Source organism: Lemur catta, chromosome 16, assembly GCF_020740605.2.
Source record: "Lemur catta isolate mLemCat1 chromosome 16, mLemCat1.pri, whole genome shotgun sequence".
In the NCBI taxonomy this organism is placed as follows: domain Eukaryota; kingdom Metazoa; phylum Chordata; class Mammalia; order Primates; family Lemuridae; genus Lemur; species Lemur catta.
The window spans coordinates 6,549,794-6,838,151 of NC_059143.1; the positions used below are offsets into that span (position 1 = coordinate 6,549,794).

At 37.7% G+C, this 288,358-nt stretch overlaps 3 protein-coding genes and 2 non-coding genes across 15 annotated transcripts; all 5 read right to left on the reverse strand.

Annotated features, from left to right (window-relative positions):
• Positions 1 to 258: 258 nt before the first annotated feature.
• On the reverse strand, positions 259 to 52,659 carry TWSG1 (twisted gastrulation BMP signaling modulator 1). The gene is made up of 5 exons (XM_045527248.1): positions 52,513 to 52,659; positions 50,257 to 50,413; positions 33,133 to 33,232; positions 5,209 to 5,475; positions 259 to 1,633 (listed from the first exon to the last, which is right to left on the reverse strand). Exons 2-5 carry the CDS (start codon positions 50,377 to 50,379, stop codon positions 1,452 to 1,454), a joined length of 672 nt encoding a protein of 223 aa, XP_045383204.1. The 5' UTR covers positions 50,380 to 50,413; positions 52,513 to 52,659; the 3' UTR covers positions 259 to 1,451.
• Positions 52,660 to 78,124: 25,465 nt separating this feature from the next.
• Positions 78,125 to 192,103, reverse strand: ANKRD12 (ankyrin repeat domain 12). Of its 11 annotated transcripts, none has more exons than XM_045527252.1 (13): positions 191,970 to 192,103; positions 162,397 to 162,531; positions 153,829 to 153,973; positions 144,990 to 145,058; positions 140,777 to 140,923; positions 137,514 to 137,714; positions 132,649 to 132,791; positions 126,989 to 127,136; positions 96,906 to 101,614; positions 89,345 to 89,443; positions 84,597 to 84,740; positions 81,617 to 81,712; positions 78,125 to 80,995 (listed from the first exon to the last, which is right to left on the reverse strand). In XM_045527252.1, exons 2-13 carry the CDS (start codon positions 162,481 to 162,483, stop codon positions 80,810 to 80,812), a joined length of 6,174 nt encoding a protein of 2,057 aa, XP_045383208.1. In that variant the 5' UTR covers positions 162,484 to 162,531; positions 191,970 to 192,103; the 3' UTR covers positions 78,125 to 80,809. The 11 variants fall into 11 exon arrangements, with proteins under 11 accessions (XP_045383208.1, XP_045383206.1, XP_045383209.1 ...); XM_045527250.1 differs by lacking the exon at positions 191,970 to 192,103 and adding an exon at positions 190,932 to 191,142; XM_045527253.1 differs by lacking the exon at positions 191,970 to 192,103 and adding an exon at positions 190,932 to 191,102 and having other exon boundaries at positions 140,783 to 140,923.
• Positions 82,837 to 82,940, reverse strand: LOC123621999. The gene has a single exon (XR_006729374.1). It is a non-coding gene; the product is annotated as a small nucleolar RNA U13 (small nucleolar RNA).
• A 1,337-nt stretch (positions 192,104 to 193,440) lies between the features above and the next one.
• On the reverse strand, positions 193,441 to 222,419 carry NDUFV2 (NADH:ubiquinone oxidoreductase core subunit V2). The gene is made up of 8 exons (XM_045527261.1): positions 222,264 to 222,419; positions 208,102 to 208,167; positions 206,790 to 206,852; positions 206,574 to 206,690; positions 204,018 to 204,186; positions 202,609 to 202,718; positions 200,528 to 200,604; positions 193,441 to 193,590 (listed from the first exon to the last, which is right to left on the reverse strand). Exons 1-8 carry the CDS (start codon positions 222,315 to 222,317, stop codon positions 193,497 to 193,499), a joined length of 750 nt encoding a protein of 249 aa, XP_045383217.1. The 5' UTR covers positions 222,318 to 222,419; the 3' UTR covers positions 193,441 to 193,496.
• Positions 222,420 to 278,358: 55,939 nt separating this feature from the next.
• Positions 278,359 to 278,465, reverse strand: LOC123622021. The gene has a single exon (XR_006729385.1). It is a non-coding gene; the product is annotated as a U6 spliceosomal RNA (small nuclear RNA).
• Between the last annotated feature and the right edge of the window lie 9,893 nt (positions 278,466 to 288,358).

Genomic DNA, 288,358 nt, shown 5'->3' on the forward strand with positions numbered 1-288,358 from the left:
TTTATAATAGTTAATCATAATATTACAAATGATCTTTTAACTAACTACTGCACAGATGAGTACAAAATGTATCCAAGAGTATTATCTATTTTTATATACTAAAATATGTAGACGTATAAAGAGGTATTCCTAGAAAGTTACTTGTAATTCAAATATGCACTAGAGAAATTGGTAATTCTGTAATGTTAAGAGTCTCTGTAATATAGTTGTTTTAAATTCATGCTTGAAAATTGGGATTTTATTACTATGAAGGGCACATAGTATTTAAGCTTATCTTTATTGAAACATTAGATAAAAAGCTGACTAAATATTCCATAGTGTATTTGCAGTGAACATCATCTTAAACAGAGATTTTGAAATTTCATAATCTCAACCCTCACAATATGATTATACTTGTTTAATAAGAACATTAGATCAGACATGAACTTAACAAATGAAAGACTACACCCTTCCCTGTTCATGCCCGTAAATCCTCTTCTTCAAGTCCTCCCCTGCCCCTCGCGCTGGGAGCTGGGATCGCTGCTTGTCTTGCCTCCAGCACAGCCTGACCGCTCAGCCAGGCCATTTCCCTGCAAGGGGACAAGCTATTTCCCCGGTGCTCTCTGTGAGTCTGATCTGGCGGTTGTTCCTCACCCTGAGTGCTCTTTAAGCTGGTACCTTAAGTCAAAGAAATGCTGTAACTTGCTATTTACCCTAGTGGTGTATTTAATGCAATTTCAAAGGTGTACCCTGAAATCCTTGGCAGGGATTCTTCATCACTGCCTGTGTCGGCATTTTGGGCAGGGAGAATCGAAGAGAATGAGAAACTTTCCCTAAAGCTCTGTCAACACGTGTATTATAAGATAGATACTACTAGTAAGAGTTTTCAATGATAAAATACAGTAAGCATTTACTTTCTAAAACCCACTTTAAAAAGTTTAAAATTAAGATTTTTATGGTGATTTTTATGAGTTCTTGGAGTGATATATTTGAATGTCTATTTAGATAAAATAGATAAATACAAGGCACAATGAAGAATGGTGTGCAACTACAAATACTCAGCGTCCTAGGAGTAGCACATGAAGAAATCATAACTCACAGTAACGTGCTTCTGCTAATACTTTCAAAACAAAAAGCTTTTGGAATGCTAGAAGAAAACAGCATTAGGCTTTATGTTGAAAACCTCAGACCTTTCAAGGAATGCTCTGTACACCTGCTTCTCATATGACCAAAGCTCTACATGTATTCAGAGGAAAGGGCTTATTGCTAGTGGGCAGGAAAGTCAATAAGAGCAGTTATGATCACATAATTTAACACTTTACTGGATATGTCATAACTTTAAAAGCAACTCATTCTAAAGTCTTTACATCTTCTTAACTTGCTGGCATTCTGATGCAACCAACAGACTTACTGAATAACTTTCATACCTTTCTTTTTACTAAACTGCTTTGGTTTGCATTTCTTTTCCTTCTTTAAAACATGCAGTTCATACATTTGACAGTCTTACTCCCATAGTCAATACACTCAGGACCAATGCACTCGCAGCAGGCATTGTGAAACCAGCGATATTTGGATGCTCCCATGGACTCACAGGATATTTTACACTGATGAATGGACATGCAGTCATCAAAATAAACCACAGTACACATGTGTTCTGAAAAATAAAAATTTAAGATTTCAGAGCAAGAAAGAAGAAAAACAGGAAATGCTTTAATACTCAGTTGAATATTATTTTTGTTATTTTTCTTTTTTTTAGAGATGGGGATCTCACTATGTTGTCCAGGCTGGAGTGTAGTAGCTATTCACAGGTGCAATCATAGCTCACTGCAGCCTTGAGCTCCTAGATTCAAGTGCTCCTCCCACCTCAGCCTCCTGAGTAATTGGGACTACCAGTATGTGCCACTGCACCTGGCTACTCAGTTGAATATTATTAACAGTCAGTTAATATTAATAGTTAATATCAGTTAATATTGTTAATAGTTCTCTTATTGCTGATCTGCACAGGACAAAGATGAGGTATAGGGGGAAAAAAATCTTCATTTATTAATTATGTTGAGAAGGAAGCCAGATTCTCCTACTCCATCTAAAGAAGGCAAAGGGCTTCCTTAGCCTCTTTTTGCAGATTTCAGACTTTGATCCAAAGGTTAAATTATTGGGCTTAAAAACATTTGCTATGCTATAGAGCTATGCTTTTTATTTATTTTTATTATTATTATTATTATTTTTTTGAGACAGAGTCTCACTTTCTTGCCCAGGCTAGAGTGCCGTGACGTCAGCCTAGCTCACAGCAACCTCAAACTCCTGGGCTCAAGCAATCCTCTGCCTCAGCCTCCCGAGTAGCTGGGATTACAGGCATGCGCCATCGTGCCCGGGTAATTTTTTCTACATATTTTAGTTGTCCAGCTAATTTCTTTCTACTTTTAGTAGAGACAGGGTCTTGCTCTTGCTCAGGCTGGTCTCGAACTCCTGAGCTCAAACGATCCACCCGCCTTGGTCTCCCAGAGTGCTAGGATTACAGGCATGAGCCACCTCGTCCGGCCAGAGCTATGCTTTTTAAACCAGGCATTTCTGATAGAATTTCCTATGAAGAGAGAATTCTCCATCCAAAAGAAGTTTGAAAAATACTGTTCTAAAGTTATACTGACAATTTACAGTAAAATAAAACAAAGAAGTAATTCAGATGATATAAAGTGATTAGCAATGCTTGGCACAAATAAGTGTTAGTTATTAGAAAATATTCTTATTAGTAGTAGTGATTTCTAGTCTGTTTTCCAACAAAACAACCACTTTTGATTGTTTCAGTTGCTTCAAATTGAAACAATCAAACTTTCCTGGCACTTAACCCCGTATGACTAGCTAGGAAGATAGTTGCATGAAATAAATAAAGGGAAGGCCAGGTGCGGTGGCTCACGCCTGTAATACTAGCATTCTGGGGGGCCAAGGTGGGAGGATTGTTTGAGCTCAGGAGTTCGAAACCAGCATGAGCAAGAGTGACACCCCATCTGTACTAAAAAAAAATACAAGGAATTAGCTGGACAACTAAAAATATATAGAAAAAATTAGCCAGGCATGGTGGCACAGGCCTGTAGTCCCAGCTACTCGGGAGGCTGAGGCAGAGGATTCCTTGACCCCAGGAGTTTGAGGTTGCTGTGAGCTAGGATGATACCATGGCACTCCAGCCCTGGCAACAGAGTGAGACTCTGTCTAATAAATGAATGAATGAATGGGTAAATAAATAAATGGCAATAAAAACCACTGAAAGAGAATTCATGATCAAAGGCTCAGTTAGTTTTACTAAGCCATTTATAGAACTGATAAATCATCAGAGGTGGTCTGAATAGTAAGGAAAGGTTTAATTAAAAAACTGGACTTGAATTAGGAAAAAAAATAAAAGCTGCCAAGTAACAAAGTGAGGACAGTCCTAGGGAGATGGGTAGCGTGTGCACGGGGACAGAGTGGAGGCAAGCCTTCCTGTAGACTGTAGCGGATGGTGGGTGTCAGGAGATGAGGAACCACCGCTGGGTCAAAGAGGAAACTCAGAAGACCAGCACAGCACTCTCCTGGGCAGGCCAGGGGGCTGGTGGGAAGCAGCACGTGGAAGCACTCCAACTGCCCAGTGATCCGTACGTAACAAATCACTTCATTTGTTTATTTGTTCAATAAATAAATATTCATTGAACAGCTACTATGGGACAGCCATTAGGAACTTGAAGAGTAATCAGAGAATCCAAGGAACTAAGTAGAAAATGGTAGACCTACAAGTAAAAACGGACAACAAATAGAACTGCACATGCAGGAGGAGGAGGAGGAAGTGGCCAACTCTATCTGGGGGAAGAGGTGCCCAGGGAAGGTGTCATGGAGGAAAAACTTTAGCTCTGTCTTGAAGATAGCTGGTATTTCCAGGAATTAACTTCCCACTAATTATTTCATGAAATAATTAAATTATCTTATTTAAAATAATCTTTGAGCAAAATTTAAGTTATTTAATATCTATTATGTTTATTATTTATTAATACATTTTAATAATGGGGAAAATGGTAGTATTTATTATCATGTTATTATCACATTCTATATATATTTCTGATGTTTTCCAAAATCTAGCATTTGTTTTATAAAGTACTTTAACCTAAAAGGAAATAAGAATTCTCAAGCCTATAATCCCAAGCCTCTAAGACCAGCCTGAGCAAGAGTGAGACCTTATCTCTACAAAGAATGGAAAAATTAGCCAGGTGTGGTGGCACACATCTGTAGCCCCACCTAGCCCAGGAGTTTGAGGTTGCAGTGAGCTATGATGACACCACTGCACTCTAGCCCGGGCAATAGAGTGAGATCCCGTCTCAAAAAAAAAAAGAAGTCTTACTCTAAATGTCGTTTAATAAAAGTTGTTTTGATTTTACTATTAATGTCCAAGGTTCAGACTATTTTACATGGGCAGTATTGTAATGGAGGGCACAACAAATATGCACATAAAAAGAGAATAAATTATACTATTTATACATAATTCATCTCATATTTTAAGAAATAATTATAATTTTCATAATTGCTTTATTCTCCCATAGTAAAATTTTGTGGTGCCTCTTTATTGAAAAATATCAGAGATTTTATAAAAGTTATATGCCCTTTACATTCCAAAATTATGATATGCCCTATCTTTGCTAATAAATTGTTCTTTAATATGCTTCTCCAATTGGAATAAGTCATTCTCTCATTTAATTCTCCTGACTGACACCACTCGTTTGCAGAGAACTGGCTAGGGGTTAATTTATACCTGGAAATGAGATGTCTGTAATACTAATTTGCTAACAAAGAAATTTAGCTGATGACTATGGCATCATTTCCATACCAATGCTATGATAAAAATCTGACTTCATGGGCACTCTGAGTGTTACTGACAGTGAGCAACAGTGTATCAAGGAGGCAGCAATGCTGCTATCTTACGAAAAAAATAATTAAAGCCTAAAGCAAATAAATACTAGAATTGGGAACAGTTATCTATTTTCCAATACAGTATAGCCTCTATCATCAGGAGTATGAAGGACTTTTAATAATATGCTAACATGCCACCTTATCCACTCAGGGATTGGAGTTAAGCCTATAATTTATATAAGATGCTACAAATTTAAAACCAAAAAACTGCTTTAAAAGATATTCTTAACATAGGTTTCATAGACCACATGGACAGACCCACATGACGGAGCAGAATAGAAAAAGCCAATTGTTGGCAGTTACCTTTGTCACTGGAATAAGGTGCATGAACATTATTGCTGGGAACAGACACATTTTGGTGGTGGGGCTGGTTCACAGTTTCTAAAAATGAAACCAGATTCTCATGATGTGAAAGTTCTTCTGCAACAGGGAAGGAAACAATGTTCCAATTCAGCTGAGTATCTCCTTCTGTGAGTGCCCGGAAGAGAGAAGGGATGGGCTCATGCAGCTCCTCCACTGTGCTCTTTGACGTTGGAGGTGTGTCACTGTAATTTCGAGGATTACACATACCTGGGGGTGGGGGGAGAGGGGAGAAAGAGAGTAAGTTTATTTTTCTCACTGATGAGATTTTGTTAGTTACTGCCCTGCAATCAAAGCTCCAACATTAAAATTATGTGACTTCAGCTTTTTTTTTTTTTCCGCTGGAAGGGCCTGGAAGTAACGATACCCACCCCAGCAGCTTTAAGCATACCGAGTGCCCAGATCTTGTTTTCTGACTACCTATCCTCCACTACCAGGAACTCAAGATCCTTGGAGAAAGGCTGATTCCAGGGCTGGGTCAGAGAAAGTATGAAATGAGCCAGGAACGCTTTCTTTGTGCCAGGAAGTAAGGAAGTGCTCAACGAATGATGGGGCATGTCGAAAAGACAAAGGAGGCAACCTGAAGGGCCTCCCTCCCACTGGCTAAACTGACAATTTGAGCATTAAAATAATAATGATAATGATGGATTACCACCCTGTGACTAAAACAGGAGTCAATGAGTCCTTATACTACAAATAAACAAATACATGAAGGAGACGGGAATGATATTCCTTACCATCTGATAAATGAGGAAGGAATAAAAGAAACAGAAAATCACCATTTGGCCCTATCGCAGAAGTGTTTGATGCAGATGGGAGTCATCAATGGACGTTAAATCTGGTGGGTGAAGGTTTGATGAGGAACATACTGATACATTATTGGAAAACTCTCCACAAAATGCTAGTTAATTACAAAGGGGTTAATGATGACTTTAATGTGGAAAAATCTAGCAGACACCAATAAGATCAGGAGATCGAGGTTAGCAACACCAGTGATGGGACAGGTTGATGTTTGTCGGCTGATATAAGGTATGTAGTGTCATTTCAGTGATGATGTTACCAAGAATGTGTGACTTAAGTCCGGTCCTAAGTCAACATCAGGTGATCAAGGTTGAAAGAAATCCTACACAATGCTTTTAAGATCTGTGGTTTTTACAACTGTCAAGGGAAAGACTAAGGGACTATTTCAGACTAAATGAGCCTGCAGAGAGACGACAACTAAATGCATCACATATTCCTGGATAGGCTCCTGGACCAGAAAGGAACAAGAGTCAGTGTTGACACAATACTGTTGGTGAAATCTGAACGGGGTTTGCAGACTGGATGGCAGGGTGGTACCAACGCTGGCTTCCCGATTCGGAGGGCTGCGTGCTGGTTATGCAGGAGGATGTCTTTGTTTCTAAATACGGACTGTTTAGTGGTGATGGGACATTGTGTGTAAAGTCTGCTTTCTAAAGATTCAAAAAGAGATGAATGATCGCGCGCGCGTGCGTGTGTGTGTGTGTGTGTGGAGGGAGGAAGGCATACTGAGCAATGAAGCAAATGTGATGACAACGTGTTAATAACTAAGGAATCTGGGTGAGGGAATATGGGAGTCTTTTTATCCATCTGGCAAATTTTCTCAACATTTGAAATCATTTCAAAATGAATTATTTAAAAAAATACTTTTAGAAGGAGAAGATGGCAGGAAAGAATTCAAGGAGTTTTGTTTAATCTTTGAGGTGTCCCAGCTGACACCAGGTGGAGCAGAGAGGAGCTACCCCCACAAAACCCAGCCCTAAATGCAGACTAAGAGCTAATGAAATTATTATTGTTGTTTTAAACCACTGTGTTTTGGGGCAGTGATATAGATTGGATATTTGTTCTCTCCAAACCTCACGTTGAAATTTGATTTCCGAAGGTGGGGGTGGGGTCTAATGGGAGGTGTTTGGGTCAGAGGGGCAGACCCCTCACGAATGCTCAGTGCGTCCTCACGGTGATGAGTGAGTTCTCCCTCTAGTAGTTCATGTGAGAACTGATTGTCATTAATAAAAAGAGCCTGAGACCTGCCTCCTTCCCTCTCTCTCTTCCTTTCTCTCCCACCACGGGATGCCTGCTCCCCTCCCCTTCTGCCTTGAGTGAAAGCTTCCTGAGGCCCTCCCCAGAAGCAGATGCTGGCACCATGCTTCTTGGATAATCTGCAGAACTGTGAGCCAAAATAAACCTCTTTTCTTTAATTGCTCAGCCTCAGGCATTCCTGTACCGCAATGTAAATGAACTAAGGCAGGTAGGTTGGTTCAGTAGCAGTAGTAACTGAACAGGGCCTTCTGGGCTTCCTTTTGTGAACACCACGCAGGCATACCTTGTTTTACTGCTCTTTGCTTTATTGAACTTTCCAGATCCCGTGTTTTTTGCAGATTGAAAGTTTGTGGCAGCCCTATGTTGGGCAAGTCTATCATGGCCATTTTTCTAAGAGCATGTGCTCACTTTGTGTCTCTGTGTCACACTGTGGTAATTCTCCCATTATTTCAACCTTTTTCATTATTATTGTACCTGTTACGGTGATCTGTGATGTTACTATTGTCATTTTTGGGGGGTGCCATGAGCAGCACCCAAATAAGACAGCAAACTTAATAAACATGTGTGTTCTGACTGCTCCACTAACTGGCCAGCCATTCCCTCTGCCTCTCTCCTCAGGCCTCCCATAAAAATACTGAAACTATGCCAATTAACCCTACAATGACTTTCAAGTGAAGGGAAGTGTCACACCTCTCACTTTAAATCAAAAGCGTGAAATAATTAAGCTTAGTGAGGAAGGCATGTCAAAAGCCGAGACAGGCTGAAAGCGAGGCCTCTTGTGCCAAACAGCCAAGTTGTGAACGCAAAGAGAAAGTTCCTGAAGGAAATTAAAAGTGCTACTCCTGTGAATAAGAAAGAGAAACAGCCTTATTGCTGACATGGAGAAAGTTTGAGTGGTTTGGTCAGAAGATCAAACCAGCCACAATATTTCCTTAAGCCAAACTCTAATCCAGAGCAAGGCCCTAACTCTTCATAATTCTCTGAAGGCTGAGAGAGGTGAGGAAGCTGCAAAAGGAAAGTTTGATGCTAGTAGAGTTTGGTTCATGAGGTTTAAGGAAGAAGCCATCTCTATAACATAAAAGCGCAAGATGTAGAAAAAGTTATTCAGAATGATTTAGCTAAGATTACTGATGAAGGTGGCTACGCTAAACAACAGATTTTCAACGTAGATAAAACAGCCTTCTATTGGGAAAAGATGTCACCTAGGAGTAGCTAGAGAGTAGTAAGTAGTCAAAGCCAGCAGCTTTGCCTGGCTTCAAAGCTTTAAAGGACAGTTTGACTCTCTTGTTAGGGGTTAATGCAGCTGGTGGCTTTAAGTTGAAGTCAATGCTCATTGACCATTCTGAAAATCCTAAGGCCCTTAAGAATTATGCTAAATCTACTCTGCCTGTGCTCTATCAATGGAACACCAAAGCCTGGGTAAAAGCACATCTGTTTATAGTACAGTTTACTGATTTTTTTAAGTCCACTATGAGACCTATTGCTCAGAAAGAAAAGATTCCTTTCAAAATATTACTGCTCATTGACAATGTACCTGGTCACCCAAGGGCTCTGATGGAGATGTACAAGGGGATGAATGTTGTTTTCATGCCTGATAACATCCATTCTGCAGCCCAGAGATCAAAGAGTCATTTCAATTTTCAAGCCTTATTATTTCAGATGTACATTTCATAGGCTTTAGCTGCTAAAGACAGTGATTGTTCTGATGGGTCTGGGCAATGTAAACTGAAATCCTTCTGGAAAGGAGTCACCATTCTATGTGCCATTAAGAACATTCAAGATTCATAGGAAGAGGTCAAAATATCAACATTAACAGGATTTTGGAAGAAGTTGGTTCCAACCCTCATGGTTGACTTTGAGGAGTTAAAGACTTCAGCGGATGAGGTCACTGCAAATGTGGTGGAAATAGCAAGAAAACCAGAATTAGAGGTGGAGCCTGAAGATGTGACTGAATTGCTGCAATCTCATCATAAAACTTGAATGGATGCAAAGTTGCTTCTTATGGATGAACAAAGAAAGTGGTTTCTTGAGATGGAATCTACTCCTGGTGAAGATGCCGTGAACACCGCTGAAATGACAACAAAGGATTTAGAATATTATATAAAAACCTAGTTGACAAAGCAGCAGTAGGGTTTGAGATGACTGAGTCCAATTTTGAAAGAAGCTCTACTGTGGGCAAAATGCTATCAAACAGCATCCCATGCTACAGAGAAATCTTTGATGAGAGGAGTCAATTGATGCAGCACACTTCATTGTTAATCTCTTTTTACAGAATGGTCCCAACCTTCAGGAACCAACAACTCGATCAGTCAACAGCCATCAACATGGAGGGCCCCATGCTGGCCACCAGCACGCGACTTGCTGAAGGCTCAGATGATCATTAGCATTTCGATTATAACGCCAAATGTAAAGTAATAAAATACTTTAAAATTATTGTTTTTTTAGACATAATGCTATCACACACTTAATAGATCACAGTCTAGTGTAAACATAACTTTCACATGCATTGGGAAACCAAAAAAATTCATGTGACTCACTTTAATAAGGATATTGGCTTTACTGTGGTGGTCTAGAACCAAACCTGTGATATCTCCAAAGAATGCCTGCATTTTTAAAAGCTAAATTATGTTTCGTTTTTGTTCCTCATCTATTACATGTAGTAAGAAATTTCACTTTTTCCCCAGGTGGAAAGTTTGAAACATTAAACCAAATATATAAATTCCTATATGTTATAAATTTAGAGAGGAGAAGAAACCATCTCATGTGTTTTCCACATTTTGTTAGTTTAAGGAACATGGCAAGTGCTGAGGAGGGTAATGATATTTTGTGTGCTCTTCCTAAAATTTTTCAGTATATTTAACTTTAATAACTTAAATTGTATGACAGAATCATGGATTAAATGATCAAATCTCACCCTTTATTCATAAAAGAGGAAATAGGCTCAGGTAAGTTCAATGACTTGTCCGAAATTACATTATCTAGGATTAGAGCCAAGATCATGACTCACCTCCTGATTTCATGGCCACTACTCTTTCTAATAACGTATTCTATAAATAATCTTTAAGTAGCATTGGAAAGCAAATAATATTTAGAACACTTATATTATACAAATATACATGATATATTCTTCTGCCAGTTTACAGGATGAATAAAAATTAGGAATCAGAGATGAAAAGGTAAACACTAGAGTCCAAAGGTTAGAAGAGCTAAATTCAATACCTACTGAAGACTTTAAAGAAACTTCTGTGCTCATTATCAGAGATTTAATTAAATAAAAAAAATTTTTTTAGAGTTTTGTGCATTTAACAAACTTAGGCCAAAAACATTTGTAATTTAAGTCTCAATACATTACACTAAAACCAGTAAGTATAAAATAAATGCTTGCTAGATAATATTTTTCCATGGCATCCTTATAAAATTTTCATCTCTCATTTCTGTTTAATTAGGATTATATCCAAAGAGATCATCACAAGACACTCTTGTTAGGCATGCTGATTTTGACCCTCTATTTCCTGCCTTAAGCACTGTTCCAATTCCACATTCCTTCAAGCATGGTAAGCTATGAAATCTGATCCTCCAATGATGCTCAGGAGTTCTGCTGCTCAGGAAAAGAAATCTTTTGAAATTTTTGGAAGTTGTCCATCTTCTTTATGTACAATGGATCAATTTTTGATTGGAGTTACCAAGCATGTGTGGTTTAAATTCAGCTAGTAAAAGACTTCTGGGAAGAATCTTACCATCGTCCTGAGGTTTATCATTATTAAAGCGCTATTATCTCTAATAATACTATTATTAGAGATAAAATGAACTTTTCCTTGAACTCCATAAAATATTGAAACCATCCTACATTTCACACAGCATGACCTCAGAGGTCTTCTTGCCAAGAAATATTAAACCTGAATCTAATCAAGCTCTTGCAGTTAGCTTCAAATTCCTAGAAATATAGAGGGATAGAGGAATAAGTTAAAGGATATCCCAGGAAGCAGTCCACTCCTGAATGTGGGCTATTCTAGAGGTCAACTTATACAGTTTCTTCAATATGTCAAATGGTATGGAAAAAAAAGAAAAGGAGGGTCATTCTGGATTTAAAAAGCAACCACCAGATGTATGTAATACAAGGACTCTGTTTGGGTAAACTTGAACGAGTCAACTATAATAAAACATTTTTGAGACATTTAGAGAAGCCTGATCATGAACTAAATTTTAGTGTATCCCAAGAAATTATTAACTTTGTTAGGTGTCATAATGGCATTATAATTAGAAAAGTAAAAATGTCCGTATATTTTTAGAGATTGACACTGAAGAATAGAGGCATAAAAATTATTTGCTCTCTGCAGTTTGCTTTTAAATACTTCAGCAAAGAAAGAAAGAAGAAAGGATAGATAAAGCCAATGTGGCACATTCTCAACCACTGTTGAATCTGGGTGTGATGGATATACGGTTCACTGTACTATTCTCTCCGCTTCTATATACATTTGAGGCTTTTTATAATAAAAAATGAACTTCCACATTTAGTTTCTCATGGACAATTATTTTCTTGTTGAGTTTTGTTTTTCTTTGCATTTCTATACTTGGAATTTTCTTTTTTGTGGACCACAAAATAATATTTCAGCGTATCTTGAAAAACTATTCTGCTTCTCAATAACATGCTTGACATCCTTCTCAGAGCCCTTGTGCACGGCTTCAGCCTGGATTCGCTGTCCCAGGCCTGCTGCGCAGGTAGCACCCTGCAACTGTCCAGTGAGAACTCCTAGCTAAAGCTATTGCTTCCTTCAGCCCATGTTTTCCCCTTTCTTGGTTTTCTGCCCTGTTTTGTTTGATTGAGTCTCCACTACACCTTTAAAAAGTCATGTGCGAGAAGTAAACTTTGAGTTCTTACTTGCCTAAAAATGTCTTTCTTTTATATTCACATTCTTCACCAATCATCTGGCAGGTCCAAATAATTTTCCCACTCACCACTTAAGGCCCAGCGATACTGATGAGAAATCTGATGGCAGTGTAATTTTAATTTCTTGTATACGAACTCTGTTATTCTTTCTGAAATCTTCTAGAATATTCTTTAACTTGGAAGTTGTAAAAAAAAAAAAAAAATTTTTTTTTTTTTTTTTTTGGAGACAGAGTCTCGCCTTTGTCACCTGGGCTAGAGGGCAGTGGCATCATCATAGCTCACGGCAACCTCTAACTCCTGGGCTGCCTCAGCCTCCTGAGTAGGGACCACAGGCGAGCCCCACCATGCCTGGTTAATTTTTCTATTTTTAGTAGTGACAGGGTCTTGCTCTTGCTCAGGCTGGTCTCTAACTCCTGGCCTCAAGCAATCCTCCCACCTTGGCCTCCCAGAGTGTTAGGATTACAGGCATGAGCCACTGCACCCCACCTGGAAGTTGTAAACTTTTATGAGGATGTGTCTAGATGTAGATCTTTTAAAATTTATCTTGCTTAGCATTCTGTAGGCTATTTCCACTAAGGACTCATTTTTTCCCCCTCAGGTTTGAGAAATTTTCTTTGATGATTTCTTCCCTCCTTTTTTTTCTTTCTAGATTGCCTTTTTGTGTTATATTTTATGACATTTCAATATTTTCAGCCCTTAATTTATTTTTCCAATGAAATTTTAAATATGCAAATGGTTTCTTGCTCTGATTATTTTTCATAATACAGATATGACATTTTCTTAAATTTCTCAAAAAGATAACAATCAATTTTTTAAAGATTTCTTTATTTCCTAAAAATTTCCTCCATTGTCAGTTGGTCTGCTCTTTACCTTGTTCTTTCTTTCAAGCTACTTGTTCAATTTTTCTTGCATGTCTGGTCATTAGGCTGGAGACACCTTTCTTCCCTGCAGTGCCTGAATGAGGAGGCCTTCACTGGGTATCAACAACACACTGGTGGCCCTATTTCTTTTCAGTTAATTCTGTTCAATTTCTCTAGAGAGAAGCTCTCCAGTTTTTTTCCTAGAGATAAACCCTGGCTAATTTGTAACTTTTTCTGAAGAATGAGGGAAGTTATCAAATCAAGCAGCTATTCTATAGACAGGTCTTCAAGTAATCCTGCCATTTCAAATCTGTTTCTTATTCCTATAGGCCACAAAGCTGAACCTGGAGCCTCTTAGGGGTTTGGCTGGGAAGGTCACTCCTGCTCCTACCACAACTCTTTTATGCAATCCGTTTTGATGTTTCTTCCAATGTATTTACTAAATAGCAAGCATCTCCATCTTTCCTTTTAGATATCTAATGCAATCTCTAATTATAATTGCTCCTTGTATTTCTCTTTGCTTTTAGAGTTATTTCAAGTTGTATCCCTTTATTTCATTTTACTGTGGTCTTATGTAGAAGGGAAGAAAATATGTGAACTTAGGCCACAATGTTGAACCAGAAGTCACATTTACTTGAAGGAGTTAGAAAGTGTGATCAATCATTATCTATCTACCAACCTACCCATCCACCCATCCATCCTTCTCAGATATGTGTTTCCAACTTCCTACAAAACATCGCCACTTGAGAACCTTACAGCCCCCCTCAAACTCAACTGTCTCAATCATCTTCCCTAACACAGCTGGGTCTTAGGTCAGTTTCCTCTACCTTGGTTCCCTCTCACAATTTATCCAGCCACACAAAACAGAAACACAGAGGTTAACCACCCCTTAGTTCCTGCTTTCAAAGTGTCACCAAATCTGGTCAAGTTTAACCTTCTAATTATTTTTCTAATTAGGCCACATCTCTTCATCTCCTCTTCTATCATCCTAGACCAAGCCCCCCATGGAATTTTGACTGGACTTGGAAACACTATATTTTGATGAATTTTTGTCTTCCATTCTTTTTCTAAAACTCCAGCTCCTTTAAAACACACATTATTGGGCGTTACCATTACTTTCCCTTCCTTTTGGCTATTATCTTTACATACTCAGCTACTTCCCCCTCATTTACTAATAACTTCAATACTTATATCACCACCTCATTTCCACCACTGGATCCACTGTCATTCCTGACGATTTCAATATTAACAATGAAGATCCATCCATCACCCTGGCCTTTCAATTTCTAGACCTCCTTAGTGATAATGATTTTTAAACCCACCCCACTTCAGCCGCTTGACTCAGAGGTCAATCCTTAATTCCTCTCTTTCCTTATATCCTACATCCAATTCAAACAATTTGCCTCCAAAACATTTCCTGAATACGAGCTCCAACATTTCCACTGTTGATAACCCTAATCAAATCTACCATCATCTTTTACTTGAACTGCTACAATGGTCTCCTAATTCCTTTGCTTCTTCTCTTCGCATCCTCAAGTCCATCAATCACATAATAGTCAGAATGCTCATCACTCTCATCTTAAAATATAGTTCAGATATCACCAGCACGCACTCTCCAGTGGGTTTCTGTTACTCTTAGGACATAATCCAAACTCCTTTCTGTGGCCTCCAAGACCTGGTCCCTATCTACCTCTCTCACACATCTCTTCCGCTTGCTTACTAACCTCTAACCACAAAAGACTTCTCTCTATTCTTTAAACTTGTATCTTTAGCCATTGTATTTAAAACACTTATATCAATCTATTTGTTGTTGGTTACCTAAAGTTACTGATTTCTAGAGTTTGTTGGAGAAAAACTCTTGTTATTTCCAAATATAGTTAACTTTTCCAAAAGTTAGAACTTCCCAGTGCTGACAAAAGCTCTCTGAAATGTATGGTTCACATAAGAGCTTTCTCTAAATGAAAAAAAAAAAAAAAAAAACCAACTAAAAATATTAATAAAAGATGCTTTTTGATCTAAGTAAATATAAAGTTATTCTAAGGGCATCTTAGAGTCTTAAAGTACAACTATGTTAAAACATACCAATAAGCACAATGGGGCCTTCTGTGGTGCTGGCAATGTTCTGGTTTTTAGTGTGGATGCTAGTTATGGGGTGTGTTAAGCTTATGAAAATTCACTGTGCCACACACTTATCATGTATACTTTCTGGATATATATTTCAATAAAAAGTTTGAAAAATAAGTACTTCTTTACTGGAAGTATATATGATAAACACTTAACTTTAGGGAGAAGGACTAGGGGTATAAAGAAGGGAGACATTTCATTATACATACCTTCTTGTATTATATGCAAGTAGTAATTTTAGTTTTTAAATTATATTTCAAAGAGAAATACATATGTGTAGTAGACATTAGATGTCTTTCTTTTCTATATTTCCCCAGAATTTAACTCAATACTTGAACTTAAATAGCCTACTTAGATATGCAAAATTATTAGTTCATGAGTTTTCTTTAAAATATTGAATATATTAATATAATACTCTGGCTAGGCCGGGCACAGTGGCTCACGCCTGTAATCCTAGCACTCTGGGAGGCCGAGGCGGGTGGATCATTTGAGCTCAGGAGTTCGAGACCAGCCTGAGCAAGAGTGAGACCCCGTCTCCACTAAAAATAGAAAGAAATTAGCTGGACAACTAAAAATATATAGAAAAAATTAGCCGGGTATAGTGGCACATGCCTGTAGTCCCAGCTACTCGGGAGGCTGAGGCGGGAGGATTGCTCGAGCTCAGGAGTTTGAGGTTGCTGTGAGCTAGGCTGACAACACAGCACTCTGGTCCAGGCAACAAAGTGAGACTCTGTCTCAAAAAAAAAAAAAAAAAATACTCTGGCTAGTCAAGATAGAATCTATAATATTTGAATAGTACTTCCCAAAGTGTAGTCTATGAACTCCTTGAAGTCCCCAAGATCCTTTATGAGAGGGTTGTAAGGTAAAAATCATTTTTATATTAATACTAAGAATTCTTTTCTTTCTTTCTTTTTTTTTTTTAACACTTCTAACATTGGCACCACAGATGGTACAAAAGCAAAAGCAATGATGGGTAAAACTCTTGGTGCATTAGCATGAATCAAGACAGTGGTACCAAACCATTGTATCCTTTACCACCACACACGGGAAAAAAAGGAAAGGCCAATTCACTTAAGAAAATGCTTAATGAAGCAGTAACAATCATTAGTTTTATTAAATGGAGACCCTTGAACATACAACTTTTTAATATTCTGTGTAATGAACTAGGAAATATGCAGAAAATACTTGCTACATACAATGCTTGTCTTGAGGAAAAGCACTTGAGTTGTGAGCTGAACTAGCCACATTTTCCTTGGAACAGTGTTTGTACTTGAAAAAATTATTACCAAATAAACCATGACTATGAGGAGTTATATATGTGACACACATTTTATTGAAAATGAATGAAGTAAACATGTTACTTCAAAGATACAACTTACATTATTTGTTGCTGATGATAAAAATGCAAGTTTTCAAGCAAAAATTAGAATTTTGGAAAATTTGTATCTACCACCGCGACTTGACAGTTTCCTAATACTTATATATATTTTTCTGATGAGATCGTGGTAAAACTAATGTTATTTTTTGATATTGTAATGAAATGTATCAATATTTAGAAGATTTGCATAATTCAGTGAAGCCATAATTTATAATGGCCAATGGATAATGTTATAAAATCATGCACGGGTAAAAGTTATTCAAAGTTCAAGACAGACCAAAGGATTCTGATGTAATAGTGTATGAAGAGTTTCAGAATCCAGTTTCAGATTCTACTTTGTAACTAACCTTTAAGAAATTAGTACTTGTCCAGTTGTGGTGTAGCATCAAAAAAGAATACACATGATTATCAGAGAAGGCTATTAAAATGCTCCTCTCTTTTCCAATTACATAGCTGTGCTAGGCTGGATTTTCTTTATATACTTCAACCATAACAACACATCACAAAAGATTGAATTTTTCAGAGTGCAAAGTGGTCCTGAGATTTAAAAAAAAGTTTGAGATTAGCTCCATTAGAAGAACAGATGGCAAGAGACTGTGGCCATTGTAGCTAAATCCCTAAGGCAGAATATGGTGGCTGTTACCCAGAAAAGCTGATGGGATTCACAGCATCTGATCAAATAGACCTCATTTTGAGAAGGGTATGAGAGTAGACAGAAATTTTCATTTCTAGCACTTAGTTTCCTCAGCATGAATAAAGGGAGTAAATCAGAATCTCCAAAGGGTATGTACAGTTTTAAAAAGAATCAAATCAATATTATAATTGTCTTTTTCTGAAAACAAAACAGCTACTTTTATTTACAAAAGAGAGAAAGAATATGGGTGATGATATTAGAAGATGCAGAGACGCAAACAGGACTCCGCTCAGATAAATGACTGAAACTGAAAAAACCGAGGGCACGCCATTGTCTAGAGCATCTTTCCTTAATCTTTTAAAAGCTGTGCCCTGTTTTGATAAACATAAAAATCTACTACCACCTGTCCTCTCACGAATTGACATATTTATATAATGCCTCTAAATGAAGACTCAATGCATGCAGCCAAGTGTATAGTTCAGCAGGCAATTTATAAAGGGCCACAAAGATGCAGTCTAAGAATGCAGTTCTCAGGCAGTCTGGCTAGATCTAAAGAGAAAATTTAGACTACAGCTTTGTCCCCAATCCCAATTATCTTTATGGAGATCATGAAAAATCAGCAGTTGTAAGTAACAGTTTATTAAAGCCAACATCATTACTAGCTTAAGAGTTAAAGTTATAATGGCTACAAATGAAAACTACTGTGTTATAATTTTAGAATTATATCTTCATCTTCATCTTCACAAGAAGCTGAATAACATGTACCATACAGGAAGCTGTGTAACATCATGGTTCACAGAGCACGAACCCTAAAGCTAGACTACTGGAGTGAATCTTCTCTCTCCTCCAAACTAAATGTCTGGCCTTAGGGAGGTCATTTAAACTTTCTGGCCTTAGTTTCCTCATGTGTAAAACAGAAGAGGGAAAATAACACCTTACACTCATTAGGTTTGTTGTAAAGACTGAATAAAATAACATATGGAAAGTGCTTGGCACATAAAAGATGCTATATAGGCATTAGCTATTATTATTTTCATAAAATTATTTCCTGACTACATTAAATCCAATTTAGATACTGCTACACTGAAATTTTAAAGAATTAAAGATTGTTTCACTACACATAATTCTATAGTGAGCCACACAATACATATAGAATGATGTTAAGAAGTTAAAATCTCTTTTTTTCTTCAGGATAAGATATCTTTAAAGAAGCACCAAGTTTAAAAAGTCTATGGTTAATTCACTCTACAGTATAGTCTCATCTGAGTTTTTAAAATTTTACAGCACCAACAAAATCTAATGTTCTTTGTTTCACACACTAATAAACATTCTAAATTTAATTTCTTTGTTTTTGACAATGATAAATCTTTATTGAAAGACATTAAGGAAATACAGGCATTAAAAAGAAAGTGATACTATGCTTATGGATAGGAAGATTCAATATTAATATTAAAACTGTATCAATTCCCCACAGATTTATAGACAGATTCAGTGAACTTCCAACAAAAATCCTAAGGTTTTTCTTTTTTCTAAACAAGTCTCTTTATTCTGACAATAGGATACATGGACAGATATATTTCTTTTGTATGGGATTTTATTGTCCATTATAGGTTTTCCCCCCTGCAACCTATTTTTAATGAATTTTTTTACAACAGTTTTACAGAAAAATTGAAATGATAATACAGAGATAATACAGAGCTTCTGTTGCTCCATAGCCTCACCAGCATTTGGTGTTGTCAATGTTCTGAATTTTGACCATTCTATTAGGTGTGTAGTGGTATCTCATTGCTTTAATGTGCATTTCCTTGGTTTCATATGATGTGGGGAACATCTTTTCATATGCTTATTTGCCATTTGTCTGTCTTTGGTGAGCCCTCTACTGTCTTTGGCCCATTTTTTAATCTGGTTGTTTGTTTCCTTATTGCTGAGTTTTAAGAGTTCTTTGTATGTTCTGGATTATAGTCCTTTATCAGATATATCTTTGCAAATATTTTCTCCCAGTCTATAGCTTGTCTTTTCATTCTGTTAACTGTGTCTTTCACAGACCAGAAATTTTTAATTTGGGGGGTTGGGTGGGTGGGATCTTGCTCTGTCGCCCAGGCTGGAATACACTGGCATGATCATAGGTCACTACAGCTTCTAATTCCTGGGCTGAAGCAATCCTCTCGTCTCAGCCTCCAGTAGGGACTACAGGCATGTGCTACCATATCTAGCTAATTTTTTTCATTTTTTTTAGAGACAGGGTCTTGCTATGTCGCTACTGATTTCCTATTTTCAATTTCATTGATTTCTACTGAAATTTTATTATTTCTTTTCCTCTTACTTTGGATTTAATTTGCTTTTTGGTGGAATCTTATTGATTTTAGATTTTTAATCTTTTCTAATATATGTATTGAATGCTATAATTTTCCCTTAAGCATTCTTTTCATTTCATCCCCAAAATTTTGGTAAGTTGTGTTTTCATTTTCATTCTGTCCAAAAAATGTTTAAATTCTCTTGAGATGTCTTTTTTTATCCATGCATTTAGAAGTATGTTGCTTAATCTTCACATTTTGGGATTTTCCAACTATCTTTCTGTTACTGATTTCTTGTTTAATTCCACTGTAGTCTTGAGAGTGGACATTGTACGATTTCTAGTCTTCTAAATTTGTTAAGATGTGTTTTATGGCCAGAATGTGGTCTATTGTGGTGAATGTTTCGTGTGAGCTTGAGGCAAATGTACATTCTACTGTTGCTGGATGAAATTGTCAATAGATATTCATTATATCCAGTTGATGGTGTTGTTGATTCAGCTATGTCCCTACTAATTTTCAGCCTCCTGGATTTGTTCATTTCTGAAGAGGGAGGTTGAAGTCTCCAACTATAACAGTAGATTCCTCTATTCCTCCTTGCAGTTCTATCAGTTTTTGCCTCACATAGTTTGACACTCTATCGTTAGGTGCATATAAGCTAAGAATTATTATGTCTTTTTGGAGAAATGACTCCTTTATCCATTATGTAATGACACTCTTTATCCCTGATAACTTTTCTTGCTGCGAAGTCTTCTCTGTCTAAAATTAATATAGCTGTTCTCACTTACTTTTGTTGGCATGGTATATCTTCTCCATCCATTTACTATTTCTTTTTTTTGAGATGGAGTCTCACTCTGTTGCCCTGAGTAAACAGTGGCATCATTGTAGTTCACTGCAACCTCAAACACCTGGGCTCAAGTGATCCTGTTACCTCAGCCTCCCGAGTAGCTGGGAACATGCTATGCCCAGCTAATTTTTCCATTTTTAGTAGAGATGGGGTCTCACCCTTGCTCAGGCTGGTCTCAAAGTCCTGAGCTCAAGCAATCCTTCCACCTTAACCTCCCAAAGTGCTAGTGCTAGGATTATAGGCATAAGCCACCACACCTGGCCTTTTTTTTTTTTTTTTTTTTTTTGAGGTAGAGTCTTGCTCTGTTGACTAGGCTAGAGTACAGGGGCATCATAAGAGCTCACTGCAACCTGAAACTCCTGGGCTCAAGTGATCCTCCTACCTCAGCTTCCTGAGTAGCTAGGAATGCAGGTGTGCGCCACCATACCCAGATAATTTTTCTATTTTTTGTAGAGATGGGGTGTTGCTATGTTGTTCAAGCTGGTCTCAAACTCCTGGCCTGAAGTGATCCTCCTGCCTTGGCCTCCCAGAGGTGTAAGCCACTGTGCTTGGCCCATCTATTTACTTCTAATCTATATGTGTCTTCATATTTAAAGTAGGTTTCTGGTAGACAATATATAGTTGAGTATTGTTTTTTGATCCACTCTAACAATGTCTGTCTTTTATTAATAATTGGTGCATTTAGAGTATTGACATTCAAAATGATTACTGATACAGCAGGATTAATACCTATCATGTCTGTTACTGTTTTCTATTTCTTGCCCTTGTCCTTTGTTCCTATTTTTGTCTTCTGCCTTTTTGGTTTTAATTGACCATTTTATTTTATTCCATTTTCTCTCCTTTTTTAGCATATCAGTTGTATTTTTCTTTTTACATTTTTTTAGTGGTTGCTCTAGAGTTTGCAATATACATTTACAACTAATCCAAGTCTACTTTCAAATAACACTGTATCACTTCATGGGCAGCATGAGTGTCTTATAATAACAAAATAATCCTAATTCTTCCCTCTTGTCCCATGTATCACTGTTGTCATTTGTTTCACTTATATGTAAGCAAACGTGTAGTCACCCCTTATCCATGGATTTGCTTTCCACAGTTTCTGTTACCCATGATCAAATGCAATCTGAAAATAGTAAGATGTTTTGAAGGAGGGAGCAAGGAGCGAGTGAGGATGGGAAGGAGGGAGAGACCGTCCACATTCACGTAACTTTTATAGTTTGTTATAATTGTTCTATTTTACTATTAGTTATCATTGTTAATCTCTTACTGTGCTTAATTTAAAAATTAAACTTTATCATAGGTGTGTATCTATTAGAAAAATACAGTACATATAGGCATCCACTGTGGGTCTTGGAATATATCCCCCGTAGATAAGGGGGGACTGCCATATATAAAAATATATAATACACACACACACACACACACACACACACACACACAATCAAATACATTGTTGCTATTATTTTGAACAAACTTACCTGTTTTATTAATCAAGAATAAGAAAAGTAGGCCAGGCGCGGTAGCTCACACCTGTAATCCTAGCACTCTGGGAGGCCGAGGCGGGAGGATCATTTGAGCTCAGGAGTTCAAGACCAGCCTGAGCAAGAGTGAGATCCCGTCTCTACTAAAACTAGAAAGAAATTATATGGACAACTAAAAATATATAGAGAAAAAATTAGCTGGGCATGGTGGCGCATGCCTGTAGTCCCAGCTACTCGGGAGGCTGAGGCAGGAGGATTGGTTGAGCCCAGAACTTTAGGTTGCTGTGAGCTAGGCTGACGCCATGGCATTCTAGCCTGGACAACAGAGTGAGACTCTGTCTAAAAAAAAAATAAAAATATGAAAAATAGACGTTTTCATTTTATCTTCAGTTATTCCTAGGTGTGCTCATTGTTACCGGGCTAGGATGTCTTTTAAAAAGGCAGAAAATACGCAAAAAGTAAACTACAAGCAACCTCAAAGTTCTTTTTGGGATAAGGAAGGTGCATTATGCATATGAATGATTTGAAAAATCCTTTAAATCAAAGCAGGTCCCTTGCTTTGACTAGGATTCATATTTGAGGTCAAACGCAAATAGCAAAAACAAAAACAAAATAACTTCTGAATATTCATAATGTAATCCCCAAACTTGCTTTTGTGACAACTTAGGGGACTTTTGAATAATAATAATTTACTTTAAAAATATAGGGTCAATTATTACTTCTAAAAGTCAGGAAAGTTAGATCAATCTAAGGGCCCAGAGAGTATCACAAAAGGGAATCTTTTTTTAATTTTAATCTAGAGTAAAGGCATTGTTACTTAATTTCTCAGAGAAACACTTCAGAGTTAAGTGATTGTTTTTCCATGTTGGCTACTTAGGAAAAAATTACCTTAATTTAAGAAAACAAATGATTTTACCTAACATTGCTTATTTTGAGGGAAAAAGGTTATTGGAATTGTTCCTGAAAATTATACTATGACTCATGTTTTATATAACAAACAGATTTTAGTGGGTTCAAAGCAAAAAAGGACATTTAATGAATGTCCTTGAAGAAAATTCACTCTAAAGAAGAAGCTGCTATTACTAGTAGAAAACATTTGTGACTGGGATTCATTTTGGGATTAGGTCCTGGGCTATTTGACACAATGGACAAATTAAATCCAGTTTTGTTTCTTATCAGTTTCCTGTCAATGCATTAGCTTTAAAAGTGGACTCTGAATAGGCCCAAATGACACCAAACTTCGGTGTCGTTAATACTTACTGGGTAAGAATTACAAACATTCTAGACCAACCAAACATCTTGAGCAAAATAAAACCCAACAAAAAAGCACATAAGGCATTATACTTTGCCATACCAATTCTGGCCTATGTCTTCAATCAAATTCAACATTTACTATGGCTGACTTTGAGGAGGGGTTGGGGAGTGATCACGATGTATCTAAAACTAGAAGAAAACATAGAGGGAAAGTATGAAGACCTGGGCAATGATTTTTTTGGCTATGAATCCAAAAGCAAAGAGAACAAAAGCAAAGATAGACAAATGGGATTACATCAAAGTAAAAAGCTCTGCACAGCCAAAGACACAATTAACAGAGTGAAGAGACAACCACAGAATGGGAGAAAATATTTGCAAACCATACATCTGATAAGGGTTTCATATCCAAAATATAGGGAATTCAAACAAGTCAATAGTAAGAAAACAAATAGCCCAAGTAAAAAATGGGCAAAGGATCCAAATAGATATTTCTCAAAACAAGACATACAAATGGCCAAAAAGTATATGGAAAAAATGCTCAAAATCACCAATCATCAAAGAAATGCAAATGAGGTATCACCTCATACCTGTTAGAATGACTATTATCAAAAAGATGAAAGAAAACAAGTGTTGGAGAGGATGTGGAGAAAACGGAACCCTTGCACACTATTGGTGGGAATGTAAATTAGTATAACCATTATGGAAAACAGTATAGAGGTTCTCAAATATTAAAAATGTAACTACCTCAGTATGTTGAAGAGGTAACTGCATTCTCATGTTCACATCAGCATTATTCACAATAGCCAAGATATGGAATTAACCCAAGTGTCCATCAACAGATTAATGAATAAAGAAAATACGGTACACACACAAAATGAATTATTATTCAGCCTTTAAAAAGAAGGAAATCCTGGGTAGGCAGGGGAGGGGATGGGTAAATTCACACCTAACAGGTACAATGCATGCTCTGTGGGTGATGGGCAGACCTGTAACTTTGACTCAAACTACACAAACGCAATTTATGTAACCAAAACGTTTGTACCCCTGTAATATACTGAAATTAAAAAAAAAAGTAAATCCTGTCATTTATAACACAGATGAACCTGGAGGACATTATGTTAAGTGAAATAAGCCAGGCACAGAAAGGCAAATACTGTATGATGTCACTTCTGTGTGGAATCTAAAAAAGTTGAATTAATATAAGTAGAGAGTAGAATGGTTATCAGGGGCTGAGGGAAGGGAAGGAGTCAGGGAGATCTTGGTCAAGTGATACAAAATTACAATTACATAGGAGGACTTAATTCAAAAGCTTAGATAACACAGTAACTATAGTTAATAACAGTATTATACTCTTGATAATTGCTAATTAAGTAGATTTGAAGTCTTCTTACCACACACAAAAAAGTGAAGTAATACATATGTTAGCTCTATTTAGCTATTCCCCAATGTATACATATTTCAAAACAACACGTTGCAATGGACAAATATATACAATTTTCATTTGTCAATTAAAAAATAATAAATGACATATCTCAACAATTTGCATAGGTTTTCTTAAATGAGAAACTATCAGCATTTTCAAAGGAAAAAATGAAAAATTTGAACTCCTAGCACCTATTTGCTCCTTAATAGTAGAAAAGTAACTTGTCAGAGTGAAGCAAGACAGAAATCTATTCCGTGTGGGAGCCAAAGGACCTGACCTGAGATATAAGGGGCAGAGTCCTAATAAAAAGCATGATGGTCCAAGAGGAAGATGCCAGGACCCATTAAGGCTGGTATTAGAACTATAGACTTGAACTGAAAGTCAGAGTTCAAGAAATTCACCTAATAAGGAGTAGGATTAGAGAAAAAACATCTGATCCACTGGGTGGTAGAGCTTGTCTAAGGGTTGTATTCCAAGTGCAGAGCTGTCTGATCGTGTCTTCCTGGGTTTTGCAGGTGCTACCCATTGGCTGACACCACCCACCTTCCTTGGCCCTTTCCCTGTTTCCACTCACCAGGGTGAGGTCTGGGACCTACGAAATGGTGTGGCAAAAAGGGCCAATGAGTTGCGGTTGCTAAGCAGGTTCTTGGCAGGCTTCTCTGCCTGGTCTTAGAGCTTATGATGTTCCAATCAACTATAACTGCAAGTGACCTTGGTACCAGAAAAAAATCTAGTATTTCCAGATCAACATTATCCAAACAGCATACCACTGAATTCTTATCTTCCATGAGATACTAAAGGGGTGGTCCAAGATGAAAAAGTTGATGCTTGCTATGTTTTTTCTTCATTGGCATATATTATTAAGTTTTTCTTATAATTTAACATTTGTCATGGAATTCAACTTTTAATGCACATTAAACATGAATTGAAGTTATAATTTCTTAACGTAAAGAGTCTATTTTTTAATCATACATCATTTTGTGTTTTTCTAAAATGTTTTAAGTCTTTATGTGGTACTGACTGATCCATCCCATTTACATTAAATTATTGAACAGGAAAACAAGTCGAAGGTGTTAAAATCAGAACAACAGCCATAAAATGGAAATTAAGGATCAGAAACTATAAGTAAAGAAAAATGGAATCAAAAGAGGGAGATATTTATTTAGTTCAGGTTTCTGTTGCATATTATCCTAAAATTGCAATCTAATGGCGGATCCAAAATACAAAAAAAGAGCACTTCAATTATATAACAACTTAATTGTCAATGGTTTGGTTTCTGATTTGGGGGCAGAAAAACTCAGAAAAAAACAGCCTAATTAAAAATGAAGTCAGTGTTCTTTCTGTTCAATATATTTATAACTTTTTAGAAAATCAATGTTCAGAGATAGGTCTGGTTGGGAAGTCCTTTATAAAGAACACTTGTGATCCCAAAGGAGGAGAAAAGAATTCTCTTATTGACCCTGGTTATGTATATGTGTACATGAAATTAATATACTGTGGGCAGAAGAGCAATGATGGGGGTTAGCCCTACCAGACATTAAAACATGTCATAAGGCCGGGCGCGTGGCTCACGCCTGTAATCCTAGCACTCTGGGAGGCTGAGGCGGGTGGATTGCTTGAGGTCAGGAGTTCGAGACCAGCCTCAGCAAGAGCGAGACCCCGTCTCTACTAAACATAGAAAGAAATTATCTGGCCAACTAAAAAATATATATAGAAAAAATTAGCCAGGCATGGTGGCGCATGCCTGTAGTACCAGCTACTGGGGAGGCTGAGGCAGTAGGATCGCTGAAGCCCAGGAGTTTGAGGTTGCTGTGAGCTAGGATGATGCCATGGCACTCACTCTAGCCCGGGCAACACTGCGAGACTCTGTGTCAAAAAAAAAAACAAAAAAACATGTCATAAGATTTCCATAAACAAAACAGTGTGGTATTGATGCATGAATAGACACAGAGACCAATGAAAAAGAACAGAAAATCTAGAAATAAAGCAAAGTACGTATGAGAAACATGGCATCTCAAATCAGTGGGGAAAGATATTCATTCATTCATTCATTCATTCATTCATTTGAGATGGGGTCTCACTATGTTGCTCAGGCTGGCCTTGAACTTTTGGGCTCAAGTGATCCTCCTGCCTCAACCTTCTGTGTAGCTGGGACTACAGGAGTGCACCGCCATGGCTGGCAAGATGTACTTTTAAATAAATAGTATTAAGACTTTAAAAACAATACTTAAATGAATAGTAGCGGTTGTTTGAAAAAGAAAAAATCTGATCCATAGCTCACATATAAGCCAGGATAAATTCTAAATGTATTAGAGAGCTATGTGCAAACAAATAAACAAAAATAAAACCATAAAAGTACTACCTGGAAGTGGGGGGGGGAACCCCTACTTTCTAGGCTCAAAATATAAAAGTAAGAAAAGAAAACACTGATAAAGTTAACTACATAAAAATAAAAGACTGCAGGGCTTGGTGGCATATGCCTGTGGTCCCAGCTACTCGGGGGAGGCTGAGGCGGGAGGATCACTTGAGCCCATGAGTTCTGGGCTGGAGTGTGCTATGCTGACAGGGTATCCTCACTGAATTTAGCATCAGTGTGGTGACTTCCTGGGAGTGAGGGACCACCAGGTTGCCTAAGGAGTGAAATGCAGCAGATCAAAATTGTGGTGCTGATCAGCGGTGGGACTGCGCCTGTGAACAGCCACTGCATTCCAGCCTGGGCAACACAGAGAGACCTCGTCTTTTAAAGCAAGATGAAATAAAATTAAAATTAAAAAAAAAAAACTTTTCTGGATGAAAAATACCAAAGCATATTCAAAACACAAATTACCAAGTGGGGAAAAAATACTTATAACACAGATGTTGGGACCATAGCCCTAATATACATTTTTATGACTTATTATGTATTTTTAAAACTCCTAAGTAATTAAGAAAAAAAAAGCAGAAAAATGGGCAAAATATAGAAATCAACAATTAACAAAAAAGTACATATAATTAGTTCTTAAACATATGAATAGATGCTCAACCTCACTGGGTAATAAGAGAAATGAAAATAAAAATTATACCATTTCTTAACTGTCAGATTTTTGAAATTCCAAAAGTTTGGTAACAACAGCAACAAAAGTTTGGCAATATAATTTCTTGGAAATGATGTGGGAGAACAGGTACATTGCAGAGCTACAACGCATTGGTGGGAACGCAAATGATACAACTCTCTTGGAAGATGAGCTGTTAAGACTTAGCAATATTACAGAGAACTGACTACACAGGTTATTCACTGCAGTGTTATTTGTAATGGTAAAAGACTGGAAACAACCTAAATGTCCCTCTATGGGTGAATGGGTACATAAACTGTTACAGCTTACCATGGGGTTCTACACAGCTACCACAAAAATGATATTAATATGGAAGAAGCTCCAGGACATTCAATTAAGTTTAAAAAGGAAACAAAAGGAAAGAAAAAGCAAGGGGCATAATGTTCTGTGTAAGGAATGAATGTTTTGCATAACAAATATAAATGCTTATTGAAGTTGTAAAAACGGTAATAGATAGGATGAAACCACATGTCACAATTTTCCTGAGACAATTTAGGTCAATTCAGGTTTAGGTTTAGCCCACTGTTCTGGTTTCACTCTCAAAAGTGTTCTAGTTTGAATAACAAATTATGTGGTCACCTTAACTATAGCTGAGAGAGAGAGAATAGAGTGGAGGTGTCAAAGATGTAAGCGAACCATCTGTTTTATCATTGTTATGTACATTTGTCTTTGTAATTATATAAATGCTTTACATAATCAAAACAAAAAAATCAGGCCAGGCATGTTGGCTCACACCTGTAATCCTAACACTTTGGAAGACCGAGGCAGGAGGATTGCTTGAGGCCAGGAGTTCGAGACCAGCCTAGGCAACATAGCCACTGTCTCTACAAAAATAAAAACATTAGCCAGGTGTGGTGGTACATGCCTGTAGTCCCAGCTACTCAGGAAGCTGAGGCAGGAGGATAATTTGAGCCCAGGGGTTTGAGGTTGCTGTGAACTATGATGACCCCACTGCACTCTAGGCTGGGGTAACAGAGAAAAACTCTGTCTCAAAAAAATAATAACATAAAATAAAATAAAATTGCAATATCAATGCAAACTCAAAATTTTTCTGTGCAGCTATTTATTAGCTCTGTCCATTAAAAAGGGCTAGAAGTAACCCAGTAGTAGCAACAAGTACCCTCACTGACTAGACTGCGGTCTCTAACTACCATTTTTTCACAACGGGAACCAAAGCTCCCTTGGGAAATGGCTAATTCCAGATGCGAAGCAGCGAATGTTTAAGATGAGCTTGGGACAGCTTGTTGGAAGCTAACAAACTTTTTGAAGGTTTGAATAGGTTCCTTCTAACCAAAGATGGGGAAATTTGAGCAAAAAGAAAAATGATAGCAAACAATTAAAATACCAGGTATTTTTTAAAAGCCATGATTTCATAATGATACTTTAAAAAAAGAAAAGAAAGAAACCTATCAAAAAGCAAATCAACATGTATTGAACCCCAATGAAATTTGCTAGGGCATAAAGTCAGTATTTTAAAAATGGATAAAGAGAAAGAATTAAATATTTATCTTACATAAATATTTTGCTTACTTATCCTTCACTTCAGGTAAATAAAGGGCCCTAATGGATGAGGGAAAGTGCATACAGAATAATCCCAGCTAATAATTGCAGAAGTAATGATGAAAATAGAAAATCATCATTTTTTAGTTTATAATGAAATAACTGATTCAGGCCATGGTTATCAAGGAAGGGTGAAACCACCAGGTGAAAGGCTGATGAGGACCTTTATCATGAAGGGATTGGACTTTCGCTACCTGAACCACAGATCAATCTCAGCCTTACTAAAAGCAAGACATCTGGACAGCAGTTGCCTTTCTACTGCAACACTGTACCACTGCCTGCTCCCCAAAGTTGAGCCTGAATCTAATCAAGCCTTTAGATGTAACTTCCAGCCTACAGGAAATAGGACAGAGTAACAAGTAAGTATAGGACACAATCAGCCAAATCCAGGATGTGGTTTATTTTCCATCATAACTGGCTGGTTTCTTCAAAAAAGCCAATGAAATATTAAAAGATGGGGGAGAAGGGGAGGAGAAACTGTTTTAGAGTAAAAGAAACTTAAGAAATCTAATAGCCAAGTACACTAAGTGGATTCTGTTGATCTTGATTTGAGTAAAACAACTACAAGAAACATTTAGTCAATTGGTAAAATCTGAGTATGGACTGAGTGGGTATTAAAAGATATTAAAGAAGTACTATTAATTATACCAGGTATGGTAATAACATGGTGTTATGTAAGAAAAATTAATCTTTTTTTGAGATGTATAACTAAAGTATTTTGGGGGTGTAGTGAAATGATTTATTTTACAATACCCCAACAAAACAAAAAGGTGGGAGAAATAGAGAGACATACAGACAGATGAATGAAACAAGTGTGGAAATATATTAATGATTGCTGAAGCAGGTAGTAGGTACATAGCAGTTCGTTGTTCTATTTTTGTGTACATCTGGAAAAGTAAAAACATTAAAAACAACAACAACAAAAGAGCCCATGGGTGGAGATCTAGGATCCAAAGTCCACAGGATTTGAGGAATATATTGGATAGCAAGGATGAAAATGAACTATGGTAGTTACTATTACCTTAAGAGAAAATCAGAAAAGAGAAGCTAAGACTCATATAGGGGAGCCAAAGGAGAAAGCTTGCTAGGTAAAGTATATGCTAAAGTGCACAGAATAAGAGAGGAAAGGAAGGCTGCACTCTAATTTGGGTCTTCTCAGAGATCTGTGCCCCACCTAAGAAAACTATGGGGAGTGTTTCAACTTAGGAGGGAGGAGAAGCCGCAGGTTTGCAAAAAGAGCCTAATTTGGAAGACAGCTGCTTACAAGAAGGAAGATTGCTTTATAAACAGAACTAGAATATATAAATTTTATCCTAGAAAGTACAAAGATTGCGTTTAAACTAAAGATAAGGTTACATTACAAACTTACTCAAAATTTAAAACTGGCCATTAACCCTTATGTTTACTTTAAGTAAACATTTTTTTTAAAAAGGGGGAACTGGCTCAGAAGCATACCAGTTGCTTCTAAAATTGTAGAGATATAAACAGGTATAATTATTCTTTCTCGGTGGAAAAAATATGGAATTCTTTCCTTGAAAGAAGCTGAATAGCACTGTTATACTGTGATAGTTAAAACATATACGTGCACACATATTACAACACATGTATACTCACAAAACACACAAACATTGCCATACAAACACACACAACACACATTATTTTTTTAGGCAATGCTAAAAAAGCATTTGTGTATTTTGGCATCCATGTTTAAATTAAATGTTTGTATGTGTCTATCAGGGATTCATATGGCTATTCTTTACTTTCACTGTGCATATTAAGTTAATTTACAGTTAATGCTCTAAAATAATTCAAAGCTTCTGTTTTTTCAGCTGACGTCATAAAAATTTTCTAGCCATCAAGGGCATAAAATAAACTGTCCATCCTTGGAGAATCATTCAATAAGAACTCATTTATCTATAGTCATAAAACATCTGACCCTTCTATGTGCCAGACATACTAGCTGTTAGAGAAACCAAGATGAAGATAAGAGGTCAGAGGAAAAGACACTTCTGCCCCCATTCTCTCAGAATTCACAGTGGAACAGTAAGAAAAAACAGGAAACTGAAACACTAACTCCATCTTTGAAGAACCTAAGAGCCAAAGGTAACTAAGCAGTCTCCTCACAGGCCAACCCTGGAGAGACACAGGAGTTGGGGGCATCAGTGTGGCACAGCAAGCCTATTGTGCAGGTAGTTACACCTTCAGGTCCTTGTCTCTCTTCTTCCACACCTGTAGGAGATCAGAGGGTTATTCTCAGAGAAATTAAACCAAGGAGGCCTTGGGCTGGGAACACCAAAAACTGCAAGGTGCAGAGATAAGAATGAAAAAAAAACCAAGGAAAGTAAACGAGAGTATCCTTACTGAATATTGTGACATCAGCCCTCAGGAACATTTGCAGCCAGGCATACTACCCTCACCCCACCCCACCCCAGCAGGAAACTGGGAGACCCTTCTTGGAAAAGCTGCCAAACCCCAAAGGGAAAGATCTATAGACATGAAACAGAGGGGGATCCTCAATGAAAAACGCAGCTCATTCTCCAACCATCTCTTAGTGAGGCAAACTGATTCCATGCCCTGTCTGCAAGCACAGGACTCCCAATAAGCTCTGGAGTACCTAAACTGTACGTAGGAACAGACGGCCAAGGATCACCAGACATTTGAGAAAACAGAAACAGTGCAAAGAGTACAAAGGAAAACCTGAACAGCAACAACAAAACTCTCTAACTGATAATCCCAGAAAGTCAGAAAAATATCTTGTTTATAAAACAAGAACAGTATGTTTCCCCCAAAAGGACAATTGGAGAAAGGCTCTTGGAAATTAAAAAAGGATACAAAAATTTTAAGAATGAATACGAGAGCTAAAACATTATGAAATCTATCAGGAAATATACCCCAAATACAAAAAGATAATAGGATAATTCATTTAACAAATTAGTGCTTAACATTATTATGCAAACTAGTATGTAACACTACTTTATTAAACTGATTATTAAAGTAAACACAATCAGAGGAAGTGATAAAACCACACTGGGAAGACAAGAGAACTAAATCTTCATCTACCACAAAAGGAAGCCAGTTGAGAGTTTCTAAAATCAAAGATTCAAGAGGTTAGTATAAGCATATTGTTTAGAATCATGAAAGCAATACAACAATGAAAAATTGAAAGTGATGGTCTCCAGGCACAGGATCAAAGCACTGGAAAGAAGTGAGATGAGATTGTTTTAGCACTATGTGATTTCTAAATTATGTGCACATAGCCCACCATGGAAAAAAAACAGAAATTAATGTAAAAAAGATCAACATGACAATGTCCCTGTTCTTAAGGAGTTTATACATTACTGAAAGAGACTACAGAACAACAATTATAGGAGCACGCAATAAACGATCTGACAGAAGCATAAACCATCTCATCTCAGTCAAATGAGTACGGTTTCCGAGAAAAGGGGATACTTGAACCGGGGTTTTAAACGGTTTAAAAAAAAATTAACTGGTCAAAGAAGGGATGACGGGTGTTTCTTATTATGCATGTAAGTTTTCTTTCTAACAACAAATGATAGCATTTTATAAACACACTTTTGCACCTCACATTTTTAAACTTAATACATCTTAGAGACTTTTTCAGATGCTTATGAGACATGCTTATTTTTAAAAAAATGCTTCTTATAAAAAATTCAAGAGGATAAAAAATTTCAAAATTAAAAATTAAAAACTGTCACTTGGTCCCCCATTCCTACTTTCCAGGATAGGCACTTTAAATTTCCTCCTAGATCTTTTTCTATACAAATGAAAATATATATATATATATATACCTATCTATCTAAATACTATTCAATACAAGCAAATGTGAAAATATAACGTTCTATCTGCTTCCTATATTTTATACATGTACTTGTTTACATATTAATACATGAGTATTCTTTAAAGTCAAGGATTCTATGATAAGAAATGCTAAAAAATGTCACTGCATGTCAACTTACCAACACAGTCACAGCATTCGTCCCAAAGGGCCCCGAGACACAGCATGCACTCCTTACAGCAGGAACAATTGCCCTCACCGGGCCGGCACTGGCAGAGCTCCTAGAAATATGACAGATGTTTAAACTTCAAATTCCAAATAACTATATCTAAGATTGTTATTTTTTGAGCAAATCCTCCCACAATATTTGCATTTATAGCAATTTATTCTTGACACCATTTTTATTTTTTTATAAATTTTAAGGTAATTTTCCTGAGCCTGTTATAAAGAAAGGGACTAAAAGGGCAGGGACTTACCAAAAAGTATAGATGCTTAATCACAAACTGGTCATGCTTGACTCAGACAAGCTCAAACTTATTTGGACATCTAGAAGAGCAGAGCTGCAAAAGCTACACTTGTGACTTGTTTCTCCATAAAAATCTGTCCTGTCTTTGGAGCAAGAGAACATTTTCTGAGTTCACATTTTTTAGAAACAGCATTAAAGTTAAGGATACTGATAATTTTTATTTTTTAGTTTTATAAAGGTTGCCACTGGCCAGGCGCGGTGGCTCACGCCTGTAATCCTAGCACTCTGGGAGGCCGAGGCGGGTGGATCGCTTGAGGTCAGGAGTTTGACACCAGCCTGAGCAAGAGTGAGAGCCCGTCTCTACTAAAAATAGAAAGAAAAATTATCTGGCCAACTAAAAACATATATAGAAAAAATCAGCTGGGCATGGTGGCACATGCCTGTAGTCCCAGGTACTTGGGAGGCGGAGGCAGTAGGATTGCTTAAGCCCAGGAGTTTCAGGTTGCTGTGAGCTAGGCTGATGCCACGGCACTCACTCTAGCCCGGGCAACAAAGTGAGACTCTGTCTCAAAAAAAAAAAAAAAAAAAAAAAGGGTTGCCACTTAGTTACAAGAAATAAAACTTTTAAAATTTTAATTACATTATACATAGAAAATATCCCTTTACTACCTTATTTGCTCATACAAGTTAAGTCTTCCTTATTTGAAATGCTTGGGAACAGAAGTGTTTAGGATTTTGGATTTTTTTCAGATTTTGGAATATTTGCATTATACCAGTTGAGCATCCCAAATCCAAAAATCTGAAATCCAAATGTCCCAATGAACATTTCCTTAGAGTCCAATGTCAGTGTTCAAAAAGTTTCAGATTTTGGAGCATTTGGGATTTCAGATTTTTGGATTTGGGATGCTCAACCTGTATTTACATTATTATTTAAGCTAACTTGGGAGAAACAAATTAGAAAAGTAACAAATTTATTCAAAGAATATAGTGCCTCTTTTTATGTAGCTTCCAAATAATAACATGTTAAACTAATTACTGTACATTATACTAAATAATTAACAAATGAATGTCAATTTATTGGCTTCCATTAGAGAAATCTGAGTCTCTGAAGCAATTCATTATGCCTTTCCCTGTTAGGTATTTGTGAAGTGTTTTAAACAGGAATGAAAGGGTGGGTGAGACTGTAAGATTACGCTAACTAATGGAAAGTTAAAACTAACAGCTTAATTAAAAATTGCTTGAACCTGACTGGCTTATCTAACTCTGAAGATCATATGTTCTTCACACCCTCTTAATAGATGCCTGTGCTGCACTTTTACATGTTGTTATGATAAGGTACTGTAGATTACTGATTTATAATTTAGTGATAGAATAAAAAATGAAAAGCTATAGGAAGGAGAAACACGGGAGAAATGACTTAAACTTTTAATACAGCACTATTAAAAAGACAAAAATAATGGTAAAAAAATTACTGCTAAACTGGCCGGATCCCAACCAAGCAACAATATCCTAGCTAATATATTTTTTTTCTTTCTATCTTACTACAGAAAAGACTAAAAACCTTTGTCTTAAAACAAATTTAATCACATAAATTAAGAAATTTTAGTAATTTGAGTAAGTCAGTCTTCAAATATATCAAATACTCGCCATTCTTCATAACTCACATCAGCATTTTTAGAAGATCGGGAAATAAGAAAAATGAGATTCTCAAACCAACTTTTTGGTCAGCACTCATGCCTTTTCAATTTTCAAAACACACTTCTCACTTTCCAGGAGAAAAATACTATATAGTTAGAAGATGAAGAAAAAATACTATATAGGAAAATTTAATAGTTGGCATTTAGGATCTCAGAAATCTCACTGCAAATCAACAGAGCAAAAATATATGGAAATCATTTGTTTCATGACTATTGTTTTTAAGTCAAGAAACAAACTGAAACAATGAATTTCCATGTGTAAATAATTATGAATAGCAGCCACATGTAGTTCAAGTAATTCATTCTTTTCTATTCACTCTACATGTCTTTAAAAATCACATTATTGAATAATGTTTGGTCATAAACATACTTGGAAATGTACAATTTTTTTGACAGCAAGCAAACTGTGGTTAGGATGAATATTTCTAAATACAATAAAAATTTGTAAAGTGCTTTGAACTGAAGTATTGGAAATCCAAAAGAAAAAAACAACTCAAAATGTTAACTCTCTGCAATGAATCAAGGATTCCAAAAAGCAAGAAACAAAACAAAAAATTACTCTATTTAAATCAAGCAGAATCTTTTCTTCAGGACACTTAAAAACAAAAATTTACCTTTAGCTGTTTTAGTTATAAGGACATAAATCAATCTACTATACCCAGAAAGAGTAAAGATTTTAAAAAGGCTTTAAAAAATTTGTATAGTGTTTTTTAAATTAAAAAACACTTTGGAAAATACCTACTAGAGTAGAAGAAAAAAACCCCAAATTCTTCCCACTTTGGTAAATTCTTATGCATTTCTAACAAAATAATGATTACATACTATCCTGATCTAAAAAAATAAGCATCTGCCTATTGTAAAAATCTGTCAACATAAAAGCTGCATAATGGTATATCCAATGTGCCAAAATTCAGAAATAGTCCTTAAATTCTTAATCCCTTCCATGCCTTATCCACTTTTTCATTCTTTTTTTTTTTTTTTTGAGACAGAGTCTCACTTTGTTGCCCGGGCTAGAGTGAGTGCTGTGGCGTCAGCCTAGCTCACAGCAACCTCAAACTCCTGGGCTTCAGCGATCCTCCTGCCTCAGCCTCCCGAGTAGCTGGGACTACAGGCATGCGCCACCATGCCCGGCTAATTTTTTCTCTATATATTTTTAGTTGTCCAGATAATTTTTATTTCTATTTTTAGTAGAGACGGGGTCTCACTCAGGCCAGTCTCGAACTCCTGACCTCGAGCGATCCACCTGCCTCGGCCTCCCAGAGGGCTAGGATTACAGGCGTGAGCCAACGCGCCCGGCCCACTTTTTCATTCTTTATTATCACCTTCAAAAACTTTGCTAGCTTCCATTTTACTATTGTTTCAAAGTTTCCACTTCTTATATAGAAAACATGGTAGAGATGAAATTTAGACTGTTCGCTTTGGACTGAGTTACATATATATTTTACTAACCTCACTGTGACTAAACTTGGGGACTGCTCAGTTAAATGGAATATGTAATCAAAACCAAACACCAAGTTCACAGAAATCCAAAATGAAGACTAACTCAATGCTTCCAATTATTTATTACCCCAAAATTCTTAAGTAGGTTCTACTTAACACTAATAGGCACTGTGCTAAGTGTTTTATATGCATTATCTTGAATCCCATAAAGCCCTATCAAGGTGGTTATTATCCTCACTTTTCAAATGAAATTATGAAATTTATACATCATTCAATTATTAAATGGCTGGTCTGTGACCATTGTTTTGGTTAGATATTTGTTTTTAAAATATTTCTCATAAATTTAACATTTCAATAATTATAGTTATTATTCTTTCTTAGAGAGAATAAGCCCATAATTAAACTTAGATAATCCTTAAGGTTGTTAATCAAAGGCATTATTATATCTTTCACTCTCAGTACCTGAATACAATTAGAAATGCTATTGCCCAAGCTTAATCATTGTTTGTAAAGGTAAAATAGGTATCACTGGCTAGGAGTTGCAAAACTAATGACTTGGAATGCAATACTTAATTCTTTCATTGCTTCAGCCAGTTAAAGACTGTATCATCTGCTTCCCTAGTCTGCAAGTTGCAGAGAAAGTGTGGTTGTTCCTTACTGTGCAGAAGAAAGGTTGAGAATGAATGGTTTAGTAATTCCTCTTGAGTTCACACAACACGGCTTTGACACCAGGTTTTCTGACTCAAGCTTTTTCTACCACCACTGCTCTTGCATGTTAGAGCCAGGGTAATATGGAATAAGATACATGTTCTGTGTGTGAGGTACTATGTTAGATGTTCTTAAAGTCTTGTAAGTACATTGTTCAATAATTTTATGGTGGAAAAAATCAAAGTTTTATACTAAATGGAAAACTGAAATTTAGACATCTGGACTATCCCCTATTGACCAGCATGAGTATCTAGAAAGAATTTGGCAAGCTGTCTAAAAAGCTTGTATGAAATGAAAATCTGGCAGAATGAAAAGTTTGAAGGAAGAGTCTAATTACTTAAATGTGTATTAGGAAAAACCTTGAATACAGCAGAGAATTTCAAATTTTTGAATGCCAGAGGACAGAGAATTTTATACAACTATTCAAGCAACTTTAATGGAAAATCTTACTCTATATACAGTCATGCATTGCTTAACTATGGGGATATGTTCTGAGAGCACTGTAAGGCATTTCTGTACTTGTGCAAACATCATGGAGTGTATTAACACACCCCCAGATGGTATAGCCTGCTACACAGCTACACTATATGGTGTGTCCTATTGCTCCTAGACTATAAACCTGTACAGGATGTTTCTGCACTGAATACTGTAGACAATTGTAACACAATGGTAAGTCTGCATCTAAACATATCTAAACAGATACAGTAAAAATATGGTATTATAATCTTATGGGACCACCATTGCACATGTAGCCCATCATTGACTGAAATGTCATTATGCAGTACATGACTGTACAATTAATGTTCTGGTGAGATCTTAATCCTCTATGCAAAATAAATGGGAGGAGGGGTATTTATCTAAGATGAAGACTAGACTTTCAAAGTTAAAATTTATTGTATGAACTTCCACATTTCCAGGTAAGAGATGGAAACTAACTTGAGAATCTTCTTTATGTTCTGATGCTCAGTTATTGACAAATATTTCCATTTTTTAACTATTGCCAAGATCTGAGAGATTTGTTAGCCCTGTTGTTAAAACAAGGGAACATCACTGAAAACATTATAGTTTAGTAAAGATAGAAAATGAGTTGGACTTAGAGGATCTGGGTTTAAATCCTAGCCCATAAACTGCAGTACGTAACACTATATCTCAGTTTCTCAGTTATAAAAAGGGGAGGGTACTGAATTTTCCCTTGCAAGCTTTGGCACCCAAATGAGATAATGAATATCAAAATGTTTTGTTGGTGCAGTAATCCCATTACTAGGTATTTACTAAAAAGAAATGAAAATACAGGTCTGTAAAAAGACCTGTACAGGGAAGTATCAACTTTATTCATAAGCACCAAAAATTGGAAACAACCCAAGATCCATCAGCTAGTAAATGGATAAACAAATTGTGGTACATCCACACAGTGGAATACCACTCATCAATCAAAAGGAAAGACTGACACACTCAATAATATGGATGAATCTCAAAGCATTATACTAAATGAAAGAAGTCAGACAGGAACAAAAGGCTGCATACTGTATAACTCCTTCTATAGGACATTCTAGAAAATGCAAAACTATAGGGACAAAAATCAAATCAGTGCTTGCCAGGGGCTGAAGCTGCAGAGAGGGATAGGTCCAACTAACCACAAAGGGACAAGAGAACTTTTTACAGTGATGACAATATTCTCTATTTTGACTGTCCTAGTGGTTACATGAGTATATATTTTGTCAAAAATCATAAATCTATATACCTAAAAAGAGTGAATTGCATTATATGTGAATTATACCTCAATAAACCTGAGCAAAAAATGCTTTGGGAGATCAGGAAATACGTCATTTCATCCTTGAGAGACCACTGTGGTTTTTCTATAATTTTTTATAAAATAAACCTGAACTGAAAAATATAAAGCATTATCTAAATTGAAGTTGGTATTAAAGCAATCAGAATACAGTTCTAACTCTGAAAATACATTTCTCTATTTTACTTTTAAGCTAAAGCTAAACTTTTCTAAACTAACACTAATACCTTTTTTTTTTTTTTTTGAGACAAGAGTCTCACTCTGTTGCCCAGGCTAGAGTGAGTGCCGTGGCGTCAGCCTAGCTCACAGCAACCTCAAACTCCTGGGCTTAAGCGATCCTACTGCCTCATCCTCTCGAGTAGCTGGGAATACAGGCATGCGCCACCATGCCCAGCTAATTTTTTTCTATATATATTTTTAGTTGGCCAAATAATTTCTTTCTATTTTTAGTAGAGACGGGGTTTCGCTCTTGCTCAGGCTGGTCTCGAACTTCTGACCTTGAGCGATCCACCCACCTCAGCCTCCTAGAGTGCTAGGATTACAGAGGTGAGCCACCGCGCCTGGCCTCTAATACCTTTTTTTAAACAAAGAAACATAAAACAATGTAGTGAAAAATGTAGAGCACAAAAGTTCTACATACCATATAATTGTTAAAAATCACCTAAACATAGAAGAAAATCCTAGAAGGGACTATACCAAAATAGTAAGAGCAGTCTGTGTTTCTATAATAGAACAATAAATGGTTTACTCTCCTTTTTCTACTTCTATGTATTTTCTGAATTTTTGAGTAGTAAGTATTTTTCTAATGACAAATAAACATTTAATTTGTTTGGACACTGATTTCTTAAGATGCAGTTTAATTAATGTTTGAACAATTAAAAAAGATACTCAAAACACAAACTGAGCTTCTTAAATATTAAGCAAACTCTAAGTATTTATAATATCTTGATCTACAAAAAAAGAGATGTAAGAACAAATCTAATTAAGCAAATGCATATTGTGTAAGCATCAGTAATAAGCAAAGCATTAGATTACACGCAGACACCACTTTTACAAGCTTTACTTAGGTCAAATGGGTATTTAAAAACAAATAAAACAAAACATCCTCAATTAGAACTTATTAAAAAGAATAGATACAATAATAATTTAGGTTATAACAAATCTGCTTTTACATATTAATACTCTTTTTTTTTTTTTTTTTGAGATAGAGTCTCTGTTGCGTGGGCTAGAGTGCCGTGGCGTCAGCCTAGCTCACAGCAACCTCAAACTCCTGGGCTCGAGCAATTCTCCTGCCTCAGCCTCCCGAGTAGCTGGGACTACAGGCATCCATGCGCCACCATGCCCAGCTGATTTTTTCTCTCTGTATATTTTTAGTTGTTTAGCTAATTTCTTTCTTACTTTTTTTTTTAGTAGAGACAGGGTCTTGCTCTTGCTCAGGCTAATCTCGAACTCCTTAGCTCAAACAATCCACCCACCTCGGCCTCCCAGAGTGCTAGGATTACAGGCGTGAGCCACCGCGCCTGGCCTGACACATTAATACTCTTTAAGGAGAACATCACACAAATCTTCAAACCCGGAAAAGAAATATCAACCCAACCTCATTATCATGATGTTCTTTATGAACTTTAACTTACTGGTAAACTTTTGCCCTGAAAATAACACAAACTTAAGTGAATCAATACTAAAAACAGAATTTATCCTTTTGGCTAAATAAATCAGCATACAAATTCCTGTATATACATGCACTACCAAAATATATCAAATGGCACCCATTTCTTATATTAAATTGGTAACAAAAACTTACTGATGTTAATCTTACTTACTCTAAAAGTGCCCCAATGAATTTCTTTAAAATAATCCAGCTGGGTGAGTTGAGGGTAGGTATAGATGAGACTGGCCATATGTGGTGATCACTGTTGAAACTGAGTGATGGGCAAATGGGGGGTTATTTTACTATTCTCCCTACTTTATATATGTTTGAAAATTTCCAATGTTCCAATAAAATCTTCTTTTTTTTTTTTTTTTGAGACAGGGTCTCATTCTGTGCCCTGGCTAGAGGGCAAGGGGATTATCATAGCTCACTGCAACCTCAAACTCCTGAGCTCAAGCAATCCTCCCACCTCAGCCTCCTAGAGTGCTAAGATTACAGGCGTGAGCCACCGTGCCTGGCCTCCTCATCTTTGTTTTAATATAATAATTCAACAAGTGAAACAGCCAGTGAAAATGAACTTTAATCTCCACTTACACATTTTAGCAGCTATTACAACTGCATTAAACAGTTGGAGGGAAACAATGACTTATTCTTCCTTTAAATTACATCAGGCCTAACTCATTACAAATTTGGACATTAATCTCAAAGAATTCCATGAGGTGTCAAATGTACCAAAACAAGACAAAAATGGGTTAGAGCCACAACTTTTAAGAGCAGGGAAGCAGGATGAAGAGGAAAAAAATAAAACAATATAGGAAAATAATGTTCAGAAGAGAAAAAACATTTTATATTGTAAGCCAAAATATTACAGATATACTAACAAATCAAGATTACTCTAGCAAGAACCTAAAGTGGAATCTGATTTGCATTCATTACAGAAAAAGTAAGGGTAAGTTAAGTTTTTAGTTTACTGTAATTAAGAAAGCCTTGGCTGGGCACAGTGGCTCACACCTGTAATCCCAGCACCTTGGGAGGCCAAGGCGGGAGGATGGCTTGAGGCCAGGAGTTTAAGACCAGCCTGAGCAACATATTGAGACCCATCTCCACAAAAAAATAGAAAAATCAGCTGGGCATGGTGGTATGCACCTGTAGTCCTAGCTACGTGGGAGGCTGAGGCAGAAAGAGTGCTTCAGCCCAACCCAGGTATTTGAGGCCACAGTAAGCTATGATGATGCCACTACACTCTAGCCTGGGTGACAGAGTGAGACCCTGTCTCAAAAAAAAAAACAAAAAAACGGAAGCCTTGAAGTTACCTGAATGATTTATTTATTTATTTATTTATTTTTTTGAGACAGAGTCTCGCTCTGTTGCCCGGGCTAGAGTGAGTGCCGTGGCATCAGCCTAGCTCACAGCAACCTCAAACTCCTGGGCTTCAGTGATCCTCCTGCCTCAGCCTCCCGAGTAGCTGGGACTACAGGCATGCGCCACCATGCCCGGCTAATTTTTTCTATATATATTTTTAGTTGGCCAGATAATTTCTTTCTATTTTTAGTAGAGACAGGGTCTCGCTCTTGCTCAGGCTGGTCTTGAACTCCTGAGCTCCAGCGATCCGCCCGCCTCGGCCTCCCAGAGTGCTAGGATTACATATATTTTTAACTTAAGACAAAATATAGTGTAAAAGTCTAGAATTATTAATAAGGAATAAATTATTTTGAAATTCTAACTTATTTCAGAAAATTTAAGATTTAATAACTAAATTGATTTGTAGAATAAACAAAGACTATCAATTCAGCAATAAAAGTGCTAAATAAATTTTCAGATAACAAGTGCTAAAATTAGCCATAAAATTATCTCTGAACCTAAGTTTGAATACTTTCATGAAATATAATGTTTATATCATCCTAAAAATGATCATAAATACTAGCCAAAAGTACTCACAAGTCAATACAGGGTTTCCCCAGTCTTAATACAAAATAGGCCTTGAGAATTCTGGAGTAGAGCATAATATTGATCCAAATTTTAAATAGTAAAGATCTTGTAATAGCAAAATCCTCCATTACCAAATTTTTTTCCCTGAAAAGGGACAGTGAAACCACTCATTATATGAAGCAAGGAATTACACCAAGATGACAATTTTACTTTCCTGATGTTTAAAATTAGATTTCTTTCCTGTTAGAAACACAAAATAAATATTTATATAGGGACCACCCTTATACACACAGCAACTTGCAGGAGTGTCAGGAATGACTGCACTGCCCTGCAACCAAGCTGCTAAAAAATATTTACATAACTATGAGCTTCCAGGGAAAATTTTTTATACTTAGTTATTTCAAAAGTGCAGAGGGCTCAACATAAACAAGTGTTCTAACTTATCCTCACAGTACATCATTTCAACACTACATTGTTCAAACTAAACCAAATTAACAACAAAAATATCTAAATTTCCTCTAAGAAGGAAGCAGTATCTTTTTGAAAACTTCTATGGGCATTGCATCTTTGTCTTTCTCAAAGTACTTCCCTCCCACCTTACATTCATTACTGTACATGTTCTTCTGCAAGTTTAAGGAGAAAAGCTATTGTTTTTATCTAAAATGTCAATGTGCCTTGTATTCTGTTGAATATGAAAGTGGAATTTCAGTAACTCAGCAGGTTGCATTGGAAAGCAAAGCCACAGCAACTTTTAACCCTTTCAGGGCCATCAACGGCTCTGAGATTGAAAACCTCTTGAAAGCTATGGACCTTTTCCCAGAAAACTGTACCTACACAATTTTGAATATAACCCTGGGGATCTCCTGAAGCCCTTAAGAGGTCCAAGGACCCCAGTTAACAATTGTTGGCATGGTAAAAACTAACAGTCAATCCATTCTTCAACTGAACAGAACAGGGCTAAAAAGAGGGAGTTGAAGTTCAAGTTTCTATTAGACCAGTTAGGCTACTCCCACACTACAGCAAAAAGGTAAGAACCAGACATCTTCTAACCATCTACTAACAATCACAACAAGAAAACTAGCCAATCAAAACAAATAAATAAACTAAAAATTCTCTTCAGGAAAATGATTAGCTTATTATTCACTTCCCTATGCCCCAAGTGAAGCCCTTGATACTGGACTGTGTTTTCTGCTCTGAGTACAGTCTGTAAGGGATCTCCCAACCAAGTTTTTATTGCCTCATTCTGAACAACTGGGAATACTACACATTTGATGAAAGCCTATAAAAGAGATATAAACTAAAAGAAAAAAGATCTTAAAGGAAAGAGATGATCCAGATAACAAAGTTGGGGGGGCACATATCTCCTCCACTGGCAATAAAACCTCCAATAAGAGTTGGGTGCACTGGCTCACACCTATAATCCTAGCACTTTGGAAGGCCAAGGTGGGAGAATTGCTTGAAACCAGGAGTTCGAGACCAGCCTGGGCAATGTGGTGAGACTCTGTCTCTACAAAAAATTTTAAAAATTAGCCCAGCATGCTGGCACATGCCTATAGTCTTAGCTATTTGGGAGGCTAAGGCAGAAGGATTGATTGAGCCTAGGAGTTCGAGGATGCAGTGAACTATGATTGTGCCACTGCACTCCAGCCTGGGCAACAGAGCAAGACCCCATCTCTAAATAAAAATAAAGATAAATAAAAAGAATGAAGTACTGATACACGCTACAACACAGATGAACTATGAAAAGATTATGCTCAATGAAAGAAGCCAGACACAAAAAGCAATACATTGTATGATTCCATTCATATTAAAAGTCCAAACAGGTATACAGACAGACAGAAAGTATATTAGTGGTTGCCTAGGGGTTGGGGGAGGGACGAAAGAACAGGGAATTCTATCTGAGGAATGAAAATATTCTATAATTAGATTGTGGTGATGGTTGCACAATCTGTCAATATACCTAGCAGTTCCCAACCTTTTTGGCACCAGGGAGTGGTTTCATGGAATACAATTTTTCCACGGACTTGGGGTGGGGAGTGGGAGCCAGAACTCTGTGGCCTCAGGGTTGGGGACTGCAGAATATACCAAAACCACTGAATTGTACATTTAAATGGCTGAATGTTATAGTATGTGAATTATATCTCAATAAAACTTTTTTAAAAAAGATATAACATATAGAGGATCTATCTTAGACTTATACTAATCAGAGTTTCAGAAAGAAAGGAAGGAAGACATTTTATATGTATGATATACATACGTAATCATATATATATTAGGTCAAGGGATAGAGACATATATATATATAGAGAGAAAAAGTATGTCAAGGGATTTATGACAAAACAAAAATAGGGAATTTTCTAGTCTTCAGCTCAAAATTGACCCCTCAAAAGACGTACAAAGTACCAAACACAATGAATGAAAAGACTCAGACCTAGATTCAACAGTTTTAAATTTCACAATAACAAGGATAATAAGATGATACTAAGTTTCTAGAGAGAAAAAATAAATAACAATATCATCTATAGAGAACAAGAAGCAGACTGGCATCAGACTTCTTACTAGCAATGTAGAATGCTAGTATATAACAGGGAAATGTCTTCAAAGTTCTGAGGGAGAAGAATTTAACTAGAATTCTATATTCAAGCAAACCATCAGTCAATGAGTAAGATGAAAACAGAAAAAGTTTTAAGACATGCAGGACCCAGAAAGTTTATTTCCCACACAGCCTTTCTCAGGAAGTTACTTGAGGGCATGTTACAACAAAATGAAGGAATAAACTTTAAAAAGAACAAGATGGATAATCCCAGAAACAGTGGAACCAACTCAGGAATGTAATAAAGGTAAGTCACAATGTCACAGCTTGCATTAGACCTAGACTGCAACCAGTTAAGTCTGAAAACATTATGATAGAAAGCTCATTTGGGAGGAAAAAACAGATTAAGAACTTAACACAAGGTGTTAATGACTGATGATGTAAGATAAAGAAAGATGATTAGAAACTCAAAAAAAAAATCATTTAAGAAAGGAAATGTAATCATAGTAACCTATGTGACTACACAGTCAACAATAATTAGAAACATGGTTTATTGATAGTCAACTTTAGAATATACCTTTAAATAAAGCATGGAAGACTCAAATAGTTACAAAACAGAGAAATAAGGTTGGTTGTTATCAATACAGCACTTATGTGCCAGACACTGCTCTAAGTATTTTACACCTAATCCTCACAATAACTACACATGGTAAGCATGGTTATCATCTCTATGTTATAGATGGGGAAATTGAGGCATTGAGAGATTAACTACCTGGTCCAAGTCATACAGCTAGTAGTGGCAGAACTGGATTCAAATTCAGAGTTCATGCTGTCAGCCATTACACTATGTTGCCTTGCAGAATACAGATATTATCAACCTTGACAATACAAAAGTAAAAGTAAAAGTAACACCATATTCCCCACAAATTTTGATGCAACCCAGCAGAAGTCATGCCAAAAGTAGAAAATTCTGAGGGCCGTATTCACAGATGCAAGGAAAACTGATTTCTTTCCTTTCTGTTAAGTGTGGCAATCAATGGTAGATTCACATGATCTCTCAAGACTGTTCGGAGTCCCAATAAATCCTCCCATTTTAGGTTCCTTAAAGAAATGTACTGTTCTTCTTAGAACTTAATTATACTCTGCCTTGTTGCTAAAAAATGAAAATAAATAAAATTGAAAAAGGAAAGAGTGGGGCTATTAATATTCTCCTCTTACATCAGGAATCAAGGGATAGTATCTCTAGTTAATAGCATGGAACAGAAAGACTTAAATATATTGAAGAAATTGAAGAGATAACCAACAGTAATACAGTTGTGGCAGGTGGGGGAGGAGAGGATGGTAAGTGAGCTATTATCTATTAGAGCAGAAAGGCAATTTCAGATATATAATATCAAAGCTTGATAAATCAAGAAATAGTAGTATAAGCATATTATTTAGTCATATGGCTAAAAATTACTAACAGAAGTAAAAATAGAAGCAGTTAATGGATTAAAAGTGGTTCTCCCACGGTAACAGAAAGAGGGGTAGGGAGAATTAGGTCAAGAGATTTATTTTTTCACTATGTATCCTTCTAAGAATTTAACAACTTACTACTCTGATTAAAAATAGAATATCTGACACATAATAGTTGGTTTCTTTCCTTAAAACTACATATAGCAGCCAGTCATGGTGGCTCACACGTATAACCATAGCACTTTGGGAGGCCAAGGTGGGAGGACTGCTTAAGGCCAGGAGTTCAACACTGGACAACGGCAAAATTCCATCTCTATGAAAAACAAACAACAAAAAAAACTACACATAACTAGAAGGAAAGTTTGAGTTCACCTAGCCAGCCAATTCGTTTCACAGTTAACATGTGGGAGACTGTATTTTCCACAGATGGCTGCATCATTATCCCTCATCCACATGCTCTCCTTACAACATGACATTGTCATTCCTCCATGTAGAGGTGGGGCCTATGTTCCCTCCACTTAAATCCAGGTGGTCCTGCTGGAGAGCTCATATAGAGAGATTAGAGAGAGAGAAAGACAGACAGATAGACACACACACACACACACACACACACACACAGTGAAAGGGAGGGAGGAGAAGGGGATAGAGAGAGCAGGAAGGGGAAGGAAGAGAGGTGCAGGTGAGGTATACCCAAAGAATATTCTTAGCCCAGGTGTTAGCCTTATCAGTGAGCCTTCAGATTTTTGATGTCCAATATAGTAGCCACCAATCACATGTAGCTAGTTAAACTTAAATTAAAATTGAATAAAATTTTAAGATCATATTTTCAATCGTACTAGTCACACTTCAAGTGCTCAATAGCCATGTGTGGCTTCTATCAATACTGTATTGGACAGGGCAGATGGAGACTTTTGCATCATCACAGAAGGTTCTGTTTGTAGCGCTGTTTCAGTAATTGCAGTCCTCAGCCTTGTAGCTGCCCCTGCTAATGCCTGGTGAAAAAGAGATGAGCTATCCCACTGAGTGCTGCTCAGAATTCAAATTCATGAGCAAAATAAAGGTTGTTTTCAATCACTGATTTTGGGGGTGGTTTGTTCACAGCCATAGTAAGAGGAATACACAGAAACCAAAGCTCAGAATGTGAAGTAAGCTGCTAGAGCTCTGGGGAGTCCACAAAACCAGGTAAATGGGAGAACTAATCACATTTCACTTCAACGTCCGATAAGTGTTTGTGAACAAATCAACAAGAAAATCCTCAATATTTGAACCCTCAGTATTTTTAACCCCAAGTACTCTGCCACTATGCACCAGAAGAGTTGTAGCTACTACTCCAGAAAAAAGTTTGATGTTTCCTGGCTCTGAAGGAACAACAGCAATCTCAGAAATGTCAGCTCCCATGAATTAGTGACCAAAAATACAAGTCTCAGCTTATTTCATTTACTAGAATCATCATCTGAGTTAGGTGAAGCTCCATTTGCTTTTCCAGAGGTATTCTGTAAGTCTTAAAATCTTTTAAATTAAAAAGTCAAAACACACAGAGAAAACCTCTGGGAGTGCTTACCAATATTAAACAAAGGCTGCTTTCTCTTTTAAACACTTCCTTACAAAGCAAGGTACTTTAAATAAAGTGCAATTTTTAATAATTTGAACTAATGAAAGTTATAGTATTTTGGTATTTAAAAGAATTTCCACCTAAACACGAATATAGCAAATGTTATGAGATTTTATTTTTAATAATGAATAATGAAGCTACACTGAAACAACCCGGGAAGTAGCATAGATTCTCCATCTCACCATAGCACAAAGCTGGACTTCATGTGTAGATGATAAAAATTTCCAGTGAGCCCAAGCCTAAGCAGACATACCATATCAAAATTTCCATGTGGGCTGGGTGCAGTGGCTCATGCCTGTAATCCTAGCACTCTGGGAGGCCGAGGTGGGAGGATTGCTTGAGGACAGGAGTTTGAGACCAGCCTGAGCAAGAGCGAGACCCCGTCTCTACTAAAAATAGAAAAAATTAACTGGGTGTGGTGGCACATGCCTGTAGTCCCAACTATTCAGAAGGCTGAGGCAGGAGGATTGCTTGAGCCCAGGAGTTTGAGGTTGCTGTGAGCTAGGCTGATGCCCCAGCATGCTAGCCTGGGCAACAGAGTGAGACTCTATCTCAAAAAAATAGAATAATGCAAAAAATTTAAAAAAAAAAACCAAAAAAACAAGACATAAAATTTCCATCTGTAAAATTAGATGGTTAAAGAATTACTGTTAATTTTTAGAACTGTGATATTGATCTAATAGCAGTGTTTTAGAGAGTTCTTATCTTTTAGAGATACATATTAGAATTATAGATAAAATAGTATCAAGGATTTGCTTGAAATTGAAACCGAGCTGGGGGGGGTGGTGTAGGAAAGTACAGACGAAACAGGGTAGCCATGAGTTAGTGACTGCTATAATTGGTAATGGCTAGTTCATTACACTCCATTTATACTTTAAAATGTCCACAGCAAAAAAAGTTAAAAAAAAAACAACAAACTTCTCTAGCTAAATGTTTTTGTTTGAAAGGCAAAGTAACGGTTATCAGAGTATGAAATGGGGGCAACTAGAATTTCACCTATTAATGAGAACCAAAATGTCAGAAATAAGCACAAAATGCCTCTGATCTATAAAAATAATTATCACTCTAGTACATAAACATAAGTACTCTCAAGTGAGGATTATAGTTGAGTTAGCTGACACATACTTTAGAATGCTAATTTCTTTGCCCACATACAATAACTGCTAATAAAGCCAGACACACAAAAGGCAAAAGGTTGCTGAGGATCTAATAGGATGGGAAAAGAGAGAACAGCTATGTAAGACACGAAGTTTATCAGTAATCATCATAACTTTTTGAAGAGTCATTTCTGGTATGTTTAGTGGAAAGGCCACAGGCTTTGGAGTCAAACAGAGACCAAGTCCCACCACCACTTACTAGCTATATGAATTTAGCCAATTTAGCCTCACTTTTCTCCTCATAAAAATAAGAGTGGTAGCTACATTAAAAGTCTTGCCTTGATGATTGAAGAGAGATAATTTTCAAGTATCTTGGAAGCAGATTCTTCAATCCCAGCCAACAACTTGCCTGTAACCTTGTGAGAGACCCAGCTAAACTGCTCCCAGATTCCAGATGCTCAGAAACTGCCTAAGATAATATATGTTTATTGCATTAAGTTGCTACATTTTGGGGTAATTTGTTACACAGCAATAGATAACTAATACATTATACTTACGGTACAATTTGTCTATTATTCGATCAGCTAAATGCTAATCAAATTCAGAAAATTTTTTTTCTAAATACAGTCCTTGAGCATCTTGGTATGTTAACTAGATTATACAAGGGAACTCTTTAATTCATCTGAATAGAGTGCTCATCACTTTGTAATGGCATGTTTATAAAGCAGGGTATTATACTTGATATTGAACTTGAATCTGATCTTGATTCTATGCAAGACAACTGTGAGGGTAAAAATCCAGACCCTTGTGACACGATTCAGTACCTCAGGCGTTACACTGTATCATATACACTGTATCTCTGTATATATACACTATATATGGGCTCTATAATGTATCTTAATATTAATAAAAGTACTCTTATTCCTACCTGAATGAGGCATTTGCTCACATCACTAGCACACAGTGCTTTGTTACAGCTCAGTGACACAGGGAGCCAGGTCAGGAACATCAGGACGACTAGTGTAAGCATAACAACATAGTGTGACTTCATGTTTCTTCAGAGACAATCAGTAACTGCCAGGAAGCTAAACAAATAAAAAGAAAAAGAAAAAACACAACCTTAATTCAAAGGCAAGTGCTAGGGTAAGAACAAATACAACAACAAAAAGAAAAACAAAACCCAAGACTCACTGTTTGTTTCAAAAGACTTTTGAGCAATCATTCAAAGATCAGTCTCAGTGAAAGCTTAAGCATTCAGAAAATAATTTTACATAATAATGTCTTCACAGCCATTAGTACTGAAGCCAGTAATGTCTTCAAGGACCTAGAATATTGAAATTCCTCAGACTAGCCAGAAACCGTGACTATGAAAGTTAAAGTGAATATATCTAAATCCTCACAAACCTGACAGTATATCAAGCAAATAATTAGTTTCAGTACTGCACTGCTATTATTCAACTTTAGTTTTAGGTCCATTACTCAACTTTAAGCCCATATAAAAACTGTTGATATTGTATTATAATTTAAAAACATTTAATATTTTAATTCTTAGAATCAAAACAAATTTTAGGCCGGGCGGGGTGGCTCACGCCTGTAATTCTAGCCCTCTGGGAGGCCGAGGCTGGTGGATCGCTCGAGGTCAGGAGTTCGAGACCAGCCTGAGCGAGACCCCGTCTCTACTAAAAACAGAAATAAAAAAGTATCTGGACAACTAAAAATATATAGAGAAAAAATTAGCCGGGCATGGTGGTGCGTGCCTGTAGTCCCAGCTACTCGGGAGGCTGAGGCAGTAGGATCCCTTAAGCCCAGGAGTTTGAGGTTGCTGTGAGCTAGGCTGACGCCACGGCACTCACTCTAGCCCGGGCAACACTGTGAGACTCTGTCTCAAAAAAAAAAAAACCAAAAAACAAATTTTAAATGGAAATTGTTCTAGTTATTATCTAGCCAGAATAAAACAGTTCAAAGAGAGTTCACAGAGTCACTCTTTAGATAACTGAGCAAATAAAAAAGGAGACAGCAAATTATTAATTGCATTAAAAACTCTAGGTAATTTACTAAACTGTGAAGATACTCTTTTAATTATATTAGTAACGCAGATTCTTCGAAGTTATTATGAAGATATATTATAGTTCAAAAAGAAAAAAAAAAGCCAGCCCAACAAACTCTCACCGGGGTTAAACAGCCAACATGGTCATACGCTTTAAAAAAGAGAAGATCATGGAGTTAAAACACTCCCCGCCCAAACAGAATCAATTAAAATAAATGACTAATGATGTAAGTGGGTTTGCGGGGCCTTTATGATCACTCTAAACTTTTATTCTAAGTATTGCAAAGTACAACAAAGGAAAAGCAATAAGAGGGTGAAAAGAATAAAGGGCTTTGTACCCAGTGTGACTCGATTTTGAAAGAGAAAGCCCTGACGATGGTTACTGAGGCCCACAAAGCATTCCCCAAAGGCCGTTAGTAACCCGATTTTCTAATTTATTTAACACCACATACCAAGACGGATGATTTCTGGAGCCACCAGTGCATATTGTGGAGGCCAAAGAAGGCATTTGAAAACTAATTTTTCGGGAACTAGTTTTCATACTACAACCACTAAAACGGGGATTCCCTGCCCTCTCCCCGCCCCCCGCCCCCGTCTTCTAGGGTCGTCTTTTGAAGTGTTTAACAAATTCATCTTACTCCTAAAATCTTACTGGAAAAAGTATTCAAGTAACTAAGGCCATGTCCAAATCAGGGCTGCTTGTTTTTTCCTACGAAATTCGACACAGTAACGCATCAAAATTGCTTTTCATACATCCTGACCAGACAGGCGACCTGTGGTCCCTAAGGGGGACCGCACTGACAGCGACGGGGCAGGGCGGAAACGGCAACCTCCGCACGGCTGTGCCGAGCCAGGGGGCCGGGCACCCCTCACCCCACTCGGCGGGCGTGGGCCGCGGGGAATGAGGCTTGACGAGGGCCGGCAGCGGCGGCGGTCGGGAACCAGGGGGCCGCGGAGATGCTGCCCGCTCGCGGGGACCCGGCCTGCGCGCCCGCGCCCGGGGCAGACCACCGGGCACCACCACTGTCCGCCGCTTAGCCCGGCCCAGACTTCTCCCGGCCCCCAGAGGCCCGAGCTCGGCGCCCGGCGCCTCCCGGGCCACGGAGGCTGCACCCTTTCCCGGCCGCTCCCGCTCACCGTGCGCCGCGGTGCCGCGAGGCCGCTGCCCCTCGTCCCCCGGCGGGTCGGCCGAGACCGGGGCGTGCGCGGCGGCTGTGCGAGCCAGGCCAGGCCGCGCCTCCCGCCGTTCCCTCCGCGCAATGCCCGCGAGTCCCGGGCACCTTAAAGAGACAGGCCCCTCCGACACCCTCCTCCCGGCTCCTCGCTCTTCGCTCCCCGCTCCCGGCTCCCCCCGTTCCCTCCGCCCTCGCTCCTGCCCAGCCGCCTCTCACTCCCCTGCGCTGCTGTCAGCGCGCACGCCCCGCTCGGCCACGCCCACACAGAGCCACGCCCACCCAACCCCGTGCCCGCCCTCAGACCACGCCCCCGCAACGCCGTTCGGGCCCGCAGGCCACGCCCCAATGGCGACCCCGTGCCTGCCCGCAGGCCACGCCCCCGCCGCAACTACGCGCCGGCCGCAGGCGTACGCACCGCGCGGGCTCCTGCTCCCCGGGGCGATTTGCTTCTGCGCTCTTGGGCTCCCGCAGGTGCGACCCCTTGGGCTGCCCGCCTGAGGCTCTAGCAGACTGCCGGGTGAGACGCGTGCTCTGGGTCCCTCCGTTGCAGTGCTAAGAACAGCTACGCAGGGTTAGAGGCTGGTCCCGTGCGAGTCACTGAGCCGAGGAGGTGCGGTGTGGTAAAAATCGGCTCACGGACGCTTGCAGCAGCCCGGTGCGGGAGCTCTTACCGGCCGGTTCGAGGGAGGCAAGACTGAGGCGCGCAGGGCGGCTGGGCGGCCTAGCCTGTTACCAGGGGAGCTGGCCTTTGACCCTTGTTCAGAGGCAGGATTTATTAAAAATGCAGCTGTCTGGGATCAGCCCTAGACCTACAGAATAAGGATCTCCAAGGGTGGAACCTTCCAAACTTGTTCAGCAATTAATTAAAATTTGCTGAGTCCTTAGTGAGTGCCTGGCCCCGTGCTTAGCTTTGGAAATGGAGAGGAGGGGGCGCGTGGAGCCTGCCTGGAGGGTCACGGCCTGGGGAGACGGACGGTGGGACCAGTGGCCTTGGGCCACCACCCCGAAGCCTAAGCCTACGTAGGCGAGGCCTGTAGCATGTGGTAGCATGTCCCACTCGGGCACTCGTTTTAGTCTATATTTTAGAAAAATGGGGTTCATCCTGCCAATGGTTAGCGTGTAGGTAAAGAAAGAACCGAGCGCAATTCTCAGTTTTCTTTACCTACATGCTAACTACTGGCGGTTGTTTGCTTTTGAAATAAGATTCTAGGGTGATTAAGTTGGAGCCCACTGGAAAATGGTCCACAGGGCACTTTCCCCTTGGACATGATGACCTAGTGTCAGAGCCTGAGGCCAGTAAGTGTCTTAAATGCCTTCCACTGCCATTTGTTGATTGGAAGGAAACAGAAGAATGGAAATAGCTGATTGGCTGAGGGGTGGATCAGATTATTGATATTAGTCCATTTTTGTACAGTAAGTACAGGTTTTAAAAATCAAACTTGGAAATTGTGCTAAAGAAATAAGGGTGTACACAAATTTAACTTTAAGGATCTTATTCTTCGTATTACTTACTGGTTAAACGAATTAGAGACCTCCGTAACAATTGACTGATTCGGCTATTAAAAAATGATATTGTAGATCAGAGATTCTGAAACTTTTTGGTGTCAGGATCCCTTTACACGCTTGAAAATTATAGAGGGCTCCAAAGAAGTTATGTTTAGGTGTGCTATTATACATCTATTAATACTTTTGAAATTAAAACTGAGAAATTTTAAAAATATTATTTCATTAAAAATAACAATAAACCCATCATATGGTAACATAAATAACATTTTATGAAAAATAAGTATATATTCCAAAACAGTGAGAAGAGTGGAATGGTTTTAGACTTTTGCTATTTTCTTTAATGTCAAACTTACTAAAAGTCAGCTCAATTTTTATTTCTGCTTCTGTATTTAAACCATTGCAATATCATATATTATCTAGCCTCTAGGAAATTTTACTGTATATTTGTGAGAGAATGACAGTGAAAGGGGCAAATAATATCTTAGAGTTAAAATGAAAATAATTTTGAACCCCCTACAAATATATTGAGACCCCTCCCACCCTGGGTCCCCAGATCAGACTTCGAGAACTAGTGTTGCAGATGAAGATTGTTGACATGGAAAATATTCATGATATGTAAAAATTTTAAAATACTGTATATATTTTGAGAATGATTAATTTTTAAAATTGTGTATACAGTTATTTTAAAAGGTCTAGAAAGAAGCATGGTGTTAGCAGTGGTTGTCTCAGTGAGATGGAGTGTGGTTTATTGTTAATGATGTTTCTTTTTGCTCATCTGCATTTTCTGATGTCTTTGCATGTATTACTTTGGTAATAAGAAGAAAAATACAGTTATTTTTCATTTAAATTAAAGATCTTCTTTGACAGTCCCCAGAAGGTCAAATGGAGCCTTCAGGGGAATGTCAAGGGGTTCCAGACCTGTAGCTGGCCGTTTGGGAATCTGGGGTCACTGCAGTGGCCATTTTATTTTACCAGAAGCCTTTATGATGTTTGTGAGTGAGAGGATTTTACAGTGCCATAGAGCAGGAGTCCCCAACCTATGGTGAGTTGTATAGTTATTTCATTATATAATACAATGTAATAATAATAGAAATAAAGTGCACAATAAATGTAATGTGCTTGAATCATCCCGAAACCATCCCCCTCACCCCTCCCCGGTCCATGAAAAAATTGTCTTCCATGAAAATGATTCCTGGTGCCAAAAAGTTTGGGGACCGCTGCCCTAGAGCTTCTTAGTCAAATGTGCTCATCCACCTGACCTTCAATCAGATGTGGGTGGGGACTCTCAGCCAGCCGTAGCAAGGGGATTTCATCAGTTTCCTGCTGCTGCCAATTATCACAAGTTTAGTGGCTTAAAACAACACAAATTTATTACCTTACAGTTCTAGGGGCCACTGTCATAAAATCAGGGTGTCAGTAGGGCCATTCTCCTTCTGCAGGCTCTGGGGAGAATGCGCTTCTTGCCTTTCCAGCTTCAACAGGCCACCTGCAGTCCCTGGCTGCAGCCCCTCCCTCTGTCTCAAGACCAGCAGCTTTAGCAATACCTTCAAATCAATACCTTCCTCCACCCTTTTTGTGGCTCTTTGTCCCAACTCTTCTGCCTGTAAACTAAAAGTAAAATTCTAAGCCCCCAACCAACTGAATGGACCCCCTCTTGGCGAAGACCCCAGAGAAACCTGAAAAACTGAGTTCCTAGCCGTGATGGGACGGGAGGCCAGACACACCTCCTTATACTCACTCCCTTTTGTGGTTTAAACAGAACAACTCACCACTATTAATGTTAAAATAGAGATTATAAGACTGACAGAACCAACTCTCTGTGACAAAAAGATGCCAAATTATAAACAGGACTTAAGGCCATGCCAGATAAAGGTTAAGTCACGCACCCCTACATTTAAAGAATAAACTATGTTGTAACTGTCACGAGGTTTTTCTTTTTCTTTAGTGGCTAGACAAGCACTGGCCTTGAGATAAACAATATTAAAACGATTGGCAACTTCACCACCAGACACTGACCCTCACCCTCCTGTTCTATAAACCATAACTACAGCTTTGACTGGACAAGAGGCTGATTTCAGTAACTTTCTCCTGATTAGAAGACCACCGACCATGGACTAGTTCTGGCCAGTTTTACAGAAGTTGCATACTTGAGTGCCTTCGTCCTGAAAAGGACTTTTCACTTACAGGGCCTAATTGTAATACATTTAAATACTAAGTCTCTACCCCAAATTGAACATTGTTCATATGTAACATGCATGTTTGTTTAATGTGCATGCATTTGGACCCCCTTCATGAATATTCATAGCTCTTCCTGTAACCTGCTGAGTATGTATACTCGTCCAACCTGTCCAGTTTAAATCCCTGCCCCAAGCCCTCTTCCTTCAGTGTGCCTGTCTCTGGTCTTTGGCTGGAGGCTCTGCTTCTCAGCCTGTCAGAGTGGCCACCTTGCAGGCTATAACCCTTTATAAGAAATAAAGTCTCCTTCCAATTTATAGATCTTGTGATTTTTAAGTTGACATACCACAGTCACATCTCCCTCTCTGACTCTGCCCTTCCCACCTCCCTCTTTACAATGCGCTGTGATTGTATCAGGCACACTGGGGGAATGCAGGATAATCTCCCAATTTCAAGCTCCTTCACTTAATCACATCTGCAAAGTCCCTTTTGCCATACAAGATAACATATTCACAGGTGAGAATGTGGAAATCTTTGAAGGGAAGGGGGCAGCATCATTCTGCCTGCCGCAGGGGTGCAACAAGGACAATCATAGTTTGTGAACCTCTGATCTAGAACTCACTCTTGTCCCTGGTGGGTTCTACACTCTCACTCTCTACACTCTGGGCCTCCCCTTGCCCCAGCCAACCCACCCCAGAGAAGAAGGAGCAAAAGGGGAGACTGAGACACAGGCTAAGCACCCCTAATTGGTCTGGCTTCTCCACCTGTGGGCTCTGCATAGCTAGCTCTGTAAGGGCATGGAGCAGGTAGAGCCCCAGCCTGCAGGATGCAGGGTGAGGGGGCCAGGAAGAGCCCTACCGCCAGTAGAGGCAGGAAGACCACTCTGTCTCCCTTGAGTGGCCAGCTGCCTGTGGCAGGCTGGCATTCTGGTTTGGAGCCTGTGTTCCCATTCTTGTCTCTTTCCCCTTGCATGAGTCAACTGAGTTAGCTGATTTGGTTTCACAACTAGGAATAAAGTGAGCTACAGTTTCTCAGCCTCTCGCCTTGCCTGTGTGGGAGGGAAGATATGCTGGGAATGGAAGGTGTGAGGGGAAGCCTTCTTCCTCCGCTCTCCCCTCCTCCCTCCCTGCTTTGCTGGGGGAATCCTTGCAAAGGGATCAGAAGAATGGGGAAAGAAAAGCAATTACCTCCAAAGACCTCTCAACTCTTCTGGTTTTTTTTTTTTTTTTTTTTTTTTTTTTAGGCAGAGTCTCACTCTGTTGCCCAGGTTAGAGTGCTGTGGCATCTGCCTAACTCACTGCAACCTCAAACTCCTAGGCTCAAGTGATCCTTGGGCGTCATCTTCCCGAGTAGCTGGGACTACAGGCATGTGCCACCATGCCCACCTAATTTTTTCTATATATATTTTTAGTTGTCCAGCTAATTTCTTTCTATTTTTAGTAGAGGCAGGGTCTCACTCTTGCTCAGGCTGGTCTAGAACTCCTGAACTCAAACCATGCTCCCGCCTCAGCCTCCCAGAGTGCTAAGATTACAGGTTTGAGCCACCATGTCTGACCCTCTTCCTGTTTTTAAATAAGAAGAAATGTAGGAATTCTTGAGGATGTTTTTGGTTTTGTTTTGTTTGTAATTCTAAAGTCCCTTGTAATTCTCTAATCCACCAGGCAAATGTAGGGCTAGAGCCTGTAGGCTGTAGATTCTCAGCGAACCCCTGGGGAAGGAAGTGTGCAGGCCCCTCCCTACTGAGAGAAAACACTCTTTCAGCAATAGATACTTGCAAAGGGCTATGGGGATATTTACAAATGGTCTTAAAAATCTCTAAAAGGCTTAGGCCTGTAATCCCAGCACTTTGGGAGGCTGTGGCTGGAGGATTACTTGAGGCCAGGAGTTCAAAATCAGCCTGGGCAATAACAAACCCACATCTCTACAAAAAACTTTAAAAAATTAGCCAGGCCTGGTGGCAGAAACCTGTGGTCCCAGCTATTTGGGAGGCTAAAGCAAGAGAATTGCTTGAGCCCAGGAGTTTGAGGTTGCTGTGGGCTATGATGGCTGCACTCCAGCCTGGGCGACAGAATGAGATCCTGTCTCTTAAAAAAAACAAAAACAAAACAAAACAAAAAACAAAAACAAATAAACTTCTAAGGCTTTATAAAATCCAGTATTTACATGTGGCTTATTGTTGCTCAGTGGATTTGGTCCAAACTCTGTGGCTTTTTATTTAAAATATTTGTTAATTTATTTTATTTAGCTTCATCCCTGCCCCAATTACAGAAGTCATACATGCTTGGCTGGGGAAAATCCAAAAATGATGGAACTTCATAATGAGAGCCCTTGTCATTTTATTAATACCTCTAGATACTGTTTTCCATAACAATTTCAGGTATATCCCTGCTGCAGAATGGATTTATTTTTATTTTTTTATTTCAGCATATTATGGGAGTACAAATGTTTAGGTTATGTATATTGCCCTTGCGCCATTTGAGTCAGACCTTTAAGTGTGTCCATCCCCCAGATGGTGCGCACCGCACCCATTAGGTGTGTATATAGCCTTCCCCTCCTCCCCCTTCCCATCTGCCCGACACCCGATGAATGTTATTACTACATGTTCACTTAAGTGCTGATCAGTTAATACCAATTTGATGGTGAGTACATGTGGTGCTTGTTTTTCCATTCTTGGGATACTTCACTTAGTTGAATGGGTTCCAGCTCTATCCAGGATAATACAAGAGGTGCTAGATCATCATTGTTTTTTTGTGGCTGAGTACTCCATGGTGTATATATACCACATTTTATTAATCCACTCATATATTGATGGGCACTTGGGTTGTTTCCACATCTTTGCAATTGTGAATTGTGCTGCTATAACATTCGGGTGCAGATGTCTTTTTTATAGAATGTCTTTTGTTCTTTTGGGTAGATGCCCAGTAATGGGATTGCTGGATCAGAATGGATGTTATCAAGCATGAAAACAACATTCATCTCCTCGTACATCTCCATCAGAGCTCTTGGGTGCATTGTCAATTAACAGTAATATTTTGAAAGGAATCTTTTTCTTCTGAGCAGTAGGTCTCAGTGGTAGGCTTGAAATATTCAGTAAACCATCCTGTAAACAGGCGTGCTCTTGTCTAGGCTTTGTTGTGCCATTTCGAGAGCACACGCAGATTTAGCATAATTCTTAAGGGCCCCAGATTTTTGGAATGGTCAATGAACATTAGCTTTAACTTAAAGTCACCAGCTGCTTTAGTCCCTAACAAGACAGTCAGCCTGTCCTTTGAAGCTTTGAAGCCAGGCATTGACTTCTCTTCTCTAGCTATGAAAGTCCTAGATGATATCTTCTTCCAAAAGAAGGCTGTTGCATCTATGTTGAAAATCTGTTGTTTAGTGTAGCCACCTTCATCAATGGTCTTAGCTAGGTCTTGTCGATAACTTGCTGTAGCTTCTACATCAGCACTTGCTGCTTCACTTGGAACTTCTATGTTATGGAGCTGGCTTCTTTCCTTAAATTTCATAAACCAACCTCTGCTGGCTTCCAACTGTCCTTCTGCAGCTTCCTCACCTCTCTCAGCCTTCATGGAATTGGAGAGAGTTAGGGCCTTCTTCTGGATTAGGCTTTGGCTTAAGGGAATGTTGTGCCTGGTTTGATCTATCCCGACCACTAAAACTTCCTCCATGTCAACGATAAGGCTGTTTTGCTTTCTTATCATTTGTGTGTTCACTGGAGTAGCACTTTTAATTTCCTTCAAGAACTTCTCCTTTGAATTGTTTGGTACAAGAGGCCTAGTTTTCAGCCTAACTCAGCTTTCAACATGCCTTCCTCACAAAGCTGAATCACTTCTAGCTTTTGATTTACAGTGAGAGACTTAGAACTCTTTCTTTCACCTAAAGACTTAGAGGCCACTGTAGGGTTATTAACTGATCTAATTTCAATATTGTTGTGTCTCAGGGAATTGGGAGCCCTGAGAAGAGGGAGAGAGACTGGGGAATGGCCCATTGGAGGAGCAGTCAGAACCTACAACACTTACCAAGGTTGCCGCAAACCTTCAATTTGTAGAAAATGCTGTGTCTGTGAAGCACAATAAAGCAAAGCTCAGTGCAAGGAGGCGCAGCTGCATATATGCATGGCTTCTTTTCATGCCAGTGTAGGCCGCTCTGCGATGTTCTTTTTTATGGTTACTCAATTCTGCTCCATAAGCCAAGCTGGTCTATTTTCACACTTCACACTTTCCCACTCTTGTATATCTGCACATTTTTCTTTTTGCTTGGGACAGGATGCTTACTTTTTGTCTGGCTACATAAATTCTACTCACTCTTTAACCCTGTTCAAATATCAAATAGCATCTTCCATGGGCCAGCACAGCACCTGGCACACAGTAAGTGCTCAAGCATGGAATAAATCGATTACATGAAGGGCTTGCCCAGCTCAAGTCCCCCATGGCCTCTGAGCTCCTCAGCATTTATTTGCACTTACCTGTCACTATTAGTGTACATATGTTTTGTTTCCTTAGCTAATTTGGGAGGCTTCTTCAGGGCAGAAATCGTGTCATTAATGCATAATTTTCACTGTGTGCAGGGAGTGCCGAGGCCCTTGGAGGGTCTGCAGAGACTAGGACTGGTGGCCCTGTATAAGCCAAGACAACAGTAGTGAGCGTGAAACAATTACTGAATAAGGGAAGAGTCAAGAACTTAATAGGTACTTTAAGAGATGAGGGAAAGCAGAAATCAGTGGAATGGGAATAACTGGAAAGGCTTCCGTGAGGCTTGTGTGTGGCGTGAAGGGGGATCAGACTTGAAGGGGCAAAGAATGGGGAGATGGCTGGTAGAGGCGACGAAGGAGGGGCAGTGACCAGAGGATGGCCAGCTGGGTGACTCGGGTGTCTCTGCAGCAGCCCACCAGGGCACCACAGTCCCTGATGGTGGAGCCACACCACTGTGCACAATAATGCCTATTGTGTGTGCATGTTAAAATGCACATAACATAGGCCGGGCAAAGTGGCTCACGCCTATAATCCCAGCACTTTGGGAGGCTGAGGCAGGAGGATTGCTTGAGGCCAGGAGTTTGAGACCAGCCTGAGCAAGAGTGAGACCCTGTCTCTACTAAAAATAGAAAAATTAGCCAGGTGTGGTGGCACACACCTCTAGTCCCAGCTACTCAGGAGGCTGAGGCAGGAGGATCGCTGGAGCCCAGGAATTTGAAGTTGCAGTGAGCTATGATGATGACACTGCACTCTAACCAGAGTGACAGAGCAAGAGCCTGTCTCAAAAGAAAAAAAAAAGAATTGCATGTATTTATCATGATATACCACATGATGTTTTGAAGTACATATAAATTGTGGAACAGTTAAATTTAGCTAATTAATAAATGCTTTAGCTCATATAGCTATCATTTTTGTGTGAGAACACTTAACATCCACTGTCTCTGCATTTTTCAAGAAAGCAATATATTGTCATTACTTATAGTCACCATGCGGTGCTCTACATTTCTTGCTCTTATTCCTCCTAACTAACTGTAATTATGTATCCTTAGACCAACATCTCCCATCCCCTTCTCCCCTATAACCACCGCAGCCTCTGGTAACCACCATTCTACTCTCTAATTCTGTGAGATCGATTTTTTTAGATTGCACGTGTGAGTGACAATACGTGGGACTTGTCTTTCTGGGCTTGGCTTGTTTCACTTAACACAGCCTCCTTCAGGTTCATCCATGTTGTTGCAAATAACAGGATTTTGTTCCCTTTTATAGCTGAATAATATTCTGCTGTGTACATATAGCACATTTTGTTTATCCACTCATCTGTTGATGGACATGTAGGTTGATTTTATATCCTGGCTATTGTGCATAGTGCTGCAATAAACACGGGAGTGCAGGTATCTCATCAACATGCTGCTTTCGTTTCATTTGGTTATATACCCAGAAGTGGGATTGCTGGATCGTATGGTAGTTTCATTTTTAATTTTTTGAGATTCTCCACACTGTTTTCCATAATGGCTGTACCAATTTACACTCCCGGCAACAGCATGCAAGGGGGCTTTTTCCTCCGCATCCTGGCTGATACTTGTCCTCTCTTGTCTTTTTGCTAATAGCCATTCTAACAGGTGTGAGGTGACAGCTCATTGTGGTTTTGATTTGCATTTCTTGAACACCTGTTTTTAATTCCTTCGGGTGCATACCTAGGAGGAGGATTTCGGACTCACATGGTAACTCTGTGTCCAGCTTTTTGAGAAACTGCCACACTGCTTTCCCCAGCTCTGAGGTTGTTGGGGACTGCAGCTGGGGAGGCCTGCATTTAACCCATTCATGGCATAACCATGGGGAGGAGGAGACAGACAATGCGCAGAAAGACAACTAAGGCTACAGTGACGAACCAGGATGAGCTGTTTGAAGGAAGTTGAAGGCGTGCCCGGAGAAACATGTGGAGAGCCTCGCTCGGGGAGGTGATAGGGAAGGTGTCTCTGTGGAGGTGACAGGGAAGCCAGAGCCAGGGAAAGAGTTCTAGACAGAGGGGACAGCACGGGCTAAGTCTCTAAGATGAGAAACAGGAAATGAGGTTAAAAAGGACAGCAGGAGGCACCAGAGCATGTGGGCTTTGAAAGCCCTGGGAAGGATTCCAAGTGCAGCCGCTGCCGAAGGCGTCTAAGCAGGACCCGGGATGCACAGACTTCTGTTCTTAAAAGACCGACTCTGGCCGCTGTGTGGAGACTGGATTTGAAGTGGATGAGGCTGGAGCCGGGAGACCAGCCAGGCTGCTGAGACCAGGCTGGTTTGGGCTGGAGCCGTGGCAGTGGAGGTGGATGAGATGACGTATCATTTGGAGTAGAAAGAAGACTTGGTGACAGACCGGAAGCAGGAGGGGTAAGGGAGAGAGAGGACGGATTGAGGACGACTCCTAAGTTTCTGGCTTGAGTTATTGTAGCGCCATTTGGTGAACTGGGGCAGAAGGGGACAGGGTAGGTTTAGGGGGGACATCACAAGCGTGGGTTATGTCACATCTGAGATGTTCATCAGGCATCCAGATGGAAACGTTGCTTAGGCTGCCAGATACGGGGTTTGCGCTCGGAGAGGAGGTCTGAGTTGGAGATTTAGGGGGCGCTAGCATGTTGGCGACACTAAGGCCCAGGGAATGGGCGTGTTCCCCAAGACAGGGAGTGTTTAGAGACGGAAGTGTAAGCTTTGGGGGAGTCTCAGATGGAAAGGTGGGGAGGCAGTGGTCAGAGAAGAAGAAGGAAAACCATCTCCCTGTCCCAACATGGTGTAGGGGACGCGGCCTTCACCCCGGGCCTGCAGTTGGAAGGCAGCCCCACATAGAGTGCGACACGGAGCCTGGGGCCTCCTAGGAGGGGCCAAAATAATGTGGCTCAGATTGTCCAGTTTTCTACACTTCAGTTATCCACTTTCTAAAGATCAGTTCCTTAGCCCATTGCAAACTGATATTTTTTAAAGCCCAGGTCTACATGGGGGAAAGATGAAAAAGTCAGTGGAATGAATACAGGCTGGGGGCGAGGCGATGGGGACGGCTGCTCGGCCTCAGCTCCTCTGGGCCTGGTCACGGGGATTATGAGGTGGCCCTACTCGTCCATGCGTGGATCAGGCTCGGGGTCTGCAGTTACAGTGTGATGAGCCCTTCTGAATATCCTGCTTGGGAAGTGCACACCTGTAGTCGTGCTCCTGACTATAGCAATGTGATATCTGACATTTTGTCACCAGGAAAAGTGGGCGTAATTGGCTCCAATCCAAATGCTAGCCTACGCCTACCAACAATGGTTCCAACTGAAATTGATTTAACATGGAAGAGAAGGAGTGGCTTTGATGAGATTCCATGTACACTGCAAACACCAGGCTGCCTGCAGGCAGGATCAGAAGAAGCGGGAGCACCGCAGGCCTCCCGGGGTCATCCACGTAGCAGCCCGGCTGTTCCACGGAGAGTGCCCAACCCCGAGAGCACTGAAAGAGCCCTGGGGGCCACGCCGTCCAGCCTCTTCAGGGTGCACAGCCGAGGACGTGTGAGCCAGGAGAGCCTATTGCCCGGCTCTGTTGGGGGATTTTGTAGTCACACAGCAGTAGGAGTCAGGCCCAGTGTCGGCTCACTGAGCGCCAGCCGTGTGTTCAGCAAAGAGCTGGTGCTAAAGATATGTCAACCTCCAGTACTGAGACTCAGAAAATACGATTAAGTATAGAGTTTGAGTGCAGATCTTGAGAAGAGCCACTCGGGAAACACAGACTCGAAACGGATGTGGTCAGTTCCCCAAGGTAGAGAAGTTAAGGTTTCACTTACATAGGCAGGGACGGAGGAGTTGTAGTAGGATTACAGCATTTTCCATAGAAGACCAGTGCACCCGTTATAGCGATTGGATCGGTTACAGATTGCTACAGTCCAAGGAAGGTTACCTTATTACTCCCTGAGGAGTCCTAAAGATCTCAGGTCTTACCTCTAGTGCTGCTTGGTCTTCCTAATTATTTACAGTGGAAAAAAAAGGCAAAGTTGCAGCCACGTGCCATGTGACCCTGGCTGCATGGCCACATCCTCTCCAGGCTCCAAATAATTTAAAGTTCTTACAGCTTTGAGTTTGGATTATTTAATTTCACAGATACAAAGGAAAGCAAGACCAAGAAGAGAGAGAGAGCGAGAGAGAGCGCATTATAAACAAATAGCTATAAATAAACAACAAATGAGAGAATGACTGAATCCTCTAACAAAGCAGTGAACCCCGTGTTCCTATGGGAACCAAGAGGCCGCTGGCTCTAGCTTGGCTTTTACATCTAAATAGGAGTCACACACTCAACCCTTTTTACTACAAATTGAGGATATCAATGCTTTGGGCTGAGGCTGGAATGATAACTTACCACCCTAAAACCTATAGTGTCTATAGTGACTACCTTTATCTTATCTGTAAGCCTAAGTCACTGTATAGAGCAGAATAAAAATGTGGTAATGTTATAACCTCTACTGGGAACCTGACCATTCATGGATAGTAGTGCCCCACGCCTATTGCAAGATAGGGACTCAAGTATTTTAATAAACTACTATCCCTACAAATAGACACATGAACCCTGCCCAGATTTGGAAAATAATTTAAGCCCACAAAAAAATAGAACCAAAAACTTGGTTATGGAGCCAATGATAAAGAAATTTGTAGCATTCTAACTTGAGTTAGGTATAAATAAATCTCTGCCCGGATAGTATCTAGTCCTATCTTTCTGTCCCTTTCAAAATCATCTAAAAAAAATCCTTGCTCATATGTTCCATATTCCAGTTACTATTGCTACATAACATGTCACCCACAAACTCAGTGGCTTAGAACAACAAGTGTTTTATTCCCATATGGGTTTTGTGGATCAGGAATTCAGGAAGGGCTCAGCTGGGTGGTCTTCCTCTTGGGGTCTCTCATGCAGGTGCTGGCAGACAGGCTAGAGCTGGAAAGGGGAGGGCAGGTGTGCAGACACAGCAGTGGGTGGTGGGTTGGGCATTGCATTGTTCTTGCTTCATGTAGTCTCAGGTCCTTGCAGGTGGTGACTTGAGTGAGCTCCTTGGGATTCCTCACAATATGGCGGTCTCAGGGTGGTTAGACTGCTTGTGTGGCAGCTCAGGACTCAGTAGTGACCCAGGAGAACCAGATAGGAGCTTTATTCATAAGAAGTCAAAACTGGAATGAACCCAAATGTCCATCAACTGATGAATGAGCAAATCAACTGTAGTCATACAATGGAACACCACTCCGCAATGAAAATGAATGAATTACTGATACAGGCAGCAAAGTGGATGAATCTCAAAATCAGTATAATTAGGGAAAGAAGTCAGACAGAAAAGACCACATAATATGTAATTGCATTTATATAATCTTCTAGAAAAGCTATGTAACTTTGGAAGTCACATAGCTTCACTTCTGCTGTAGTTCCCAAACTCACGCAGATGAAGGAAGAGCTTCTGGGATGGGATTTATCGTCCTGGCTGACTTTGGCAAATACAATCTATTACATCCCACAGAACCTAAGTTTCTTTTAATGTGTTCCTCTTCATTTGGTTTTGTTCTTTTTAACTCAGCCCGGAGGTAACTTACAACACGCCTTTGCAGTTGTCTGCTCTGGGTCTGCCAGATAAGACAGCAATAATAAATCAGTGTGTCCAAGAAATGGTTCTGTGGAACATACTTTCAAGAGACCTGATTAAATGTTGCTTGAAAAAAGTTAGGAAAAGGACCAGCCTGGGCAACATAGCAAGACCCATGTCTACAAAAAATAAAAAAATTAGCTGGCCATGGTGGGATGCGCCTGTAGTCCCAGCACTTTGGGAGGCTGAGGCAGGAGGATTACTTGAGCTCAGGAGTTTCAAAACCAGCCTGGGCAACACAGAGAGACCCCTATCTATACAAAAAATTGAAAAATTAGCTGGGCATGGTGGCAAGTGCCTGTAGTTCCAGCTACTAAGGAGGCTGAGGTGGGAGGATCGTTTGAGCCCAGTAGTTGGAGGCTGCAGTGAGCTATGTTTCATGCCACTGCACTCAAAGCCTAGGTGATAGCTGAGCAAGGTGGCTCATGCCTGTAGTCCCAGCACTTTGGGAGGCTGAGGTGGGAGGATCACTTGAGGGTAGGAGTTTGACACCAGCCTAGGCAACATGGCAAGACCCCTATCTCTACCAAAAATTTAAAAAATTAATCAGGTATGGTGGTGCACACCTGTAGTCCCAGCTACTTGGGAGGCTGATGTGGGAGGATTGCTTGAGCCTAGGAGTTTGAGACTATTGTGAGCTATGATGACACCACTGCTCTCTGGCCTGGGTAACAGAATAAGACTCTGTCTCAAAGGAAAAAAAAAAAGGTTAGGAAAACAAATGATTGAATAGGTTTCTTTGTTATGGAATGTTTCAGAGCCTTTAACATCCTAATGTAAATCTTTTATTACAGACCATCTGTGGAGCACTTACAGGACTAGAGTTCCAGCAACATTGGCCACACATTATTCTTGGAGGCTTAGTTGGACTCAACTATAATCTAAAAATAAATATCTTTATGTGTCAGATTGTTAGTGTGTCAGGTACGTGTATTTATAATTAAAATAAAATACATCATATAGATGTTGCACCTGGCTAGGTAACATTGAGACTAGCTAGTGTCTGCACTCCGATCCCTGTGGAAGACCATTCAAAAACTCATTCCTGATGGTCTGTGATGTCCCAGCAGCTGTACTTGGTAGTGGGGACTTGAAGACAAACCAACCAGAAATGCTGTCCCCTGAGAAGAGCAGTGAATATCTGATAAATAACCAGGAAAAGGTCCTTTACCAAGATTCGGATACCAATTAATTTTTTCACTGATCCTAAATTTAAATTGTTTTTTTTTTCAGCAAGTAATAAAGATATATCAGTTTAAAGACTCTTGGCTTTTAACAGTGTATTTGTAAAGACTGATGTATTATACTACTTCTTCTCTTTTGTTTTTTTAGAGAAGGATGTCTTGCTGTGTTGCCCAGGCTGGTCTCGAACTCTTGGTCTCAAGTGATCCTCCCATCTCGGCCTCCCAGAGTGCTGGGATTAGAGGTGTGAGCCGCTGTGCCCAGCCTGTGATACACTGTTCCTTTGAAAAGAAAAAATATATAAAAAGAAAGAAAAGGAAAATCTATTCAAAATAAGGTATTCCAGATATCTGACATTGCACATTGCTTTAGCATTCATTAACATTCATTAAAAATAAAACGAGTACCTTCCATGTGTGTGTAGGGATTGTTCTGGGCACTGGAGATTCTACAGTAAACTAGAATGTCTGTTCTTGGGGAACTTACTGATTAGCAGGATCAAGCCATGGTAGTTTGATCAAGAACCTTCAGCTCTTTTCTGCTTTGTTTTCAAAGGTTTCTAGAATTGGGTCCCCGCTTCCCTACGTCTTCCCGCCCCCTCTCATGGACCTTGCGCTCCAGCAGACTGCAGTCCCAGCCAGCAACAGCAGCCAGATCCCACGAAGACACCTAGGTTATTATTCTTTACTGCGTGCCAGTGTCGCTGTGTCCACTCCCTCTGGAAGTGTAATTAACTTTGCTGGTGCTGTGCTTGCTAACCGATTCCGGATCACCAGAGTTTCTTGATGCGTCTCTAGGACAAACTGCTCCTTTCCCCATCCTCAGCCTCCGGTGTTGTTAATTTAGGAAATCGGATGGTTTGACCTGATCCCCTTAGGAGAAAACAGAGGTGTTCACCACCATTCCCCAGTGTTTGCGGGAAGGCTGTGTGGGCTGCCTGTTTAACCAGTGTCCCCAGGTGCCCTCACTCCAATGGGCCATCCCAGGGGACTGTTCCCCATTCTTATAATGACAGGGCTAGGAGGCCACGACTAATAAAGATGTGTAAATGTTGTTACTGCAAATTCTTTTTTCTATCTATATGAATTATAAACGAACTAACTAAAGACTATTGATAAATAATAGCAGTAACATTGAAAGAAAGTGATCGTCAAAAATAAAAAGCATTGTTATTTTTTGTAAGCTTTATTGAGGTGTACAGACAATAATTCAATTTGATGGGTACACAATTTGATGAGTTTTGACAAATGTATACAGCAGTTTAACCCCAACCACAATCATGCTATTTCCATCACCCCAAAGGTTCCTTGTGTTTCTCCCCCCAATCTCTGGTCCCGATCAACTAATCATCTGCTTTCTACCACTGTAGCACTGCCTTTTGTAGAAGAGTATACAAATGGAATTATATATTATATGGTCTTTTGTGTCTGACTTCCTTCACTAATTATACTGATTTTGAGATTCTTCCACATTGCTGTATGTATCCGTAATTCATTCATTTTTGTTGTTGAGCAGCATTCCATTCTACGAGTACAATTTATTTATCCATTCATCAGTTGATGGACATTTGGGTTCATTCCAGTTTTGACCTATTATGAATAAAGTCTCTGTGAACAATAACATAGGTTCAGATGAGAAGTCCTATGTTAACATAAGTTTTCCTTTGCTTTGCATAAATATTAATATCTAGGAGTAGAATTGCTAGGTCATATGGTAAATGTATGTTTAATGTTATAAGAAACTGCCAAATGGATTTCCAAAGTGGCAGTGCCATTTTACATTTTATCAGCAAAATATGAGAGTTCCAGTTGCTCCACACTCTCACCAACAGTTGGCATTTTCAGTCTTCTTAATTTTAGCCATTCCAGTGGGTATATAATGACATGTCACTGTGATTTTAATTTGTATTTCCCTAATGATTAATGATGTCGAGCTTCTTTTTATGTGCCTTTTTGCCATTTATGTATTGTTTTTAGTAAAGTATCTGTTCAAATTTTGGCCCATTTATAAATTGATTTTTGTCTTGAGTTATAAGAATTTATTTTATGTATTCTGGAAGCAAGTATTTTATCAGATATATGTTTTGCCAATATTTTCTCCCAGTAGATGGCTTATATGTTTATTTTCTTAACAGTATCATTGAAAAACAAATTTTTTAAATTTTAATGAAGCCCAATTTATCAATATTTTTTCTGGTGTGTATTTTAATAAATTAATATCACTAAGATTTTCTCCTGTTTTGTTCTAGAAGTTTCTTCTTTCAACTCTTACATTTATGTCTTGATCCACTTAAAGCTGTGTTTTGTATATGGTGTGAAGTAAGGGTAAAGGTTCATATTTTCACATACATGATGCTCACTTGTTCCAGGATCATTTATTGAAAGCACTATCCTTCTGCCCATTGAATTTCCTTGGCACTTTTGTCAAAAATCAATTGCCTCTGGGAGGCCCAGGCAAGAGGATTGCTTGAGGTCAGGAGTTTAAGACCAGCCTGAGCAAGAGTGAGATCCTGTCTCTACCAAATATAGAAAAAATTAGCCAGACATGGTAGTATGCACCGGTAGTCCCAGCTGCTCAGGAGGCTGAGGCAGGAGGATCACTGGAGCCCAGGACTTTGAGGTTGCTGTGAGCTATGATGATGTCACTGTACTCTACCCAGAGCGACCGAGTGAGACTCTGCCTCCAAAAAAAGAAAAAATAAAAAGAAAACCAATTGCCTGTACATGTGTAGGTTTATTTCTGCATTTTCTATTTAGTTCCACTAATATATATATGTCCATATTTATGCCACTACCATACGCTCTTCATTACTATAGCTTTTATAGTAAGTCTTGAAATTAGATAGTGTAAGTGCTCCGACTTTATTCTTCTTCAAAAATTTTAGGCTATTCTAGATTATTTACATTTCCATATGAATTTTATTTTGTTTAATTAATTAATTTATTTTTTAGAGACAAGGTCTCTGTCACCTAGGCTGGTCTCAGACTCCTGGGCTCAAACCACTCTCCCACATCATCCTGACTCATTAGGATTACAGGTATAAGCCACTGTGCTCAGCAACTGTTTCCATATAAATTTTAGAAGCAACTTGTCAATTTCTACAAAGTGCTTGCTGTTATATTGATTAGATTTGTGTATAGAGAACTTCCAGTATTGATTGGAATGACTTGTATAGTCTGCTTGTTGGGGGGGGGGGGTTTGACATCTTAACAATATTGAGTTTTTCAACTCACCTGTATAGTGTATCTCTCTATTAATTTAATTCTTTTTAAATTTCTCTCATCAATATTTTGTAGTTTGGGGGGTATAGGACTTGTACAAATTTTGTTGAGTTTATTTCATATTCTTAATGCTATTTTCATTTTTAATTTCCAATAGTTCCTTACTATCTTATAGAAATACAATTTTTTTTTTGTATATTGACCTTTTTGTATGTTGACTTTTGTATTCTATGACTCTGCTAAACTCTGTATTAGTTCTGGTAGCTTTTCTGGTGGATGTCTTAGGACCTTCCATGTAAGGCACATGTCATCTTTGAATAAAGATAATTTTTTCTCCTCCTTTTCTGTTGGTATGCCTTTTATTTCTTCTTATTGCTTTATCTGATTATCTGATTAGGATCTCTAGTCCAATGTTGAGTAGAACTTGTGAGAGCAGACATCCCTGCCCTGTTTCTAGTATCAGGGAGAGAGCATTCAGTGTTTCACTGATATGTACAACGTTAGCTGTAGGTAATTTTTAGATGCCCTTTAGCAAGTTGAGCAAGTTCCCTTCAATTTCTGGTTTGCTGAGTGATTTTATCATGAATAATTGTTGAATTATGTTAGGTTCTTTCCTGCACCTACTATATTGTTTTACTTTTTTAGTCTCTTAATGTGGTGGATTACATTGATTGATTTTCAGATGTTAAACTAACCTTGCATTCTTGGGATAAACCCCACTTTGTCATGATGTATTATTGTTCTGATAAGTTGCCAGATTTGGTTTGCTAAATCTTTTAAAATAATTTTTGTGACTATGTTCATGAGGAATGTTACTCTGTAGTTTTCTTGCATTTTGGAGGGTTTGTTTTTGGTATAGGATTGCATATAAGAATGCTGAGAAGCATTCTTTTTTCCTGGATTTTTCTTCTATTTTCTGATTTATATAGAATTGGTATTATTTCTCCCTGAAATGTTTGCTAGAGTTCACCAGTAAAGCTACTCGGGCCTGGAGGTTTTCTTTGTGGGAAGGATTTTAAATGCAAATTCAATTTATTTAATAGATACAGGACTATTCAAGTTATCTGTTTTTTCTTGAGTGAGAGTTGGTAGATTGTGTCTTTCACAGAATTTATCCATTTCATACAATTTATAGAGTTTATTATATAATGCATAAAATTCTTTGTAATACTGTCTTTTAAGGTGTTCAAGGACTATAGGATCTGTAGTGATGTCTACTTATTCATTTATAATATTGATAACTTGTATCTTGTCTCTTTCCCCCGCCATTACTGGCTAGGTGCTTATAAGTTTTGTTTATCTTTTTGAAAGACAGAAATTTTTGTTTTATGAATTTTTATCTATGGTTTTTAAGTTTCCTATTTATTGATTCCAGCTCTTATCTTTATTACTTTTCTTTTGTTTATGTTGTATTTAATTTGCTATTGTTTTTCTACTTTCTTAGGGTGGAAACTTAGATGATCAGTTTGAGTATTTTCTTTTCTAATATATTTAATATTAATAATATATTTTTTCCTTGAAAAAATATCATTGCTGTCCCACAGATTTTGATATGGCATGTTTTCATTTTCATTCAGTTCAAAATACTTTATAATTTCCCCCTCTGGGAGGCCGACGCGGGTGGAATGACACCTTGCATGAATGTCCCAATTCTGTCCACACCCTTCGAAGCAGCAGCCCCTTGGCCAGCCCTGGGGCGTTCACACCTGCAGGGAAGCCCACCCGGAGAGGATAGACCCACAGAAAGGAAACACAGACCCTGAAAGTGGGCTCAGGGCTAACTGGGTAGGGAATTGGAGTCCTGAGAACCTGGAGCGTGGTCAAGAAAAACGTGAGATGCCTGTGGACTTGGGGAGCATGTGTCCTTGTCGGGCAGATGCCCCATCCTAGGAGGACCCCTAAAGTACAGGGTCAAGGACAAGGGCCCATCCTGGTTGGAGCTAGGGCAATTCTGACCACACAGCCCAACTGTAATTTTTAATAGAGCCCCTTGTACTCATAAAGTGTTCTAGTTTGGATGATAAACTCTATGGTTCAGTTCTAGGAATGTAGAGACTATATCTGCTTAGGGCCCAGCACAATGTCCGGGACCTAGTAAAGGCTAAATAACTGCTTGAATGAACAGTCTATCTTCAATCCACATAAAATTTGATTTGAACTTGTCACAAAGCAGGGATCTATCTTTTTATGTCTTACAACTGACCCAATAATATATATTATCTTTATTGTCTGTTCCAAACCAATCTGCAATTTTGCCTCTATCATGGTACAAAAGTTCAGTATATATGAGTCTGTTTCAGGATTCTATTTGATCTATTTGTTCTGCACTAATATCAAATTTTTTGTTCAGCCCATTAGAGAATTTAAACCATGGATTATTTATATTATCTGTTTATATAATACATCTATAGACTATTTTTCTTACTAGAAGTGTTGCCCCCATGGGCAGTAATAGCAACTGGGGGTGGGGCTGGGGGTGAGGTTTAGGCTCTGTAGCAAAGAGTTGTCTGACAGGCAAAGCTGTTCAGGAATAACTAACTTAGAAAAGTGTGCCCACAATTTAAAGTATTACAATAAAGAATGTAAGATCTCCAACTCCAGAGGCCATAGGAAGGATTTTATTCTTTTTTCTTTCTTTCTATTTTTTTTTCTAAGAGACTAGGTCTTGCCCTGTCCCCCAGGCTGGATCGCAGTGGCACAATTGCAGCTCACTGCAGCCTTGAACTCCTGGGCTCAAGCGATCCTCCTGCCTCAGCCTCCTCAGGAAGCTGGGACTACAGGTGCACACCACCACACCTGGCTAATTTTTAAATTTTTTGTAGTGATGGTGGAATTAATTCTTATATGGCACCAGTAGCCATCAAGGAATTGGTATGGGGTAAATATAGATTTCTGTTCTCATTTAGCAAAAACCAACCAACCACAAAAATCTAGTTCCTTTCCCTTCTATTATATTCATACAGTAAACTCATTGGGAAAGTTTATATTTTTAGCTCACCTTTATTTTATGGAAGTGCTAATCTACTTTAGCAGTTCTCAAAATGTAGTCTACAGATTTTCTCTGGGCCCAGGACCCTCAAGGGGGCCTGTGATGTCCAAACTACTTTCATAATGATAGGAAGACATTCTTTATTATTTGTAATAAATACTTTGTAACTGTGTTGCTATTTGCACTGAAACAGCTGGTGCCTTAGCACAAACTGAGGCAGCCGCATCCAGCTGTACTAGCGTTAGGGTGGGGACTCATGAGCTCACGGCACAGGCTGAGAAAGATTTCTCACACAAAGATGACAGAGAGTAGCAAAAAGTTTATTTTACTTTCTCAAGAAAAAGAGAGAGAGAGAAGGAAAATGGCGTGGTACTGCAAGAAGGAAGGTGGAAAGTGCCAGCAGCTGAGGAAAAGCAGCTCAGGATTTTAAAAGATAAAAATGGTTTTTTGTTTTTTCTTTGCTGCAGACTAATAATAGGAGGGGCGGGTGGCCATCTCTCCTTCCTTTTTTTTTCTTCTTTTCTCTATGAGGCTGGCTTGTCAAAGTCCTTGAAATGTGGTCCTGGCAGGAACTGAGACAGAGCTCTTACCTTACTGTCCACTTAGGGCTCTTCAAGGCTGTGAACTCTTAGAGATGAGTTAGGCTTGAAGACGGTGAGTTGAGTCCCAGGTATTTAATCAGACAAAACAAAGGCGGCAGCTGTGCTGTGAGTTTTCTCTTTAAAGGGGCAATTATGTGCTGTGAGTTTATTTCTCTTACTTTCTGTCTGATAGTTTATCTTTCTCTGTTAGCTAGTTTATTAAGAAGGCTGTCTTTTCATTAGAAATTGCATTCTCCACTGACAAGCTCTCACAGTTAAAAAAAAAAGCCAACTGTACTTAAGAATGTTCCTGATAAAGCAGTAAAAGTCACTGATTTTATTCAATCTCAGCCCTTGCTTCCACATCTTCTTAACATTCTGTGAGGCAAAATGGAAGAATGCATAAAATACTTTTGTCCTCGTATGGGTGGGAAACCTGGGGCCTCACAGCCACGTGGCCCTCCAGATCCCAAAGTGCAGCCTTTTAGTAAAGGGATTTGTTCTATGAAATTTGGATTCAGTCAGCGGCCGCACTCAAGGATCCAGAAGGCCACATGGGACCTCAAGGCCACAGGTTCTCCACCCCTGCCTGCTTTTTCCATGGAACATCATTTTGCTTGAAAAAAAGACTGACAAACTATGGTTAATCATATGTGGCTCTTGGGCAGACATTTTCTTGAATATAAATGAAGTATGTCATTTTAAGGAAAACAGTTGACAATGTTTGCTGCCAATGATAGAGCCTGTGTTTTCCAGTGAAAATTAGAGTTTTGGGACGCTTGTATATGTATGTCACCTATAGCTTAACAGCTTCCCACTATTTAAAAGAGATTTCTGATGAGATCAGTGGTAATATTAAGTGTGAATTTTTTGATATGGTATAATGAAATGTGTCAACATTTGGAAGGTCTGTATACTTCAGTGAACCAATATTTTCCAAAGGATCAATGCATGATCTTACAAAATCATGCATGGGTAAAAGATCTACTCAAAGTGCAAGACAGCCGGGCGCGGTGGCTCACGCCTGTAATCCTAGCACTCTGGGAGGCCGAGGCGGGTGGATCGCTTGAGGTCAAGAGTTCGAGACCAGCCTGAGCAAGAGCAAGATCCCGTCTCTACTAAAAATAGAAAGAAATGATCTGGCCAACTAAAAATATAGATAGAAAAAATTAGCTGGGCATGGTGGTGCATGCCTGTAGTCCCAGCTACTCGGGAGGCTGAGGCAGGAGGATCGCTTAAGCCCAGGAGTGTGAGGTTGCTGTGAGCTAGGCTGATGCCACGGCACTCTAGCCCGGGCAATAGAGTGAGACTCTGTCTCAAACAAAACAAAATGAACAAAAAGAAACCACACGATACCACCACACATCTGCTAGAATGGCTAACACTGAAGACTGACAATACCAAAAACTGACGGGGATACAGAGTAACTGGGCCTCTTACTGGTTGCTGGCAGAGGTATAAAATGGTACAACCACTTTTGAAAACTGTTAGTTTCTAATAAAGTAAAACAAGCACCTACTCTATCACCTAGTAATTGTACTCCATGATATGTACCCAAGAGAAATGAAAAAAATATGTCCACAAAAAAGGCTTGTATATTCATAGCATGTTTATTCACAATAGTCCCAAACTGGAAACAATCCAAATTCGGCCAACAAGGGAATGAATAAACAAATTTGTACAACATACTACTCAATAATAAATTACTACTCATTACTGATATATGCGACATGGATAAATTTCAAAACCTTATGTTGAGAGAAAGGCGGCAGACACAAAGAGCATGTACCGTATGATCCCATTTCTGTGACGTTACTAAGTGCTATTTTATGGCGATGGCAAACAGTACAGTGGTTGCCTCTGCGGTTTGACTTGGAAGACGCACCAGTGAACTTTCCGGGGAATGGAAATGTTTTACAGTATGATCTCGGTGATGGTAACACGAGTGTTTACATTTCTCAGGATTTATCGAACCACCTACAGATCTGTGTATCTTTATTGGATAGATTAAAAGAAAAACTGAGGAGAAAGGTACTGATAAGTGTTTTCTTAAGCTGAGTGATGGGTACGTTGGTGGTACTTTTCCACCTGTAAACATAAGCTATATATGTCTCATGTATGTCAACAGCAAAATATTTTTTAAAAAGTGAGGAAAAAAGATGGCTACCTAAAAGCTGTAATACCAGTTGGATAATTTGGATATGGGATGCAGTTTTTTAAAAAATGCATTTAAAAACTCATCAGTAGAGTTAAATAAATGTGCCTCATATATTCTTAGGTTCTCTGAGTAATGTACCTAGTAAAGCTGAATCGTCATGCAAGCAGACTGTCTTTATCCTTAGCTTAAAAGTTTTATATGCTATTTTCTCTTATGGAGATATTGTACATGTACAAAAATATTACTTGTAGATATGATACAGCATTTAATCACTGAAAAAATCCAGCCAATCTAATTGTACTTTTTGCTATATTATACTAACATTTATAATTCTAGATATTTTTTAGCCATTTTGATTAATGGAATTGTTTCAACTTTATTTGCCTCAGTTTCTTCTATGAATCCCGGTTTTACTGACTGGAAATTCTAGGTGGCTATTTCTGTGACGGCTTACAAGAAAGCTCTATTTTAGGTACAAAGACCACTCACAAGAAGCCACTAAAAGATGAATTACAAGATATTTTAACCACTATTCACACCTTTTCCAAAGATTAATATATCTCTTGTAACACTTTTTGCCTTAAATATTTGAAAATAATTTTAAGGATGGTGACAATACTTCCTTTAAACTTAAAACAGGAAGACTATGAGTTTTAAATAGTCAATTTCCTCTATATAAAAATTTAGGTTTTTATGTGAAGAGAATAAATATTGCCTTTTGAAAAAGAAAAATACGTATTTAAGCTCTGCACTCTATTTCAGAATAATCATAATTCTTAGTCCCATTAAAATGAGCTTCATGGGATCTGAGATTTTTGCAGTTATAAAGTTTGCAGCATGTTTAATACAGGCATGCCTTGTTTTATTGTGTTCACTTTTTGTGTTTTACAAATTGAAGGCTTGTGGCAACCCTGCATCAAACAAGTCTATTGGTGCCATTTTCCCAATAGTATGTGCTCATTTTGTTAGCAATAAAGTACTTTTAAAATTAAGGTATATGCACTGTATTTTTATTTATTTATTTTTCTTGAGACAGAGTCTTGCTCTGTTGCCCGGGCTAGAGTGCAGTGGTATCAGCCTAGCTTGCATCAAACTCAAACTCCTGGGCCCAAGCAATCCTCCTGCCTCAGCCTCTCGAGTAGCTGGGACTATAGGTGCATGCCACCTATGCCTGGCTAACCTTTTCTAATTTTAGTAGCGATGAGGTCTTGCTCTTGCTTAGGTTGGTCTCTAACTCCTGACCTCAAGCAATCCTTCCGCCTTGGCCTCCCAGAGTGCTAGGGCTACAGGCGTGAGCCACCATGCCTGGCCTACACTGTATTTTTAGACATAATACTATTGCACATTTAACAGACTACAGTGTAAACATAATTTTTATATGCACTGGAAAATAAAAAAATTCGTGACTCACTTTATTGTGATGCTCTGGAACTGAACCTGCAATATCTCTGAAGTATGCCTATACTTAAAAACTCATTTGTGAGACCTCTTATTACTGAATAGATTTTAACTTGAAAGACTAATTCTTCAGAGGCTGTTTGTTTTCCCATGATGAATATTTCTGCAATTTTGCTAGCTGCTCAAGTAAACATTGGTTGTTTGGCTTACAATCAATGAGTGGAAAATTAAGTAAAAAACATTTAGCACACGTTTCACTCTTATTTTTTCTATAAAAATATAACTCTTTATTAAATAACATGCACAAATATCAACTAGTCATTTATTAAACAGATATGATTTAGAACAAGATTTAAAGAAATACAAATCCTTAGGTACAATTTAGTATCTTGTTCATGATATTTGAATAGTTTAAAAAGTATCACTGATTAACCATCCTTTATTTTTCTTTCAGGATCAATCCAAAAACTTTTTAGGCATATATCCCAAGTTTTTTCTAGCATTTCAGAGCTTTGGAATATCTTTAATACCAAAAGCCCACAGCTACTTACTTGATAATACATTTCCAATGAGAAGGCATTAACTTGTCTTTTAAGCTATCATGATTAGCTTTCAGTCACTTTATAAAGGAAATTTGTAGAAGCAGAATCACGGCAGAGACGCTCCAGCTTTTTGAGGTACCATTGAAGATGGTGAGAACTGTGGTTAGAGTAAAAAGCTGGGATGACTAAAATTTGCCAGATTCCTGCTTGTTTTTCTCTTCTGAAGCTTGTTCTGTTCGGCCAGTGACACTGCCCCCTTCTCTGGTTGTACCATCAGAACAAAATGCTCTATGAGCTTAGCCCTCTTTGATTTTCTACAACTTCAATGCTCAATAATCAGTTTTTGATTTTTATGATTTGCCATACTATCCCATCAAATTTCCTTTTTAGGCAAAAGTATAAACAAACTTTGCATTAAGTTTTTCATATTAAAAAGTATTGCTATATAAATTAGCTTTCAATGTTCCCAGCCTTAATAAACTTAACTTCAACAAAACCAGTGCTTCAAAATCTACCCTGCCTTTCTGGCCCCATTTATCTAATAAAAAAGGCCAAAATCTCTCACCTACATTTCTAAAGAAAACTACATCCAACCTTTATAGTAAAGTCCTTGCACTGTGTATTTTTTTTACACGTGCTGCTTTATTGCGCATGCCAAGTACAGTAAGAATTAAAATATAAATTGATGTAAAAATTCAAAAATCCCTCAGCTTAATATGTACCTTTGCACTCAAAAACTTTTACATTCTCTCCCATTAGCTGGGATTTCCAACTTGCAAGCTGAATTTAAATCACTTCATTCCCATATAGTTGCTTTGCTTTTCTCTAGCAAATAGAAAACATTCAGTATTATTTTTAATTCCAGAAAGTATTGTGGAAAGTTTTGTAAATTTTACCTCATATACTTATGAATTTCACACTAACCTAATTTTCCTTTCAAAAATGTTTAATAAGTTCAGCAGCAGGTTTCAGATCTGAAAAATTCCTGAATATTTAGTTTATATCATGGTATAGGAGAAACTGGACTTTTTCTAAGGATATTGCTGATTTTTAAAATTATAAAACAGCATACCAAATCTTATTTCAATTATAAAATTTTGTAAATTAAATTTTACATCTTGATACGATGAAAAAAACACAACATATTTTTGTCAATTTCTCATAAACACTTCAGAGATCGACTGGAATATTCCTAAATTTCTTTTACTTAGTTTGGTGACCAAATATCTTTTTGATTTGTGTATTGTTTTTATTTTAAAAGTGCAAAGGTTATTAAGCTTAAAACATTAAATTTAAGCAATGTAAAAAAGTTTTACAATGATTTAACATGACCAATAAAATTTATTAAACATATTTACATATATTCACAGATTCTTTCATAGTTGAGTATTAAAATAGACATTTACAATTTCAGAATTTTCATTCAAAGGCATTTTTTTTTTCCAGGGGAAAACAGGCTCTACTGTGAGATGAAGAAAGAGCTATGTTTCTTTGTATGACTAATTCTAAATAATATGTCCAACACAGTAAGTCACAGGTTCTATCACAGGAGACTAGTATGAAACGTCTTACGCTGTTCCAAGCATCCATTATGGAGAGAGTTAAATTATAGGAAGCATGCAATACAACTAAGTCACAATCTTTACAGTTATGGTGATGAAAACAAGCTAACTCAAACACATGCATGCCTTATTTAAAAGTTTTGCTACCTGAACACACTACTACTACACTCCATACAAACTACAACTTTGGTCCGATAAAACATTAGACAAAACAGTTTTACAGTTTTTTTTTGTACATGTTTTGACTACCAATCCCTTTGTATACGTTTTGACCATTAATTACAAGATTTACATCTGCACAATATGTATAAAATAAGTTATTAAAAAGGAAGACAATATTAAAACTTTCAAAAAGAAAACTGTACAATTAATTTACAGATATAATAAACTGAAGAAATTTTGTGCCAAGTTTTTCTTCCACATTAGAAACTATTTGGTAGGAATTGAACCTTTTAGTTTACTGATATATTTTCAATAAAACCTGAAAGAGATCTGAATACTAGTGGTTATCTCATTACTTAGAGTGCTAACAACTTCCAGCGCTGTTAGACTCTCAACTTTTTAAATACCTCCCACAGTCTGCCAACGTGCTGTAATGCAATAGTTACCTTTCACCAATATAAATAACAGTTTTCTGTTAGAAACTGTGTTTGGATCTAAGACCCAAAATAATTCTCTTCACTTTTTATAAAATGACAGTGTTTACTACATACCCCAACTTTCATCGAACTTTACGAACAATTATAAAGGCATACCATCAGTATTTTTGTCAAAAGGCAGTGTTCCACAGTATAACGCCTGAGCGTCATCTGTTTAGGACGACACCATCAGGAAGTAATGACTGCTATATAGGAGTCAATTCAAAGTCATCATTAACATCAACAAGGGGAACATAAAATTCCTGGATTTCATAAATGCTGATAGATTTATAGGTGGCAGGATCAAGTTCCTGGAGCTTGAGCTGCCATTCTAATCTCTGGACGGCATTTAAAGCCGCAGCCTCATGTTGTTGCCTCATTAGAAGACAGGTCTATTTAAAAGAAGAGAAGAGTTAATTGGTTATTCTGTTAAATTTGCTTTAAAAATTAATCTCATCTGTACTTTCTTTAGGGACTCAGATGGATACATCAGGAGATGGGTTTGAATTACGAGTCCATTTCTGTTTTACCGTTTTTGTACCCACATGCCAATTATTTCTCAGTCTGTCACTTCACTTTCATCTTTAAGACTTTAATTTGAAAATATTCTTTTAAATTATGAGACTTCAAATTATCAGAGGAATCATGAAAATCTAGGGAGAGATGATTTTTGAAATGACTCAAAATGTCAAATAAAAGACTTTATAAATTTGCGAAATATATTTCTTCTCATAGTGTTCTCCTATTCTCTCATATGACAGAGCTATAACGAGACAGGTACACAAACACGCTGGAAACTACTTTTTTTGTGGTAGTTTCATCTTTTACACTACCTTGCTCTTTAAAACGGACTTGTGGTCTTTATTTCCCTTTATCTTTCCAATTGTGGGCTAGAGTGGGGATTCATGACTAACCGGTATTTTCCTTCCTAATTATTTCTCCCTGATGGAGCTGCACTTTATGTTTAAGAATGGGGAGGCATTCATTTAAAGCTGACTTCTAAACATACATACCTTTAATTTGTCAAATTTATCATCCACATCTTGTAACCAAGACATGAATTGTCTTGCATTAAAGCGATCCCTCACAGAAGTTTTACTGTCATCAGACTAGAAGAGAACATTAAAAGTAGTTGAGTATTACACAATACAACAAATCACTTTAAAAATCTATTCCATTATAGTATCTTTTTATGATATGTGCCTTTTTTAGTAATGATGAAAATATATATCAAAAAAGATAAAAATAAATTGAATACTGTTAAAATTTGATAAAGGTTTTATTTCCATATTGAGTAAACAGATTAGTTATTAGAATGCTCAGGAATCTGGATTTAGTTGTTAACTAAATAGAATTTCACTGCTGAGTCCAAGATATTTCTCAAAAAAGCACGTCATATGAAGTACTGTGCCTGTGACATTCTTATTACAGTTTAATCAATTTCAGCTTTAATTTCAATGTTTAAGTTTACTAAAGGGAGGGGGAGAAAAAGTGTCTAGGTGGGAGACAGCTGCCTTTGAGGCCAACATTTTTTCCAGGACCAATCTTTGCAGTGCTCATAAAGAAATTCTGTACTAACTCTTAAGAGTACCAGTTTTGGAATTAAGATAGGGTATCTTCAATTTTCAGCTCTGTAGCTGTGTAATCTGGAACTAATCATATACTTTCAATTTTCTGTTCTACAAAATGAGATAGGAGTACCTTTCTCAAGCTTGTTTTGAGAATTAAGAGTGTTTCTAAAGCCTTAATCACAACGCACAGGTACACAGGAAGCACTCACTGCAGCACTCACTCACTCTAGTTACTGCTGCTGCTGCTGTTACCACCAGCGCTGTCCAAGTGGCATCCGGGCATCGGGTAGCCCCACAATCACATTCTCACAGCTTTTAGCAGCTATCACTTCATCCTTGGTCCTCAAGTAAGATGTTTTGACTATTTTAAAGTTTACTGTTGAGTCTTTTTTTAATATTACAAGTTTATTTTGAAAAGGAAGAAGTAATGAGAAGAGACTAGCCTAATGGATCATCCAAGCCCCTACCCAAGAAAAGGTAGACATTTTCCCCCACTTCATTCCTCAGAGGCTGTTCCCATAGCCTTAGCTACTCTAAAGCTAGCTGTAAAAGGGCAGGTAACAGTTCCATATTTAAGTCCCTGAAAATGTAGAAATATTTCTAAGATAAATAGGCCTCACATTTTGGTATCTCATGAAGTTAATTTTTTTTCCCCCATGTCAGGCCAGATGGGTAACGTGACAGTGTGGTAGCAAGGTTTGACTGAGGCAAATCTCAAATATTAGTGTGAAAACCCAATTTTCACACTTATGAACCACAAAAGGATCTCATCAAGCTTAATTTGAGTTTAAAATCAGGTGGTCTGGAAAATTTGGATAATGGTATAATAAATTACTCAAGTTATCAAAATCCCTTTATAATAGAAAATTTATATCATTTACTTTTAGGAGAGAACAAAGAAAACAAGTCTTGGGTAGAAATCCAAGAAAACTAAATACAGACTAAAGCAATAATTTCTTTAGCTTGATATAAAAAGAAATTTTCCTCAAGAGAAAGATTTAGCTTTTTAGCCCTTTAATTATTAAGCTTATTGTGGCATGATCTTTTGTCTCTGATTTTGGGATGATTCTGAGGGTTTACTGGCAAAATTCACTTATTTTGAAATTCTCTTTTTAACCCATATGAGGCTGCTGAGCATTCCTCAGCTCTGCTGTATTTCATTACCAATATGCTTTCATCTGTGTTATGTCGTATCAGAAATTCCTCAGTGTTTTGGTTTAGCAGTTTCCCATCTCAATTTCTAGCTCTGCTATGGATTTATTTTTATATGTCTTTTGTCATTTCAATGACTTTTGGGAGAAAGAAGAAATAAACAGGTGTGTGTGTTTACTCAACCATCCTGAACTAGAAATCTTCAAGTTGACTTTTCCTTGTAGCTTAATTATAAAGCTTCATTTATATTGCTCTAAAATTGATTTCATTACTAATTGCTCAAAACTTAAAAAAAACCTGAAGATACCACGTGGTCTAGTCTAGCCTCTAGCAAAATGGTTCAACTGTTCATTTCAGTTATTAAAAACCACCCCTTCTTCCCTTTAAAATCTTTAAACTGGAAAGTGGCCTCTCCAGTGTCTGTTTCCATAGTCAAACAGTTCTTTCTTAAGATCCAATTATGTATTTTAACACTCTCTTCAGATATTTCTGAAGAAATAAAACAGTTGGTACCTTAGAGTTTGAAATCCACTTATCTAATTCCTGTGTTTAAAGAGGAGAAAAATAAAGCCCACAGGGGCCTAAGAATCTTTCTCTGTAACATTCCCTATTATCCTTTGTATTACTAGTTTGTCTGATTTAAAAAAACATTTCCTAGTCTGTTCTTAATTGATAATGCTTCACTGTGTTTGTATTTTTAAAATTTTAATCCCTATATTCTTTTGCTTCTCACTGATGAATTCATTCTGGTTTACGAGGCATAAAAAACTTCTCACAACTGATATGACAGGTTCTGAACTCATATAATCTGGCAATAAAGATATTGCTCTAGTGTTTCACGATTAACGTATTCCACCAAGATTCAACATCAAAACAGGAGCTTGGCCCTGTTTTAATACCATCACAAGGTATAGGGTGCCACCTGCCTGCACTGATTTTCAGCATACAGTAGCTTTTCAGCAGCTTGAAGGCCAGAACTAAATGTATAAATATCTACTTTAGAAACAAATTACGTTACCTGGAAGGGCACTATCCTAAACACATTTTTATGTGGTGATTATCTGCTTCCATAATATAAATCTAAATGTTTAGAGTGCTTCAGAAAACAGAGGACCAGTTGATCTGGAAGTACTTTGGTCAGAAAGAGTTGTTTTTCTCCTTTGAGCTTTAATGACTGTTGAATTCAAGTTTCTTCTATGGAATACCTTCTAAAAATAACCAAATTTTATTTTTAGAGCATTTATTCTAAATGCATCAATGAACATTTTACCTGAGAGTCCAATGGTACGTTGTATACTTCTGCATCTAGTAAAACAGTACAAGCACTAAACGGCAGCGTTTGATTTGCCAATGTTCTTGCAGCTCTGTAATGAACTCGTAGAACTTCCTGTTCATTGGATACAATGAGTTTTTCCTAGGTGAACAAAATAAATAAATAAATGAACAAAATCAATCCTCAACAAATTTTTTTTGAAATAAGAAAAAAATCACTTTAAATATGCTAAAAAACCCTGAATCTGAGTAGCTTTTTGTTCACAGCAGGCTTGAGAAATTTGAGGACTCTTTAGTGTTCCAAAAGTACAAATTTTCTTTCCAAAACTGGCAGTTTCTTTCTTTCTTTCTTTCTTTTTTTTTTTTGAGACAGAGTCTTGCTCTGTTGCCCAGGCTAGAGTACAGTGGTGTCACTGTAGCTCACAGGAACCTCAAACTCCTGGGCTCAAGTGATCCTCCTGCCTCAGCCTCCTGAGTAGCTGGGAACATAGGTGCACACAACCACGCCCAGCTAGTTTTTCTTTTTTAGTAGAGACTGGGTCTCACTTTGCTCAGGCTAGTCTTGAATTCCTGAGCTCAAGCAATCCTCCCATGTTGGCCTCCTAAAGTGCTACGATTACAGGTGTGAGCCACTGTGCCCAGCCTAAAATTATTTTTTAAAGTACAATGGTAGCTTCTAGTGTATTTACTAAGATGTTCAACCATCACTAATAATTCCTGAACCTTTTCATCACTCCAAAAAGAAATTCTGTACCCATTAGCAGTCACTTCCCATTACCCTGTCCTCCATCACCTCATCTACCTTTTGTCTCTGTGAATTACCTATTCTGAACACTTAATATAAATGGAATCAGACAATATGTGGTCTTTGTGATTGGCTTCTTTCACTTAGCATGTTTTTAAGGTTCATCCATGCATCAGTACTTTACTTCATTTTATGGTTGAATAATACTCCACTGTGTGGAGATACCACATTTTACTTATCCATTCATCAGTTGATGCTGCAGTTTCCAACCCCTGGGCTGCACACTGGTACCTGTCTGTGGCCTGTTATGAACTGAGCCACAGAGCTCTACCTCTCCTCAGCACTGGCCTGTGGAAAAATTGTCTTCCATAAAAGTTAGGAACCGGGCTGCACAGCAGGAGGTGAGCAGTGGGCGAGCTAGTGAAGCTTCGCCTGTATTTACAGCTGCTTAATCACCACCTGAGCTGCACCCCCCCCCCCAATAGAAAAACTGTCTTCCATGAAACCGGTCCCTGGTGCCAAAACGGTTGGGGACTGCTGAATTCATGGATATTGGGGCTTGAAGGTTGGCAAAAGATGCCACCTCAAAATATGCCACTTTGGAATAAGGATTATTTTGAGCAAAAAGATACTTGAAAGGCAGCAGTGCTCTGACTTCCCCCTTTCTTTGTGAAAGGAGGAGATAAAACCCATGTGAAAGATGCCCTCCTGATACCAGGAGGAAAGAAACATTCGTATCAACAGAGATAGGGACTCAAGGCCAAGAGAATTCTGTACAGACTTGTTAAAATAACTTTCATCTTCCTTTAGCCTCCCCATATATTTTAGTTACTTTTCCACAGTTGCCCTTCTTTCTTCATCCTAGCATGAAAGCATTTAGGTCTTGCTACTTCTTTGGGTGTTACCTTATAAGAACTCCTACGTCACATAAAACTTATATCTGTGTGTTTTTCCCCTGTTAATCTGTCTTACATTAATTTAATTTTCAAGCCCAGATGGAGATCTTAAGATGGGAGAGGGACTTTTCCTCCCCTCCAAGTTGTTTCCACTTTTATAAAAAATGCTGCTATAAACATTCACACTCAAGTTTTTGTTTGGATGTATGTTCTCATTTCTCTTGGGTAAGTTAACTAGGAGTGGAACTGCCGGGTCATATGGTAACTGTTTAACTTGTTGGAGGAAGTGCCAAGCAGTTTTCCACAGCAGCTGTATCATTTTACATTTCCACCAGCAAATGTATGGAGGTTCCAATTTCTTTATATCCTAGCCAACACTTGTTACTACCTGTCCTTCTGATTAGAGCTATTCTAATGGGTATGAAGTAGCTTTCCCTTGGCCTGGCAGCTTCTCTTTCATAATGAGTATTTTCATAGAAATAAACATACTGTCTGTGGACACCAACTACTTGTAAACCTCTAACAATCACAATAAAATCCTGCCTTAATGTATTAAGTGGGGTCCAAAACTTCCAATTATGTAATATGCAGAGTCACTCTACCATAAGGTTAATAAAATGACCTAGGCAATCTTCTGCACTTAGCAAATTGGGAATTCCTGGAGTCCAGCTACAGATCCCAAACCATCCTGATCTTGACTACAGACTGGTGCCATCTGGTGGTAACTATATTCTTTGGCTTAAACATCAATAGGGATAACCCTAGGACCTGGGCTGATTAGAACTTCAAGGACGGAGGTAAAGACTCCAGGAACTCCCCAGTTATATAACATTCATCGTTAGTTGGCTCTGTCTGGGAGGCTAGGCTGGGAGAATACAAAGGATGTGTCTAGTCTTCTCCTCCCAACCCCCAATTATGTTCCTCATTGTCCCTTCAACTCACAAAAATTTTAGTCTTCCCCCGTTGGAGAATGCAGGTAACATATCTAAATATACATTATTGCAGAGTTTTACTGTATTTATAATTTAGTGAAAAAACAAAGAAACATGGTCCTAACTAACATCTTAGGTCTTATGTGACAAACGATAAACAGGTAAGTCTAACATTTATGATTAAGTACAATTTACAGTGCAACCTGAAGTAATAAATATCCAAAAACCTGATGCAAATAAAAACAGCTAGAAGTGTTTTCCTAGTAAGTTGGTTGTAGTCCTGTAGAGATTAAGAGCAATAAGCAAAAATCTCTCCAAAGCTAACACTGTGTGAGAAATGTATTTTCTAAAGTCAGATCCTCCCTCTTCTAAAATAACACAGATATGTTGCTTAATTAATAGTCCAAATAGTCCACTTTAGATCAGCATTCTTAATTTTGTGTCTTTGAACCCCTAGACCAGAGCCTCTCGATGTCTTATGGAGAGAGGTTATGGTTATGCCAAAGTATTGCTGCTTCTTAGTTTTTGGGGTGAAAGAGTAGAACGTGGGGCAGTTCTGAGGAAATGGGCCAGGGGCTCTGGCTGCAAGCCTTGTTCATTCATTTAATATAGCATTCAAATGTTATTTTCTGTGGGGAAAATGACCCTTAAACACGGGTTCTTGGGAGTCCTCATCCCCCCAAAAAGCCTTTGGGATAGAATGAAGGAAGGGTAGTCTGTGAACTTGGATTGGAAAAAATTATCTTTATTTTCACTAACCTCCAACTGGCATTTCTTTCAACTATGAATGTGTCCACAAATCACAAAGAAAGGAATTAGAAGTTATCTCCAATTTCGTCATCCATAGAAATGACAAATATTTCCAAATTTATATTATGGTTTTTACAGATATCCCCCCAAATTTTATATATTTTTCAAAACTCCAGCAGTTATCAGATCTGCTGCTCTACGATATGATTACAGTTCTGTGTAGAAACACTTGTACAACACAGCTGGTCAAGGATCAAGCAATTCTGCAGCTAGTAGCTATTCAGCCACCAACTGGTAAAGTTTTTTGTTCTCACATTGGTCAGAGGTTTAAGTTGCTAATATGCTGCAATTCTAATTGTTTATTGGTCAGTATGTGGAAGGTGTTATGTCATTTTGTTATTTGTTAAAGTTCTACAAATTGGACAGTTCAAGTAAGAATTTTTAACTGTAAGGTAGTATGGCTTTCTGTGACCTGGATAGGTGCATAGGTGAATATATACCAGGTAGCTTCAAACATGTGTGATGGTTGAAATAGCAATTGATGAGCTATATTACATAACTTCTTATTGCTACCAAATTACTCATTGACAGGGAGTCATGCACAGTGTTGTAAGTTCTGTATTTCTGTATCAGCTCTTCTTTCTTTTGTTGCTTCTTTTTGTAATCCTATGAACTTTATTCATTTAAAAACATTTTGAAAAGAGGTTCCAAATTTCCCAAACTGTTACAGGGGTCCATAAAACAAAAAATGTTAAGAACCTCTGCCAGGGGTATCAATCATGTATGAATCAAAGAAATTGCATACAAGATTCTGTTTGCAAATGAGTAGATGTATATTTCTGTGAAGAAGGATCATAGCTTGTATCACATTTTTAGAGATCCTTGACCCTCCCCCAAAATAAAGTGTTATATTTTTGTAAACCCAAGTAAAATAACCTTTAAAATTTCTATAAATAACTGGATAGGTTTTTCCTCCTGTCATTTCATGCCAAAACTAACCACTGGAAATCAGATACTACAGCAGATCTACAAGGATGCATAAGCATAGCCTTTATAAGCATTTTGCACTTTGGCTCTAAAATAACTAGTTTCAAGCAATGACTCCAAAACTTAGAAATCTAAATGTCCCACTAGGAATCTATTGCTATTAGTTCTACTAATTCAACAAATGATAGCAAGAAATTATTAGAGACTTTTAAATACTGAAAATATAATCAACATGAATTAAAATATGGGAATAGCTATCCTAAAATAGGCTTAAAATTTCTCCACCTAAATTTGGATAAGCACAAGATAACAAAATCAAACCATTTCCTCAAATGGTTCTAAATAAAGAAAATCCACTAATAAAAAACTGTAGGCCATTTAAATTTATTGTTAAAATAATTTTTTTAGCATAAAGGTAAATTTAAACATTTCTTACCCTTTCAATACTGTGTTGCAAACGTAGTTTCATCCTTACAACTTCCTGTTGCCGAAAAAGCTCTTTAAGTGGATCTGACAGTGAAGGTGGTGGTGTAATCTAATTTTAAAAACATAATTAAAAATATTAGGATTTATTTACAGTAATGGGCTACTCTTTTAAAATTAAACCCTTTTAGTGCATAACTTAAATTCTGATGATCTGTGATTTAAAAAATACAGTACTAACCATACAACTGATTGTTACTTCTCCGTCCATTCTAACTGTTTGAAACAACAAGGTATTCTATAATCTTAGATGTTTTGATTCTGAGGTCAGAGCAAATTTTAAAGAGCAAATCAGAAGGACTAAGAAAGTTTCTTACTACGTAGAGACACATTTTAGAGCATCAGTAAGTGATAGCTCATGGACAGGGAAGGAGTCAGAAAAACAGAAAAGCCAGTATAAATATGAAGGAAATACTCATACAGCAGTCTGTGTATTGGTATGGTAAGTGAAGTCTCTTTGCAGACATGATAAAAATCAAACACTAAAGTCCTCAGTGTTAAATGAAATGTCTTTTATAAAAGTAGATAAAATGGCCTATTCGTGGTTTTCAAAATTCTTTATTACATATAACATCCTATATAACTTTGTCTACTCATACTCCACAAAGCTTACAGTTCATCTCTAATTTGGTATTATAGTGGACTGTGCTTTCTGGTAGATGCTGGAGGTTAAAGAAACTCATTCAATCTATGCATGCACTCCCCTGTTAACATAGAGACATCCAAGAGATGTCAATAACCATCTGTGACCTCTGAATATTCTGCCTCTACATCTGAGTATCTACTTGATACATTTCCCCCCCCTTATCCTTGCTTGTAATTACTGGCAGTATATTAGGGCAAAGTTAAGATAGCTCAGTATGTTTTGGCACAGTACAACTTACTTGACTCTTCTAACAGTTTAACTATCAACTGCATATGAAAGTGGGACGAGGTATATTAGCTGCTTCCTGGTATGGTGCCACAGGAATCATACAACACCATATATGAAAAGCTCTTGCCAAAAATCAAACCTGGATCTATTAAGACTCTATAATCAACATATGGTTTATAAGGATTATGGGGGATCTAAAAATGTGTTAAATAACATCACACAGATTTAATCAGTTGAATCAAAATGTGGAGAATTCTACAGGATAAATAACTTACTGGGCTGATAATTTTTTTTTTTTTGAGACAGAGTCTCACCCTGTTGTCCAAGCTAGAGTGCCGTGGCATCAGCCTAGCTCACAGCAACCTCAAACTCGTGGGCTCAAGCAATCCTTCTGCCTCAGCCTCCCGAGTAGCTGGGACTACAGGCATGCGCCACCATGCCTGCCTAATTTTTTCTATATATATATTTTTAGTTGTCCAGCTAATTTCTGTTTTTTAGTAGAGATGAGGTCTCGTTCTTGCTCAGGCTGGTCTCGAACTCCTGACCTGGACCGATCCTCCCACCTCGGCCTCCCAGAGTGCTAGGATTACAGGCATGAGCCACCGCGCCTGGCCTGGGCTGATAATTTTTAAGGCCTCTAATTTCAATACATTTTTTTCATTTCTGTGTCCTGCCAACTGCTTTAAATTTAATTTGGTGCTATTGTTTCAGTCCTGAAAAATCATACAGGCCTCTAGTTATTTCAAGGAGTGTAGAGGAAGAATATCTACTCATCTCAGATTGGGGTGCCAGAGAAAGCTTCCTCAAGAGGGTAGTGCCTGAGCTGTGCCTCAAAGGAAGAGCCAGAGTAGAGAGAGAAATGAATCACTGTGGGGAAAAAAAGAAAGGCAAAGGAGGGAGGGAGCTAATTTCTAGAAGAGAGGATAACAGGATCAAAGGCATGAAACAAAACAGTACAGTATCCACAGGCAACTACTCCAAGCAGTCCTGAGTTCCTGGAACACCAAATTTGACAAAAGACATGGTGAAATGAGGATGGAGAGATCAGCAGGGGCAGAGTAATGGAAGCTGTAGTCTATTCTGTAAAGGAACTTTAAAGTCAGCTCCACAGAACATTGAGCCCATACAGACAATTTACAGGAAATGGTGGCAAGAACAAGTTTGGGAAACTGTGTACCTAAACACACATACCCACTTTGGTGTCTCACAATCAAAACACATTAAAGGTTCTGAGATGTCCTGTGGTGAAGCAACCTATTTTTAGATTAATAGTGTTTCCCAAAATTATTTGACCATAAAAGCCTCCCCACCACCGAAGGTATTTAATTAACACATTGTGGAAGAGATATTATATTATATAGAACATATGTAATGGGGAGCCACTCGAAGGTCTTACAGCTTGCTGCTGTGTCAGGAGAACAGACACTAGGAGTTCAAGGTTGTAGGAAAGGAATTGAGGAAGCAAATCATTGTTAAGGTGGTGTTAGACGGAGGAGGGAGTGAAGAACCAGGTTTTTGGTTAAGTTCAGTTTAGTGCTGACATGCTGAGTTTGTGAAGCTTATGAACATTCAGGTGGAGCCAAAAAGAAGACACAGAGAGAGATCTGGGCAGAATATAAAAATGTGGGAATCATCAACATTTATCACATGTAGAGGAGAGATAAAAATCACCAAAGGGATACATGGAGACTTTCTGTGAAAACTTGCCCTTTGGTGTTTTCCTCATCTACCTTTAAGTAAATCATGATTGGCCATTTTATCTTTCAGTATCTGTGAGTCCCAGGAGCCTCAATAGTCACTCTCCCAGCAGTGCACTTTCCTCTTATCACTCACTCTTGGAATTCCTCCAAGATTTCTGTAGGGTGTGTTGTTACTAGTGGTCACAGTAGATTGTAGGTTGTGACAAGTCTCTTTTTTCTCCTTGTTCATTTGATTTTGGAAATCTTAACCTGCAGTTTTTTTTTTTTTTTTTTTTTAACCTTGATTTCCTCTTGAAAAATGGCAGTATCCTAGTTAAACTCTGAGAAAAGTATTTAATGGAAGAATAAACACTTAGATGGATTCTGGGGACATTTTACCACATTTCTAATGGGTTTTACAACCAGATCACATAAATATGAGTAAAGGTCATTTTGACAAAATGTTAATTAGCCGGCTAGGAGGAAACAAATAAATAAGGCCATATTGGAAAGAAAGAAAAATAATGTGGTGCTTAAGTAATTTTTGTTATTCTGGTTTTATTTTTTCAAACTAAATTTTGAACAAATGAGTTTTAGATCAGTAAACTCAAACACACAGCCTTTCATGAACAAAAGGCTGGAGTTCATATGTTAGTTCTAATAACTACGAATCTTAAAGTCATTTGAAGCTGGGTTTAAGATAATGGTAACTCCTTAAAACCATATAGTTTTAGAAAGTTTAAATGGACTTTGGGATATACTATTTCAATTTGCTTTGAAGTAGGGTAGATATTCTTGCTTTATAGATGCGGAAACTAAGGATCAGAGATATGAACTGAATTATTCAAGATCACACAGCTGGTTTATAGCAAAATCTAGACTTGAATTTATGTATGCTAAATTAGAAATCCACTGCTCTTTCTACTATATTGTGCTGTGTGTTCTACTTTAGTAATTCTCATTTAAACACAAAAATTAAAAAAAAAACAAAAACTCATCCAGGCCGGGCACAGTGGCTCACACTTGTAATCCTAGCACTCTGGGAGGCCGAAGCGGGAGGACTGCTTGAGCTCAGGAGTTCGAGACCAGCCTGAGCAAGAGCAAGATCCTGTCTCTAAACCCCCCTCTCCCCCCCCAAAAAAGAACTCATCCAGAAAAATTTCTCAGCTCTGCTTACAGTCCCTTTTGAAACAATATAACAACTAAATACTAATATAATCAAAGACATATCCCTAGAATTGCTTCAAGGGAACCAAACTCGTATTACATTATCTTTGCAGGAATAGGAAAAGGTGACAGAGTATACATAACATATACATATATGTGTGTATACGATACACACACATGCACAATATAATAAATCTACCTAAATATATATATGAAGTCGACAGACTGCATTAAGGCAGCAACCTAACATTGTTTATTTCAAATTGTTTTTACTGAAATAGTTTGTACAAAGTTCTAATTTAAATATCTTCATAGTTATACCTATATTTCAAGCCTATAATATTACATATTATTTCAGTTAAAATTTCTTACCCTTTCAGGAGAAATAAAGTTGGGGAATAAAAGAAACAAGTTACTAGTTTCATATTCTTTGAATCATTAACAAATGATTTTGCTGAAAGAGTCTATTGGTGACATTTATTTACAACCCCTATTATTTTTTGAAACAGGGTCTTGCTCCATCTCCTGGGCGAGAGTGCAGTGGTGTCATCATACCTCACCACAATCTCAACTCCTGGGCTTAAGTGATCCTCCTGCCTCAGCTTCCAGAGTAGCTGGGACTACAGGCACACACCATCATGCCTGGCTAATTTTTTCTAATTTTTGCAGAGATGGGGTCTCATTCTTGCTCAGGTTGGTCTCGAACTCCTGGCCTCAAGCAATCTTCCCACCTCGGCCTCCCAAAGTACTAGGGTTACAGGCGTGAGACACTGTGCCTGTCCCACAACTCCTGTTATTTTTAATCCATTGGGGGGTATCTAAATCTGTCTTTTAAGAAGAATTAAAAGGCACTAGCATTGGGCAGATTCTGTGGTTGTGGGACTAAAAAAAACCTCTATCTTGTAACTTTTTGATCTTTTCTGAATTGGGCTTTGAAAGAAGGAACATCTTTGAAATAGCACAGTATAGTCAGAGGACTCCAAGAATAACAAGTGTGTACAGTAGGGATGTAACTAGAACCAAGACTAGAAAATTATGAGAAGGACCTTGTATACAATAAGGAACTGGGAGTTCAGCCTATACAAAATTAGGACTCCCTGAAGATGTTTAGCCCAGGAGTCACATAATCAGATCTGTTTTAAAATGAACCCAGAGAGTAAGAAGTCTAGATTGAGAGAAGAGATTAGATGAGGACTAGAAACCTATGGCAGCAACTTAGAATGTCTGTTTTACTTATCTCTGGTATCTAGTTGTTAGCATAATGCTTAGCACATAGTTATGAATTATATGCATATGCAGTATGATAAATACTTGATAGTCTAAGAGGCTAAAGAAGTCCTTGCACAGCAGTGGTAACAGAGAGAAGGGGAAAGAGAAGTGAGAGGAATGAATATGACTTAGTGATTGATCGGATGTGAAGGTGAAGAGGAGGAGATCAAGGTTGAATCTTGGGTTTCCAATCAGGGGAAATTCAATAGCTGATAATGACAGTAATTAAAGCAGAGGGCAAAAAGAGCATTTTTGCGATAAATGGGTTTGGTATTGGGCATAATGATTTTAAGGATCTTAGGGGACACACAGGAGATATCCAGAAGCAGCTAGAAACATGGTTATGGACATACATCAGTAGTATATTCTGGGCTGAAGATGAATTTGGGACTCATTCTGTAAGAGATAAATGATGTCCTAGCCCTTAAACAGATTACAGCTCAGAAGTAGAGGCAGACATGTAAACAATTTACCATGAGATTATTGGGGAGGTATAAGGAAGACACAAGCTATTCTGCTTTGAAAAGATTTTCCACAGAGGTGACATCACAGCTGGAACAAAGGTATGGAAAAGGACAGAGAAGGGGATGGAGAGAAGAACATTTCAGGTAGAGAGAACATTACTGCCAAGGCATCAGAGTAAGTTTGGTTTGGCTGAGATACTGGGTGAGTTTGGCAGCAGCAGTGAGAAAACGAAGCTGGAGAGGTACTCTGGGGTCAGACTGTGAAATGTCTGGTTAGTATGCAAAGCTTACAATTTGGATTTTAAGCTGTAGGTAATGGGAAGCCAGTTAATCACAGTTTAGGTATTTAAATAGGAAAATGGCTTTTTATTGCTTTAAAAAGAATAGAAATTTAACAACAAAAAGTCTCCAGCAGGAGACTAAAAGTATAAAGAAAAAGTTGCTGCAATGATCTGAGTGAGGGATAATACGGGTCCTCACACAAGACAGTGGTAGACAGTACAGATTGTGGAGTTGTAAAGCAGAGTCGTTAGAATTTGGTGACTGCTCATTTACTACTTCGGTGTCATTACTAATGAATACAGATTTGGTTTTGAGGAAGCAAGGAGTAAATAATTCCTTCTGGTATATGTTAAGTTTGAGATCTTAGTGCAGGAATGAGGCACTCATCTCTCAGTTTCTGGGAGTGTTGGTGGCTAGTATCTCTCACTGGAGTCCCTCTCCAATTACCTTTCAGGGAACAGTACTGGTGTGCCCAAAGGCATGTTCCCTGAGGGGAGGGCCCCTGGCAGAAGGGACATCCTACTCCAAAGCTCTTGTGGGTTCAGTTGAGGCCACTGCTGCAACTGCATTCTCACTCTGCCCAATTCTGCTTGTCTCACATACTTATATTCCTGATAAAACTCACCAATAAACTTCTTGCACACAATCTCAGTTATCTACTTTCTGTAGAACCCAATTTATGACAAGGTGTTTGAAGGACATTTAGGTGATGATGCTCTGAAGGAAACTATATTTAATTCTGGAGGTCAGCAAAAATGATATGGCTAGGTAAGAATGTCTGGGGATTAACTGGCACCTGAAGACTGCTGAAACCATAGAGACAGGTAATCTCCACATCTGGAGAGCACATAAAGCAAAAAGTCAACTGGAAAGTGGATCACTAGAGAACTCATGTTTAATGGGTGCGTAGACAAAAAGAGTCATTAAAAGAGATAGAAAAAGATTAGGTAGTGAAGCACAGGAACCAGAAAAGATCATCATCATGAAAGACCAGGGAGGGGAAGATTTTATGAAGTAGTCACAATGTCAAATTTGACAGATCAAATAGAAAGAAAAACGAAAACAGGCCAATGAGTCTGGCAATTAAGGGCTCAATAGTGTTCTCTGCCAGTGCGTGATGGTTAACAGGAAATGAAACAGAGAAAACACGGTGCACAGACTACTCTCCAAGAGCATGGCAGTGAAAGAGAGAGACAGTAAGCTCGACGAGCTCATTTAGTGACACATTTTTCATCCTCAGGATGGAGGAGACCTATGTTCTGAGTGAGTGGGTAAAGGTAAACAGAGAGGGGAAATTGAAAAAAATATACTAGTGAGAACAGTGTTTTAATAGAAGGTCCCAGAGATGAATGGAAAAAATGGGATCAAAAGCTTATGTAGAGGCATTAGCCTTCAAAGAAATAAAAACATGTCTCCTTTGAAACAAAAGAAAAAGTAGGTAAGGAAAAGAAAATACTGTAGGATCTGTGCTGTCCGATAAGGTGGCCATTAGCCACACTTCGCTATTGAGCACTTTCTGAAATGTCTGAATTGAGATGTGCTGTGAGCATACCAGATTTCAGATTTAAGTTTTAAAAAATGTAAAATATCTCAATAATCTTTCTATATTGATTAATGTTAAAATAGTACTTTGGATATATTGGGTTAAGTAGTTATTAGGACTAATTTTACCTCTACTTTTAAAAATGTGGCTACTAGAAAATTTGAAATTACTTCTGTGGCTTGCATTATACTTCTATTGGACAGCGTTGCAGATGTATATTAAATGATGTTACTTACTGTGGGAATACAAATCTTGCTTAAGGGATTTCCATCCAGGAGATATGATCCGTTAAATGTTACATATTCATCATAATACTGAGGTGCTTGAGGAATAACACTACATAATAATTTGCGCTTTTCTTCAATTTTTTTCCTTATGTGCAAGTATTCAAAATATGGATTTGCTCTCTCTGAACTGTATGGCTGAATCTCATCTAGTTTCAGAGAATCTACGATGGCTGCCAGAGATTGCTGAGTTTTCTCTTTTGCTTGTAGTAAAGAGGGACTCACTTGCACAGGCTGAGGTACACGCGACACTTTCCTTTTCCGTGGATGGTGAATTTGAGGATCGTCTTCTTCAGTTAATCTTATTCTTCCTCTAGGAGATGAAGACTCACTGTCTTTTTCTGATAATAGTGTACAGCTAGCAAGAATCTGTTTGCTTTGATTTGCCACTGTACTCGCTCTGTTTCTAGTCATTCTTTGAGGGATTTGGTTTTCAATTTTATCATCTTCGTTATTTTCTTCTAATTCTCCTTTAACTAGTTGACCGTATTTATGTATTTCTGGTTGAGCTGACTGTTGTGAATGGTTTTCCAGACTTGATAAAGTGCTCTGTTGAGATTCTTCATCTTCGATGGAAAGCAAACACTTCTCACTTTCAGGACAGTGTTTTGCATTATCTTGTTCATTTAGGTTTCCTTTTGGCATCCCTACATTCATTTCACATAAATCAGAATCACATCTATTCAAATGAGTTAAAACCAAACTCTCCAGTTTTTCTTTTTCATGTGAAATAACCTGAATATCAGTTGTGCTATTCTCAACTTCATGGCCACTGGAAGACTTGTAAGTTAGTTTGCTAAATGCATAATGTGTATTTAGCTGGGTAGAGGCATCAGTTCCATTAAAGTCCTTTTCTAATGGTAATACAGGTAAAGTATTAGTCTTTTCAAAATTTGGTGATACTTCTTGAATAGTGCTTTCAGAATACACTGGGACGAAGGTGTCTGTCTTTTGAACCTCTGCTAGGACAAAAGTATCTTCTGTATCTTTTGTAGATTCATTATCAGTATCTAAAACAGAACTAATAATATGATTTGCATTTTTCTGTTGTAAAATACCCGGCTCTTGATTGGCAACATATGACAAAGACATATGTTTAGAAATAGATTCAGCATCTGAAAGTGATTGGCTGGGGAAAGAGCAAGGTTGCTGGGAAGGCAGAAAGGATGCTGGATCCTGAGCACAACAGTTTCCTGGCAGATCAGTCTGGTGCAGGGATAAAAAATCAGTATTTTCTTTCAATATTTTGTTTTCAGGATTACAAAAGCCCTGAACAGAGGAATCTTGATCAGGTGTATTAGAGTTTGGGCAGATAAAGTCTCTGGTGCTTAAGGTCTCCAGTCTATCCACAGGTATCTCCCATGATTTATTCTGGATCACACCAACCTGATTAGATGATTCTAAATGCACAGGACTGTCCACTACAGTGCCCACTGCAGCAGTACTCTTGATGACATTTGTATCAGCTGAAACATATTTGTTGTTTACGGATCTAGTTGGAGAGGCTGCAAAACTGGAATGTATGCTAGACACATTTGAATGGTCTCTTTCAGGCACATTTGAGAAAATCTCAGGTTTGGGAGAAGGACAAGTATCTCTTGGCACAGCTAGTAAGCTACCCTGATTGCTTTCTTCTGATACTGTCTGGAATTGTTTTGTGTGTTCACAAATGACAGATGGCATGCTACATCTTCGAACTTCTACAATAGGTCTCCCCTCGTTTATGACTAGTTTAACATCTTCTACAGAAGATGACCTGAGATGTGATGTTGGAAGTCTGTTTGCATATGGTGGTTTAATTCGCTCTGGCAGGTCAGCTAGGCTGTCCAATTCCCTTTCATGAAGAGCAGGAGATTTGGCAATTGGCAAAAAGGGTGACTGGGAAAAGGACATTTGGGATTCTGAACCCTCTAATATAAAGTCAGAGTCATACTCAACTGGAGGCCTTGGAGTTGTCACTGTAGTATGGCAGGAATCTTCTGAACTAGCAACAGAAATCATGGATACAGATCTGGAGCTGAGACCCAGCTTTTCAGTTTCTGATCTAGGAGACCTATTTAAGCTATTATCTGAAACAAAAGACAACTTCCCTAAATTCATTGTATTTTTGGTGTCAACAGATTGTGATCTGCTACTTACAGCATCTTTTGATTGTTTCTCCTTGGTGTAAGCATCAGTCAACTCTGAACTCTTTGACCTAGTAAGTTCTTTATTTTTGGATTCAGCTAATGCATGCTTTGTTTTTTCTTTATCTTTTACTTTAAGTTCTAAACAGTTACGATTTCTCAATCGTTCCTTTTCCTTTTGCTTAATTTTTTCCTTATGTTTTTTGTGCCACTGTTCTATTTCTAGGTCTTTAAGGCTTAGCATTCGTTCAAAACTTGTCTGCATTAAATCATCATTCACTAACCTCTTTTCTTTAGGTCGAGTATCCTTTGATGCTGGTGATGACTTAGGTTTAGGCTTATCTGCTTCAGACTTTAGTTTGAGTAAACTATTCAGTTGGATCTTATCTTTATGTTTGTCTCGCTCTTTGTACCTATCGATATCCTTATCTTTTTTATCTTTTTCTTTTCCATCTGGAATTTTCAACGGTTCATCTTTTCCTTTAAGGGATAAGGGTTTGTCATGTTGTGCTTTATTACCGTCTACTATACTTGACTTTTTCTCTTCCTGTGTGTGTTTGGAGTTAGTTATATTTATACTTTCTTTATCTCTAGACTTTTCTTTTTTATCTATCTCTCTGTCTTTTTCTTTACTTTTGCCTTTTTCTGATTTAGTATACTCATTATTATCTGATTGTTTATTTTTCTTCTCTATCAAGTGTTTTTCTTTGCTTTCTGCTAGATGTTTCTCTTTTTCAGGTTTTTCTTTGTCATGTTTCCTATCCGCTTTTTCCCTACTTTTCTCTCTGTCATCAGTTTTTTTAATAGTAGTAACATTTTTGATCTTCTCACCTTCTTTATGGCATTTCTCTGTGTGATGTGAATATAGCTTGTCCTTTTCTTTTATTCTATCGACACATTCACTAAGATCTAATTTATCTTTTTCTGACTTATGCTCATGTTTTGTCTTCTTCTCTTTTTCAAAATTTTTTCTTTCAGTCTTCTCGACATCCTTTTCTTTAGTTTGAAACCGTTTTTCAGATTTTTCTTTACTCTCTTTTACATGTTTTTCTTGTTTTTCAACGTCTATTTCCTTTTCCACTGACTGTAATCCTATAGATTCATCATTGGCACTTATACTCAAAGAAGTGAATTCTGTTTCTTTCTCTGTGGGTACATTCTCTCTCTCTTCTTTTAGATCTTTTATTTTTTCTTCCCTATAAGATTTCTCATTCTCCTTTTTAATCTTTTCCCGCTCTTTACAGTTCCTCTCTCTTGGGATATGCTTTTCCTTAGTTGCTTTATCATCTTTCATGTTTTTTTCCAATTTTGATTTTTTTTCTAATGTTAGGGACTCATGTTCCATATTTAAAAATAAATCTTCAGTTTCATCACTTTTAAAAAAATTCTCTTTCCAAAATTCTCTATCAAATTCTACACTCCTCTGCAGTTCTTTAGCACCATCCTTATTTTTATATTTTTCCTTTTCACCTTCAATTTCTTTTTTATGCTTTTCTTTTTCTCTCTCTTTATGTTTCAATTTATGTTTTTTTAATGTTTTACCCTCTTTATCCATTTTTTTCAGTGTGCAATCTGAATTTTCAAATGTTGGACTATGATCTTCATCCTTTACTTTGGCATTTGATTTTTCACCAAATTCTAAGTGAAAATCTTTCTGATGTTTATTTTTTTCCTTATGCTTACAATATTTTACACTTGAACTTTCTGGCAAGAGTTCAGATTCTGTATTATCAAACCGAACAAGATCAGGCTGTAACGACATTTCAGAACTTCCTGGTGATAAACATGTTTTGGTATGTTCTTGTTTTAGTGGTGTTGATTGCTTTTCACTTAATCCACAAGAATGTTTGGGAGATTTACCAGTGGAAATATGAAATAAATGTAACGAAGTATCATCTTTTGGGCTAAAAGATTTCCTAAAATTCCCCTCTTCTCTGGTCTTTTCTGGACAATCTAGTGCAGTATTAACTGTCAAGTTTGCTACTCTGGTATTTTCTTTTCCTTCTTTTTCTTGCTTTAGCTCTTGGTTCTCTTTATTTTTATTCTGATTTTTTAATTTTCTTTTAACTTTGCCTTTCTGTTTGTGTTCACTTGAAACTACATATTCCTTTTTGGTTTGTATATCAGAATTTGATGTTTCAGGGGCAGAACATGAAGTAGAAATCTTTTTGTTCTGAAGCACTTCTTCATCAGAACTTTCAGTACTTGAATACAAAACCCTAGATGGCTTTTGTTTTTTACTTTTAAATGATTTAGGATAGAAGGCTTTCTCCTGTTTTGCAAATAAAGTATTCTTTTCTGCTTCAGATTCATTCTCTTTTCGTTGTTCTTTCCTAAGAATATGCCTATCATCAATCATTTTATTTATTTCTTCATCATCATCATCTTTGAACTCATACTCATCAAGGGCAGATGGAAGAGGTGTTTTACTGGGAAGTATCTGTTTATTTTCACAGATGAGAGAGTCTTTCTCTGTCTCAGAGTCAATATTTTCATCAACACTAGAAGGATTTACTGACTGAGCCTCTTCAGAATCTAGAATAAGAAAAGAAAATCTGTTGGTCAAAACACAATTGTCAGAAAAATAAGACAGAGAAAGATATAACTTACACAATAAATATTTCAAACAATTCAAAATCATTTCAGATTTATAATAGTGCAATAGAAATACTTAAGAACTCTGTTACAGTGTTGTAGAACTAACTGCTTTATGACGAGATGCTTTTGACACTTCCAAAGGCATGCAATATATTAAATTCACAATATATAATATAAAAACATATAATACAGAGATTCATAAGCTACAGGTCTAGATTCAGGAAAGACACTAGCTACTAAAATGTTATGTAAAATTCTGCATACATATACATTTTTTCAGGAAAGAGAATACTTAACTTGACTTAGATTCTTTGATCCAAAACAGATCAAGAACCAAACCACTAACTGCAAGGGCTTAATTATGTAAACACCATAAATTGTTTTTATGTGTTTCAGAATATTTATTAGTAAAATTGTAAGGGATTGCATGATTTCCATAAAGGATAATAACTTAAAGGTGAATGATTTAATGGTCATACAAGAAATATGACTATTTAGGAAAAAAAAACAGAAAAATTAAAAGAAATATAACCAATTACCTAATTAAGATTGTAACAAGTAAATTGAATATATAATTTCATAAAAATTACTGTTTCTTAGTTTTCCTCATCTATGATTTAGACTTGTTACTAATATATGATTTAGTATAATGTGGGAAATAATGGGTTCAATTCCTATATATTTTTAAGTACATGGAAATCTAATTTTATGAAATTGCCTCCAAGCTGTTGTATAAAATATAGCCCAAGCATTGCTGATTTTATTTCATTACGTCTTTTTTTAACAAAATGAATTTTCTTCTTCCCAGGTTAGCATCTTTTCCTACCTGAAATGTTGTATACACGGTGCCTCTAACTGAAAAGAAAACCTGAGAATCTAAAGGAAATGAAAACCCCGAGGCCTCTAACCAAGAGGGGAAAAAAACCCCAAACTCATTACAATAATGATAAAGACTTCATTTGCTAATTTAATATTAAAATTATACATTTTAATATATTAGGCTTCCTCCAAAGTAATCTAGCTCCCAAGTATTCTCACATGAAAATTCAAATTCCAGTAACATTTTTGAGTGTCCACAAGGTATTTGGCACTGTAGGAGGATCTGAGAGATCACAATCTTTTTTGGAGAAGATGTGGGAATGTTCTAAGATAGTGTCATTACAAAGTGGTGAAGGGCACACTTATAACTGACTCAAACTGTACAAAAGCGATTCATGTAGCTAAAACATTTGTATCCCCCTAATATTCGGGGAAAAAACGCCAACCCCCCAAAAACCTCAAAATAAACACTCCACAGATTTCCCCAGCTAAAAAAAATAATAAAATTGAGACACAGGAGTCCCTAAAAAGTGTCAAAGAGTGATATAGTTATTCTGACATACATAGTATAAAAAAACTCATTTTTGAAATTATAAATGCTCATATATATGTTAAAAATACTCTCCATTTAATTACATTTAATCATGTAGAAAAACGTTAATACACGTTATTACTCAGAAACAGCAGTGCATTGTGTGTGTGTGTGTGGGGGAAACAAAGGAAATATATCAAAATGTATCATAGTAAACTCTGGTTAGAGAAATTTTGTGGATGATTTTTATTTTCTCCTTTAAGCTTTTCTCTATTTTCCAAATTCCTAGCACAAAAGATGTGTTACTTTTAGCATTAGAAATTTTTTTTTTTTTAAATTCACTAATAGGTATAAAATAGTACCACTATTTGGTTTGATTTTTTTGATTACTGGTGTGGCTTATTTTTCCACGTGTTTATATTTCCTTCTGTGTAATGTGACTTTACAATTTCTTCAGTCTGTTTTCTTCCAGTCTTTTTATGCCTATGCATATTATTATATTACTTCAATTATACTACACATATTATCTTATGTATGTTTCACTTAACGTTATAGCACAGTGCTTACCAGTTTTGAACAAAGGCATTAGAGGTTCAATGAAAATTCTCTTAAGGGAGTTATACACGTATGTATACACTGAGAGATGCGTTATCTGTCATTTGTGCTTCTGATTCATCAACTTGAAGCAATGCTCTCCAATGCAGATATACCTTTTTTCTAGCAGTTTTTTTTACAAGATTCCCACTTTTTTAAAAGGAAAGAATATAAATTCTAAAGTAAATAACTTAGCCTGACATTAATGTCCATGATGAGTCCACAGGTGAACTGTCACTTGGCTCTGGGTGCCAAGTCACACATGCCCAACAGGCCCACCCCTCTGCACACTATTTTCTCAGTACTATCTGCAACGACCCTGTGCTGCTTGCAGAGAGGCTGGGGACCTCAGCAAAAACCACTACCTCCATGACACCATTTTCTTGAACCCCGGCAGACCCTTTGCTTCCTTAAGCAGCCTCCAATTTTTTCATTTACTTTAACGACTCAGGAACATAGATCAACTTGGTCCTGGATACTAATGGGATAGTAAATTTTCAAAAAAGGTTTGTTTTGCCTTTCTTAGTAGATGACTGTTATAGTGAAAAAAATCACTCCAAACCTCCAAATCCTCAAACTCCTGTAAGTCAAAAAAGGCCAGGGTTATCATTATACTAAGTTATTTTCCATTTTATTCCATTTTTTTAGTCTCTGATATCTATCTAATCACTAAATTTGAACCTGTATTTAAAACATTTTAGATATTTATGACAAAAACACTCCTTTAAAAAATTCAATGTTTATCATTTCAGTTTATTCTCTATTTGGGAAACTAGGAAGGAAAATGAGAAACAGAAAGGTTAAGCAATTGTTAAAACATTGAAATTTTTATTAAAGCATTTTTCTCCATGAAAAAGTAATAAATTAAGCTCTATTTATTTATTTTTAGATAGACAAGACCTCACTGTGTCACCCAGGCTGGAGTGAAATGTAGGGTCATAGCTCACTGCAGTCTCCTGGGCTCATCCAATCCTCCTGCCTGGGCCTCTTGAGTAGCTGGGACTACAAGTTCATGCCACCATGCCTAATTTTTGCTTATTTTTTTTTAAGAGATGAGGTCTCACAATGTTGCCCAGGCTAAATATACTTAAATACATTTGAAAGTTGCTCTTGTACATCTCAAGGCAAGTTCAGATATTTGCAACTAAGACTGGTGACATTTAAAGAATGGTGAAAATGTTATTTGAGTTCTCTAATTATGCTTAGGCTTGACTTTTTTTCTACTTAGCCTACCATAAATTTCCATCTTTTCTGTATGGTATCCAAATGGAGCAGCAACCAAATGGAGATGCGACCAATGTAGGGAGATACTGGTATACATGTAAATCTCTCCTAAAAACCTCTCCAAAGTAACAGAGAGGCTTTGACAGATGCCATCTATTTTCATGTTGACATCTGATAAAGTAATTACATTTCACGTGCCTAATGAGAAAGTCAACAGAAGATGGGCTTTTAAAAATATGTGAATTGCATTAATTACATGTTTTTAGAAAACAATTATTCTATTTGTGCCACATATATTTCAGGAGTGGGTGGTGGTGACACAAAATTAAATATACCATGACTTTAACCTTAAAGAGCTTACAGTGAAGACCAGGTCTCTACTTCCCACCTTTGCTCTGAAATTCAAATGACTAACCTGGAACTTCCTGGACTTCTTTCAACTACTTCCAAAATCAAGATTGAAAATACTGAACTCATTACTTTCCCTTCCACCACTGCTTCCTCTTGCTGCTTAAAGCCAGTATTCCCTCCCTGTATGGTGAAACAACCAATCTGGTTATTCAAATAAAAAATCTCAGTGTCATTTCAACTCTGTCTCAATTCTTCAACCTCCAAATTCAAAGTTTCAATCTCTGGACTATCTTTTAAATCCATCTTCTCTCCCCACTACTACTGTCCCAGTTCTAGTTCTCATCATTTCTTGCCTAGATCAGTAACTACCTTAAACCACAATGTTCCCAGCACTGTAGATCATATTACGTCTGTTATCTGAGGGGCCCCAGTGTAGAGTAACATAAAAACTCCAGAGATGGTATAAGACTTTCCAAAATCTGGACACCATCTCTACTACTACCACCATTTATTAAGCCCTATCATTTGCTAGGCAAATAATATTTGATCTTTACAAGAGCTATTATTATCCCCATGTAAGAAACAAGTAGACAGAGCCATTAAGTAGCTTTTCCAAGGTCACCTATTAAGGGAGATAGCCCAGGTGTTTTTGTCTGACTTCATAGTGTGCCCTACATTGCTCCCCTGTATAACTGTTTCTTGCTGTATACATTAGCCACACCGGTATACTACTTCTGTTTCCCAAACTTCCATGCATATTTATGTGGATTATGATCAGTTGCTCTTTATTATTTTCCATCTGTTTAACCAGAAGACATTTTAGATTAGTGGCCAGGGAGAGAGGCAGTTAAAGAATTTATATACAGGACAAGATTAAAAGTAATCTGTTGTGGGGGGATGATGGGAAGGGCACTTGTCTAGAGAGTGTATTTGCATTGGAATTTACTTAGATTATATGTTTATTTGGAATGAGTTGGAAGGAGATAAAGTTAAGCTCCCAGTCATCTCTTGAAAACACCACTGGTTTGGAACCATTACACAAAGTGTGCATTTTTTATGTTATCCTGATCACTGGGATATGGGAAGTCAAATACTGTCCATTTTCCAGAAAACACGAGGGGCAAAGGGAAGGTTATCTGCTTCTCAATATAACCAATGTATTTGACATTATCTAGATGAATGTTTAGACACACAAACACATACACACGATTTAGCTTCCTATAAATTTAAAAGTATACTACTTTATTAACAGCACCTGCCTACATCTATACCACCCAGAGAATGAGAAACTTTCACATTTTATTTATGTAGGGTGGAAGATGGGGTGGGTGGGTGTGAGTGTGGTTACTGAGGGAAAAAAAATCCTATTTATGGAATTTGAGAGTCTTCTGAGGGAAAGATAATATCCAACGAGGTAGCTGTTAATTTTCTGCTTCTGTTTTCTACATTATTCAACAAGACACTTCAGATATAAATTTGTGATCTATACTTAGAGACTTTCATAATGCCTAGCACAAAGTAGGTACTTAATATTAAATAAATGTATAGTGAGTTTTACTTTTTTTTTTGGTTTTTTTTGGAGACAGAGTCTCACTCTGTCGCCTGGGCTACAGTGCTGTGGCATCAGCCTAGCTTGCAGCAACCTCAAACTCTGGGGCTCAAGTGATCCTCCTGCCTCAGCCTCCCAGAGTGGCTCGGACTACAGCGATGCACCACCATGCCCAGCTAATTTTTCTATTTTTAGTAGAGACAGCGTCTTGCTCTTGCTCAGGCTGATCTCTAACTGAGCTCAAGAGATCCTCCCCCGTTGGCCTCCCAGAGTGCTAGGATTACAGACATGAGCCCCTGTGACCAGCCCTACAACTATATTAAGACATCAAGAAATTAGGCCGGGCGTTGTGGCTCACGCCTGTAATCCTAGCCCTCTGGGAGGCCGAGGCGGGTGGATCGCTCCAGGTCAGGAGTTCGAGACCAGCCTGAGCGAGACCCCGTCTCTACTAAAAATAGAAATAAATTATCTGGCCAACTAAAAATATATATAGAAAAAATTAGCCGGGCATGGTGGCTCATGCCTGTAGTCCCAGCTACTCGGGAGGCTGAGGCAGTAGGATCGCTTAAGCCCAGGAGTTTGAGGTTGCTGTGAGCTAGGCTGACGCCACGGCACTCACTCTAGCCCGGGCAACAAAGTGAGACTCTGTCTCAAAAAAAAAAAAAGAAATTAATTGAGGGTGCTTATAGTATGGTAGGAGTAGTATAGAAAGAGAGAAAACCATCTAATACAAATTTATACACTCCACAATTTTGTATAGTATCCAGGTGGCAACAACTGTCTGGCTAACTCATTGCTGATGTTTCCAATTTGAAGAGGTATCCACATTTCATCCACATGCTATTACTTCCCATAATACCTGCACATGGATCTGCTATTTGATTTGCTTCATAAGCCATCTTTAGCTTTCACACAGCCTGCCATTTCACATATTATGCACTGACATGCCTATCTTCCTACACTGAACTTGTGCTTTTATACATCAGCTGCTGAACCTTTTTTTGCCAGACAAAAGTTTATTTTATACAATGGCACCAATTTTATATAGTAGTATTTGTATAATTATTTGTATTTTGTTTGTATTTTTATGAAAATGAAAAACTGCTGACATTAGTGATATAATTAAGATAAAGAAGGGAATTACTGGATATAATAAAAGTGGAAAAATCTTTAGTCTCCAGAAGCTCATGTAAATGAAGATTGTTCAACTGTGAAGAAAATGAAAGTTAGAGAACCCATATGAAATACTAAGTATGTGTGCGTATATGTGTGTGTGCGTATAGGGAGAGGGAGAGAGAGACAAAGAGAGAAAGCCATGAAGTCCCTCAGTATCTTAACATTTTGAGGACTTAGTAATGAAAAATAAGGTTTTAAAATTATAGGCAATATCAGCATATAAATGATTTTAATTTATACAGCAAGTTTATGTCAATATTAAGTGCTAGAAATGTGTTTCAAAAGAAGTTCAATGTTCACCTCAGCCTTGACAAAAATTAAGAAAATGGATCAGAACCATTATATCCCCACAAGGAAATTTTTCTTCCCAACACTGAAATCACTGTAGGCAAACTGAGAAAATTGGAAATTGCAAGAAGAAAACACTTGAAAACATAATTTGCCTTAAATGAAACCATGAAGATGCATTAAGCAAAATCCAGACTCCTGGATATTTACCAGGCAAATGATCAGGTTATTTCAACAAAAAACTGCAAGAACTTAAGAAAGAAAGGAGGGGGACATCTGTACATTAAAAGATAACCAGAGGCCGGTCGCGGTGGCTCACGCCTGTAATCCTAGCCCTCTGGGAGGCCGAGGCCGGTGGATCGCTCGAGGTCTCAAGAGTTCGAGACCAGCCTGAGCAAGACCCCGTCTCTACTAAAAATGGAAATAAATTATCTGGAAAACTAAAAATATATATAGAAAAAATTAGCTGGGCATGGTGGCGCATGCCTGTAGTCCCAGCTACTCGGGAGGCTGAGGCAGGAGGATTGCTTAAGCCCAGGAGTTTGAGGTTGCTGTGAGCTAGGCTGACGCCACAGCACTCACTCTAGCCCGGGCAACAAAGTGAGACTCTGTCTCAGAAAAAAAAAAAAAAAAAAAGATAACCAGAGACATATTAACCAATTGCAATATATGGCAATATCTGGATTCTGATTTTGAACAAGTTTTTACAAAAACTTATGATTTTATGGGGCACTTGGAACTCAGAATAACTGGATATTTAAAAGTAATAAGAATCAATTAATTAATTTAGCCTAGGCATGATAATGGTGTTATGGTTACAACCACAATAAAAAAGCAGCTCTATCATTTTAAGGGATTTTACTGAAATATTTTCCAATAAAATGACTCCAAAATAACGGGGGAAAATTGAAGAAGGGGCAAAACAAGATTAGCTATAAGGTGGTAACTAATAAAACTGGGTAATTTTAGGTATACATGGGTTATTAATATTATTCTTTTTACTTTTGTAAATATTTGAATATATATTTTCTGTAATAAAAAAGTAAAAACATTAATTTGCTGATAATTAAATTCTATTTTTAAAATGTTTTAAATAATCAATACATTATGCAATGTACAGAATAAAACAAACCAAAAACACTAAGCATACATACTGAATTTTAAAAAGTTCTAATAATTTTCTTTATTTTCTGAGTACAAAATCAGGTAACACATAAGCACATTTTCAGGAACACATTATGTATGAAAACGGCTTCTTTCACTAAGAATTTTAAATTAGTTAATGGTAGGCTCTATGGCAAAAAACCACCCCCAAATCACCACTAATTTATTTCATTTTCAGCACCCTCTTTGCCCATCAAAAAGTGTTATGTTCAAACAATGATGAAGAGTTTAGTCATGGCACACTTAGAAGCTGTAATTAAATCAAACAAACACACACTAAATTCATATTTCAGTTATATACTGATAGGAAGACCATTTGACTCTGAACGTCCCACACTCAGTAACAATTAGCCTGGTATAGTGGAAAAGCACACAGGTTCTGGCATTAGCCCTAGGTTCAAATCTTTGCTTTGCCACTAATAGGTCAGTAATCTATGATTAAGGATTAATACTCAAGAGGGCTGTTGTGAGGATCAAATGAACTAATTTATGCAAAGTGTCTAGTATATACCATGCATATGATAAATATTAATCACTGCCTAGAAAAAAGAGAAGAATGTATTATGTAAATTAAAATAATTTAAATAATATATAAGTTTAACATCAAATACTGCCAAATTCAATAAAGCACTTATGTTAACTTAAAAAGGCCACAGTCCAATCCCACATCTTTTCTTATTTGTTTAACTCTGTACTGTAGGATTGAAGACAAAAAGATTCAAGCTGACTCCAAGGCACTATTTCATTTATTATAGGGCTACAAGGGAAGTATGTGGTCCTTTAGAATGATGGCAATGAAAATCACCAGTCTTTCAGGGAGCAATGGACATATGTAGATACAGACTTTTCATGGGGTAGGAGGAGGCATAGGCAGTCAGTGAGGAGAGAGAAGAAACAGAGCGAACCAAGAAACGACTTCCTTTTACCTATTATTTCATGTATTAGTGTTTGATGGAATTTATACTTTTATATGTAAAAGTACTAGTCATAATTGATAGTCACTTGTGTAAAAATATTTTTTAGTATTCCTCAAAGAAGAGAAAGAGGAAATAAAAGTGGAGATTGAGGCAGGTACACAATATTATAAACTTTGTTTCATTTGCTAACTGCAACTTAATGCAAGTATGTAATGATTTAAAAACAGTTTCTACAACTAAGTAAGTAGAAGAGAACTTTTTATTGAAAAGCCTTGGTAAAAGGTTAAAATGAATACTGTATTTATGCAAGTCTATAAATTGCCTCATTCATCTCTATATCCATCTTATATGCCCACACTACTATTATGTAATGTTAATATTTATAATAAATTTGTCCATGATCATAAAGCTAGTAAGTGGCAGGGCTAGGTCTTCCAACCCAAGTTTCTGTGACTCCAAAACTGGTACTCACAACCATGAGACTATGAGTATACAAAAGGCACCAAATATAGGCAAGATTAACTGTACAAATATCCAATAAAATGATGCCATACTTTGTGACCTTTACATAAGCATTCAAATGAATTCCTTCTACTTCTATCTTTATTTCATGATTAAGTATATTGAAAAAAAAAACTCTGCCACAAAAATCTAGGCTCTAGAATAAATTATTTTAAATGAGATTGACTGTTATTAATTTACGTGTTTTGAATAAAAAATAACAATACTATTAACACATTCAACTGAGATTAAAATTGAATTTCAAATATGGACTTGATAATGGTCTATTACTTGAGAGATTCATATTTAAGACATAAATATCTTGATTTACATATCTCATGAAAAATAGGATAAAACACCTCATTCATGACTATTAATACAGCTTATAAAGAAAAAAAGCCATGCCTTGCCTACCTTAAATGATTATAAACTAGTGAACTTGGATTAGATTTCGTATCTCCATAATGGCAAATACAAATGACATTTTAATTTTAAAGATTGTAAGGCTGCAATATCACATAAAGTATGGTTCTAGATACTTTAAATAAATGTCTAGACGTGGTAACTCAGATTTTTCACTTTTGTGAAAATTTTTTTGTAAACCAAAAACAAGTTTATTAAAGTAAGAAAAGAAACAAAAGGAGGCTGTCCCATGGGGCAGCAGCTATCTCTCGGAGCAACAGAGAGTAGCCAGATTTTCACTATTTTTAAAGCTAATATTTATCAAGTGCTAATTCTATGTCAGTCAATATTCTATGTGCCTTTCTTTATATATTAACTCATTTAACCCTTACCACAACTCCATGAGGTATGTACTGTTATTCCTATTTTACAACTGGAACCTGAGCACACACAGGTTAACTAATGTGCCCAAGATTAGAGAGCCAGGGGATCTCTAATTTTACAGAGAGACCCAGATAGTCTAGGAGTGCTAAAATCTGAGCTCTTATAATTAATATAGCTAGATAGAGAGCAGAGTAGAAAAAATGATTTCCGTTGACAAAATCCCTATGTCAAAAGTTTTCTCTTTTTTGTGTGTGTAATGTATTCAACTAGAATTAAGTATTCTTTTAACACTAAGAATACTACTAAGAAAAAACTATTTACATTTGGAATGGTATTTGTTTATATGCCATTTTTATTCAGATTGGCTGGTGCAAAAAAAAGTCCTAAGCTGTACTTCGGTGATTTTTTTTCATTCATTTTAAAATAATATTTATTCTTCTTTATAAAAGTAAAACTTCATGTTAGAAAACCAGGAAAATGGCAATGGGTAAAGAAGAGGATAAAAGCCACCCAACAAAGAACCCTACTATCTATTCTTTTTCTTTTTAGCTACTTAAAAGTATTACTTCTGATTTTATTTAACTAACTTAGAAATAATAAAGTGAAAAGAACTTCTAAACCTCAGGCCTGTCCTCCTGGCCCTTTTAAATGACCTGACCTAATACCGTCATTTCAGAAAGCATGCTTACACTCCAGGAGCAGTCTAGTATCATTCTATATTTTAACCTTCTTCATATTTAGCCCATGTTCATATGGCTTATTTTCCCTGGAGTTTTTGCTTTTCTTCCTTGTTCCTCAGGAAAATGCCTTCATATCATCAATAGCATGACACAGTGAACTCTTAGAATCTAATTCATATATGTGTATTAGGAGCTATTCTTTTCTTGATAACATTCTTCACAAAGTTCTCTGATATTTTGTTCTAAAATATACCAACTGTTCATTGCTGGCATTCTAGAATTTTTCATCAAAATTCTGGGTTAGTCTTCATGTCTTTTAGACTTGTACTTTGTGTCACCAAAAAGTAATATATTTGAATAATTTTTTCCACAAGGGCATAGAAAGTATGTCCAAGGATGTTTTTCTTTAGCCTGAATGATGACTGGGAATGGAATTCTAGGTTTAAAATAAATTCCCCTTTGACCAAAACATTTAAGTCTTTCTTCAGTTAAGAGACACTTTCTTCAATTTAAAAAAATATTTTCTTCTCAACATTAGCTTTTAAGTGTCCTGGGTATTTTTAAGCCATTTTTCTCTTATTTTCAACAACTCTGTTTTCTATATTTTTCATATGTTGCCTTTTCTTAGATCTCAATTCAGATCTTCAGCAAAGCCTATTTTTTAGTCTTTTATAGAATATTTACTTTAGTAATCATATGTATCTTGAATTCCAAGAACTTTCTTGGTCTCTGATTACTCTCTTTCACAGCAGCTTTTGCTGTTACGGTTAGTGGATCCACTCCTCTCTGTAAGCTCCAAGGATACTGAGAACTTACCCTCTGCTTCCTACATTATTTACATTCTCCAGGATCAAGTGTTGTGTTTGTTCATCTTGGCCCTTTTTATCTTTGATTCAGCTGATTTTCCTCAAATTTCCTGATTTCCTCTCATATTGATAAAGGGAAAAACTCATTTCTTCAGCAGTTTTGTGGAGAGTCTCCTCTGAGTGAGAAGCCTATTTGTAGTGAGTGATCTGTGGTTATTTCTAATCTGAGTCTTCTGGCTGAGTCTGTTCCCTGAACAAGTTGACTGTGGAGTTTAAGAGATTCTCTGGGGCCTCACGGGGAGGAATGTTTCACAACTGCAGCAGGCCTCTCCTGTCTCCTATTGAGTAGTTCCTTTGTTATGGAATAGTTCACTAACCAAAACTAATATATTTAAGGATTACATAAATGTAACTGTTATTTATGTTACTTAGCCAAACAAGTTGCATTAGAGAAATATACCTGGCATTTTAGGAAACAAATTTTTACAGCTTTTACATCCCCAAATTCATTGAGAAATGTAGTTTAGAGACAGGAAAATAAAATCGTAGGTAATTTTATAAAGTCTTTTCCAAATTTCCATTTTTAAATCTCAATTCTCCGAAGTAAAGGTTAGATGTTTTAATTCTACTTTATAGGAGAAAAGTAGTCATATGTCTATCTAGAAATAAGTATGCTAGATGAGGACTTATTTTCACTGTTATTCCTATAGTAATATATATTAGTAAGAGAATTACAGTTAAGAATTTAGGGGTGAGCTGGGGAGGGAAGAGAATATAATCAACAGCTGAAAATACTAAACCTAAAAGCAAAATCTACATAAGAAATAAAATCAGGTACCACAGCACTGTATATGTTCCCTCAATTAGTCATCACACAATTCCTTTCTACTAAATTATCAGTAACATAAGAAATGGATTCTATAAAGAATAATCAAGATTTTTTTCCTCTGAAAATAGGACTTATATCACTACAAAAATTTTGACGTCACTAAAGGAAACTGAGAAAATCACCCAGTCTCAGCTAGTCCATCATGAAATATATATATTACATGGAGGTCCTTTTAACCATGACTACATAAAACATTTTTCTCCAGATAGGATGATAGAGCTAAAACTGAACTCATTTAAATGTATGCATACATAATTAATATTTTAAGACAAAGGTCTTTTTTTAGTGTTCTGCCCAAATGTATCCTTGATAGTTTTAAATATTCAGCAACATCTCACTACTATAATTATGTGACAGACTCACTTTAAGTTGCTAGGCACTAGTAAAAATTTGGTTTTTAAGGAAAATCATCAAGCTAACATTTTAAACAAAAAACCTACTAGCTTTGGTATTTGTAATAAATAATTTTACCTTTTTTGGGCAAATACACTTGAAATTTGACTACTATATTTATGTGAATTTCAAAGAAAGGAATTTAACAGACTATTGTTTTATGATCCATAAACTTTAAAGATATTAATTTTAAAGCCATCCAAGGAATACTGCAGCTGCAGCCAATTTCCCATTAACTTTTCTGATATATATATGAGCAAGTCAAAGATATTTTGACTTCAGACACTGCTAAAGAGTGAATTTTTACAGTGTATAATAATTTAGGTATTCATAATTTCTTTCTTTTTTTTCCTCTACTTAAAATTGGACATTTTTCTTTAAAAAACATTCCACCTGAAATTAACAATTCTTAGGCTTTGGAACTAGACTCAGATAATTAATCCACATTAAAACACATGATAAAAATCTGTATTGATTTAAACTACTGATTTTCAAAAAAAGAACTGTATGTGTTTTGTTTGCTAAAGATATAGGTAGAAGCAAGTTGGTGATATATTTTAAAAAGTTTAAAAACCTAAAATTCAGAAATCTGTGTGTAATGTATATTATACATTACAAAGCAGAGGAAAAAGGTAGAACATGCAAAACGCTATAATAAAATTTCTTTTAATTGGTCAATTGGCCATTAAATAAAATAATACTTCATTGCCTATAATGCTGTATGTATGTTCAGCCCTCTGCACCTAATAGATATCTAAGCGCCTGCTTCATTTCTTCTGAGCACTGACACAGGGATATGTGAAAAAGGTGCTGAACCCAAACACTGTGCTTACTGCTACTCAACAACTTCAGAAATAGACTTTATCAAGGAGGTTGCTAACAGTCCTAGTAAAATAAAATAAGGTTCTTGGGTTATACAAATGGACTGTGATTTTCTGCACTAGGCCTACACCCTTATTATCTAACAAATACAATGGAAGTTATTAAGACATGCCATTTGGAAAGGAAGAAGAAAAAAATACTATTTACATTTTAACTTTACATGTTAAATGGAAAAATCTTTAATTCTAAGTATACTAATATGCAAATTCCTTTAGTCTATAAAAAATGCTTTATCAAGTCTAAATTCCTAATGATCATATTTGTTGATATATATTTAACACCTTACATAACCTCTTCCTGTAGTTTTTATACTTCTAAGGTTAAAAAGTTTGCTTTAAAACTTCCTAAGGTGATGTGTCTTCCTATGGTTAAACTGTTAACATCACATAATCCATTGGATAAAAAATTCTGGTATATTTTTATTTAAATAATTGTTTTTTTTTATCTCTTGAGTTACTGTTATAATTCCATATAAGCATGTACCAATAGTCATATTTTCATAGTTCCTGAAATATAAAACTGAGGAAATGAGTTTCACAAATTATAACAATGTATTTATAATATAATAGTACAATTTACTGTTTTAACATTGAGAAAATGAGGTTTCAAAGTACTGGTCATTTTGTGTATTTTATGACACAGAAATGCGCTAAGTAAACATCAGTGGGTAACAATGTATCACTGTATTCTCAAAAGGTCCCCTAATCTGTTTTACGGTAGACTCTAAAAGTAGCTTGTCTGTTTACTATAATGGAGCATTTTCTCACTTAAGTTGAAGTATCTAAGTGCAGAAAGTTTACAGCACCTGTTTAATAAATAAAGCCAGATTATTGGCAAAGTAAGGTAAGGTAAATAGTTCTTTTGACAATGACTGGCATTTTAAAACTTGTCCACAGGGCACTCTATTTAAGTAATGAAACCAGTGTCTGGCAAAGTTAACGAAATCTCTGCTTTCGCAATTTAACGAGCATCAGAGAAGTAATGAGGGGGCACTCACACAGAGCTACCTACTTCCCATTACCATAATTATGGTTTATGAGAAAGATCTGGCTCCTGAATATGACTGAGTTCTCAGCATGGTAGCAAGAACCAATTACTTGTAGCAAACATTATTACTAGATAGAATTTCTGTATAGGAAGGTAACGTTGAACTAGATTGTGGGGGAAAAAGGCAGAAATTAGGGGGGAAAAGGCCAAAGAATTATGCAAATTTGAAAGTGCCACACATTTATATACAAATAATCTATATTAACCAGGACATGTATTCCTGCAACAATATCATAAATGTCTGATATGCACAACATAAAACTGTTACACAAAGTGTGATCCATGAAGTGAGGCTGGTCTGCAAATTGTTCATTACTCATCAGTAATGAAATAAGGAGCTTGTAGCAAAAGTGGAAATCAATTACGTCACCAAGCACACTGTTTATTTCAGCTGATATTTTTCCATGCTATTTCTTCCTCTTTGACGAAGAAAGCAATACACTGATTTACATTCTAACACAAGTTCCTCATCTGGAGGACTGGTAACAGTTTATGGAACGGCTACTCTGAATAGCACTGGCGTAAAGCACAATGCTTAATGGAATGAGCCACTTTTATTTACTCCAAATTTATTAAGTTCCAAAATTCATAGTTTTAGCTATTCTCTAGCTTTACAACACTTAAAGTGTATCTGTCACATGGATGACATGCTGTATCAGATCAACAACAATGCTATCAAGCTTCAATATAAAAACATCTATGGGCAGTTAAATTAATTCTTGATTAAATATTATTATGTTCTGAATTTTATTGTCTGAAGTTTGGTAAAATTAAGTCTAACAAGGACCTCATGTAAATTAAGTAATAAATTTTGGGTATTTTCATCAGTTTTTTCCAGCAACTCCAAAATCTTTGTATGATACTTACTGATGATTTTTGCATCATTTCTTGAGGGACTTTGATCAAGCAATAATTCAGGCACATTCACCATGTGGAAAATAAATATTCTGAAAAATCAATACATAGCTGATGAACACATGAAACAGTCAAGATCACTGAAAAATCAAAAAGGTTCTAGATGTGTTCTGCTCTAATTAAACTTGTAAATTCAAAGAAAACATCTTTTGTGGGAAAATTTGTTGGAACACTTCTTTCTAATGGCAAGTTTATATAGAAAGTTTGTAATAAAAACTGATTTTCACAGCTACAGTTTTCTGAAGAGATCAAAATTAAAGATTTTGTAGCCATAATAAATAGAATTAACATACCATATAAAAAAACTTTCTATTTTTGAAATTGTATTTTCTTAATTTCTCATGGAAGCCAGTGCAATTTCAGCTATTACAATCTTTTTTTGTTTTCTCTTTTTTTCTATCCCTCTACTTCTGGAGAATAGCTATTATAATCTTGATTCTACACACCACAAAGATGTTCAAAGGACTTTCAGCTTGTTAACTGGTAGATGGACTTAGAAATATTATGAAAGTAGAACTTGGCCAGGATTAATGGATGACTATGTTAGTATCTCTATTTTCCTAATCAGCTCTATCCCCAGTGCTTAAACAATGTCTAACACATAATGAGTACTCAAAAATAGTTACTGAATAGTTGAGCTGAAGGAAGAGGAGGAGTAAGAGTTTAGGATGACTTCCAAATACATGACAAATACACAAATGAATGAAGTTACCATTAATTAAGAAAAATAAGATGATGTATGTAAATAGGGGAAAAAGTTCCATTTGGGTATGCTCATTTTTGAGATTTCTGTGAGGAAATCTAAGTGGTAATATCCAGAGGGCAGTCAAATAAGTGTGAAGCTTAAGAGAAAGGTCTGAGATAGATATATTTGAAAGTCCTCACCAAATAAATGGCTAAAACTGTGAGTGACATTTGGGAGAGTATGTACCACAAGAATAGGGTTCAGAAAGTAAAATTTTTGGGAAAACCGACACAAGGGTGTATGGGAAGGAAATGTGGAAGATAAAAAGACAAGATTCCAGAAGGAAACTGAGATGGAACAGTCTGGGAAACTGAATGAAAGCCAAACAGAATTATGTCCCAGAAACAAAGGCAAGAGAATTTGAGGAGGAACATGGTCACTATCAAATTTTACAGAGTTTCAAAGAATAAGGACTAAAATACAGCTCAGGGATCTAGCAGTGAGATCACGTGTGACCTAGCAAAAAGAGGTTCCATGGAGCAGAGTCAGTCTACAACATACCCAAAGAAGCTTTGTTGTGACAGGAAGGGCATAGAGGATTAAATAAACAGGAAGGCAGCGCGAGAGAAGATTTTGTTGAGAGTCTTATGTATTTATATGTACAATAACACTAAAAATAGAAAAATCAGCTGGGTGCAGTGGCACGCACCAATAGTTGCAGCTACTTGGGAGGCTGAGGCAGAAGGATCGCTTGAGCCAGAAGTTGGAGGTTGCAGTGAGCTACGATGATGCCTCACTGCACTCTAGCCTGGGCAACAGAGCGAGACTCTGTCTCAAAACAAAACAAAAATATTAATACAACAATTGTGTCCAGCTCTACTTCAACTTCCTTTCCTTCAGCCCAAATCATTACCTTCTCTGCCACTAGCCCCCCTCAACACATGTCTCATTAGCAGCCCGGTATACCTCCTTCCAGATTTTGGTTCATGCTCATAAAATTTTACACAAACATATGAACAAAAACATAAATAGGTTTTAAAAACACTGAGATATAACTATTCATTTTCATTTTTCTATTCAACAATGTCTTATGAAAATCTCTACAAGTAACTGCAACTCCAACAACAGCACTGACATCCTTTTTCACAGCTGTGTAAAAGTCCATGGTGTGCTTATACCTTGATTTATTCAGCCAGTCCCCTAGTGATGGTTATATGGTGTTTTTGCCTCTAAAAAGTGTGCTGTAATAAACACGAGATATTCCCAGAAGTGAGAATAAGTATTTTTAAGAACATGTTTGTGATGGTAAATTCTGCACTTACAAAAAAGAATGTTGAAGTTATCAACAATTCTGTCTCAGCTACAGTAAGGAACCATCAATCTTTGACCAATTTACAAGTCTATTTACCCATCCTTGTAACATTCTGAAGCAGATCCCATTCATATCCTATCATTTCATACATACATATTTCAGTACGTATCTCTAAAATGAATAAGGGCTCTTGTATTTTGTTAGCTGTTGCCAGACTAGTTTTGAAAAGATAGTAACAATTCACATACCTCCCTTTTTAACTCTTCCCTTATTAAATAACCACTTTGTAAGTTGTTGGCTTATTGTTCCATTATTTCTTTTTTAAAATTGTAAGAAAATATACATGTTAGTATGAATAATACCTTAGTCAGGTACACGATTCTTATGTTGCAGCTCTTTTTTTTCAGCAGTCTGGTCTTTCACTGTTACAAGTTAGAAATTCAATGCCAATGTGGCACTGTTTGCAGGTAACCTGTTACATTCAGAGCTAAGGAATTTAATCACTGTATGTCTAGAGGTATGCATGTCTGTTTTCATCAACCCATCTGGAGCTCAGTGAGCTTCACAACTGATAGTCTCAGGCTTTTTTCAGCTCAGAAAAGTTTTCTTCTATTATTTGTATAACTATTGCCTATCCTCTGTTTTTCTCCCTTCAAAATTCCTATAAATATCTATTATTCACGTTAGCTCTGTTAGGTCTCCTGATCTATTCCCTAAGTTGTTTATATTTTCTTTCATGACTCTTTGTATTTTTGCTCTATGTTGTGAAGATTTTACTTGATTTTTCCATCTCATAATTGAAGTCTCCAGTCTAGTAATTTAAGTCTCAACAGTGACTATTTCTCACTTCATCTACTGAGTTGTTTGGTTGTATAATCATGTTTTGTTAGCTCCAAAAAGTCTTTTTGTGCTGTACTGGAATTTTCTTAAGTGCCCATTTTTTAATCGTTGTTGAAGTTATGTTTCCTCTAATAGTTTTATTCAGCTGCATTAACATTTTGTTTGTTCAAATTGATCATTCTCTCACATTTCTAGGTAACTCTGGAGGGTTGTCAGCTCACTGGAACCTAACGTTGAAGTAGTCCAAATGGCAGCTCTCCTGCAAGTGGGGGAAGGCAAAGTGGCCTTCACTCTTGTGGCTGCCAGTAAGCAGCTGAGGTGCTAGGAGGCAGCCTCCCATCCTCTAGTTCCAGGTCTTCTCATCCTTTCCCAGTCCTAATGATGAACTCAGCCTACAGATTCAGCTATTCCTTGGATTTATGAGGGAATGAAGAGTCCTGGCATAATCCCTAAGGGCCAGTCCCCTATCCCAGTTCAACAAACAATTACTGAGCAATGTTTCTATACCAAACATTTAAGGAATTTACATTTTTACTAGAGTGAAGTGAAAATAGATACTAAAAGTAAATTTGCTACCTTAACAGTTTTGCCTACTTTTAGCTCCATTCAATTAACATTACTTCCTTCAAATATTAATGTCAATCCATTACCAGTGTTGTATTTTCTCTATTCATTACCCGCTTGTCCTCTTCTTCGTCCTATAATTACTCCCACTTTGGATGGGTGATAGTTTAGTGGAAGCCCTGACTACTGCTGGTCCCTTCTCAAAATCATGGAATATATATCAGGCTTTTCCCTTAACAAATATAATTTTAAGAATTTCTTAGTACTAAAAAAACAAAGTTTGCCAATATCCTGGATCTTTTATGTGCCATGCCTTAATTGAGTTTTGTATATTTTCTCAGAGAAGAATAAATCACCTATTAAATACATGTTTAATTTTTCAGTCTTGCCCATTTCTTAAAACGTTTGAAATGACTTTTAAATCATTTTTATTTTTTTTCTATAGGTTCTACTCCTTTTTCTTTTCCACATAAGGTTTTCTGTTGAAGAACCAAAGCTGTTTGGGTTTCCCACAATCTAGATTTCGCTGACTGCATATTTTTGGTATAGTTCAACATGTTCCTCTGACCTTGGCATTTTCTGTAAACTGGCAGATGGATCCTCAGGACTGAAGACACTAAGGTTTGACCCTTTTGACAAGGCCATAGTGAGAGTGTACTAAGTTCTTTCATCAGGGGCATGTAATGTTTTCTTTCTTTGTCTCTTTTTATTTAACGTTAGCAACTGTTGATGTTCAACGCTCAGATATATTAACTAACTGGGGGATGCAAAATGGTCGTACTTTAACTTTTTCACTTTTTAAGCTGGAGTACTCTTGTAGACACTTCTTCTTACCTATGATGAGATTACCCAAGTATTATAAAGTTCATACAGGAAAGGCAAAATAAATGATTTTTTTCTCTTCATATGATTTATCTATTTATTTATTTTTTAAAGAGACAGGGTCTTATTATGTTGCCCAGGCTGGCCTCAAATTCCTGGGTTCAAAGGATCTTCCTGCCTCAGCCTCTTCAGTAGCCAGGACTACAGGCATGTGCCACGGTGCCTGGCTATTTGCCTAATTTTTAAGATAACAAACTGGTTTTCTATCATCCTCTAATAATGATAAATTAATTTTAGAAGCTTACATTGTCCCATCTTTGGCTAATAGGAAACTGCTCCAAATTGTCTTCTAGGCCTTTTGACATGACTTCATATTCGTCTTTGATAGCTACCTTGAAGTCTGCAATGGTAAGATGTTCCAAGCTCATTTTATATATTTCCTGCCCCAAATTTGGAATCATCTTCTTTTAAGAAGGCTCAGCTTTCTTGTAGTAGTAAACATTTTAAGATCATAATCTGGCTGGTATAGTGGCTCACGATTGTAATCTCAGCACTTTGGGAGGCTGAGGCAGGAGGATCACTTGAGGCCAGGAGTTTGAGATCAGCCTGCACAACATACCAAGACCCCATCTCTACAAAAGAAGAAAAAAAAAATTAGCCAGGTGTGGTGGCACATGCCTGTAGTCACAGCTACTCAGGAGGCTGAGGCCAGAGGATCACTTGAGCCCAGGAGTGAGAGGCTGCAGTGAACTACGTGCCATTGTACTTGAGCCTGGGTGACAGAGTGAGATTGTCTCACAAAAAAAAAAAAGATCATAATCTGGGAACTACGAATGATTAGTGGTATATGTCTTAAGTCACTGCTTTTACATAGTTTCAATGAATAGAGCAAGAAAATCTTATGTATTTGTATATATATTTTATTAGGAATTAATTTCAAACTCACAAAAAGTTAGAAAAATAAAAAATACTAACCTCTATATAATCCTTTACCCAGATTTGTCTATTGTTAATGTTTAACCTCCTTGCTTTATAATTTGCTTTGCTTCTCTATACAATACACACATATATATGTACACATTTTTTCCTGAGGTGTATGAGAGTAAATTACATGCAGTATGGACCTATTACCATATATACTTCAGTTAGTATATCCTAAGAAGTATTTCCTAAGACATAAGGATACTCTCTGTTACCACAGTACAGTTGTCAACTTTATAAATTTGCATTGATACAACACCAATCTACTATCCATATTCCTTGTTAAATGATCTAATAATGTCCTTTATAATCATTTTTGCCCTCCAGTACAGGATCCAGTCTATGAGCAGGCATTGCCTTTAATTATTATCTCTTTGGTCTGAAATATTTCTACCACCTTTATTGGTCTCTCATGACATTAACATTTGTTAATTTTTCATAACATGATATTGGCTTTAAAAAAAAAAAAAAGAACATTCCTCATGATTATGCACTCTCAGCTGGAATAACACAAAGTGATGTTACATCCCTCTCAGGATCTCATCTCGTGGCACATGATATGCATTTCTCCCTCCTTTGATGATGTTTATACTGACCATACAGTTTAGGTGCTGCTGGATTTATCCACCAAGAATCACTGGTTTTTGTTCCCCCTGTTTCTGATGTGAAAAAGTCATTAAGTATTCTGTTTCTCATCAATAATTCCCTCTAGGTTTATTAGCCATCAGCGATTTTTGTCTAATCATCTTTATTATGATGACTGTAAAATAATCAGTGGTAGGGGCGGGAATTGACTAGAAAGGAGCATGAATGCACTCTCTGGAATGATGGAGACATTCTGTAACTTGAGGGGGTTAAATTATGTAGGTCTAGGCATTTTGTAAAACTCATAGAATGTTATATTTAGGAATTATAAATTTCAAAAATGCAAATACTACAAAAAAGGAATTATAAATACTGAACTCCAGTTAATGAAATGCAGGCTAAAGTATTTAGGGATGCCTGCAATTTATTATAAAACAAATCAAAAAATAAGATACATTCATAGTTAGATATATAATAAGGGAAAAAGAGCAAAAAGTGTAGTTGATGGGCACACAGCATTCACTGTATAATTCTCTGAATTTTGCTATGTTTGAATATTTTCATAATAAAATATGGAGATTTTAAAACAGAGTAGTGTAAGTGATTATGTTATAAAGAACACAAAATACTAAATGGGTAATTGTAATTTGGGATAATTTTCCCATAGCAGTATCATATACCTGGATTTCAAAAGTGCTATGTATATAAGAGTGCATATGGAAGTTAAGATGAAAAACCATTAGATGGCTAAAAGGTTCTGGTGATGATGAAAACAATTATGTCAAAATATATGTGAACCGTTTTTAGAAAAACATTTCAAGCCCAGTGTGCTGGTATGCACCTGTAGTATCAGCTACTTGGGAGGCAGAGGCAGGAGGATTGTTCCAGTTTAAGAGTTCGAGGGGAGCCTGGGCAACATAGTGAGACCCTGTCTCAAAAACAAAAAAAACCCACAACAAAAAACCATTTCATAAGAGGGGGAAGAAAACAGTGTTTCTAAATTAATACATATGTGATGTCAAATGTGTATATTTAAATTCATACTGTAAATAGAAATCTATTTTATCTGTATCTCTATATAGTTTATACAACTAGGTCACAAAACTTCTAATTTTTTAATTCTTACAATATGTAGGTTACCTTATATTTTGGTACAGACACTATATGGAAGGCATCATACCATTAGAAAAATTTACAAACACACTGGTTGCACGACATACACATACTTTTAAAAAATTATTTCTCTGCCCATTTTTTGGCACTTAGGTTATTCTAATTTTTTGCTATTATAAGCACTACTATGTTAACAGATATGTTAACATATGTATATTGTCAGCATTTCTGGTTACATCTTTATGAAGTTTTCACACTTATTAACAAACCATTTTCCAGAAAGCACTCTCAACAATAGTGTATGAGGCCAGCTTCATTGCGAACTCACCAACATCTAAATACTATTTAAAAAAACATCTTCACCAATTTTATAGGGCAGTTTTTATTGAGCATTTCTGTATGTTAGGCATGGTATTAAAATGGAAACTGTTCTGCAATTTTTCTATTTGTAGGCCTCCTTTCCCAGAATTTTACTAGCTTAACAAAGAAGTTGTTTATGCTTTTATACCTGTAGACAAGTTAAAACAGCATGACAATTTGTACCTGCACCTGCCTCTCTATTTTCTAATCTTTCTCCTTTCTGTCTCCTTCTGTTTGCTTGCTCCAAGTTTGTGTGTATCATTTAAGGTTTTTTTTTTTTTTTTTTTGAGACAGGGTCTCACTCTGTCACTTAGGCTGGAGTGCAGTGGCATAAACACAGCTCACTGCAGCCTTGAACTTCTGGGCTCAAGTCATCCTCCTGCCTCAGCATCCCGAGCAGCTGTGACTACAGGTGCATACCACCACACTCAGCTAATTTTTGCATTTTTTATAGTGATGGGGTGTCACTATGTTGCCCAGGCTGGTCTTGATCTCCTGGCCTCAAGCAATACTTCTGCCTCAGCCTCCCCAAGTGCTGGGATTACAGATGTGAGCCATTGTGCTGGGCCCATGTTTTTAATTTTTTTTGGTAAGATCTATATACAGTATTCTGTTAAAGTCTGAAAAACTCTTTTACATTTTGTGGCTCTATCAATTTTCTTACTCTCTATCGATGTTTATGAATTTCCACTCTTTTTCCTTGATCAGATATGCTAGACATTTGTCTAATCATGTCAGACAAGCAATTCAGTTTCATCCTGCTATAATATTGTTTAGAAATATTAGAAAATTTGTTTTCTAAATCATTAAATTTTGCTCTTTATTAATATCTTGCTTTTCTCTTTGCATCTATTTTTTCTTCCTCCTCCTGACTTCCTAAGCTCATTTATTTTCATTCTTAGTAAGTTTAATGATGTTAACTATAAACTTTTACTGAATATAGCGTAACTTTGGCTTCATACTGTAAGTACTAATGCTTATGCATACAATGTCTACAATTTTGAGACTTTCTGTTTAATAAGGAATTATATATGCTGTTAAAACTGTTAAAAGTTTTCAGTTAGTATTGTTTCTGTCAATTTTGCCTTATATTTCTAACAATTTTTGCTTCATATTTCTGGATGGTGTTATGTGGTATTTCATAAGGTGATAAAATTTTATCTTTGTATTATATGCCCTTTATTATTACAAAATTGCCCTCTTTTTGCCATGCAATATTTTCTGGCTTTAATTGTTTATCTAATGTTAATACTGTAAATTTTTGCTTTTGTGTTTTCAAAAGCATTTTTTAACTGTTATTTTTTCAATTATCACAGAAAAATGGTTATCATTTAACCTTCCCAATTTGAAACATGAATTTACTATACTTTTATTGTCATTTCTTCAAATGTTAATTTGATATTTCTAAATTAATACGTATGTGATGTCAAATGTGTATATTTAGATTACTTTTTCATTTTTCCTTAAAATATGATCTGATATTTATAATCAATTTGACAATATTTACCACAGTTATTTAGACATCTCTCTTGTAGTTAGTGATCACTGCCAAAACTTTTATTCCATGACTTTATTCATTTGTTCACAATTTAGCATCTCTTAATCAGTTAAAGTGTATCTAGAATTAAATTTTGCTCAACAAGGCAATACAGGATGTTATTTTCAGAAGGTGTGCTCTTTCCATTGCTTTTCCATGCAGAAGATAATTCAGCTGTATTATATAAAAGTAAAGGGCAGAACTTTCTGCCTCAAAACTATAAATGTTGTTCTACTACCTTATGGCAATGGTTGAGTTTATAATGAGTACGGTTTATTTTTTATTCCCTCATGTGTAATGTAATATAAAATTAACATTACCTAATTGCCTACAGGAATTTTTAAGATTTTGTGAGGGCAAGGCCATTTCTAAGACTGGTAAAATTCTTTTTCATTGATTTTTGCCTGAAATATGGTTAACTCCTCCAATATGTATAAAGACAACATTCTTTAACACAAGAAAGGTCTTTTTTTGTTATATTTTTAATTGTTTATATTTAAATCCAAATATACCAAAAACTTTCTAAAATATTCTTTTGGATCTTTCCTTTTAAGAACTGTAAAGTAATTGTCCCTACCCTGCAACAATGACCAGAATTCAACCATCTAAATTACAGAAGTAAAATTGCAAAGATGACTCATGAATGCCAAAAGATATCAAGGGTTTGGTTAGTAGCTCCTTAACTCCTAACAGGATGAAAAGAAGTCAGAGTGGCAGTTGTGGTAGCTATGCCTGGGGAAAGATTATGCAGTAGGTTTGAATGTAATAAAGGAATAGTTGAGAAATTTGTGTGGAAAAATATAGAAACAGGGCATTGTCACTATGACTCATTCACACAAGGTACGGGTAGCAAATACTTAGGTTACTAACTTCATCATTGTTAGCTAGTAGGTAAGCATTATTCTAAGGTACTTAAACATTTCATGTATTCTTAAACCAATTTGAATTTTCTATCAAATACCATGTCAAACAGTTGAATGTAGATTATCTGAAACAAACCTGTGTAACTTTCATCATCATCAGACAAAGGCACCTCTCTTTTTAGTAGCAACTCCAACTCTTCTGTTTCTGCTACATCCACTGGACGCTCCCCATGTTTATTAGCTTGAAAAGGATTTCCACCATGACGAAGTAAGAGTTTCACTATCTGTAACATTAAATAGTAGGAAGATTTAGTACCTTCACAGATTGTATCATTTTGACCATTCTCTTGATAATATCCCTAATACCCTTCTGTTTTCTCAACAACTCTGCGTCCATTCCCCAGTGTCTATTCTAAATCATTGTTATTCTCTTCAAATTCCCTTTTGACTGACATCCTGACTCCCAATCTGATGACCTTATCAACTATAAAGAAATTTCTTCCTTAAAATTTACACTGGGCTATTTTAGCACTTAATCTCATTGTTTTTCTTCCTTGTTCATCACAAAATCAACAATTATTTATTGAGTATCTATTAATAAGTACTGTACCAAGTTCTGCTGATAAATCAATGAACAATAACAACAAGCTCTCTGGCCTCTTGAAATTGATATTCTAGAAGGAATCTCAAAGGAAGTATTTCCCTTTGAGAAGGGAATGCTTAAGGCTAATATATCACGACCAATGCCCTTGATCTTACTCTTTCCCATCTCCCAGGAATTTTAACTATCATTAACTCATGTCAATTTACTTAGAACTAATGAAGCTTAGTGTCAAGTGCACTTGCTAATGCCTGTAATCCCAGCACTTTGTGAGGCCAAGGTGAGAGGATTGCTTGAGTCCAGAAGTTTGAGACCAGCCTGGGCAACATAGCAAGACCTGGTATTTAAAAAAAAAAAAAATAAGTAAAAAACAAAAAAACAAGAACTAACAAGCTTAAACTTCAAGGCCCTTCACTTTCACAGGCCCCTCTATCTAATTTTGTATTCATGATGTTGAAATTTTTCTCAAAGAGGCCCTGATTCCTTCCCCACAAAATTATTTAATTTTTTTTTTTTAAGAGACAAGGTCATGCTCTATTGCCCAGGCTGGAGTGCACTGGCATCACCATAGCTCATTGAAACCTTGAACTGGGCTTAAGTGATCCTCTGACCTCAGCCTCCCGAGTAGCTGGGACTACAGGTACACACCACCACACCAGGCTGATTTTTATAAATTTTTGTGGAGAAGGGGGTCTCACTATGTTGCCCAGGCTGGTCCCGAACACCTGGCCTCAAGTGATCCTCCTGCCTCTGTCTCCTGAAGTGCTGGGATTATAGGCACGAACCATCACTCAGTCTCCCCACCAAATACGATTATATAAGCTTCAGGCTCCAAATAATTAGGACCAGTTAGTCACCATTTCACTGCTTTTATTTTTCCCCATCTTCTTCCTTTCTATGTTTTTTAACCTCTTTTTGATTGGCTCCTTTCTAGAAGCCAATCTTTCCAGTTCATGTCTCTTTTACCTTAAAAAATGGCAATAAAGACAAGAAACACAGGCAAAATAAGAAATTTTGTTTAAATATACATTCCCATCCCCTAGCTAAATTTTCTTTTCTTCACAAGTCAAGCTTCTGAAAAGATGTTTGCCCTTGCAACCATGACTTTCTACTGACACTTCATTCTTCTACCTGCAACTCTGCTACCATCAATCCTACAAAATGGCTCTTCTAAGAGCTGTACATATCTAAACCAGTGATGGTTTCCCTACAGCACTGTTCTTGATCTACCTTCTTATGCTCAAGTATGCATCATCTCTTGGGAGTAAACACTGTATGAATTGACAATTATGCAACCCATTCATTCATTTTTATTCTCTTGCTTGCTCTCTCAGCTCTCAAGCTCCAAATCCAAATATTCATATACTCATTGGATACATCCAATTGATTATATGTATATTGTAACACAAAAGCCTAAAACCAACAGGACACAAATAGAGTTCATTAAACTTTTACCTTGACCTTTTATCTGTTTCCATGCTCAGTGACTGGCACCAAAATCTGCCTAATCACTGAAGCCAGAAACCTGGGAGTCATCAACAACTCTTCTTTCTCACTCATACTCTACATCAAAGAGGTGGCCAAACATTATTGATTCTGCCTCCCTAACCATCTCTTCTTATTTTTGATCTTTGTTTATTTCCAATGACACTGATATGTGCTATCAAACATAAACTCATATTACAATTTATTAATGCATTTCCCCTCTTATTCTAGACTATAAGCTTCATACGGGATCAAGTCTTTATTCATCTCTATATTCCCAACACATAACTGTGTTTTCTGGTACTTAGAAAGTGTATCATGTCTTTTTAAAGAATGTTTAAATGAGTAATATGAAACAGATGAATAGTAAGTGCATTTGCCATTAGAGGTAAATGCATTTAAAATAGGAATTGCTAACAAATCAAAGTATTTAAGAATGAAGATTCACAATGAATGAAAAATTTTTCTAGATTATAGAAAGTTTGAAATTCAAGAATGTATAAAAAAACAAATTACTCATGATCTCAACTACTATTATTTTATTCCCTTGTTTATTAATTTTTATCAAATTATATAACCTTGTAATTTTAAAAGATGAACTAGCTTTGCAAGTCTGCTGATGAAGAACAAATCACCCCTAACACTTATCTCCATATCTCAGTCATCCACGGGGGTGGGGTGGGGGGTAGAGAGGTGCAATTATTGGGCTGGGAATCATTGGGCTTGGGAAGGAGATATGAGGGCCAAAAATACTTTGATCCAATCCTCTATTTCCGGTCCTGTTTGAGTTTTATTTTGAGACAAGGTTTTCCTCTGTTGACCAGGCTGAAGTGCAGTGCTGAGGATCATAACTCACTGAAGCCTCCAACTCCTGGGCTCAGGGGATCCTCCTGCCACAGCCTCCCAAGTAACTGGGACTACAGCCATGAGCCACCACTCCTGGCTAATTTTTTTTTTTTTTTTAATTTTTTGTAGAGATAGGGTCTCACTATGTTGCCCAGGCTAGTTTTGAACCTTTGGCTTCAAGAGATCCTCCAGCCTTGGCCTCCCAAAGTCCTGGGATTACAGGTATGAGCCACTGCACAGCCTCCAGTCCTATGTTAATGAGCACTTCCAGAGGTAACTGGTGCCATCAATTCCTGAGCTTTAGCTGCTCTAGAATTCTGGGCTGTAATGGCTTTGGTTTCAATTTTCTGGTTTCTTCTAAATCAGAGGTGGGCAAATTATGGCCTGTGGGCCAAATCTGGTCTGCCAACTAGGAACAGTTTTTATGTTTTTAAAGGATTGTTAAAGGAGAGGAAGAGAGAGAGGGAGAAGGGAGGAAGAGGAGGCAGCATGCGGCCTGCAAAGCCTAAAATATTTACTATTTAGCGCTTCACAGAAAATCCTGTTCTAGATCAGTAGCTGCTCATTCCTTTAATTCTCACCTTCCAAAATATTAGTTTTCTGTTTCTTCTGTTCTTTGTCTTTGTGGGTCTATGTCCTTTAAAATTTCTCCTTACTGTCATTTATGGGGTTTGAGAAAGTAACGGAAGCAAAAAAATTTTTAATCATTATAAATAATACTGTAGTAAAAATGTTTATGAGTTGAATTTTTCCATTTTTGGGCTATTACCTTAGACTAGAGCCTTAGAATGAGAAAACAGAATAAAGGATCTTGATATTGCTGAAAGCTTTCTACACCCACCCATCAGCAAGTCATTAATTAATATTACATGCCTATGAGTCAGGTACAGTTGGCTCATTCAAACATGTTACAGAAACTCTAAAACAAATCACATTTTACAGACCATTTGCATATGCAAACAATTATTCTAAAAGGGATTTAAGGCAACTTAAAGTTGCTTAAAACATAACAGGCAAAAAATTAGAACTAGGTAAAAATGAGACAAAAACGTACCTAAAATAGAACTGGGAATAAGGCTAGTATAAACGTGTGTATTATGAACTACTATACATTTGCAAATGGTGGGTCAAAATTAGGTTCTTAATAAGTTATGTTAATTCTCTCTTACTCTAAATAATTTAGAGCGGACAGATCTGTTACCCTTCTGCTTCTCTCACATTAGAAATGCTTTACAGATAGTTGAAGCTGTCATGACTATTACTAAGTGAAAGAAATCCTGGTAGAGGTTCATAATACACGGAACAGATATACAAAAATGAGTTTTTGGTAGCTCTCATTTCCCTCCTCCTTAGGCACAAGTAAAAGAACAAGGACACAACAGCTCTCAACAGCTCTTGAATTGTGACTCCTACTATTCCAGGCATGTTAGTAGGAGGAAAACCAAAGGTCCCTTGAAAATAGCGTGCCAGTCTCTCTCTGGAAAGAGACTGGCAATAGTGTGAGTCCTTGTAAATGCATGAGCTCAAAGGTCAGGTTCTGGAAATATTTTGCAGTTATGTGCATATTTAGAAACGTGTACTCACAGAAATCATGTCTTAGTCACACAGGCATAATTCTTTAAATTATACTGAGAAATGAGGAAACCTTTAGATATCACATTTAAAGGAAAATTATTCATCTTTAGTAAACTATCAATAATAATGCTTTAAAAAGGGCAAAAAGTACAGTATTTAAAATATGTCATAACCAGAAAATAAATCAATTTCTGATAAATTCAGACAAATGGGCAAAGTACCCTATATATTGTCAGGCCTTATGGATGATTCATCCTTGGTCAGCCATTCATCCATCCATCTACTTACACATACATTCATGCTAAATTTATTGAGCATTTTGTATGTGACAAGCAGTTCCAGAGTCAATAACAGAAAACAACACAAAATGCCTGTATGCATGGTTTCAGCAGTCTAGTGCAGGAAAAATGACATGAGACAAGAACATCAGTAAAATATAACATAGGATGTGCTATCACATAGGTTTGTACAAATTGCCAACCAAGCAGAAAGAACAGTCCAATGTTAAGCAAGCACCAGTTTAGGAAAATTGATATTTACAGGCTACATTTGTCTTCACTCAAGACAAAACTCTTTATTGAAAAACATGGAAAAATATAAAAATGTTTAATTGAGAAAGACAGCATTTTTAATTCCAAAATTTTAGTTCTAAAATATTTTGAACTTTAAAATACACCAACATAAAGGCAGCTTTTAAATATTTTACCTCAATCTTTTACCCCTGACATTTCTATAACATTTTAGATTTCAATATGTGTTTACATGCAATCTTTTTTCCTTCAAAATGTCCCCTTTCGATAGGTATGATTTATTATATAAAGATGAGGAAATGGAGATTCAGAGAAGTAACTTGTTCAAGACCACACACTAATAAGCTGGCCAGGTCAGAACTGAACTCATACTGATCTTCACTCCAAATTCCATTTTTGTCTCAACTAAAGTAAAATGCCTTTTAAAAGATAGGCAGCACAACACCGTAAAATTTTTATTGTATGTAAAATATGCTTTAACCACTATCTCTAGTTGTCTGATAGTGGAATGCCTTCAAATGAAAATTTTGCCAAACCGTTTAATCAATTATCAAATTAAGTAGATTATTTTATGAAAAGATAATGGCTAAACCTATGAATTAGTAGTTAGAAAAAAGGAAAAATAAAATATAGATGAGTTGATCAAGCAATGAATGAAATTATGACATAAGATCATATAACTAAAAATTGAACAAAATTACTATGCTTTGAATTTATATTTTTAAAATGTATATTATTATTTTTTTCTATCATACTTACATCTCTGTGCCCACTACTAGCAGAATCATGGAGTGGAGTGTCATCATCTAAACCTTGTGTATTAACATCTGCTCCAGCTGCTATAAGTATCTTAGCAACATCATAATATCCAACATTGCAAGCTTCATGCAGTGGTGTCCAACCTAAAGTTAGAATATTAATTTAACATATGATTCACTTGCATTAATTCAAGATACATGCTTTTCACATACATAACCTATGTGTGATATATGAATTCTAAATTGCACATGGCACAAAAGGAAAAAGGAGTAAAGCAGCAGCTACTGCAAATAAATACCTAAGAACACCACCAGTGTTACTGAAGATTCATTCAAGGTAACATTACAGTTGACTCTTGAACAACATGAGGGTTAAGGATGCCAACCTCCATACAGTTGAAAATACACACAAAACTTTTGACTTACCCAAAACTGAACTATTAATAGCCTACTGTTGACTGGAAGCCTGACAGATAACAGTTGATTAACACATATCTTGTATGTTGTATGTATCATACTATATTCTTACAATAAAGCAAGCTAGAGAAAATAAAATGTTACTAAGAAAATTATAGGAAACAGAAAATATATTTACTATTCATTAAGTGGAAGTGGATCACCATAAAGGTCTTCATCCCTGACACTTTCACACTGAGTAGGCTAAGGAGGAGGAGGAGGGGTTGGCCTTGCTGTCTCAGGAGCAGCAGAGGTGGAAGAGGTGGAGGAGTTAGGAGAGGCAGGAGAGACAGGCACACTTGGTGTAACTACAAAAATGCACTGTAATTTCTGATTTTTTTTGCTTTTTCATTTCTCTAAAACTGTTTATGTTTCTATATGGCACCAATCCTTCCACCATTTGCCTTAGTTTCAGTGCCCATATCATAGAAGGGTCCACAGTCATTAAAAAAAAAAAAAGTCAAAACAGTTGAGTAATTGGAAGCCTTCTGCCAGGCTGTCTACTATCAACTTGTTTTCTGGCACTGCTTCTTCTGAATCTTCTTCCTCATCGCCTGATGATGGTTCAGAAGCACTCATCTCCATCAAGTCATCTTCTATTAATATTATCTCTGTTTTGGTGTCTATTAACTCTTGAATTTCTCCAAGATCCATATCTTGAAACCCTTCACCCACTATCTTTTTTGCCATATCCACAGTCTCTTTCGTGATCTCCTCGACTGGCTCTGTGGTAAATCCCATGAAGTCATACACAACATCCACATACAGTTTTCTCCAGCAGGAATTTATTATTTGGGGCTTGATGGCTTTTGCAGCTTTTTTTGTTTGCTTATTTCTTTGTTTTTCAGACAAGGTCTCACTCTGTTGCCTGGGCTAGAGTGCAGTAGCATTATCATAGCTCATTGCAAACTCAAGCTTCTGGGCTCAAGCAATCCTCCTGCCTTAGACTCCTGAGTAGCTGGGACTACAGGTATACATCACCACGCCTGGCTAATTTTTCTATTTTTTGTAGAGACCGGGTCTCACTCTTGCCCAGGCTGCTTTCGAACTTCTGGCCTCAAGCAATCCTCCCTCCTTGGCCTCCCAGAGCGCTAGGATTACAGGCATGAGCCACCATGCATGGCCTTTCACAGCTTTTTCTATTACAATGATGCCATCTTTTCCAATGATATAATCCTTCTAGACTTTCACAGTGTTCTATCAGGGTTCTCTTCTGTAGTGTTGATAATACTTTCCATGGAGTACCATGTATGATGAGCCTTACAGGTCCTTATGACTCCCTGATCTGATGCTGACTTAGAGACATTGTGTTTGGGGGCAAGTAGACTACTTTGAGGCCTTTGAACTCATGAGGTTCTGGATAGCCAGGGGCATTGTCTAATATCAAAAGAATTTTAAAAGGCAGTTCCTTATTAGCAAGCTTTCTGACATCAGGGACAAAGCAATGATGGAACCAATCCAGAGTAAGGGTTCTGGCCCAGGCCTTCTTAACTGACCCTGGTGTTTACCTTGTCCCATCAAAGCTCAGGAATTAGCAGCTTTATAGATAGGGCAGTCTTGATCATAAACTTAACTGCATTTGCACAAAGTAAAATTAGCCTATATATACCTTACTATCCTAAATCCTGGTGCTCACTTCTCTTCCTTACTAATAAATGTCCTCTGTGGAATTATTCTCCAGAATAGGGCACTTTAATCTACATTAAAAACCTGTTCTGGCAGATATCCTTTCTACTAAAATTTTGATAAATTTTAACTTTTTCCTATGACATCTGTGTATATTTTATGGTAGTAAATGATAAAATAGACTAGTATCTACAAATATGCATTTGTGATATACCTTTTTATTAATTTTTTAATATTTCTAGGCTACATAGTTTATGAGTTTTTAAAAATTGTTGCAAATCTCCAAAAAATTTTCCAATATATTTATCAAAAAAATTCTTCATATTAATGGACTTGCACAGTATTGTTCAAGGGTCAACTGTATTTCCACTGGACTAAATTATGTGACAAAAGTATTATATACTTAATTTTATTCAATAAACATAAACTTGATATAATTTACAATCACCTAAACTACGAAAAAGGATGGTAAAAGGAGGCAAAATATTAATAAGCTTGATTGGTCTTTCAGTAAACAAAACCCCTTATGTTTTAAAGTCTTTATTCTGTTAAGCTGATATAATATTTACTGGATTTAATACTTATTTTAACTAAAAAATTACTTTTGTAATAAAAAGGTTACATGTTCACAAAATAAATACTGTAAAACATTAAAAAACACAAAAAAGAAAATAAACATTATCCATAATCCCACCACTCAGATATAATAATTTGAAGAATCCAGCATAATACCTACTGGCCCTCCCCCACATACTTACAAAATTTGGATGGATAACATTTAACCTGCCTCCTCTAATGTGAAAATAATTCCCTCTGTTGTTATGCTTTTCTACAACATAGTATTGTACTTACTGAATATACCATAATTTATTTCACCAAGCCCTTATTACTAGGGATCTAGATTATTGCTAGTTTTTAAATAATAGAAACAATGCTGCAAAAAAGTATTCTTACAACTAAATCTTCATGCACATCCATGATTAAATACATAAGATAAATCCTTAGAAGTGGACCTATCAGATCAAAGGGAAAGTATATTTTTTAGGTTTCTGATAAAGTCAAATTTTCTTCTAGAATAGATAATGCACATTTTAAATCTCGTTCTTTGAAATCGATCTTGTTTATCACACATTTCCCCACTCACACCAAACAAAGACACAAACTGCAGGTGTATAATAGGGCTAAATGTAGAAACAAAACAAAACCAAATTTGAAAAGTAGAAAATATAGGAATATAGTATTATTCCTATAACACTGAGAAGGCCTTCTTAAATATCAAACCAAAAACCCATAAATGAAAGGATCAATTGATATGATTATATAAAATCATAGTATAATAAACAACACTATAATGAAAGCTGAAAATAAGCCACAGTGAAAATCTTTTGACAGAGAAATAAAATCTAGACTAAATGAAGAGGGGCACTCATATGTTAAAAATAGTACCAAACCAAATGGGCAAAAGAGTGAATCTGGCAATTCAAAAAATGCACATAAATTTCTTATAAACACAAGAAAAGTGTTTATCATCACTATTATTATAGAAATCCAAATTAAAATGAGATTTTTCCTTTTACGTTTTTCAGATTATTTAAAAAATTTTAAATATGCATTTCCTTTGACTTAGCAATTTCACTATTTAACTACTTTCATAATTATACACAAAGATGTTTCTATATGGATTTTCACTACAGTGCTATTTATAGAAATTTATACTATAAAATATTATGTAGCTATTAAAAACGAAGTAGGCAGCCGGGCGCGGTGGCTCATGCCTGTAATCCTAGCCCTCTGGGAGGCCGAGGCGGGTGGATCACTTGAGGTCAGGAGTTCGAGACCAGCCTGAGCAAGACCCTGTCTCTACTAAAAATAGAAATAAAAATTATCTGGACAACTAAAAATATATATAGAAAAAATTAGCCGGGTGTGGTGGCGCATGCCTGTAGTCCCAGTTACTCGGGAGGCTGAGGCAGTAGGATTGCTTAATCCCAGGAGTTTGAGGTTGCTGTGAGCTAGGCTGACACCACAGCACTCACTCTAGCCAGAGCAACAAAGTGAGACTGTCTCAAAAAAAAAAAAAAAAAACAAACAAAAAACGAAGTAGGCTTACTTCATATACTGATGAGAAATATCTGTAAGACATTAAGGCAGGTTACAGAACTACAGATTGATATAGAGGGGAGTAATATAATTTTTTAAAAGTCTATATATAAATAAATGTTCATTTTTTATATATGATGATGAAAATGCAATGAAAGGATAATCTCCAAATTCTTAACATTTCTGTGGAAGAGAAAGAAACTAGGGGTAGGGTAGTGTAGCATGTGAAATTAAAGGGAATTTCTATATTGTTCTCTGCATACTTTCACTGTTAGAATTCTTTACAGGAGGAATGTACTGGTATGCTACTTGAGTAATGAAAATAAAAATAATAATACCATTTTCTCACAGTCTTTATGTTCAAGTTAAATGTTCTTAAAAGAATTATGACTGAATTAACTACTTTGAACACATCATATAACTCAAATTCACCTAGAACAGAAACTAAATTGGGTAAAGAATTATAAGGTAATATGTCAACTAAAATGTAAGTTTAATATGTAAAAATGTGACTAATTATTGACATAGAACTGTAGTGGAGATTCGGGTTTTATATACACACTCCAAAAGTTTTGTAATAATACTTTTAGAACTCTTTCATTTCAGCAAAAGGAATAAACGAATGTGGATTAAACTATAATCAGGATCTGCTCCTGAATATTAGTCTTAAGTTACTAGTCTTACCTGCAAAATCTTTCACATTCACATTTGCCCCTAAACTTATTAATTCTTTAACTTGTTTCACATCTCCTCGAATAGCTGCCATGTGTAAAGGAGTTTCACCACGTTCATTTCTTTTATTAACTTTATCTTTTTGTCGAGATGAAGAACTGGGAGTTTTCTTTTGGGCTGGTGTTGTTTGTGATGGATGATTTGGTGTAGAATCTGTAAGAAAGAAGAAAGTTAACAAAAGTTCTAGGCTAAATATTTTATATACTTAAAGGTTTTTACTGGTAATGTGCTAATTTCCTGGAACACAAGGAATACCTTCTCACTCTAACAACCCAAAATGTGACCCGAATGATACATTAATAACTTGACCCAAATATGCAGAGTAGATCTTCCCCTTGGGCTAACCAAACATCACAATCCAATTCAGAAAAATATTTTATCTATCAGTTCATTAAATTGGTTTAAAATAACAAAGTATCAAGTTTAAAATGATACACCCTAAAAGTGTTTGCTTAATGAATAATTTGATAAATTGCAAAAAATATTTATTTTTCCTAGGCATGTTATGCACTTATTCTAAGACCTAGATGAAATGAAATTGAAGGCTGGAATTCACATCTCTGACAGAAACAAAGCATTGGAGTTCTTCTGTTCTGATATTAAATGCAAATTAAGGTTTCAGCAATTCTAGTATGAAAATGAAATCAAAGATCAACAAGAAATAAGAGTAGTCTGGAAAAAGGCCTGCAGAAATTGTGCTTTGCTTTGATTCCCTTATTCTGATATTTGTTGTAGTTTCTATGTCAAAAACACAAAAGTTAAACTAAAGCCCTAAGTCTCTCCCCCCATTTCAAAACTACTAAAAAAACCCTGGTTTCTTAATCAATTAAAGATTCAAGACATACACATATATATAAATAGTGTTAAAATATATATATACACACACGTACATAGTGTTAATTCTGAAAACTTGTAATAATTTACAAGAAATTGCTCTAAGAGAAAAAAAAATCTATGGAAGTTATCAGTCTTGCAACCTGACCTGACTGGAACTCTACAGTATCATCCTTTCCTTAATAAGAAGTAAGTTTAAGGTTTACTTTTGGATTTTAAAGTACATTGTCTCAGTAACAGTTTCCTATCTAAGTATGTCCAGAATGTATACTCCATAGAGCATCTACCTTATTCATCACTGTATCCTGACTGTTCAGAAGATTTCTTGGTACACAGTGGTACGCAATACTTGTTGAATCAATAAATTAATTTTATTATCATCTTTATAGTCAAATTATTTAAGATTAGCTTGCTGAGTTCCTTAAAAACTAATCTAATGGATAAAACAATTAACCCTACACTCCACGTGTATCTGTATGATGGCAAACAGCTTGATATTCCAAAAGCTTTCCACTTCAGTTCTACACATATTAATAAAGAAAATTAAGAACTTAAAAAAAACTGCAGAACAGTATTACAGTATAATCCTATTTATAATGACAAACAAACTACAACAAAAGACATATTTGTATGTTTATGCCTAAAAAATCCCTGGAAGTATAGATAAGAAATTGTTCATAGTGGTTGCCTCTTTAGAAGAGGCCACTGAAGATGATGGAGGACTTTTAAATTTTTTTTTTTTTTTTTTTTGAGACAGAGTCTCGCTGTGTTGCCTGGGCTAGAGTGAGTGCCGTGGCATCAGCCTAGCTCACAGCAACCTCAAACTCCTGGGCTTAAGCTATCCTACTGCCTCAGCCTCCCCAGTAGCTGGGACTACAGACAGGCACGCGCCACCATGCCCGGCTAATTTTTTCTATATATGTATATTTTTTTAGTTGGCCAGATAATTTCTTTCTATTTTTAGTAGAGAAGGGGTCTCGCTCTTGCTGAGGCTGGTCTCGAATTCCTGACCTCGAGCAATCCACCCGCCTCGGCCTCCCAGAGTGCTAGGATTACAAGCGTGAGCCACCGCGCCTGGCCCTAGGACTTTTAATTTTCGTCTTACTGTATTAATTCTTTAATTTATTCTACAAAGGACAAAGGTTCATGGTATAAAAAAATCAGCTTAAAAACATCTTTCAACTATTAATCTGACTCAAAGTCAACATTTTACAGAAATATTTAAAGTTTAACACTGTAAAATATCTTTAATTTGGCCAGTCTTTCTCAAATTGGAGGTGGAAAAAGTTGAGAGTAACCATAAAAACATTATTTTAAAAAGCAGGAAGCCCTAAAACGTTTTCAGTAGTGAAAGATATTAGATATATTCATGCTTTAATTAAAATTATGATACTTAGAAACTCTAAGGAATTAACCATGTTGTCCCAGTTTTTGAAAAAGAGTCAATATAGGAAAAGGTCACTGAAAAAACCATCTTTTTCAATGTATTTCAAGAGGATCTATCATGTTAGTCAGAGTCTTAAATGAAGATGTTTGCATTCAGAGCCAAAAGATATTTTCTTTTCTCCAGACAAAAGTGATCTACTTTACTATATCCCTGAATGAAAACTATACAACTAAAAATTTTTCATTTGTATTTGTTCAATGATGACTAGTATTAACTATTTCAGCCCAGCTCTCTGGATTTTATCTACCTTTATGCTCCTTTTAATAAAGCAGGTTGTTTGGTCTGTTCCCTCTGTTTTTGTCCTGCTGGTAATCCATCTCCAATTATTTTTGGAGCACACAGTATATGAATAAACACAAACATACATTTGGCACAACATTTTAATTGGAAGTGTGAAATGAAATAGGAAATAAACTTAGTACACTGCAGACATTTCTCCTTTTAAAAGTATATAGTAGATCTTAAGCAATAAAATATGGATTTACATACTTGCTTCTAAAAGTAGCAATGTCATAAGATTATCAGTTTATCAGCATGGTGCTAGTGAACTGAAAAGGAAACCATAGCCTGGAAGCAGCCTTACAGAAAATGGGATGAAAAAAATCATCAGTAAGGTAAAAAAGCACATGGTTCTGCAATAGATTTCTCAAGTTCATTAATCCCTTTCTAAATGATTTATTTTATTTAACAAATATTTACTGAATGTTTACTAAGTACAAAGACCCCTGCTCTTGTATAGCTTCTGATTTAATGGATATAGCCGATAAATGAATCATCCCACAAATAATCATAAAATTACAAACTGATGTTACAAGGAATTCTGATTAAATCCAAGAAAAGATAAAAATTTAAAGTAATTAAAAATACTTGTTAAGATAAGGCTAGAGTTGTCTGAGGAAAACTAAGGATACAGATTAATGATGGTAGGTATCACCTGGACTGTTGTCTCTCGCTGTCATCTGCATAAGAAGTGCCATCTGCTTTCGCTCAGAGAGTGGATAACCAAAAAGAATGCTAACTGGTGTGGATTTCTTATTTCCAGCTTCCTTTTTGGTTTTCTTCTTTTCTGGACCTTCTTTCTCTGGAATTATTAATAAATATGTAAGAATTTGAAAGAAATGGAAGTATTCAAAAGCAAACATAAGACTACTTTTTTGATTGATGCTATACATGTATACTAGCAATAGCCAGAAAAAAGAACAATGGGCTTTTATTATATTATATAAACAATTTTCTTTCTGAATGTTTTGAGAAAATACATTAATTCTATTGTTTTCAGAAAATTAATAACATTTGTAAATTTATTCCTAGTAAAATCTGTACTTTAAAGATTTGTTCTAGTAAAACTAAACTTCTCCAATAATATTTAACATTCCTTAGTATTACATCTTTGAAACTTCTTTCCTTCACTGTAATTTTATTCTTCTTAATTACTGCTAAGCCTATATATCAATGCTCCTTTAAATTACTTTCCTGATTCCAGTAATGATTTGTACAATTTCTCAAAGGACTAAGTATTTACAACAAGTCTCATCACACAGAATAATTACTGAAAAAAGCACTAAATTATTTTATTCCAGTCATATGACAGTTGAATGTGGAATGATATTAATCAAAGCTAAAAATGAGCAAATTAAAGATTCTGTGTAGCTATGGCTTTAGCAGAGATTCTGCACAGATCTAAACATTTATTACGAACTTTCAAAGAGATCTGATCCGTATCACAGTAAGCTCTCAGATTTAACTATTTGGGAAATTCTTTGGCAATGCTGCCTGCATTCCCCATTAAGTGTGAGGAAATTCAGACTGAACTGAATTTCGTAAGCAAGAAATATAGATGTCTGTCTTTTCTTTAAGACTTCTCTAGGAGTTAATGCAGGTGCCCTGTACAAGCTAATACAGAGGTCTGGCTATTACCTATCTGGGAAGTTATTTCTTGAAAAACCCTGTATCAGTACCTGGAATTTACTGATTCAGGTTTAAGGGTACCTACAAAGAGCAGCTGCAAAAATAAGTAAGTAAAATAAATAATAAGTGTAACATAGTAAAAATGAGTGGAAGAAGTGAAGGATCAGTTGTCAATACAGCGGTTTTGTTCAGGCAGATGTGGCCAGCAGCTTGAATACTCAAAGACATCAGCAATTATTAATCTGGCAAGTTTTAAGAACCTAATTATAATTAAAACCTAGTATTATTAGTAGACATAAGAGATTAAAGTAATAAGTCTTCCAGTACCACTTAAGTTAACTAGGATAAACTGCCATTCTAATGGCCTAGAAAAACTAGAGGTGCCAATATTTAATCTCTGCTGCCCACAAATCATTCAATATTCTATAGCTCCTAAAATGTCCATTTTGTTGAATATTTCATTTTACACAAAAACAAAAATGTCAAGACTTGTTTAAATCAACTTTTATTATTTCCAGTATAATGTTTTATTTTCATATTTCTTATGAAATGATGTAATTTAATGATGCAATTTAATGTAAATCCAATCTCAGCACAGTATTTAACCTAACTTATCACTAAATTTATTATAAAGCCCTGAACAGATCTTTGGAGAAGCCTATTTTATCCTGAAATGTATATGTACTCTTTTCTCTTAATAATTTTCTAGATATGTTGGTTCTCCAGCATTTAATGAGGAACCACAATTATTGTTATTTTAATGGTTTTCAATCTGAATAACAAATTTTTAAATTGTATTTCTCTCCTAAAATTAATACATTTAACATTGTGAAAATTCTATAGAAGGCAGAAAAGATCTTTCAAGGAAAAGAAGTAAATCTAGTAATCAGAGGAAACAAAAACCACTTAGTATCTACCCTTAAAATAGATTTGGGGAAAATTGTGCCTTTTATTTTTATTTGCAAAACAATTAAGTTTTTTGTTTTAACTGCATTTTAATACAATTTTTTAAAAAAATACACTCTAAAGTGATATATACCCAGGTGACAATAAAAAATACTTATAAATTCATTATTAGAATGCCATGCTGCTAAATGATCAAAGATATAATTATTATATTTTGGAGAAGAACAAATTAGATATACTCCAAATATTTAAAACAAAAATCCAAATTAGATGCTAATATCCAACATGAACTCTATTTTTGCTTTTACTAAGTTACAATAGTCACTTATCTGACTTTATGTTTTGCATGAGAGATAGATAAGAAAATTAAGTGAATAGTAGCTGGTGTAAGGCAGCTAGGTTACAAACAACTATACCATTCTTCAAAGGTGAAAGTGTTGTACTAATATGTCCCACAGTATGCTTTTTCAAGTTTAAAGCAGTCAACAAGACAATTTAACTGTCCTATAAAGAATGTTTCCTCTGACCTGTCATAACTAAAAAATGATAGGTTAGATATGCATGATATACTATATATTTGAAAAAGTGTTAGATACTTCTCAAGATTCAGTTGTAAAATGTATTTATTTGTCCTAATAACTCAGAACTTTGAAGTTTAAATATAGTTTTACTGAAAAATGTGCTCATTTAGCACAGTCTACTATAAACTTGAAATGCCACTCAGACAGCATAGAGATTTTTAAGGAAAAATCCAAGAAATTCACTTAAGACTATTCAAAGCAAACAGAGAAATGGACTTTTCAACAATCCAACATTTGTTCTTTTAAGGTTCAGAGTATCTTCGGAAATACAGATGTCCCAGTCTTATAATCTTGAAAATTAATGCTTTTCTTATTCTTGTTAGAATAAACAGAAAGTTCAACATGGTCACATCCCAATTGAGTGTAGAGTATATATTAAGGAGAAGAGACAAAATTGTTTTTCTTGGGAGACTAAGTTCATAAACCAATCAGTGTGTAAAAAATTAGTTACTGTGTAAGTAATGAAACAATGGAACTACAATTCAAATAGAGATAAACACAATGAAATCAACCATGTTTGCAATATGCATAACTTCAATTGTGAGAAAAAATTTTGCTATCACTCTCTGGTTCTAAAATATCTATATGAATCTTTAACAGTTGAATGTTTTTATCTTTTGATTTCCTGCCTTAATACTCAGATCATGGATGGCTTCATCTACATACAGATCCTTCAGGTACACACTGGGGCTTAGGAGTCACCTTTAAGAAATGTATGCCTTATTCCATAGTACCTAATTGTAAATATGCCTCATCCCCCACTTTTACAATAGAAACCAGGTACTACTGATTTATCAGCTCGATACCAACTTGAAGGATAATTTGAAGGATAATTACTGGGTTCTATCACCTCCCACCCAACCCAACAAATTTATAAAGTAAATAAAAACCATATCAGAAACAGAAGGTTTATTTCAGTTTTAATAGGTAAATGTCACAAGCTAAAAACTGGACACTTAGATCTAGGGACTAAAGAGTATTTATAATTTTAAAAAGTTCAGAGATAAAAATGTTAGGCCATTAAAAAAAAGAAGCAAAACTTTTAACTAATTAGTTTTCACATATTAGCGAATACATTTACTCTTTATTTTAAAGTGATGGCATTTATATATTCTCTTCTATTCTTCTAACTAGAGCAATCATGGATCAGAAACATATAACTGGTGCCATAGCTGAACAGAGAGGTTCCAACACAGGTAATGGTATTTCTCCAGGTAATCTGGTATTTTAATTCACTTACAGATAAATTCAACCTGGGTACCAAAGTCAATAAAGACTAATGAGTTCAACAGAAAAAAAAATTTTAAATGTGTTTTTTAAAAAAAATCACATGACTAAAGAGTAAGATAATACTGTTTATTGAAATCAGTACTCTTGGTATACCCTGTGAAAGGCATTATATAACAAAATAGACTAAGGACCTACCCTAAGGAGTATCTTCCCATAGGGGTCATTGCGCTAGAAATGCCAGGGGTTGACTTTCACATTGTTTTTTATATGAATGGTGTTCTCCATGCTGTACAGTACAAAATCTGAATGGAGGTATACAGCAGTCCTGCTACAATGTGTTGGATATGATACACTTGATATCTCAGAACAAAACTGGGAAAACTTGGTGTCACTCATGTAGTTCATTATTTAACCAAAGATAACTATATATTGGTTTGAATATAAGTTACTTATCATACAATAATTAATTGTAAATGTGACAGAAACCACTGGCTAAACAGGAGCACCTGATAATCTAATTACCTGAGTACGTCCTGTAAGAAGATATAAGTCTCTCCCCCCAATTTTCACTTGTATGTCCTGGATCTGAATCTACAGAATGAAAAGAGACAGGAGAAAAGAAAAAAAGCACACGAAGGGAAATGCAGAATTCAACAAACCAACATTTTCAAAAGACCACCAGTTAATCATCTATTGTTGTTTTTCCAAAAGATTATTTTTAAGATAAAGCCAAAAAGTACATTTAAAATACAGATATGGCCAACACCTATGATTTCACTATATTAAAGTTGAGAAATTCAACCATGCAGTTTCAATAATAGATATTACTGATGTTATTTATTAAAGCATACCATCTCTTGACACTATATTTTTCAATCTCTGACAAACAATAAAAGAGGTAGTAGTACTCTATCACTGGATTTCTGGTTAGAATTTGTCTTCAGAAAACTTGAACTACCCTTTTTGTTCTATCAGGGTCAAAACTACTCCAAAGACAACAGAAGACTTTGGACTGAAATATCATCCTGGATTACAGACTTTTCTATCAATTATATACATCTCAAATGATATAAATTACTACAGTGATCACTACAGAAGACCTCTTAGAAAGAAAGTGGCCTAAATCAAAGTTTACCAGTTAAGAATATAGAATTCTGTCTAACAATTCATGATAGAGAAATAAGAATATGGAGAATTGACTTCAGCGATATGGCCAGAGTAGATACTACTACTTATTAAAAAATATGCCATTTCAACTCACAATAATACTATTCTGATCTTCATATCCTCAATTTATTGACATATACCTTTTTTTCCGAGATCACTATTATAGATAGTATTCATGATTTCAGTAATCAAGTGTTCAAAAAGAAAGCGTAGAGAACAAGTAACTCCTAAACATAGTATCTGAAAACTTTAAAGCCTAAAAGTTTAGTGATAAAAAGGTTCACTCAATTAAAAGGGTAATCATTAATAACATTTTTTAGACCAATTCTGAAGTGAGTACATGGATTGAACAAGACTTTCAATAAACACATATTTCAAGACTGAATCCCTTAAGTTAGCAAATACAAAAGAATTTCATGAAAAACATTTGACATTTCATTTAAAAACACACAAGAATTTAAAATGACCTCCACAGATTGCAAAGAAAGTGGCAGCCAATAAATTGTGTCAATTATTAATAGGTTAAATGTATTATTGAAAGTAGATCATACTATTTTAACAGATTACACCACAGTGGATAAACTCAACTTACAATTATATTCATTAATATAGGGAAGTAGTTTAACAGTTTATCTAAATCTTTCCTTGGAAGTAACCAATTCACCCTGACGCCACATACCCTTTGGCTTTATTCAGGTAAGCAGGTTTATAGTTGGGACACCTGAATATGTACTCTATAAAAATTTATTTCAGGAGCTGAAAAATTAAAGCTTCCACATCTTGCCCCTTTATTCAATTACTTCTTCCCTCTATGCTATACTGAGGCAAGGCTGAATGAGACTACTGCTATTAATGAGATCAATGTAAAACACTGAGTATCAAACAGAACAATCCTCTCTCCCTGATATGTTCTTTTACAGCAAGGCAAGACAAGCAACACCTGTTTTTGTTTTTTTGTTTTTTTTTTGGAGACAGAGTCTCGCTCTGTTGCCCCGGCTAGACTAGAGTGCAGTGGCGTCATCATAGCTCACTGCAACCTCTAATTCATGGGCTCAAGGGATCCTCCTGCCTCAGCCTCCCGAGTAGCTGGGACTACAGGCGCACCACCACGCCTGGCTAATTTTTTCTGTTTTTAGTAGAGACGGGGTCTCACTCTTGTTTAGGCTGTCTCAAACTCCTGACCTCAAGTGATCCTCCCGTCTAGGCCTCCCAGAGTGCTAGGATTACAGGTGTGAAACACCATGCCCAGCCAATACCTGTATTTTAAAAACAATCTTTTTAAGTTAATATTCTGCTTTGGGTTGAAAGATAGTAAGAAAAAATACCAAGAATGATCTAAAAAGTCGGCACTACATGTTTGAAATCGTTAAAATATCAGGGAGGGAACAGGGGTAAATGTGTAATAAATAACTGCTATGAAAATCACCAAAGGTGATTATTTTTATTAAGCATAGCATTGATTTTATCTGCTATTTTAACATAGTTCCCAGAAAAACTATACCTATTTGTTTTCTTTTTAAAAGAAGTTGCTCTCTCCAAATCTCTTTGAGTCACATTAAATAAGGTAAATACTTTGACGGCATCTAAAGTCTTAGGAAAAATAGAACTTCGAAGGCTGGCTGGTGAAGATTTAGTTTATTAAATTTCAACATACTCTACAACTGTGACCATGGACTTTGGAAACAGATCATACTATGCCTCTTTGAATTTTCTCATGCCACATTATCTAAAAATGTCCCCTCAAAATGAATAAGCAAATAAATAATGCTTACTAATAGGAAACAAATACTAAAAAAAAAAAAAAAAAAAGTGAAGGATATTTCACTTTCTAGTTATCTAAACATGCAAACTAAAATGACGATGTAAAACATGTCCCCCAATGCCATTTGAGGTTAAAGAACATTCATATACTGCTAGAGGCTTTGTAAGTAGGTATGATTATTTTGAAGAAATATCAATAATAATAAAAGAATGTTCAACTCTTAACACTGTAACCCTACTCCTGGGAATGAATAAGGAAATAATTTATTATATGACAAAAACACAATCTGCAAAGATGCTCATGATAGCATTGCTAATAACAAAATAACTGCAAATTTAGTTTAAAGGCCAAGAAGAGACTCTAGCCGTTCAATACTTTCACATTAAGGGATTACAGCTTTCTCTTGGATGCCATAAGACTATGGAAGAATATAACTATGATTTTATGACTGACAGTGCAAGAATAAAGTTCCCTTAGGTAAAACCTTAATTAACTACTAAAGATGACAAAAGTTATCAGTTATTGATTATTATATACTTTATATAAAGTGGCAGATATTGTATGGTGCCCATACAATATTCATTCTCCCCTTATCAGGAATATCCCAATTTTGATCAGAGTTACAATATACCCAGTTAAAAGTATTTGATTTTTCAGACTCTTTGCAACTATAATACCCTAACCAATGAGATGCAGACAGAAGTTCCTAGGGAGGTTGTTTCATCAATAAAAAGGCCAAGTCTCACTGGGAGAAAGACACTTTTCTATGTGGTCCTTCACCTTCCTACTTCCTGCCCAGGAAGCAGCAGCAATCTTGTGACTATAAGGCAAAACGTTTAAGGACAAAGCCCATTGTATGAGCTCAGGGTGGCAGAGCACTAAGATGAAAAGAGCCCAGTGCCTGATGGCATTATAGAGCTGCTTTACCAACTCTAGACTGTCTACGCCTGGCCGCCTTACTGCATTAAATTTAAAAAATCCCTATCTCATTTAAAACCAGTGTTAGTTTTCTGTTAATTAATGTTTCACAAACAAAATTTACATATCATGTCACTAAAAGGTCACAGTTCTCTGAAGTTGATATTATTATATGCACTTTTCCAGAGGAGGAAACTCAAACTCATAAAGAAAGAAGTGAAATTATTTGGCTAGGGCTTGTAGAGGGCTGGGGAGGGAGTCAACGCTGGTCAGACTCCAAAATCTTCAATAATAAACACTATGCTATGATTATCCCTAACATAACTATAACTTACCCTATCGGGATTATAGACTAGGAGAGATTGAAAGGAAAAGGTAAAAATAAATCTTAAAGAAAGCTGATGTAGTAGGTATAAAAACTATCTTCTAGATAAGTAGCTTCTTTTATGCTTCTATAGTGTCAATGGGTCATTGTATATACTAGCTTCTTAATATTCTATAGGACAAAAATTGTGGGAATTCTATCACAGGATAGGACAATGTGGGATAGACATTGGAATGATATAAGCAAACATCTTGGTGATTTGATGAAATAAAGTAATTCAGGATGAATACAGTACAACGATGCAGCCACAAAGACCCACTGGCATGATTTCAAATTATGCTGTTAATTCCCTCCCACCTTTTTTTTTTTTTTTTTAAGAGACAGGGTCTTACTCCATCACCCAGGCTGGAGTGCAGTGGCATGATCATGGCTCATTGCAGCCTTGAACTCCTGGGCTCAAGCGATTCTCCTACCTCAGCCTCCTGAGTAGCTGGGACTATGAGCACATGCTACCATGCCCAGCTATTTTTTTTATTTTTATAGAGATGGAGTTTTACTTTGTTGCCCAGGCTGGTCTCCAACTTCTGGCCTCAAGCGATACTCCCAAAGCACTGGGATTACAGGTATGAGCCACCGTGACTGGACCCAAATTTTATTTGTCTAGTTAAGCACTTACTTTTCTATAAAGAGTTTTTTTTCAAAATTAGTAAGTACTAAAAAATTGAGAATTTAGAAAGTTTTACACACTAGAGTATCTCAAAATGAGCACTTAAGAATCCCTTACACACAGTAGAAAGCATGACTGCTGATTGGTGGGGGCGGCATGTGGGCCTTTCTTGGATAATGATATGAATACTCCTTTTAAAAAAAGTAATATATGTCCATTATTTCAAAAATGCAAACCATAAAGTACAAAGGAGAAAGTAACAAATATCGCATACCCTATCAAGTGTTAATATCTGGTGAACATCATCCCAAGCATCCTTCTAAATATATTTAATATGCACAAAGGAACTAGCAGAGACAGAGATAAATAAACTCATGTATGAACAGAAAAATAACATATACATACTATTTTTATTTTTTAATTTAATTTTTTTTGGAGACAGGGTGTTGCTCTGTTGCCTGGGGTAGAGTGCAGTGGCATCATCATAGCTCACTGCAACCTCCAACTCCTAGGCTCTAAGCAATTCTGCCTCAGCCTCCCAAGTAGCTGGGACTAGCGGCACCTGCCTCTATGCCCAGCTAATTTTTTTTTTTTTGGTAGAGATAGGGTCTCACTATGTTGCTCAGGCTACCCCTCGAACTCCTGGGCCCAAGCAATCCTCCCGCCTCGGCCTCCCAAAGTTCTGCAATTACAGGTGTGAGCCACCACACCTGGCCTGTATGTTATTTTTAAATAAAAAGCTTTAAAATTAAGTTTATTTTAATGCAACAGAAAAAGAAAAGAAAGGAATTGCTTCTCTATAAAAGGTATCATACACTAAAATATAAACAAAAATACAAGTGAGGGAATTTTAAAGAAACATTTAAAAAGTAATCATTTTAAGAAACTACATATTTCACTTTAGACAGTATCAGTTAATCCCTTGCCTACAAAGGATGATTAGCTGAATAACATTATTAATGATTCCTCCTTATTCCGCAGTCAGGGTTTATAACATTTGCATTTTGTTCTGAACCCAAAATACACCCACCAGATGTAGCCTTAGTTCCTACAGTGACAACAGTCTTTTATATTTAAACAGTCTTATTTTATCTTTCCATATGTGTGTTAATATATGTCGTGTGTATATATATTAATACATAGCGATAAATATATAAATTACAATTTTTAATGCAATCGAACAGTACATACTATTTCATAATCTAGTTTTTAATTTCTGATACCATTAACATCTTTCCATGTTATGTATTCTTCTGCAATGTTATTTTTAAGGGTGGAAATCATTATTTCTTCATTAGATTTACCATAATTTAACAAATCCTATATAATTTAATACTATTTTCCTGATTTTTTTGCCATTGTAAACAAAGCTGAGATAAACATCCTTAAAGATGTTTGCTCTCATCAATAATTATTTATATAGAATAAGTGCCAAAAGAAAGATTAGTCAAATGTCAAAAAACTTAGTTTTTATGTACGTTGTCATATTTGACCTTGAACAAGGTATTCCTATAATTTAGACCAATTAAAGCAAACTCCTGTTTCCAACCCATAACCACTGGGTATGATTTGGACCAACAACAATTTTGTCAGTCAACATAAATTTTTTCCTCTTCTTTGATTACTATTAGTATGTTTGTTTATATATCTTTGCCAACTGTATTTCTGTTGCTCTGAACTATCTGCTTGTGTCTTTTGTCCATTTGTCCATTTTTGTATTCTTTTCACATTTAAGAGATCTTTCATACTACACACATTAGGATAAAGGTTTTGGTATATGTTGTAAATATTTCCGCCTTTTACATCATTATCTTCATTCACAGTTTCAGCCAATAGTCTAAAATATAGCACACTCCATTAAAAAGATCAATGTCAAACATGGAGTTTGATGCTATACTTATCTTTCACACAGAAAATATCACTTAATTGTACTCTGGATTCTATTTTTTTTTAATTATTGAAAATAAAAGACAACTGTATTGTAAATAACACATTTTGCTTTGAGCCTAAGAAAATTCTTAATGTTTTTACCGTGTATAGTATGTAAAACCAAAGTCTTCATCTATTATTTACTAAAATTTATAAATTCAACCTACCAAAAATATAAATACAGTTGACCCCTGAGCAACATGGGTTTAAACTCCATGGGTTGACTTACATGAGGACATGAGGATTTTCTTCTGCCTCTGCCACCTCTGAGACAGCAAGACCAAATCCTCTTCTTCCTCAGCCTACTCTACGTGAAGACAACGATGAAAACCTTTATAACAATCCTCTTCTACTTAATTTTTTTTTTTTTGGAGACAGAATCTCACTCTGTTGCCGGGGCTAGAGTGCCATGGTGTCAGCCTAGCTCACACACAGCAACCTCAAACCCCTGGACTTAAGCGATCCTCCTGCCAGCTGGGACTACAGGCATGTGCCACCATGCCCGACTTATTTTTTTCTATTTTAAATGCATGGCTAATTTTTTCTCTTTTTCGTAGAGATGGTGTCTTGCTCTTGTGCTCAGGCTAGTCTCGAACTCCTAAGCTCAAGTGATCCTCCTGCCTTGGCCTCCCTGAGTGCTGGGATTATAGGCATGAGCCATCATGCATGGCCCACTTCTACTTGAAGAACAGTAAACATATTTTCTCTTCCTTATGATTTTTAATAACATTTTCTTTTCTTTAGCTTAGTTTATTATAAGAATACAATATATATTAATACATAATATATATAAAATGTGTTATTTGACTTTATGTTATCAGTGAGGCTGCCAGTCACCAGTAGGCTATCAGTAGTTAACTTTTTGAGGAGTCAAAAGTTATACATAGATTCTTTTACTGTGGGGAGGGGAAGTTGGTGCTCCAACCCCCATGTTATTCAAGAGTCAACCGTGAATGCTTTAAATCCATCAAAATTTTGTTTGGTGACAACGTGTAACTTCTCAAAAGCAAGAATAAACTGGGGGATAGGCACACTTGTAGCTCTGACCTGGGCAGTACAAAGGCTATATATAACCTAAGCCTTTGTACCCCTATAATACTCTGAAATTAAAAAAAGTATATAACCCAATTATTGAAATATGAAGATGATATTTATTTAGTGCCTAAAGTATGTGTCTTCCTAAGTAACATTTTCTCATTTTACTCTAATAAAAGACAAAGAATCCACTTGATCTAGTAACAAAGATTCTCATGTGAAGTTTATTATTTTTAAATCTTATTGATTCCTTAAAAAAAATGCTAACACTTTGAATTTATCAAAATCCCTTCTTTAAACTACCATTAGAAATATCACTATCATTGGAAAACAAAACATAAGTAATGTAAGTAATTTAAAAATGACTAGCAAAGGGACTTCTAACGAGAATATATGAGAAGAGTTAAATCTTAAATAGACATCTAAAGGCACATAAGCATCTTCTTCTCAGCTAAGTGATCCAGTAACACCTTGAGAATATTATTGCTTAAGGGTAAGGAGAGCCATCCTTTGGGAGAAAAAATAATCTGAATCTCTAGAATAAACCAGTGTAGCTTAAAGTGAACAAAGCACATAATTTCTTACTTTCAGAAACAGCAACCTTCAAAGTTTAAAAATGTCGTGAGTGTTTAAGAACAATTTCTAATCCAAGCTAAGAGAGACAGCAAAATACACAAAAGGAGACCTACCTACTAAAAATGTATACTAACATGAATTAAGTATATATTCTCTAAAGCTATGTTAGCATAGGGTGTTTCAAAAATCTTTAGAGTATTTTCAGTTTCCAGAGTCAAGATCATTTCTATACTGATAATTAAAATGGCTAAAAAGATATAAGTAGGATATAGTCTCTATAAATAAACTCAGAAAGGAACACTTTCTGTGAGTGAAGGGAAAATATTCTTAAGAACAACTCATTATTAATTATGTCTTGAAAGCAATGTAACAACTGTAACAAACATTCAAGTTTATATTATTTCAAGAAGTTCAGGGTTAACACATACCTTCGTAATTTATTAGATAGCAGTAATAAAGTTCTCATTTATTAAGAATAATTGGGATTGGCTGATCTCAAGTATAAATTTCTGGTATATAAGATAAGAGTTTTGAGAAACAAAAGTACTATGACTAGCACTTAGACAAACTTAATTTTTTTGTGTGTGGTACATATTTCTAATTCATTTCTGAATCCAAAATGGCTAAACTTCTTTGGTGTATCCAATAATATGTTCGCAAAAACTCAACAACTTTTTCTCAAATTTACCATATCCTAATGTTTACCACTGAGCAAATTCTTGTCACTTGAATGCTCCCCAAAAAATTAAGTTCTTAAAGTGGTAAGAGATATAAACATTAAAAGGGTAAGGAATATAGCAAATTTTTATCTGTGGTTAAAAATCACATTTGGATGACAAATAGATGAATTTCTGCCCCAAAATGATAAATCTGAAATACAAATATTTCTCTATAAACTGCATGTGATGTCAAGAGGAGTGCTGTAGGAGAGGAAAATCACAGTAAAATAATTAAGATTTTACCAAAAAACAAATTATTCTACCTGTGTCTGAATCTCGTTCCTCATTTCTTGATGGGCTAATGGAAAAAGGAAGTTTACGTTTCATAGATTTCTCTTTCATCTCTTTGCCCACATCACTTCGGTCAATTTTTGGAGTTTTGCTGTAGGATGCAATCTTGTCTTTACTCTATTAAAAAATTAAATATGAATAAAGTTATATATCAATATTAGCTAAGAAATATAGTTTAAAAAAACCCTCCTTATTCAGGAAAATTTCAAACATACACAAAAGTAGAGAGAGGGTATTACAAGTTATCATTATATCCAATGTACTCAAGACCCAGCTTCAACAATTACATTTTTTCTAACTTGTTTCATATTCCTCCACTTTTACTTACAGAATTTTCAAATAACAAAGTAAAATACCTCCAGTATAATAGAAACATATGTCTAAGTATAATCTAGATGTATTACTAATAAATATATAAATCTGAAAAGGCAATTCTGGACTGAATTAAATTGTTTTATTTTAAAAATATAATCATCTATATCAGTAGTTTTCAAATGATCTCTGGACTAGTAGTATCAGCATCACCCAGGAACTTACTAGAAATGCAAAATCTCAGGCTCTATCCCAAATCTACTGAATCAAAACCTCTGAGGGTAGGGCCTAGTGATGTTTTAATAGTCCTCCCAGTTGATTTCGATGCACACTGAAGTTCGAAAAGCAGTGCTCTTTATCAATAAAGAAATAAATATACACGATCTTAGGAACCAAAGGATAATCTAACTAGTTCAGTAAGATTACAATCCCATTTCTTAAACCAGAGAAACAAGGATATATTTCTCTTCAACTTGGAAAATGGACAATATATCAAATGAAAATATTATGTACCCACCCAGTCAGGTGAAGTAGCCTATTATAAAGTTCATTCCTATAGTCCAACATCCAAATTGATACAGCACATTTAAAATTGGGGTGTGACAACTCCTTTGTAAAAAAAATATGCTTGATATTGAGAACCAACCCACATTACACTTGAGCAAGAGAGCTTAAAAGACCATTCCCCAAGCTATGATAATAAATGGTATTTAGCACAATTGTAGAGATTCTCAGAAGCAATTAGATTTAGACTATAAAAGATACTTGGTTTTCAACCAAAGATGAAAAATAAAGGAAGGAGAGGACGAAGAAGGGACAGAAAAAATTAAAATGCTGAATTTTTTTAAAAAGTAGACTATCGGGCCAGGCATGGTGGCTCATGCCTGTAATCCTAGCACTCTGGGAGGCTGAGGCAGGAAGATCACTTGAGCTCAGGAGTTTGAGACCAGCCTGAGCAAGAAGGAGACACCTTCGCTACAAAAAATAGAAAAATTAGCCAGATGCAGTGGCACATGCCTATAGCCCCAGCAACTTGGGAGGCTGAGGCAGGAGGATCGCTTGAGCCCAGGAGTTAGAGGTTGTGGTGAACTACATATGATGTCATTGTACTCTAGCTGGGGTGACAGAACGAGACGGTCTCCAAAAAAAGTAGACTACCCATAAAACCAAAAAGTGATTCTAAAAGAACTGAATAAACAAACTTTTGGTGAATCTAATTATGAAAATGAGAGAAAAGAGAATAAAGACTGGGACTGAGCCTAAATACAACTCCAGAAGGGATATTATTAAGAAGTTACAAAAGAATACTGCATTTTTTATACCATTAAAAAACATAAAGCCTGGAAAAATGAATAATTTTCTTGGAAAACACACATTTCTAAAAATTGGCTCATGAAAAGAAGAGAAAACCTGAAGAGACCAAAGACCATAGAAAACAAATCCATAGCAGAAGATTTTATATTTAAAAAGGCACCTACCCCAGAAGATTTTATAATAAAGTTTTAACAGAAAGTTCAAAGAACAGATATTTCCCATTTCATATAAACAATCCTATAGAAATATGTAGAAACAAGATTAAAAGCTACCCAATCTATTTTATAAGTCTAAAATAAAACTGATATTAAAGGAGCACAAGACAGAAAATTGTTTGCTTACAAGGTTGTTTTAAAATGTAGGTCTTATTATTATTCAGGTATGGTGAGGCCAATAAATTAGGACATTACTGCCATTGAAAACACAGTTTATTATAGTTCTCAAAGCTGGGGGGACATGCCATGCCACACCAGGCCATGTGGGGAAGCACCAGGGTTGGTTAGAAGGTAGAGGGAGAAGGATGGAATGTGAGCAAAAGCCTTTATCATGGTTTCCACAGGAAAGAAAGGGTAAGGCAGGGTACACAGTCTTCGGACTGGCTAGCTTGAATAATTTCAGCAGGCTCTGGGGAATAGGGGCTGTTTCTCTAATTGTCTGGCATCTAGTTCTGGGGTGATTAGAAAAGGGGGACAGTGGCCCAGAGCATGAGAGGTGAACAAAGTTGGTGGCTTGGATGTGGACTCTGAATTGCTTGGTCTGCATATGAAAGGTGTGATCACAAATGAGTTGTTTACTATCTCTAGGAACTGGCTAGCTCTAAGAGGGAAAGTCCCACAAGGGGCAGAAAGGCCCAGATGTCAAAGCGTCAGAAATACAGAAAATAAAAAAGATTAGCCAGGCATGGTAGTGCACGCCTACAGTCCCAGCTACTTGGGAGGCGGAGGCTGAGGCTGAGGCTAAGGCAGGAGGATCACCTCAGCCTGGGAGTTTGAACTTGTGGAGAGCTATGATGACACCATTGCACTCTAGCGTGGGCAACAGTGCAAGACCCTGCCTCAAAAAAATGAAAATACAGAAAATAAAAAGGCATGATTAATACAAAGGTTAACCAACAAAACTCTAGTAACTTGTCTTAGAAAATGAATCACTGTTATGAATAAAAGCTCTAACAAAAACATGAAGATGTCACTTCTCCCTTGCCAACTGTGTAAGTAAAGATTCTGTGCAATAAAACCAGTTAAAACAAACCAACTTGACACTATGTTAAATGAAAAATATTCACAAGAATATATCAATCGTGTTCTCTTGTGCCATACGGTGATTAGTGTGAATGACTATTCATAACTGCTACCATACACTATGTCCCCTGTAAAATAAAATGGTTCTTTTCAGGTATTATTTAAACAAATAATTTTAGTGAAATTCTTAATACTTTAAAAATTATTTTTGGATCTTGGAAAAGCAACTATCAACAGAAATATTTCATTTTGATTGTCTTGAGATTTCTGAATTACCAAATGATAGAAATACTCTCAGGACAGCATCATTAACACATCACTCTTCCATATGTATGACATTAAAAAGTGCATAACTCTGTTGGGTTTATTATTTTAAAATATTTTTAGGTCTTTTTCATTTAATGTTATTTTTTCAAGAACCTGCAACAGCAACCACACATAATAATGAAAACATCAATGGCAAGAGTGATCTTCTATCACTGCTATTAAACAATGTATTAATACTTTACCATCTCAGTAAGATAGAAAAAAGAAGACAGACATAAAAATTTACCTGGAAAATAACAAAGAATATATATACGTACATAAATGTAAACAGAAAACTCTTCAAAGATATACAGGTGTACTTTGAAGATACAGTGGGTTTTGATTCCAGACCACCATGATAAAGCAATATCACAATAAAGTGAATCAAACAAAATTTTTGGCTTCCCGGTACATATTAAAGATATGTTTATACCATATGGTAGTCTACTAAGTGTGAAATAGGATATCTAGAATATACATATCTTAATTTAAAAATACTTTATTGCTAAAATATGCTAAAGATCATCTGAGCCTTCAGTGAGTTCCTTGATGCAGAATTGCCACTAACTTTCAATTTGTAAAGAGCACAATAAAATGATTATACCTGTAAACCAAAATGATAATAACTATCTGTGGGTGGTGGCATTACAGGCGTGTTGGGAGATAATTCTCCACGTCTCTCTTGCACGTCTGCACATTTTGCAAGCAGAGGCACTAATTTCCTCTGTTCTGAACTGTCTTTTCCAGGATACTTGTATAAAAAACAGCCTTGGAGGATAGAGATAGTATGTCCCTTAGGAGCAAAAGGCAGGTCTGTTCACCATCCAGGACAAAAATGTCTCCTTCTATGGCAAAGGTCAGGTGGACTTACTGCGCATCATAAAAGATTTGGGATTCCTCTCCTATAATGCAACCCAATGCATATGCAGCTGTCACCCGGCCCTTTTTTACATCCCCCTTGTGAGAAATGAGGCTCGAAACAGACACAAAGGCTCATACTCTGGCTACTGCTATTGCTATGTGTAATAGACATTGCTTTATCTCTGACCCAGGAGTCTTGTGTTTTCTGCCAGCATCTGTGAAACTGAATAGTTTCCAAGTAGGGTAAAATCTCAGATCCTTCATAATTTTGACAAGGTAATTTCGATTTTCACTATTATTAAATGTATTTTCTATTTTTCTATAATGAACATGTATTAAATTTCTTGGACAATAAAAGAAAAAATTTCTCAGTAATCACTTAGGAAATAATGAATGTCTGAACTATATTGATGATGAAAAGGATACAACAAAATACTTAGAAGGTTAGCCCAAATTTCAGATTATCATATTACATTTTACAAAAGATTCTGTATTGTAAATTATATATACTGATTCATACCTAAAAGCAGTAATGGAGAAATTTCTAGACTAAACTAAAATGAATGGGGAGAAAAGACCACAGATTAGCAGTCAAGGAGTAAAATAGTTGAAGAATTGTGAACGGATATGCTTGATGAAACTAACTAGTGTGATATTTAATGAGGTAATGAAAACAACTATATAAAAAGTAAATTGCCATAGAATGTAATTATTATTTAAATTATACTCTATTTAAGGAGTTAAATTTTGGTTGAGGTTAATTTAAAAAAAAGAAATTTTTAAGAGACAGGATCTTGCTATGTTGCCCAGCCTGGTCCGGAACTATTGAGCTCAAGTGATCCTCCTGCCTCAGCCTCCCAACCAGCTGGGACTATAGGTATATACTACCCACATCTGGCTCAGGTTATTTTATTAATTTAGGATCTCATAACAGCAATATTCTGTCATACCAAGTTGTAAATAACGTCTCTAATTTATATAACTATATATTCATTTCTAAATATTTTATGGGAAAAAACTCAGTAGAGCCCAGAAGCTGGCTTCAAAGCCAATCATTAAGAAAAGACAATCAAAAGAATATCAATTGCAAATACACAAATGGATAATATGGTCATACCTTCTCTCACCCTTCTCCTAATTTCTTCACTTTGTCTTAAACAGCAGCAACACGGTCTACAAGTAGGAACTTTGGAATGGAAATTATGGCCCTTCCTTTCTTAAAGTACAAATAAGCAGTTAAATATTCATTTAAAAACTGAGGAAAATAATTCTAACAACAGTTTTTGATGCCAAGTTGCTCTGAAATCCCAAAGCATGGCATTAAGTACCAGGCATACTGCCTTAGAAGAGCTTTTGATTACTACCCAAACATGATCTTGAAAAAGTATAGTATGGTTAAATAGAGACTGAGAATAAATCTAGCTCTTTATACAAGCCAAAAGTTAATAAAATAAGAAACAGTCTATTTATTCTTTGTGTTTATTTTATAAATCTAATGATTAACATGTATTCTTAACTTACCTAAGGAAAGTTTTTAATAGAAATATTTAGTAGAAAGTGTTTGCTTTTTGCTCTTTTTCCTACTCTTTTAAGAAATCATACTTTTATGATTTATTGAGTGACAGCTTTCAAAAGATAGAAAGTACCTAAGAAAAATAAAAGCTTCAACGAGTTTTGCCTTATAAATTCAAACCCAAAGCAGCCCAGATGAATTTTCACAAATGCAACCTTCACTATATTTAAACATTTAGAAATAAAAGTTCTAATGCTTTCCTCAAATTTAACATTGTACTCTGTCCCCACAACTCCACTGAAACTACTTTTACCAAGGTCATCTAAGGTGTCTCAATGGCCTCATCTGTCCTATTAATCTCTCTCTGGCATTTGGCACCACAGATTCTCTCCTCCCTTGGGCACTCTTCTCTCTAGAACCTCCCTTGGTTCTCTAGGGCCTTCTCTTTCCCTGTCACTTGACTTCTCCTAAAATATCTGAATTCCTCAGAGTATAGCCTCCACCATTCTTGCTCCACTTTATGCACTCTCTTTGGGCAACATCTCCATGTCCCTACTTACTTTTCTACAAATGCTTATGTATTTATTTCCAATCTAGATTTCTGTTTTGAACTCTTAAACTCATACCTAACTGCCTATTAAACACTTCTCCTTGGATATCCCAATGGCCAAAACTCAATTCAGCAAGTACAAACCAAACTAATTCTTGAAACAACTTGTTCTTTCTCCTGAATTCTCTCTCAGGAAATAGTCCAATCATTAACCTAGGCATTGAAAACAGAAACCTCACAGTAGACTCAGACTACTTTTTATTCATACACAAGGTTAATTCATTCAACATCTTTTAAATCTTCCAACTTCTCTCCATCTCCAAAGCCACTTCCTCTCCTTGGGATTTTAAAAAATAGCACTCTAAGTGGTCTCCTCTACGGCCCCTCCCTTCTATCTCACTGACTAAAGAATAAATTCCAAGACCGTTGGCAAGGCACACAAGGCCATAACGAACTGGCCCCTGATTAATGCTACAGACTCATCTCCTATCCTCCATCCTTCATAGGCTACATCCCAACTCAGTATGTACTGCTGCGACAGATTCATGTTTGTTTATTTGTTGTGTCTTTTACTTAGACTACCCTTTACTTTCACTTTCCTGATGGTTGTAAATACTTATTCCTTCAGAATCCAGATTAAGTATCTATTTCACTTTGAGGCCATCCCAAACCTCTAAGAAGCACTGATTGCTTCTCTTTTTTTCTTCCTGTACACTCAACAGTTTCATTAATGTGCTTATTACACTGGTATGGAAGTTCTCAAATTATGGTCCCTGAGATCATGTGAGGGAATCTGCAAGGTCAGTATGCTCATAATAACAGTAAGATGTTATTTGTACATTTCTCTTTCTCTCAAGAGTGTATATTGGCATGAAAACGTTCTAAAATCAACTGTGGTTATGATTGCACAATTCTGTAAATATATTAAAAACTACTGAATAACACTGAAAAGAATAAAATGCTTTTGAATAATTTAACAATAGAAGCGCAAGACTTATACACTGGAAACTACAAAGAACTGCTGAGGGAAACTAAAGAATTAAAGACATGGAAAGATATTCCATGTTCATGGATTGGAAGACAATATCAAGATGGCAATACTACTCAAAATGATCTACAGATTCAAGGTACAGACTCAATGAAATTCCTATCAAAATCCCAGGAGGATATTTTTGTAGAAACTACAAGCTGATCCTACAATTCCCAATTTTGAAAAGAACACAGTTTGAAAACGCACACTTCTTGGTTTTGAAAGCAGATTTAGGGAGTTGGGGTGGGAGTGAAGACTGACTACAAATGGACAAGAATCTTTTTAGTGACAGAAATGTTCTAAAACTGGATTGTGATGATGGCTGCACAACTGTATTAGCTAAAAACTAGAAACATCTCAGACATCCTTCAGTAAGAATGAGGCTTAAAAAAAGACTTCAAAAAAAAGTATCCTAGCCCTCTGGGAGGCCGAGGCGGGTGGATCGCTGGAGTTCAGGAGTTCGAGACCAGCCTGAGCAAGAGCAAGACCCCCGTCTCTACTAAAAATAGAAAGAAATTACATGGACAGCTAAAAATATATATATATAAAAAAAATTAGCCAGGCATGGTGGCACATGCCTGTAGTCCCAGCTACTCGGGAGGCTGAGGCAGGAGGATCCCTCGAGCCCAGGAGTTTGAGGTTGCTGTGAGCTAGGCTGACGCCATGGCACTCTAGCCTGGGCAACAGAGTGAGACTCTGTCTCACAAAAAAAAAAAAAGTAAACAGAAGGGAAAAATTAAAAAATAGTGTATAAAACTAATGATATAAGGAAAGACTAGGGATAGTGAGGCCATTGCTGAAGTCCAAATGAAGGTTCTGAAGGTTTAAATTAAATAGGAATGAAGAAAGATATAAAAAGACAGAATCACAGGTTACTGGTAATAACTAATAATAACAAAAACTGTTAACCTTTACTGAGCACTTACTATGTACCAGGTATTGCATTAAGTACAATTATTATGCCATTTTACTGTCACAGCAATTCTATTCTAGAAGGCATATTGTCCTCTACTGCAGAGAAAGAGACACTGAGGTTGGAGAAGTTACATAAATTTATCCAAGGTTACAGATCTGGAAAATGGAACATCTAGTGTGTATGTTTGTTTTGTCACTGAGGGTCAGGGAGTAGGGGAAGAAATGTCAAATGACTGTGAGGTTTCGGGTCCCTCCCCACCGACCATGATTATTTCTTGTGGAACTGTGCAATTTTTACTTAGCAATTGTGTTTCCCTTAGGCAATGAAAAACAATCGTATCCCAGGAATCCAATTTATTTCTAAAGGGCTTAGATAAATGGTTTGAATTTATTTGGCATCCATACTGCTTTTTATTTTGTGAGAAATTACAAAAATATACTTAATTGGGAATCTTACTCCAGTTTAAAAAGAGTTAACAAATCTTTAGTATAATCATATACCTTTCTTCCATATGGCTTCTCTACCATATTGCTGTCACTGTCAGAATTTTCACTCTGAACTGGTTTTGTGAACCCAGATTTGGGCATTTTATAGCTGTTCAGCTAGCTTCTTTTATCAGTCTTCTCATCCTGGATCTGTAAAGAATGGATATATAAGGGTTATTTGTATACATATACAATAGAATCTACTTAAAGTTTATGTACCACAATTAGTGCAATTTTGTTTTCTCTATGTCTCTGTAATTTTCTCAGAGAGGCTATCCTAACCTAAAATAAGTTTTCACTTAACAATTTTGAGCTTCTAGTTCTTTTATTCAAATTGACTCAGCTTGTCACTGAAAAGAAGAAAAGAATTACTTTTATGTATTTCTTCCCACCTTCTCTAGACTAGTAATTATCTCCAGCTTTCTGGGTGCCCAAAAGCAGTGGAAGTGGAAGCAGTAGCAGCAGTTTTCTCTTTCCAGAATGAATCCAGAGGTGGGAGCTCCTAACAGATTCCCTGGTAGGTCTATGTTGGTCTAGAGGTCATTTCTGAAGACCCAACCAAGAACTTGCTGGGTTTGAATAGTAATTTTTACAACATCTAATTCCCTATATTAAACCCTTCCTACTTAAAATCCCTGGAGTAGTTTCTTTTCCTTCAGTGAACATCCCCAGGCATTTAGTCACTTTATCAACCTATTCATCGGTACAATACTCATATTGTACTGTAATTGTCACCATATGCATCATTTTCTTTCCAATTTGTTCAGCCTTCCTTCTCCTACTTTGCAAGCTGACTTAAGAGGTCAAGGACTTTCCCAGAAGTTTGTGATTACAATAAGCTCATGCTTGAGAGATCCAGAAAAAAATTCCAAGATGGGGTTTTAGATATAAAGGAGGAAATTATGAGGCTAGACCTATGTTGTTACCTGACGACTATTAGCCATGTGTGGCTATTTAAATTTAAACTAATTAAAATCAAATAAAATTAAAGTAGCTACTGTACTATAGAGTGCAGACATACATTTATAGCATAACAGAAAGCTCTACTGCACAGCACGGGGCTAGATTGAAGCTGCTGGCCAAGGGCAGCATCACTTGGGCCACAAGCATTAACGACAGCTTACTTTGAACTCTTTCATGCTATAAATTTCCTATAAATGGATATCACAGGTCTAAGTAAGCTGTCATTCTAGTATCTACGTGAATTATTAAAACGCAGACACCTTGACCAGTGTATTAGTAAAATCTGCCATGTTCTTCAAAGTGCTCTATTGGTGCTTTAAATGTTTGGTTTTGACAAAAACCAAAAATCCTTTAAATGAACTGAGCTAATTTGTAAATTAGCAAAACTATATTAATCTGGATATAGCCAAAAAATGGCAAAGTTCAAATAATTCAAATCTTTCATTTTATAGGGGAGGAAACAGACTTGAAAGAAATTAAGAAACTTTTTTGACATCACACCCAAGAGGCAAAGTTTACCTTGGGACCATTCAACCGTTTCAACTAGTACCATATAAGCAGAATCACTGAAACGTAACACGTAGCCTCAAAATTAGCCATGTGTATAGCTTGCAGAGTTAAAGTTACAAGTCATATAAAAAACAGAAACAAACTGAATCAAAAGCAAAAGTGAACTGTATGATATCTATCTGCAGACATCAGCCTAAATGAGACTATGAAGATAAAACATTATCTCCTTTGTAGATAAAGCAAAGCAAGTCATGCATATTCTGGGGGAAAACTCTATAAGGGAATATTATGTTAAATAGATTGCAGGTTAGGAAAAGCTGACATTTTGCAGCGATTTTATTTAGAAAACATTCAGCACTAACATAATAAAAAATCACAATTAGAATCCCAAAATACTACTTCAATCAACAAATATTAAGCATTTAGTTATTCTGGGTCCAAGACGTGTATTGTAATCACTAGAGCAACGACTATACAAACTATACAAGGAAATAATCAAAATCACACTAGATAATTAAAATAGAATATTTAAGAATGTACAAGTAACCCAATAGAAAGCAAGAAAAGAAAAATTGAGGAATGAAATAAACAGAAGGAACAAAAAACAAATAATAAAATGACAGATCTAATCCAAACATATTAATAATTATATAAAATACAAATGGTTTAAACATACCAATCAAAAGGTAGAGATTGCCAGGAGGAAAAAAAAAACCAAAAAATTCACTTCAAATATAATAATAGGTAGGTTTTCTATTGCCCTCTTATGCAGTGAAAAATAAAAGAATATTTTAATGAATAAGAGTCAAGATTGTTTTAAAAATTTTAAAAAAGGAGAAAAGAATTAAAATAAAGACTAAAATAAAAAACACAAATAATAGGTAGGTTAAAATAAAAGACTGGAAAAAGATGTCATGTAAGCACTAATCAAAAGAAAGCTTGAGTAGCTACGTTAATACAGATGAAATAGACCTCAGAGCAAAGAGGGACAGTTCATATTACATATTGATAAAAGGGTCAATTCACTAAGAAGACATATCAATCCTAAAAAAGTATGCAACTAACAACAGAGCTTCAAAATACACGAAAAATTCATAATTACAGTTGGAGGCTTTAACTACTCTCTCATTAAGACAGAGAAGTAGCAAAGCCATAGAAGAACTGAAAAAATGTCATCAATTGATTACATCTAATTGACATTTATTGAAAAATCTACCCAACAGCAGCAGAATACTCATTCTTTTCAGATAGGCTATATCCTGGGTCATAAAACGAATTTTAACAAATTTAATATAATTAAAACCACACAAAGTTCACTCTCAGACGATAAAGAAATTAAAAGTCAATTATAGAAAGATAAGAAGAGTATCTCCAAACTAAAAAGATAAAGTCAACCAAACTGAAAACCAGTTCTTTAAAAAGACCAACAAAATTGATATATCTCTAGTCACACCAATTAGAAACAAGGGAGGAGACCTACGTTATCAATAAGATCAATGAAAGAGGAATATCACAACAGATCCTACAAACACATAAGCTCACTGAAGAAAAGACAATCTCAATAGCCCTGTTTTATTAAAGACATTAAATTCAAAGTTAAAAACAAAACTTTGGGACCAGATGGCTTCAAGGTGAATACTACAAAATATTTAAGGAAAAAGTAATGCCAATTCTACACAAACTCTCCTGGAAAAAAAAAAAAAAAGAGTCAGGAACACATTTTATAAGGCCATCATTACCCTGATACCCAGAGTAAGCCTTTTTCAAGAAACTACAAACCAATATACCTCATGATATTGAAACAAAACAAAATATCAGTAAATCAAATCCAATTATACATAAAAAGGATAATACATCATGACCAAATAAGGTTTATCCCAGGAATGCAAGGTCGTAATGTTTAAAAATTAATCTATGTAAATTCACTCTGTTAACTAAAACCACAAAAACACATATATGAGCATCTCAATACAGAAAACGCCCTTTCGGCAAGAGCTGCCATCTTCTAGTAATTCGCCAAAATGACCAACACAAAGGGACAGAGGAGAGGCACTAATACCTGTTCTCTAGGCCTTTTAGGGAACATGGAGTTGTTCCTTTGGCCACATGGGAATCTACAAGAAAGGTAATACTGCAGACATCAAGGAAATGGGTACTTTTCAAAAAGGCATGCCCCACAGATGTCCCCATGGCAACACTCAAAGAGTCTACACTGTTACCCACCATGCTGTTGGCATTGTTGTAAACAAGGGCAAGATTCTTGCCAGGAGGATTAAAATGTGTATTGAGCATATTAAGCACTCAAACAGCAGAGACAGCTTCCTGAAATGTGTGAAGGAAAATGATCAGAAATAAGAAGAAAGCCCAAGAGAAAGGTACCTGGGTTCAACTGAATCGCCAGTCTGCTCCACCCAGAGAAGCACATTTTGTGAGAACCAATGGAAAGGAGCCTGACCTACTGGAACTATTCCCTATGAATTCATGGCATAGTAGGCGTAGCACACTTTGCGAGAAGCAATGGAAAGAAGCCTGAGGTGCTGGAACCTAGTTCCTATGAATTCATAGGAGGTGTAAAAAAATAAAAAGACTCCTGGATTGTAAAAATATTTCTCTTCATTGTGTAGAAGTGTAGTGTCCCTTTCCCAAAGAAATATTTAAAGCAAATTTTAATTGTGTCCTAAAAGAAAAAAAAAAAACAGAGAAAAAGCATTTCATAACATTTAATACTCATTAATAACTCTTAGCAAACTGAAATAAAAGGGAACTTGAATGCTTTCTTTTCTAAGATTAACAATGAGGCAAAGATGTCCACTCTTACCACATCTATTCAACACTGTACTTACTGGTGGCCCTATCTAGTTGAATAAGGCAAGAAAAAAATAAAAGATACAGCTTGGAAAGAAGAAGGAAAACAGGCCTTATTTCCAGATGACATGATCATCTATGTAGACAAAGCAAAGGGATCTACAAAGAAGCTATTAGAACTAATAAGCGAGTTTAGGAAGGATATATAATACATGATCAATATATGAAAATTAATTTTATTTCTACATCCTAGCAATAAGCAATTCGAAATTGAAATTAAAAATACGACCAGGTGCAGTGGCTCACATCTGTAATCCTAGCACTTTGGGAGGTTGAGGTGGGAGGACTGCTCGAGGCCAGGAGTTTGAGATCAGCCTAGGCAACATGGCAAGACCTCCTCTATTTCTAAAAAAAAAAAAAAATAGAAAAATTAGCCAGGCATGTTGCTGCACACCTACAGTCCAAGCTATTCAGGAGGCTGAGGCACGAGAATCACTTGAGCCCGGGAGTTTGAGGTTGTAGTGAGGTTGAGTGTATGATGATGCCACTGCACTCTAGCCCAGGCAAAAGAGCAAGATGCTGTCTCAACAACAAAAAACAACTTACAACAGCATCAAAAGTTCTCAGGGATAAATATAACAAAATATATGCAAGACTATACAAAACACTACTGAAAGAAATTAAAGACCTAAATATATGGAGAGATATGCCATCTTCCTAGATCAGAATACTCAATGTTATTAAAATGTCAATTCTCCCAAATTACAAGACAGTAAGGAAGACGGTATTTACTAGTGTAAAGACAGACTTACAGATTACTGGAACAGAAAGTCAGAAATGGATCTACACATACATGTCCAATTGATTTTTGAAAAAGTTGTCTATGCAATTCACTGGGGAAAGGATATATTCCTTTCAACAAATGGTATTGGAACTATTTATCCATATGCCCCCCCCCAAAAAAAATGCTTTGACCCCCTACCTCACTCCACAGAGAAAAAGAGGAAAATTACCTTAACATACATCATCTAAACACATGAGCTAAAACTATACAACTTCTAGCAGAAAACAGGATATCGTACTGGTCTTGGATTAGTCAAAGATTTCTTAAATCGGTTATGAAAAGTAGAAACTATACAAGGAAAAAAATTAGACTTCACAAAAACTCTGCTCTTTAAATGACCCTGTTAAGAAAATGAAAAGCTATACTGGGAGAAAATACTTGCAAATTATATCTTAAAAGGACTTATATCCAGAATACATAAATAGCTCTTATGAATCAATAAGATATTCCAATTTTAAAATGAGTAAAAGATTTTGACAGTTCATCAAAGGCAAATAAGCACAGGAAAAGATGCTCATCCTCATTAGTCACCAGAAAAACTAACAGTGAGATGCTCTGTCATTCATAAGTAAGAGCTATATAAGTTGATCTTATGGAGACAGAGGCAAATGATAAGATATGGGGGGGGTCAGGGAGGAAGGAGCAATGAAGAGAGATTGGTTAATTGGTACAAATATACAGTTAGTTAGAAGAAATAAGCTCTAATGTTCCATAGCAGAAGATGGCTATAGTTAACAACAATGTACTGTATATTTCAAAATACCTAGTAGACAGGACTTGATGTACTCCCAGACCATGGCAATGATAAATATTTGAGGTGATAGATACCCTAAATACCCTGACTTGATCATTATACACTCTATGCATGTAATAAAATATCACATGTACCCCACAAATATGTACAAATATTATGTATCAATGAAAAATAAATTTTGGCCGGGTGCAGTAGGTCACACCTGTAATCCTAGCACTCTGGGAGGCTGAGGCGGGAGGACAGCTCGAGGTCAGGAGTTCGAGACCAGTCTGAGCAAGAGCGAGACCCCACCTCTACTAAAATAGAAAGAAATGATTTGGACAGTTAAAAAACACATATAGAAAAAAAAATTAGCCGGGCATGGTGGCGCATGCCTGTAGTCCCAGCTACTCGGGAGGCTGAGGCAGAAGGATTGCTTAAGCCCAGGAGTTCGAGGTTGCTGTGAGCTAGGCTGACGCCACGGCACTCTAGCCCGGGCAACAGAATGAGACTCTGTCTCAAAAATAAATAAAAATTTTTAAAAATAATAAAAATGAGGTGCCACTATACACATCCACCAGAATTAAAGACTAAGAAGGCATCCTAGCACTCTGGGAGGCCTGGAAGGCCAAGGCAGGAGGACTGTTTGAGCTCAGGAGTTCGAGACCAGCATGAGCAAGAGCGAGAACCCACCTCTATTAAAAATAGAAAGAAAATCAGCTGGACAACTAAAAATATATATAGAAAAAACTAGCCAGGCATGGTGGCACATGCCTGTAGTACCAGCTACTCGGGAGGCTGAGGCAAAAGGATTGCTTGAGCCCAGGAGTTTCAGGTTGCTGTGAGCTAGGCTGACGCCATGGGCACTCTGGCCAGGGCAACAGAGTGAGACTCTGTCCCTCCCTGCCCCCCCCCAAAAAAAAAAAGACTAAGAAGATCAAGTGTTGGTGAGAATACGGAGAAACTGGAATCCTCATACAGTGCTGGGGGTTGGGGGAAAAATGCATAGTGGCAGGTACATCCACTTTATAAATGAAAATAGTTGGTGTTATCTTCATGTGGCTTAAGAAAGAGTTATTCGTATTCTTCCATTCTTTGTATGACAATCTTGGTGGCTATTACATGCTCCTTATACTTCAACCTCTGTATCCTAAGAGCTGCATGGAGCTATTAATACTTGCTAAAGGCTACTTGTTTAAGCCAACGAGCTACAAGCTCTACATATAAGTGGATTCACACCATATTTGTCTCTTTGTGACTGGGTTATTTCACTTAGCATAATGACTTCAAAGTTTTGACACATGTTGTAGCAAGTGTCTTTTCTTCTGAAAGCTAGCTAATATTCCATTATATGTATATACCAAATTTTGTTGATCTACTCATCCACAATGGACACTGGGTTGGCTACTGTGAATAATGCTGCTATGAATATGGGTGCACAATGCAAATATATTTCTGATACCTGTAATTTTCTTTATAAATCCTTGCTTTGCTTTTAGATTTAAAGCTTCTGTACTCCAAGATCAGAAAATATATTCAATTTTATTTAACTTCTTCTAATGTTTAACTCTTCCCATCCATTTATCTGTAATGTCAACTTTTTAAAATCACAATCTTACTCCTTTATATAACTGAATCTCTTTCTGGGCGTTCTAGTCTGGTCTTTCCACTCTTACAACGTTACTACACTGTTTTTATTGTACAGTTTTCTAACACTAATTTTAGTCCCTCCTCATTTTTCTTTTTCGAAATTATCTTGCCAGTTCTCACCAAATGAATTTAGCAATTAATTCTGACAAGTTAAAAATGTTGGTATCTGGGTCAAACAATAAACATAAAAATTAAACCATGGAAGTACTAGGGAAAAAAATCCTTAGATGGGGAAAGCCTTTCCAAAATGTGATACAAATGTATGCTAGACGCAATTTTTTTTGAAGTTCTAAATCTAGAATTTCTAGAATGCAAATATTACAAGTAGACATCAGAAGTGAAAACACTTGCAGTATGTATGAAAAATAATCAAAGAGTTATAATAATCAATAAAAAAACTTATTACAAAAAACAGAAGGTATTAAGACATAGTCCAAGGAATAATAAATAGTAGGTTGGTGCAAAAGTAATTGCAGTTTTAGCATTGTTGAAATTTTCCGTTTGATATTAGAATACATTCTTAAACATGGTTATGTTACACATCACTTTAATGCACATTTCTCACTTTATTTTTTTTTTGCTAATGACTTATTACTTGCTGTTTATATTTATTTTAGACTATGGAAATGATGTTAGACAAAAAACAAACTCCAGTGATTTTCTTATTCAAGTTCAAAATGGGTCGTCGTAAAGCAGCAGAGACAACTTGCAACATCAACAGCACATTTGGCCCAGAAACTGCGAACGAACGTACAGTGCAATGGTGGTTCAAGAAGTTTTGCAAAGGAGATGAGAACCTTGATGATGAGCACAGTGACAATGACCAATTGAGAGCAATCATCGAAGATGATCCTCTTACAACTACAAGAGAAGCTGCCGAACTCAATGTTGACCATTCTATGTTCAGCATTTGAAGCAAATTGGAAAGGTGAAAAAGTTGGCTAAGTGGGTGCCTCATGAGCTGACCGAAAATCAAAATATCATCGTTTTGAAGTGTTGTTTTGTCTTCTTGTATACAACAATGAACCATTTCTTGATTAGATTGTGATGTGCAACGAAAAGTGGATTTTATATGACCACCCAGCTCAGTGGTTGGACCGAGAAGAAGCTCCAAAGCATTTCCCAAATCCAAACTTGCACCAAAAATTGGTGGTCTGCTGCCCATCTGATCCACTACAGCTGTCTGAATTCCAGTGAAATCATTACATCTGAGAAGTATGCTCAGCAAATCAATGAGATGCACTGAAAACTGCAACGCTTGCAGCCGGCATTCATCAACAGAAAGGGCCCAACCAATTCTTCTCCACGACAACACACAACAGCACCATCTTACAACCAATGCTTCAAAAATTGAATGAACTGGCCTATGAAGTTTTGTCTCATCGGCCATATTCACCTGACCTCTCACTAACCAACTACCGCTTCTTCAAGCATCTCAACAACTTTTTGCAGGGAAAATGCTTCCACAACCAGCAGGATGCAGAAAATGCTTTCTAAGAGCTCACAGAATCCCAAAGCACCAATTTTTATGCTACAGGAATAAAGAAACTTATTTCTCATTGGCAAAATGTGTTGATTGTAAGGTTCCTATTTTGATTAATAAAGATGTGTTCAAGCCTAGTAATAGTGATTTAAAATTCATGGTCCAAAACTACAATTATTTTTGCACCAACCTAATATGTAAACACATAGAAGTATTCAAAATCATTCATAATTTTAAAACTATAAAATAATGACACAACTTCTCACTTAAAAGTCTGACAAAGATTAAGGTTGTGTTGGCACGGGTTCAGGAAAACCAGCATTCTTATATATTGCTCACAGGGATGAAAACTTGGATATCTTCTTTGGAGAGAAATTTGGCAGGAACCATCAAAATATAAATGCACGGCCTTTTGTCCTAGTAATTCAACCTCCAGGAATTTATCCTACAAGTGTACTTGTACAAATATGTAAATATAATATTCAAAGACATTCAAGAAAGTGTTACTAGTATGCCCAAAACACTGGAGGGAAAAATCTACATATCCATTTATGCCTGGTTAAACAAATTATGGTACATTCCTATGCTGAAAATTATGTGAATGATAGAAATAATAAGAAATAAAAAAAGAAGCTTCTTTTTTTTTAGCCTATCCTTTTCTGCAGAATTTGTAAATGTCAGGAGAGCCTCAACACCAGTGCTGGGCCCCTTTCCATTCTCTAACTTACGCTACCTAAATGTGTGAGTTAGAAAACCTAATCTGGTCTCATGGGTTTAAATACCACGCCACTGACTTACAATTCTGTCCCTCTACTTCTAGACCTCATGTAAAACTCCAGATTTGTATATCCAAATACCTACTTGACATCTTCACATGGATGTCTAGTAGGCATACCACGCCAAAAAAAGACTACAGAGAACTCTTGATTTTCCTTGTCAATCTTCTCCATACCCACACACCCATCTTTTCCATTTCAATAAATGGCACCACCATTCATCCATCACTTAAAGCCAAGAATTCGAAAATGCTGATTCCAGCTCTAAAATATATCCCAAATTAAATTGACATCCACCTACCTCAATAGCTACCATCCTAATCCAAGTCACCATCACATCTTGAATAGACTATTGCAAACAATTCTCAAATGATCTCCCTACTTATACTCTCACCCCCTCCTTCTCCTTATACATACACGCACCCACCCACCCACTCACCCATCTTTAGGAAGCAGCCAGAGTGTTTTCTTAAGAGATGGGGTCTCACTATGTTGCCTAGGCTGGTCTTGAACTACTGGGCTCAAAAGCGATCCTACTGCCTTAGTCTCCTGAGTAGCTGGGACTACAGGCTGTGGCGCCACGCCTCCAAATGGTCTTTTAAAACTAAAAATCAAATAATATCACTGCCTTACCTAATTTTTTTAATGGTTTCCCACTGAACTGAGAATAAAGTCAAAACTCTGAAGTAACTATCTATATTATTAATATTTGAAGTGGAATTAATGGAACAGACACATATAGAATTTTTTTCTTTTAATTTCTTTTTTTTTCCCCTCGTTCCCTTTTTTTTTTTTTTTTTAGAAAAAGAGTCTCATTCTGTTGCCCCAAGTAGAGTGCCGTGGCATCAGCCTAGCTTACAGCAACCTCAAACTCAAGGGCTCCAGAGATTCTCCTGCCTCAGCCTCCCGAATAGCAGGCACTATTGGCGTGCCACGATGCCTGGCTGATTTTTCTATTTTTAGTAAAGACAGGGTCCTGCTCTTCCTCAGACTGGTCTCGAACTCCTGAGCTCAAATGATCCTCCCCCGCCTCGGCCTCCCAGAGTGCTAGGATTACAGGCGTGAATCACTGCGCCTGGCCACATGAAGAATCTTTTAAAAACATTTAAAATCTTCAAAGAAATAGAAGATTGGTAATATGCAGCAGGTCTAAGTAATTATAAAGGAGAACCAGACAACCAAGAAGAAATACAAGGAATGAACATAATAAGGGTTGAAATAAAGAACTCTTCAAATTAGGTAAATAATAGATGAACCAAACAATGAATTAGTGAGCCAGAAGATCAAGTAGAGGATAGTTCGAGAAGGCATCAGGAAGGGATTAAAAAAAAGGAAAACTATTAAAGTTAAGAGATACAGAGAAGTTGGAAGTGACAAAATCTATATGTTAATAATGGAATTCCTAGAAAAAGAGAAAAATAATGGAGAAAACAAAATTTGAAAAAAATGACCAATAATTTCCCAGAAAGTAGAAAGGACTGGAAAGATTAAAAACCTCCGATTAGGCCGGGCGCGGTGGCTCACGCCTGTAATCCTAGCCCTCTGGGAGGCCGAGGCGGGTGGATCGCTCGAGGTCACGAGTTCGAGACCAGCCTGAGTGAGACCCCGTCTCTACTAAAAAAATAGAAATAAATGATCTGGACAACTAAAAATATATATAGAAAAAAAATTAGCCGGGCATGGTGGCGCATGCCTGTAGTCCCAGCTACTGGGGAGGCTGAGACAGTAAGATCGCTTAAGCCCAGGAGTTTGAGGTTGCTGTGAGCTAGGCTGACGCCACGGCACTCACTCTAGCCCGGGCAACAAAGTGACACTCTGTCTCAAAAAAAAAAAAAAAAAAAAACCTCCGATTAATGTGTCTTGAATACATCCTGGCACACAGTTGGCTTCCAACAAAGTAAGTATTTGGTGAATGAATGAATAAATATTAATCCAAGAGCCAAACAAGGTGAAAAATGAACTACATACCCAGACACATTACAGTCAAACTGAAAGAGACAAAAATTTCAAAAATCTTCTAGGGAGTAACTACAGGTCACACACACAGAATAAGAAATCAAATTGACATCAGAACTTCCCAAAAGCAACATCAGAGATAAGAAAACAATGTAGTAATTGTTTTCAAATTGTTTTCCAAAATGTTAAAGGGACAGTATTGCAAACCAAAACCATTAACCAAACTAAGCTATCATTTAAAAGTGAGGTTGCCAGGTGTGGTGGCTCAGACCTGTAATCCCAGTGCTTTGGGAGGCAGAGGTGGGCAGATCATTTGAGTCCAGGAGTTTGAGGTTACACTGAACTATGATCAGGCCACTTCACTCTAGCCTGGGTGACAGAGCAACACCTCATCTCTAAAAAAATAAATTTTTAAAAAGTGAGGGTTAACTGAAAATATTTTCAGGCCTAAGAAAGCCTTAGAAGGTTTACATATAAATAGCTTGTTTGAAAATTGCTTTTGAGTAGGCACTCAAATAAGAATAGAAATAAATCTACAAGGACACTATATAATAGTTAAGAGTAAAAAATCTAATAAAGTATACTTCATACAAAAAGAAAAAGGATAAATGGATAGAATACCCCTAACAACCCAGAACTAAATTCTACAGAACATGGCTACTGGGAAAGGGGGCTTGGGGGAGGAGGTCAGAGGAGAGTGAGTAAGTACTTAAAGGATTTATCTGGTTTAGAGGAAAGATACACATTAAGAAACTGATTGTGGAAAATGAATAGAAATATAGGTCTCAATAAAATAAACGTGCACCTTTGGAGACAAAAACATTCAATCTCTGTGACAGAAGGCAGAAAAAATATTTTTAAAAGGTATAGTATGTAGAATGTAAATAATTTCCAATGTAAGTGTTATCGCAGTAAATGAAATTCCCTAATCAAGAAAGTCTCTGAGGGTGGATAAAAAGAATTCAGCAATACACTTCTTTAAAAAGAGACCTCAAAAAAAAAAAAAAAAAAAAAAAGAAAGAAAAAGGCAGAAAAAAGTTGAAAATAAAAAGATAGGAAGAAGATATATCAGGAAACATAAACCCAGGCCTTTTTTAAGGCCCTATTTATGAATAATTCAGAGTTTTCCTGGTCTGGGCTTTTATTCAAGGAGCCCAGTCTCAGCTCCCTGCCATTCCTGAGCCTGTGGATCCCACCACTACAGGAAACCGCACACAATTAGGTGTATCTGTTTATTTTCCCTACAGAACAGGGCCTCACTTTCTGTTTTCTGTTATGAGTTTGAGTTCTTTTTCACCTCAGACACCTATGGATTCCCCTTTTATTAAATTTAGTTTTATTTTTATCTACATTTCCATATATTTGAAAAAGAAGGGGGCTTTTACAGTCTGCCATTTTGTTCAGAAGTCCCCGGAAAATGTACTTTAGGTTAAATAGTTGAGAGCAAACTCTAAATTATTTAATTTCATCATCTATATTATGAAATGATAAAATTCAACTCATAAGGAAGGCTATGAGAACTGAAATCATATCTTTGCATTATGTCTGGTGTATATAAAATATTAAACGCTGCCCTCTACCTTGCCACCAATTTTTATTCTATTATTAATAATACCTAAAGAAAATAAAGAGATAACAGTGAGTACGGAATGGGAGTTCCTAACTTTATTTTGGTTCCAGCTTCCAATGAGCTGCAGCTGCTTTGAGAGCAAAAATGCTTCTTCCAAAATTGATTTGAGAAAAAAGGCAACTAGATTAAAGGACCAGTAACAAATTTCAATGGTCCTTAAGGGTCACTCAGTTAGGAAAGTGACCATTACTTTCTCTGTGATTTGATCTGGGAGCCTGAAGTCCAAGATTCTATTCTAAGATCTACCACTGACTTTTTACTTGACCTTCATCAGTCCTCAATATTTGGTTTCTTCTTGAAAGTAAAATTAGATTAGATGACATCTAAGATCTCCTCTCCTTCCAAAATTCTGATTCCAGAATAGGAGGGTTGGAACAATTTCACTCCAAATATTTTTCTATGAATGAAAAAGTGATAGCTTAAATTATTACAGATATACTTATTGCTGTTTTCCCCACATGTAAAAAAGACTCATTAAACATAAACACTAAGTATTTCCTACTTAAACAGACCAAACAGCTTAATTCTTTCACATTTTAAAAGTGGCTTTGAAAAAATAGTGGAAAAGGTTTCAAAATGGCCCTGCTTCTGAGGAGTTAAATGGACTTCCCATCCCCACCCCATTAGCCACTCAAGAATTCAGTCTATGAAAAAAGAACATACTTCCTTTATCATACTTTCCTAAAGCAAGTAATGGTTAATTTTCATAACAATGGCTTCTGGCAGCTATTCCATAACGTTTTCCCACAAGAATCTAATGGTTGAATTCCAGGCCAAGAAATGAGTATCATTTAAAAAAAAAATTGCAAAATTTAACCAACAGCATGCAAAAGATGAAGACAAAAGTACAAGCATCCATAATCCTTTACAACAAACTGTCCTCAACAATGTCCTTAAAACAATGTTCTTAAACGTCCTTAAGGAATTTCTGTGGTCTATTATAAAGTTCTATAATGTTTTTACTTTGGCATGAATATGTACTACTTTTATAATGAAATAAAAATTTAAAAAATAATAAAATAGGTCTACTTCTACTTGGTTTGTTCTGAAGACCTGCAGTGCCCTGGGTAGAACCCAAGAGGAAAGAACACATGAGATTTTAGCATCCCAGTGCTAAAATTCTACCATTCTTTATCTACCCATCCTTCCTCAATATAGATATGTCATAAAAAGTATGTCTAATAAGCACTGATCTGAAGAATTCTCTTCAAAACTTCAACAAAAATGAATTAAGTTTGTGATGTTAGAAGATTTAACTGTGGATATCTCCTTTAGGTGTCATACCCCAGTTTGCTCATGCAATTATTCTATCACTTAACATTTACTAATCACCTAATAATGTCACATAATGGAACTAAGATGAACAAGACACAATCCTAGCCTGAAGGTAATTTAGTTTTTAAGGGGCAAAAGACAGTTTAATTACCATGTAGAATAATAAATGCCACAGAAGTATGATAATAGTAGCAGAAAGGGATCACCCAACTGGGGTACATGTGTATAGGCGCAGGGGTGGGGAATTTCAAGAAGATGGAACACTAAAATAAGAGTCTTGAGGATGACTGTGAGGTAGGTAGATATGGATGTGGCTGGGGAGGGGAGGATAAGTGTGTGCACAGGTGTGCTCACATGCCCACAAAAAAAAAAAAAAGCAGGTCACATTGAAGGGATAGCAAAAAATTGAAGCACAGTGGGATAGAAAATGAGGGTAAAGAAAGTAGAAAGGAATCACATCATGAAACACTTTGTCATTTTGTAGTTTGATCTTTATGGTGACAAAATTTTAAGGCTTTTAAAAAGTTAGTGACATAATTCGAGTATTGTGTTTACGAAGATGTCCTCGGTAAAACTCTGGAAGACGGATTTAAGAGGAATTAGATAAGAGACAACAAGATCACTGAAAGCATAATGACCTGATTGTGAGGTGGGGTGGAAGAGTAAACAAAAAATATAGATGCCAGAATGACACCTAAGCTTCTAGCTCCAGCAATGAATAAGAATAAAAATGCTTTGGAAATATTTTAAAGAAGCGATTAGCATCTATCTGTTGTATTTATCGTCTAATAGTAATAACTGAATACCTCCAATTTTTAAAATATAAAATTCTTATTATTTCATTAAATATTTACAAAAGAGATTAGTTTTAAAGAGTTTTTTTGACAATGTGAAACACCTTACTATAAAGGACTACATTCTAACAATACATTTAGAGTTTCTAAATAAAGTAATATAAGCAGTTGTGTTTACAGTTATCTATTTGCCCCTATGTATCTTATATATATATATTTTTTCTTCCAGAGCTGTTAAGGTGGATGTCATCTGCAATCGAGAGGGGTAGCATAGATGACTTCTAAGACTTTAAGATTCTAAAAATGAGTTGCTTAGTTTACTGACCTTCTTCCGGCCCTAAAGGGTTCTAAATTGTTGCAACTTCCATAAACCAGTAGAGGGCTGCAACAGCTCAGAAAAAAATGGTTAGGCAGCTTTACTTGGCATCTTTGGCACTGGCAGCAGAAAAAACTACCAATGCTGAAAGTAAAAATCTAATAGCCAATATATTCATTTCATTGTTCAACAGTGGAAAAAGCTTACAGATTCTGAAAGAGGTCGGGAGTAATTCCCCAAATATTGAAAATCAGAAACACCCATAATTAAGAATTCTGCCATTACCTCTTTCTTTTCTTGCAAAATGGTAAACTGAAGGCCAACTAAAAATCTAACAGAGTAGTAACTAGGAGGGGGGAAAAATCCATCAAAACGAGTTAGAATTCACCACTTCCTTTCAGACCCACTGCTCCACACAGCTGCTACCAGACTAATCTTCCTAAAATGATTAGTTAGGTTACTCTCACATCTACTCATCAATACTGTTCTGCATATAGTGTAGTGCTGAAGTCTAACTTTCCCTTCACTAGATTTCAAGGTAGGTTTCTACCTTATATATTCAATCTTATTTTCGGCTCCCCTAGTCAGACTGCTCTTACTGCTATACAATGTGCAACACAGTTTCGATGGAAAAGGTCAGGCTTCATTGAACAGGTGACATTGGAGATGAACTTTGAAGAAAAAGATTTAAATAGGTCCAGAGAAGAAGAAAAGCTCATTATGCTATTTTCTATACCTTGTTAATTATCCAAAATATTTCAAAATAAAAAATTTTGGTATTTTAAGTTTGCCCCCGTTTCCCCTCCAAAAGACAAGATATTGCAGCCAATTTTTGCAAGATACCATAACAATTGTAAATAAGCTTGGTGCCATAGTAAGTACTACCCACAGCCAAAATAGGGCTCTATCTCACTTTTACTGCTTTAACAATGATAGGCACATACTTTAGCCTTAAATGAAAGGACATTTAATTGCTTAGATAATGGGTGTTTTAACAGTGATACATAAAATAAATGATATTGGGATAGGTCATAAAAAAACCAAAAAAGTTTATGACAATCACTGCTCCCACAATACAAGCCTGGAAGCCTAAAAACTCTACCCCAATTCTTCATGCATTTATGGGGAGCTGAAATCAGTACCCTATAAGAGAGCAATGCTAAGGGAAGTAATGTTACTTTTACCTTGCATACCACACCATTCCTACCCTGACCCAACAATACTTCGGTATAACACTGTCTCAATTACGGCCTACAATTAGAGTCACTTCCATGACTTCACACCAGGGCTGAATTGTTTGGGTCTAGTCTTGATATGCTACCTCACTTTTTCTGTCTCCAGCTCACTTTCCAATGTAAACTTACCTTCTATTACACACACACGATTTCAGGACAACTGTATATCCCAAGGCAGTCAAAGGATAACATATTCTAAACTGGTTTTAGTAGTATGTGTCATCAGTAGCTCTTCTGGCCAGAGCAATTTAGAATTATAGACTGTTTCCCTGCCAAAGCAAACTGGTAAGAATAAGCAGAAACACAGTAATGAGGGACCAGAACAGAATGAACCCACTGTATTCTAATAGCTGTGAAAAAGTAACATGAAAAGGTTGGTACTTTGAAAACCCCACAGCCAATTTTAAAAAGTGCATATTTGATTTTATTTTTAAAATAAAACATTTCCTGGTTTATAACCACAGAAATGTTTTTGAATTGGAAAAAACAAAAAAGCAAATCTCACTGATGGTAACAGATGTTAAACAGCTTGATCTACCCATACATTTCCTTTATATAAAATAAAGAAAAATATTAATAACTTTTTCTGCTATAAAATAACACCTAAAAAAGAAATTTAGGACTATTTTAAGAAAGAGTTCTACATCATATACTGAACTTAAATTTCCAAGTCAGTGATTCTTAGCCTTTTTTTGGAGAGACCTATTTTCAGAACCCCAAACCTGCAAATCCTTTACCCTGAACATATATTCACCAAAAAAAAAATCTGCAGCACAACTTCAAAATATTCACAGAATTTCTTCCTAATTATGGATCCTTGTTTTAAGTAATTATCTCTTCCTGACAGATTTTCAGCTGCACACAAGTAGACAAAGTTTTCTTCAGATATGTGCTTAGAATAGGGAACTAAAACCTTACAACCTAGGAACCTTTCCAGTGATCTTTCAGAAAATTTAAATTCCATAGGACTTCTAGAATTATTTTCTAAGAAAATTTGTAATACATCAGTTCCCACCTTGGAATTTCATTTATATTAATTAAGTCCCTCATCCTACTAATTGTGGCCCTTCTCAACTGCTACCCACCTCTGCTCTTAGGCCCAGGTGATCCTCTGTGACAGACCATTCTCCTGACATTGGCACTGAGGTTATTCTCATTCATTTAATACATGCTGACCATTCACAATGTGATGGAATAGACCAGACAGACATGACCCATGTCTTCACAGGCCTTACCATGTTCCTTTCTGTATCAACTAGAAAGCAATCCTATTTCATATGTCTATATTCTGTACCTACCCTGAGTGTGAAACCTTAAAAAACACAGACTATAATATTGCCTTCACTTATATCTTCCCAAATGCCTGCTTCAACAATGCTAAATGTAACGCACTGTGTATAGAAATATTCCTTTAAAAATTGTTAATTATGTGGTGTTTAAAACTTTATTATATCCATAATACTTGTTCATTGTGGTAAATCTCAAAAATTCAGAAATTAAAAGATAAAAAATTCTAATTACTTTCAAATTCAATAACTCATCACATTTTCAGACTGGATAATTCAAGACCTTTCACTCTCTGTAAAAATCCATAACAATCATACAATTTACATACTTTTCCCCTCAAAGTTTTAAATTTACTTATTTTATCCTTTTTCTCCTAATAATATCATCCTTTTTGAAGGTACAGTTTTGAAAGGATGCAATACAGTAAACCTCACTCACTAGATATGTGTAACTTTAAATTATTTAGGTTAAATGTCTGATTCCCTTAAGTACTACGTTTGACAGTTGGTATCTCTGACATTTCACTTTGACACTTCTAGTTTTATTGTGAAGGTACATCCTCAGTCTTTCAAATGCATGGTTTGGCTTGTGATTATCTTTCAAATTTTCTTAGAGCAATTTTTGTGACACCATGGATAAGTCAAAACTTCATGTGATTCTCAAATGTAAGTTCCATCATGGAACCAATGGAGTGCAGACAGCTTGAAATATCAATGAAATGTCTGGGAAGAATGTGGCTGATGAACGCACAGTATGTCAATGGTTCGATAAGTTCTATTCTGGTGATTTTAATCTTGAAAATGAGCTGCGTGGGCAACCTGAGACCAAGGGGGATAATGATGAGCTGAAAGCGGCAGTGGAAGCAAATCCATCTCAACCTATGCATGAATTAGCAGCAAGGTTTGATGTTACTATTCCAACAATATCGGACCATTTGAAACAAATCGGCAAGGTAAAGAAGCTGGACAGATGGATTCTGCATGAATTAAACAAGCGACAGAAGAGAAATCATCTGGAAGCTTGCCTGTCTTTGCTGTCACGACATAAAAGCAAATCATTTCTATGCCATACTGTTAGGTATGATGAAAAATGGATTCTTTTTGACAATCTCAAACTTTTGGCACAATGGATGGATAAAGAAAAAATGCTGAAACACAGTCCAAGACTGAATGCTCATCAAAAAAGCTTCTGGTTTCCGTTTGGTGGTCCGTAGCAGGTATTATCCGCCACAACTTCATGAAATTTGGTCAACTGATTACAGCGCATGTCTACTGCAACCAATTGGATAAAATGATGACAATGCTTGGGATTAAGCAGCAACCGAGATTGGTCAATAGAGACAGGCCAATCCTCCTGCAAGACAACACTGGACCACATGTCACACAAACAACGCTGCTCAAACTACAGAGGCTGGACTTGGAAACTCTCTGTCATCCACTGTATTCACCAGACCTTGCACCAACTGACCACCACTTCTTCCAGGCCTTGGACCACTTCTTGGAAGGAAAAATATTCAGTACTCAACAAGCTGTGGTAAACATCTTTTGTGATTTCATTGCCACTCGCTTTCCAGGCTTCTTCGCCGCTAACATAAACAAAACTGTGTCAATAGTTTAGGCGCACACTTTAACTGTACTGTTTTTTGTTTGAGATAAAATAAATTACACTTTTGATTCGAAATCAGACATTTCATACTTAATAACTCAGACCTCAACTGCAAAATGGGAATAAGATAAACTTCACAAGGTCATTGCAAGGAGTCAATGAAAATTTCCATGGAGAACCTATTATCCACTATAGAGTATTTGTAATTCCTCTACCAGTCTATTAGCAGTTCACAATGAATATGACTAAAGTGTGAGACTACGTGTTTTCCCCTAGGCTCAAAGGAGTTTCACTATTTTCTGCTACCTACTCCCAAATATCTTAGTTATACAAAAGCTACAGGCAGGGAAATTTCTTGGACTATGGGCGTGAACAGAATAATAAAACAACTTAAAGAGTAATCATCCCAATAAGGTAGTAAGTACTCTGGAGAAAGTCAGGTTTTCCTGGGGTCTGTGAAGGGCCAATGGTGCTGTAAAAGTTATGATTCAAAAGATAAAAGATTAGAAAAAATATTTGCAACATACAACACTATTATTACAGTAATAATAGTAATCACACACATTATTAGAGTAATAATCTCTAATATATAGGGATTATGCAAAAAGGCTGAATTGTTAAACTCATTATACAGTTTTTTATAACAATAGCATATATTAATTTTGTAATGTAAAAACCATAATAAAACTATTAAAATATTATTTGTTCAAATTCTTTTTTTTTTTTTGGAGACAGAGTCTCGCTTTGTTGCCCGGGCTAGAGTGAGTGCCGTGGCATCAGCCTAGCTCACAGCAACCTCAGACTCCTGGGCTTAAGCAATCCTCCTGCCTCAGCCTCCCGGGTAGCTGGGACTACAGGCATGTGCCACCATGCCCGGCTAATTTTTTTTTTCTCTATATATATATTTTAGTTGGCCAGAGAATTTCTTCCTATTTTTAGTAGAGACCGGGTCTCGCTCTTGCTCAGGCTGGTATCGAACTCCTGACCTCGAGCGATCCACCCGCCTCCACCTCCCAGAGTGCTAGGATTACAGACGTGAGCCACCGCACCCAGCCTGTTCAAATTCTTGATTGCTACTCCTAGAAGTTGTAAGAACAAAGACAAAGAAATGGCCAAAGGATATGAACTGTCAATTCACAGAAAAAATGCAAATGATTATCTCCCCAAGTATTAGCCAATAATTCAAATTCCTATAGCTAGAGTCAAATAACCTACATACAACAATTTAAGGTAAAAGCATGAAGATGTAAAATAAAAATGGTAATATATTTTAAATTTAATTAACACAAATACAAGTGTATGTATATAAGTATCTAAATAAATGTAAATAGAGATTTATTCTGACTGGGGGTTTGCGAAGCAAGAGAACACTAAGACCTGAAGGAGGGGGAGGAGCCACAAAGGGGAAAAAATGGACAAGGGAAAGGAAGAATGAGTAATTTGCTGTCAATAATTCCTGTTTACTTTCAGTAACATTAGGACAAATGGAAACATGGTAAAGAGGTATTTTTTTGTCCTGTTCAAGTGCAGCTTGAAGAATACTTTTCTTCATTCTTGAGATGTTTTTACAAATCCTGCAAGACAAGGATAATTTCTGAAGGCTGAATAACCACTATTGGGTTGATCTTAACCAAGAAAAAATTTCTCAGCATGATAGACTTACATTTATATAACACATAAATTTCAAGATAGTTCCTGAATAATGAGATCTAGAGCTGGAGATAATTCTGGTGACAATTTTTGAAGTGTTTTCTTAACTAAATATGTAAGACACTCTCATCATATATTAAAATAACATATATGAAAGTATCTAACAGTACCTAGTATGCAGAAGCTCAACAAAAGTTTTCCTTGATCACCAAGTCACTTCCAAGTAATGAGAATTAAATTCTGGTAGAAAGGATTTACTCTAAATCAAAGGTTGCAAGACTTTAGTATAGAACACTGGAATGCAAGCTTGGCTCTGTTACAATATTCTTGTGCAAATTATGATAGAAAATATTCTGTGAAATTTTAATTTTCTTATGTAATTGTCTTTAACATCATTAACCATTACCACTAATATTAATAAAGTTGTATGAAGAATATTTTTAATGTTTACTTTTACTCTACTTTGTTTCAGAAGAGGTAAACATAATAGAAATACAGTTGTACACAACAATATGGATTTGGTGAAAGAGAAAATAAAAAGTACATTTAGGTTTGCCAATGGTTCTCTTTCATGAGTGAATTTCAAAGGAATCTAGCATTACTCCAGATAATTTTAACCTGGATGCAATCCATGGCTCAATACCATCAGATTAGCTGACAATCCTTGTTTCGCCTCATAGTTGTGAAATTCAAGAGAATCAGATGTAAAAAGTACTTGGTGAACTACAAAGCACTCTAAATTTTAAGGTATTATTTTTCTTTTATCTTGAGTCAATATAGCTATTTCTAGGCAGGAGAGAGGCACACATGGTTTTTGTTCTCTACTAGAAGTCAGAATGCTAACAAAACTCCTATGTAGGAGGAAGAACAATCTGAAATCTCAGAAGCTATACAGCTCTCTCATAACTCTTTGGTATTGTTACAATAAAAAAAAACTATATAATAAAAAGGTTAACCATTCTCCAACCTCCTCATGCATAATCTTTATATATTAGCCACTTTTATCTGCTCTGTCTTATGTGTTGCAACAAGATAGTTAAAAGCAACAAAGTAGTTAAAATGTACTTATCACTAATATTTATGACATTTTCCTTAATTATGGCCTAAATACAAAGTTATAACCAGAAAGGTAAACTATTACATATTATGAAACAATTTTAATGCAATAATCAGATGTTAAAGAATTGGCCAAAGAAAATACAATTTTTAAATTTTAGAATTTTTACAAGCCAAAGAAAAATAAATGACTTCTACCCTATAACTTGCAGCTTCATAATTTACCTCCTTTACTTGTCTCAATTTGGAAGCATTTCCATGTTTAAACTTAATTTTCTAAGGACCTAAGTTTGAATTAAATTTCTTAGACTTTTAGAGGTTCTCATTCATCAGAAAACCTAGTCTTGGATGCTATTTTCTAATCTGGACAAACTCAGCTTTTCTATTGCTGGATTTATTCCTTTGTAAAAGTCCTAAAATCAGTTTTTTCTTCAGTCTCTGTGATTAAAGTATGTCTCTTTAGAACAATGACATTAATGTCAATGTGGAGTTTGTTAGGATAGCCTCTTATAACATTAACAACTACAGTCCTTTTGTAGCTGGTGAGAATAATTTGCTTCTGACAATATAAAAACAGTAACAACAAAAAGCAACAAGTATATTAGCATCTCATAAAAACGCTTGATGGCCTCTCTTCCATGATTCTCATAAGGTATTTTTCTTTTCGTTTTTTGACCACCCAGTAGAGAGTAAAATAGCTGGCCCACAAGCATTTTTCATGAAGTCTAAAATTTAAGAAACACTGACTTAAAACTCTTCTGAACCAGCTGTTTACTCTTAATTAGAGACAGCACTCAGAGCAGTGGTTAAGGGGAAACTAAAATCTGTTACTTATTTAGCTGTATGAGTATCTACAACATCACATAACTGTTCAAAGCCTCAGTTTCCTCTGCCATATGTCAGAATAATAATATGATCTATTTCACAGGGTTATGAAAATTATCTGAAATATTTCACTTAAAACAGTCTTGCATATTCTAAGTGCTCAGCAAATATTACCTACTATTATCATGACATTTGTTTTCAGAGTTATAAATATTCTCATAATCTATGTAATACTATTAGGTCATTAAATATGAAATGTCTGATTTCAAATCAAAAGTTTATTATGTATCAAACAAGAAGGACAATTAATCAAAATATGAGCCTAAACTATCGACACCGTTTTGCCATCTTAATGGTATCTTGTTTATGCCAGCACTGAAGAAACCTGGAGAGCAAGTACCAATGAAATCACAAAAGACGTTTACTACACCTTGTTGGGAACTGAATATTTTTCCTTCCAAGAAGTGGTCCAATGTCTGGAAGAAGTGGTAGTCAGTTGGTGCAAGGTCTGGTGAATACAGTAGAGGACAGAGAGTTTCTAAGTCCAGCCTCTATAGTTTGAGCAGCGTTGTTTGTGTGACATGTAGTCCAGAACGTTGTCTTGCAGGAGGATTGGCCTGTCTCTATTGACCAATCTCGGATGCTGCTTAATCCCAAGCATTCTCATCATTTTATCCAATTGGTTGCAGTAGACAGGCGCTATAATCAATTGACCAGGTTTCATGAAGTTGTGGCAGATAATACCCGCTACGGACCACCAAACAGACACCAGTAGCTTTTTCTGATGAATATTCAGTTTCGGATTGTGTTTTGGCACTTCATCTTTACCCAACCATTGTGCCAAAAGTTTGTGATTGTCAAAAAGAATCCCTTTTTCATCATACCTAACAATATGGTGTAGAAATGGTTCGCCTTTATGTCGTGACAGCAAAAACAGGCAAGTTTCCAGATGATTTCTCTTCTGTCGCTTGTTTAATTTCATGTGAAGCTCATCTATCCAGCTTCTTTACCGTGCAGATTTGTTTCAAATGGTCCGATATTGTTGGAATAGTAACATCAAACCTTGCTGCTAATTCACACGTAGGTTGAAAATTCACTTCCACTGCCGCTTTCAGCTCATCATTATCCCCCTTGGTCTCAGGTTGCCCACGCAGCCCATTTTCAAGATTAAAATCACCAGAACAGAACTTATCAAACCACTGACGTACTACAAGTTCATTAGCCACATCCTTCCCAAACATTTTGTTGATATTTCAAGCTTTCCGCGCTGCATTCGGTTCCACGATGGAACTCATATTCAAAAATAACACAAATTTTTGACTTATCCATGGTTTCACAAGAATTGCTCTTAAAAAAATGTGAAACATAATCACAAGCCAAACCATTTGTTTGAAAGAATGAGGGTGTGCCTTCACAATAAAAATAAAACTAGAAGCATCAAAGTGAAATGTCAGAGATACCAACTTGGCAAAGTTAGTACTTAAGGGAATCGGACATTTCATACTTAATAACCTAATACCATATTGACATACTGGTTTCTATAATAGTATTATCAATTTCAAACAGTAAAAGGTTTTTAAAACTTAACACCAAAAGCAAACAAAAGTTCTATTTTAACATTTCTATATATTTCAAATCTACCAGTTAACCTTAACATGAACTATTCAAAGCTGAGTTTATGAAGGAAATTATCTCCCACTATTGCCACATCTGGAAACAAGAGACAAATTAACATAGTTACTAAGATACTTTCACTATTACTTTCAAAAACGCCACTGTCTCTTAAAGAAGCAGATTATGCATGCATGAGTGTATATGAGAATGCTTTCAAATGCTACATAAAGAAACTTGGTATTCTTCAGGGGAAGTCAGGCTCTAACAACTGCAATATTTAAAATGTTCGTAAGAGGCTTTACTAAGATTAGAACTAAGTGGGGATCAGAAAATGTATCTACAGGGAGTTATAATCTGTAAAATAGCAGGTGCTGAAAACAACAAAAGCTAGGGCTAAGCAAAAACCTAGGAATCTAAACACCTTGCTATACTTTAAAAATTGTGTTTTTTAAAAAATAACATCACTTTTTGTCTACATAAAAGTTTACAGCTTACAGTGTGCTTTCTATATAGTATTCTTATTTGTTGCAACTAACACACTGTAAATTATGTAGGAAAATTACTTTCGTAGATTAAAATGGCAAGGCTCTGAAAGTTAATATGTCAAAAACCACTGATAGGAAGTGACAAGTCAAGAATTTAATAAAACCTGCCCTTCTCACTTACATTTCAGTGTTCTTTCCACAACTCCATAAAGCTACTTCTAAGGAAAGAGGCAAATTAGCATCTTCACATAAAGAAACCTGTAAGCCAAACCACAGACTGGTTTAACTAGCTGCAAACTAGCTGTTAAGTCATTTCACCTTATCAGGCCTTTATTTTCTCATCTGTGAAATGGATTAGAAAATTAGAGGTAGATGAAATGGATTAGAAAATTAGAGGTCCCAGACTGCATCCTTTACACGGCACAGACATTTTACAAATACATGTTATTGTTAGCAACAAATTTCAGGTCAGAAAGCAGTGTCAATAGCTCCTAAGCAACCTGTTTTAATTACCAAATTATTCACGCCTATCTAGCAGATGTTACCTCAATATGATTAAGTTTACATACACAAAGCAGTCTAAACCTCTTACGGACTAGGATGTAAATTAGTAATCGCATTAACTATTCTTTTTAGACTGAAAAAATGCTCTAAAAACATTAAGAACGGTTTATAGAAAATTTACAGGTCAGCTAATACCAATAAATTGAAATAACATTTTTACAATTCTTCTTCGTATTTTTTAGAATAAAAATATCTTTTCCAACAAATTGTTTTCCAAATATCCCAAGTGACTACCAGGTTCGCCAACCTATCTCAGAAGAATACAGTTACATTTTCCAACTACTTCTATAGGAAAAAAAGTAACATTGACATCTTAATAAAAACACCTTTCTTTCAAATTCATTCCACTAGTTGGACACTTGCCTCCAAATAAACTCATGCTTTTTTTCTTGGATATTAAAGAACCAATATCAGGGACTGCACAATATATTTTCAGCTACTAAGTTCTTTCCTCATCTCAGTATTTTTGTTCTCTTTACTCCTCCTCAAATACTCTTCATGGAATAGACGCCCAGAGATTTCCACTTTCCCAGCTCTGCTTAGTTCATAAAACTACTCCGAGAACGACTAATTCTTAACAATTACTATTAAAACTACAAGAGATCAAGAACATTAAAGGTACCCTACTTCTTACTCTAATTTTCCTTCCATGAATACACTTAACATTCTGGTTTTCCTTCATTTTAACACCTTGCGTGTCTCTCAAATAGAACGCACAACCTTAATAGTTAAGCTTGATCTAAGTCAAGCTGTCTGTAGAGCTTTAGAAATGTAGCCAGTGCTTGAGTCAACTATAAAAAGATTCTTAAGCAGAAAAATCTTTCTTCTCTTGTCTATAATCTCCCAAGGAAATATTTATAATCTTTAAATGTTTTTGCTTTTAACTGAAATTAAAGATTTTTCTCAAGATTAATTAATATATAGACATCATTTTATACAGTCGACACTATCTAATTTTGCTTGTAAGCCATTTGGCACCAACAGAGTATATCTTTTGCCAGTTCTGAGCTAATCTCCAGGAAAACTTTTGCATATTGATTTAAGAAACTGAAACAGATCAGTGCCCAGGATTTTTTAACGGCCTACTTGAGCATATGTTTTAAATAACCAGTTAATTTATCTCAAAATACCTATTTCACTAGTTAGCCTTCCTTTGTAATTTTTTTTTTTTTGAGAGAGTCTGGCTGTGTCACCCGGGCTAGAGTGCCGTGGTGTCAGCCTAGCTCACAGCAACCTCAAACTCCTGAGCTCAAGGGATGCTCCCGCCGCAGCCTCGCAGAGTGCTAGGATTACAGGCGTGAGCCACCGCGCCCGATCTATAATTTAAAATACAACAGGAAGACATGACTGAGAACGCAGGTTCATTTCAACTTCTGGATTAAAGATAATTCCAAAGCGTTACAGATGACCGGATCTGCTAAACGTTTCACTCGAGTTCGCAATTTAGCCACAGATGTCCAGTAGAAATTACAATCCTGGGGACTACACTGCTTTAAACGTTTCCTACGATTTCAAATAGTGCAATATTGTTAACTTCCAATCCTAAAAAGTTTCTTACTGTTATCATTAAAACAGCTGTCAGCTGCTGGCCTTCCGTAACCTCTTTGTAGAATCGTTTATTCAACGCTTTGGGATCCTCAAGGATGCGTCACCCCGCATCATTCCTCAAAATGAGATCTAAGAACCTGACGTGCTCCAAGGGTTTCCGAACATCACTCGAATAAGCACTAGAAAACGGTGGAAAGAACTGAGCGCACAATGCGGCAAGGGCAGCTCACGCTGGCAATTCAGACTGAACTGCAGCGTGGCTCTCTCCTTTCTCCTGAGACTACTAAAGCAGCAATTTCCCCTCTTCGTTGGCATCCACCTCTCCCCGGACCCCGGGTACCTCCTGCACTCCCGGCCTGAGCGGCCGCACTCGGATGCCGTCCGCGCACGCACAGCCGCTGGCGGCGGGAGCGCGCGACGGCCGGGCGCGCCCCCGCCCCCGCCGGGTCCGGACCGGCACGCCGGCGGCGCCCTCTCGGGCCGCGCACACTCGCACGCACACGCTCCGCCAGCCCCGCCATGTTCCGGGAGGCGGCGGCGGCAGCCCAGCCCCGGCAGCGGCGGCGAGGGGCGCCCGCGCCCAGCCTCCCACCCGGCCCGCGCCCCGCCCCGCGCGGCGCCCCCGCCCAGCTGGCGGCTCCCACCTGCGCCGCGGCTCCTCGGGACGCCGCGAAAGGCGGCGGCGGCGGGCGGGGCCGCGGCGGACCCGCGCCGGGGGCCACTAACGGCCTGTCACTGTCAGGCCGGCGGCACCTCGGCACTGGGCTGGCCGGCGGCGCGTCCGGGGCCGGCGGGGTGGGCAGGGCGCGTCCCCTACCTTGCTCCAGGAAGGGAAATGGGAGCAACGCAGAACCGAGAGGTCTCCTCCCAGGCGTCGGGCACAGGCTCGAAACCGCGCCCCTCCTTCCTCCTCCCCTGTCGCCACGCCCCCCTCGCCCGCACGAACCCGAGGCACGGCCAGCGCAGGAGGGTTCACCCCCTGAACGAGTGCCTCGGTGTGGCCGTCGCTGTCGTTGTCTTCGTCGCCGCTGCAACCGCCACTAACGCCGACGGGGCTGGGCTTGAAAACATCTCCGGTCTCGGTCCGTCTCTCCCCACAGCCTCCTCGCTCCCAGGACAGCGCCGCCCGGCTATTGGCTGTGGCGCGGGCACGTGACTCCTACTGACACGTGACTCCCGCGGGCACGGGACGGGCGGCGTGACCGCCCCGCCCCCCGGCGCCCGCCCCTCTCGCAGCTCTGTGGAGAAGCGTCTCGAGCAGCAGGGCGGGGGAGGGGGAACGTACCAAGTGGGGGCGGAGGGGTGCAGGCCGGAACTCCTCCCTTCGCGCTGCTCCCTCTGCCCGCCCCACCCGATGTCACCGCCTCTCCTCTGCTGTCACCCACCCGAGAAAAGAGGGGGCACCAAAGGCTGGGCTAGGACGCAGCGCAGGCGCCGCTGACGCTGCCGAGCGAGCGGGCTCTGCAGTCGCTTTTTGCGGCGACCACGGCAGTAGCTGTGACTGGAGACGTCTGGAAATGGCGGCGGCGATGAAGAGGCCCCACGTAGGGTATTCACATGTTATTTTTACAAGGGGTGGAGAAAGGAGCTTGAGTTCGGCCACGGGCTAAACGACGCTGACACCACAGCTTGAGGCCGAAGCGGAAGTTTCTCCCTACTAAGCTGGCGGCTGCCCGCCGGTCGCATGGCGGTCGGGAAGCGGGGGGCGGCCGCGCGCGTCTGTGTCACAGTGCGCCTGCGCGGCCGGAGCAGGTTGCACCTGCGTCTAGAGCCCGTCGTCCCGGCGCCAGGTGGGGCCCCAGCACCTGCCCCGAAAGCGCAGTACCGTGCACCTGCCCTGGGATCCGCAGGATTGTAAGACCCCTCCCAGTCACAACTTCCAATGGCCAGAGAGAAATTTCAGTGCATTTTTTCCACATGTGGTATTGAGCATTTAAGAGGGAACTGCTCAGGTACTGGGGAAGAATGCATAACGAAAACTTACCATCTCGGCATAGCAGCAGTATGTGCTCTGACTTCCTTCTGTGCGCATTTGATTTACATAGAGATTAATCCGCAACAATTTGTACATGTCTTGTCTTTAAGCACCCACGGAGTTACATACTCTGCAGGAAACCATCATCTCCCTCATTGTTAACTGTGGCCTCTAAAAACTACTACAGCATCCGTTTGTGACTTAATGATTGCAGTTACAAATTTCTGTAAGACTGTCCTTTATGTCACTAATAAACTCAGGGTTCAGATGTGATCACGGAAGATAAGGTGACATTTAGACTATTCCGGGAAGGCCAAGTCCCAACAAATTACTACATAAAGCATAAACCTGCGTTAAAGATCAGGAGTTTTTCCTTTTCTAGGTTTCTGATTCCTTCCAACTATAAAACATGTGGCTCAACATGAATAGTGAGAGAGCACCCTATGGCTATAAGTGGAATAGCGTAACATTTTAATTTGGGTGTTTATGGCATGAAATACAAAGAAAAAAATTGCCTGTGAGAAAGTCAAGAGAGCTCTAGGATAGAAGGAAGACATTTTCATTGTGTTAACTTGTGCCACTTGGAAAATTGTTATTGTTTACCTTCTCTCAAGTAAAAAACCTAATTCTTAAAGACGTACTTAAAAATAATCATTATGTTTTTAGGCATCATAATTACTAGTGAATAGTCTGTCCCAAAAGCAAGGTCAAACAGTGACTCTAAGAAATCCTGAAACAATTTGATTAGAGTTATTCATGAATTAAAGCTATTTTTTTTTTCTCATTTGTAAAACTAAAAAATTAAAGCTAGTTTCTTGAACTGGTAATACAAAGGTTTTATCCTTCTAAATGGTAATATCTATTCAATATATTTTGCATATCTGCTGATTTTTCCACTCATGATTATACTTCCAATTTCCTCACCCAATTATTTTTTGTATACTTGCAGTGTCAGAATAGCCAGGGATAACGTCAAAGTGTTTTGTACCTTTCTTTTTTAAGAATGATAATGCTTCTACAGACAACTACCTTATCCTTCTTATACCTACAGTGTGCTTCAGGTGTCACTTACCAGTTGTAAATACAATAACAATTACATGCTGTTAATTTAAAAATATTAAAGGGATTAAAACTTGGCTGTGGCTAAAGACGGGAAAGCAAAATATATTTGAAATTTGACAGAATTTTTACTTCACAGTAACCTATTATTGATAAAAGTGACCTGGCAGTTGAAAATGAGTGATACTGTTCTGTTTCTGTGCTTAGAAAATTCTTCAGAAAAAGAAGAATTAAAAAAAGAAAATGAGTAACACTGGAGTAACTGTTAACTAGATTGTGTAATAATGTCTTCATAGTTAGCCGTGGATAGTGGAAAACTTTAAAATGGTGCTGTCATTTTGACATAATACTTACATCTACAAGTTGGGGCTAGGTTACCAAGATGTACACAGAGCGGAATAAATAATATAAAAAGTTGATATAGATAGGAAGTTCATATTTTATTTCTCCAGTGACATATTTACAGTTGAATATAAGTTAAAGGCCTGCTTGCACACCAAAGCCAGGTCCTTTGGGTGGTTCAGTCAAAGAGGTAAGACCTCCAGCTGGCTCACAAGAGAAGCGCCCACTCCTGAAAAGAAAAGCAAGTAATATTAAGTTAATGATTAACATTCGTACATTTTACTTAAAAAATTATAATTGTTATCTCACAACAGCTTAGTTAAGTAACTATTTTTCCCTAAAGAACTGGCATGTATTATTTAATTCTAACATACCAACTACTGCAAGATATTCTCTTCCTAAAGCTAAATATGAAAAGACATATCAAAACTCATCATAAATATGAAAAATATAAAAATAGCCCTAATAATAGTTCCCATTTATTGAGCAATGTACATACATTAGCTCATTTAATGTTTATAACAATGCCATGAGACAGATGATGTAGGCTTTATTTTATAGCTACAGAAAGCAAGGTTTGGCGGATTCAGCATCTGCCCAATGATCACAGTAAAGAACTATTGCCCACCCCCCAAAAAAATAGCCCCAGAGAAGATTTTTAAAAAACATGTTTTAATAAACTAGAGCACTATGTTTATTCTTTTTATACTTGGATTTTATTTAAAGTGAGATCCACTGTCACAGTGAATAAATATACACGTTTATACACTATATTTGGAAACTGAAAAAAACTGAAAACTGGATTCCTTGAGAAATATGAAAACTTGGGAGGATGTCCCTTAGAAGCAGTGAAGTCAAAATCTATTTGTATTTATGTTTTTTTAAGGCTATATAAATAGTAGTAATTTTTTGAAAAAAGGTTTGAAGACCAGGGTAGCTACCACATCCACAAATAGCAGAAAACAACAGGTCCTGATGGAGGAATTTATGAAGAGGGAGAGCAGAGGAAGAAGAACCTGTCTGCCTTTTTTTCACCCCCACACATACTTTCCCAGGTAATTGCTCACCTCTGCCCTGGCTGACCTCTGTTGCTAGAGCACAGCTCAGCACCTATTCCATATCACTTCACCCTTCCCCCACCATTCCCTGGCTCTGCTAATTTATTTACCATGTTCCTGCCACAGATTTTAGCTAAAGAACTTGTTCAGCTTATATATTTTCAACCCCCTCTGCCTTTGCCCTTCACATTCCGTCACCAATCCTATAAATCTGTTGTTTAGAGCCCTAGGAAATCATTTTTGTTGAGGAGACAGGAAAATGACACCACATAATCATTTATAAGATCTTTCAAGTTACCACAGTAATACAAGTAACCATGTAATGTATTGTAATGAACAATAGTACAAAGAAATTAGTTGATAAATTTGCATTATAGGTCTTTTTGTTCACTATAAAAACAGATCAAATAGCAGTCATACACTATCTGTCAGAACCTAAAACTCATGTTATAGGGTAAATGGCAAAATGATACTTAACTTAAAAAAAAAAAAACAAAAAACAGTATTTGGCTTTGTCATATTAACTAGGTACAACTGCTGCTTTTTAACTGCCAATGAAATGAATTTAGTTTGGAGGACCTTTTCCTTTATTAGAGTCCCACTTGTGGTTTAAGTTCAGCTACCCCTTCTGTTGAACTTCTCTGTCCACAACTTTTCTCTTGATCAAATATCAAAATGGAATATGATATATTTCATTTTAGAAGTCTGCTGAAAGCTGAGCATTTGGTATCTTAATGCTTATCAGTTTGGATAGATATGAGTCTTTTAAAATTAATAATAAACTCCTTAATACTGATACCCTCTTTACCAACACCAAGGATCAATTTAGGAAGATTATCGTAACTAAAGTTTCTGAAATAATAAATAGAATTAATCATATGTACTTCCTTAACTCTTCACAGGATTACAACATTTTTACATATGGTAGTTATTTTAAGAATAATCTGGCCCGGAATTTCCTAAAGTTTGTTCCATGAAATTACAATCCCTTGACATACTTTATTATTATTTTTTTTAGAGTTGGGGTCTGGCTCTGTCATCCAGGCTGCAGTGCAGTGGCGAAATCATAGCTCTGTGCAGCCTGGAACTCAGCTCAAGGGATCATCCCACCTCAGCCTCCCGAGTAGCTGGGACCACAGGCATGCGCCACCATACCTGGCCCATGGCATACTTTAGAGAAAAAAAGGGAGTTCCAGTGGTCCACTATGTCTGGCTTCAAACCATCTCCTTTCCCCGCCACTCACACAATCCATATTAAGAAATTACAAAACTTATAAAATCCTTAAGTTAAGCCTATAATTTTGTTTAATCTACTACTAATGTAATTCTCCCCTGGCCCCATTTGTAAAAATGCCTCAGGACAGTCAAGAGACAGCGATTTAGCCCTATCCATTCACCTGACAGCCACAATTTACACTAGGGTTTTTCACTTAATGAACAAAAAACGATTTCCCATGGTATCTCATGTTTAAAATGCCATCTAATAATTACCTTGTTTCATTAAACTTCAAAACGTAAATGTGGTTTTTCAGCCATTCTAACACTCTATGCATATGTATCATTTTAGCTCATCTGCATTTTAGAAAACCTGGCCTTTCTGTAAAGTTTTATGGCTTAAGGACTAACTACTTTATGGAAGTGTAGTGCTTACTTTTTTATTATTGCTGAGATGTATTCACCACTGCCCCTACTTTTAGTATAAAAAACCAAAAGTGATTTTATTGTCTACAGTCATCTTTCAACAACCACACTGGTACTATAGCTTAGCTATATATTTTTTATGTTTCAGATATTACCTGCACCCCACAGAATTGTGCAAAATTTAAGATCTTTATAAACTAAATATGAAGAATTCAAGTTGGATTTAAAAGTAATAAACTAATCTATACTAAAAAGAACTATTAGTAATTTGAAACCAGATTTAGAAGTTGTTTTTCAGTGCTTTAAATTAACTGAAAACAAGAACAATTGCAGCACACAAATACTTACTAATGTCAAAATTCAGAAAGAGCATAGTCGACCCTTGAAAAACATAGGTTTGAACTGCATGGGTCCACTTATATGTGGATTGTCTTCTGCCTCTGCCACCCCTGGGACAGCAAGACCAACCCTTCTTCCCCTTCCTCCTCAGCCTACTCAAAGTGAAGATGTAAGTATGAAGACCTTTATGATGATCCACTTCCACTTAATGAACAATAAATGTATTTTCCCTTCCTCATGATTTTCTTTATGACATATTCTTTTCTCTAGCCTACATCATTGTAAGAATATATAGTACATATAAATATTACATATAAAATGTGTTAATTCACTATGTTATCAGTAAGGCTTCTGGTCAGGTCAACAGTACTGGTAAAGGTTCTGGGGAGTCAAAAGTTATACACGGATCCGTGCCCCTAACCCCCATGGTTCAAGGGTCAACTTCATTACCTTACCACTGGTTTAATATTTTCTTTTTAACAGTCATTTACCAAAAATAAGAAAAAAGCAGTTGTGAGCCATGGAGATATCAGTCTTTTACTAATTTTGGCCAGGGCAGACCTAGTGGTGGTACCCAGAGATCAGTGACTATTGAACCAGTTTAATTTCTTGCAGTTTTTCATTACTCAAAGACTCTCAATTAGAACTTCTTTCAAATATGTGAGTAGAGAACTTTATCATAAAAATACCAATAAAAACAATTAGCAGCTTTGGTTAATTTAAAGAATAACTGTATTATGGTTATTGCTAGCTCAGTCTCTCATTATCTACATATCCAAGATATTAACTTGGGGAGGTAAAGTCAAAAGGTTTTGTTTGCCTGTGCCGATAAGACATTATAGTGTTATCATGTCCAACTACAAGCTTTATACACCACTGATGGATGCTCTGCAATTATTGAAAAATAAGTAGATTTATCTCTGCTTTCTAAATAAGAGGTGTGATCAGTAAAAAAATAAAAATAGGTTCAGACACTAAAGATTCTAAAGTCTTTGGCTCAAATCCAGAAGAAAACTGTCAAGAAAATCCCAGTAACGAACTGTATACAACTAATGACAAGCAACATCCCTATTATTATCAGATGCTAAAAATGTTTAACTGTAGTATTTGGTTGCTGCTTATTAATGTTAAAATACAATGTTATAGTATCTCCCATGTTAAAAACAACAAATTCTAATTTCATCCCTGACATTCCCACCCAGGCCTATGACTTTAAAAACCACGTCTAATAAGTAATGAATCTCCAGTCGTATTTCCAGCCCTAAATTCCAGCTTCACATCTGTCTGTCAACATTCTACCATGGATATCTAGCAGGCATCTCAAACTTACCATGTCTAAAACAAAATTCCTGACTTTTCTAACCCCAAACTTTGCCCTATTCCAAATCTTCTCCATTTTAGTTAAAGGAATCATGGAGATGCTCAAGCCAAAAAGCTAGAAATCCTCATAATTCCTCAGCCTCAAACATCCACTACATTCTAAACTGTTCTCTGCATAGCAACTAGGACAATATTTTTAACAAGACTGCTCATATCATTCCCTACTGAAAACCAACAGCAGCTTTTTATTGTATTTGGGATTCAACCCAGATTTCTTATCTGGGCTCTTATCTCCCTCTGTGATCCTTTCCACCACTTTCTTCCTCAGTCACCTCATTGTAGACATACTGTTTTTTCCTCTAGAACCCTGATATGTCCTCTTCCCGCCCCCTCCATCTCTGGAATACTGTTCCTCCACCTATTTCCATGGTTCCTTCCATCATTCAGGTCATGGCTCAAATATTACCATCTCCAGGAGGCCTCTCCTGACTAAATTTATTCCCAATCATTCTCTACCCCCTAATCCTACTTCATTTTTCTTAATAGCATTTTCTCATTCAGATATTACACTTGTCATCTGTCTCCATCACTAGAATATAAGATATATGAGAACTTGATCTTGTTTACAACTTTATGCATAACTTAAAATACTGCTAGGCACACAGCAGACATTCAAAAAATGTGAAATAAATGAGTGTTGAGTATGTAATGTAATGTGATGCAATAAAGTAGACTAAGCAACTATCTGCCTATTTGCGTGGCAAGAGAGTAATACTGGATTCATGCTGTCAACTGTAGATCACAGAATTAACAAGGATAGTAGGAGATTCTAAACAACAAAATTATGACTATAGAATTATAAACATCTAATCAGAAGAAAAGGGGCCATCTAAAGAACTCAAGTGGATTTCACAGGGAAATCTTCACTTGAGGTACTAAAAAAAGTATCCAGAAGTTGAAAGAAGTTATGGGTTTGAGTATAGACATAATAGCATAAATTTATTTTAAAAACATTTGAATCCTAAAAAGGAGCTGAAGTTTGTAGAAAAATACTATGAAATATGAACTCTTCTGGGGGGAGAGTATCTATATTTGAAGCAAGAATAAGGGATAGGACCAGTAGCTAAGAAAGATACTATAATGTTAAACAACAAAAGGTTTCACTTCAGGTGCCTCCATAAAGGAGAATGATTTTTCACAATGGAAATGTTGTATCTCCTAAAACAAAGCAAGTGTACCCCCAAAAGTGAAGCAAATTCTATAGGCTTAGGGTGTTGAAAGTAGCATATGTATGTTTATTAGAAAAGAAAGTAATAGTTAACAGGGACCAGCTAGTGTGTATTCAACTTAAGTTACCCTAAATTGACCTCTTTTCTCACTAAGTAGGGTTATTAGTCTGCCAGAAGGATGAGAGAGTACTTCTAGAGAGGAAACTATAGAACCACTTATACTTAGCAATTCAACTTCAGGGAATTATTATTTTTAATAAAACTTAGGAAAAAATATTTTAAAACAGGAGAATAAAGAGCACATAATAGCTCTTTTAAAAACGTCAGAATACTGTATGACCATTAAACCTATAAACATGTTGAGAAGGAAAAGTTTATATGACTTAAGTAGAAAAAACTTTACAGAGGGATTACAACTGTATAAAACCATGCAAACATCTGCTAGTATTAAGAGAGAATTTTGAGTAATTGTACACTTAGATATGAAATAGGAGCTTGTTTAGCAGTAAAAGTTCAGTTCATAATTGAAAAAAAGGAATTAGTATAACACAACTATAGGATGGGAACAAACTGGATAAGCAATGGATAAATAGAAAAAGATCTAGGCATTCTATTAAATGTAATTAATTGTATAATGTATCTGAAATAATGGTTGATGTAATTAGGCTGCATTATTATAAGTTTAATGTCTGGAACAAAGGAGGCAGTCCCATGAACGCTCTGTGCTACTCAGCATGTATCTCAAATACTATGATTAGTTTAAGTATCACATTAAAATCACTAAAGCCAACTAGAAAATCCACAGAGGACAGAGACTAAAGCTGTGTTATATAAGGAAAAACAATGAAAAAACTGTGGTTATTCAATCTGAGAAAAAGATACGGGAAGACAAAATAGCTATTTCAAGTAACTGAACGGCTGTCATTTGGAAGAGGTATTAAAATTATCTGGTGTTGGCTGGGTATGGTGGTTCACACATGTAATCCCAGCACTTTAGGAGGCTAAGGCAGGAAGATTCCTTGAGGCCAGGAGTTTGAGACCAGCCTGGGCAGCATAGCAAGATGCTGTCTCTACAAAAAATAAAAAAATTACTTGGGCACAGTGGCACCTGCCTGTAGTCCCAGCTACTCAGGAGGCTGAGGTAGAAGGATCGCTTGAGCCTAGGAGTTCGAGGCTATACTGAGCTATGATTGTGCCACTGCACTCCAGCCTAGGTAACACAGTGAGACCCTGTCTTGGGGGAAAAAAAAAATTGTGTTGATTCAAAGGACAGAAGTGGATTTTTAGGTGGCAAATAGAGGGAGATAGTCTTTGGGTCAGTCTTCTAGCAGTATGAACTTTTAAACAATGGAACAGATTTCTATTTGTAGTAAATTTTCCTCCTCTATAAATACTCAGGTAGGTATCAGATAATTATCTAATTGGGCTTTAGGAAGAAAAAAGTTCTTACTCTAGATACTATCCAAAGCTCTTGCTAATTTCTATGAACTTAGGGTATAAAATTTTAAAGATTAAGTTTATGTGAAAGATTAATTTAGGTTAAGCCATTAAAACTTCATATATATAAACAAAAGCATACCTTGGCCCAGGTTTTGGAATTTTCCCAGCCTTGAGCTCATCAATAATATCTTCAATATCCTTAGGTGTGAGATCCTCCTAGGAAAAAACAAATTACAACAGTCATATTGAAACTATTTCCTGGTTAAGTGTATTAATTCCTAAAACCAGCTATTTTATTGTCTGACCGTCTCTCAGCTCACAAGATAGTTACCAAAGTAGCAACAACTGAATAATTACTATATGTAGCATAGAGTGCTAAATATAATATACAACAAGAGTTATAGCTGAAGAGGCGATACAGAGCAGTGCTTTGAAGTGAAATACATCTGCATTTGAGTCCTGGCCCCCCCTACTTACTAGTAGTCTTGGACAAGTTACTCAGCATCCCCAAATTTGCTTATTTGTAAACCTACTTCAGCATGTTTTTGAGGATTAAATGAGAAAATATATAAATTAGAATAGTGCCAAGCCATATGCTAAATAAATGTTGTATCCTTGAATAAACAAGGTGTAAAAAGTAATTAGTAACTTGTAAGCAGATGCCTGGTATCTATCCGTAATCCAAAGCTCTACCTACCACTGAAAGAATCTCTATCTCTTGGACAAATACATCCATAGACTTCTAATGGTTCATACAAAGTCTTGACTGTCTAATTCCTGTTTAAATCAAGAAATAAATACCCAGACGCCAAAAACTCAGTGAAAAGCCATGTTTTGGACAAGTGGAACACCAAGCAAAACTTGGCTTCAAGGTTTCAAAGCCTAGAGGGGCAAGAGACAAAGCCACTGCCAGCCCAAGAGACTCTAAAGAGACCATCCAAACCATACAAAGTTAAGATCCCAAAAAAGCTATACCCTCAATATAAGAGTAAACTAGAAATTAAACTGTCCCTCAAAGAAAACTGCTAGTCTGGAACCTTTTGCACTGAGGGGCTGGAAAGACATAGGACATAAGGAAAGAGGCTTTTCCTGGGCCAGTAGCACTTCCAGGAACAAGAAAGGAGCAAAGCAAATCCCTTTTTTCCCCTCCATACAGGGTCTTACTCTGTTACCTTAGCTAGAGTGCAGTGGCATCCTCATAGCAACCTCAAACTTCTGGGCTCAAGCTGGGCCAACAGGTGCGCACCACTACACTCAGCCAGTTTTTTAATTTTTTGTATAGATGGAGGTCTCGATATTGCCCAGGCTGGTCTCTAACCCCTGGCCTCAAACAATCTTCCTGCTTTGGCCTCCCAAAGTGCTAGGATTATAGGCATGAGCCACTTCCTGGCCACAAATCCCTTCCAGAACAATCTGCCTTCAATGCAGTCCTCAAAGAATTTCCATAAACAAATTTCTAAGAAATATGACCTAACAAGATATCCTGAATGAAAACCATGATATAATTAGGGTGGCAAGTGATTTTTTAAAAAGATAACTAGAAAACTCCACATATCTGGATATTAAGAATATTTCTAAACAACAAAGGTCAAAGAAAAAAATCGAAATGCAAAACTTGCCAAATGCTCAATTAAAAAAAAAAAAAAAAAGCAAAACTTGTGAAATCCAGCTAAAGCAGTACTTAGAGAGAGGTATGATACCATCACTATAAAATTTTAAAAACAATATATTAGTCTGGCTACATACATATATAGAAAAAGTTCAAAAACATGTATAGGAAGAATACACACTAAATTTATGATAATGGTTATCTTGGGGGATGAAAGGAAGAGAGTAAGATTTGGGATGGGGATGCTTCACCTGTGTATCGAGCTTATTTCTACAAATGATGATGATGATAACAATATCTGAAGTAAAATGTGGCAAAATATTACTATCTGCTAAGCCTTCGTAGTTGCTACACCAAGGTTATTCTGTATGTTTATATGTAAATTACTAAATTTTTCATAATTTAAATGTTTAAAAAATTTGTCATCATCTGGAGTTAAACGCAAAAATGCTTAAAGGTAATTTTTTAAAAACCTGGATATTTACGCTAATAGCTTCTTCTAAATGAATAATTCATTTAGAACCCAACATTTACAGGACACAAAATCAATATTTAAGATATTTTAAATATGATATCATACAACTTTAACTTATATTAAATGAAATACTCACATAATAGTTGTCATTTATTTGAACCATTGGTGCATTTACACAGGCCCCTAAACATTCCACTTCTATAAGAGTAAAAAGTTTGTCAGGTGTAGTCTCCCCAACCTTTATTCCTAAAAATATAAATAATCTCCATTAGGATTAGGTTATATTTTAACAGCAATTTGGTTAAAGAAAAAGAAAACCCACAATATATTGCAAAGGTATATAAAAAGTATTTAAGAGTATTACATTTCTTTAAAAAAGAAACTCTTTATATAACATGCAAGGATTTAAGTGAACTTGTTCCTTTAAAAAAAAAAATCAAATTTCAGCAAACTCATCTCCAGTGTTTGTTGTTATATTGCAGTGCATCAGACTGTATTTTCACTTTGATTGTGAAAATTATACTAAAATCAGTCACACTATGAGATTAGCAAAAACTCAGAAATTTTTAATGTCAAAGGTTATTAAGGATATGAAGAAAAGGAGTACCTCTCATACATTTAGGGAAGGCATTTTGGCAAAATATGGTAAAGTCTGACCCGTCTATTCTACTTCTTGTAAATAACCTCAGTATATAACAGGACAAGTATACAAAGATGTGTGTACATGAAGTAATTGCAGAGTAACTTAATTTATGATAGAAAAATGAAGCAGACATATATATCGTGCTATAGAAAGATAGCCAAAATAAAGTATAAAAAGTGTAAACATAAATATATTTATGTATTTAATAATTAAAATGATATAAAATCTATAATTAATACACCTAACTGTTATCAGAATTTACACCTTGGAGTTGGGGGATGAGATTTTGAGCCGACTTCAGCTTTCTGTTTGATATACTTCAGTACTGCCCAACTATTTTTACAATATGCACGTACTTTATACTAAATAACAGAATTAAAAGATAAGTCCTTTTACTTCATTTGGCATATATAGGTATAATGCAGCAATGGCATTTTGTACGGAAAAATGCCTCTTTACTTTTTAAATGCTACTGTTATAACACCTATTTCAAATTTCCCTTCCCAAAGCATTCCTACTACACTCTTATTTGTTCTGTGGCCTCTTTGGAAGAATACATGCACAATAGTCATTTTTTACATACCCCATGCTATCACACAGTTAAGTGAAACATAATTTTCTAAACAATGAAAATTTTAAAACTTTTAGAAGCTTTTCACGCATACTTAATGACTAAAAAAGAAAAGATGGTAGATAACTCAGCTTTGAGGCTGAGAACTAAGGAAAACTTATACAGAATAGAAAGAAATAAAGGTGGGCAAACAACAGTAAAGACAAAATTTTACTGGGAAAATACGGATCCAATAAGCTGACAGATGTTGGAAACTTTAGGTAGAAATACATCAAATCTATAAAGACAATTCTATTTTTTATCAAAGTTACAAATATAATGTATCCCATACCAAGCTTTTTCTGAATGGCCTCCAGTATGCTGTCAGAGTTTCGAAGCATGCAAGGTGTAGTAGTGCAGACTTGAATGTGATACTTTCCAACTGGCTTTCGATTATACATTGTATAAAAAGTTGCTACTTCATATACTCTCATTGGAGGTACTTGTAAAATTTCTGCAACCTAAAATATTAGGACATTTTAAAATAAGCTACTTATACTGTTATTGAGCTTTTTAGGTATGTTTTAAAAAGTACAATTTCAACCTTGCCTCACTTTGGTAAAAACAGAAAATTTCTTCAACAGTGGAAAACATACTTCTATCTGATAATTACGAGATATAAATCCTTCAATTTTTGCAGACATCTTACACTTAAACCACACAGAGCACAAAAGCTAATGGAGTTATAGCACTTCCTCCTTCTTCTACCCCACTCCTCACCTCTGCAAAAGGATATTCTTTTTCTCTAAATCTTTAAGTCTTTCACTGTTAAGAATTTCTACTTTGATCAACTCATATTTTGTAATTTAAACTGTCTAAATGGCAAAAATTTAGAGGCCAAACCCCAATAAAGGAAACAATTAGATTTTTAAAACCCTTCATCAAAAAAGCCTTGATGTTACTAATGAGGTACAGTACATGCAAATGGTATAGCAACAGAAAAAAGGTTGAGAATCAAAGCTATTAACCCATATTTGTTTACATATCTGCATTTAGATATGTAAACTCAAAATTTTATATCTCTGCATACTATATGTATGCACATACATCACACACACATACACCTCTCCAGAATAATACAAAACACTACTTCTACTTCATATCACAATACTCTTTTCAAAAGCTGGATCTTATAGACAAGTACTTCCCAACCCTTCGCATCAAGGCATTAATAGAAAATATTAGTTATTTGTTTTGATGTCCTGGGGTTCAGGAAGGGAAGCAACATTACAATAAAAGTTCCAAATGTAAAGTGGAAAGAATCTTGATTCTATTCTCTATACCCTATTTCCTGCCTCTTCCCCATACATATCCAACTCTAAACAGATTAGGACAATATTTATTTTTCTTTTTAGAAACTCGGTCTCATTATGTTGCCCAGGATGGTCTCGAACTTCTAGGCTCAAGAGATCCTTCTATCTCAGCCTCCCAAGGAGCGGGAATTATAGGCACAAGCCACCATACCTGCCTTATTTTTTTAAATGTTCTCACATTTAGTTTCTTATTTATTTTATTTTCCTCTGCTAAGCTTGCCACATAACAAGACTTCCGATAGGTTTCCCATTACTAAAAACATGAATTTTGGGGAAAAAAACCCAAAACCATAATTAGAAACATGTACCTAAATCATTTTTTAGAAAGTTGGCTATTTTAATTTAAAAAACAATGTAACTTCCAAAGAAACATGTGATTTATTGAAAAAATAACTACCTGACCATGTTTTACTCAGGACAGTACCTCACTAAACTTGCTTTATGACATTTTTCATAGTGAAAAAAGTACTAAGGGTCCATACAAGGTTAGGAGTACTGTATCAAGCAAATAAACTAAATCTAAAAGTTGCATTAGGGATTCTGTTAGATAAATTCAGGACATTCCTATTCTCCAAGAAAGATGATGGTCTAGCCTAATAGTTATAACCAAATAAAGTCTAGAAAGTGATAAGAAAAATGAAGTACAGCAGAATCTCTGTGACAGTCGGTCAAGTATAAAATGCACTGATTTGGAAATGAATTCAGTCCCAGCTCTATCACTTAGAAATCACAACGTAATAATTGGAAGAGATCTACCTAGTTCAAAACCTTCATTGCCAATGAAGAAGTAAGTCCAGAGAAAAATCAGACAAAAGTATTTCCATTATAAAACATGGCTTAGTTGTGTGATTCTCAAGAATCAAATAGTATGTGGTTTTTGTATAGCACTTTGTAAATGATACACTATATCACCACACAAATGTAGTTATTCATACTAATAGGATATGAATAAACTTGAAATTTGGATTACTGTTGAAAACTATTAGAAAAAAATAAATCTTAAAATATGTATGAATAGACTAACTTCATATAGTTAGTCAAAATGGGTCACCCACAGCATTTTTCAAGGTTGTTGGTCCCAAGGTGGCACAAATACCACATATTATATAAATTTTTGTTAAAGCCTATAGTCAAAGATGTAAAATATTAAAAACTCATACTAGCTGTGACCAGATCTTTTTTTTCCTGTAATTCTAATGTTTAAATATTATGCTAATTTTCAGAGTATCCTGACACTAAATTATACATATTTGGGATCTTTATTATGACCATTTCGCTCAAAACAAAACAAAACAAAAAAAACCCTCTTTCACCATAATGCTTCCACTATTTCCTGCAAGGATAGAAAGGTCTACTTCAGTTCTCTGCGTTAAGGAAGCAACAAAAACACATATATGATTCAAGGATACATATAAATGCCTAAAGGGCTCCAAACTCGTAGATTCTGACATCGGAGATTATCAGGGTAATTACAACATAAGGAAGTTATCCATAATCTCTCCTCTTTTCCAACAAAGGCAAAAATGAACCAGTACCTTATTCATAGCAGAGATGGGCAACCACCCATTTTGCCTTTGAGCTAAATCCAGGACTGGAAGCACAGCTGCTGCTTTATGCCCTTCTGGATAGTTTTTTACAATTGCCTCTATCCTCTGTATAAAAAAAAACACACACACAAAAAACACCCACTTTATACATATGAAAGCTACTAAATATTCTGTAAATTAATGATAATGTTAATTTAGTCATACCTTATAGTTTTCCGGTGTGAAATCAAATGGAGTATCTGGGTTATTCTCAGGAGTATCTCTGTGCTATACAAAGAAAAAAAGGGTTTCCAAATTCTCTCAAATGTATGAATAACACTGTACACATCACTATACTATTACTGATTGTTTAATCTCTCCATTTTAATTACAACATGATATATGTCAATCTATCCTTCTATCAAAAAGAATGACTAAACACACATTTGATACATATGATTACCAAAGTAAAGTTAGCAAAACTCAAAATTTTAGAAAAGTTTTAGGAAACACCTTTCAAAGGTTAAGAGAAGTAGCTTTTGGACCACAAAAACAAACAAAAAGGTTAAGACTCATTACTTGAGGGAAGGTACAAAAGGACCATCTCTTCCCCACATATTTTCCATAAACTGAATAGCAAGAAACTTTATTTCTTTGCCTTAAAAGAGCAAAGCAGGCCCACTTCCAAAACTGACAAGAAATGACATGTCAACAGGAAATCAAATGAGTCACACTGAGATTAACACATCAATTAATGTTATGTATGTGTGGTAAATACAGAACTGAATCTCTTGACATGTTAACTCTCAGAGTTCTGCTTTTTAAAGGACATAAACCAAAAAGAGGAAAGAAAACAGAAACTTTGGACAATGATCTTAAATATGTGGCCAATTTGATATGTTTTAGACAAAGATGATAAAACGCAGCAGGAAGCGACTTATTATCTCACTAACTCTAAATCATCATACAAGTCCACTATATTGCCTTTAAACAACATTAGATTAATCCCTAAAAACTGCACCTTGTTTGAAAAAGGGATACATTACCTTATTCCTTCTGAATTGTGCAACTAAGCTGCTAAAGTCATAGACTTCTACCTGCAGTTAAACCCTGGAAACCAAAAACATAAAGGCCAGCTACTAATATATTCACTACATTACTAAAATCCATGAGTTTCAAACTAATGTCATTTTGAGATTCCCCAAGTTACAGCCTCACAATCTTCAGTCAGCTAGCATGATTGATTTTTAAGAGCCCAAAGAGTTATGAGAATCAGGTTAGGGCCCACAGTAATTTCACCAGAGAACAAACTAAGTTCTTATTCCTAGAGTTTCCCTGGTGCCAATTTAAACATGAGAGGTTCACTTGGAACCACCTATATTTTAAAATGTAGCAAATTCAATTAGCTGTATTTAAATACCCACAATACCCAGCATATACCAAAGACACCGGTGTTTAAGATATTTGGGGTTATTACAATAGATTTACACAAATTTCCAAGTCTTTTCTTTCTGAAGAAATCTAAGTAATTACTCACCACAAATAAAGCTCCTCCAGCTCCATTGTGCACAGCTGTCTTATGCAAATTCCTTATATGTCTTCCCTAAAATTTAAAATTTTAACAAAGTTTTAGTAAATCACAGCCTTAAGAAATGTTTCTTAATACTTTAAGATTCATAATTTAAAACAATGGGATCAACTTATAGAAGCAAAAGATCTTAAGAGATATGGTCTACTACTCTATATCCTGTCTATCTCTATTTCAGGAGAGGTATTTAAAAAATGGAGATTCAAAGGCAAGGTTATTCACTTGCCTAAGGTCACACTCAAGAGTCAATGGGAGAAGCAGGACTACAATCCCTTTCACTTTTGTCTGAATCAATTTAGATGCCAACTTTTGTTTAATGTGGATGGTCATAAACATGTTTTCATTCTATACATACGAGTCATATACTCTGTACAAATGAGTCAACTATATCCTCCTTTTCAATCCTGTACTAAATTAGTTTAGAAACTCCAGCTGTAAAAGCAGTTTCATAAAGCTATTTATGACGTATGCAGATTGACAATATTCAATTACTTTGGAAAGAATCTCATTATTCTCTCTGTTGCATTTCATTTCTCTTTGCCCTCTTGCTCCGACCCTGCCCCTCAAGCAATCAACTATTGATTGCTCTGGATTCCTCCAATTTCTGAGTTCTACTAACCACAGATGACAGAACACTGAATTAAACCAAGCATGGAACTGGCAAAGAGTTGCACAATTCAAAGAAGGGAAACACAGAAGAAAGTAAAAGGAATAATATATTACAATTACACATTTAACTTTTCCCTAGGTCCACATAATATTTCTGTTGAAGAAATAAGTTTACATGGAACACTTGCTTTAATTAACAAGACATGACCCAGGTATAGAATGTGAGATACAGGAACAAAAGATGGGAGTGATAAATATTAGTTTCAGGATAATTGAGGGGGATGCAATCAGAGGAGGCTTCAATTGTGTTAGTTTTTTTTCCTTCTTAGGCATACAATTCATTATGCTTTTTTGTATCTTAAATATATGATAATTTTTTTAAAAGAATGCAACATTTATATTCAAGGAGACAGTTCAATTTTTCCCAACTTGCTTCAGGATCAATCTCTGAATTAAACACAAGGTTATGCTTATATCCCTAATTTGCCCGTCCAGAACCCGGACTGAGATAAACATAAAAGTATGGCTATAATTCCTGAATAATACCATAAGAACAATATCAATATAAAACTTTAAAAAATTAACTGAAACTAAAATTTAGAAGACAGTTACTGTCATCACCTTAGCTAAGAAGATATTAAAAAAATCAAAAACAATTTTTGAGTAACCTGAGAGAAAAGAAAGATTTCATAATAAAGGAAGGACGGATTAATTTTAAGAGTAGGGAAAGTATCCAATCCTCTCTTAACTTCTAAACCCTAACATTTTCTGTTTATTGACTTTTTACATTGGTCCCTGTAGGTTGCCTTCTGGGCTCAGTTCTCATTCCTATGTCCTTTTCTCCATAAATTCTTTGCCTCTCAAAGCTTATCCATTCTTATCTATCAACTCTATGCTGAGGACTTAAATTCCATATATATTTGGTGACAAAAGGTTAACAGCTTGAAGAGGTCATAAATGCAAAAACATCAATGAAAAAAATGACCAAATATCATGAATGAAAATTTCACAGAATTCAAACAGCTAAACTTACTAGTAATTAAAAATACAATTTAAAATAACATTGGGGCTGGGCGCGGTGGCTCACGCCTGTAATCCTAGCACTCTGGGAGGCCGAGGCGGGTGGATTGTTTGAGCTCAGGAGTTCGAGACCAGCCTGAGCAAGAGTGAGATTGTCTCTACTAAAAATAGAAAGAAATTATATAGACAGCTAAAAATATATATAGAAAAAATTAGCCAGGCATGGTGGCGCATGCCTGTAATCCCAGCTACTCAGGAGGCTGAGGCAGTAGGATGGCTTGAGCCCAGGAGTTTGAGGTTGCCATGAGCTAGGCTGACGCCACGGCACTCTAACCTGGGTAACAGAGTGAGACTCTGTCTCAAAAAAACAAATAAATAAATAAAATAAAATAAAATAAAATAACATTGGCAGCTATTCAATTAGCAAAGTTTTTTTTTTTTTTTTAAATAACATCTCATTCTATTGAGTGTGTGGAGAAATGGGTATGCTTATATATAACGTAAAAATTCATTTACCCTTTTAGGAAAGCAAATTAGCTTGATGTGTGGAGAGACTAAAAAAGTGTCCCTATTTTAACCTAGCAATTCTACTTTTATAAATTTGTTTTATAGTTCAAAATGAGGATAAAGGATTACATAAAAACATGTTGTTCCTATGATGTTTATTGTAGCAAAAACACAAGCAACCTAAAAGCCCAACATAGGGAGGTCTTAATTAAATACCGATCATTTCAACACTGAAATATTATATAGCTAACAAAAATATTTCCTAAACTTTTTTTCACATAGAAGAAAGCATTTGTGCCACAATCAGAACTGGAAACTATCAGGGTTAAACAAAACAAAAAAGCCAAAAAAAAAAAAAAGCATGAACTATCATCCCAATTATATTAAATTTAGACACTAATGAAAAGATTGGAAAGCCATAAACAATTAGAAATGCTTATCTCTGTTATTATGATGTTAACAATATGACAAACTAAAAAAATCTTACTTAAAATAAAATGTTCATTAGGTACAAAGGAAACTTCTCACCTCTACTGTAAAACACATTTCTCCTTACAACCTTTCTGTATATCAAATTAAACATCACCAACCTCTGAAAGTTAAAAATGCTTCTGTTTTGGATCAATATTTGATTCCTTTCTCATTAAGCCAGGATGTGTCATGTACTTCCACTTAAAAAATACAGATACAACCTTGAAAAGTGTTTTATTTAGGCTATGGAGCTACGTATTGGAAAATCTATTTTGAGGCACTCTTGCTGAACTGTAACTCTGGACCTGCACATGAGTTTACACACACTTCTAAAAGTGTTTTAAAGTCCAAATTGTTGAAGACAGACTGCTGATTGAGAAGATCAGGATAAAGCTGCTAAGTTCTAGAAAAAAAACAGGACTTTCAGATTTTTTTTGATGCTGTTGATTTGGATTTAGATTACCACTCAGCTACTTACTAACGTGTGATTTGCACACATCACTTAATTTTTTTTTTTTTTTTTTTTTGAGACAGAGTCTCACTTTGTTGCCCGGGCTAGAGTGAGTGCCGTGGCATCAGCCTAGCTCACAGCAACCTCAGACTCCTGGGCTTAAGCGATCCTACTGCCTCAGCCTCCCGAGTAGCTGGGACTACAGGCATGAGCCACCATGCCCGGCTAATTTTTTTTGTATATATATTTTTAGTTGGCCAGATAATTTCTTTCTATTTTTTTTGGTAGAGACGGGGTCTCACTCTTGCTCAGGCTGGTCTCGAACTCCTGAGCTCGAGCGATCCACCCGCCTCGGCCTCCCACAGCTAGGATTACAGGCGTGAGCCACCGCGCCCGGCCTCACTTAATTTTTTTAAGACTCAATTTCTGTACCTATAAAACAGGGATATCTTCTTATTGGACTGTTTGGAGACTTAAATAATAAAGTTTCTCTGAAAGTACTATATAACCTGTCAAACCATTATCACGTGCTTAGCTGACACAAGGATAAAATATTTAATAACCGAAAAACAAAGATTCAAACAACTGCATTTTTAAAACTAAACAGATTTTTTAAAAATTGTGCTCTGGTAGTTGACTTTATCAAAGAGTCACTGTCAGAACAGAACAGATTAGTGAGTTTCTTGCAAATGCACATAATTACTTTTTATTTATATCCACACAAGGCTTATAATTTTTCTGGTGAAATTATAATGTTTTTTAGATGGTTGAAAAACACCAACTACTTCTTCTCCATTGAAATTAACAAATCTTTTTTAGTTAAAGAAAGTGGAGGAGGAGGAAGAAGTAGTGCTGGTAGAAAATTTTCCATGAGATTCTGGTGTCTGAAACTTATAAGCAGAGGCACTGACAGACCATCTTTTTAAGGATTTTTTTGTAAATAATGTCTTCCCCTGCGGTAAAGGTTGAGTGGGTTTTCTTACAAACAAGGTTCTCCAAGCTCAGGGTTCTTCAGCTGTGATGCACAGCATTCAACTGAGTTGCTCCATGTCACTCCCAAGGGATATGAGTGTCAAGGGGAACTAACATGAACATGAAGCTCATGCTGCCTTCTGTGCCATGAGTAACAGTTCTCTGTCTCTGACCCAGGAGTCGTCTGCCAGCATCCATGAAACTGCGGCAGGTTAACTTGTTAGCTTACAAATAAGCTAAAATCTCAGATCCTTTACAGTTCTTAAGAAAGTCAATAAAATCTAGAAATATGCCAGTTTCCATGTCCTACTAATTTTTCTATCAAAATATCTTTATGAATATAGAGACAGTATAAAAAAACCCAGTAACAACAGTTGGTGTCTCTAGGGAAGGGAACCAAGGATCTGGAGTAGGAAGGAAACTTACTCTTTACTGTAATATATAATATATGCAACACATTTATCATAATATATCCTTGTATCCCTACTCTGTACTGTAATATATATAACACAGGTCATTATTTACTTTAATATATATATCCTTATTGTTTGAATTTTTGCCATGCATATAACATTTCAATTTTTAAAAAATAATCTTTAGTCCTGTCTTGCTATCACCACTAATAATCTTTAGTCCTGTCTTACTATGAATCACTATTTCAGACATTCTGTCATGTCTGTGCATTACTGTAAGAGTCTTCAAGCTGACCCCTTTCTCAATCCAAAACATATTTATGTCACTAATCTTAAAAATACTGTCCTTCTGCTGGTAGTTGTGGTGTGAAAAAGGACCAATACCAAATATGTCCTAGTATAGGAAGTACCAATTTCATCATTTCTAAAAAACCACAATTTCCACATTCTAACACCTCTGAAATTGGGATGTACCAGTGGTATCTAATATTCCATAAATATCCTATTATGGAGACAATATAGCAAAGTGGTTAAAAGCCTAGCTCCACAGCCTGTTTCCTCATTTGTAAAAACAGAATAACAACAGTTCATATTTCATAGAGTTGTTGAGAGGATTAAAGAGACAGTTCATGTAAGTGCTAAGCATGCTGCCTGGCAGATAGGATGATAAGTACTATATTAGTGTTACCTATCATTAGCTATCATTATTATTAGAAGTACTCTGTGTCACGCACTCAGCTTTTTACAAGTTATTTAATTCTTACAACTTTCCTGCAAGGTGGGCATTATTTCCAGAAAACAGATTTAAACAAGTTATGAAAACTTCTCAAGGTTACATCACTAATTAGTGGCAGAACTCACATTAGATCCTAGGGCCAAATGACTACAAAGGCCATGACCTTATTATTAGCCACTTGATCAGAACTATTTGATGACATCAGAGCTCTAAGAAACCAAAGAGTATAAGGAAGAAAACCAGGCATCCATACATAGGGAGACATTAGAAATGAAAAGTCCTCTAGCACTCTGGGAGGCCGAGGCAGGAGGGTCACTTGAGCTCAGGAGTTTGAGACCAGCCTGAGCAAGAGGGAGACCCTGTCTTACTAAAAACAGAAAAATTAGCTGGGCATGGTGGCGCACACCTATAGTCCCAGCTACTCAGGAGGCTGAGACAGGAGGATCCCTTGAGCCCAGGAGGTGGAGGTTGCAAGTGAGCTATGAGGACACTACTGCAATCTAGCCCGAGTGACAGAGGGAGACCTTGTCTCAAAAAAAAGAAATGAATAGGCCTGCTTCCTTAACTTACAATGCTCCCATTTAGACAGAAGGATGCAAGTTATTTTTTTTTCTAAATCCTTGCCACCCTTCTCTTCTATTCCTGCAGTAAACCTGAACATATACACATTAGCATAGCATTTGAACAACTTAGTTACAATGTCTAAAGTCGACTTCTTCAAAATTGTAGAAAAACGGCTCAGATAATGCTTATAAAATGAAAGAAGCAAATACAATAATGAGGATAAATTGCTAAATATTAGCCCTCATTTCTTCAACTAGCACAAACTTACTCATTCATATCAAGTTATACATGGTCATTTTTAAAGCTGCCCTGTTTTTTGGTATGTTTAAAGAACATCATCTATTTTACATTCATTGTAATAGTCACATCAAACACTTTCAATAAAGGAATAAAGTATTAAAAGTTCTAATAAACATCTTTTTTTTTTTTTTTTTTTTTTGAGACAGAGTCTCTCTCTCTTGCCTGGGCTAGAGTGCTGTGGCGTCAGCCCAGCTCACAGCAACCTCAAACTCCTGGGCTCAAGCAATCCTCCTGCCTCAGCCTCCCAGGTAGCTGGGACTACAGGCACGCGCCACCATGCCTGGCTAATTTTTTCTATTTTTAGTTGTTTGGCTAATTTCTTTCTATTTTTAGTAGAGACAGGACAGGGTCTTGCTCTTGCTCAGAGTGGTCTTGAACTCCTGAGCTCAAGCAATCCTCCCGCCTCGGCCTCCCAGAGTGCTAGGATTATAGGCGTGAGCCACCTCGCCCAGCCTCTAATAAACATCTTTACATTACTTAATAGGCCACTTGAATTCAGTTTTACTTTGGAATAAAGAGGCATCCCAGGACCAAGCGGTCTTTGAACTGGGAAAAAAACCGACTTAGCTAGGCTGGACTGATTCCAAGAGTAAGCTGAATTTCCATACACCTCCTCTTAGAGTCGGGTTTTCCTTTAGAGTCTAATTTCTCATTAGACTCTGAAATATCTATACCTCAACAAATTCCGATTGAATAGAATGAACTCCAACTGAAAATCCAAATAACTTTTTAAAATAAACAAGAGCATAACCTGATACATAGCACAGAATTAATAGTGGGTTTGAATTCTAGCTTCTTTTTTTCCAGAGGGCTTCATAAGTTACAGAGAAGATTTAAATAAACAAACAAACAGTGACAGCCTTTTCTTTGGATTCCAGCCAACCTGGAGTGCCTTATGTTAAGCACTTCTACATACCTTTTTTCACTGACTCCTCAAAAATCTATGGTTAGTTATTTCCATTTTACATTTACAGAAACTCAAGCTCAGAGACAGTTACTTGCCCCATACCACACAATTAGTGACAGAGATGGATTCTGAGCCCGGGCCCTTTGAATCTAAGTCCAATGCTCTTTCTATTAATACTAACCTTTCCCTTTCATTGTAATTTACAATACCAACACTAATAGCTTAAAATGACAAAAATTAAAATTTCATATTCTCCCCAAGAATGGGATCCTTTAATGATCTTTTCATGGATCCTACTTTTTCCAAATTTCTTCTGTTGCTTAAACATTAGTTTTCTCCAACTCAGTTCACCTTTCAGTTCTATCACACATTTGCATAATAAGGGACCAGGAAGCTATAAGACAAAAAATCTCTAACATTTATAAATTAAACCCACCAAGATGTGTGTTCACTTGTGCAGGGGTTACAGCGCTTATGTAAAACATCTCCTGGTGAGTCAAAAGTGACTTGGGATACCTCCGTGTTTTCTTCCCACTGTTCACAACACCTGCTAGCTTGTTACCTACAGCATCTCCCACTGCCCGCTCAAGCAAGAAAACTGAAAACTCCTGCAAAAGTCAGTGTCCATGATACACTCACAGTAGGTATCTATACTATTTTTACATTTTAAAAAAATCCTTGAAAAATAAAAAATTTTCAATGCATTTTAACAAAGTAGATGTGCCGTGTTAATAACAACTGTGAAATCTACTTCCAGGGTAATCATACATACAAAGGCATACTCTGATATCAGATACCATGCCAGAGACTCCAAATCCATACTACAACTTGTTTACTTCTTTCAACACACCTACGAGATAGGTATTATTATCTTCCCATTTTACAAGTGAGGAAACTAAGGATCTAAAGGGGAGAAAAATTTTCCCTAGACCACACAGCTAAATAAACGAAAAGCCAAACATAGGTTTTGACTTGAGTCCTTGCCTTAACCACTAAAATTTAAGTTTTGTTATATTTTCAAACAGACATTGGAGGACTTTTACAAATGTCCTCCAAATAAAGTTCTCTCGATGATTTAACTAGAAATGTTAACTGACCTTAAAGAAATGCAAGTAATTTTCCCACACTATTAGAGAATTAACAAATAAAATTTGGCTAAATTTTATACTATAGAAAAGCTACATGAACAACACAGATATTATAGGCTCTCCAATTACAGACTGAAATAACCATATTAATGACTTCAGCCATCTTGACCATAAATTAAAGAAAGTATTCTTTAAACATCTAAAATCCAATATGGATACAAGCAACACTCAGTTGTTCTAAGGACAAGAATAACTTATATAAATGAAATGCCCAGACATCGTTTTAGTCAGTAGACCTGGGTTGTGTCATCTCGGGCACTTGTCCTCGTACATACATCACCTAAACGTACACTATCTCAACATATAATACCTCCCACTTATCCATCATGACCAAGGTTAACCTCCTCTTCTCGCCCCTCTAAAGCCCCTGAACTTCCATCTATTTACCTTAAGCAAAGTTAAATCACTTTCCTAGTCTGCTCACACTGACACACTCTTTCATTATTACAGCACCTATTAAATTTAAATCTTCACCTACATACCAATTTCCCTTAGTACACTTGAGCAACTTCAGAAAGGTAGATTTAAAAAAAAGCAAAACAAGGCTTGCAAACAAACCCAGTTCAGGCCTTTACTACTTACTGTGTAATCTTGGGCATTTATTTGTTTGGGTACCTTTTTATCCCTCACATACAAAATGGAATAACACCTACCAAAGTATCACACACATAAAGCCACCTTCTCCTTCCCTTCCCTGGCCCAACGTATATAATTATGGTAAGTCTTTAATGTTTTGTTGAATGAAATTTCCTACAGTTGATTTATAACATGCTTCCTGAACTGACTCAAAAACTGGTGACATATCCCATTGGAAATCAGACTGACTTTCACCCAACAGGTTATGCATGGCCAATGAAGCTATAATTTATTACTCCATGTACTGAGCAGTGCCCAAAGACGAGGGAAGTTCAATTATTTATGTCTTTGAAATGGAGACTAAATTCACATTTCTAACAAAAAGACCTGAGTTTGTAGTTTGCAATAGTAGCCTACTGAATCTCACTGAATACATTAAAGTTTGTTCATTTTCTCTCTCTCCTAAACTGCTTATTTATGGCAATGGCAGGCAAAATAATGGTACCCCAGAGATAACCACATCCTAATCCTGAGAACCTGTGAGTGTTTGTTAGTTTACACAGCAAAGGAGAATTAAGGTTGCTAATCAACTGACCTTAAAATAGGGAGATTATCCTGGATTATCAAGATGTGCCCAATGTAATCACCGGGCCCTTAAAAAGTGGAACAGGGAGCATAGTCAAGGAAGGGTATGTGATGAATAACAGAAGCAGGGTCAGAGTAATGCAATGAGAGAATCAGACCTGCCCTTACTATGAAAGAAGAGGCCAAGGCCCAATAAATGAGGGCCACCCATAGGAGCTGGAAAAGCCAAGAAAAGAGATTCATCCCTAGAGTCCCCAAAATGGAATGCAGCTCTGCCTATACTTTCATTTTAGCCCACTGAGACCTGTGTCACTTTTAACCTATAGAATGGTAAGATAATAAATTTATATTGCTTTATGTCATCAAGTTTGTGGCAATTTGTTGCAACAGCAATAGAAAACTAAGAATGTTTGGGGTTTTTTCTCCCCTAGAGTCCTTGAGCCAAAATGGAGATATATTGGGACATTCCAAAATCAGGTTTAAGAATCTCTAATGGAATGAGAAAAACATTTCATTCTACAAAACTTAAAATTTGGGGTCAAGCACAATGGCTCACCCCTGTAATCCTAGCACTCTAGGAGGCCAAGGAGGGAGGGTCACTTGAGCTCAGGAGTCTGACACCAGCCTGAGCAAGAGCGAGACCCCATCTCTACTAAAAATAGAAAAATCAGCCAGTTGTAATGGAGCACGCCTATAGTCCCAGCTACTCAGGAGGCTGAAGCAAAAGGATCACTTGAGCCCAGGAGTTTGAGGTTGCAATAAGATGAGGCCACTGCACTCTACCCAGGGTGACAGAGCGAGACTGTCTCCAAAAAAAAAAAAAAACAACTTAAAATTTGGAAGGAAAAATGCCACCACTAAGATGGCATTCTTCTAGTATGGCTGAGTAGATATCATCAGGCCATACCACTGGGTAATGACTATAAACTCTAGACAAAATATCAAAAAAACAAACTTTCCAAAGCACTAGAGAACCAAAAGCAGGCAGACACAGGGAGGAGAGTCTACATTCACAAGAAGCCAAAGAGGTTTTTGTCTTTTCTTTACATGTTTTAGCCTGAAGGCAGGCCTCAGTGAGAGTTTGGAACAACCAAAGCATGGAAAAGTGGGACATCCCAGAAAAGAAAGAGGCAGAAAGGGAGAGCCCCACATTCTGCATAAAAACTATACCCAAATCTCTGGCTGACCCCTGAACCGTGCATGTGCATGCAGCAGACTGCAAGCAACCCAGCTAAAAGAACTGAACCAGTATCTGATCTATGGCCCATCACAAAGGAGATGGATAGCAACAACAAAAAACTCAGCCAGGCACGGTGGCTCTTTCCTGTAATCCCAGCACTTCTGGGAGGATTGCTAGAGGCCAGGAGCTCTAGACCCATCTCTACAAAGAATTTTTAAAAAATTAGCCAGGCAGGGTGGTGTGCGCCTGTAGTCCCAGCTACTTGGCGGCTAAGGCAGGAGGATTACTTGTGCCCAGGAGTTCAATATTGCAGTGAGCGATGATCACACCAGTGTTCTCCAGTCTGGGTCACAGGACACTCTGTATCTTAAAACAAAACAAAACAAAACAAAAAAATCTACACACCCTTTAGAGGAACAAAACTGGATTTAGAGCCTCTACAACATATCATTCACAATGTCCAGGATACAATCCAAAATTATTCAACATACAGGAAAACACAACCCATTTTTAAGAAAAAAGACAATTAACAAAGATTACCAGACAAGAATTTCAAAACAGTTCTATAATTATGCTTAAAGACATATAGGAAAATATCCTCAATGAATGAAAAAATACACAATGCAGATAGATGGTCCTTACTTACATCTGACTTACTGATTTTCCAAAATTATTGTGGTGCAAAAGGGATCTAAATTCAGTATGCCCCTCCATTTCTGATAGGGTTATGTCCAGATACACCCATCTCACATTGAAAATACTGTAAATCGAAAACACATTTCTTGATTTCTATATTTTCTATTTACGATGGGTTTATCAGGATGTAATCCCATCGTAAGTAAAGAAGCGTATGTACTTGAAAATGCCATCATAAGCCTGTCACCTACCAAACTAAAAGTAGTAGCTTCAGAATGAGGAAATTATGAGACCTACAGTGGTATCAACATTGTAGAAAACCATGGACAATTACTGAAGGGAATAAACCTATTCTGAGAATTTATTACTCCATAATAATTTTTAGACAATTCTTATAATCCCCCATGAAGTACTACCCCACTTTACAGAAAAGAAAAATGAGGTTCAAAAAGATTATGAACAATGACTCAAGGTTACATAGCTAGTACTAAATTCTGGGCATACTTTAAGCAATGATGATTTGAAAAGCCTACAGATGAAGAGATTGGTAGCTAGCTAACAAAGCAGAAATTACAATAATCAATTATCTTGAAAGTGGAAATGGTCTCTTTAAAGGTTTCTCATTTAGGAAAGGAACTTCCTTCGTTAGATCTTATTCATACTTTTCCTAATCTTTGGTAGGTTCATTTTGATATCCCACAATTTGTGAAACCCTGGTTCTAGAAGTTATGTATGCAACATCCTCACAATGAAATGCTATGCAGCATTAAAATGACAGTATGGAAATGTCTACAGATAAGGGAAAGATGATCAAAATGTATTATGGAAAAAAACAGGCTATAAAATAATATGAGTATCTTCCCTTTTTGTAAAAAAAATCTATAAGGTCTATTAATTGCAGACATCAAAATGTTAACAATGGTAATTTCCAGGTTGACCCACAAGACTATGGGGTGATTTTTATTTTTCGAGCTTATTCAATTTGCTATTCTCAATGTTCTGTTTCTCCTATAATGAATTACCTGTGTAATAAAAAATTAAACTTATTTGTCAACTCAACAAATATTTATTGGGCACATACTGCATACCAGGTACTATTTGTAAAGAAAAAAAAAGCTGCAGAAATGTGAAGCTTGATTAAAATTTTCCTCCACTACCTGAAGCTTTTTTCATTGTTAAAACTGCTTTTCAATTTATACCTCTAACACCTTTGCCTCAAAAACAAAATAAATGAAATCTATGTGTGTACAATCATTTCTATCCTTTCTACTAAATGAGGTCTGATCCTCATCTCTCACATAGGCTTCTCCAAGAGCCTCTTACCTATTTAGTCTCCGTGCTTCTGGCTCCAATCAAACCCATCCCACCCTCAGTCCCATTCAGTGATCTATCCAAAACAGAAACCTGACCATATCCTCCATACTCCTCTAAAACCTTTCACTGACTCCTCACTGCCTCTAAGATAAAGCTGTATTCTTTAGAAAGAGCTCCAATATCTGGCCCTTGCCCCCCTCTCTCATTTCCTTTGGGAACACACTTTAACTCCAACAGAGTTGAGTTCTCATACACACCAACCTTTTTCTTGCCAATAGTTTTTTTTTATGTTGTCCTTTCCACCTAGAATACCCTCTGATCCTATCCCTAATCTGTCAGTATTATTACCACCAAAGAAAAATCTCATCCCACCTTCAAACCAAACTGGATGACTTCATTTATATATCTAGGATTGCACTTTTACATTGTATCATATTTACCTTAAAGTTCCTCTTACATGAGACTATCAACTCCGAAAGAACAGAGATTGCTTAAGTCTTTCTTATGTCATTACGAGGAGAAAACAGTACCAACCTCAAAAATGAGATGTGGAATGCAGATATTTAACTCAGTGTTTGGCATACAGAAAATAGTCACCAAATGTTACCTATTGTTCTTATTATCCACTGTTACCTGGAGTCCATAAATACATGATCCACAGTAGGACCTCAAATGTTTAGTGAAAGACTAAACTCTAGTCACCAGTAAAATGGAAATAATACCTCTTGCAAAGTTCCCTCTGCAAGAGGGAACATTTCGGTTTTACAAGTGGGGAAACTGATAAAGACTACCGCCCAAAGTCATACAGCTGCAAAAGCGCTGAAGCTACCCTTCAAACTCGAGTCTAACCCTGAAGCCCTGAAGTCATTCTATACTAATATAAACTATATCCCTCTCTTTTGCTGAGAACTGACTCAACTTTTCTAGTTTCCTCCTAGAAAAATAAATAAATAATAAAGGTTCTTTCCAGCAAATGTCCTGCTGTTATAATCGTCATTTCTGGAATTTGCATTTTTAAATTCAACTTGAACAAGTGTTTCAACCTCTCTGCCATTCAACTTCCTTGCCTATAATGAGATGTACTCGGATCTCAAAATGTCATTAAGCTCTAAAATCCTGTGATTCATTAGTTGGGTGCAGTTACTGGTGGTGGCGTTCTTTCACAGTAGTTTGATACGATTTACCGAGGACTTCCGATATGCAAGGCACAAACACAGTAAATGAACACTGGTCACCTTTCTCTAGCCCTAAGGAAACTCTTAGTAAGCCTTCACCAAACAAGCCAGAGTTCTCTCAAGTATGCTGCAACCTAACAGAAACGAGGTCACTAAGCTGGATGTGCAAGGTGCTTCCTCCTTCGGGGACGGGGGTCTTGGAAGCAGACCTGGTCGACCCAGGACAGGCCCAGGCTCCGCACTACAGCAAAACAGCAAAAAACAGACCAAGGGGCCTCTCCTTCGCCAAGTTAGGCGCACACTTCCCAGTCTGGTGGGGGAGGCCACGCACCCGCCGCAGCCACGGTTGGCAACCCTCCCTCGGGGCTTCTCACTCGCGGTGGAGCTGCAGCGGCCTCCCCGAGAAGACGGCGAAGGCCGCAGTGTCCTTGCCGCTGCCTGCAGGCCCGTCCGGAACCCACGGCTCTCCTGTGCCCAAAACTAAGCGAGGCACGGAGAGCGGGAGAAGGGCGGCGGCAGTACCCGGGCTTATCCCGGGCCTCCTTACCCACTGGGCGGCGACGGCAGCCGCCCGGGCCCGGAGCGCCGCGGAGAAGAACATGGCTACCCACACAGCTCGCCTTCCCCCGCCGCGCCGGGCGAGAATCCCGAGAGCGCCCGGGACGCACAACGTGCGCGCTCCCGAGCCCGTGCCTAGGCGTCCAGGGAGGCGCGGTGTTCCCTTCGCCGAAAGGCGGTGGCCGACGCGAACGCGCGCGAGAACGCGGAGGCTTGTGGGGCCCAGTGGAGGAGACTTCCGGGGGCGGGGCGGGGACCAGTCTGAGCCCGAAAAGGGCCTGGTCCCGTGGGCCGTGGCTGGGGTCCTTGCCTTGAAAGGAAGCGTCTCTGAGCGGCGCCTGGGGCCCTTGGTGAATGAAATGCCGACCCGGATTTATGGGGTGAGCTTCCCTCCTGGAGAACCTTGTGAGGATTAACCACCCCCTCTTGTATTGATGTTTCTTAAAAAAATTCTGTTGCAACCCACTATAAATCTTATCTTACAAATTAGGGCATTCGAGACACAGGGGGCTGCCACCCGGTGTGCTAGCCATAGACAGCAAATGCCTTGGTCCCCTTTCCTTTCCTTTAGAGATGTGTGCGACATATTTAGGGTTGAAATGCTGTGATAGCTGGCATTTGCTTCAGAATAATGAGAGTGGCCGTGGGTGCTGGCTGTTGATGCTGCCTGGTGGTTCTTATTACTATTCTCAGTACTTTTGTACGTATTAGAGATTTTCCATAATAAAACTGAAAAAAAAGCCACTTCCTCCTTGATGTTTGTTTGGTCATCTCTGGAAATTCCGACAAGTATTTATTCAGTAATGGCTATAATATGCACAGCACTGTTTCCTGCTGTGGAGGGTTTACCTGGCACTTACTGCCTCTTGAATTTTTCCCTTTACTGCCTTCTTTTCTTGTGTGTCACGTCCTGTATCCACCCCCTTCCTTTTGTCCCTTTTTTTTGCTGTAATAAACTTGTGAATAATTTCTGTATATTCACAGCAGCACAGGGACTTTAAAAAATTTATTCTCACTTTAAAAACTCTAAAATATTCCATTGCAACCCCTATGAATCATATTTTACAAATTATTGAATTCAAGACACAGAGGGCTAGGAATAGATACCAAATGCCTTGGTTCTCATGCCTTTGCATTATATTTTATTTAGTTTGCCTCTCCTAAATCAGCTTCAGTATTTCCCTTTAAAAGGGAAAGATATTCTGGCCCTCAATGTTGAGTTAAATTAATTTATTATAAAGTTACCTATATAAATATATATACACCCAACAGTATTAAACATATACTAGTTCTTAAAGTTCTTAGGCAACTAGAACCAAAAGATGTCACAAATACAAACTTACAAATGGATGATACTAATGGATAAGGCATGGATTCTTTGAATCTCCAGTGCATTTTTATTTTATTAGGGCCTTCTCCCAGTCCAGATTAGTCCTAAAGATACCTTCCCAAAATATACCTGCCACCACTTTCGTTACCACATTTACCACCAGATTATAACCTCCATGGGTACAGAAACCTGCCCTTCCCATCTTGTTTGGTTCAGCAACTTGCGCTATACCTGGCATATGGAAGGCATTCAAGAAATATTTGTTGAGTGAATGAAAATCTTGCACATAGTGCAGATCTTTTGCCTGTCTAAAAGGGTTGTTTGTCTCTGGCTGGAATTATGCTTATTTCTATGTGTATCAGTGAGAGTGCTTTTTACTACAAACAACAGGAGACCTAAATAAAGTAGATTAAACAATATTGGGTCATTATCTCACATGAAAAGAATTCCAGAGGTAGAGCTGTTACAAGGTTAGTTAATTCAGTTGCCCAAGGATGTCCTCAAAATCTTAAATGCCTTTCATTGTTCTACTCCAACATACTCAGCCATGGTTCTTATAAGGTCACAAGACAGCTGCAGGAGTTCCAAGTATCATGTACAGATGACAACATCCCAAGGAAGGAAAAGAACTCTCACCTCTAAAGTGTCCTGGATGTTCCGCCAGCAGATTTCTTTGTCTCATTGGCATATAAGTCATGGTGGTTAAGAGGGCATGCTCTAGAATCAGACTGCTGGGGTTCAGATCCCATCTCTACTGCTTTCTAGCTGTGTGACTTTAAGCAAGTTTGTTTCTCTGGGCTTTTGTTTAGTAGTAGTACGTTCCTCATAGCTTTATTATGAGAATTAAATAAGTTAAAACTTACAAAGCTCTTTCAGAAGTACCTAGCACAGAGTAAGTGCTCATTAAGTGTTAGCTTTCATCATCATCATCACATCATCAGAACAGGACATCATAATGTTACGATGATTAAGCCACTCACTGAAAAGCAAAATGGAAGGGCCAGTTTGGAGCCAGGTATCTCCTGAACAAAATAGTTCTGCCAGCAAGGAAGGGGCTGAGGGAATAAACTTGGGTAGGCAACTAATGGGGTCATCTGCAGTAGAGGAGCATCTTTCAGAGTTCACAATCCATAGAGAAGATGTATATCCTATTGGTGTCTAACATGAATCATGGACTTACCAGGTGTCCCCTTTTTCTGTTACCTCAGAACAGAACCACATTGCAAAGAGTAATGTTTAAAACATTAAGGATCAGGGGTAAGGGAGTGTCTAGCCTGTTGACACTTTCTTGAAGATGATACAGAAAGCTAAACGCTTTTAGTTCAATCGTCCTGCAACTGCCAGTAGGTGCAACAACACTGTTTACCAAGTCCAAAGATTCATTAATGTCCAGCATGACTTTGGCTTCTCCTTAGCCCAAATAATTCTCAAGTGAAAGCGTCAGGATTAATATCTCTCACAACCAATAATTGTAAGTTAATTTCTAGAGCCATTCCACTTATACAGTAACACAATGCACAGTCAGCTGTTCTTCCCAGAGTCCTTAGGATGGAATTATGGGGGCTGTTTGGAAAATCCCTGGTCTTCCTCCCACTCTCAAAGCCATTGTTTCAGGCACAGACCAACATAGAAGTCAGTGATTTCAACTGTTACTGACCTAACCTTATAGGCTTTAATGAAACTGGCATGAATATATACATGTGATGAACATTATGGGTGACTATTAGATATATTTCACTAATCTAAGTTAGTGCTACTGTGCTAAGCTCAGGGAAATTTGCCCTAACGGCAGAGGTCAGCCCTCTAAATAAGAAATGTGTGGGTGTTGGTGGTGGAGGTGAGGGAATAGGAGCCAGGGGAGCTAGATTAAAATCTAGGGAGATGACCAAACGTGGGGACTTTGACTCTCTTGTTTCTATGATTTCTTCTCCATTTAAACCGTAACACGTCCGCACTATTGAGGATGTGGTAATGAAAATCATGAGCTTTGTAATCAGACAGACTTGGGTTTGAATTCTGACCTCATCACTCAATTCTGTGAAGCTTTGGTCCTCCGTTTCTAAAAGTATAATTAGAACATTAAATCTTTCAGCTTATGGAAAATGATTAACATAGTGCCTGGTGTACAGTAAGGGTTCAAAAAAGCTTCATTTCTTTTTAGTACCTACCAAGGTGGTCCGGTCTTTCTGTTGAACACTTTAGTCAAATATCCTAAGTTATAGTTATTTCCTAAGTCACATCCTACTTAATAAAACAGCCATGGGCAGATCATGTACTCTGCCTTTCAGCATGCCGGCACAAAGCAATACTGACCTGCCTGCGTCGCTGGGTTTTCTAATGAATAATGTGAGATGCAGGTCCAGTCCTGCTTTGCTGGAAGAAGAACTAAGAGCCCGTTGGTGTAAAGTCAAAACTTAGTGGGAGGGAAAAATGGGCTAAGTTTGCTGCTGGACGAGTGAGTGAGAGAGAGAAGTACTTCCAGCAGGAAGTCTGAGGATGCGAAGCAGAGTGACCAGCAGTGCTGGACTGTAGTGTAGGATATGTTTCACGCTGAGGCGTGGCGGGATGAGGTTAGTGAGGACATCCTTTGTGATCCTTCCCAGTTCTCCTCAGGTTAATGTTGGATATGTGGGACCAAAAGGGAAAATGAAAATCAAAACAGCCAGTAACTTAACTATATAAACTTCAAAAACAGACTGTTTAAAAAAATAATATAAGCAGAATGTCACCTAAAGCCATTATCAGATTCACGTTGCTTGTTACTTCCCCAACATGGGACTGAATCCTGGCAGCTTCCATGCTGAGGTGAAAGTTTCTGTCAGAATTTGATCAGTGCTTCCCTAGTAAGTAATCAAAGTAATTAAACAACAATGAATATAATTCTTGCCTAATCAATTGGCAAATTGCTAATAGTTGTTGTTGGCAATGTGGGGAGCAACATACTGTCATCCAGTGATGGTAGTTGTGTAGTAAGATCAGCCTCTGGAGAGGCTGTATTCAGTTTTTCTTCTTTTCTTTTCTTTTTCTTTTTTTTTTTTTTTAGACAGAATCTTACTCTGTCACCCAGAGTAGAGTGCAGTGGCATCTTCATAGCTCACAGCAACCTCCAACTCCTGGGCTCAAGTGATTCTCCCGCCTCAGCCTCCCAAAGTGCTGGGATTACAGGTGTGAGCCATTGTACCCAGCCTATTCAGTTTCTTAACATGGATTTTTCCTAAGGAAATAACTAGAAAAGTATACAGATATGTTCATGACAGTGTTATTAATAACATTGAAACCCTGGAAGCCATGTAAATGATCATCAATAGAGAATTGATCAAATAAATTATAGTACGGCCAGGAAGGATACCCATGATGTGTTGCTTAATAAAAAAAGATTATAAAACTTCATGTATAACATTACTACATTTTCTATATTCACATACGAAAAATTATGACAAAATAAGGTGATGGGATTAAAGGTAATTTTTCATTTTTTTTCTTTATACCTTTTGTATTCCCTGAGTTTATTTCAATTAACACATGCTATTTTTGTTGTATGAAAAAATAAAGCTGTGTTCATTTTAAGAAATAGTGTAAGAAAGGAAAAATAAAAGTGAAAAAATTAATATTAATAATTGTCTTTTATACTTATTTCTTTTTAGTGGATGTAAACTTCTTTAGAGTTCACTTCTTTTGCTGCTATTAGTTTTCATTCAGGTTTTAATTTGGGATAGCAATGAGTGTGGGCTGGAGAGAGGGGAATGAGCCACTTCTTAGGCTCTTTGGGCAGCTTTCATTCTAGGCAGAAGAAACAGCTCTGGACTCCCTCCCACAGGCTGCTCCTTAAAATCCCTGTGAATATTTGAATTCATGTCTTCTTTGACCAGTTACAAAAAGATTCACATAAAATTTCTTTAAGTAGTCAATTCTCCTTGTGCATATACAATTTTCCTTGACTAAGAAAAGTTGTATTGCATCTCAGTAGTTCATTTGCTGCATATACTTGTGTGGTGTGATATAAATAGCCGAAGCTGTATAATAGAAGAGTGATCAGAGTGGAGTGAAATTGAAATTGGTCAACTCATTTACTGTGCAAATATGTTTTCTGCCCCTATTATATACTAGGCACTAGGGCCCTGAGATACTTAAAACAAAGGCAAAAGACCATAGTCCTTCTTGGGAAGACCTTACACTTGCTGGGAAAAGATTATAATACAGAATATGTGCAAGATGAAATGGAACTTTGAGAAAGGAGCACCAAAGTCTTACTAGGGCTTGGGGGATCAGAATAGCTTTCACAGGGTATGTGACATTGGGCTGGCACTTGAAGGCTACATAGGAATTTGCTATAAATAGGGTTTCTTGGAGGTAAGTTTTCACATGAAAGAAGTGAAAGATAAGCGTTGCTTGAGAACAGCTAGAAGGTCACCATGGCAAATAACAAACATCGTAAACTGATTCTGCTAATGAAAAAGGTTAGAAGAGTCATTTCTCCCCATCCTCTAAGTCCCACTTCCTCCCAGGTAATTTCAGTGCATAGTAATAGAGGAATTTGGTATTGGTGCTGAGGTCTTCCTTGTCCTTTATAGGAACAAGATGCTTTTGGCAGGAACTTGCACAATACTGTGTGTGTTAATTGCTGTGTATTAATGTCAAGATGACATAGGATAGAATTTTCAAGCCAGATAAGAAGGAGCTGTGGTATGAGGGCAGTGGAAGGACAGGAACTGTTGTATGAAGTCTGAGATAGCCTGATTTGGTAGAACCTGGTATCAGCAGTTTAGAGCAGAAAAGACTAGAAAACATCTGGTCCAAACTCATTTTATAAGTTAAAAAAAATAAAGTTACTGAGATTGCCAAGATCTTAGCAGCTGCCTTCTTCATGAATAATTATTGAATGTAATGTTCTGTGTAATGGTGCTCTAGTATGTCTCTATAAACCTTCACAGGAAGACTGATTTTGTTCACGTGGACAGCAGAGGTGCCGCTCAGTTTCCTCGCCCTAGCTCGTGTTTCTTGTGTTTAGATAGTCAAAGGTCAAAAGCTGACTAAGAACAGATGAGCTCTTTCCTTTTGCATCATTTTTCAACTTTTCAAAGGGCTTAAAATACACCATCATTTTCCATTATTTGTTTAAGGGATTTGTTTTGCACAATTTGTAGTTCTTGGGAGCCCCCCCCACGCCTCCCCCCCCACCCCCCGTTGTACTTACAAAGTACACAATCTGATTCTTACTCATCTATCAACATCTAAGGAATGCTAGTATTAATATGCACAGTTTAAATCACCCAAAACAGAATAAGAAGGCTGCATTGACCAGTAATGTTTGTGATTTTTCACAAATATCTAACATGTATAAAATCAGGAAATAACTTCTCCTTGAGATCAAGGGAGTAATAGACAAATTCATCAAAGAAAAGAAAATCTGCCTGCCTTTCTCAGGGACCACACCTGCAGAAGGGTGCAAAAGGCTGGCTCCTGAGATAACCACAGCAGGCCAGTTTGACTTTGTGTAACCATATGATGCGGGGGAATGGAAAGTGGTAGGGTTAGTACCGTTTAATAAATATGTGTAGTGGTTAGAGAAATTTGAAGTTCAACTAAAAGCCTGAATCTTCAACAAGAAGTATAGTAATATATTTAAATAAGACAAGCAATATGAAAATACTTATCTACTCCAACTGAAGCTTAATCAGGTTTTACAAGTAGGCTATCTTTGTGAATATTGATTTGGCCTAAAAATAAGAGAACAGCTCAGAAAAGCTTTGTAATTTTTATGGCATTTCCTAGTGAAATAGGACATATGTATATGCAAAGAAAGATGGAAAGGAAAGAGGGAGGGAAGAAAAAGAAAGAGGGAAGGAAGAAGGGAGGAAGGAAGGAAAAGAAAGAAGGAAGGAGAGGGAGAGAACAAATGAATGAATGAATGAGAGAATGTATATCAGTTCTAAAACCAAGTATTAATTTCTCTTAATAAATGAACTTTCTTTTCTAACCAACATTTCATCTGAAATAAATTATAAAACAATGGACATATTCTTAAAACCCACTGCAGCCCCAGACTTCTAAGGGCTTACAAAAATTTATGTGTGTCCTTGTGTAGAGAAGGGTTTGCACAGATTTTCACATGGGTTCACTCTTTTGCTGAATTCCAGCTCTGAATCTCTGTGGGACACTACTTCCCAGAGTACATGCAGTTCCTAAATCCTCGCTAGTAGACCTCACTGAGATAAACCTAGATTCTAAATTCTAATTGTCCAAAGCCCAGGTTATAAAGGCTCATTCTGTCATGGTAAGTGCAGATTTTACTGAATATAGTTTCTATTTGTCCACATTGTAGGTTTTCTCAGATTAGCATTTTGAAAAGTATTATTAAAAGACGAATATACCAAGAGCCAACATGGGGAAAGCCTTGTTGACATTTGTTTAATCAAATATTTATTTGGTATTCCTGCAATAGTAAATTTCCCCTTTCCATGACTTCACAATATTTTGTTAAATGTGCACCTGGTGGGCAGGGGGGTTGTCCTAAGAGAGACACATGTTGCCAGTCACTAGTCCATTCCTTAATCCATTTAATGTTTGCCAAGTTCCTTTCATGTGTCAGGGAAGGATGCACTAAGTGTTGAAGATGTCAAGATAAAGGATACAGTCTTGCCCTCAGGGAGCTCATAGAAGAACTACATGACTGGGTTCTTAGGTGGATTTGTCCACTAAAGAGAATGGAATTCATAACCCCAAACTCTCCTATTATATGGGCTGCCCCTTCTGAAATCTGATGTTATTTTGTTGTTGTTTTGCTATAATTTTTTTTGACTTGTCCTGTTGTCTTTGGAATAATAAACATTCAAAATAACAAACATTACTGAGTACCTACTATCCCTGGGTGGTAAGGACATTGTGGTAGGTAAGATGCCCCCAACAACCCCCTTTTCTTGTGTTCATGTCATCATGTAAGTAACCTCTTCCTCTTGCATGTGGACTACACCTAGTGACTTGCTCCTAACCAATAAAATATGACACAGAAGATGGGATGTCACGTCCATAAGTAGGTTAGAAAAGATTGTGACTTCTGTCTCTATCTTGCCCTGTATGCTTTGGTGAAGCCAAAGGCCATGCTGGAGAAGCCCACCTGGCAAGGAACTGAGGGTGCTCTCTAGCCAACAGCAGTCTAGGAACCGAAGCCCTCAGTTCACCGTTCTGTGAAGAACTGAATCCTGCCAGCAACCATGTGAGCTTGGAACAGATTCTTCCCCAGTCTGGCCTTCTGGTGAGACCTGAGCTTTGGCCAACATCTTGATTACAGCCTTGTGAAAGATTCTGAGAAAAAGGACTCAGTTAAGCTGAGCCTTGATTCCTGACTCACAAAAACTAAGAGACTGCATGTAACTTGTTTTAAGGTATTAAGTTTGGGGGTAGTTTGTTATGCAGCAATAGATAACTAATACAGAAATCATCCCTGTGCTTAAGCAGTGGACAATAGAGCTGGAGTCAGACCACTAACCATAGCACAGTGTTAAAGTTAGTGCCATCTTCAGTAACTCCACAGATTGCAAAATCTGTGCTTCTAGCATTTTTTTTTTTTTTTTTTTCAGATACAGGGTCTTGCTATGTTGCCTAGGCTGGTCTTGAATTCCTGGCCTTAAGCAATCTTCCCACCTCAGCCTCTCAAAGTGCTGGGATTACAGGTGTGACTGGCCTAGCATTTTAATTTTACTTTCAAATCATCTTGATTTCTGCTCTTACAGATTTCTGCTCTTAAGAGCCAGAAAGGCTCTTAAGCAACTCCATCCCTTTAGTTTTCACCCCCTATTTCACCTGAAAAGAATAATGATACGTACTGTAATTGTCCAACAAGACTACATGTTCCTTGAGGTTAGGAAGGATATTTTATACTTAGTGCTCTTTCGTAGCACCTAGGTCATGTCCTTTCATATGTGGGGAAGGCTCACTAAACACTCAATGATGGACTATATTCTCAGAGTTAGTAAAAGAGCACAAGACTCAGGAAAGACCTCAGAATTCTGGGTGTACCTGGATGTGGGGGGGAGGGGCTGCCGAGCAGTCTTTTTTACACTGCTCTGATGCACGATTCACGAGCCAATCATAAGGAACCCAGGAAGAATTCTACAGTTAACATTCATTGTGATACTGTGTACTTCCTCCAGCTTTGCAGAATCACTAAAGCAACAGCTTTGAGTGTTGTTTTCACTGATTGTAGCAGATGCTGCCTGTGCTATGGCTATAACCCCTGGGTACTCACCATCACAGTAAATGCCAGGGCAACCTCCTACAGGACCCGGAACTCTCCACTGCACAGCTTCAGCCTGGGGGGCAGGTGCAGCCTTCAGCCAATGGCCATGGGAATGGGAGGGGAAACTCCCGAGCTTCCGTGCTTCCTTGTGACTCTGAGATATGTTCTAGGCTGTCATCCATAGTTCCTTAGTGGCACTGAACCCTGTGTGCTCACAGGAGTAACCCATTCAATAACACTTCCTTGGGTCACCCCCCAAACTAAACTACTGGGACTCAAGTCCTCATCTCAAAGTTGGCTTATGGGGAAACTCAACTTCAGATGCTAATGAACAGAGAGACAAAGACAGGAGGCTTCAGTCGTAGTCTTGTTGCTTTAGTCCTGCCAAAACCTCAGAAAAGAGCTAGTCTTAACCTGGCTACGTGGGATCCAATGGAGAAGGCTGGGGTTGGGCAGGACCTGTGCGGGGACTTGCTCACTGGGATGAGTGAACACTGGAGGCTCCTACCCAGCTGCTGGTGCTGAGAGAAAACTGGGCTCCAGGGAAGTACCCAAAGGGTGTGTAATAAGAGCTCACAGTTGGCGTAAGCAGTTGGCCTCAGGACTCTGGCATGCAGGAGCCTGGTACTGTATTAGACAGGAGAGCACAGTGATGGGTGAATTCAGGTTATATTTGGGTATCCAGGCAACCAGGCAGGACAGGCAACGTCCTCAGCAGGGAGCTGGACACAGGCGTTCAGTCAGGGTCAGAGGGAGCTTTCTGTTCTCTGAGGATGAGCTGCTAGAACAAAGCAGGGCCCAGTCCTTAGGGAGACTCTGGTACTGAACATGAAACAACACATGAACTCAGGCAAAAGGAACAAAAGGAAGCTGAAGTCAAGACCAGGGGTGTAAAGACTGTGATTGAGAGTGTGGACTTCGGGATCTGAGAATCCCAGGTTGGAATCCTAGCTCCCCAGCTTTCCAGAAGGGCAACTTTGGGATTGTTGTTCAGCCTTTCTGAGCTCAATTTCCTCTCCAGTAGAATGGGGATAGTGGTGCCTCCCCCATAAGGTTGAGGTAGGGTTTAAACATTGTAAATATAAAGTGGAGTATGGGGTCAGTGTATCACTTCTACGTTTGCTTAAGCAGGGACAGCCCTGAAAGGCCACGCTTTCCGTTGGAACCAGCACTTGCTTTGAACACAGAAAAAAGATAATGATGTTCTAAGAAACTTGAATGATGAAAGAACCCTATCATATCCTTTCTTATGTTACTTCCTTGTACCAGCCAACCACTTTTACTGAAAATGATCCTTTTCAGGCAGGAAGCAGCATGATTGAGTGTCATGACTGGGGATGTTAGGCTGGCATATCCCAGGAACAACAGAGTGTATGAGAGTGTGTGTGTGTGTGTGTGTGTGTGTGTGTGTGTATGTACACACATGCTTGAGAGGTTGGTCCAGGGGGTGGGGCGTGGGGGCGGTAAAGCTGGAGTGATCTTCAGAGTGTCACATCATATGTTCTCTACTAGGGACTCAGCACTAAATCCAGGGTGATGAGTGGAAAGGTTCAGATACTTCCTGCCTAAGGTCTGATTGGCCCTAGAGACTGGATGAGGTCAAGGGTAAAGGAGGATCAGATGGCCTGGAAATGAGAGGAAGAAAGCTAGAGAAGCAATAGACTAGAAAGGGCTCGAAGCTAGATGTCAGTGCTCAGTCACCAGATCTGCCAAGACCCACACATCTGGGCTGACAATGATCTCCTGGCCAGGGTGGTGTTCACAGTGAAGAACTCCAGATAAGGCTCACATAGGTACTAACCAATTAAGATGGACACTGGCCAGTATGTCAGTGCCTGCTGAGTGTCACCCTGGCACCAGGGTCTGCCAGATAGCGCTGGGAGTACGCATCTATTGGTGCTCCGGGTAGTAACTAGTACACAGGACTTGCCGAATATTCTATTTCCAAGACTCAGACATAGCAGGCTAAATTTGCAGTAAGCCTGTTAGAAATGAGGGAAAGTTACAAAAACCACAGGAGCTTTCTGGAAAATGTAGCTATTTAATCCCAGCACTTACGATGTTTGTATCAAACATCCTTAAACTGACCTAGAAATCTAGAGGAGAAAAATATCAAGCTGTATTTTTCTCAAAAGAAAACCACTTTCCTTATCTTTGGGTTGACAGACAATTTTTTTAATGATGCAAACTTCCCAATAAGTTTTAGAATATTGATGAATAAAATAGTGACTAAAGGCTATTAATCAACACAGAGCTTGGTTTCCTTTAGCAAAGCTGGAGGAAGACTTGTCATCCCACAAGCCCCACCTCTGCCAATGAAGTCCCAAGGGGGTGACTAGGCTCTTGCTTTGGCTTCTGGACCTCCTGAGCCCTGCCCAGCTCTTGAATGGCAAAAGCCAAAAACTATGAGTCACTTCTACTGCCACAATTGGCTCTGGCTATAACCACCCAAACCAAGCCTGTAAAGGGCCCCATTACCACTGGGGAAGTACCTGTGTTTATTTTAAGTAAATTACTTTTTTCCTGGTTTAATCAAAAAGCTTTTTTATAAGGTTTAGCTTTAAAATATATGCAGATAAAATAATCACTGGAGAATTTGGCAAAGATTTATTTTTTTCTATTTCCAGTCTTTTACTAGACACAGACACAGCCTTGCTTAAACGAAAGCCAATTCTAGAAAGAAAAGGAAGAAAGAAAGAAAGAAAGAAAGAAAGAAAGAAAGAAAGAAAAGGAAGGAACACACAAATCAGCACAAAGGATATTGTTAAATACAGCAACCTAGAGAGGAAGAGCATGAAACCCACTGACCAGTGCCTTCGATGGAAAATGGACCATCTGAGGATTGTCATCGCACCATTGCGAAGGTTGAAGTCATTATCCTATAAAGCAAACACATTTTAGTGCATAAATTTGACTCTGTATTTGTACCCTGGTTTTCTAGTACCTGCTTAACAAAGAAAAAAAAGCATAAAAAGTGCAGTGCTTAGTAGACAACCTCCACTATGTGAACAAAGTCAGAGTCAATTTATTTATTATTATTTTTCCCTTGTATATCTTGGATACCAATACTTTGTTATATGTTAAATATACCTTTTCTTGGTCTGTGCCTTGTTTTTAACTTCATTTTTAAGTTAAGCTTTTAATTTTGGTGTCATTTATAAATTAGAAGCAAATTTTAAAATCTTTTTCTTTATGATTCATGTTCTTTCTGTCTTATTTTAAGAAATTCTGCTTAACTCAAGGTCATGACAGTAACCTCCATATTTTCTTTTCATAGTATAAAATTTTTATTTCATATATTTTCTACAGTTATAGCTGTAATTTACCTGTGAATAGAGTGTTAGGTAAGGATCTAATTTTATTTATTTATATATAGGAAGCCAATTTTTCCAATACTATAATTTTTACAATGCCAACATCTTTAAATGGCCTTTCTGATTATATAAATAATGATCATTGTTTAAATTCAAATAATTATTAAACGTGAAGAAATATATTAAAAGTCACCTGAAATCCTGCACCCCTACGATGGTCACCATTGATATTTTCAGTATTATTTATCAAATAGTCCATTCTTTCTCCACCTGTTTATAATACCACCTCTGTCAAACAAGGAGAGTACTTTTATAGCATTTGGGCAAATTTAGAGAATTAATACTAGATTTGGATACAATTTATAGAATTTTAAGTATTAACTTAAAGGATTTTCAAGTTAGAGGATATCATATGATTGCCTAATTTCATTTACCAGTGTAAATAAGCAAAAAAAAAAAAATAGAAAGGAGTGCCATAAGTAAGGATTTTGCAGGAATAGCAGATCCTTTAATGGTTTGGGGAAGTATGAGAACAAAGAACTGCAAATTTGTGAAACTGAGGCACAAGTTCTCTTAGTGTCACAGCCAGCATGCCATTAGTATTTAGTCTCGCAAGTAGTTTGTCTTTAGTTTTGTCATAGAAGTATAGAAGTATGCAAGGAAAAACAGAGCCAGTTCCTAGAAAAGCATGATATCACTACCTTTGGTAGACTGTGAAAAGAGGAATACCCACATTACTGTCATTTGGAGGTTTTATAGAAAGAAATCATTTATTACATTTCACCACCATCAAGAAACAGATAGGCTAGGTGTGTTGGCTCATGCCTGTAATCCCAGCACTCTGGGAGGCTGCGGTGGGAGGATTGCTTAAGGCCAGGAGTTTGAGACCAGCCTGAGCAAGAGCAGGACCTCATCTTTCAAAAAATTAAAAAATTAGCCCAGTGTTGTGGCATGCATTTGTAGTCTCAGCTCTTGGGAGGCTGAAGAAGGAGGATCGCTTTTGCCCAAGAGTTTGAGGTTGCAGTGAGCTGTGATGATGCCACTGCACTCTAGCCTGGGTGACAGACAGAAAGAGAAGGAAGGAAGGAAGGAAAGAAAGAAAAGGAAGGAAGGAAGGAAGGAGAAGGAAGAAAAGAAAAGAGAAAGAAAGAAAGAAAGAGAGAAAGAAAAAAGCAAGCAAGCAAGAGTCTTCGCCCTGAACATATATACCATCTTTCAGGATGGTAATACTTACCATTCTTCATGAACTTATGCACTTCAAAGTTAAGTTCTTCCATGGGTACATTAAAAGACATTTTATCTGTGAATTTAAAAAAAATCATCACATACAGACAATATTTATCAGCATTTAGGATGAGAGTCTTTTTGGTTTTTGTCTTTGGGTCCACTTTGATGTCAAATGAACACTGATGAAGTTACTCAGCTTTTATGTAGACATCCTACAATACATATGATACAGATTTTTGCAAACATATTCAGTCATTATTCCTTTCTGTTCCAAGGTGGTTTAAAATGTTTTGCATGATTATTCAGGGTAGAGTTCAGTTTGGAAGAGCTATATAAGGACTAAGTCCTTCACCCCAAATATAGTGATATAGAAAGGCTAAAAAATAGGATACATCGCTTATTTTTTTGCCTGTTCTCAGTTCTGCATCTTCCCCCTTTGACACAACCTAAAACCAAATAGGCAGAAAAGGAAGCAATGACCAAAAAGCATAGCCAATGTGTCAGTGGAACTGAATTCGAAGCACCTGAGACTCTTGGAGCTGTGTAGCTCCAGGTGAATCGGAATGACGTCTTTTCAAGGCACATGCAATTCATCCAGGCACTCGTAGGCTCCAAACTCTCCTTGACCACTGTTACCCTAACACTCGAGGCCCCTTTGCTGCTCAATCCAAAATTAACTCGGGCTGCTCAACTCTTCCACTGCTTTAACACGTTAGGTTTGGAAAGCTGTTTTCTTTGTGAACACTCCCAAGGAGTAATGAGGATACTGCTCATATGTGAGTTTCTAAATCAATTTCAAGAGGGTTTTAGCAGGCAAAAATTTTCCATTTTGTGGTTATTTTTGTCTCATCTGAAAGACACTGTGGTTTTCAACTAGCTTGGTGCTGTTACTACAGTCATTTTACCTGACCTCTTTCTTTAAACAGGCATAAGACAAGGCTGAACTCATACTTTCGTGAAAGCCACTCTGCCACCTAAGCAGAACTAACGCTGTTAGAAGAGCATGCAAATTGTAATTTTAAAAAATCCATAAGCCAGCAGTTTCTTTTAGCCACAGTGAGTTTTTTCTCCCTCCTGCTCATTCTGCTGATATAGCAGCATTGGTGTGCACGGCAAAGCTTTAGCTTTCTGCTCTAATTTGCTGTTCTTCTGATGAGAATTGTGCATTTGAGGACGTTTTGTTTCATGTGTGTTGTGTTGCTCATCCAGCTGGATTTTGGGTTTCTAAAGACATGGACGCCCCCCCCCACCCGAATCCATCTCTTCTGTAGGATCCAATACACTACTCTATTGTAGGTGCTCAATTATTGTATAGTGAATGAATGTGTGATTGAATCAATGAGCAACCGAACAGATATTTCCAGTCTCCCATTTTCTAAATTGAACAGTGTAAACTGGATGGGATCCATTTCAATCATAGAGGAAGGGGCTGTGGCCATGCAGAAATAAAAAGATAAGAATGAGAAATAAAGATGCAATAGATATAAGAAATATATTTATATCTTATTATAATATATATAATGAGAAATAAAGATGAGACTAAGAACCAACTAACGAGTTCACCAATTCCAGAGTGAAGGTGGTTTAGATGTGTATATGGTGTGGGGTATATACATATATATATATGTACATATATATATGTATTATAGATTAAATACACATGTATTTATGTGATTATATATTTTATGTATATTTATATGCATGATATATGTATATGCATATACTATATATGTCTATATGTGTGTGTGTTTGCCTGTGTGTATACATATATAGATAGATAGGAGGCTAGGAGTTCAAGCCCAGCCTGGGCAACATAGTGAGACCCCATCTCTACAAAAAATGAAAAAATTAGCTAGGTATGGTGGCCCACGCCTGCAGTCCTAGCTAATTGGGAGGCTGAGGCAGGAGTTCGAGGCTGCAGTGAGCTATGATCATACCACTGCAGTCCCCTGGGCAACACAGCAAGACCCTGTCTCTAAAAAAAGAAAAAAAGTGTATGTTTAAAGAAAAAAAAGAAAGAGAAATAAGAAAAAGGCAAAAAAAGAAAAAAACATATATATAGATAGATACTTTAAAGAATTTAGTGGGGTGCTGTGGCTTACACCTGTAATCCCAGCACTTTGGGAGGCCAAGGTCGGGGGAACTCCTTGAGGCCAGGAGTTTGAGACCAGCCTGGGCAACATAGCAAGACTTTGTCTCTTAAAATAAAAAAAGAAAAGAAAAAATTAGCCAGACCTGGTGGTATGAGCCTGTACCCACAGCTACTCGGGAGGCTGAGGTGGGAGGATCACTTGATCCCAGAAGTTGGAGGCTACAGTGAGCTATGATCATGCCACTGCACTCCAGCCTGGGTGACAGAGCAAGACACCACCTCTTACACACACACACACACACACACACACACACACACAAATTTACACCACAGTTCCTCTTACAGAACTATCTTTGTTTAGAAAAATACCTTGATTAGCCACTTGTGGGTGGAAAGTAAGGCCCTGGGGCCACTGGATGGAAGAATACAAGGAAGTGAAGTTATGGCTAAATCAATCGGAATCTAAACATCAACATGAATTTGTAAGTGGGAGTAGAACACTCAAGAGAGAAGGGAGAGAGATTAAAAAGAGAGAGAGGTGGATTGTATTCATACAAGGCTTTGCCTTGGGAGAATGGTTTTTGGGGAAATCAAAGAAAAGAGGCTGAATTCCATGACAGGATTGGCCCAGAACAGAAAAAGACAACGACAGCAGAAGTGGACACTATGAGAGGTGTGAGTTCACCAAGAGCAGGATTTTGGAACTAGATGTGAACACAAGTCGTAAAACCTCCGGAAGTAACAAAAATCTGAGAAGATCATTAGACTTTTCACAGAGCTCGGGCAGAGGCTCAAACAAGTTTTAATTCAATCTTAAAAGGTCTTCTTACTCAATTTATGTCTCTGAGTTCCCTAAAGCCAGGTTTAGGGTAAGTGATTTAGAAACCCTCTCTTCATTCCAACTGATCAGTCTCTTATATGATCTTCTTAAAGCCAGAGTTACAAAACAAAACAAAACATAAAGAAGAAATCAATAAAGAAACAAACCCACATCCTCTTTGAGCGATTGTTAGCGATAGCTATTTGACCTGGGGAGACATGGTAAGCAACTTCAGTCCTGATTCTAGCCAAGTCTGAGCAAGTGTGACACCCCACGGAGAATGTTCCTGATTCACGCCTGTGCTCAGCAGCCCCTCCTAGGTAAGGCAGGCCAGGTTAGGGCACCAAAGGGGTGAACTGAACACATGGCAGGTTGGTAAAGATGTTCATAACCTGCTATTGAAATCTTTTTCCCTTTCTGCCAGGGCTGTTTTAGTTAATATATTAAAAAGGCACTTGTTACACTTTTGTGATACAGACGGTTATTGTTCTTGCTGTACAAGTAAAAGGACTGCAACAGAAGCTTGCTCAGCACTCATGCAGCAGGATCCTGAGCGGGGAGTTCTGATTTCCCCAGGCTGGGCTGGGTTCACTGGACACCATTGTCCTCTACAAAGGGTTTATTGTGAAATGTTTACAAAAGCACTTTTAGGAAGAGTTCAATGTCTATTTCTATCTTGGTGAAAATGTGGGTGAATCTGTATGAGTGGTAGTAGAGTCCCCTGGCAGAAGGGAGAAGGGAATTAACGCTTGCTGTGTTCTTACCGTGAGCCCAGCATCAGGGTTCTTTACAAACATTCTCTGCACTTTCTGAAAGATAAAGCATCAGTGACAAACTTTCTGGGGTGAGGTAATATTCTATAACCTAATAATGTGGCCACAAGATATGCATTTGTCAAAAAGCATTAAATGGTACACTGAAGATTTGTGTATTTGTCTCTTTTTAAATTTTACCTCAAAAGAAAAGGAACCATAAATAGATATTGAACTCTAGGTAATAATATGGATGCTGAAGTGTTTATGTTTAGTTGTGCAATGTTCTTATGTCTAAAACTTACTTTGAAATGCATCCAAAAAATAAGATGGATTGAGGGATGGATAGAAGGATGGTTAGATGGAGAGAATGCAATAAAGCAGTTATTGCAAAATGTTACTTGTACCATCTGGGTGACAGATATGTGGGTATTCATGGTGTAATTTTTTCAACTTTTCTGTGTGCTTGAAAATTTTCATAATTAAATATTAGGAAAAAAGTGGTACTGACAGTTCCTACTAATGTGGCTGCTATAGAAAGCCCAGAAATCTGAATGTTTTGAAAGAAAAAAATCTCAGTCCAGTTTTATAGCGATGTGGGTAAAAGGTCCTCCTTGAAAGTAAAGAAGGGTACCCCAGCTATGCATGGCGGAGATTTCTAGAAAGGTATCTTTTCATTTCTAACACGCGGTGTTTTCCTCTTTGCACTGCTGTCGAGTGCTCCTGGCTCTTCACGCGCAGGTCGCTCCTGGCTCGCGCTGGCCCAGCAGCATTTGGCACTGTCGCCACCTCCCCCTCATGGAACCTTCTCTTCTCTTGACTTGTCAGACACCACACTGGCCTGGTTTTTCTCCTACCTCTCTGGCAGGTCCTGTTCAGGCTCTTTTAGTTTCCTCTTCCTGTACCTATTTTTAAATGTAGAGCTTCTTTGGGTTTGGTTCTGGGTCTTCCTTTGTACTCTTTCTCCTGCTTTGGTCTCACCGGTTTTCATGGAGGTTAGCACCATCTCCCAAAGCAGTTAGCTCCAGCCTAAGCCTCTCTTTTCATCAACACTGGTAAGTCTAAATGCCTCCTGGACTCTTCACTTGAATGTCTCCTAGGCGTCTTGTCCCTGCCCAGTCCCCACCTCAACTCCTGAAGACACCCCTTCCCCACCACAGCTCTGCGTCTCGGCGAGGGACGCCCGTGCCCTCTTTCTCAAGCTGGACCTGGGAGGCCAGTCCTTCTCCCTCCCACATGCTATGGAACGCCAAGTCTGGGTGTTTCCATTTCTGGTCACCTCCTCAGCCTCCATCCCAGGGCTGTCATCTGTCCCAGCCCCCTGCCGGCGCCTCCGAGTGGATCTCCCACCGTGCTTCCTGCTCGCTTCTCAGTGAGCTGAAGCTGCCCATGGCATCTTTTACAAACATAAATCTGATTATGTCTCTGCTGACAACTCATCGATGGCTAGCCGCTGATCTTAGGATAAAATACAAAGTGCTTAACATGGGCAGCAAAGCCCCCAGGGCTGGGACCCCGCCCTGTCCTGTGTCTGGCCACAGGACCCATTGCTCCCTCTGCTCCACCCACGTGAGCCTGCTTTCAGTTCTCCCAAAAATATAAACATTTTCTTACCTCAGGGCCTTTGTATAGGGCAGTCCCTCTTCAGGGAATGTTTCCTACAATCTTTCCTGGTAAACCCTTACTCATTGTTTGGGTCTCAGTCGAAATAATACCTCTGGAGAAAACCTTCCTGACACACCCCTTCTCCAGCCTAATGATGTCTCCTCCCTGTTAGTGTCTCTCGTAAAGCCTTGCTTTCCTTTCGCAGCAGAATCAGTGATCATGTCTGTCTCTGTGCTCATTGCTCTAGTGTCTGTCCCCTGCTGGACTCCAGACTCCTTGTGGGCAGGGAGCCTGCCCGCTGTTCTCAGCTCTGTGCGCTCAGCACCCGACACAGTCCCCGGGACCTAGGAGGCGCTCAGCAAGTATTTCTCAGTTGAATGAACACATGGCCATGCTCTGGGAAGATGTAATTTAAAAGGTGATGGACAATGTCACAGATTAATATGGCATTAGGATTCAGCATGGACAAGACCCATATTTGCCTGCCTTCAGAGCTGTTACAGAGAACCCACTCCACGCTGGGACTGAGAGCATGGTGGGCACACACAGCCTGTTCCAGATGATTCCTGTCCTTTTCCTCTTCCCTTCCCCCACTCACTCCCCACATGGAGATGCAGAAAAAGTAACAAAGAGCATCCAGCACTGTAAGGCATGCTCTTCCTCATCTATCGGTAGGGAGCCTTCGTGGGCACAGGTTTGAAGCCCATGAAAATGAAGGGCTCATAGCCTGACCTCAGAATCAAATGGCTGGTTTTTCCCTGGCTCTGAAACTACTAGATATACGACCTTGTCTCAAGAGTTTTTTACCTTTGGACCTCTAAAAGTCCCCCCTATGTCATACCGTTATTAGGAGTACAAAATGAGCTAATGTAAGTGAGGGTGCTCACTCGTGCTACAAACCTACAAACCACCACCTGGCTGTGAGTTACCTTGTGGCTTAAAGAACAGTAAAATATTAGATACACGATTTTGCTGCTTTTAACAACTGAAAGTGCTACTGCCAGTTGTCTTACTCATTGTTTTCACCATAATAATGAGCAACTTGATATTCTTTCCACTTTAAGAAGGATACTTAATTATAGATAGGAACATAGTAGAAATGACCTAAATTCAGAAATATTATGTCCAAAATCAGCATTTCATGGTCAAGATTAACTTAGGCAACACTTAACTTGTGTGAGCATTCAGCTCACTATTAGTAATAATAACTTTCTAGTTTGTGCCATATTAAAATCCATGTTTTCTTTCATAATTATGCATTATTTTTATAATAAAAAGATTTTTATTTTTCTGTGTATAAAAATATATATTCATAAAAATTCAAATGACATACAAATGTAAGTTAGCAAAAGAAAATCATTCATAAGTATTTTCTCTTTACCAACTTCAAAAAATATTATAAAAATAAGTAAGACTGCCAGGGAACTATAAATAAGTTTTATGAGCAGACATCGTCTGTGAGCATTTTTAAAATCTCTTGTAGTGATTTTCAAAAGAATGTTATCACATTGCAAAAAGCATACATTTTTGTTTACAGTAAATTTCCAACTTATCAGCTCTTAGCTGTTTCAGGGAAAATGGCTTGCCATTATGTTTTTGGGAAGATTATCCTTTTCAGTTGAGCAGTAAGAACCAAAATGTCCATTGGATATTTCCAGGAACTTTAGCATATGCAGAACAACTGAGAAATACAAAAATTGTTAGCAATGGGAAATGACACGAGGACCCCAGTATTCTTATACTGTTAGGGGAGAGCTGAAAGCTTAATGGCATCTGCTTACCTTGTAGGTTATTAATAAATACAGACAGTGCAATGGCTTTGACTTTACACAACAGCAGTTCATCTGCATTGCCACAAGGAAATAATCAAGAATATCACTAATTTTAAATGCCAGCCTGTCAACTAGAATGAAGCTGAAATCCGGGTATGTTCCAAGTAAAGGCAGAAACATGCCAGGAGCACTGAGTAAACTTTCAGGCTGAACCCATGTGAATTACTGGGGAGTCCCGGATTTCTCAGCGCGCTTGCAGCACACCCGCCCGTGCGGGCAAGCGGGCGCAGGCGAGCGCTCCCGCTGGTGTATTCTGCCATCTAGCGGGCGACGGGCCCGCGTTCCTCCGTGCGTCTGCTTCAGAGGGAGACTTGCCCTAGATACCAAACGAGCTGAGGAATATTCTGTGAGACACAGAAGATGAACTAACCTTTCAGTTTTAGTTTCCTTTGGACTCTGAAATGTCTGTTTAGTTAAGCAAATGTGGCATTTCATCATCTAAGATCAGCCTGTAGGAAAAAATAAGCAGCATTTATAAGTGGCATCTCTTCCTCTTTTCAAGAATTAAAAATGCATAAGGGTGGTAATATTTCCAGTGAGTGGCCATCAGTAATTAATTTTTAAAATTTCTCTCTTTCTCTCCCTCTCCTTCTCTCTTTCCTACCCACTTCACAAGTATTCAACAGCACCTTAACTACTCTACTGTGTGATTTAAGACAAAAAACAGTGCTGGACCCGGGTGTCAGCTTCCATTGCTGAGGAAGCAACATATTAGTGGATCCTAACATCAATATAGCGGGTCATGGCCACCACTAAAAATAGAAAAGACCTATTTTTAATTTTTTGAGGAACGTCCATACCCTTTTCTACTGCATGATTCCACTTATATGACCAGCTATCTAAAATAGTAAAACTCACAGAAGCAGAGAGTAGAAGGATGATTGCCAGGGCTTGAGGGGTGCAGAAATGGGGAGTTTTTCAAGGGGTATAAAGTTTCAGTTACACAGATGAATAGGTTCTAGATATCTGCTGTGTAACCTTGTGCCCGGAGGTAACAGCATGCTTAAACATCTGTAAGGAGGGCAGATCGCATGTTGTTCTTACTACAATCTTTTAAGAGAATGATAATTAAGGAAGACTATGAACAAAAAGAAAGAAAGGAAAGACTAGGATCTAAAATGTCAGAGTGCTTCTCATATGTAGAGTTAGCACTGTTCAGTGAAACTTCTGCACATGTATTTGTGTGTACTGTGGCATAAAGGGCTTTTCCTTCTGTGGGTCAAGGTCAAAAAAGTTCCAAACCCTCTGCTTTATTGTTCTAAAAAAAAGAAAATCGGTTGGAACCCATTATATTAAGTGAAGTATCCAAAGAATGGAAAACCAAGCATCACATGTACTCACCAGAAAACTGGTTTCCCTGATCATCACCTAAATGCACATCGGGGAAGGACACCAATTGGATATCAGACTGAGATGGGGGGTGGGGGGAGGGGATGGGTGTATGCCTACATGATGAGTGCGTTGCGCACCCTCTGGGGAATGGTCATGCTTGAAGGTGCTGACTTGGGGAGGTGGGGGGGGAGGGGATGGAGGTATGACTACGTGATGAGTGCCAGGCACACTGTCTGGAGAATGGACACGCTTGGGACTCTGACTCAGGGGGATGGGGGGGACATGGACAATGTATATGACCTGAACTTATGTACCCCCATGATGAGCTGAAATAAAAAAAAGAAAAAGAAAATCGAAGTAAAGCTAAAAATCTACATTGCATTTCAAATGAATTAGGTTTTCTTATATGTGAACATGTATTTGTATATTTCTAAAAAAGGCCAGTAATCTGCCCCAAGTCAGTAAACAGGAACTCCGTGCTTGTTGGGCCAGTTTACTCTCTTCAACGTCAGGATAATATAGGACTGATCCGGAAGCTTCGTGGTGATGAGGCACAGCCTTTGCAGCAGGACAAACCTGGTTTTGAATTGGATGCAGAAACTTGCTAGCGGAGCCTCAGCATCCTAACCTGAAAATGAGAAACCAATAGGTGATGTCCCTGTCGCATGGTAGGTGCACAGTGTAATAGCTATTAGAAAGAGCAAGAGTCACCAATTCATGGACATCATTTTAAATAGTTCTTGTTTTCGTTTATTGTCCTAGATTTCTGTGTCTTAGAGTTGTAAATATCCCTAAACAATTTAAAGCCTACCACTGAGCCTGAACCCCAATATGGCCTTTTTTCTTCTTCATCGGGGCAGCCTGGTGAGAGCCTTAACTGCACTTCCTGACTCTGTTTACAACTAAGTATAATTTATTATAAATCTCAGTGGAACTGCTTTCCTTACCTCTGTGGTGCCTTAACTATTTTACAGAGAACTTGGGTCTCTGACGGTTTCCCTTTTGGAAGCAGGATGCCACGCTGGGCCCCTGACCACGCACGCACAGGGCAGTGTTCTACGTGAGCCCAGCAGGCCCGGGGAGAGGGGGGAGGCCCTTCCCTTCAGCTTGGTCTCTCCCTCAGTCCCTTTCTGCTTCCTCCTTCCTTGCCCAACCTGCTGCAGCTTATCCCAGAGCAAGTTGAGCTGACGAACTGTTGCTAAAAATAGCACCCAGCTTGCCTCCTTAAGGGGATGTCCTGATGAGGAAATGAGAACATGAATGTGCAAGCTATGAGGACAATGAGGGTTCCACAAACTTCAGAGGCTGTTTTTGTCTTATGGATCCCCTCACAGTAATGGAGCAGTAATGGGGTGAGCCTGCCTTCTTCTGCCCCTTACTAGCTGTGTGACTTGGCAAGTTATTAAACCTTGCCAAGCCTGGGTTAACTTATCTGTAAATTGTGGAAAGCAGTACCTACCATTCACAGGGTTCTTTAAGGATCAAACACAGAGGGACTTTAAGACAGACCCTGGCCATAGTAAGTGACCAGTAAATATCGGTGGTGGTCACAGCTCCTCAGATTTTGTGCCTTCAAAGGACCAGAAAGGTGGTCATCGAGTTAAAAGTTAAAGTTTTCCTTAAGTTAAAGTTAAAATTTGATACCCTATGACACCTGTGAGTTGTGGGGAGCTTGGGGGAAAAAACAAATGACTTGGGGCAGAGAAGCCTTCTTGCTACGTACCCTCAAGTCAGACCACATAAGCCACTAACTGGGAGTGATACTGCACTTCTTGGAGGGTGAATTTCCATATTTACTTGAAACCTGGCTTCAGAGTGGCCAATGTAATGATGGACTCCATGAATGGTCCACTATTCTCTTTGATGTTAACATTATTTCTAAACCACAGAGGCTGGTTATCACTTTACGAGTCTCACTGTAACACTATCTGCTCGTCTGCTGTAATGGGTCATCCCCTTTCCCCTCTAGGTTGTGTCCTGGCTCCAGGGCTGCAGAAGGGAGGCAGACACAGGTGCAAAAGGCTGATGGTGAGGACATGAGGAGGAGGAGCCCAGGGAGGGGGAAGTCGAGGAGTGGGAGAGAGAAAGCGGAGCGCCAGAAGAGGAACTTCCTCACTGTGTGTTTTTAAAGCACGTATTTTGTCAAAGGGTGCTGTGTGTAATGTTCGTAGTGGGTGAGATGATTTTGCTGACTGTCATCTCTCAAAAGACCACCAGAAAATTCTGTTGACAGTCTTCTTTGTGTCCCAGAGGGGAAGTTCAAGGAAGAATATTCATAGGGTTTTGAGGTCTGGGCTCACGTGGTTTAAGGAGGCTATTTCAAAGCAAAGAATGGATTGGGGTCAGGCACAGTTCTGACCTAATGGGTCAGGCTTGGAGGGCACAGAGAGGTTGGGTCTTGAGGAGCCATCTGATTTAGTAAGAGAGTTCTTTGCCCAGGTAAGCAAACTTCTGTCTAAATAAACTGATTTACAGGAATTTTCTAAAGTGAATTGTGAAGTTATGTATTGGTTTATCTTTCTAGGCAAGAATTTCCTGGAACAAATGGTTGTATCATGTTGTCATTAATGGACTGGGCTCTCATAATTATTTGTTTAGTTAATGTGTATTTGAAAATCTATAACTAGCACATCCAACCTCTGATCTTGAAGATAATATTTTTTTAGGATAACACTGCAGTAAATCAATTTAAAGGTTAAAACTGAGTTGATTAAAAAATACATTAAAAACATTAAATATAGGTGGTACTTAATGATGACAAAAATTGTGACCACTGCATATGAAGACTGCAGTGTGAAAAGCACTGCTCAGCAAGAATGTCCCACTAGGGTCTAGGCTGGGGGGCAGCCCTCTCATGGGGAAGGCGTGGAGCTCACAGGTGAGTTGCCAGAGAGAACCAGGGGAAGAGGGGGGTTTGCCAAGTTGGTCACCTGGGCTGGGAGGAGCATGGGCACTCCCTCCACTGAGCGTCATTTCTGTTATGCAAATGAGCTGAGAACTGGAAAAGTCCCGTGTCGGGAAACAGACTTAGTGATGGCTCTGCTTGGGGGTAAAACTTTAGAACAGGAAGTAACAGCTGGTATTGGAAGATCTCGTGCAAGGCAGATGTGTTCCCCAAGAGTGGCACCTGCCATTGTGGTCACCAGACTCCAGTGAGGACAGGCCAGATGCCAACTAGTGTCATAAAGAGGAGCCAAGATTTGTTTAAAGGCAAACCAACCAGAATGGCCTGGGGATGAGTATTTTGAGCAAACAGAAAAGGATAGCAGGCAAAGGCAAGGGCAGCTTCTGGTTTTCTAGGAGCTTGAGCCATAGAAACTTCTGGGGGTGGGGCTGGTGTAGGGGAAGGAGGACACACGCAAGTCATTTCAGGCCAAGGTTAGCACGGCTCCAAGGAGAGGAACCTTTGGGGCCCGGGGGAAGGGCCTCTCTTAGGTAGAAAGCCCAGCGACCAAGCAGAACCCCGGGGCCCTGCTGTCCTCAGGCAGCTGCTGAGACCAAAGGAAGCCTGGTCCTGGGTCAGCAGGGGCTAGGGTAGGAAGGGATCAAGCACAAGGAGGCAGGTTCCAAAAGCTGCCGAGACTCTCACTAGGGTGCTCATGAGTAATGTCAGCATGAATCATCCCAGGCCCTAAGTCTTCAATAGCCTTCCCATCACTCTATTCTAACTGGGCGGGGCTCCCCCTGGGTAAAACCTAGAGAGCCAGCACAGAAGACATTGTGAAAGTAACACTTTCCTCCGAGACAAGGACAAAATTGTGCTGGAATGCTACAAATCAACAATTCCTAGTGATCCTTGTAACAGTGGCAACGCCTGACCAGGTTGCATGGTGGCTAGAGCTTGGTTCCAGAGCCAGACTGCTTAGGTACAAATGATTTTCTGTCACTCAACGCTCAGGTCACCTCAGACGAGTCCGTTACCCTCTCTGAGCCTGAGTTGTTTTGTGTTTGTACCTGCTTCATGGTGGTATTTTGGAGTTCATGTGACAGAATGTGGGCAGAGTGCTTGGCCTGTCGTGAGCACATCATACATATGAGCTGTGAGCTGTGAGCTGTTGCTTTTACAAGCTCTAAGGGGATTTTTGCTTCCTATGGGCCTGGGGGGAGAGAAAGGTGGGCCAAAGAGTGGGTGACGACAGCACACAGGTGCCCAGGCAAGGTGCCATGGCCGTTAGGAAAAGACACTATTTGGCTCAAGGGGATTAAGTAGCTTGTGTGACCTAAATTCCCCTATCAAAACATCAACAACAACAACAAACCCCAACCTTAAAAAGCCACAAATGTCTAGGAACAGAAGACAAAAAAGAAGAAGGAGGTGGAGGAAGATACTGAGGGGACAATGACCCAAAAAGCTGATTTTTAGCCCTGGTCATACAGGAAAAGCATCTATGTTGACGGCTTATATGAACAAAAACTGCTTGAAGAAAAGAAAGCACCAGAAAGAACAGAAAAAGTAGCGTGAATGAAAGAATATCATGCAGTGGAATATTCCATGAAAAGCTATAGATTTTATAAAGGTATGTAGGTGCCTACGATTGTAATTTTGTGAAACATGTATCTATATTAATAATAATAAAGTCAATTTGGATAATTAAAATATATTGTTCAATAAATACATAGAGATACTTACATTCATATAAAAAGCATGAAAAGCACTATGAAATAATTTAAAATTATTATTTAAAACCATGTGGGAACACCGTTTTTGTTGATTCCCAGGCCATTGCTTTTGAGAGGAACATGTTTCTTTATTTTGCTGTTGCCTACAAAGGCAGTGCCTGACACGTTTATAATCACAAATTACAACAAACGCACCAGAAGTCCCCGGTGGGATAGGATGCTGGATGCCAAATTGGAGCATGCGGGTTGCCAGAAAGGCTTCTCTGGGGCCCTTGTTTTCCAAAGCATTCCCGCCTGGCTGTCCCTAGTCTAGTCCTCCCTGGTAACCCTGTAATGCCCTGCACTTCTCCACCTGCAGCTCTTACCTACCATGGTAAGTGCTGGGATTTGTCTCTCTCTCCCCCTTGGACTATAAATGGAAAAAGTGGATGATAAGTATTTGTTGAATTAATGATTTCAACAACCGTTTATTGGGTGCCTAGTGTGCACCTTTGAACATTGGGGTGATAGGAATGTGCATGGTTGCAAATGGAATCCCTGACTCCACGGAGCCTTCATTGTAACCGGGGGAACAGGTAATAACAAGGAAATAAACATCTGTAGTGTGTCTAGTGGTGATAAGTGCTTTGGATAAAAACAGGATAGGGAAGAGGGACGGGGAGCGCTGGGGTAGGGGTGACTGAGGAGGGCAGTAAGCTGCTTGGACATCTAGAGGAGGGGCGCCCGGGCAGAGGAGGAGCAGTGCGGATGCCCTGGGCCAGCGAGACCTGAGGGCAGGCAGAGAGCAGAGCTAGTCAGGGATCAGATCAGAGAGGCAAGCTGTGCTGCAGGTTGCGCAGGACTTTGCAGGTCACTGTGAGAACCTGGGCTTCTATTCTAAGTGAGTTGGGAGCCAATGGGAGGTTTTCAGCTGAGAAGTGACAGGATTGGACTTTCCCTTTTGAAAGGGTCACTCTGGCGCTGGCTGAGAATGGGCGTGAGAAAGCGAAGACCACAGCAGCACAGCAGTTGGGAGGGGACTGCAGTAATCTAGGCAAGAAAGGATGGTGGCTTCTCCGTGGCGGGAGGGAGCCACTCAGCTTCTGGATACACCTGGAAGGCTGAGCAGGCTGGGAAATGAGAGGGGAAAAGAGGAGTCCAGCCTGACTCCGAGGATGTTGGCATGAGCAACTGGAAGGATGGCAGCTGCCGCCTCTGTGGCGAGGAAGCCACGGGAGGAGTAGGGGTGGCGTGTGGAGAAGACCAGAAGGCTGGTTTCAGACACTGAGTTTGAGTTGCTTATTAGACATGTCTTTCTCATTTGTGTTGAATTCTCTATCCAATTTGGAGAGTCGGTGGTATTTCTTTTTCAGTATTACAATCTAACAGGAACTAAGAACTTACAGAACAGACCCGTAGGAACTGAAACAGTGGAAGGGCTGGGGAAGAGGGTTTTGAGTGCTTTTGTTTAAACACGGAGACAGTTATATCCCATGATCCATTTTCTTTCAGCAACTGATAGTACTTTTGATTTAGTCTTCGACAATCAGCCCATGGCCATTAGTACTCAGTGTCGTAGCCCTTGGATTAAGGTAATTCTGAAGGAAATCCTGGAATTATAGAAAGTGTGGGGGCTCTATTGGGAGACACTGCCTGCCCTGGGCCCTGAACGTTCCTGCGTGTTCTTGCTGAGTGTGCGGGATTTTGAGGCTGATCTGCCTCCTGATACTGAACAGTTTCTCTCACTAGTCACATAGGCACTGACGTCCGCCAGGGTGGAAAAAGACTGGCTTGCTGGTTGCTTGCTACAGTGTTTGCTGCTCGCTCAAGTGCTGGGCCCTTAGCCCTGGGTTCCTGTCCTATAATGCAACCCACTCAGGTACAGCTGTTGTCTGGGACCATCACCTGCATCCCTGTGTTATGCAGGGGCAAAGGAACTAGTGCAAATATGCAGATACTGTTTGCTGTGTTGTTGGTAATAAAGTCCTTTGTCTCTGATCCAAGAGTCTTGTGTCTTCTGCCAGCATCAGTGACACAATTAGCAGTGTAAGTTGGGTAAAGTTTCAAATCTTTGACAGTTCTTGAGAGGCCTCATTTCTCTCAGAGGAGTTGTCTAAGGCCCCATTCTAGAATTGAGAGGTAGCTGAGGGTGAAACATAATGGGGATCTGGCCAGATGCCCCCAGTCCGGCTGGGAAGGAATCCATTTCCTCCCAGGGACTTTGCTCCTGAATGAAATACTGGGGGTAGGGGGCAGTAGGATGAAGGAAACTGATCACATGGAGCTGAAGTGGCTAGGCTAATTTCCAATTGGCTGATATTCCTTTACTTAACGTACAGTGGCAAATGTGAGTCTTTTCTTCAACCCTTTAGGATGGACTAGAAGATGGGGACAGATGGAAACGGCGTTTTCAGGGGAAAGGTGGCAGATAATGACTGCGGAAACAAGAGATCCTAGTCCACTTTTGCCTAGGGATGGACAGGTAGCCAGGCCACAAAAAATGCAGGACCTTTATTTTTACAAAGAGAATCCAATTTGCCATTTACTTTTAAGAAATTTAATACGGGCTGGGCCACTGGCGTGCCGACCCTCCTCGTTCACACTCATTGCTGCCGAGTCCAGCTCCCCTGTGAACTGATGCTCGGTGAGGGGCCAGCCAGCAGACGCCCCTGGAAGTGCTGTGGGGGGGCATAAAGACCTAGAAGAGTTACTGATTGTCTGCAGGAACACAGGAAGAAGGCATCATTTCAGTAAACATCACCTTTTTAAAAGGTACACTACTAATTTAGAAATGTTCTAAATACATGAAGAATTGCAAATCTATTATTTATACTACGTGCAGAGCAACTCCTTTTCCTTCTATTGGAACTCATCTTTTTTAAGTTGCTATCAATGATGAAAAGGGAGAGTGTGATGGTGCTTGTCTGGAACCATCCACACAAACAGCACACAAATCAATAAGTATTGCAGCAACAAGCTTGAGTGAAATATAGTGACATCTCATGTTCCCACCAGTGAGTTAATCAGTGTTTTATCAATGTCCCTCCAACTTCTCCAGCCCCTCGGACTTGCCACAATCAGTGCTAGAGGCATGCGGCAGAGGGTTCCAATGGCACATTGTAACAAACCATACATAAATAAGCTGATGTTGATATACATTAGTTCCTGCTCACCGTTTTTTCCCTAAGAAAGTAGGAAATACTTAATCCCAATACTTCCTTATCCCTCTTGACTACACTTCATCCCAAATAGGAAAAGATCAGAAAATGGAAAGATGAAATTTAAAGATGCCAGAAGCCACATTGGTAAGAAGTAGGAAGCTCTGTACTTTCATACACAGGAGATACTTCTATTTTATGGAGTGTGTTGGCTGAATGAAAAAAAAATTCTTTATCTTTCCCCATACAAAATAATCTGTCTCATCTTAATTTGCTAAATTTCTTATTACTCCTTTTATTCACTGTTCCGGGTATTTCTATAAAAGGACAACCACGATATCACAAACTGAATTCTATATTGCTGACTTCCACATCAGATTCTAATTATATCTGTCCTCTTGCTCTCGTGTCATACAACAAAAGTACATTAATTGCAAATGGTCTCTGAGTCAGGCTTCCTGCAACAGGGTTGGAGAATTAATGGAAGTTTCCGCACCATTTAGAAAATGAAGAACACTAGTACAAATGCTTATTGTTTCTACAAGCAGGGATTTTGTGGGTAATTATTATCTGCTTGAGTCCAAAGACAGATAATTACATTCTTCTCTGGGGAATGGTCTGTTGAGAAAAACACTTTCGGTTTTGTTGCTGGGAAGCAGCATGGGGGCGAAAAGGAAAGGATACAGCTTCTCATGTGTTCTGGGAAGGGACAGACAGGGGGTTGAGGCAGGAACCATTTGCACTGCGGAGTTTTGAGTAGAGAGATGTTTCCTTCAGGTTCTGAGCCTTTTCCGTGGGTTCCAGCCCAGCCCCAGGTTGGGGGACTGAACACTCCAACAGGCCTGTTTCTCAGAGTGCTGGAACCACAGCGTCTTAGCTCTCCATCAGCAGGGCCCAGGCAGCGCACTGTCCCCTAGAGGACACAGGACCTTCCTACACCAGTCACACGTGGCTGTTGAACTCACAATGTGGCCACTTTGAATTGAGATGTGTTGCAAATGTAAAATACACATTGGATTTCTAAGACGTAGTACGAGAAAAGGAATAGAAATCATCTTGTTAATTTTTACATTGATTACATGTTGAAATGATAATATTTTGGATACATTGGGTTAAATAAAATACACTATTAAAATTAATGTCACCTGTTTCTTTTTACTTTTAAAAATGTGGCTACTGGAAAATTTTAAGTTAAATGTATTTCTCTTGGAAAACAGTGCTCTAGAAACCCAAAACAACAGAATAATCGTGTGTTAAGGAAAAGGGAAACAGGAAAAAATTAAGTGTGTTTGACTTTTCTTCCTCCTTTAGGTCCTGAAGGATTTAGGGAAGAAAAAACAAAGATCTTATATCTTATAATTTTAGAGTTAGCAAGGTCATTAGAAATGATTGAATCTGTTATTCCTCAAACCAGAGAACCTAGTGGTCTCTGAAAATAATTTATAGGTGTGGAAGAGTCCTTAGACCCCAACTCGGGAAGCAATGACAGAATCCAACAAACTCATTTTGTAGATTAGGAAACCAAGGAAAGTTAAGTCTAAGTGACTTAAGAACACCCGGCTAGTTTGTGGAGGTCTGGGACTAGAAACCAGGTCCCCCCCTCGCCCAGTCTAGTACCCTATGGAAATGTTTATAACAAGAAAAGGTAAATTTCACTCTTTTGTTTCTAAAAACACGTCTGTACTGGATATGTGGAAAAGTGACATTATCCAAATCAATGTCGGATTCAGTTCACCTCCTTTCCCTCACCTGCTATGACATTTCCATATTTCCCTCTTTACCCCAGATATCCCTAAGATCCTCCTTTGGGTTTTATACTTTAATTTCTGCCACCCTGATGAGCATTTTTTTTAACACTTATTTTGACATCTGCCTCTGATCCAAACATGATTTGAGGGGATTATATTTCCTTTCCAAATCCCTCTCTTTTTCAAATTAATGCTTCCTCTTAAAAATATATACCAGCCGGGAGTGGTGGCACATGCCTGTAATCCCAACTACTTGGGAGGCTGAGGCAGGAGGATCACTCCAGGAGTTCAAGACCAGCCTGGGCAACATAGTGAGACCCTGTCTCAAGAAAAAAAAAATACACACACACACACACACACACACACACACACACACACACCCTCTGCCTACTCACTCAAAGTCTTTTCTTCAGGATCACTGTTAGTAAAATGTGTCATGTAGTGACAATGTCTATGGCCTCCCCACAGCTAACTCAGCTCACTGAAAGGCTGTCCGCAAACGGTACACTCCGGTAAACTTCTTTAGTTTCCTTCTATACTAGTATCATATTTCCTTAAAAAAAATAGAACATTCCTGGAATGTTCCTATTCCCTGTCCAGACTTCCTGAAGGGCCGCTCCAGCTCAGAGCAGATGGAACCCTGCAGTGCCACCTGCACCTCTGCCACGGCATTGCCCTGGTCTGAGGAGTCCAGCCTTGCAACCTAGTTCTTGGTCCCTGGGGCAGTTGCGAAATTGGCTTTAATGACTAAACATAGAGATTCTCCATGTCTCTCTTTGTCTGCTCTCACTGCTATAGGATCTTTAAATGTGAATATTAGGACTGCCAGTGGTCTTTAAGAAAATCTCCCTAACCCATCAGCACTTTCTTTCTGTGTCTGCTGTTGAAAGAAAAATGAGATTTTGGAGTCTTTGTGATTACTTTCCAGAGGAAAGATATAAGGAAACAGTCTAAAGAACTGACTCATGCCAGGGCAGTCAGTGTTTTTGTTCATTTGGTGATGACTAACCGCATTCATCTGGCTGTTAAGTGTAACGATTTAAAATTATTATATTGTGTAACCAAAAGATGGCAGTGCTCCCTCTTCCTGTTTTCTGTTTTAGGACAAAATGGAAAGGTCATCTTGTTCTTATTACATTTTTCCTTTACTCACCAGGAAATGAAAATAGTGAGTAAAAGTTACGTAAGCAAATACCTGAAATATATCCCTAACCTCTTTAGCACAACACTAACAATTTGCTATAGGCTCATCTGTGGCAGAGGAATACAAGACATTTTCTCTTCTTTACTTGGTTTACTTTTCTAACAGTAGATGGTTGCTTCTATTTCGGAACATTTAAAACAGTGACGCCAAAAACCTCCAGGATACTTCTCAAATGAGAGAGAACATGTAAGTTCCACTAATGGTATCTTACATTTAGACATGTCAAAAGAATACTGGACAAAAATTAAATTCAGAATAGTGATAGTTTATTCCCCAAATTATTGCCCCACTCACCCCATCTCATCTTTTCTGAGGCATCTATATTATTTTATCCTTCAAGTCTCAGCAATCTTTTTTCTTTTATAACTTTCCTTTCTTGTAAGATAGGCCGCTTAGTGATTAAAGCAAAGATCCAGTTATCTAGTATTTTACTTGGACCAAAAAGCCCTGTTGAAATAGAAAACCATACAGTCTGGCATAGCCAGTAAATAAATTGGCTCCAATGAGCACTGAACTCCTTCAAAAATAACAATTCTAATTCATCTCTGACAGGTAGCTGTATGAAGTCAGGTGGCTCTGCACACAGCAAACTTGCAGACATCTGTATGTCGCAGTCAGATAGGCCTGAGTTCACATCCACATCATGCTAGGCGCTGTGATCTGGAGCAAGTTTTTCAACTTTGGGCCAGTTTCTTCCTAAGGAAAAATGGGGATAAAATACTCGATTTGCCATTTTGTTTGGAGAGTAAGGTGCAATGATATCTACCCTGTGCAAAGCAAATAGTAGTCACTCAAGCAACCTAAGCCTCCTTCCTTCCTGTTCAAAAGACATACACGTATATCCGCTATTATTGCTGGTTGGCCAGTAGAAGAAAATAAATGATAGGATTATATGTCTACCAATATTCTGTTCCTTTAGGAGCAGATATTTAATTGGTTTGCATGTTCCATATGGGCTGTTGTTTAATCTTTCATTCGGCAACTCACCCAGTCGTAACTAACATTCATCGAGTGCCAGGGCCTAAGTGTCTTCACATGGATTAACTGCTTTAAGCTTCACAGTATCACTATGAAAAGATACTAATATTCCCATTTTACAGCTGGGAAAATGGAGTCACAGGCTGTTACGTAACTGCCCAAGGTTAGTAGAGATGGGGTCTCGCTCTTGCTCAGGCTGGTCTCAAACTCCTGAGCTCAAACGATCCGCCCGCCTCGACCTCCCAGCATGCTAGGATTATAGGCGTGAGCCACTGGGCCCGGCCAAGAATATGTTTTAAAATGGTGACAGCAACCAAAGAATTATGTCAGAAATGCTGGCAATCCGAGGACTGGAGATGGCCCATCCTGAGGCTGTACCTCGGATACTTCTCTTTGTCCACTGAGCGAACTGGGGCATTTTGTATTCTTCAGAAACCTCAACTCCCCATTTCTCTGTGGGTGGTTATAGTTGCATGAAAAGGCGAAGGCCTTCAGGGCAAACAGATTCCTGCTCTCTGCCAGCCAGGGAACCAGCTTTTCAGGTAGGAGATCACAGGACCTTGTTCCATATTCTATTTCCAGCCCCGAGTGAAAGCTGGTGAAGGTAGCAGACTCCCAGGATCCTTCAGACCTAGGACATTCACGGGGCCCCAGTTTGTGTGGTCACAGGTCGTCACTCGACCAGTTTTTTTACTGACTTGAGGAAATGGAGCCGACTGTGTTTGACCATGCTCTGCCCCGCCGTCCACAGCGCCGCCCTTCCTGGTCTTTCATCCCCCCTTTCCCAGCGCGTTGCTGCCTGTGGTCGCTCTCCTTCCCAGCACTTTCCACCGTGTTTTCTGGGGTCCCTATCCCATTGTAAACCCTCCCACCCTGCCATTTCAGTTTTAGCATTTTTTAAAAAAGGAACAAAAAATTCATTTAGTCACATGTATTGACTTCTTTTCTCAGTCCCCGCCCACCCCCCATTGTTTTTATGCTTAGGAAGTTGGTAGCCAATTGTGAAAATCTCCTTACCCTTGTTCTAGAATGGTTTTCCCCACAGTGGTTAGTCTGAGTGATTTTGAGAGGCAATAGTGACCAGAGCTGTGAAATTCACAATATGTACTTAAAGTTGACACTTAAGCAATTGTTATTATGTATGTAATAGGTCTAAATGTTCATATAAGGCCAGGCATGGTGGCTCACGCCTGTAATCCCAGTACTTTGGGAGGCCAAGGCAGGAGGATCGCTTGAGGCCAAGAGTTGGAGACCAGCCTGAGCAACATAGTGAGAACTTGTCTCTACAAAAAAAATAGAAAAATTAGCCAGGCATGGTGGCACGTGCCTGTAGTCCTAGCTACTTGGGAGGCTGAGGCAGGAGGATGGCTTGAGCCCACGGGATTGAGGTTGTAGTGAGCTATGGTGATGCCACTGCACTCTAGCCTGGGAGACAGAGCAAGACCCTGTCTGAAAAAAAAAATAAAATAAAATAAAATAAATGTTCATATGGTAAACCAGGCTATATGGAGATATAGACCTACTTTATAAATAGTATCTTTACTGTTTATAACATGCCTTCACATACATCAACCTAGTCGACCCTCACTATGGTCTCATACGGTAGGTACATGTGGCCTCATCTCCGTTTTATGGACAAAGAAACTGAAGTTTAGGGAAGTAAAGCAAATAGGCCAAGGTCACTCATAATCTGTGGGTTTAGAACACAAATCCATGTGTTCTGATTCTTACATGTTATGCTGTATACATTTCTAAAACTAGGCCAACTTTATGTAAGATTTTAAAAAGAAGAAGAAAAAAAAAGACTAGTCCTGCATCCTTAAATGCTGTTGGTGGGAATGTAGACTACAACACTGTAGGGGAACAACTTGGCACTGCCTGATCACAAACTGAGTAAGTATATATCCCATTACCCAGTAATGTCACTTCATAAAATCTGTCCTTTAGAAATATTAAGGTGAGCGGGGTGCAGTGGTACGAGCCTGTAGTCCCAGCTTCTCGGGAGGCTGAGGAAGCAGGAGGATCGCTTGAGCCCAGGAGCTCTGGGGTGCAGTGTGCTATGTCAATAGGGTGTCCACACCAAGTCCAGCATCAATATGGTGACCTCTGGGAGTGAGGGACCACCACGTTGCTATGGAGGGGTGAACCAGCCCAGGTCAGGCACCGAGCTGGTCCAAACTCCCATGCTGATCAGTGGTGGGATCGTGCCTGTGAGTAGCCACTGCACTCCAGCCTGGGCAACATAGTGAGATCCTGTGTCTTTAACAAAAAGAAAAAGAAAAAAATGCTAAGGTGGATGTATGAGCTATATATAATAATCTTAGGAACAGTTGCATTTACATAACCCTTACTATATGGTACACGCTATTCAAAGCCTTTATAAGCATTAAAGCTGTGGTCCTCAACCCCTGGGGTTTTGAACTGGCGCTGGTCCATGGCCTGTTAGGAACCGGGCCGCACAGCAGGAGGTGAGTGGCGGGTGAGCGAGTGAAGCTTCATCTGTGTTTACAGCTGCTCCCCATCACTCACATCACCGCCTGAGCTTTGCCTCCTGTCAAATCAGTCACTGTCTCCCATCACCCCCAGATGGGAGTGTCTAGTGGCAGGAAAACAAGCTCAGGGCTCCCACTGATTGTGCATTATGGTGAGTTGTATAATTTTTTCATTATATATTACAATGAAATAATAATAGAAATAAAATGCACAATAAATGTAATGTGCTTGAATCATCCCAAAACCATTCCCACCCCTCAAGTCCGTGGAAAAATTGTCTTCCATGAAACCAGTCCTTTGTGCCAAAAAGGTTGGGGACTGCTACATTAAAGAATCTTTCTTGGCCTGGTGCGGTGGCTCACGCCTGTAATCCTAGCACTCTGGGAGGCCGAGGCGGGTGGATTGTTTGAGCTCAGGAGTTCGAGACTAGCCTGAGCAAGAACGAGACTCTGTCTCTACTAAAAATAGAAAAAAATGATTTGGACAACTAAAAATATATAGAAAAAAAATATTAGCCGGGCATGGTGGCACATACCTGTAGTGCCAGCTACTGGGGAGGCTGAGGCAGGAGGATTGCTTGAGCCCAGGAGTTTGAGGTTGCTGTGAGCTAGGGTGATGCTATGGCACTCTAGCCCGGGCAACAGAGTGAGACTCTGTCTCAAAAAAATAAATAAATAAAAATAAAGAATCTTTCTTCCCAACAACCCTAAGAGGTAAATATTATTAAATCTCCGTTTTTAAGGATAGGGAAATGAAGGCACTGAAATATTTGTTGTACAAGGTCACGATAGCAGATCGTATTTTCCAGAAATGGTTGCAACAATATTTCCCATCATATGTGTCATGCATGCTCTTCTGGAAACTTGCCATGGGGGGATGTATCACTATGGGGAGACAGTTCTCCATGGGTCTCTAACGTTCCTGAATGTCTTGTGAGCATAAGCACTGACAGCTTTTCTTCTACCTTTTCAAGGAGCTTGGTAGATAGAGCAGGGGCAGGTTTGTTTGTTGTCCAGTATAATAAAGACAATGTCTTACTCTGGGGCAAAGGTCAGATAGGTTTGCTTGCAGCTCAAGGCTCCTCGGCTGTGTTGCAAACTCACTATGTGTGTAATATCCACTTGGGTCCCTCTGTGTTTCCTCTGTGGAACTTGGTGAGCAAGAAGAACTAATGCAAACCTGAAGTTCCAGCTGCCTGCTGTGCGGTGAGTAATAAAGTCCTTTGTCTCTGACTCAGGGGTCTCATGTCTCTGTCAGCATCCACTTGTTAGCTTGCAATCAGGGTGAAATCTCAGACTCTTCCCAGTTCTTTTGTTTTTTTTTTTTTTAATTTTTCTTTCTTTTCTTTTCTTTCTTTTTTTTAGAAATGAAGTCTTGCTATATTGCCCAGGGTAAACTTGAACTCCTGGTCTCAAGGTGATCCTCCCACCTCAGCCTCCCAAGTAGCTGGGTCTACAGGTGCATGCTATTGTGCCTAGCTTCTTCCCAGTTCTTGATAGTTTTGGTGGTGAAGATAGGATTCTAATAGAATCATGGCTTTCTGGAAGGGGAACGAGAAAGGTCCCACAGGTTAGGTTGATGGTATGAGAAGACCTCTGGGATTTGATAGTCAATGTTCTTGCCCAAGTGGTGGTGGCTGTGGCATAAGGGTCTCCCGCTTCTTAACTCCTAATGAATGTTGAGAGGCCGAGCGGCAAGACTTGAAACAAGCCTTCCAAGTGGTGATTTGGTTGTTGTTCACTCTCCTTCAGGGAGGAGGAAGGGATGGGTCACACACACCTGTCTAAGTACGCTGGGGAACCTAGGTGGTGGGCTAGGTCCACTGTCTCCATCACTCCCAGATGCGAGTGTCTAGTGGCAGGAAAACAAGCTCAGGGCTCCCATCGATTCTGCATTATGGTGAGTTGTATAATTATTTCATTATATATTACAATGTAATAATAATAGAAATAAAATGCACAATAAATGTAATGTGCTTGAATCATCCCAAAGCCATTCCCACCCCTGAAGGCCAGGGGTAACTCAGACTTGTATGGCTCTGTTGAATACGGGCACCAAAGGGACCATCACACCCGGTCCTGCAGGGGGAAAGGCACAAGGATTCTACTGACGGGTTTTGGGCAGGGTTCCTACTGGAAAAAGAAAACTAACAGGAACTTGTGGGTGGGGCCCTTTATTGTTGGACCTGCTTTGAGTTGGATTGCTCTCAGTGCCCCCGCACACTCAGACAAGCCAGTACTGTGTGTGCATCTGCCGGGTCGGAGGTGCTAGGACACCTGTGAGACTTTTGGGGTCCTACAGTCCTAATGATCTCTTTAAGCTCCAAGTCTCTGTGACTGATTAATTTTGCCAATTCGAATTTCTGATAAGGAGAAGCAAAGGGAAGCTAACCCTGAAGGTCCTAAGGGCTCCATAATTCCAGTGGGGCAGCTGAGGCCTCTATTGCAAATGAATTGTCATCAAACTTCTCTCTCTGCCCACCTTCTCCCCGGCCTCCTTACAGATGGTGTTTCCCAGCAAACTCCTGCATAAAAGTCTCTGGCTCAGAGTCTTTCACCAGCGGGGGAGGGTGGCAGGGAGTGGGAAGTCTGGGGGTGCAGGGTGGGGAGTGAGAGATCAGGGGGAACTTGACCTTTGGCACCAGCAGTATAACTGCAGTGTGTACACCCCTAACCACTATTCTTTATGATTTCCGTTCTCCAAGTGCCGGCCTTAGTTTCAGTAACTGGGGAGAAATACCTTAAAATCACAAACTTGAAGAAGTCTCTGCCTAGGATTATATTTTAAGGCACGAAAGAGCTGGGCATTGGCAATCATCGGTTCAGCACATGAGAAGCCACGTCTTCTACACGGCGGGTTGGGGAGTGGGGAACTGAGCTAGTTTTTCAATTCTGTTGAGTAAGGAGTTGGTTGTGGGATAGAGAGGAACAGAGAGGAGGTCATAACTGAGGTTTCATGCAATTGAAATCAATGTTCTGGAAACATTTAGAAGCAACTGTAACGAGGGCGATGCAAAGGAGGGCAGGTGGCAATGCAGCCACCATCCCTCATCTGCAGAGAGCTCCCTCCGCAAGCCAGCTAGTGACCTGGTTGCCATGACAGCAGTAGTAGCCCTTCACTGCAGACTCCAAATGAAAACACACTGCTCTGACTCTCATTCATTTTTTCCCTTCGTGTTTTGAAATAAGCTTTTGAAGTAAAATAATCAGTCTGGTCGTCTTGCTTTGGTACGTAGTAAAGCAAAGCCCTTTCCTGTATCCTTTCTGTTAATACATATGTCAAACCAATTCCTTAATACTTGCAATTTATATAAAATTTTTAAAAGAGGGTTTTAGGTAGCTGTGGCCAAATAATTAGGTGAACGTTACTATGTCACAAATATTGAAAAGCTCCTTAACTGTCTACTCAAGATACTTGTAAAATTGGATTTCCTTTGGCATTTCAATCCAAAGACATTCATTTGTTTATTAAAGTGTTACATGTCTTATTTCTCCTGCCACCATCAATAAATTTTTAATAAATAATTTTTTATCTACTTTGCTTAAATAAATCATTTGAAGTCAGAAGGTGGAAGAAATTAAAATGATCATAAATCAATACAATTTACTATCTGGCTCTTTTTTGGATAGGCAGATCCATAAATAAAGGCGTTTTTAAGAAATTTTCTTATAGAGAAGAATAATAGTGATACAGCAATTACCATTTATTGAGGACTCATTCTGTTCCAGGTACTTTGCTAAATGCCTTCATACAACATTTTAATTTAATCCTCAAGTTAGATTTATTAGGTAAATGTTAAATCTCCATTGTACAGACGTGGGGTTGGCAGATATAGCATCGTTGCTAGGGTGATGTGAAATTTTTTTTCTATGAGAAGGACTATGAATGCAACACAGTGTCTACCTAGTTTACTATCGGTGCTGTGTGTTTGTTTTCATCTTCTCCAGTGAGGAAGCAACCTACGGAGATTTGACATTTTTAAGCAATAGATCTCTGAAGAGGGAAGATATGTTCAGGGCTCATGCTGATGCTTTTTCTTTAAATATAGGTATGCTAGATGCTTATTTCTTTGAACTAGAACTGGAGGCTAATACAAGTCAGCAGACATTCGTTCAGCACCCGCTGTGCCAGGCATGGTCACACGGACCAGGTCATACAACAAAATCTCAAGGCAGTGCTTCGAGTGCACTGATCTGCTCTCCAAAGGCCTATTTATTCTTTTTTAAAAAACAGCTTTATTGACATACCATAAAATTCATCCATTTAAAGTGTACAATCAAATGGTTTTTAGTATATTCACAGATACGTGGAACCATCACCACAGTTGATTTAAGAACATTTTTATGACCTCAGAAAGATACCCTGTACCTTTGAGCTATCGCCCTCCTAATGGCCCATCCACCTCTAGCCAGAAGTAACCACTAATCTACTTTCTATCTCTATAGATTTGCCTAATCTGGACTTTCATGTAAATGGAATTATGTAATACGTGGTCTTTTGTGTCAGGCTTTCTTCACTTAGCTTAATGCTTTTAAGGTTCATCCACACTGTAGTGTGTATCAGCATTGCATTCTTTTTTAGGGCTGAAAAATATGAACATGATACATTTTGTTTATCCATTTGTCTATGGTTGGACATTTGGGTTTCAATCTTTTGGTTGAATAGTGCTGTTATAAACATTATTGTACACGTTTTTGTTTAGATATATGTTTTCATTTCTCTTGGGTATATAGGAGTAGAATTGCTGGGTTATATGGTAACTCTATCTTTAATTTTTTGAGAAACTGCCAAACTGTCTTCCACAATGGCTGCACCATTTTGTTAATATATTCTCACCAGCAACGTACAAAGTTCTGATGTTGTTGGATCTAGTCAATATTTGTTATTTTAATTTTTTTGATGCTAGCCCTCCTAGTGGGTTAGTGGGTAGGAAGTGGTATCTCATTGTGGTTTTGATGTGCATTTCTCTGATGGTTAATGATATTGAACATCTTTTCATGGGCTGATTGGTCATATGCATGTCTTCCTTGGACAAATGTTTATTCGTGTATTTTGCCCATTTTAAATCAGGGTTTTGTTTTTGCTTTTGTTGTTTTTTGCTATTGGTTGTAGGATTTCTTATATATTCTGGTTATTAGCCCCTTATAAGATAGATGATTTGCTAATATTTTCTACATTTCTATGGATTCCTTTTCACTCTGTTGATTGTGTCCTTTGATGACAGATGTTTTTAATTTTGATGTAGTTCAATTTATCTGTTTTTTTTTCTTTTGTTGTCTGTGCTTTTTGGCAAGAAGTCATTGCCAAAGCCAATGCTAAGAAGATTTTCCCTCTATTTTTTTCTAAGAGTTTTTCTAGTTTTGGGTCTTAAATTTAGGTCTTGGATCCATTTGAGTTTATTTTTGTAAATGGTATGAGGTAAGGGTCCAATTCATTCTTTTACATGTTGATATCCAGTTATCCCAGGATCATCTGTTGATATTCCATTCTTTTTCCATTGAATGATCTTGGCATCTTTGTCAAAATTCAATTGACTATCGAAGTGTGGGTTTATTTCCGAACTCTCTATTCTATGCCATTAGTTTATACGTCTATCTTTATGCCCGTACCCACACTGCCTTGGTTATCATTGCTTTGTAGTAAGATTTGAAATCAGGAATGTGAATCCTCCAACTTTGTTCTTCTTTTTCAAGATAGTTTTAGCTAGTCTGGGTCTCTTGCCTTTCCATATGAGTTTGATGTATTGTTATTCTGCCCCCCAGCAACATTCCTACTGGTCCAATTTGGTCAAGAGAGCTCTTTGCCAGGGCCACAAGGTTATAGCTTTTGAAATTCACGCTCACATGCTACAGTCATTCTGCAAACATGGCACCTAAGCCTGAGTCACCTGTCTATACTACCCCTACCCTCGGGCCCTTCAGGGTGCTTGGTGTTCTTTCTTGCTAGAATTCATTGTTGGGAATGCCTTCGACCTATCAAAACTATTCTAACACTGAACCTTAAAAGGGCAAGGGCCAGAACCTTTCCTCCCAGGAGACTCCAGGGTCTCTATGCAAATTTATTCACCTCAGTGACCAACTTGATAGACAAGTTGTTCTAATACAAAAGGCAGCTTTTGATCAGGCATAGAGGCCACCAAAGTGATTTTGCCTAAAATAATAAACATTTTTTCCACAGTGACTTACAGCCTTTGCCTCTAAAAGTAGGTACAACCAGCATCACTTGTAAGCTCTGCTGCATCAGGGACCTTGCTACACGATAGCGAGTTCTCCCCTTCCACAGCAAGGCACAGCCTTTCTCTTACGTCCTTCAGTAAAGACAACCTCAGTGGGGTCTCATCCCTACTTGTCTGATTGGATGAGCAAGCTGACGGGTAGTTAATGCATGTTTGCTTTTTGAGCCCAGCTGTGTGCTAGAGGGAGGAGGAAGTAAGAGAGGGTGGGAGGCAGCTGTGGTTCCACGAGGGGCAGAATGGCTGCTTCTCCAGGCCTCCTACTAAGGACCCCAGATTTCACAGAATCCTGAGGGTTCAGTTGCAGGCACCCTCAGAAATCATCTCAGCCACATTTGCTTCACGTGACACTTCGCAAACACATGCTTCCCTTTGAAAGGACTTTTTCTTGAGTTGCAGCTGTGTCCAGGTGGCTTAGTGAGGACAATAGCTGACATCCAAAGAGTGCTTATTAATGCCAGGCACTGTGCTAACATTTTAAATGGTTTATTTCTTTTAATGCAACAAAATATTATCTGCAAGTCCAGTACTGTTATTATTGTCCCAACTTTACAGCTGAAGCTGTTTCCAAAGGTCACCTAGTAAGTGTGGGACTTGTCTCACCTCCAGGCACACTGCCTTGTAGGGCCCTGGGCCCCCTGACTGCTCCCGGGCCCGGTGTCCAAAGGGAAGAGGAAGGGACCTGAGACACTTCTTGCCTCCCTCACAGTGTTGCCTAGGACTTGATCTGGAGCTGCAGCTGCTTTCGGGTTTCCTGATTTACCCAATACAGAGAGGTGAGGATTAGACACAGATTAAATCCCCTGGTGAGTGGAGTGAGCCACTTCATAGACTTGAAATTGCACAGCCCCAGTGATCAGACCCATCTTTCCATTTATACTCCTGTGGATCCTGGTGACATTGATATTAGTGCTGAGGTCTCTACTAGTGCAACAAAGATTTTCAGAGTCTCAGGCAAAATATCCATGGACCCAAAATAGCCATGTACATCTGAACTGTGCTATTTTCTGGGCCTTGTTACCAGGATGTGTCACCTGCCCTTTCCTGATAGGCGTGTGTTCGAACCCCTTGCCTTTTTCTCTTAGTTTATCTTACTTTTCCTCCTTGCTGTGTTTCTCTGCTATACGGGTCCTAATATAAAAATGAAACATATTTTAATTTATATAATCAACTAAGCTGCACATTTCTTTTTGTAAATCTAAAAAGCAGCTAAGTGGGAGATTTTAAAAAATCTCTTAAAAATAAAATTCCTTAAAACAGAGCAGAAAAACAAAACCAGGTGGCTTGTAACTGATTTTTTCTCTTTCTCGACCTGTGGATTAATAGTTCTTAATTTAAAAAAAGAGTTCTCCAGGCCTATTTTAAGGCATAGTTAGGCCTGGAGTTGTTTTCTTCCTTCATCTCATACCTGAGAGAATTCAGAGGGGCTGAGGGGAAGATTGTTAACATATGTTAATTAGTCCCAATATTTAGAATAATTCTTAATTTAAACAGAATATCTGAAAATGAAACCCCCAGACAGTAAAAAATGTTATTAAATATTCAGACTTGGAGAGTCTAAAATCCTACTTAGTTGGTGATTAAGAGAAAAAAAAAAACATTAGAAAGATATTTAGGAACATGCACTATTCAATTTTACTAATATCACTAATAGCTGTCCTATCAGATTTAGCTCCTGTATAGAATTAATCATATATGTTTCATTCTGAGAGTTTTCCTACTGAGAATTCAGTATCGAGAATTTTTCCATGTAATTTGGAATAAAAAGCCTAGAACGTTTAGATGTATGTAAATTTTGTTTCCAAGTACTTTGACATGCATCCTACCCTATTTTCTGTCTATATCATTTAACATTTTTCATTTTTATTTTTTCTTTTATTGTGGCAAGAACACTTAACATGTGATCTACCCACTCAACAGGTTTTTAAGTGTACAATACGGTACTGTTATCTGTAGGCACAATGTTGTACAGCAAATCTCTAGAACTTATTCATCTTGCATAACTGAAATCCTATACTCATTGGTGAGCAACTCTCCATTTCCCCTCCTCCCCAGCTGCTGGCAACCATCATCCTATCCTTTGCTACTATGATTTTGGCTATTTTAGGTACTTCATATACATAGAATCACAAAGGATTTGTTTTTCTGTGACTGGCGTATTACACTCAGCAAAATGTTCTCAGGGTTCATCCCTGTTGTCACATATTGTAGAATTTTCTTCCTTTTTAAGGCAGAATGATATTCCACTGTACAAATATACCACAATTATTACATCCATGCTTCCACTGATGTACACTTAGATTGTTTATATACTAATATCTTGGCTTTTGTGAATAATGCTGCATTCGTAGTGCAGATATCTCTTTGAGATACTGATTTCATTTTCTTTGGATATATAACCAGTAGTGGGATTGCTGGATCATATGGTAGTTCTATTTGTAATTTTTTGAGGAACCTCCATACTGTATCCATAGTGGCTGCACCATTTTGCATTCCCACCAACAGCATACAAGAGTTCCAATTTCGGACTACAGGAGCATGCCACCATGCCTGGCTAATTTTTTCAATTTTTTTAGGTAGAGTCAAGGTCTTGCTCTTGTTCAGGCTGGTCTTGAACTCCTGACCTCAAGTGATCCTCCTGCCTCGGCCTCCCAGAGTGCTAGGACTACAAGAGTAAGGCACTGTGCCCAGCCTGTAGCTTTTTAACATATTTTGAAATCAGGAAGTGTGATGCCTCCAGGTTTTTTCATTTTCAAAATTGTTTGGCTCTTTGAGTTTTGTTTCTTTTTTTTGTGATTCTATTTGAATATTAGAATTGTTTTTCTATTTCTGTAAAAAATTGCTCTGGGATTTTGATAGAGATTGTATTACATCTGTAGATCACTTTGGGTAGTATGGACATTTTAACAATATTAAGACTTCTAATCTATGAGCACAAATGCTTTTCCATTTATTTATGTGTTCTTTAATTTCTTTTGTCAATATTTTGTGGTTTTCAGTATACAAATCTTTCACTTCCTCAGTTTATTCCTAAGTATTTTATTCTTTTTTATGCTTTTGTAAATGTTTTCTGATTTCCTTTCAGATAGTTTGTTATTAGTTTATAGAAATGCAACTGATTTTTGAGTGTTGATTTTATATCCTGTGATTTTACTGAATTTGTTCATGAGTTCTAACAGTTTTTTGTGGAGTCTTTAGGGTTTCTATATATAACATCATATTATCTGCAAACAGGGACAATTTTACCTCTTCCTTTCCAATTTGAATGCCTTTTAATTCTTTTTCTTGCCTAATGGCTCTGGTGAGGACTTCTAGTACTATGTCAAATAGAGGTAGCAAGAATGAGTTTCCTTGTCTTGTTTCTGATCTTAGTGGAAAAGCTTTCAATTTTTCATCACTGAGTATGATCTTAACTGTGGGCTTTTCATACATGGCCTTTATTATTTTGAGTTATTTTCCCTCTATTCCTAGTTTGTTGAGGGTTTTTATCATGAAAGGGTGTTGAATTTTGTCAAATGCTTTTTCTGCATCAGTTGAGATGATCATGTGTTTTTATTCTTTATTCTGTTAATGTGGTATATGGTATTAATTGTTTTTTGTTTGCTGAACCATCCTTGCATCCCAGAGATATATCCTACTTGGTGATGGTGTATGATCCTTTTAATGCCTATTGAATTTGGTTTGTTAGTGTTTGTTGAGGACTTCTGCATCTATGTTCATCAGGGATAGTGACTTGTAGTTTTCTTTCCTTGTGGCGTCTTTGTCTTGCTTTACTATCAGGATAATGCTGACCTCATACAGTGAATTTGGAAGTGTTTCCTATTGTCTCTGTCATTTTGTCATTAACCTTTCTAATTTGGCGTAAACAAGAAGAACAATGAACAAATTGTATTGATGCTGAAAATTACTAAGTAAAACCTGTCAAAATGGCACTTGGTACTGTTGCCATGGGGACAGGCTGTGAGAAAGGAATGAATGTAGTTTAAAATCCTAGAAAGATAATATGTGACTTGCTCTTCAGTAAACTTGTGATAAAAATATCTTACATTTGTACATCTGGTTGCTATTTTTTGACAAAACAAACAGAAAAATAGCAGTGGTGATGACAAAGAAGAACATCACCAAATTTCTAAATCAAATAACCTCAGCTCAGTTGACCTTTGATTTGTGTGTGGCCTTTGCTTATGACAATTACCAAGGCTCTTCTGCAAAGCAGTGAGCCTGGGAGCTGGGACATCCGACATGATTGCAAATTAAACTCCCACTTTCACCCCAGCCCCCCGAGCCTCTATTCCTGAAGAAAATATGGGATTTTCCTCATGTTTATTCAAATATTACATATCAAACTAGAAGACAAAAATGGGATTTTGCATGCGAGGCTGCAGCTGCCAAAAGAAACACATCTATTCTATCAGAAAATGTTTCTATACTTTACCCCATGATGATCTGTTCCCTAGCATTTCTTCCCTTTCAGCCATGTTATTCTGTTGATATATTGATTGAGACAGTTGCAGGACACTAAACTGGGTAATTTAGGTAATCTTGGTTATGGTCGTGGCTTTGCCACTGCCACTGGCATGGCAATTTATTTGAGCATGAGGGAGCACACATAGATTTATAAATATCTGCAGTTCTCAGCCCCCACCTTCCAAGGAGGAAGGGTCCTTTGCTTGCCAGAACAGGCTGGAATGTGTGTTATGCACATCAGCAGAAGGGTGAAGTCCAGGGAATTGGATGGAGCTGAGGAAAGTCAAAGCAATCTACATTTGAAGGGAACACATGTAGCCTTCCTCAGAAAGGAATGGGTCGAACAGATGGAAGGAGTAAGAAAAGGAAGCAAAAGGAAGCTGACTTGGAGAAAAGGGAAAGTAGGGAAGAGAGAATTTCTTCAAGCCTACTTTACTGAAGTATCCTTCACATACTAGAACACACCCATTATAATTACACTATCCCATGAATTTTGACAGTCGTATTGTTAAAGTTTTGGGGGGCCATTGTTTTATACTGAGCTCTTACGCTAGACCACAAAAGACTATACCAAACCAAAACGGAGTCACTCATGCTACATGCCACATAATCAAAATGAAACTTTAAAGGGGATAGAGCCCAAAACAAAAGAGTTTTTCCTGAAAACAGGAGATTCCAGAGTACCCGAGTCAGTATAATTAGGAAGCCCCTCTGCTTTAACTTACAAAAAACGTAATCTGATGTTAAATCAGGTTTTTTCCTATTGTTCTGTTTCCTTGTTTTCACCTTACAAAACCCACTGTTCTGCCACTGCCTGGTGGGAGCTCTCATTCTGTTTTGTAGAGTGGAGGCTGTTCCAGTTCGTGAATCGCAAATAAAGTCAATTAGCTCTATACCTAAATTTGTAGTAATTTTGCCTTTTGACATTATACAGCTATGTAACCATTACTGTGATCAAGACACGGGACATTTCCATTAATAGAATCATATGGTATGTACTCTTCTGTGGCTCCTTTTGCTCATCCTAATATTTTTTAGATTCATCCATGTACCAGTACTTTTGTCCTTTTTGTTGTTGACTTATTTTTATTGCATGGACATACACTGTTTATTCATCTACTGATAAACATTGAGTTGTTTTCTGTCTTGGGCTGTTATGACTAAAGCTGCTACGAACATTAGTACACAGGTTTTTGCACATAGTTTCTCATTTCTCTTAGAGAAAATACTTAGATGTGGAATAGCTGGGTCATATGGTAACTGTATGTTTGACTTTATAAGAAATTGCTAAGCTATTTTCCAAAGTGGTTACACTATTTTCCACACTCACCAGCAAGCATGAAAGTTTTGGTTACCTTAAATCCTTCCCAACACTTGATATTTTCAAACTTCTGAGATGGAGCAGGGACCCCTCTTAGGAGCATGCTGGGTCCGCAAGTATGGAAGTAAAGGAAAATCTTGAGTCCCTTCAGGGGAAGTTCTGAGCACCTTGCTAGCCCAGAAACTAGCTAAGTGAATGGAAATAACTACAGCTCTGCAAGCAAGCCAGAGTCAGGAGATGTTTTGATTCCCTATAGAAACTAAAAGATGGCATCTTAACATATTAATTTTTTTTTTGAGACAGGATCTTGCTCTGTCACGAGGCTGTAGTGCAGTGGCCCAGTCATAGCTCATTGTAACCTCAAATTCATGGGCTCAAGTGATCCTCCTGTCTCAGCCTCTCAAGTAGCTGGGACTACAAGCACATGTCACCATGCCTGGCTAATTTTTAAAAAATCTTTTGTAGAGATGGGGGTCTCACTATGTTGTCCAGTCTGACCTCAAATACCTGGTCTCAAGAGATACTCCTGCCTTGGCTTTCTAAAGTGCTGGGATTATAGGCATGAGCTACCATGCTTGGCCAACATATGTTCTTGAGTTGTTTTTCAGAAATCCTCACCAGATGAAAAATACAGATATGAGGGAAACTGAGAATTGAACTCTGACCATCATTCTTTGTTCTAAATTTCCCCTTAGGGGCCTGGAGAGAGTAAAACTGATTTTAACGTTACTTTCTGCTAATCCAAGTATCCCTGAATCCACCTCTGACCTATAGGTCCCCACTTCAGCATATCCTGCCTTTTGGGGCCAGGCCAGTGTATAACTGCCATGTACTGATTTACAATTTTGCCTGCCTGAAGTAAACCCCTGCCTTTAGAAACCCTGGCTTGTGGGCCTTTGGAGAGTTCAAATCTTAAATGTTAGCTGCTCGTACTCCTTGCTTGGTGTCATGAAATAAAAATGCCTCTTTCTCCTGCAGCAACTCTCGGCTTCAGTGTCATTGGCCTGTGCCAGGTGAGCAGACCCCAGTTTGGGTCAATAACATTTCTAATTTTAGATATTCCAGTGGGTGTGCAGAGTTATCTCCTGTGGTTTCAATTTGCTTTCCCTGAGAACTAATAACATTGAGCACCACTTCTTGTGCTTATTTGACATTTGTATAGCTTCTTTGGTGAAGTGTTCATTTAAATCTTTTACACATTTTAAATTGGATTATTTATTTTCTTATTTTAGAATTGTAAGAATATATATTCTCTTTTTTGTTTCTTTTCTTTTTTTTTTTTGAGACAGAGTCTCACTCTGTTGCCCAGGCTAGAGTGCCGCTGCATCAGCCTAGCTCACAGCAACCTCAAACTCCTGGGCTCCAGCGATCCTCATGCCTCAGCCTCCCAAGTAGCTGGGACTACAGGCATGTGCCACCATGCCCGGCTAATTTTTCTATGTATATTTTTAGTTGTCCATAATTTATTTCTATTTTTAGTAGAGATGGGGTCTCGCTCTTGCTCAGGCTGGTCTCGAACTCCTGAGCTCAAACGATCCACCCGCCTTGGCCTCCCAGAGTGCTAGGATTACAGGCATGAGCCACTGTGCCCGGCCAGAATATACATTCTCGATATTAGTCCTTTGTTAGATACTGCAAATATTTCTTCCCAGTCTGTGGCTTGCCTTTGCATTTTCTTATTTATACTTTTTGAAGAGCAGAAGATTTTACTTTTGATGAAGTCTAATTATCACTTTTTTCCTTAATGATCCATGTTTTTGGTGTCTTAAAAAATCTTTACCTACTCCAATATTGCAAAGATTTTCTCCTATCTTTTTTTTCTTGATGTTTTAACTTTTAGGTTTAGGTCTATTATCCATTTCAAGTTCATTTTAATGTATGGTATGAGGTAAGGGTCAAGGTTTATTTTCACTCAAATGGATACCCAGTTGTTTGAATAACATTTGTTAAAATGTCTATTTTTTCCCCATTGAATTACCTTGGCTCCCTTAAAGAAAATCAATTGGTGCATCTATATGTGGATTCTATATTTTCTTCCACTGATCTCTATGTCTACCCATCAATTCCTATTTCTATCCTATGGCAATAATACCATGCTATCTTTCTTTAAAAAAAAATTGTATTTATTTTTATTTTTTTAGAGATGGACTCTTGCTACATTGCCCAGGCTGGCCTCAAAATCTTGGGCTCAAGGGATCCTCTTTCCTCAGCCTCCTAAGGAGCTGGATCTACAGGCTACCACACTGGCTAATGTTATTTTAATTAGTATAATTTCAAGTCTTGAAATCAAATAAGTTTTTTACCTTTGTATTATATTTTCAAAACAATTCTGGCTACTCTAAGTATTTTGCATTTCCTCACAAATTTTAGAATCAGCTTATCAATTTCTTCAAAATAACAACTGTGGTTGTGATTGGAGTTATGTTGAATACATGGACCAATTTGGAAGAGAACTGACATCTTAATAATATTGAATCATCTGTTGTACAAACATGGCAATATATGTCAGACAATATACTGTGCATTGGAAGCTTCTACGTTGGTATGTAGTCTGGAAAGTGGTCTTCAATCTTAAAAAATGTGGCATTTTTTAGAAAATTAAAAAACATTTTACAATTATATTTGCTTTTGGGATAAAGAAGAAATGTCATTTGTAAAATGGGAGACTTGGACTACATGATCTCTAATGCCTCTTCCAATACTCTTAAGTAAATAAGCATATTTTACTGCTTTTGTCAGTATCGGACTCAGAACACAAATACCTTGGCATACTGAGTATCTTAAGCTGAAGGAAATTGAGAAAAACCACCAAAGCAGGTGGGTCACTCTGACTTTCTCCCACCTTTCTCCCTGGAGCAGGTCATGAAAGAATTCTCTGACCTCCCTCCCCTGCAAGTAGATCATAAGACCCTCATTCCGGAGGGTCTTGCCTGGAGGCCACAAAGAGTCTGAACAGGCAGGCCTGGCCAAGCCACCCCGGCCATCACCGCTGGCTCAGCCCCTTCTGTCCTCCAATCACACTCTGCATGGCTGTCCAAAAAATACGGTTTTCCTTGGGTCTTTGGATCTTCATTGCTGAAGGCTTTTGTGTCATGTAAAACTTACATTAAATAAATCTATGTTTTTTCTCTTGTTAATCTGTCCTTTGTTATAGGGGTCTCAGCCATGAATCTGGCAACAGGTAAGGAAAAGATATTATTTTTCTCCCCTACCTCAGAAAGAATTACAAGCTCCGCCAGCAGAGATATAAACTCTCTTACCAAAAGAGGTTAAGGCAATGCTTTCTATTGCATTTTTTTTTTTTTTTTTGAGACAGGTTCTTGCTCTCAGGTTGCCCAGGTTAAAGTGCAGAGGCGTCATCATAGCTCACTGCAACCTCCAACTCCTGGGCTTAAGTCATACCTTCTGCCTCAGCCTTCTGAGTAGCTGGGACTACAGGTGTGTGCCACCACCCTAGGCTGATTTAAAAAACTTATTTTATTTCAGAATATTACGGGGGTACAAATGTTTAGGTTACATATATTGCCTTTGCCCCACCCGAGAGCTTCAAGCGTGTCCATGCCCCAGACAGTGTGCACCACACCCATTAGGTGTGTATAAACCCATCCCACCTCCCCCTCCCATCTGCCCGACACCTGATGAATGTTACTACTATAGCCCAGGCTGATGTTCGAGCAGATCCCTCATGCGTGGCTTGCTGCCATTCTCGTGGCAGTGAGTGAGCTCTCCCCCAAGAGTGGTTGTGACAGAGCCAGGCTGCCCCTCAGGTTGGCTCTTCGCATACGTCTGCTTCCCCTTCGACCTTCTCTGCCATGTTACCAGGCAGCAGCACAGAAAGCCAGAAGCCAAGCAGATGCAGTGCCATGTTCCTTGCACTTCCCAGCCTGCAGAACCACGGGCTAAATCACCTCTGTTCTTTATAAATCACCAGCCTCAGGTATTCTGTTACAGCAACACTAAACGGAATGAGCTTTTTAGACAGAAAAAAGCTGAAGCAAGCAGAAATAAGGAACAAAAAGCAGACTGGTCATTTCAAAGTTATTTTCCTTACAGGGTTAAAATATAAAAGGCTTCCTGATCATGCTGGCCCAGGTGAATGAGGCCCCTAGTTTATTATTTGTCAGTTTTGGGCTCTCTGTTCTGTTCTATTGTTTTTTTTTTTTTTTTTTTTTTTTGAGACAGAGTCTCGCTCTGTTGCCCGGGCTAGAGTGAGTGCCGTGGCGTCAGCCTAGCTCACAGCAACCTCAGACTCCTGGGCTTCAGCGATCCTACTGCCTCAGCCTCCCGAGTAGCTGGGACTACAGGCATGAGCCACCATGCCCGGCTAATTTTTTGTATATATATATTTTTAGTTGGCCAGATAATTTCTTTCTATTTTTTTAGTAGAGACGGGGTCTCACTCTTGCTCAGGCTGGTCTCGAACTCCTGACCTTGAGCGATCCACCCGCCTCGGCCTCCCAGAGCTAGGATTACAGGCGTGAGCCACCGCGCCCGGCCTGTTCTGTTCTATTGGTCTATAAATCTATCTTTATGCCAGTTTCATGGTGTCTTAATTATTGTTGCTTTCTAGCATGAAATCAGGGCATGAGGCCGTTTGCAGTGGCTCACGTCTGTAATCCTAGCACTCTGGGAGGCCGAGGCAGGAGGATCGCTCAAGGTCAGGAGTTCAAGACCAGCCTGAGCAAGAGCGAGACCTTGTCTCTACTAAAAAAATAGAAAGAAATTAACTGGACAGCTAAAAATATATAGAAAAAATTAGCCGGGCATGGTGATGTATGCCTGTAGTCCCAGCTACTCGGGAGGCTGAGGCAGGAGGATTGCTTGAGCCCCGGAGTTGGAGGTTGCTGTGAGCTAGGCTGACACCATGGCACTCTAGCCTGGGCAACAGAGTGAGACTTTGTCTCAAAAAAAAAAAAAGAAAAGAAATCAGGGAGTGTGAGGCCTCCACATTTGTTCTCTTTTTTCAAGATTGTTTTGACTATTTGGGGTCTCTTGAGATTCTATGTGAATTTCAAGATTTTTTTTCTATTTCTCCAAAAATGTCATGGAGATTTTAATAGGGATTACATTGAATCTGTGGTTCTCTTTGGGTATTAGGCATTTTAACAATAATGTTTTCTGATTTATGAATATGGGATTCCTTTCCATTTGTTTGTGTCATCTTTCATTTTTTTTCATCAATGTTTTGAATTTTCAGTATGCAAGTCTTTTGCCTCCTTGGCTAAGTTTATTCCTTAAGTATTTTATCCTTTTTGATGCTATAGTAAATGGGATTGCTTTCCTCATTTCCTTTTTGGATTGGTCATTGCTAGTGTATAAAAATGCAACTGATTTTTGTGTGTTGATTTTGTGTCCTACAGTTAAATTTTTTAGTTCTAATGGAGTTTGTTTTTTTTTTTTAAAGAATCTTTAGGGTTTTCTACATGTGTCATCAGCAAACAGGGATAATTTTACTTCTTCTTTTCCAATTTGTATTCCTTTTTTCTTTTTAAATTATTACTTTATATTAATTGACAAATAAAAATTATATGTCTTTATCATGTACAACATGATGTTTTAAATTATGTATATATTGTGGAATAGCTAAGTCAAGCTAGTGAATATATACATATCATATTTTATTTTGTGGTAAGAACACTTAAAATCTACTGTCACTAATTTTCAAGAATACAATGCATTGTTATTAACTATAGTTACCATGTTGTATAAAATAGACCTCTTGAACTTATTCCTTCTATCTAACTGAAATTTTGTATCCATTGACCAACATCTTCTCAAAACCCACCCTGCTGCCTTTTATTTCTTTTTCGTGTCTAATTGCTCTGGTTAGAACTTCCAGTACTATGTTAGATAGAACTTCCAGTACTATGATAGTGGTGAGAGTGGGCATCTTTGCCTTGTTCCAAGTCTTATATAAGCATATGATTTTAATTGAGCATATTTATCACTTAAGAGGCATTTATACAATTCTATTAAATTCTTCTCCTGATATTTTCTTTTTAGCATGTTATTATTACATTGTAGATAAACACTTCAAGTTGAAGGTTATGTGGAAGCTCAATTGTACAGGTAAATGGATTTTGAAAAATGTAAATTCCCTTTATACTACCCTGGATACAGTGCAGTGGCATCCTTGTAGCTCACTGCAACCTCAAACTCCTAGGCTCAAGTGATCCTCCTGCCTCAGCCTCCTGAGTAGCTGGGACTACAGGTGCACAGCATGATGCCCAGCTAATTTTTCTATTTTTAGTGGAGACAGGGTCTCACTCTTGCTCGAACACTTGAGCTCAAGCAATCCTCTGGCCTTGGCACCCCAGGGTGCTAGCCTGTGAGCCACCGTGCTGGCAAAACTAAGCCTCTTTCTGTTCCACACATCATTTACTATCATCATTTGCAACACATCTTAGCATATTCTGCTTCAGGTTGTACTGAATTAGGGTTCTCTCAACTTTGAAAATATTCTCACCTATAAGATTATTCACAGAGGCTAATTGTTCAATCACTCCAAACTTGGCATGGACTCCTCAAATAAACAACGGGCTTTATCAGTCGTATCTTTCAATTCTTCAAGAGTCAAGGAAAATCACTTGCTATCATTTTCCTTTTTAGAAAATTGATTATTGATGTTTCTACCTGTAGTCTCTACTCTTCAAGCAACTATTCTCACTAAAAGGCTAATAGTCTTAAAATGTTTATTTTCTCTCTATTAATCTTGTGCTGCTACAAGGAAACATGATTTAATTAACTTACCATTGATAAATGGTTTTCCTTGTTTGGCCAACACATGGGCCACTCAGAAACTTACTTTTGCTACAGTCTCATTTTCATTTTTATTTTTGTGAAGAAATTCATCTGTGATAAAATATTCCATTTTAAATTTTCTGATTTTTCTGACTGTTGCTTTCCTGTGAGTTGGGACTATTATAATGAGTGCTTAGTCTCGTAATGTTGATATATATTGTATTTTTTTTAAGGAGAGACTATAGTGTCATTGCATAATAAACTCAGTGCTTTGCTGCCTAATTCCAAACAAATAATCTGCACTTAACCATGCTCTGAAAGAGCAACATTCAAAGTCCACTTTTCTTTTCTTGTTTTGACATGATGGGCATACACTGATAATAAAAATACCATGGTACTGCAATATTTGTGATACTTGAGATGCTGCTGAGTTATAACTGTCATTGCAATTTGTAGTGTGCTGATTAGCAGTGCAAAGAAATAAGAATATTCCATATTGTCCTTGTTGTAGCTATTCAACTCTTCTGCTATAGTGCAAAAACAGTTATTGACAATACATAAACAAATGAATGTGACTATGTTCTTTTTTATTTTTTTTTAATTTTATATATGGAACGCTTCATGAATTTACATATCATCCTTGTGCAGGGGCCATGCTAATCTTCTCTGTATCATTCCAATGTTAGTATATGTGCTGCCAAAGCGAGCACTATGACTATGTTCTAATAAAACTTTATTTATTGACACTGAAATCTGAATTTTGTGTAATTTTCACGTCAAGAAATATTCTTCTTTTGTTATTTTCACAAGTGTTTAAAAATGTAAAAATCATTCTTTTTTTTTTGTAGGCTGCACAAAAACAGCACACTGTAGTTTGCCTACTTTTGTCTTAAACACAAAAAATCCTTTTTATTGTTCATGTTCTAATTTTTTTGATATACACAAGTATAGAGACAAGTTCAGGGTTTACTAGACTTGTTGCAAGCCACTTGGTACAAAATGCAAACCATATATTCTAGCAGTATTGTACCATTAAAAAACAAATAAAAACCCTGGCCAATATTGAAGCAAAACCAAATTGAAATTACTATTTATGAATATTAGGTCCCAAAGTTGGTACATTCACCAATTAAAGTTTCCAGGTTTCCATACTTTTTAAAAATTGAGGTAAAATTCACACAGCATAAAATTCTTCATTTTAAGTGTATAATTTGTGGCTTTTAGCACATTCACAATGTTGTGCAACGATTACCTCTATCTATTTCCGGAACATTTTCATCACCCAAAAGGGAAGCCCTGTATGCATTAAGCCTGTGGTCCCCAACCCTCAGGCCATGGACACCCCCCATCCCTGTCTGTGAAAAAATGGCCTTCCGTGAAACTGGTCCCTGGTGCCAAAAAGGTTGGGGACTGCCGCATTAATGTCATTCCCACTCCATCTCCTCAAGACCCTGGCAACCATTTATCTGCTTTCTGTCTCTATGGATTTGCCTGTTCTGGATATTTCATAGAAATGGAATCATACCATATGTGGTCTTTTGTGTCTGGTGTATTTCACTTAGCACAATATTTTCAAGGTTCAGCTATGTTGTAGCATGTACAGTACTTCATTTCCTTTTATGGCTTCATTTCATCATGTTGATGTGTTACTTTTTTGGTGCATTGTTCAACTGATGGACATTTGGGTTGTTTCCACTTTTTAGCTATTATGAATAATACTGCTATGAACATTTGTGTACAAGTTTTTATGTGAACATGTGTTTTCAGTTCTTTTGGATGTATACCTAGGAGTGGAATTGCTGGGTCATATGGTAATTCTACATTTAATTTTTTTGAGGAACTGCTAAACTGTTTTCCACAGTGACTGCACCATTTTACATTCCCACCAGTACTGTATGAGGGTTCTAATTTTCCCATATCCTCATCAACACTTGATATTTTCTGGTTTTTTTGATTATAACCATCCTCCCGGGTATGAAGTGGTAGCTCATTGTGGTTTTGATTTGTGTTTCCCTGACAGTTCATGATATTGCTTGTCTGTCATGGGCTTATTGGCTACTTGTATATCTTCTTTGGGGAAATGTCTATTAATCCTTTACCTATTTTAAAATTGTGTTGTTTATCTTTTTTGTTGTTGCATTTTAAGGATTCTTCACATATTCTGGACACTAGATCCTTACCAGATATATGATTCGCATTTTTTTTCTCCCATTAGGTGGGCCATTTTTTCGCTTGCTTGATAGTGTTCTTTGATGTGGAAAAGTTTTTAATTTTGATAAAGTCCAACGTATGTATTTTCTTTTGCTGCTTGTGCTTTTGGTGTCATATCTAAGAATCCATTGTCAAATCTGAGGTCATGAAAATTTACTCCTAAGTTTTCTTCAAGTATTTTATGGTCTTACCTCTTACTTTTATGTCTTTGATACATTTTAAGTTAATCTTTATAGATAATGTGTGGTTAACGTCCAATTTCATTCTTTTGCATGTGGCTATCCAGTTGTTTTAGTACCAATGGTTAAAGAGACTATTCTTTCCACATTGAATTGTCTTGGCACCCTTAATGAAAATCAGTTGTTCATAGATATACAAGTTTATTTCTGGGCTCTTGATTCTATTCCATTGATCTGTTTGTCTATCATTATGCCACTACCACATTGTCTTGATTACTGTAGCTTTGTAGTAAGTTTGAAATCAGAAGTGTGAGTCCTTCAAGATTGTTTTGCTTACTCTGTGTCCCTTGCAATTACATATGAATTGTAGGACTAACTTTTCCATTTTTGCAAAGAAAGGCAAAAGGAATTTTGATAGAGATCACTTAGATATGACACCAAAAGCACAAGCAAGAAGTATTGCCATTTTAGTAATATTAAGTCTTCCAATCCATGAATATGGGATAACTTTACATTTGATTAGGCCTTCTCCAAGTTCTTTAACCAACGTTTTATAGTTTCAGAGTATAAGTCTTACACCTCCATTGGTAAATTTATATCTGAGTACTTTATTCTTCTTGATGTTATTATAAATGGAATTGTTTTCTTAATTGCCTTTCAGATTGTTCATTGCTAGTGTATGGAAATACGACTGACTTTTGTATGTTGATCTTGTATTCTGCAATTTTGCTGAAGTTATTACTTATAATACTGTTTTTAAATAATTCTTTAGGGTTTTCTATATATTAGATCATGTCATCCACAAATAAAGATAATTTACTTCTTCTTTTCCAATCTGGATGCCTTTTATTTCTTTTTCTCACCTAATTGCACTGGCTACAATTTCCAGTATAATGTTAAATAGTTGTAGCAAAAGTGGAATTCTTGTCTCGTTCCCAATCTTAGGGGAAATCTTTCAGTTTTTCATCATTATTCTTCACATTTTTGAGTGAGGACTTCGTAAGTTCTGTGAGTCTTTCTAGGAGATTATTGAACTTGTGGAGGGGTTATGGGAACCCTTGGTTTATAGCTGGCGGTAAGAAGTGCCAGGTGGAACCTGGCACTTGCAGCTGGTGTCTGAAGTTGGGGCAGTCCTGTGGGACTGAGCCTTTTAACTTGCAGATCTGATGCTAACTCTAGGTAGATATTGTCAGAATTTAATTGAATTATAGAACCTCCCATGAGTATCCACAGAGAATTGGAGAATACCTTAGTGTGGAAAAAACTCACACATTTGGTATGAATAGAGAAACAGTTTTTTCTTACAAGCCTATACTTACTCTTGCTTTGCCTTATGTTTCAAAGATTGATGACTCTCTCTTGTTATCCTGAAGATAGGTGACAAATAATAGGCCCATTGCTCCAAAAGTTCCCATTTTTTCAAAGTATTTCACTGTACTTAGAGCACTTTGTACTTATGCAGTTGAATGATTAATAGACAAGCATTTTAAAATCTAGTGTCTGTAACCAGGTATTATAAGGATTTTCATTTATGCAAGACAATTTAATTCTCCAACCATATATAATATAGCTGTCACTACTATGTGCCAACATGAGGAATAATTTCATTAAGATTTTAATCACTTCATTGAAAATTAATACGTTACGAAGAAACAGAGGGTACTAATTTTTACAGAATGGGAAATGGCCATGGTCTAGTACAATTATCCTTTGGCAGAGCTCTAGGTACTCAAGGAACAGTTCTTAATCCCTGAAGAATTAGAAAATACGTATATAAAGTTCACAGAAATTCCCATTTGTCCTACAAAAATGGCAATCCAGTGCTGGTTGGGAAGCCACCATTTCTCTCTTTAGAGCCTCAGTTTTAACCCAGACATCCAAAGCTGGAAATGTATTGAGCACCACATGATAGGCCATGCCATGCACAGATAAAGAAATATGCTTTAAAAATGGTCCCTTTCAAGAAGGGAAAACATTCAAAAAGAAAGTAGTGTGGCCCAGTGCTCCATGTCTGGACCATGCTCCGTAGACATGGGAAGGGGTATCACTGGTGCTCTTTGCAAGCATAGTTTTAGGGCCATGGTGGGAGCATGAGGCATGTCATGGAGGGGCAAATGTGGGGCTGTTGATAAAGGGTTGAAAATCCAGATGTAAATGTCAAGAGAGATGGGGTGCTGATAGGGCTCCAGATCAAGGGCTATGTCTGGAATAGGAGAGCTTGTTTATAGCTGAGGAGATAAGTCAATGGCCAAGGAGAGTTGATAATCTGGGGGTAAGGGGAATAACTGATGGGCAGCATCTTGGTGTGGTTGGAGTAAATGCATTGGCGCCTATGTTTAGACAGTTGCCTTCATTGAGGAAGGGCACCTCATCCTCTGAGACTTGAGGGAACTTCAGGTAGAAATATTATAGATATGCTATGAACAGGTGACAAGAGCTATTAAATAATTGTATCTTTTTTGAGGGGGCCTCTTCTACTTTTTCTTTGCTTCTTTTCTTCCTCTATTTTAGTTTTTATTTTTTCTACTGTTTCATTTAATTTTTCTGAAATTACTGGTAACTGAAGATCATCACATGACAAGAGTTTGTTCCCCCCACCTATATACCTAATAATTTCAGAATGTCTGTGACAAGGTTGTTTTCTCTATTTTCATCTGAGAAACTTTCATAGAGGGGAAAGAGGGAGTTGGGCTTTCCACCTGCAGCCTCACTTTTCTCTTTGACGGTGGAGGGGACGAGGCTGTGTGCTGGCTGTACAGAGGTCAGGTAGGGGCTTGATGATTGGGGAAAGTTTGGAATAACCACTGAGGAGTGTGGGAAAGAAAATGGGCCAAAGCCAGGGAAAAGGATGGAGAAGCAGCTGTAGGGGGTCAGAGTTAAATTTGGAGTTTCACAAACCTGCACAGTTGTGCAGCTTTCTTTAGCCAGTTGGGTATAGAAGTCTATATGTAGGGGGCCTAATGTGTAATATCCTCTAAGTCAGAAAAAAAATGCAAAGGAGTGCCAAAATACTACTTTCATTATAGGTAAAACTGATATTAGAGATGAGGATTATGCAATCATCGAGTGGACTTCCAAACACTGATCCCAGAATTAGACACACCCATCAGCCACGGGCATTGCTGTAACACCTCAGCCCTGCCCACTCCCAGTAACAGCGGGGTATGGGGAGCAGAGGCCACACTATCCAAGAACCCCCCAAGTCATGAGAGTCTCTCTCCCCAGGACCACTGGCATGTAGTTGTTACTGAAAGCTCGGCGGTACTTGTGCCAGAGGCCAAATCAGAACTAAGAATGAGGACAGTGGTTTGAGGAAAAGGAAAGAGAAGTTTATTAATTTTCCAGCAAATGAGGAGGGCATCAGACTAGCATCTCAAAAGACCACCACCCTGCCTTTAAACAGAAAAGCAGGGCTTTTTAAAGAGGGCAGTGGCAGTTGGGCTCAGGTCTATGTGATCAATGTCTGTCATGGCTTCACATGGTTTTGGTCTTGGGTTATCACGACCTTATCTCTGGTGATGATGATCTTGTGACCCTTATCTAGACAATTCTGTTGAGCCACCTCTTGTGGTTTAAGATAATAGAAAACAAATAGCAACAAATGTTTTTATGCCCCTTTGATCACTGGTCTTGGGAAGGAATGCAGGTTTTAATTCTCAAAAATGGTGGGGGGTTTTAAAGAGACAACTCATAAAGCATTTATTACCCTTTTTCAGACCTTTACCTCTGTTACACAGTCACTCATTCTTTGTTCACAATACTCAAAGAAATGCCTCCTCTCCTCTCTTAGAAGTGCCTGGTATTAAGCACTCAGTTCTGTTAAAACATGGAAAATTAAAGTGCATTCTTTTAAACTAACACACATGCCCCATGAAGGATGCCTTTGAAATGTAGGTAATGAATATGTTCCAGGTATCTATTTGAGCAAGGCTTAGCTGATCAGAGGTGTCCCTACAGGCTCCAGGGTGAGTCACCACCCAATTCTGCCTTGAAACTACTCTTACATACTTTTCTAGCACCGGGGGCTGCCCAGCAATGAATGAAGGTGCCTTATTGTCATCAGAAGTATCCAGACACAAGATGAACAGCCTACTGTTTCAGATGTTATAGAGAAGATTCCTATGAGCATAAGAGATTTAGAACTATAAACACCAAGGAATTTTAAAAGTCAAACACTCTATGATTTAAGGGAACTGTAGTTTTTCTGAATTGAAGCATAAAGCTCATGTCCTAATGTCTTATCATGATGTATGCTAATGCTGTCATGACCAGTCCATGGAGCAAGATGATAGAATGTCTATACATGAGTTTACTGGTTAATCTAGCATATAAAATCTAGTCACCAGGAGCAGTTAGATGGAGAAAAATTATTATGGTGAAGAGAAGACCCCAGGGAAAGGATTTTTCTGCTTGAATAAATGAGTGTCAAAATTAAATTACTTCCATTGGCGAAAGCATATCAAGTTCAAGAAAGAAGGAGCCATGCAGTAAGACATGGAGACTAGCCTCAGCACAAGGTTTCTTCAATTTTTTAAGAACCACAATCCAAAATACATTTTACATGATAATGTAGTGTGCACGTATGCACACCACACATACACACTTACTTCTAACTATGGCAAAAACTTCACAAAACAACTTACCCTTATTATGGGCAATGCACTCTGACATCTACTCTGGTCTTTGTTATTTATTTATTTAACAATAAATAAGCAAATTTGTTATTTTGTTTTTTATTTATTTATTAGTTATTATTTTTATTTATTTATTTATTATTTATTTATTTTTTTTTAAATTTTTTAATTTTTTTATTTTTTGAGACAGAGTCTCGCTGTGTTGCCCGGGCTAGAGTGAGTGCCGTGGCATCAGCCTATCTCACGGCAACCTCAAACTCCTGGGCTTAAGCAATCCTACTGCCTCAGCCTCCTGAGTAGCTGGGACTACAGGCATGCGCCACCATGCCCGGCTAATTTTTTCTATATATATTTTTAGTTGTCCAGCTAATTTCTTTCTATTTTTAGTAGAGACGGGGTCTCGCTCTTGCTCAGGCTGGTCTTGAACTCCTGACCTCGAGCAATCCACCCGCCTCAGCCTCCCAGAGTGCTAGGATTACAGGCGTGAGCCACCGCGCCCGGCCTATTTATTATTTATTTATTTAAAAAATAATTTGTCAAGAGGTTTATTCTGAGCCAAATACGTGTGACTGGCAGCCTGGAGCACATGGCCATAAGAGGGCCTGATAAAATATACCGCTATTCTGGTTTATAATAATTAATTCTTTTATGGAAGCATAGCAAATATGCAGAAAAGTACATAACTGTAAGCACAGAGCTTGATGAATTTTCACACAGTAAACACATACATGTAACCTATATTTTATTCTGCTTCATTTTATTAGTTTTTATTGTGGTAAAATGTACATAACATAATTTACCATTTTAGCAATTGTTAAGCATACAGTCCTATGGCATTAAGTATATTCACACTGCTGTGCAACCATCACCACCATCCATCTCCAGAACATTTTTCATCTTTCCAAGCTGAAACTCCGTACCTTAAACAATAGCTCCCTATTTCCCCCTCCTCTGCCTCTGGCAAGCACCATTCTACTTTTTGTCTCTGAGTTTGACTACTGTAGGCATCTCATTTAAATGGAATCATATTTGTCCTTTTGTGATAGGCTTATTTCACTTAGCATAATGTCCTCAAGGTTCTCCACGTTGTAGCATGTGTCAGAATTTCCTTCCTTTTTAAGGCTGAATAATATTCCATTGTTATGTACACACCACACTTTGTTTATCCATTCATTCACTGATGGACATTGGATTGCTTCCACCTGTTGGCTATTGTGAATAATGCTGCTTTGAACATAGGTGTCCAAATAACATTTTTAAAAAATGCTAGTTGCAACACATTAAATTGATTTTCTTGAACTTGAAAACACTGGTGTGCTAGTTTGTAAATTAAAATCAAATATATTCTTTCCTTTGAGCCGGATTTAGCTAAGTAGGCCACTTTCAGACTCTTCATTGTCCTGATTTCTTGAACTGTTACTGTGTGCCAGGAGGGATAACGAAGGAGTGAAGTTTTTCCCTCCAACCATGGAAGTTGCCCAGCAGTAAATGCGATGCCTCACCTCGTCACCCGTCTGACACACACTAAGCCTTCTGTTGTCTCTGTGAAAGTGAGGCAGTCCCGAGAGCCAGCCAGTTTCTTGGCGCACTCAGGGTCAAGGTGTGGATCAATAGTTAGGACACCTACCACAAAATGCAAGACTGGCTGACCGGGACTTGCTCAGAAAACTTCTGCGAGTCCACAAACCACTCTAAAGTCAGTTATTTACTTGCGATGACTAACATAGTGTACGTCCTCTCAGAATAAATCTTGTGAAGAGAAACTACTTCCTTGAAGTATCAGTTGTCTCTTGTTGCATAATAAATCACCCCCAAACTTGGTAGCTTTAAACAACAGCAGGTCTGGGGGTTGGGGGCTGGGGTTAGCCTGGCATTCCTGCTCACTCCTGGGTCACGCTCACGGCTGCAGTCGTCGACCAGCCCCACTGGGGCGGGTGGCGCACGCTGGCCTTCCTCACGGGGCTGGCTGTTGGCCATGCCTCTCCCTCCAGCTCCGCTGGTCCTCAGGGAGGCTTGGCCCAGGCTTCTTCCCGTGGAGGGAGAGACAGGCAGCTGCACGGCCTTTGGAGGCTCGGGCCTGCAAGTCCTACAATGTCACGTTTGCCACATTCTACCAGCCAAAGCAAGTCACAAGCCAGTCCAGATTCCAGGGATGGGGAAGTAAACTTGACCTTTCATTAATGGGTGCAAATGTACACTTAGATAGAAGAAATGAGACCTGATGTTCGATAGATCAGTAGGGTGACCATAGGTAACATTAATCGATGGTACATTTCAAAATAGCTAGAAGAGAATAATGCAAATGTTCTTAGTGTAAAGAAAACATAAAGTGATGGACATCCCAATCACCCCGATTAGATTATATGAATCTATCAAATTATCACATGTACCCCCAAAATATGTACATTTAATATGTATCAGTAAAAATAAGCAAATACATTCAACGTCTTGATGGTAGAAGCAGCAAAATGACACTGTAAAAGGGTGTACGCAGGGATGGGAGGAATTATTGTAGCCATCTTTGCCAACAGTCTACCTCTTCCCACTACAATCTACCAGCAATCTAAGACTATTCTTTTTTCTAAAAAGTAAAGTTTTGATCCAACATACCTATTTCCAATAATTCACTTACAGATCTGCTTGCACACATATGAAATATGTGTACTAGGTGATTCACTGTAGCACTCTTAATAATTAGAGACAACCCAAGTATCCAAGGGGACTGGTTAAATAAACCATGGTGCACCAACATGAGAGGACTGTATAGCAGTAGAAGAGACCAGGAAGTTTTCATGTATTGACACAAAAACTCTAGGATAAATTTTTTCTAAAAAAAAAATCAAAGTGCTGAATAGTGCATACTGCGTTTCCAAAGCCTTAGTGCAATTTTAAACTTTTACAATGTTAGAAGTACAAATGCTATAAACATACAAAAAACATGATTTGAAAACTTAATTGCATACATTTCTTATTCACTTATTTAGTCTTGTGAATTTAGAATAATAAATTTTAATTTTAATGTTTTTGTTTCGTCAGTGTTTGCTACCTTCAGAAATACTGCAACATCTGTGCAAAGCTTTCTTAGAGGAAAAAAAAGAGATACTGAAACAAAAATCAAAATGTATTATTTAAAACTCACATAACTAAATGAGTATAAAAGATATTTAAATAATAAAACGTACAAGTGATGTTGTTTGTAAGTTTGTAGCATTTATAACTCCAGAGTTATCGATGCCTAAAACTGCACTGAGACTTTTAGGACACTCTATACAGGGTATGCTAACTTTTGTTTAAGAAAAAGGTGAAAACAGTTGTGTTACTTTCCTACTGTTTCTATAACAAATTACTAGGAACTTAATGGTTGAAAAGAACACAAATTTATTCTCTGCTAGTTCTGGAGGGGGGAAGTCTAAGGAGGGCACACTCCTGGAGGCTGTAGGAGGGACTCGGTCTCCTTGCCTTTCCCTGCTTCTAGAGGCCACCTGTGTTCCTTGGCCCCTGGCGCCTCCCGCTGCCTTCAAAGCCAGCAGTGCAGCATCTTCTAGTCTCTCTGTCTTCTCTCTGACTCCGGCCCTCCTG

Coding starts and splice junctions, on each gene's coding strand:
- TWSG1 (XM_045527248.1), bottom strand. CDS start 50,379: ATGAAGTCACACTATGTTGTTATGCTTACACTAGTCGTCCTGATGTTC. Junction 33,233..50,256: donor TGAGCAAATGCCTCATTCAG/GTAGGAATAAGA, acceptor TCATATTTCTAG/GAGCTCTGCCAGTGCCGGCC. Junction 1,634..5,208: donor ACCTTATTCCAGTGACAAAG/GTAACTGCCAAC, acceptor TTTATTTTTCAG/AACACATGTGTACTGTGGTT.
- NDUFV2 (XM_045527261.1), bottom strand. CDS start 222,317: ATGTTCTTCTCCGCGGCGCTCCGGGCCCGGGCGGCTGCCGTCGCCGCC. Junction 208,168..222,263: donor CTGCCGTCGCCGCCCAGTGG/GTAAGGAGGCCC, acceptor TTTAAATTTTAG/GGAAGACATATAAGGAATTT. Junction 206,853..208,101: donor CTGGAGGAGCTTTATTTGTG/GTGAGTAATTAC, acceptor TTCTTTGTATAG/CACAGAGATACTCCTGAGAA.
- ANKRD12 (XM_045527252.1), bottom strand. CDS start 162,483: ATGCCCAAATCTGGGTTCACAAAACCAGTTCAGAGTGAAAATTCTGAC. Junction 153,974..162,396: donor AGAAGCCATATGGAAGAAAG/GTATATGATTAT, acceptor ATTTTTTAATAG/AGTAAAGACAAGATTGCATC. Junction 145,059..153,828: donor GGAACGAGATTCAGACACAG/GTAGAATAATTT, acceptor TTCATTCTGTAG/ATTCAGATCCAGGACATACA.